Source organism: Amblyomma americanum, chromosome 1 (assembly GCF_052857255.1).
Source record: "Amblyomma americanum isolate KBUSLIRL-KWMA chromosome 1, ASM5285725v1, whole genome shotgun sequence".
Classification (NCBI taxonomy): Eukaryota; Metazoa; Arthropoda; class Arachnida; order Ixodida; family Ixodidae; genus Amblyomma; species Amblyomma americanum.
Genome location: NC_135497.1, coordinates 288,802,988 through 289,091,345, shown reverse-complemented (window position 1 = coordinate 289,091,345; position 288,358 = coordinate 288,802,988). Strand labels below are relative to the sequence as shown.

The following is a 288,358-nucleotide window of genomic DNA, read 5'->3' as shown; positions in this document are numbered from 1 at the left end:
ATAGAGAGAGCGGTGCTCAACCCTGAGGTTGCTCTCTTGACAGAGCGGTTAGATCGCTTAGAACAGCTGCTATCTCAGCAGGTAGAATGCCAGGTTGAAGCGCGCGCTCAACAGCGCCCATTCGCTGGAAACCGGAGACCGCCACAAAGCTACAGGCGCGGTATGCGAGATTTTGAAGAAATCGTATGCTTCGCTTGCCAGGGTCGCGGACACATCGCCAGGTTCTGCCAAAACGTGCGCCGTGGGGAGCCACAAAGAGAAGCAGGCGAGACACGCCCTAAGCAAGCCTACAGCGGGGCTCCAGATACCGAGACAAAAAACTAGTTAGTCCTCCCCAGCCTGAGGAGCGTGGGGAGGGCGCAGTAGATGATGAGGTGGTGGTAGTTTGTGTGGCCGACGAGGCATGCCCTGTTGTGCATTGCAAGTTAAATGGTTGTTGCATGGAATTGTTGATAGATACGGGGTCAAAGGTGACATTGCTTAAGGAGAGCAGTTTTAACACGCTTCGAAGGAAGGGGGACCGCGAGGTGTTGGAAGAGTCTGGTGGTATGGCAACCAAATTTGTAGGCATAACGGGGGATCCTCTTGGCATAAGTGGACTCTACCGGTTACACTTCTCTCTCGGCGGAATTGCATTGGAGCACCCCTGCTACGTATGCCCGGACACGGTGTCTCTGCCAAACGGAGTGTCAGGTATATTAGGGCAGGAGTTTTTGAGAAAAGGGAAGGTAGTAGTCTCATTCTCTGAGGAAGAGGTTAATGCGGGCGGCTCAAAAGTTCCGTTTTTGAACAGGAGAGGGGCTGAGATTCGCATTACCGATATTGACACCCGTCAAACAGTGGGATCATTGGAGACGGTATATTCGCGGGTTGCCGTCCGGCTGGTCGAGGAGGCGGTCGTCCTTCCTTGGTCGGAGCACATTTTGTACGCGTTTGTGCCTTCAGATGTAGAGAGCGGCGCCGTGGGAGTGCTTGAGCCGGTCGACTCTCTCAGCAATGGCCTGAAGGCAGCCGCGTGCCTCGTGACAGTTAATGACGCCCACAGAGTGCCCCTACGGGTGGTTAACTGTAGCCAGCAGCCACTGAGCCTTCCCAAGAACAAAACATTGGCTTTCTTCACCTCTGCGATAGAGCAACGTGAGCCCACCGATACGGTACTCGCAACTGTAGAGCATGCTAGTCCTTCGGCTGCTCCAAAGGTGTCGTTCGATCTTTCTCACGTAAAATCCAGGGAGAGGGAGGCTCTGGCTGGTTTGCTGAACGACTACTCGGAGGTATTCGCCGCGTCCAACCTGGATTTGGGCTGCTGTGGCGTTATAAATCACAGGATAGAAACCGGCACTTCATCGCCCGTTTACCAGCGTGCGTACAGGATTCCTTACTCCCAACGTGAGGAGATGGAGCGGCAGGTGCAGGACCTGATTGATCGCGGCATTGTCGAAACTCAAAGTCACCCTAGGGAGCACCAGCACTATTGGTGGAAAAGCCAGATGGCTCGTATCGATTGGTAGTGGACTACCGCAAACTAAATGCCGTAACTCGCATCGATCCATACCCCATCCCCAATATACAGGAGACGCTTTCTCAGCTGGGCTCTGCCAGGTACTTCACGGTAGTGGACATGGCGGCGGGATTCTGGCAGATAGCAATGGATCCGGCAGATGCCGAGAAAACGGCATTCAACACGCCCTCAGGGCACTATGAATGGAAAAGAATGCCAATGGGTCTGGCCAACAGCCCTGCTGTCTGGCAGAGAACCGCTGATGTTATCCTGGCAGGTCTTCTGGGGAGGCTGTGCTTCGTGTATATGGATGACATTATCATATACAGTGACAGTTTTGAGAACCATTTGCGCAATATTGAGCAGGTTTTGGTGCGACTAAGAGGAACGGGTCTCAAGCTGAAGCCCTCTAAGTGCCAATTCCTCAAAAACGAGGTGAAATACCTCGGGCACGTTGTTTCAGCTGACGGCGTGCGACCGGACCCTGAGAAACTAAGGTGTGTCTCGGATTTTCCATCCCCGACTAGCGTCCGCCAGGTCCGGCAGTTTCTCGGCCTGATCGGTTACTACCGAAGGCACATAGAGGAGTTCGCCAAGCTCGCTAAGCCGCTCACCGCCTTAACAGCCAAAAATGTCGCCTTTCGCTGGGACGAAAACGCGGAGGATGCTTTTGGGGCCCTGAAAAGGAAGCTAATGAGTGCACCGCTGTTGCGCCACCCGGATTTTAATTTGCCCTTCGTTATGGCCACAGATGCGTCAAAGTTCGCAGTTGGCGCCGTGCTATCTCAGGTTATCGAGGGCAAAGAACATCCCATTGCTTTTGCTAGCCGACAGCTGAGCCCCACAGAGCAAAAGTACGGAGCTACGGAAAGGGAGTGCCTCGCCGTTGTCTGGGCAGTAAAGCACTTCAGATGCTACCTTTACGGCCGCAAATTCAAGCTAGTCACAGACTGCCATCCTCTGAAATGGGTGATGAGTGTCAGGGACCCTAGCTCGCGACTCGCTAGATGGAATCTACACCTGCAGGAATACTGCTTTGAAGTTGAGCACAAGTCAGGAAAGACACATCTGAATGCTGATGCACTCAGCCGCACAGCGGCCGTGGCAGCTATAGATGAGTTTGTCCCCGTAGTCGACCCCGCCGAATTACGCACAGAGCAGTGCAAAGATTCTGACCTGAAGCGAATAATCGAAAGCCTAGAGGGCGCACCGTCTCACCCCGAACAGCTAGGTTATTTCATTGGCAAAGACGGCACCCTGTGTCGGCGCACGAGGCCAACCAGGAAAGGGAGACCAGAGAAAACCGCTTGGGAGAGAGTCGTCATACCTCGGTCGTGGACAGAAAGGGTTCTTCGCGCGTTTCACGATGCGCCATGCGCCGGTCATTTTGGCGTAGCGAAGACACGCAGGCGTGTGGAGCGTTTGTACTTTTGGAGTGGCATGCGACAGGATGTTAGAGACTACTGTGCGAAGTGTCATTCCTGTCTCGAAAGAAAAACACCCAAGGGACGAAGACCAGCTCCAATTCAGCCGTTCCCTGAGGTTTCGGCTCCCTTCGAGCGGACAGGTATGGACATAATGGGCCCATTGCCCACGACCACTTCCGGAAACAAGTACATTTTAGTATTTGTCGACCACCTTTCAAAATACGCGGAAGCGGTAGCACTCCCAGATCAGAAGGCAGACACGGTTGCAAGAGCATTTGTCGAACAGATCGTGCTCCGACATGGACCCCCGAGGCAACTCTTGACAGATCGGGGAACGAACTTTGTGTCGCAGCTAATGAGGAGAGTTTGCGAGCTGCTTAAGATCGCTAAGAAGCAGACAACACCGTACCATCCGGCTTGCAACGGCGCGGTGGAGCGACTGAACCAAACCGTGGCCGGGTTCCTGTCGCATTTTGTTTCGCGCGACCAGCGGGACTGGGACTTGTGGCTCCCGTATGCAATGTTTGCCTACAATTCCGCAGCACACGAGAGCACGGGCGAATCGCCATTCTTTCTTCTCTACGGCCGAGACCCGGACCAGCCTAGTGAAGTGCCAGAGGGCCCCCGTCGTGTCCCATACGCTTCACTGGACGACTATAAGGTTGAGCTAGAATCGCGCTTGCAAGTGGCGAGGGACATCGCAAAGGAGGCCTTAAAGAAAGCGGCGAAGCGCAGGAAGGAGGTGCACGATCGCAGTGCTAGAGACGCGCCGTTTAATGTGGGGGACAGCGTGTACATTGAAAACTGCCAAAGGCAGATTGGGCTAGCTCGTAAGTTCCAGACGAAGTGGAGAGGACCGTGCGAGGTTGTCGAGAAGCTTTCTCCGGTAAACTTCAGAGTCCGAGACGTGAACCGGCGCTTGATAAGGATACACGCAAATCGCCTCAAGTCGGCACCGGTTCAGTATTCACGAAATGAGGAAAGGGAAAGCGCGGATTTTGATGGGGACAGAAGTGAAGTGGAGCGCGCAGATAGTTCGCAAGAAACGCCCTCTCCTGCATTTGTTCGGCAGGCGCCAGAGGTGACGGCCGGAATGCCACCGGATTTACTTCATGCATTGCTAGAAGAAGAAGCGCGCGAGGTTGCCGCGCAGATAACGCCAGGGGAGGCTCCTGCCACGAGCTCTCGCGAGTCCCAAAGCAGACAAAGGGTCACAGACTTACTTAGTATGACTCATGAAGGCCGATATCCGCTGCGTAATCGGAAAGCTAAGTCGAACTAATGGCGTAAACAGAGCGGAGTTGTGAACTGGTTAGAATTGTGTAATGCTACAGCTCATAACATTGCTATGTGCTTATGTGTTAAGTTATCGGAGTTGGTAGTTAAACCTTTCTGTCATTAAGTAACACCTTCACAGGAGAGCATGCGGAGCGCATGCAGAACCTGCCCTACTTCCTTTCGTTATCTATATTTTTGTCTGTGCCGTGATCGTGCTAGAAGTGGGAGCTCCTTTGTAACTGTGGTAAATTTATTTCGTCCAGTTTGGACTAGAAAGGAGAGGCTTGGGTGCTGAGTTTCATGTTTATCTGTAAAAGAAGATCAGTGCTGCCCCTGGAGACGCCAGTTATGACAGCGGAGGCGTATGGCGTTGTGCAGTGGTGTTGAGTGCAGCGAAAAGTGTTTTGTCGGACGCACTGTGCGAGGCGATTCAGAAAGACAAGGGGAGCTGCGTGGACTCAAATGTTCGGAGAACATTCTTCTGGAGGGTGAGCGAGTGTGACATTCCTTGTGTGCTACGAGGTACATTCCTTGTGTGTGCTACGAGGTACATTCCTTGTGTGTGCTACGAGGTACATTCCTTGTGTGTGCTACGAGGTACATTCCTTGTGTGTGCTACGAGGTTCCACGTTCGACGGCGCGGCGTAGACGGAGACCCAGATGACAGGCATCATCAATTACCCAGCCATGCTCTTTGAGTGACGACCAGAACGAAGGGGTTTAAGCCCAACCGGACCCAACCGGGCCCGCCGCCGCCGCCGCGGGGAAACGGGCTTATCCTCTCCAATTGGCGTGGCGGTTCCAGGGGCGGCCCTCCCGAGCACATTCCAGGACAAGGGAACTGTCAGCGGGCCAGAGCGCGCCTTACCTTGAGGAGCGAGTGTCAGTTGATGGATGGAGAATGGAGGCCGGTGACCCGCGGGAACTGTCAGCGGGCCAGAGCGCGCCCTACCACAGCCGACGCTATGCGCTACCTCGAAGACAACCTTCTTTCCCTCGGACTCAACACGTGAGGGGGGCGAGACCATAGTGCGGTGGTATGTTTGTGCGCCCAAGTGAAAGCCCTAGCCCCCCTCCTTCCCCTCCGGCGTGGGCGTCCTCACCCTAGGGAGTGTGGAGAAGAGGATATAAAAATCGACAAGCAGTACGGAAGAAGGACGCTCAGGACGACATCGTTCGCCAAGAGGGCCTTCAGCGCCGAAACCCGACGGCGTGCAGCTTCTGCCAGCAACCGCTCGAGCCCAACTCCGGAGCCACTCCATCGCCCCCATGAAGTCATCGGCACGTAAGCTCGGACGCCCCAGCCTCTAAATCTTAATCATGTATAATTATTGAATATATCTGTTTGTTTAAACTGAGCCATACGGTGTCTCTTTGCCTCTCCGTCCCGTGTGGACCTGCGCATTATGGGGGTCATCACAACGGACACTTTCCGTCCCTGCTACAACTAGACTGACCGAGAGGCGCCGCCACAAGTCTGATTTACGCGTAAAACTATTGTAGCAAAATATGTGCGAACTGTTGAAAACGCGTTTTTAATGATCGTCATTGCGTAGTTTTTTGATTTCAGAAAGCGCGAGGCTATTCTCAGCAGCTTTTGAACGATCCGTCAACTAATTGCATACAGAAAACTAAGCAACAGCAAGCTGGTTTCGATGTCGCTGAAAGCGTGCCGTATACATTAGGAAAACAGCGAGAGCTCGTCGCTGTCGTCGTCGAGAGCTCCTCGCCGACATATTTTTTTTTGCGCTAATAGCAGTTACGGGGTCAGCCTAAAGGACGTATTGAACAGCGTACTAGTACTAATTTAGAAAAAAATGTAAAAAAATCAGCACGCCGTTTTTAATTTAAAACTATAGAAAACGGAAGTACGACTGACTTCTCCCACGTGGATAGGAACACTTCTAGAAGGGAATACGCTATTTGCTGGTCCAAAGCGTAGCTCCAACAGTGCAGTACTGTAGTTTCATCAGTGCGAAAGAATGAATTTTGGGGGGGGGGGGGGTGTAAGGGTTCCTATATACGCGCTGACAATTTTCTAAAACTGCGTGATACCTTTAGACATGCCAGTGGCGTTTCGCAATGCCCCACAGAAAACAAAATGGCGACTGCTTTATGGCTTATGCCTACTCACTCCTTTTGCGTGCTAGAGGTGAGTTTACAAAAAAAAAACATGTTCATTATTCAAGATACTTTCAGAAATCTCCTCTTCTATAAGGAATAGCCAGCAATTCCGTCTATTTACCTTCAGTGTTACCTCGCACGAAAGTGGCTCTCCAGATTTAAGCTGTGCACAGCCTACGACGTTCGCTTCCGAGCCATGTGGGACTCTTTAGTAGCATTCCTGGAATCTTCGGAGGGGCAACGGCAACTCCTCTTGCCATTGCGCTCGTGCACGAATGTTGCTGTGTACACCCTGTTTTCGAGTTGGGAAATCGCATTTGATGTCTGGCGTTCGTCACTTTCATATCGTTTCTTGTCATATTTGAAGGTTAGAAAAAGTGTCCATAAAATGCGTTTGAAAAAAAGCCAGTACCTGACAGGCACAAAACGACTTTCATATACCTGTAAGTGCTTTGGCATGCATCATGAAAAGTGCTCAGACCGAACACATACGACAAAAAGCGAGCAACCACCCTACACGAGGGCCAGCTTTCAAGTAAACGTGTTTTGGACGCTTCAGCTCAAGCCTAGATATGGCCCCATGCCCACAATCCCGCGGCACTTGCATAAATTAAAACAAATAATACGGTTATCAGGAAAAACAAAGTGCGTGAGGGCCGCGCGTGGACAATTAGTACCATGAAAAGGCGCATGCTGCGGGAAATGTAAATTTGATGCTAACTGTAAATTGGAGAACAAACAGGAAAAAAATATGTTTGTGTTTGTCGATGGCTACTTTCGAGTGGGCGGTTAATTTTTTTTTTACCTTATGTGCATGCCGTACTTATGCTTAAACTAAGATATCTAACTTTTCGCGCAGCTTAACAGTGGCGGCAAACAAAAGTAGGGTATATTATTTATATTTATCATCTTCAGATATTAAGAAGCTCAAAGAAGCACATAAAGAAAACAAATGAGCTTAAGGAAAACGAAATGGTATGCGGTGATCTGCTGCTTTTTCCTTCTTGCTTTCTTTTGAATTTTTTTTTTTCATTTATCACATCACTTGCTGCCAATTTTCAGCAAAAGGTTCTTGTATGTGCTATTCTATCGTCTCGTGTCCCGTTCTTTTTGCGCTGTGAGCAAAAATGCTGACAATGTGCTTAAAGAAGTTCGCACACATTCGGTGAAAGAACATTCAACGTCGTAGCTGTCATTTAAACACACAACAGCATTGCAGCAAGGCGTCGATCGTTTATGGTTCATGGGGGCTTAACGTCCCAGAGCGATTAGAGCTATGAGGGACGCAGTAACGAAGGGCTCTAAAAATTTCGAACACCTGGGGTTCTTAACGTGCATTGACATCGCACAGCACGCGGGCCTCACCCGGCCGCGGAGGTCGAAATGCGATGGAGGCGAAATTCTAGACGCCAGTGTAATGTGCGATGTCAGTGCACGTTAAATAACCACAGGTGGTCGAGATTTCCGGAGACCTTCACTACAGCGTCCCTCATAGCCTTAGTAGCTTTGGGACGTTACACCCCACAAACCAAGCCTAAACCAAACCAGTACACGGGCCGCTAGAATTTCGCCACTATCAAAATTCGACCGCCACAGCCGGGATCGAACCCGTGTCTTCCGGGTCAGCTGCCGAGCGCCATAACCACTGAGCCACCGCGACGGTGCGCGTCGATCGTTGCGTTTCTAAGTTGTGTATACGCTGATGTCCGTAACGCCTCAGGTCAGTGTTTTTAGTTCTGGCGCCTCTTTTTTTTTGGCAGTTTTCAAACACCTTGAACAGAAACGGAAGCGCTGCTGTTCGCGGCCAATTTTACGACTACCTAAGCAGAATATGCACGGCCTAGTACAACTACCAAGTCTAGAGCCATCCCACCGGCATAATTTTGTCCAGCTTTTTTTGCTGTCTCTGCCGAAGCGAAACATAGTATATCATCAATTCGTTATTTGTGTTTTGTGTTTTTTACTGGATCTTCCCAGTCTTTAAGCCCGAATGGGCAAGCCTGTGCAACGAAATCCCTACACTCATTTCTGTATGCAACTCCATTGCAGTAGACTCCCGCTAGTGCATGTTAGATCAGATGTGTGTTTGTTAGGTAAACGTTTCTTGTGGTTTCTGAGCAAAATGGTCAAATTTCCTCAAATGGACGTCGTAATAGCATTGGCTTCCCAGCGACAAAAAAGTAGCTTTGTTGAATTGCTGCTAAATTGACGTTTCCAGATAATTCGCTTCGAAGTGAAAAAATAACTTCAGTGTAACATTACACACAACAAACGCAGGTCAGTGGGGTAGCCCATTTCGAAAAGTAAAGAAGCCACCGGCCAGCCATAGATAACCATTGTGCAGCGTCCTGGTAAACACCCAGCCGCCTGAAAATGTCGGCTCGGGCAATCCTGCAACCATTACAAGCATCGAATACTGCATATTTTTAGTGCATGAAGACCCTGCAGCTTTCTCCAAACAAATTTGCTGACGATTCAATTGCCGACAGCGAGAGTTTTAAAGAACAAGAACTCGTTGTACACCCAGAGCCCTACGTCAGCTGTATTTGCCAGAATTCAGCGCCATGATGGTGAACCCGCAGAATGGATGCTTCCAGCACAACTTCTTCAGCGTTGTCACCCACCAAATATTTCATATCGCAGGTATTACCCTACCCTGTTCCTAGTTGAGTCTGTCATACGAGCAATGAATAACTCGAAAGGTCATTGCCGTATGTGTTGTGATTTGCCGTTTGCGGGTATGGCTATGATAGTTCAGCCGCAGCTCTGCACCGTACGCAGCTGCGCTGTTCTGTCGTCGTGCTGTTTTTTCCCTGCGCTCTTCTGTCGTCGTGCTGTTTTGTCGCTGTGCCGTTTTGCCCGGCGTTCCGTTTTGCGTGTGCTGTTTTTCCCTGCGCTATTTGTCGCTGCGCTGTTTTTTGTGCGCTGTTTTGTCGCATGCTGTTCTGTCGTGTGCTGTTCTTTCGTGGCGCCCTTAACCACGCTGTAAGAGAAAGGATAAAGTAGGGAGTGAAAGAAAGGAAGTAAGAGGTGCAGTAGTAGAGGGCTTGGAATAATTACCACCAACTGGGGATCTTTAACGTACACTGACATCGCGCCCTAACCACTGAGCCAACGTGGCGTGTTCCCTGCCTGGGTTCAGAACCCACTTCGGGAGTTTATTTAGGAGTTAATTCTTTTTTCTGATTAGGCCACGTGGTTTTTCCAAACCTCTGGGGGTGGACAACAACGCCTAATTTTCCGCCTTATGAGCTGTTATCCTTTCGCATTAAAAGAAAATATGCCGCCTTCTACTTACGAGCGGCGCTTTAACGCTGATCCTGTTACCCAGACTGCTTGCACACAGCATGTGTTCCCTGCACTTATACAGAATTATGGTGATAGCTTGCTCAGCGTATAAATTATTGAATAATACCATTGAAACGTTTGTCCATATTCGGGATGCGCTTGTATAGGAATTGTACCTGCATTCATGTAACGTTCCGTCGCTCCAGTTAACTGCTTTTTCAGCGCGTGGGTGTGTGTGCGTGTAGGGGGGGGGGGGGGGGAGAATTCGATAATGTAACATGCAAACAGATCCCCCGGATTTTTTTTTACATCACATTACTCCGCATGAACATGCCCAGATATCCAGAATCGCAAGCTCGAGACAACACAGGACTAAAACTTTGATGCGCGCGTGGTTTTCTTCCGCCGGCCTTGAGGAAACGCGCGCGCCTATTTTTATCCGACAATAGTTCATTTCCCCATAAAAAAAAAGACATGCTATGCTTGATGAGTCGTGCATCTTCAAGACAGTCACGTTTCGATGCCCGCCCCCCCCAAGTCACCCCGTGCTCGTCGGCCATCGCGGCCTCGTCAACGGCTGCGTGCGCAAGCACTCAAATCGGAAAATATCGGGCTTTCCGCGCACCTATTGGCTCGCGTCAGCCGCCGCCTCATCCGTCGTCGGACGACGCCGTGCGTCAAATATCTGGTAGGTCTATATTGGTCGCGGCGCTCACCGTCGGGCGAAAATTGCCGGCCTCACGCCGTAAAAACGCTTCATGCATCCTGGCAATTAACGCTGTGGCTGACCGAGGTTAAATTTCTAGATTACGATACTAGGTGACATGGCCAAGCACTGCTCGCCTTCACATGTCCGAGTGGGGAGATACACCAGCTGGTGGCAGTTGGTTACACGGCCGATTGCTCATTTCTCGCCGGGGTGTGTTACGTCATGAGGCCATGCGAAATAGCCTGGGATTTCGAAAACAAAATATCAAGCATGTCCGAAAAATCAAGCATATCCAAAAAATCAAGCGCCGAATTTTCGGTCGGAGGCTGTATCTCATATGCCACTTCGCGCCAAGGCCAGCGCGCATATACACCCGGCTTTAACCGTACAAACGACGCTAGCCATCCCAACGGCCACGCAGCGCCATTGGTCAGGCGAAGAGACAAGTTTCCAGAAAGCTCGAGACACTTCTGTCCGATCCGCCACCGCACGCGAGCGACCGAAGTGGAGAGGACAGATGAGTGATGTGTCTAATTTTTAAATTTGCGCCCATTTTTGCGACATCCACGAGGTCGTCGCCATCGCCTAGTGACACCCTTAAGCGCAGCGCTGCGTACTAGCAGACACTGAGCATCAGCATATTCGATTCGCTGTTTAGAAATTTGTAATGTTCGCACTCCCTTACAAAATGTGCAGTTTGTGGGTTTCATTTCGTGAACTTTCTAGCAGTATGAAAACGGCCGCTGTCAAACAACGCACGCGGGCCACAAGTTCGCATAGCTATCGAAAATGACAAGAACAATGGCGTCCGTTCGCATTCTTTGCCGGCGTATTCTTAGCCAGCCGTGTGCATCGTGGCACGACTTAGTGACGCGCCGGGTGTTGCACCACGTCGTTTTCTGACCCACCATCGCGCAGCGCTGCCTCTCAGCGAAAGATATCTCGCACCAAGGCTTCGTACAAGGTGTGTAGCATTATCAAGCATACGTTTTTGCCACGTGCTGACAGTCGATATTGTAGGACAGAAGAAGGACAGAAAAATAAGTTGATGTGTCTCATGCGCGGTGCTGCAACTAGTGAGCGCTGCCTGCTAACTCCGCAGTGTCTGGCCGCGACTTCAGATGAACAAGACCTTTTGCAATTTCCAGACATTGCAAAGTTTCAAATAGTGAAAGAGTGGCGTGAATCGAATTCAACTGCAAGTACTACCAAAGAACTATTCCCAATTTTGTACATTGCAAAACCGTTAACCCAGGAGTGCTTCCATCACAGGTACTGGTATAAATTTTTTTCTTTCATGATTATCCTTCTTCCGAAAAATGATTCAAGACTATCTCGTGACCGCTAGATCACCATCTGATAAAATACTTTCAGTGTGGGCCAGGGCATGAGCTTCTGCAGGCTTTACTGCGGCATCAAGGCACTGTCCAAAAGCAAAAAGAAATTAAAAACACTGGTTCTAAAACAACTGCAATTCGAGCCCTACGCAGAGTCAGGTAAGATGCATGCACATATTAAAATAGGCATGAGTCCCTTTCTTAGTATCAATAAAGAGAAGGTCACTGACAAGAAAAGCTCTTCAACCATTGCTGATTTATTTCTCACACATCTCCTGGATAGCCTTGCACACGTTTTGCACTGATTCCCTGCTGCTTGCATCACAGGCCAGTGTCACCACCTGAACAGACACGGGTGCAGTACGTTACGAGTAGACTGGCAATCCAAACGATAACAATTTTCCAAAACAACCAGAAAGACAACAATGAAAAAGTTGAGTAACATCACATTAACAAGGAGATAAAACCATGGGAGGACAACCTTTCAAGGGACATTTACTACTCGTAACGCCAAGAGCTATGAGTGTTGCATGCATGCTACGGACAGAGAAGACTGGTGTAATGCATCTGGGTCTTTGTGCTCGCAACCTTTCACCTCTGTTGCCAATGCACACACTGCTAACGTTGGTGGTCTTGCGCTTCCGGTCACAACTCCGTTCCCGCCGCAGAAAACTGTCTAAAGGGCCAAGTATCTTCATGAAATCGTAGCAGCTGCACTGAAGGGTGTTACTGCTAAAGTTGTTCAGCTCATGACGCAACTTGGCATGCACCTCATCTGCTTGCTTCTCTCGCCACCCATCATAATCTTTTCAGCCCTTCCCACTTTCTTCCCCTCCTCTGCATTGTCTAAATCGTATTCCTTCACTGGCGACGCCACGATCTCGTGTAATAGAGACACTGGCAGCTCTCACTGCAAAATGAACGGCTATGCTTGTCTTCTCCTTTAAGAACCAAATGCAGTTTAGGTCGTCAGCCTCTATGTTTGGGGCCGCGAAGCTATGCAAAAGCAGAGCACCTTAAACAGCAGTGCGAAGCACGACACGCACTCTATTCATTCCTCCTATTTAGATATGGATGTCCTTCAACAGTGAAAAAAGAAAGCAAAAAAGAAAACACAAGCACCAAGTGAATGTTTAATTCGTTGGTATTGAGGTCTTTAAAGAAATAACTAAGCACAAGCAAACTATGAAATCTGCAAGCACTTGGAAGAATATCTACATGCAGTAGTGTTCAATGTGTGTCAAGTTGTCGATGCTATTTTTACAACGTCAGAACCATGGTAATCAATTTAACACGCGTAGAAGGTGTAAAATGCACGCGCATCATTGTTGCATTCCAGTAAATGGAGAGAATGGCAAACCAGCATCATTGAGTGCATGTAAACATCAGCATATACGTGGCAATCTACCAGGTTCAAAATTTGAAAGACAAAGGGGCAAAATGAAGTGCATAGTGCATGTTGCGAGGAGTTGTTTGCCTGCTGCTTACTTGAAGAGTGACATCACATTCATCTTATTTAGTACAAATGACAAGGCAACAGAGAAAGAAGACGAACACAAAGCACCGTTCTGTTCTCCTGTGTCTTCCGCTCTCTTGTTGCTTATGCTAAATGAGATGGATGATGTCTTGGGCTATTTGATATTTTCACATCACTCTTTTAAGATCGACTTTGCCGTTAAAGACATCTCGCCTCAAAAACCTGCAGCAAAAAAAATTTTTTAATACACTGACAAAAGAAGCCAATTTGCGGCCCAGTGGCCTAGAGCCAGTTGCTTTCTTTTATTTTTATCTTCCCTGAGCCTCTTGTCATTCCAAGTAAGCACAGCAGCAATCATCTAAAGATAATTATTTACAAGGTCCGCAGGTCGCCGCGATGATTCGCAGCAGACCTTCTGAAAGACTGACTGTTTTCTAGGGTCCCTCTGTACTTTAATGAACAATGCAGGCTGCTTTCAGGTGGCAGCAGAATCAGTACAATACTTTGAATGCCACATTAACCAATCTGTTACCTATATACATATATACATATGTAGAAGGATGCGTACATCCTCCCAATTTTTTACCTATATACATATGTAGAATGAAGCGTACATCCACACACAGCCTTCCATGCTTGAGCAACAGCCTAACGCAACAGCTACCCACCTCTGCATTGTCGATGTGCACGTGGACGGTAGTTTCCACTGGCTCGCTTTTCACAGGGCTGCCAGCCAGCGAAACAAGAGTTTCCCCCGGCCGTGCATTACGTACGGCTTGCCGTTTCATCCTGGACTCGTGCAAAGAGAAAACGGCCCCAGTCACAAACAAAGTGGAAAAAAATGTTTTGGACTGTACCATATCGCACAAGATGTTGCATTTTTAAATCAACAGTGCAGTAAACAATTTCTGAACGCAGTGGTGCTATTACAAAACCATGATTTTGAGCCAATTTCGAAGCATCCAAAAAACGCACTTGGAGCACTTTCGAGTGGCTAAGCCCAGTTTGTAGACATTGTTTGCCCATCAAGCAACCAATTTTGAAATCCAGCTATGCTGTGAAAAAAAACGAATCCTGGTAAAGATCTAAATTTCCCAAGAAAATTTGTCTGCGGTAGCCTGGACAGACCATTTTCAAAGTGCTTGACTGGATGCGGATCTCCTCTCGTTCACTCACTCCATAGCAGGGGCTTAGGATCTGCCATATCTAATATCACCGACCGAAAATAGGGGTGGTCAAACTATGATAATTTCAGCCGGCAGGGTACCTGCAAATACAGTTATCTTTGTCGTCCTACATCAATGTCAACAGCTCATTAATTGTCCATGGACGCATAAAAGTAAATTCTTCAGGGCAAAGCATGCAATTCCCCCAACAGTGCATAGATGACAATGGCTGCAACAGTGTGCAGGGAGCCACACCACATTTGCTTGGGAGAAAATACAACCGACACTCTACTTAAGTTAAGCAATGTCTTTGCATTTATACCAGCTGCACATTCCCTTATATATCCCGCGCGATATTTCTGAAACAAGCGCAGACAAATGCGACCGCCCGCTTGGGAAACACTGCACAGCAGGGATTGCCAAGGTGCTTCTGGCTGAGAGTATTCCTCCAAAGCAAACAATAGTTATTTTGATGTGTTCAAATGCTTTGTACTAGTAGCGTTTAAATCCCTCATTAAGTCTGGCATCGTGTTGTCCCAAAGCATTCAGAGGCTTTGAGCCTTCCCGGCAGCAAAAAAGTATGGCGATAGTTGCATTGCCCACAATACAGTTACTAGTTTTTTTCTTGACAAAGCAACTACCTTGCCTGCATTACGCAGCAATACAAGAATTCATAAAGGGAGGGTGTAAATGGACAAAATCTGATAAAAGAAAGTCCTCTTGTCTTCCAACTTTTTGGCCTACCAAACTTTTTGTACTTCAATGGTGTTTGTGCAATAACCAGTAGCCTACTAGCAAGCTAATAGTGAACTGGCAGGAGGGTGCTTGCTTTTTTTTTAATGCAGCCTACACGGCCATCGTCCTAATAATGACTTAGCAAGTAAGAATGACTGAAGAAGAAAACCAAATCAGAAAAGGCTTATGACCACAAGAAATGGAGCACTAATTCACTCAAGGTAAATTTGTTTTGAGGGAATGAAAGGTGCAGTAACTGTCACTTCTAGGTGTACACTTCAACCGAGTCGGAAAGGATGGAGGAGGGAGTGAAAGAAAGAAGAGAGAAAGACAGGAGAGAGGAAGAGGTGTGGTAATAGAGGGCTCCGGATCAGCTTCGAACCTCCTAGAAACTAATTCATTTAGGCGCTTTTGGGAGTGTACTACACCTAGCAGCGAGCTCACGGTTTGCACCGACTTTTGCATCCTTTATGTCGCAAATAAGACTACATTTTATGCTGTCTAGCGAACTGAATAAATAAAAATTCATGGGGACATTTTGTTGACCTAGCCCGCCGCGGTGGCTCAGTGGTTATGGTGCTCGGCTGCTGACCCGAAAGACGGCGGTTCCATCCCAGCCGCGCCGCTCGAATTTCGGTAGAGGCAAAACTCTAGAGGCCCGTGTACATGTGCGATGTCAGTGCACGTTAAAGATCCCCAGGCGGTCGAAATTTCCGGAGCCCTTCTCTACGGCGTCCTTCATAACCTGAGTCGCTTTGGGACGTTAAACCCCCATAAACCATAAACCGAACCAAACTTTGTTGACCTAAAGGGCGGTGAGGCGAAAGCCTTTAGCGCGGCGTTGCTGCTTGTGTCGCTAATCTGTGAGGATGTTGATTAAAGATTGCAAAGAGTGTTTAGGCGGCATCCTTCCATATCAGCGTTCAGGAGATGTCTGGCAGGATTTCCTGGGAGCGCTCCTCTCAAACGATAGTGGCGCCACTCAGTGACGTCACACGCTCATAAGCCACACGGCTTTATCATTTCCCTTGCGATGCCACCAGACTTATCTCGATTGATCGCGACTGCGCGCAATTGCTTCCATATTGGAGGACGCTTAAGCTCGTCTTTAAGATTGGGAAACGACAGCGCGTTGCAGCGTTGCCGGCGAGTCCACAGAACGCGATTGCCCGTTCGGCGCGATGTCTTGCCCTTTCGACAATTTAAAAAAATAAAATGACGCCTGTCTCACATATCTCGGTGTACACGCGAACCGCGCCGTACGGGAAGGAAAATGAAATGAAAATTGGTTTTAAGAAGAGGAAATGATGCCTGTACCACATATCTCAGTGAACACCCGAACCGCTTTTGATTGACAGCTATAGTGTGACACCCTTCTGCGAACACCTCTACTGGCAAGTGATGAGCCTATAAAGGCTTTCGCCTTAATATTTCACAAAATGGTGAAGTGGGGAAGCTGATGATAATGAATACAGGCCTTTAAGGCCAAAGGGCATCTGTGGCCAAAGAGCGCCATGGCACAAGGTGATTTCGACTATTCAAGGTGGAATTAAAGACCCATTTTCCAAGCATTTGACCCCAGATAAGCCGAGCACAAGGCCAAGGGAGAGCTTGTACTGTATGTATCACCGGTTGGCGCCCCGCGGCACTGCGGATTGAACCCCACACCTCCCGCATGCAAGGCGGATGCTCAACCACTCGGCCACCACTGCGGTCCCGAAGTGGGGAAGCACATTATCCATCATTTTCACGCAGACAGATTTTGCCGCCCGTAATAACACCATTCCCTTCCAAAATTTCACGCATAATGTGAATCTTCGGAACAGTAAATGACTGTATAATCCTTTAGCTGTATACCTGACATGTGCTGAAATTTCTGTGTTACTATTAATTATGGCACATTGTAGGAAATTTTGCACATTCCTTCATAAAATTACCCGCACGTATTTTGTACTAGAAAGCTTACAAAACTACCTTTCTTGAGTCCTGAATATAACTTTTAGATGGCAAAATATTTGATTTTGACGGAAAACAAAAATCATGCCTGAAAGGGGTAATGTGCACCGACATCGCACAGTACACGGCTGACTTTTGAGTTCCGTCTCCAGGCATCTTAATCCTGCGTTCAGGGAGAGGAAAAAGGGAAGTGACAGCTTAGTTTTGGCAAAATAAGCAGAGCATTATACTCACCTGATTCCGGTCTTCGGCACACGGGCAAGCTTGTCATTGCAGCCTGCCAAGGCTACAGCCTTGCCACGGCTGGCCACGGCTTTAACCGTGCTGGCCACGGCTACAGCCGCCTTCTCCAAAGCCCGCTCGTTCTCGCCTCCTGCTGTTGAGCCATGCTCGCTCATTTCCTGCAGAGCACATCAAGACGGTCAAATGGTGAAGCGCATGCCAGCTGAGCCGGATAACTCATCCTGATAAACAGCGCATGAACAATGAGGGCACACAGCACCAAGTGCAGGACAAGCACTGTACTCTCAATTATAGTGTGAATGGAAAATAAATAGTTACGTAAATTTGGTCACGCATGTCACGCGTAAAATTGAAAGCAAAACTGGAGACGCAAGGTCGAATATGTGAAGCTTTCAAGAAAAGGGCATTCCACGTGGAGTGGCAAAGATGGCTAACACACACATTTGAATTTCTCAACAAGTTACACTTCATGGCGCTCACGGGCGTCCACTGATACTGACAATGAAACCGGACGATAGTGCAACAAATATGGATGCCAACTTTTATTATCCGAGCCCTCATAGGAAGAATGCAGCGGCAAAAGGCAGTATCATGCTATCCAGTCACTATCCGTAATTACAGTAACGCACACTTTGACGCAATTAACAACGAAATATGTTCCTTCCTCAACTTTTTTTAGGACTTCGACGCCCGTACACGTAGAGTTGAAACGAATTGCGCAATGTTCATAGAAAAAGTTCTTGCCCAACGAACAAGTACCTTTCTATTCGCTCTGTACCAAACAAACCACACGACCCTTGGTATAATGCTCTCTTAAGGCGCCTATGAAACAAAAAGAGGCGTTTCTACAGCCCAGCCAAGATGTTTTCAAATGAGGCCCGTTGGGACGCTTAAAAATCGGTGCGCAGCGAGCATGTGTCGGAGCTAAAGAACGTGAGGGAGAACTTTTTACGCCATACGCTTCCATCAATGTTAACAAATGACACAAAGAAATTCTGGCGCGCGATTATCCAAAAAGATGATGCTACCATAGCCCCTGTGAACAACTCAGGAAATCATATGCCGTGTGATCAGATCGCGTCCGTTCTTAACGAAGTGTTTACCCGAAACTTTTCAGCAGCCTTCAATGTTTCGCTCCCCACGGCACCCTGTTACGACTACAATGAAATATTCCCCATTAGAATTGAGCCCAGTGGTGTTGAAGCTCTAATCAAATTACTCCGACTCATCTCAGCTCATGATTGTGACCAAATTACGGTGAAGTTTTTGCGAGGCACCCTTGTATATTCACTGGAAAGTCGGAAAGGTGATTCCACTCTTTAAACCTGACAACAAGCATTATCCCTTTAATTACCGACCTATTTCACTAACCAACTTCCCGTGCAAAATACTAGAACATATCCTTCACTCATGTCTCGCTAACTTCCTCGAGTGAAATTTTTTTCTTTCACAAGCTCGCAGCATGGTTTTCTGAACACGTATTCTTGCGAGACTCAACTTGATTTGTTCACCCATAAGCTAAACATCATTTTTTAGCCGCTCAACGGCAGATTGTAATTTTCTTCACTATTCCAAAGCTTGCGATAAAATGCGTCATAAATTGTTAATTTATTAACTACGTCTCATGAACATGGACCCCAAACTTCGAAGTTGGATTGAATGCTTTCTGAGTGACGGTTCACAATACGTGTCAACTAGTAATCTAGGCTCTCATTCAAGCCCTATATATTCCGGCGTTCCGGAAGGCACAGTCCTTTGTCCTCTACTTTTTCAAACTTATATTTACGATTTGCCTTCTTCTGTTTGCTTTCATATGCATTTATTTGCCGATGATTGTGTTGTTTTCCGGTAAATTAAAAGCAGCGATGAAGTGGCTGTCCTCCAAACTGATCTGAATGCTGCATCTCTTCGTGGTGTCAAACATGGCTAATGGATCTAAACATCAAAAAAGGTATATCCCTTCGCGTGTCTAGAACTTGCAATAATGCCTTTGCTTCCTCCTTAAATAATGTCATCTTAAAGTCGGTGCTTTCGTACAAGTACCTTGGTGTACACATTACTTGGTCTCTACGTATTACATACATAACTAATAATGCTAATGGCATGCTGGGTTACATCCGTCGTAATTTCTCTAAAGCGCCTTCATCCCTAAAACTGCTATAGTACAAAACGCTAATACGTCGGAAACTATAATACGCTGCACCTATCTGGGACCCCCATCAAGAAAACCTAATATATTCATTAAAAATGGCTCAAAATATTTCCGCCTGGTTTATTTTTTCTAACTATAACAGGACCAACAGCATATATTCAATGAAATCATGCCTTAATCTACTATCCTTAGCCTCACGTCAGAAAATGTTTTGTATCTGTCTTTTCCAAAAACTTTTTCATGATCCATACTTGCGCAGTGAATTTATATCTCCTCCACAACATCTATCATCGCGATTAGATAATCCCTTCAAAGTCGATGTCCCTTTTTGCGGAACTAAGGCTTTCGTTCAGTTGTTTTTACCTCGCACAGCAGAAGAGTCGAATCACCTTCCCGCAACGACAGCAACAAAGATTACCAGCTTTTCAAGAACGCCATAGCTAGGACTGTATAAGCAGGCGCGTCTGTAACCGTTTGTTAACACCAGCCCCGTCCTTTTTTTTCTTGTTGTTCTTCTTTGTACGCCTGTACCCGTTCCCGTCTCTCATGTTCATGAGCCTGAGGGTGCACGAATAAGTAAAGAAGCAAAGCAGTAAACTATTGCTCAGGTCACTGGGCTATGCCTAGTGCCACGTGGTAAAGTATCAGCCTGATAGCCCTGAACTCTACACGGATCGAAAGCTGTGCACTCTAAACAACGGGGTTCATGTGGCACATGGAGCTCTACCACAGCTTTATGACAAGTGTCTTGAGCAGCAATGTGCGGGGCTTCAAATGTCCTTCACCTAATTAAATTGACCTATGACGTGGGAACTTGCAGGCTTAAGAAAAAGTTTGAAAATAAACAGAAGACCGCCCAGTGCCCTAAGGAAAGAAAAATGGCAGGGATATCCCTGAGAGACCGAAAGAAATGTCAAGTAGAGAATAAATTCAAGGAAGTGACATCCTAGGAGAATTTCGGTGGAAGAAATGATTTCGGCAAGCATGCGATGCAGATCACCAATGGCCTGTTTGGTAAATCAAGGGGATTGCAGGGAAAGCAAAACGTGGCCACAGCCAGTAGAAAGACAGGCAGAGATATGGAGGTTTGCTGGGACAAGGTGGTAACAGCTGAGAAAACGAGACCAACACATGGAGGGCACTGGTGAAGTCCTTCGCTCCACAGCGGACAAGTACGACTCCTTTCTTTCACAGTGCCCAATTATATAAAGATGGACACACGGTAGGACCTCTTTGAAATAGGATGATGGAAGGTACCCCCCCACCCTGAATTTTCTTTACATTTTTCTAAGAGGTCTCAAATATACAAATATATTCAGAAATTCCAAGCAAATTCTATCGACTTTTGCACTGTCCTAATTTTGAGATACTGACCTTGAAAGATTCGTATCTTAAAGGCGAGGAGTGATGTAACGGTATAACTGTTTTTTTCTACCAACGTCTGCAACAGGTTCATTTGCATTGCCTTCATTATCACTAAACCCTAGGGCCTCATTGAGAGTGACTGTGCCTACATCAACTAATGTTAAGCAGTTTTTGTTCTCTAGTTTATGGGAGTTTAACGTCCCAAAGCGACTCAGGCTATGAGAGACGCCGTAGTGAAGGGCTTCGGAAATTTCGACCACCTGAGATTCCATAACGTGTATCGTGCGGTTAAGAGGTGACACCTACGGTTGTTGTGTTGGGTTTTATGGAACATAAGCAACTCAGGCCATCATGCGCCAAACCCAAGGATAGGGAAATTGTTTTCTACAGAATTTTCAGAAATACGAATTATCGGTGGTGTAGAGGGCCTAAAACATTGTTTTGTATTACCTAGTGATGAAGAAAGAAGGGAACTATATGAATGGCTAATATTAAAAGGTTTAAAGAAGGTCGAGTAACCTCAGCAGGCATCCTTGGCTGGGCGAGGATGCTGAGCCTCCCAACAAGTCAACAGAACCTCAGCCTTCTTCCCAAGATTGATAAGGTGGCCGAAGTATCAAAAAATGAAGTGAAGCACTGGGTAAAAATTTAGTTTGTTGAGGAAACCTGTTTATCTTAAAAACCTAAACACACAGGATATGTCCACCATTGCTTTTTCTCCCAAGAGTAACGTTGGGTGTAAAGGAATGTGTTTATTATAAAACTCATTAAAATCATTTTTTCGTAATTGTTTTTTTAATTTCGTGCATGATAGGGGTCAATCACCTATTTCCCAAGCAAGCACTTCATCTGAAAGAAGCCGAGCACCAGGCAGGAGAAAGCTTGTACTAATTGTATCGCCAGTGGGTGCCCGGCGACACTTGGGATCGGACCCCATACCTCCCGCATGTGAGGCGGAAGCTCAAACCACTGCGGTACAGCCAGAGAAAAAAACGAGGAACCTAGAAATCAATAGGACACGGGAGAGTTCTGTGAAAGGAATTGGAAAGTGAGATAATTGGGAGGATTGTAAAAGGCGCGGCTAAGCTCAAGGCTAAGCGCGGGTGCTCGGTTCCGTGGTGACGCACTGCTCACCATCATCCCCTTGCGGGGATGTCCCTGCGGATGCTCAGGAACCGGTGGTGTCGTAACTCGCCAAAATTTTCATGTAGTATATTCGTCTGGGGGGATGCCATTTAGAGGCAAATATGAAACGTTTTATGAGAATCGATAAGACCTTAGTGAAATATTTCCATTCTCATCGGTTCTGCCGTGCAATTGAATACTAGCACTCCGCTTTTGATTGCCTGGCATAGCTGTTTGAATCCCCTTGCCGAGAATTATTTCTGCCATCTTTTTGTGATTACATCCGGGATTAGCAACGCATCAAAACTTCTGAGTGCGTTACATTTAGGCTAGATTTTGATATGCGTTTGAGCCAAAAACTCTATTTAAAATGCTACGACAGATTTTCAGGCAAGTTGAGGAGCAAGAGTGGAAGTTGAGGTCCTACACCCTTGACAGAATGTGACACACCTAAGCCGGCCGATAGCGACGATTCTCTCAATAAGTCTTAGCGGATCCACAAGAACCCAACCTTCTCCTGAGTAATTGGACAACGCGGTCGCACAGCGGCGCTAAATACACCAATTGGTCAGGCAGGTGGAAGGCTGACAGCTCCTCTGAAGATTGTATATGCGTCTGCACTACTGTGCATATGGAGGAAACCTGTTTACCACGTGCGGCCGTGCCTTTCATGCGCTCGTTTCAACACGATCATGTATGTCAGATCAGCGATAACAGCGATAACATCGTTGCTTGATGTCCAACGGCAGCGATGACGTCAGGAGCCAGGAAGGAGCCAGAGCCTACAAAACGAGGAACCAAACGATGCTGGCGTGCAGTCCGGTGGGGCACCGAGCAACGTGCTGACCTTGCTGCTTACTTCTAGGTGAGAGGCCTGTCGGCTGGGAACGGACGTTTTTCTTGGCTCCACTGGACTGCATTCATGTATCGAACCATGTCATCGCGAGATTGCACGAAATGTTCAAAGTTGCTTGATAAAGGTCAAGAGACTATAACATGTGCTAAACGTAAGAAAGTATACCACACAGATAAATGTGCGGGAATGACTAAAAAGGCCTTCAAAAACATGGCACTTCGCCAAATCCACCACTGGATGTTTGACAGCTGTAAAAAGCAGGAATCAGATGAAGAAACATCTGAAAACAGTGACACAGAAGTGAATGGGGATGGGAAGGGAGGAAAGAAGAGTCAGTTGAGAAGAAAGGAAGGAAGAGGTGCCGCAGTGGAGGGCTCCAGAACAGTTTCGACCAAAATGGCGATGGCGTGCTTCCATTGGGGCGAAAGGCGAAGGCACCCGTATCCTATACCATGTCAGTTCATGTTAACGATCCCCAGGTGATCGAAATTTTTCCACAGTCCTCCACTATGGCACCACTTCCTCTCCTTGTTCTTTCACTCCCACCTTCCTCCCTTCTCTTAAGGCGTTCGGGTGTGCAACGAGATGACAGGCAATTACTGCTTCATTTTCCTTTCCTCAAAAACCAGTGTTTAATTTTTTTTATGCTGAGAAAAATACAAAAGTTGCCGTTTGTAGCGCACTGTGCAGTCGTCAGCCTTTGCTCACATCCGCCGCGCCCATCAAAGGCGCTGCCCATTATTTTATTTTGGTACAAACATTTCCTTCCCTAAAATGTAGACCCAGGCTTCGAGAAAGAGGAATATGTGCTCTTCAACACAAAATACCAATGTGCAAATTACAGAGGCGAACAAAATTTCTCGGGTAAATGCTACAATGCAGTTTAAAATCATAGTGTCGCCATGTCAGGATAGCCTCCAAAATAACCAGAGTAATTAGGTACGAAATAACCAGACATGCCATTTCAAGTAGGCAGAAGTTTAAATTCTTTCATAACATTTTTCAATGAAAACTGCCGTTGACCATGACCAATACTCGTTCAGGCCCTATAATCAATCAGCGAAAAGAGACAGTCACATCAGGTAGACGAAATCAACTTGAGACTGATCTCTTTAAATTTCCTTTGTGTTATGAACCTACATCTGAAATCAATAGGCCCTCTCAGGAGGCTGCGTCTATAGTGTCAATGAAACTTGCTTCTTGGTAACAATAGCGCATTTGTGTGCTGACCTCCTTGTTCTGTTAACGTTTAAATACTGCTCACAGATGGTTACCTGCAATTGTGTGCATTGTTACTGTTGGTCTTGAGGAAATATATTCTGAACGAACCAAGGTCTGAACATATGCATAAAAGTATTATAAACTTCCCTAACCTTAGACCCTTTTGGTACTTCTAGTTCATTTTTTACTTTGAAAAGACATCACACTAGATCTTTACTTCGAAACATTTAGTTCCGCACAATATGGCTTTCGTAGAGGCCTATCCTCTGAACTGCCCTCCAGGCAGAGAAAGAATTTATTCTGAAAGGATTTGAAAACAAAAGATGGTTGCTGGTGTACACATTGACTACTTCAAAGCGTTCGACCGCTTAAATCATCAGGCTTTACTAAAAAAATTAGAAACGTATGGAATTCTAGGTATACCCCTGGACTTAATACGTTCGTACCTGGAGCATCGCACACAAAAAGTTGTAATACGCGAAAATCTTTCTTCTAAGCGTGTTAATACAGGCGTGCCTCAAGGAAGCATCCTAGGACCCCTATTTTTTAACTTTTACATACCTGTCTTTCCCTCCTCCTCTTTATCTATCTATCTATCTATCTATCTATCTATCTATCTATCTATCTATCTATCTATCTATCTATCTATCTATCTATCTATCTATCTATCTATCTATCTATCTATCTATGACAGTGACATTGTAAACATTAGTACAAAGCCAGAATATATAATATACGCTGATGACACAAAACCTTTATTTCGAAACAATGGTCACAGCCAACTTGTATATAACATTAATCACTCATTGGAAAATTTAAGCGCTTGGAGCAAACCTAATTCACTGGAGGTAAATATAACCAAAACAAAAGCCGTGCTTTTTTCCACAAGGCAGTCTCCGATGCCTATCATGCCCTCAAATAATAATCTAATTTTTGACCATGCTCCTATTGAAGTTGTTGATGAAATGAAAACAATTGGTTTTATTTCAACAAAAATATGTCCTGGGATAGGCACATAAATGAAATAATTTCATGCCTGTCAAAAACAGTAGGTATTTTAGCAAAACTCCATTTCTTCCTACCGCCGAAAATTAAGCTACATATCTATAATGCATTATTCTTGTCTCAACTAAACTATTGTTTCCTTGTATGGGGTACAACTACACAAACAAATTTAAATCGAATATATACACTACAAAAAAGGCTATATGCCATATAGCTGGAAAAAACTACTACACCCATACTGCGACACTTTTTCAGAATTTTAAGTAATGTCAGTGCACTATCTCTACTCATATCACTAAGCAGCTCGCTACAAACAGCACATAACTACCTCTGAGAGTACAATGCTTTCGATCGCCAATCTAACAACAATTACACGAACATAACATTCGCGTTCTGCTCATAACTGGGCGGTACGCTTCGCAAGAACGACGTTTGGCCAGCAAATGCTTGCATGTACTCTTCCCACTCTGTTAAACTATTTTCGCGAAAATAAAGTTAATATTGAAAATGTAAACAAGAAAAGAATACATTCATTCTTTCTCTCGCAAATGTAATTTTTTCTGCTTTTCGTGAGGTGTGTTTCTCCTGTGTCTTTTGGAATTTTTGCGGCTTTGTTGCTATGTATAATTGCTTTTATTCGCTGATTATGTTTGTCATTCATATTGTGCCTTTATCTTTAACAACAAAAAGACTAAACTATGCGTAGTAAGTGCTAAAATGTCGGCAAATGCACTGGGATGTACTGCCTAAATTGTAAGTGCACCAAATGTTACTTCCATCTTGCTGTTTTGCCATGTAATGGGGCCCGAGCGCCGTCAAGTGAAATAACCTTCCCTTTTTGCCACTGGTCCCTCATTTCTTTTTGAAATGAAAGTAAACTTCAAACTTCAAACCAGCAGGAGCTATTACATTTGAACGTTTGGAAAAAAATGCTCAATCAGTCAAAGAAACTGCTTTGACAGGAAACGAAGAAAATTTTAAGGACACAAACACTTTTGAGGGCACGATGGACTTCAGTTAAGGGCCAAACTAAGCCCGCATCCAGTCAGCCACTTATGTACCTCTCCGAGATAATTGCCAGATCTGTTCAGCACCGAACTACAAAAAGAAATATGCGCCTGTGTTAAAAAACGGCAAAAAATAAATGCATATGTCTCCTTAAACAGGCACTAATAATGCCGAGGGAGGGGTAGAATGAATATAGTGCATGGAAATCAATCTAAACACAAAATTTTCTAGCGCTGCTCTGGGCATACCGCCGAGTTCCGGGCCAAACAAGCTCTATAGTTAGATACAACTCAAAATTGAAGCAGTATGGACACCTCAAAAGGAAACTCCATCTGACGGCATGGACCTGTTGTCACACCATCGTGACCAACTGCCTCTCTCCTGCTTGCTTATAACTGGCAGTTACCATAGCAGGTGCAAGGCAACTGATCACAATGTTGTGACAATAGTTCCATGTCGTGGGCTGGACGTCTTCCTTTAAGAGACCTTTACAGCTTCATTCTCGTATTACATACGACTGTATATACCGTTACAAAGTTCACAAAGGTTTGTTGCTGCACAATTTTGTTTTCATTGTCATTACATTACGAACAGATGGGTCACGTTCACTGGTACCGAAAAGTGCCAGTTCCTCTTAGAACTGGACATAACTTTAATAATGGATAATTTTTTTCTGAGTGCGTAGTGTTCAACTCGAAACAATATCATAGCTCCTTGAGTAAATACCACCAAGAAGTGTATCATGATTTCTTGCTGAACAGTTTAGTTTTTACCTGATTTTGTCTGAAGCGGTAAGACCACTTTTCATTGAGGATAGTGCCTTTTTCCGGCAGTAAAGATGCATTTCGTACAAAGGAAATTGGATCGAAACCAGTCCCTCTTTTCTTGCCACTTGATTCAAACTCCGAACATCAAGACCAAAAATAACATGGCGATCACCATTAGGAACAGAATGGCTGTGCAGCCCAGCCAGAGGCATCAGGGCACAAATAACTTTCCTAGCTTTTTGAAACCTCCGCTTTTATTGAGTGTAGCCTTAGACAGCAGTAATTAAGCGACGGTAACTCTTCCATCTGGTCAGGACACTAGCATGACTCCCAGTGCTTGAGAAGGTATACATCATTTAAATGTGTTGCTTTCATTTTTAGAGAATAAAGCTAGAACTAGCTAAAATAAGCCACAACCACCAGTTGAAAGGGTGACAACGAATCATAGTAAGCAGTGGGTGCGCCAAAAATACTTGCGACCAAGATTATTTGCATTGTAGGAACAAAATAGGCTCAGTGCAGTGCAATCTCGAAGCACAAGTCAGTTATGACATTTGAAATTCATTCTGATAGTTGTGGGCCACACTCTTTCTTAATCATTACCATCCTCGACACCTTTGCTTCACGCAACAAGCTTCCATACTTATACGCTACACTCCAAACCGGTGTTTAAAACCCTAGTTGCGACGAAAATACCGCGGCCACTGGAAGGGCAGCGTAAATGAAGCACTATAAGGAAAGCTCGAAGCTACTAAAGCGACACTGCAGAGAGAAATGGAACAAAACGAAAAATTGGAACTTGAAAAATTGTTTTGAATAATGGAAATTGCACAGTAACTCTCTCACACTTCTCAGTGGACACCCGAACTGCGCCGTAAGGAAGGGATAAAGGAGGAAGTGAAAAAAGAAACTAAACGACTGACTGCATTTTCTGTGTCTTTGGCTACTTATCAAGGGCAGGGCGGGCACCCCGCTTTCTGTATTTCTAAGCGAGGAATCTGACATAGGAACACGATGTTTAACCCCATTTACTGGACGAAAAGTCCAAGAAATACACTTTTCAAGTGAGAGTATACCCCTCCAAACCGCCCCTCCAAGAGTGAGGCCCTGCCGTAGTACTTCCGGCCCCTGGGCGCACTGATATGCAGGAATTGCAAAAAAACCTTATCAACTCGTCCCTCAGTTCACCTCACTTTGCTTGGCTTAACTGTGTCACAAAAACTCGCGTTCCAAACTGCTACGGAATGCTACGTTGGGTTTAACTACCCAAAGCTGCAAATTTTGGAGTATGAGGAACGCCGAAGTGGAGGGCTCTGGATTCCGACCACACGGGTTTCTTCACCCGCTTAGGACACGGTTCGTAAACGGGTACAAGAGAATCGCTGAGTGCCAAAACCACTTCGGAAACAAGCACATGAACTAGTTCCTCGAAGCATCGCCGTTTCACCGGCCACTTCACAAACAGTTCCGAGGCTACCGACGCCGCGGAAAGTACTATTCAGTAGAACGGGCTCTTTTCTAATGCTCGCGTGAAAAAGCACGAGAATAAAGATGCACTTACCTTGATATGCTCGTACACAGAGGACGTCACAAAGCCGAGCTCAACACAAGATGTTGAGGATAAATCTAACGTATTCACTCGGTGGACACACCGAACAGTGGGCTCTGCACAATGCACAAAAATTCTTTCTGCAAGGAGTTGTGCAACGGCGCTTGCTGTGTGACAATTATGACAACAGTCGAAATTAGAACGTTACTCAGCGCTCATGTCAGACAAAATTCGTTAACACATTTGTTTGTTTAAAGTTGCGCTTATTGTTCTCAACTTTTCTTGTAATACTACTGGCGCTAGACCCCTTTACCACCTTGAAGCTACTTAACTTTCTCAATGTACGGGCATAGAGAATAGATTTTCTTTCTCTATGGTACGGGTACTCATACATCCAGGCATAACGTAATGTTTTTCATCTCTCTAGGCAGAGGCAAGTTCAGTAAAATTGAACTAGAATATTGGGAAGTGACCATGCTAGCCGCAGCTGACACCGCCAAGCCACACCACGCTTTTCGTCTCTATTTTTCCAGATGAAGTTATCAAAAGCAACGGGTTTGAGCTTTTCATTCCTCGACTCTTTCGTTTCAACGCTCTACCATGGAAAAGAAGAAAAAGAAAAACCACACGCGGTGCTCGTGCCAAAACGAAAGATCGGGTACCTTGGTTTTTGCGAAGTCGACGGACGAGGCACTTTTTGTATTAGCAGTATTAAAAAAGAACGTTTTTTTTTAAGAATTGTAAATCGCGCCGTATCTGCCTCAGCGGCGGACAGTTGCACCGCGCCGCAAGGGAAGGGATAGAGGAGCGATTGAGAGTTAAAAAAATGCTGGTAGTTTACCTCTGGTTAACCCTGGTTGAAACCAAAAAGCTGCATTTCCCTGTCTACGCTTGTGGTGGAGTGTCTGGCGGCAAAGGAAGGTTGCGCACCACACCGCTAGCCGTCAGATATCACCGCGTCTGCGTTTACGTCACGTTCACGTCACTCCGTTCTGTGACGTCATAAGAGTTGCCGTGACGTCATAAGAGTTCCCTGAGTTTGAATCTCCACCCTACAAGCCGAGATGAGGGAATTCATGATGCAGATAACGCAGGCAATAGGACAGCTGCAGTCTGAAGTCCAGGCTCAGAGAACAGAATTACAAAGCCAGAGAGCGGAGCTGATAGCCCACGCGGAGCAACATAAACGAACGGAGGAAGCAATAGCACGAATCCAACATGGATAGAAAGGCCAAAAACAAGACCCTCATTTGGCAGTGGAACTGCCGAGGCTTCCGAAGCAAGCGAGCGGTATTGCAACAATACATCGATACATTAGAGGAAAAGCCCCTGGCCATAGCCCTGCAAGAAACTGGTAAGCGGCTAAATCTACCAGGGTATCAAGCATTCCACAGTGATAGAGGGGAGAAATCTTACGTCACCACATACGTTAAAAGGAACATAGCAACAATTGAGCATGAGCTAAACACGGCAGAGGCAGAAGTCGTCCTAGTAGAGATGATAACGGGCAAAAAGAAGGAACCAAGCCTGTTCCTACTAAACGTGTACTCGAGACCGAAGCAGCAAAAAGTCAGGTTCAGGGCAATATTTCGGAAAGCAATGAAAGTGGCAAACATTAGCCCACTGATCATAGTAGGGGACTTCAACGCCCATCACGAGGAGTGGGGATACAGTACGAGGGACACGAAGGGACGACACCTATGGGAGGACATACAGGAGTTAGGCCTAACCCTGCAAACAGATCCGGGGTGCCCAACTAGGAGAGGGAATAGCGTCATGGCGGACACCACACCTGACCTCACGCTAACCAAAAACGTTAGGGCAGCCACTTGGATGAACACAGGAACGGACCTAGGAAGTGACCACCTCATTATCGCCACGACGGTACGCACGGGCATCAAAGATAAAGCGGGTAGACTGCCCAAAATCACGGAATGGGACAAATTCAGGGCCCAAAGGGACCAGCAAAATTGGGGAACCATCCAAAACATAGAGGAATGGACAGAAACCCTTAAGAAGCACGTGTCGGAAGCGACCGTAACTTTGAAGGGGCAATATGTTCTAGAACTAGCAGACAACAAACTGCTGCACATGTGGGAGGCCAAAAATGGACTCGAACGCAGATGGAAGAAGCAGAGATGGAATAGGAACCTCAGGAGAAGAATAGCAAGACTAAATCGGGACATAGAAAAATATGCACGACAGTTGTGTGAGCAAAACTGGTGCAGCAGGTGCGACGAGATGGAAAGGGGTATGAGCTTAACAAAGACCTGGAACCTATTAAGGCACCTACTCGACCCTACCAACTCTAAAACGCAGGCGAGCATTAGTCTAGCCAAGACAAAGCACATCTATGAGGGGACGGACGAGGAGTTCGTTAAAGAAATTATACAAACATATATAGGGGACACGAAGAGGGTAGAACTCCCAGAGTACCAGGGTCCCCCGATGGAGCTTTTAGATGGCCCAATAACAGAAGCGGAGGTAAGGGCGGAAATAATTAAGCTAAAGTCAAAATCGGCCCCGGGCCCAGACGGCATCACCAACAAAACCCTGAGGAACCTAGATGATGGCTCGATAACAGCAATCACTGCATATATGCAGAAGGTGTGGGAAACCGGAAAGCTTCCCGCGCAATGGAAAGAGGCGAACATCATACTCATTCCAAAGCCGGGAAAAGTGCCGAAGCTCGAAAACTTAAGACCCATATCCCTCACATCTTGCGTAGGGAAGCTAATGGAACACGTAATTCAGACAAGGCTAACCAGATACATGGAAGACAACGAGCTCTGGCCAAGCGAGATGATTGGCTTCCGCCCGGGGCTGAGTACGCAAGACGTGATGCTGAGGCTGCAGCACGACATAATCGAATCCCAATCCAAAGATGCAAAAGTAATCCTAGGTCTCGACCTCAAAAAGGCGTTCGATAACGTCAAACACGAGGCTATACTAGAGGAACTACATAGTCTAGAGGTAGGTCCAAGAACATATAACTATGTCAAGGACTTCCTAACTGGGAGAACAGCGAGGATCAAATATCAGGACATAGAATCAGGGAACATAGAACTGGGCAGCAGGGGCACCCCCCAAGGGTCGGTACTATCCCCACTCCTCTTCAACATAGCAATGAGAGGGTTACCTAAATTACTTCAAGGAATAGAGGGTCTAAAGTTCAGTATGTATGCAGACGACATCAATGTCTGGATAAACAAAGGAGACGACGGGCAAATAGAAAGGAAACTCCAGAAGGCAGCAGACACTGTGGTAGAGTATGCAGCACAAAGAGGACTGGCATGTTCACCAGAGAAATCTGAGCTTCTGGTATACAACCCAAAAAGAAACAGGCTCAAGCAGGGTGAGGACTTTAAAATCACTGTGGAAGGAAAACTGGTGCCTAAGGTAGATATGATCAGGATTCTGGGCCTATTCATACAAAGTAACGGCTACAATGATGAAACCCTAAAAAGATTGGACAAGTTTGCGACGCAAGTCACGGGAATTTTCAGAAGGATATCGCTTAGAGGTAGAGGCCTCAAAGAGAAGAGCCTAAGGAAACTAGTACAGGCATATATACTAAGTAGGATCAGCTACGCGACCCCCTTCCTCAAGATAGGGGCAACAGAAAAAAGGCAGCTTGATGCCATAATCAAGAAAAGCTATAAGAAGGCGCTGGGCTAGCCAATAAGCACCTCAAACGAAAGGCTACTAAATATGGGGCTTCACAACAACTGGAGTGAGATAGCTGAAGCGGTAAGATCAGCGCAGCTAGATAGGCTCAGCAGGACGAGCACCGGCAGAGCTATACTAGAAGCGGTCGACAGGCAAACCGACAGGGGGATGCAAAAGAAACAAGACATTCCAAAATGTGCTAGGGAAAAGATCAGAGTAGACCCATTGCCCAAAAATATGCACCCAGAATTCAACAAGGAAAGAAGGGAAAAGAGGGCAGAAGCCATGGCCAGAGGACTGGACAGTCTAGATAAGAAAGCAGTGGCATACACAGATGCAGCAAGTTGGAAGCTAGGAGCAGCCGTGTTCTCAGTGGTCAACGGAAAGGGGGAACCTGAGATAGCAGCATCCATTCGAAGCCGCAACCCGGAAACGGCTGAAGAAGTCGCAATAGCGCTCGCATGCGTAGGAACGCAGGGCAAAATTATAGCTAGTGACAGCAAAACTGCAGTCTACAATTATGGCAGAGGGAGGATTGCCTTAGAAGCAGCACAAATTCTAAAAAAGAAGGAAATTGGGCGGGACGTACGCATCGTGTGGGTACCAGCTCACGCATCCATCCCTGGAAACGAGGCGGCAAACACCCTGGCTCGAGACCTCTACTTCCGAGCCAGGGGAGAGCCGCCCGACTGCAAGGACCTGGATGAGAGACTGATCAGCTATGCAGAAATAATAGAGAGCTATAGAAGTCAAAGGAGGATTTTCCCTCCGCCGGACAAAACACTAGGGAATAAAGAAGCTACAACATGGCGTAGACTACAAGCTGGGAACTTCATAAACCCGGTGTGGGCATCACACGTATTTAGGGAAAAGGAAATAGAGGAAAAATGCAAAAAATGTGAGAATAGCGGGACCCTAGATCACATCATTTGGGAATGTACACACTCCCCAGGGATTAAAGAAGGAATAAATAGCAAGGAAGCCTGGGAAACCCTTCTGCAAAGCGCGGACCCCGCCGTGCAGAAAAAAGTCATTCACCTGGCACTGGAGGCCGCAAGAGACCAAGAACTCTATGCCTGCCTTTAGATGCGAGGCTCCCGGCCCCCACCCCTAGGCCTGCGTGCCAGAGATGGGGAGTAGGGGAGCCTCTTCTCTGGTGGAAATAAAGGTTTTTGGAATGGAATGGAATGAGTTTGAATCAGCGCGGCGGGAAAAACTTTTTCAACTTCGAATCCAAATTTCTTTGAAATAAAGGCATCTTTCGCGCCCGGACAAGCGGCAGCAAAGTAATGAAATGCCGAACTATCAGATTTTGCTAACAAAAAAAATTGATAGAGTTCTCCTCTGTGTCCCTTTAAAGGCGCTCGCACAAGAGAGCACATATTTAATATAGCTTCGGTGATATTTACAACTGTAATATTACTCGTTGCATGCGGAGATATAGAACCGATTCCGGCTTCAAGCGACGAACAAACCCTGCAGGTAATTTCAGAAACCAAAATTGAAAAAGAAATTTGTTTTCTGGGGAAAGGAAATGGCGCAATGTGACACAGGCCTCATTTGCTTTTCTTAAAACAAACTCTCATTTTCCTTCCCTTAGGGCGCGATTCGGGTGTCCACCGATATATGCGAGACAGGCGTAATATCTTTTCTTTCAAACCAATTTTCACTTCATATTCCTTCACGCCCTCCGTGGTCGCTGAGTGTTTAGGCCTCTCGGGTAGTGATCCGGAGTACTCCAGTTAGAACCCGGCCGCTGCCGCCGCGTTTCGATGAAGGCGAAACACTAAGGCGCCCGCGTGCTTTCCTGTGTCAGTACACGTTAAAGATCCCCAAGTGGTGAAATTTATTCCGCAGCCCTCCACTATGCCACCTCTTTATTCCTTTCTTATCTTAATGCCTCCTTTATTCCTTCTCTTACGGCGCGGCTCACGTGCCCGCGGATACGTGCGACAGATACTGCGCAATTTCCTTCCCCAAAAAACGTTTTTCTTTTATTACGGAGCCCTCCACTACGGCACCTCCTTCTTCCTCTCTTCTCTTAATTTCTCCTTCATCCCTTCCCTTACGGCGCGGTTTTTGTGTCCGCCGATATGTTAGAGAGATACTACGCTGTTTCCTTTTCCCAAAAACGAATTTTATTATTACTTTCCCCTATTCTCTCTTCCTGTCCCCTCATATCTTTCATATCATTTCGCCTTTCCGGCTGCTATCCTTTATTTCCGATGCCCCAGCTCAGGTGCTTCGGTATCGATGGCAGATGCCGGGGTTAGCTAAAATATTTTCCTTCCTTCGTATTAGTTTAATAAAACCACTTACTATTACTATTTACGGGCGCGTATCTCCCCCTATCCTCTCCTCCTGTCCCCTCACCTCTTTCATTTCATTTCTCCATTCTGCCAGCTATCCTTTATTTCCGCTGCCCCAGCTCAGGTGCTTCAGTGTTGGTTACAGATGCTGGGGCTAGCAAAAATTTTTTCCTTTCTTTTCTATTATTCTTTTGTAGCGAGAGCTACATTAAGCTACCAGTTCAGCATTTCGCGGTATATGGAAGAGGAAAGTTGTGCGCATGCGCCTGTACCGCGGCAACCGAAGAAGCCCAAATTGCGGCGTGCGCTACAATCAGAACAAGAGCTACATATAGAACAACAATTGCGAACAAATCCCACTTTAGGAGGCAAAAAGTATAAAACAAACAACACTGAAAGGTCGTAAATGCTAGCAAAAAACAAGAAAAATAAATGAAATGAATTCAATGATTTCTCGCAATATTACGTTCTTAAGGAGCTTTTTGGGAATAAGTTTTCTGAAATCAAGTAGTTTTTCAGTGCGATTTAGTAGAGACGGTATTTGGAACTGTGCGTGTAAAAAACATTCATTTCAAGAATGTCTTGGCCGCGGTTACCAGTGGTGTTGGCTTAACACCACTGGCCACACCAAGAAGTGACGACGAAACATTGAACGTCTGCTGGATTTTTCCCGCGAACATTATATCGAAAGCCCAGTAAAGGCACAGCAGAGCGCTGAGGGCATCTGCGAGAGTGTTTTCAGTAATGCTTACTTCTTCTAAGCATACAAAGAATTTCGTAGCTTCCAGGACGTGTTCTCCCTCATACATTACTGCCGGGTAGGAAGCTGTGGCAGCCGTGTCCTGCTGTAGAAAAATTTTTCCCATTATTTGGTACACCTTTAAAACAATCATTTTATCAAAAAAAAAGAATACTTTGCAGCCTGCTATTAAAGCCATGTTAAAACATTATGCACTGATGCTAGTTTATGCCAAGTGTTTTGCTAGCCTTTCTGCAGGCGAATGCAGAATCTGCATTTCACTTTGACAAAACATGTCACGCAACACTAATGCACTGAATCTGCGCATTCTTGGAGAGCTTGCCTAACTTCAAACGCATAGAGCTGTTTCATTCGCACTGTTGCATATCATACCTGACTAAAATGTGGCCACTGTGCCTTGGTCTTAAATTTGTAGCCCCAAAACTATTTCTGCAGCTTAGCCGCTTGGACCTGTATGTATGAGGCAGAACACATCTGTTTTGTGTTGTTTCTGCCTGCCTGTGCTCTTTTAGTTCTTATGATGTTGAAACTATAGTTTGATACAACTAAGAATGCGGCAGTGACTGCCCCTCAGAAAAGGCCCCCCAGCAATGGCTTTGACTGGCTCTCATTACATCATTGTTAATCCCCTAGTGCTAAATCGCAGGTAAATGGCAGGTGCATCTGTGAAACGGAATCAACCACAACATCATAACAATCGGTTGACGTCTTTGGAACTTCTTTTGAGGGGATTTACCGCTGCATTTTTTAGTTGTATCTGATTAAAGCCGAATTCTTTGAATCAAGTTATTGTGGTACATCACGTGTCCCAGCTAACTTGAGCCAAGGGTTAAAAAATCAATTATTTGAGACAGGCGAGTGAAACCAGTTGCATATTGGTGACAGCCATCTTGCCCGCCACAGGCAATTTATTGTTCTGCAATTCATTATTAGTTTAAATATATAAATTAATAAATATTGACTTTAGACAACAAATTGCATTTGAAGAGTTCTCGAGCACTTTCAGAAACCCCCATTCAATCATTTACGATAAGGAAACCCTCACGGGTGTCTTTTTTTCCCAGCTCCAAAGAAAGCCTGCGAAATAAAAAAATAAACCACGTGACTAGCGCATTCGCACAACACGATCGTGCTGCCCTCAAGCATGGTTTGAACAAACAAAATCACCTGCAGTCTTGACTCTACGGCCGCGCATCAGCGGCAGGCCGATGTTGGCGGTAGTTTCTCGTCTGCGTCAGCCAATTTGCACACATTACTGTGCGAGTTGGCCCCGCCAACATATCGGCCTTCCGCTGGGGCCGGGCCGTCGAGTCAAGGCTGCAGGTGATTCGTTTGTTCAAACCACGCTTGAGAGCAGCACGATCGTGGCGCGCGAATGCGCTAGTGACGCGGTTTATTTTTGTATTTCGCGGGCTTTCTTTGCAGCCAGGAAAAAAAGATGCAAGTGAGGATTTCTTTATAGTAAATGATGGAATAGGGGTTTTTAAAGGCGCTCGTCCACTCTTCATTTGCAATTTGTTGTCTACAATTAATATTTATTAATTTAGATAATTAAACAAATAATCAATTGCGAAAAAACTGCCTGTGGTGCACAAGATGTCTGTCACTAATAATCAACTGGTTTTACTCGCCTGTCTCTAGAAATTTTTTTAACGCTTGGCTCAAGTTAGCAGGGACACCGGGTATATCACTGCATATGGTGGAATTTGACTCTGAGTGCAAGAAGTGTTTGTGTCGACACAGGTTTTGATTCAAGTTTCGATTTCTCAGGGTCAATTCAAACAGGATTTGCTTGAGAAAAGGGCGCAGTGGAGTTTCAACCGCCTCATCCTAGCGCACACCCCTGTCAGACAATAGGCCCAATAAAGACTTGACTATTACTGCATAAATTTTTCTTGATCAATGAAACGATGTAAGAAAGCACAAATGAAGTTGCACAGCAAAATACAACTTCTGACTTTGAGCCGTCCTGTAGTAATTCTCTCTAATTTGAGCTTCACTAGCCACCACTGTGCACAAATCACGTTTTTTTTCTGAATATTTATCTTACGATTCATTATTACGGACCAGTCGCTTTATGAAAAGTTCTGCTTGGGGACAAAAGTGTCCGTATCAAGAGGCACGACTGCACCAGCTGCATTTATTTTCTGAACGCCATGCAGATGGCACAGTACCATCGAGAGGAGAGATATGCAGCTTTGGCTCCAGAAAGACAGCATGCTAGACTTATGATGGTACCTCAGCAAAAGCGCTGTTTGGTCTGCCACTAGTTATCACTATGGCTCAATGAGCAAAATTGTTTTTGCCAAGCCTGTCTGAGGCAGTGCAGCCCTTAATTGAAAAACGCTGAGGTGATGCTGATCAGGTAACTGAAAAAAATTATCCATGTAAGCACCACACAGGATCCCTAAACGTTTTTCACTTCATAGAAATTTCTTTGGGACCTATCTATTCAAAAAGAACACTCAATATTCAAATACACATATCCAGCCAGTGCAGCTACTCCCTCAACTTGACTGTTTTATTGGTCCGCAGAAATAACCCCAAAGTGGGACACAAATTCTGCCAATCAACAATTTTCGAACAAATCTTGCGTATTTCAGAAAAAAAAGAGAGGTTCTGGTATCAGGTCGGCACTTATTGGCCGACATGATACCACTGAATCCTTGCCAACACATAAAATATCTTGGAGTCCCGTAATCTGAGAGTTGTCTCAGAACTGCGGAATAGTTTTTCGACAATGCGTCCCCACTAGCCTTAGCCCAGCTTGCTGTACTATTGCAGCAAAATATGCTCCAATTTACTGCAGTAGTGCACCTTCTGCTAATAGATCACCTCAGCAAAGCAAAGGCTAGCTTGGCCCCTCATGTGCAAAGAAAACCACTCTGCAGCATCTTGCTACTGTGACATTAGCCTTCTTACTCCTTTTTTATGAGGGCGGTCGTGGGGCCATCCCCGAGAATGTAAGAGCTATAGCTCTTACATTCTCGGGGATGGCCGCACGACCGGCACACAAAAGTATTGTGTCATGAATAGCTGCAGTGCTTCTGTGTTAGCATCCATTGGACAAGTCTGCGTGCACTTTCATGAATAATAAGCAAGAAAAAGACATGCGGTCTTAGTCGCTTCACAACCTGTGACAATTTGTCGGACCATTTTTTCAATAAACAGAGGTGATTGCCGATTGCAGAAAGCAATTCGCTGGGTGCAGATTACTCCCTTCAAGACGCTGCTCATTATTTAAATTTTAAAAAAATATTTATGCACTTAAGTAACGTATCCTAACTTCAAGAAAGCAATTATCAAATATAAAACATCAACGCATAACTGTTTGAATGCACGCACAAAATTCCCACAAAATTTCTTTACCGTTGTAAATTGTAACATAAAAGTACCTGGATTACGAAATAACTGCACAACGGATAGTGGAATCAGTTTTTGTTTCGAAAACCAACATGTTAACAGAAGAAAAATATTTGTGGCAAAATGCAATGAATGAAAATCTTGGAGGTCGTGGTGCCAAGCCCACTGTTTTGAAATGCTATTAAAACTGTGTTCATTAGTCGTAAAAAGAAAGCATCGCATTTGCAACACGAAGAGTGGCCAATTCACAAAAACAAAGGAATTACTGCAAGGCATAGCGCATTCTCAGAAAACCTTCTTTGATGCTGCATATGCAGTTGAGTTCATAGCTCTTTAAGGGGTTAATATCAGGTAAAATACCTCACAGATAATTAATTTTAGTCAGCTGTTTTTGCCTATTTTTCTAATAATTTCTGCATGCCATGCAGCCTGATCATGTTATGCCAGGTGACCATAAATAGAATCGCGTTTCTTGCAGAACTATCTGTTAAGTCTAAAAATATGAATTGGCAATCAATAGATGATCAAGCAGCCTTTTTTGATAACTCTGTGCATCATGTACAAAGAAAACTGTTCCTGAAGCTATCCCACACCACACTGCTTTCAAAACAACCGTGATAGGCTGCCTGCCATTGAGAAGTGTAGACAGCATTCACATCATTGCTAAGACCACATTACGAAAGTGAACCAGAGGGAAATTGTATATACATACTTTCATAGCAAGATATGTTTCAGTTATGTGAAATCAGAACCAAAATCAAGCAGGATATCCAAGTTTTGTGATTCACCTGCAAAGCAGGCAGGAGGAAACAATTTGGCACGTCTCTGAAGAAAGGTGCGCACTTGTAACAGCAGCAGTTTGGCATCAGCTGTAAGGCCCATTGCCACCATGCATTTGACCACCTGCCTAATCACTAAGTACTTGCCTGTGTCCTCGATGTGTATTGTGAAAGCACACAAGAGCTCTCTATGCTGGCTCATCACTTAACAGTTATAAATGACAGACACAAGTAGGAAGAGAAATGACTGCGCCCTCTCCTTCACAAGGCAGGGCAGGAAAAACACTGATGACATGATCATGATTTCTGAAATGAGAAAAACCCCGACTTGCATTTTCAGAACAGTGCCATAATGAGCAATGACAATATATTATTGAAAACTTCAATTCTATATTTATTTCAAATTGCGATGCAACAAACACAAAAATGGTTAATTGACTAAGACGCATGTAGCTAAGTCCTAAAGTGCTTGAAGAGCTTGCATTGATCTGTTACCAAATAAGTTGCTAATAAATGCAAATACATCATTTTGGCCCTATTTGGCACTATGTACTGTGCTTTGGCCTTTCAGTTTATTTTTGTTACCTTTTTGTTCAAGCTATGAAGAGGATCCGAGTGTCTCTTCAACAGTGCGAATCATTTCTTCGAAGTGCCGTTTTTTCCTAGCAACTTCCAGCGTTTTTTTTTTTTTCTGAAATGCTTGAGAGCTCGCTTTTAAGCTTCTCACCTAGTTAGATGTTCGTTATCAGACAGAATTCCATGTGAACATGAAAAAACGGAACCGAGGGAAACATCATGCGTGTATGTTTTTTTTTTAACGCTGATGTAGCACACAAAGCAAATCAACAAGGTTTGAAGGCAAGCCTCAGCGTGCTAGCCATTAATAAGAGTAGAAAGGAAGCTCCAGGGTGCAAACTAATGCTTTCACAAAAAGACTTCTCTTCGCAGTTAGTTCAAAATGCCAGGCTAATGCCACAAGTCAGCATATTCGCAAGTAATTAAAAACACATGCAAAGCAGCTTGAACGCCCACTAAGCAGGCAGTGCTGAGAAGGTAGCGAGCTCTTTTGTTCAGCTGCAGGCCTTTTTAAGATGAAGCAGCTTGCGCATTAGCATGAACCCCATAATAGTACTCAGGCTTTACTCTATTAAATCATTGCCTTTCGCTTTCAGTACAACAAAGCGTTGCTTTTCACCGTAAACCATGTCATTATATTGCTAACTTGACAGATAGGTGGCACTATTCCCCTTCCCAAAAAGATGCTCTGCCACTACTTTGATGCTTACAAAGTACAGTGATGCGTAAGGGATGTTAACTGTGAATCTTTCGAGACTCGCGCAACTCCGACACTGAGAGTTTAGCTGATATTGTGCATTTTATACACATTAAGCCATACTATACGTGGTTGAGTCGTCATGTACTTCTGTTGTGACTCTTTGCTCCTTTTTCTACCTCTCTTTCCTTTCTCTTTGACCCTTAACTTGATTGTGAAGTCGTTGGCATTACAGCAATGCTTTTCATTTTTCGATGGGGGAATAACCCCACCTAGCATTGCCACGTGGTGCATAGGTAAATTGGAAGATGATGTTGTGCTTGCTCTATTACGTATCCTCTTGCTTGGCTGCTTGTAATCAAACTACCTAACAAATACGTGAAAATGTCGTTCACGAAGGCAGCCTAGTTTCAATAGTATCGCGTCAACTTTTGTCTTTGATCTCTAAGCACCTTCAGGTGCCATAGCAAGCTTTGATGTTGCGCATTACTTGGGACTACCGCGCAGTAGCAACATGGGAGAGACGAGAAAAATTAGCTGAGTTTTAACTATTGCTGAACCTGGTTATAGAGCGAAAGCTGTGGTGTATCGAGCAAGTAGATGTGGCTTGGCGTCTGTAACACTGAGTGCGTTCGCGCACTGGATGGGCAGCACGCCCACCCTGCCAGCTGAGCAGGTGGCGGTTAAGTTAGTGGTTGATCGTGAAAGGTTGGTCACCTAATGAATTCTGTGGCCTATTCTACCGCCCTCTATTGGCCAATTGAATACTTAAGTGGTGCGACACCATGGTGGACCACATATGGTAAGGCCTCGAGCCACATTTGCCCTCTGGCTCACTAGAAGATTAACCGGCAGCCACATGGCGAAATCGGCTTTATCTAGCGTAGAGAAGCTTTCACTTCAAAAGGGTGTAAACACTTCACCGCCTGTGTTTGCGTCCTTTTCACGTCTCGTCCATGCTACTACCGCGTTCTAGTCCGAAGTGTACAGAACCAACTAGCCAGCCACTATGCTTTATCCACAATGCAGTTCTGCAACACCATTATTTTTTTGTATAGGAGAGCCAAGTTATTTCCAGCTAATCCACCTGGTTTAATATAATTTTCACATTACATTCCATATACTGCAAAATACATCATTGACTTATGACAGCAACTGCGACACACCAAGCATAATAGACAAGAATTGCAGTAAATGAAACAAAATACATATCTTTATTTCTTGTTTTAAAGAATTATGGCAATGCGAACAAAGAATAGTTCAGCATGTCTCATCACATTCTCTTTAAAAACCTATCAAAAGCAAGATGTGCAATGCAAGACACAAAGCAGCTTTTCACTATTAAATGGATCAGCCACAAAACAATCTCAGGCACCCAGTGGCTATATATGGCCCTAATAGCTGGCATATCTCATCACCTATGTTCAAATTTGGAGCACAGCAGCCATTTCACACTTGACTTGAGGATGCTAATATTCCTTAACCAGGAACAGATGTTGATGGTAAGCAATGTTATGTCTTTATTTGAAACATCCCTGGATGCTCCTGTTCCATTCAGCTTTTATTCAAATGTTTGGGGGGGGGGGCAAGTAGCTTTGTAATAAGGGAGCAATTACTCATTAGCATCTACCCAAATGTAGTCATATGGCTACAAAGGAAAGCTATATAGCTTTCTCAGACACTTCCCAGTTGAAGAAAAATTCGTCCCGGTCTGGGGTTCGAACCTAGGACTACTGCGTATCAGGGGCAGTCGCTCTACCAACTGAGCTAACCAGGACGGCCAGCAGATCAGCAGGCAGGGAGATGGCTGATTGATCAACAACTCCACTCCTTCTTTGAGCTGTTGATCAATTCGCTGTCGTACTACCATCTGACCTGCGGGCCACTGTGGTTAGCTCAGTTTTTACAGAAACTGCGCAGGATAGGTGGTGCCCCGAGGCTTGAACCTTGGACCAGGACGAATTTTTCTTCAACAACAAAGTGCCTGAGAAAGTTTTCCTTTGTAGAAATATGGCTGCTTTTGGGTGGATGTTATTGATAATTACTCGTTATTACAATCTGTTTTTAGCTCTGGCCGGTGTCAGAAAGAAAATATTTCTTGCACGCTTATTTGTTAACTGCCTTTTTTTACATATTAAATGCGCCAGTTTTTTCCATTGTTCTGCTCCCTTTCACAGCCGCATGTTGTCTCTTTGTCCATTTTCATATTTAATCAACATGCCTAGCAAGACAGCACCCTTTATTCCTGCCTATAGTTCAGGTTAGCCATTTTGGTCACAGGAACCCAAGACACATAAGCACCATCTGACGACCAGTAACTGCTGAAATAAAATTGGCAGCCCATGGGCATCATCTATGGGAAATGCTATCAAAGTAACTTGTAAACTTAACTTTTCTGCTGTATCTTTGAGACAACATGCTAGGTTGGCAGGGGAACAAATAAGCCTTTAAGTGCTAAATGGTAGCAATTGATCAGTATTTACCATCTCGCTCACGGCAAGGCCCGGGTATTTACCGACTATCGCTATGATGGGTGGATCGCTATTAGCAATTCGCTTTCGGCAGCCTTGAAATGTCCTCGCCATGCAGTCGGAAATTAGAGTAAAATCTTGCTTTGATCTGGCGAGCTCTTTCATCATGGCCTCAATGTGGCTGTAAATAAAATCTTCGTCTTTGCCATCATCAAGATTAAAAATATAAACAAATTGAGACCTAAAATACATCACAAGAGGTAAAATTCACATCCATTACTTAAACTGAATTGCCAATACATGCAGCATAAGGCCGTGAAGCTATGTGAAAGGTAGGAAGAGTGTCGGGTGCCGTTCTCCGCCTCTTTGGAGCATTACTTTCTCCAGATGCCAGCCTGAGTTTTCTCCTCTCAAACTTCGCTTTGAAACGACGACCTTCACGCCGTGAGTCCGGAAAATTGCCTCATTGTCATATTGTCCAAGCATCATATCTTAGGTTTTATAGAAGAAGGCATGTGTGGGCAAACAGTATAGTTTTAGCACAAGTGTAAGTACATATTGTCACGGCTTGCTTGACGTAGAGGCCGGCGGCCAGCACGGGTAGTGATAGCATGAGCACAAGAACAGAGGAACCGGCAGGTCCGCCACCAGCAGCAGCGTCGTCGTCGGCACGCGGCAATCGCGCTTCTACTTTCTCTTCGCTAGACTACCTCCTCCTATAGGGAAGCATCGTCCCGATGCTAACCCGAAAGCAAAAGAACACTCGGCGGAAAACCACACAGGGGCCCAGAAATCTTGCTGGCCGATGTAGAAGGCAGTGGGAAATGCAGGCGATTATCGCGCGTAATACGGCTTAAGCCGGACAACGTGCACAATTTCAGGGCGGGGGGGACGAGGTGACGGTCGCATTCCTTCGGGCAGCAACTCGTAGTTCAGGTCACCGATGCAGCGAAGAACCGTATACGGGCATAAGTAGCGCTTAATGAGTTTTTCGGAGACACCTCCACGGCGTACCAGCGTCCACACTCACACCTTGTCCCCAGGGTAAAAATGGACGTCACGTCGACGCAAATTGTACCGACGAGCATCTGTATGCTGTTGGTGCTGAAGGCGGAGTCGAGCGAATTGCCGAGCTTCCTCCACGCGCTCGCAGACTAGACGGGCATCAGCGACTACGCCTACAGACAGCTCGTGTGACAACATAGCATCAAGCATCGTGGTGACCCGTCTGCCAAGCACCAGTTGGAAAGGGGACGTACCTGTCGTCTCCTGGACAGCGGTATTATACGCGAATGTAACGTAGGGCAGTACCTCGTCCCAACTGCGATGGGCGAAGTCCACATACATGGCGATCATGTCAGCCATCGTCTTGTTCAGCCTCGCCATCAGACCATTGGTTTGCGGCTGGTACGCCGTAGTTCGGCAGTGGCTGGTGCAGCTGAGACGGAGGATCTCCTGTGTGAGTTGTGCCAGAAACGTGGCACCCCTGTCAATGATCAAAACGGCAGAGGCACCGTGACGAAGCACAATACACTCAATAAAAAGCTGAGCTGCCTCAGTAGCCGTCCCTGACGGAAGTGCTCGGGACTCGGCGTATCTGGTTAGGTAGTCGGTGGCTATGATAATGTACCTGTTACCCGACTTCGACATTGGAAATGGGCCGAGAAATTCCATGCCGATTGTGTGGAACGGAGCATGCGGTGGCTCGAGCTGCTGGAGAAGTCCAGCTGGTCGTGTAGAAGGTCTTTTCCGCCTTTGGCACTCATGACGTTTTTACGTTGTAACGGACGTACTTAGGAAGTTGCGGCCAATAATACTTTTCTCGAGTATGTGCAAGTGTTCGGCTGTAGCCAGGGTAAACAGCTGTACGATCATCGTGAAGAGCTTCGGCCACCTCGGCGCGCAAGTCTTCTGGCACAACAAGGAGCCATGACTTCGGGCTGCTGTCGAAGTTCTGCTTGTACAATACGCCGTGCAGAATCCGGAACGTCGGCAGAATACGCAGGAAAACGCGGGGCACCACGTATTCGAGGCCTTCTAGGTGTGCCATCAGCTGACGAATCTGAGGATCATTGCGTTGCCGAGTAGCGATATCGGCCGTGCCCAGTGCGCCCAATGAAGCCGTCCTCGTCGTCATTATCGCCCCCTGGCGCCGGATTCACGGGGGCTAGAGACAAGCAGTAACCATCATTATGTTTCCGGCCTGATTTGTAGATTATGATGACGTCGTACTCCTGCAGCCGCAGGATCCACCGAGCAAGGCGGTCTGCAGGATCCTTGAGATTGGCGAGCCAGCACAGCGATTGGTGGTCAGTAACGACGCCAAAAGGGCGACCGTACAGACAGGGCCGGAATTTGGTGATCGCCCAGATGACAGCGAGACACTTTTTATCAGTTGTCGAGTAATTGCCCTCCGACTTCGAAAAAGCTCGGCTGGCCTAGGCAATAACACGCTCGGCGCCGTCCTGGAATTGCACAAGCACTGCCCCTAGTCCTTGGTTGCTGGCGTCCGTGTGGAGTTCAGTGTCGGCGTCTTGATCGAAATGGCCTAGTACGGTAAGCGCTGCAAAGGCGTGCTTTAATTGGCGGAATGCTGATTGCTGCTCCTCGGTCCACTCAAAGGCGACGCTATCCTTCTTAAGGCTATAAAGTGGCGCTGCGATATAGGCGAAGCGGCGAACGAAACGTCTGAAGTACGCGCAGAGGCCGAGAAAGCTGCGGACTGTCTTCTTGTCGGATGGTGAAGGGAAGGACTCTACGGCAGCCGTTTTCTCTGGATCTGGCATCACACCCATTTGGCTGACGACATGGCCTAGAAACTTCAACTCACTGTGTGCGAAGCGGCCCTTCGAAGCCTTGAGCGTGAGTCAGGCGGTCGGAGAAGCGTGAAGGACCGATTCAAGGCGCACAAGATGGTAAGCTAAAGTGCTTGAGAAGATGACAACGTCATCCAGATACACGAGACACGTCTGCCACTTCAGTCCGGCGAGCACAGTATCCATGACTCATTGAAATGTCGCGTGCACTGTACACAGGCGAAATGGCATGACCTTAAACTCGTAGAGTCCATTGGGTGTTATAAATGCGGTCTTCTCGCGGTCGCGCTCATCCACTTCAATCTGCCAGTATCCACTCTTCAAGTCGATGGACGAAAAATAGCGGGCATGGCGGAGACGGTCGAGAGTGTCGTCGATGCGAGGTAGTGGATACACGTCCTTGGTCACCTTATTGAGTCGCCAGTAGTCGCCGCAAAATTGAAGGGTCCCATCTTTTTTTCTTGACCAGTACTACAGGGGCTGCCCATAGAGTGTTGGATGGCTAGATGACGTCGTCGTTAATCATTTCGAGCACTTGCTCTTGTATGGTTTCCCTCTCCTTCAAGGAAACGCGGTACGGCGGTTGGAGAATCGGGGGTGTCACGGTATCGACAATAATTCTATGCTTGGCGACGGGCGTCTGGCGAACTCGGGATGTCGTCGCGAAACAGTTGTGGTACTGATGCAAAAGAGAGAGCAGTTCGCATGTGTGGGAAGGCTCAAGCTTGGGATCGATGTCCAGGGGCAACGTTGTAGGGTCATATGACCCGGGCGGGGCTTCCTTATCAGGCAGCGCAACAGCTTCGCGAACGTCGCTAAGTTCATCCAGTTGGGCTATAACTACCCCTTTCGTCAGGTCCCGCGGCTCGTTCCTGAAGTTGGTCAAAAATATGTTGGCGCGCCCACTTTGAACTTGGCGATCCTCCGCCCTACACCGATGCCCGCGTAAGTAGCATTTGGACACTTCATTCGAGAAGGCCTTCTCCACATGCGGTTGTATCGGCTTGGACCGGAAGAAAAACTATCGACAACGGTGGCAAGTGAACATGGTCGGCATCAACTTTCTTCGCAGGGCGAGGGGCCCGAGGAGGTATTGGCGATGAACAATGTGCGCGGAGGGTCAACTTGTTCCCCCCTACGTCGATTACAGCGCCATACTCACGGAGAAGTACATGCCAAGAATAACATCTTTGAAGCAATTCTCCAAGATCACGAATGTGACTGAATCTCAACGCAGGCAGTGCACTTGCCAACAGAGTTTACGAGGTGACCTCCCGTGGTGCAACTGGGGCCGTCCCACTGCATGGTAACCTTGCGAAGACGCCGAGAGAAGTTCCCGCTGAAGATTGAGTAATCGGCACCGGTGTCGACAAGCGCAGTTACGTCATGACCGTCGATTAAAACGTGTGCATTGCTAGAGGCCCCCGAAGAGTCTTCGCTTCCAAGGGTGCCATCAGTCGAACGGGGACATTCCAACGTAGGCAGAGGTTCTTTACTGCGTGCAACCCCGGCAACGCCAATCCAGGCGCCGCCGTACTTAGTTTTCCCGAAGTGGCGAAAGGCTCTCACGGCGAGATTCGCGAGAAGGGGATGATGATCGGCGAGGGGGCGGCGACCGGGAGGTGCGAGATGGAGCTGAAACCTGCGATGGAGAGCGTCGAAGGTAGCCCTGTATCTCGCGGGGCTGTTCCCCGTGGCGGGGGCGTGGATCAGCTCGGTTGAAACCTCGAAGGCCGACTTCGCGGTACGGACAGTAGCGGTACATGTGGTCAGGCTCACTGCAGTGGAAACACAGCGTCCTCCGGTCTGAAATCCTCCAGATGTCGATTTTCCTGCGGCCCAGCGGTTCAAGGCGTGCATCAGACGGGGGCACGAATTCGTGGAGTCGAGAGCAGGAATCGGCAGCGGTCTGGTACTGGCGATCTACGAGAGGTGGACGACGAATGGCGGCGGCGTAGCTCAGAGATGATTGGTCGGCTGCAGCTACAATCGGTACGTCTTCGGACGCCAGCGCGTGTGGCAGTTCGTCCCGAACAGCCGCCGCGATGGAGACAGATGCAGGCTGTTCAGGAGCTGGGAACAGCCTTTTCAGCTCCTCTCGGACGATGTCGCGGATAATTTCGCGAACATCGGCGAGGCCAACCCCGCTCAGGCCAGACGAAGCAAGACTTGAGACGACAGGAAGGGCGCTCAGTCGCTGAAAGTGACTGGTTCTTGTCGCCAATGCGTGCTCGATGTTGGTAGCTTCAGCGACGAATTCGGCCACTGCGGTAGGAGGATTGCGGATAAGGCCTCCAAAGGTGTCATTCCGGACACCCCTCATCAAGACCCGCACCTTCTTCTCTTCAGTAGCCCGATGGTCAGCGCGGCCACTCAGACGCAGTGCGTCTTCGACGAAACTTCTCACGCTCTTGGTGGGAGCCTGGATACGAGCGTGGAGCAGGTCTTCAGCAAGCTGTCGCCGGTGCTGGTTTGCGAATGTGCGTACCAGTTCTCTCTTGCACGCCTCCCATGATGTTAGCCAAGCCTCGTGGTTCTCGAACCAGTATTTCGCTGTGGCATCTAAGGATAAGTACACTTTCTGCAGACATTGGTCGGGTGTCCACCCATCATGTCGAAATACCCGATCATAGTGCTGTACCCGGTCTTCAACATCATCAAGTACATTGCCACGGAACGGGGCGACAGATCTTGGGGTGACAGGCACGTAGACGATCCTCGGCGCAATCGCGGGGTTGGTTTGTTTTAACTGGGACGGAATGGTGGCGTTGGTCCTAAATGTCCTCGATCTCTGGAGCAAGAGTTGGAATTCCGGCGCTTGGCCTTGCTAACATCAGATAGTGCGAGTCTCTGTTTCTCCCGACGGCCAGGACTTTGTACCGGGCTCGAATTGCGAGGAGGGGTGCGTTGCATGGGATGCGTTACCCAGCACCTGCACCAAATGTCACGGCCATCCGAGTTAAAGATTGCCCCGATCGCAGCATTTCCGCAACCACGGACGAAAACGGACATTCGCTCCTTTTTGGGATTAGTTGGGTACTACCAGCGATATATTCCTAGCTACTAACAGCGGGCTAGTCCCTTAACTGACGCCTTGCGAAAGGCAGCACCTACCAACGTAAATTGGGATAACCAAAAAGAAAACGCCTTCAAAAGCCTGAAGGGAGCGCTCGTGTCCCGACCCTTGTTCAGGACCCCTGACTATGAGAAAGAGTTTATAGTCCAGTGTGATGCCAGTGATAGAGGACTGTGTGCTGTCTTAAGCCAAGTTGGCTACGACCATGAAGAGCACCCAATTCTTTACATCAGCCGCAAACTGACTAGTATAGAGGAAGCGTACAGCGCTTCCGAAAAAGAGTGCGCGTGTTTAGTTTCGGCAGCGCAGAAGTTGTGTTACCTGTACTGAGCAAAGTTTGTATTTGAGACTGACCATTGCCTTTTAACGTGGCTGCGACAGATGTCCTCAAAAAATGGTCGCCTGCTCAGATGGAGTCTGGCTCTCCAACAGTACAATTTTTCGGTGCGTTATAAGAAGGGGAAACTGCACGGAAATGCTGATGGCTTGAGCAGACTGATGTAAGCAGGAGAACTTAGAGGAATCTCCTCCTGTGTGAGTGTTTTTTTAACTTTGTTCTGAGCAATCGGGCTGTGGCAATTTCAAAAGTGGACGTTTCGCGCTCTGTCGGCACGAAAATAACCCAAATTTAAACACATTTTTTTTTAAGTGTCTTGTCAATGGAAGAAGCCTGGTAGTTCTTTGGCGAATTCCGAGCGCTTGCGGGTGGGGCAGTGCTTTGCTGTTTGGAACGTCCCACCTGCGCTTTCCTTTGTTGGTGATGCTTTGGGTTCTGCCTTGGGGGCGCTGATATTGCAATCCAGGGGACCAACACGGACGCCATCTCATCTCTTCCTGCCCAGCGATCGTCAACGCTGGACATTCGAGATTTTTCGGGCCGCGGAGGAGCTGTAACGATTCTGGCGACAGCCCGTCTCGTTCACCTGAAATTTGCTCGTGTTGACGAGGACATATATACGGCCTGTGACGTCAGGATGGCAGCCGGCGATCAACGTCAGTCACCGATCCCTTTGTCAAAGGCAAGGATGATCAAAAATAATCAACTTAAAAGTTAATCGTAGAAAATGTGCACCCCGTCTACCGTTTTGTAGTGACCTGCTAACGCGCTGTGTTGATAAGTACGTGCGACCGGGGAGAAAAGTCTCCCAAGACACGTCAGCCGGAACTGAAGCCCTATAGCTCGGTTATTAGCCGGTGGCCTCGCGGGCTCCACTAGCGCAGGCTCGCGTGCTGTTAAGTGGGCTGGTCAAATGAGCCAAGCGCGGAAATATTCGGAAAAACTTGGACGCGTGTCCAGGAGACTTTGTCCCGTGAGCACATGCTGTTAGCTAGAAATAGCCTACTTTCACCGCTTTCCACAAATTGCCACAAACTTCCCTTCGGCAGAGGGGTCTCTGCAGTGATGCAAATCGCCGGGAAAGTGTGCACCGAATCGCCAAGCGCTGGGACAGTCATCATGCGCAGCATCTGCCGCTCGCCTCGTCGGCAAGCGAGGAGTGTAAAGCGACTGAGCCATATTTGTGCAGTGCGTCTTGCTTCCGCCAAAGCGCTATCTGTTGTATCGAGTGAATTATAATGTTTCTCGTATTGTCTCCGGAATGTCTGAGGGTAATAGCCCATGCTGACGGCCGTCTATGCGCCGGTTCCTTGGTGCACCAGTGCGTAAAAGGTCTGCGAACGTCTGCAAAGACCGCCTGCATATCGTTCGGAAACGATCGCCCTTCGCTCGGCGTATGCCGTTCGACCGGTTCCTTGGTGCACCAGTGCGTAAAAGGTCTGCGAACGTCTGCAAAGACCGCCTGCATATCGTTCGGAAACGATCGCACTTCGCTCGGCGTATGCCGTTCGAAACGTTTAGGCGGTTAAAAGCCGACGCGAAGGCGCCGCCCGCGGAGCTGCAGCGTTCCGCTATTAGCGCCGCTCGATGCGAAGGCCGTTTCACTAAATCTTCCGCTCACTTCTGTCTTTTTTTTTCATTATTCTCACCACCTTCAGGGGATAAAAAACCGCAGATGTGCGCTTATTCCCTGCTCTGCCCTCAACAAAGGACGCCATCCGCGACCTCGGATGCAACTCGCTCTTTCAAAGAATAGGAGGCCATATGCCGGCTCAGTCGACGAGGCGATTCATCTCGCCTTGTTCTGGTGCGGCTTATAAAGCGCCCTGCTGCCACAAAACGCGAGTGCATTCCTGAAAACATCGCCAGCGCTCCAGAAAGCGCGGTGACCTTCACGCTCCTTTCTTTTTTCGTTTCCTCCACCGAGCCGCACTGCGCAGCCCTCGCGGGAAGTCGCTGAAGCGGCGTGCGTTGCGCTGCTCCAACTCTGTGCGTGTTTGCTGCTTTTCAGGGGAGTCGGCGGCATCAATTAACCTTGATCACAGTCTTTCCACCGCGGCTGGAGGCGCCACATATGGTCGTCGACACTCAGAGACGCCGCAGCTAAACGCCGCGACGAAAGCGTGCAACTGCGTGGTCACGTGCATGCGTAATTGTCACGCCTGCGTGAGCAGCGAGCAGCCGCCACTATCAACACACACACGCGCGCGCACGCACACAGGATAGCGGCCGCGCGTTGTTAACGTGATGACTCTTTAACAGTAACTATCAAGACACAGCAGTGGCAGAACTTCTCAGTTCTCCCAGACGTGACACGGATTCTTCAAGTTGATCGTGCAAGAACAACTATCCACGATCAGCAACGGGCTGAAGCCTGATACATAGAGCCAGTCCGTTGCCCGTGATCCTCAGGCGACTACAGAGCAAGAGGCGTTAGCCGCGCAAGCGGCCGTTGAGAGGCGACGGCTTCCATAGGCTTCCGCGGCGATGCCCTCCGCAGCGGGCACTCTCCAGGCGAGTGCTCGCCAGTGCGGCTCGCTACCCTGCCCTGCTTCCCTTGACCGCGGCGATTGCTCTTTCTGTCTTGTAATATTATTCGCCGCTTCTTTCTTTGTACCGGCTGCCGGTCGCTCTTCTTAATGCGGCGCGCTTTGTCTTTGGCCGTTTCTTTTTTGATCACAGGCTCCTTGTGCCCACCTCGCTTCTAGCTCAACTTATTCATGAAAGGCGCTGAACTGCAGCGGCAGCACGTCACGTGACAGTCTCCGGTAGCCGCAAGCGCTCGGCGGGCCTCGGGAACGGGTCTGGCGGTTCCGTCGCTGCCGAACTGCGCGTCCCCTCCCTCTCCTTTTGGGCTGCCTCGGGGAAGCCCGTCACATACTACGGCTGCCGCCGCCACCTCTTTTTGTTTCTCGCTTACCGAAGACGAAACAAAAACGGCTGCGAGTGGCGCAGAAGCAAAGAAGGAAGGCCGGGCGGAAGTTTGGTCAGCAGGTAGCCAGGAGATATAGCGTGCGCTCACGCAGCCGGTGCATCCCGCTGCTCCTGTGGAGCATCGTTTGCCGGATCTCTGTCTTTTTGCTTATTGCCGAGTACGATACAAATCCTTCCCCGCCTGCGTGGCCTCCTTTCCTGCCTCTCGTTTCTTGGGCAACGTCGCCGTGGTGCTGTCGCGTCGCACCGCGCGTGTGTGTGTGTGTGTGCTCGAGCGTGCGTGCGTGACGTCTCCAGGGCAAACAGCGACTCGTCCCCCTCTCCCTCCAGAGGCTCCGTAGCAGTCGCGGTGCTCATCGTTCCGCTCTGTCGCCGCATTTGCCATATCATCGTTGGCGGTCGCGCCACCCTTGGCTGAGCCGCCCCAGAAGTGCGCGCCCACCAGTGCGCTCCGATTTCGAGAGAGGCGCGCGCGCGCCCAGCTGCATCCTCCCTGCTCCTGCAAAGGAGAACGGCGCGGGACCTTGCCCAGCTCCGACGCCCAGCTGCCGACGGCGCTTCCGACCCCCGGCCGCCGCCCCGTGCCCTTGTTCCCGGCGATCGGCCGCGCCTCTCGTTTCCTGACGCCGGCTAGTCGTCGTCGCGGACGCCGCCTCCTTCTACGACGGACTGGGTGCACATAAATGGGATGCCTTTCTGGAACTACATCGTGAGTATTGCTCGCTTCTTCTGCGTTTTGTAGTCCAGCTTGAAGTGTGCGATATGCTGAGCGAGTTCGTTCGCTGTCGAATGCGTGACGAAGGTGATCACCGGCATCTGAAAGGTCGGTCGAAGTCCCCACCTTCTGGTCGGCTTGCCTTCTGCACTGTTTAGCCAGAAGGCAGACCGAAGGCCCACCTTCCAGAGATCGAGCATCGGAAGTACCAGGAAAAGCCGGGTGTCACGAGCTCGCGTACCTTCTCCTTCGAAAATAGACTCAACTGACCTGAAATACGACTCAGTCGGAAATGCGCGTGATTAACTGGAGTACATCGCGCCGGAGGATGAAGTCGTAGCATGTCCACAAGGCCCCGGGCATGCAGCGGCTTTTCCAGAGTGCATAGGCTGCCGACGAATAGCTTTGATAGATTCTTTTCGTAGGTAATGGCGCAGTACTGATCTCGGTGGACCGGGAACGCGATTGGCTTTGTACCTCCTCGTGGATGTGAGAGCCAATATTCGTGCTAACGCAACGATGCATGCTGTCGTTGCAAACTAGTGCGCTAAAAACGCTTTTGGTTGGAAAAATCATCACTTCTGTAGCTCAACTACTGTTAATTGGTCGAAACATGTGCTTACTGAGAAAAGAAGGCTTTCGAAACGAACAATGCTTGGCAAGATGGTAGAAATATCCGGCTATTTAAATATAATTCCCGCTCTGAACTATAGTTATCCTAATGCTACGGGAGAGACAGGTGTATATCTTTCCCGTATCTGCAATCTACAACATTGTCAGCGTCACGTTCATTTGCCATACACAGGGCAACCAAATTAAGCTTTACAAATTAAAGAAAAAAAATGCCTCCGAGAGGTACGTCAAATCCACTTCTGCACTTGAGTTATGCTGCCGGGGGTTCACAAAGAGGGTTAATAATTGTTACCGTCAGGCACATAGTTAACTAAAATTTATTTATTGACTTTTTAATGACCGCAGTAAGGTGGCATGCCTTCTTGAGGCGGACGTACTCCTGCACATTTCCTTTCGGTACAATTCTCCTATAGCACGCGTGTGTTCCGAGATATTGGTGTCCGAATTTTCAGCTCGATCCGCATAATTACCTGTGAAAGGCGGTGGCGATCGTCGCAAAACTCCTCCCGACGTGACGCGGTGTTGAGCCAACGGCGTAGAGCGACCGTTGAAGCTGATAACTTTCTCGTTCACTCACGGCTATGGAATTTGTAGCAATGCCCATGCGGCAGCTGCGTCACACTAGGGAGGTGTTTTGCGTCCACTGACACTGCCTTGCATGCGTGATTACTCGAAATCAGTGAAAACTTTTGAGGGAATGGCTGGGAACACGGGTGCTCTAGAAGAATGCTTCCAAATGTACTAGTCTATAAATGCGACCGCCTCTGTGTTTCCACTACGAGCATTCGCGTTCGCCGCAGTGGCTACAACATTGATTAATATATTTTAGTTATTTAATATATTTTAGTTATTCAGATGCCTGACGGAGAAAAAATATCATCTTACTATGTGTCCCCCTGCATGGCCGCATAACTTACGTGAAGAGGTGGAATTCACGCACCGCTCGGTGCCTAATGTTAAGAAATATGTAAAGCTTAATTTTGATACAAGAAATATCTGGAAAAGCCGGCGCCAGGGCTTGTTAGAGGTTCGGGCTGCAGACCTAAATGTTTACTGCGTCGTTGATTGTACGCGTTTACCAGCTTCCAAATAGATTCCAAGCGTGGAAGAACGTTGGCATAAATAGTTCCAATCTTCGAGCTGTTCACTACAGCTGCGTCGCTCAGGTCATACAACTGGTACGAATGGCGAGCTGCTTGTAGAAAGCAGCGCGCATGAAATTTATGCGCGAAAACGCGCTACAGCGCCGCAAGTTGACCGCTTCCGTCTGGCGGCAGGTCTTTGAGCGACTCCGACGATGGATGCACCTCCTATTTGTGAGGTTTTGGTTAGTCGCCGTGCTTGGTTGGTCATAAGAGCAACGAACATTCGCAGCTGTTTCTTCACTGTTACTGCTCAATGAAAAGATGACGTCATGTTTACTGTGCGAAATAAGACCTTCGCATAGGCTTCTGAGGCAAAAGGCAGTGCAAGTACCTTTAATGGGTGCATGTATGGCGCCTTGCAGCGTAGGGCAAGGGAAGCATAACTATTCCGACGTGACTTCGACGCTTACTGAACGCAACTTGTCTGACGTGTTGAAAGGTTATGGGCGAGGTTGCGCGTTTGTGCGTGTTTTCTCTTGCCTCATTTCGTGCCCTTACGATCCGCATCTGCCACGGCAAATTGGTTAATGCTGGCGCCAAGTACTTCCATGCAGCTCACAACCTGGCGAAAGAATCAGCGATGGTGTTTTGGGGGAATATAAGCTGCATTTCAAACCCCTATGGGGTGCCCAAAATCACCCAGTATGGGTTGGCTTAAAGTAAGCGCAATTGTGTCTGACGCCTCCCTGGTGAATCGATTCCTTAGTCGGTGTCGCTGTAAGCAAAATCCCTCGCCTGTAAAAAGCGCGACAAGAAGCTTTGTCTTTCCGCATGTCGCGCGAACCAAACGCAAAGTGGTTGGTGTCGAATCAATCTGCTTTTTTCCCTTAAATGGGAACTTTTTTTGCCGCCAAAGTGATTTCGAATGTAACCATTTTTTTTTGTTCCCTTGGGTGCCTTTCATCGCAGGGAAAGCACACTTACCGTATGATGTGCTCGGTAACGGAATCCGTTCAAAGCGATCGCTACTCAGAGAAAAAAAATCGCTTGAAAACCGACAGTCCATTTTTTTTCCCATTTTTCCAGATATTGAACAGGCTTCTATGTAAAAATATCGTGACAATTTAAGGCAGCTTTGTTGGTCAAGTAAAAGCGCTTTACTATACTGACACGATTGCTGCATTTTAGGTTTCCTGTCGACAAAGTCTCAGTGCTGAGAGATGTCTAATCAGCTGTCGATCGTATCCGAAAGGCTCACTCATGGAAGCCATGCGAAGGACGGGAGATGGTCACATGGCAGAGGTACAGGCTGCATATGAACCTTTCCGATGAGCGTTGTCTGGCGTCGCCATATTGCTCTCTGGGCTGTTGTGCGCACCTGCGCTAGTGACGGTGGAAGCGGAACTAGTTTCCAACAGTCCAGAGAGGGGTATTTCGACATCTCCGTGTACACGATGGAAAGGTCTGCAGAATGTCAAAGCGAGTTGATTGTTTCTGCGTTTAAACGCCTTCCTCGGTGCATTAACGGCATACCGGGACTTCCCCTCGAAAGATAAAAGAATCGGCGTGCTCACTATTCTGGGCGCCTTCGAGCATAATATTGGGGCCACTCGTGCGTTCATGCGAATCACCTCTCCAGCGTACAGGCATTCAGGTGCATTATCCCAGGCATGGACGGTGCAAAACCAAGAGCTGCATACCTCCCTCCTCACAGCGCCGCTAACGAGGCCTGCTAAAAGGGAGCCGGCGTAGCTTGAAAGAAACGTGCCGGAAGTAACACTCCTACACTGACAAAGCAACGCGGCTCCTGGTCCGTCCAGTCCCCGTGGTAAGCAAAGGCCTCAACGGCGAGTGGCGAACTGCCGCGCGAAATGCGCAGGGATTGCCTGCGTCGTCAGCGCTACTCCCTTCGCTACAATGAAATCTTCAGGTTCGCTGCAAGCAATTCCATCATTAGATGTGAACCAGTTGGTAGCGATCATCGTCATGAATTCGCTTATTCAACATCTAGAGGGTGTTGGGTGCGCCGACAAAAAACCAGAAGAAAGGCTTGACAGAGGTAGACGCACCCTACAATGACTTGACAGCGGTAACAGAGTATCATAGAACATGTAGCATTCATTAATAACAGTATCATTCACATACATGAATTTTCATATTGATAAAACGGCATGAGAGCACACAGGCAAAAAAAAAGCAGGTAATGGCGCGGTTCAGGTGTCACCGTGAGTGAGAGAGCGCGACAGTGAGATGCCCCACCAGCAATTAAATATTAATTTGAACCGGTGAATCGGTGGAACCTTAACACTAGAGAGGCACGCACACATTCCAATGTTGTGGTAGCCTAGAGCGAAGTACAACGTTTTACACTGGCAAGTGCTGGATGCGTATATTGCACACACAAAGAAATAATTTGCTAGTCACGAGTGAGAGAGATGTAGAAGAAGCACTTTTCCTCGGCTTCTGAGGTTCTTCCTTTGTGCTTGTTCCCACGTTTCCATTGCCTCTCTCTCTCAAACATGCCCGCTCTCAATTCACGCAAGCGCCTGCACGTTCACCCTCTTTCATTTGGTGCTGCGAATAAAGATTTTAAACGTATTGAGCGCTCTCGCCTGAGCCCCGTCCCCAATACCGCTTTTCGCATCGACGGTTGCCGGACCGAGAACCACCAGGAGTGGCCGTCCCTTCATTCCGAGCTTCGCGCCATATCAAGGCGGAAAACTGCGAGTGCGTCGAAGAATGCCGCTTGCGCCAGCGGCCCGCCTGCGGCCGTTCGACGTCTCTTGCCGCCCGGGCCTCCTCACCCGATTACGACACGCCTCGTCCACGGCAAGGGGATAACTCGCAGTGCACCACTCGAGCTGCGCGCGCGGCCTTCCGCGTCTAAAGCAGGGGGTGACCTGTCACTCGGGCTTTTTTTTCCCCCCCGCGCGGCACCTAAGAGAAGCCACTTCGTGTTCTGCTTTCTTTCTAGCTTGCTCTGCTCTCGTGGTACTTCGTAGCGGTATTATTTTTTTCTTCTTCGGTGCAAAGGGGAGCTGCTGCCGCGCTTCTTGATCCGGCTGATGCGGCGGTTGCGGGGCGGGGCACCCGCGGAACGCGTCGCATTCGATTCGGACGGGAGGGCTCGTTGCGCCGAGCGCGCATCGTTTCGGGCGCGTTGCAAGAAACGGTGTCAGCTACACGGCCCCGTTAGTCCGCGCTTAAACCACGGGCTTTTATTAGCGCTGTCGGGTGCATAGAAATCGCGGTTACTTCGTGCCACTTGTCGTTTCTGTCTCGTCGTGAGCACAGACCGTTGGTCGGCCGCATTCCGGCACTCCAAGGCCAGCTACCTCACTAGCTTTGTTCGCCCGTCCGCCCCCGCCGTCTCCGCGTTTTTCTTTTTTCCGCGTAGCTATCTTTCGCGCTGTTATTTTCATGTGTAAAAGAAAAACACAAACGAGAACGCGAGCAAGAAGTGTCTTCTACCTGCGCGTGTAACGGGTCCCTGGCGCAAAGTGGCGCCATCGCATGTTCCGGGCTCAACGAAAGTTAATTGCCACCGAGAGCCGTGACACATCTACGTAACTGACTGACGTTTTGGAATTCACCTGCGGTGTTTGCGATAGTAACGCTGTCGCAAAATAACTTTACTTAAAAAATACAGCGTACAGCTTGCTAGTTGCCTTGTGTAGAGTGTCTTTAAAACTCCTAAACTGCACGGCGCCTCAGCGACTCTGGGGTTTCGTAGCTTGCCACGATATCGCATGCAGGATAGACACCTCTCCGCGGTGATCGCGTCTTGAGGGCGAATGCATCGATGCAGTGTTACGGGGCCACGTCAAAGATCTCCAGGCGGCCGCGGTCGCGCTCCATGACGACATCCCTCCCTATGCACAGAGTAGCTTTAGGGCACAACAATTCATTCATTCATTCATTCATTCATTCATTCATTCATTCATTCATTCAATCATTCATTCTTCACCTTCAGTGTCACATCTACCTCTGCTCATAACTAGGACAGTATGGCTGGTTTCTGTACTCACGGAAGAAGTCTGCAACTTATGTACCCGACGCGATGGCTCTGTGGCCAAGGCGTTCAACTGCCGATGTCGCGGGATGCAAAATTTTCATGTGGTGTGCGACGTCAGTGCGCGCTAACGAACCACAGATGGTGGAAAAAAAATTTTAAATTTCCTTTAAGGCGTCCGGCTTGTATGGCCCGCGCGAAGCTTCAGGGTGTTAAATCACTTAGTTCGACGCGTCACGACACGCCACGACACGACGTAATATATGACATGCCACGACACGACACAACAAACCGCACACTATCGTACCGCACCACACCATACCATATACCATACAATACCATAAGACCGATTGAAGCCTCAAGGCAAACGCTGGCTTAAATTTTTCTCTACCTTCGCATGTGTCCGTCGAGATCTTGTTGTCAATGTCACAAATAATAATAATAATAATAATAATAATAATAATAATAATAATAATAATAATAATAATAATAATAATAATAATAATAATAATATTATACTAGATATATTATTATTATTATTATTATTATTATTATTATTATTATTATTATTAGTATTATTATTATTATTATTATTATTATTATTAATATTATTATTATTATTATTAGTATTATTATTATTATTATTATTATTATTATTATTATTATTATTATTATTATTATTATTATTATTATTATTATTATTCTCTTCTTTGTGCAACCTCTAAGCTTTTTGAATTAGCTTTGCACAAAGTACTTTCCTTCCACCCCAAACATGTAATCATACATAATCAGCATGGTTTCATAAAAGGTCGTTCTACCACAACTAACCTTGTGACTTTTATGACGTATACATCAGCTGAAGTCCTTCAGAGGAGTCAGGTAGACGCTGTGTACTGTGATTTGAGCAAAGCTTTCGACGTTGTTACTCACTCATTACTTCTTCAAAAGCTTCTGCTGCTTGAGATCGACGTTTCTATTGTAGCCCTCTTACGCAACTATCTTCTTGATCGGTCCTGCTTTGTCAGTGTAAATGGACAGACCTCATTTGTTTACACTCCAACCAGCGGAGTTCCTCAGGGCTCGGTATTAGGCCCGCTTCTGTTCTCTGTTTTTATCAATGACGTTTCCTCCGTGGTCAAAAACTCCTGGTTTCTCCTTTATGCGGACGATATAAAAATGTTCAAGGCAATACATACTCTTCATGATTGCTTGTCATTGCAATCGGACATATCCGCCTTCTCTGATTGGTGCTTGAAGAATGGGCTCACTCTCAATTCATCTAAAACCAAGGTTGTCTCATTTACGCGTAAAACGCACAGTCTTCTCTACTCTTACTCTGTGAATGGTAGGCCGCTGCCCAGGGTTGATGAAATTAATGACCTCGGCGTACTTTTCGACCGTAGCCTCAGCTTCTCCTCTCATACAAAACGCATTGCTCTACGGGCTATGCGTACACTCGGCTTCATCTGCAGGCTTTCGAGAGAGTTTCGATCCCAACTCCCTTTCTTAAAGCTCTACCTCTCCATATGCTTGCCGCTTTTGGAATATGCGTCTGTTATTTGGAGCGGCACTTGCCAGTCGAACTGTGAAAAAATTGACAGAGTTCAGCTAAAGTTTTTACGCATATTTCAACATCGGTTTTCTTGCAAAACTTCCAGCTCGCGTCCCAGACGGAGTAACTCACTGCAACTTCCTTCTCTTAGCTGCCGTCGCGTGAGGGCAGATATAATTTTCTTGTATAAACTTCTTCATGGTCACATTCTATGCCCTCAGCTCCTAGCGCGTATCCTTTTGCGTGTACCGCGAAAGAGCATAAGGGAATTCAGACCATTCCAAGTTTCTGCGCTCCTGCACTCCCTCTCCCCTCTGGACAGAATGCAAAAGTTTAATTGTCTTTGTCCTCACCTTGATATATTCGAAAATTCTCTCCCTTCCTTTATATTGAATGTCCGTGACGTTCCACTTTGAGCACTCTTTTTCTCATACATAACTTCCCCTTTCCTGCAATTTGTCTTTACTACACTTGTGCGTTTGCACCGGTATTATATTGCTTTTTCTCTCCTTAATTGTACATCACGTATACTTGTTTTCATTAATATTATTTCTTTAATACTGTGTACTCACGCCTGATTGTCTGTAACGCGTTCACTAATTACATTTCTTATTGTGTATGATTGTATTTCTAGCTTGTATTTCAGAGATCTCTTATTCGTTCATATTAGTATTGGCTTTACTCTTGTTTGTATTTTGATATATGCTGTACTTAGCTGTTATCGGTCGTTCTTGTGTTCATTCTCTTTGTTTATTGTTTCATTAGTTATTTATATGTCTGTTGCCTGTTCTAGCTGTTTTCATTTACCGCTGTTCTCGCTGTTTTCTTGTTTTCGCTTTTTTGCTTCATGCTTGCTGTCACGCCTAGTTTATATGTCTTTTTTTTTCTATCGCCTTGACTGCTGCATTACCTCCCCTGAGTGTCTTCCTTTGTAGTGAAATAAATTTACATTTTGTGCGTGTGAATGGTGTACCAGCACCAAGACCTTTGGGTTGTTCCTGGGCACCAAAAAATAAAGATTGATTGATTATTATTATTATTATTATTATTATTATTATTATTATTATTATTATTATTATTGGTTTTTGGGGAAAGGAAATGGCGCAGTATCTGTCTCACATATCGGCAGACACCTGAACCGTGCCGTAATAAAAGGGATAATAATAATATATCTAGTATATTATTATTATTATTATTATTATTATTATTATTATTATTATTATTATTATTATTATTATTATTATTATTATTATTATTGGTTTTTGGGGAAAGGAAATGGCGCAGTATCGGTCTCACATATCGGCAGACACCTGAACCGTGCCGTAATAAAAGGGATAAAGGAGGAAGTGAAAGAAGAAAGGAAGAAAGGGGTGCCGTAGTGGAGGGCTCCGGAATAATTTCGACCACCTGGTGATCTTCAACGGGCACTGACGTCGCACAGCACCAGGGCGACTTAGCGTTTCGCCGCCATCAATGTCATAAGCAACTTTCATTTTCTTGAGCTTACGGCTAGTGCATTGTTCTCCAATACTGCCGGCTTCTTTCCGTATTTCGACCGGCCGCGGCGCCTCAGGGGTTAGGGCGCTCGTCTACAGAGCCGGGGTTCCCGGGTTCGGACCCGACAGATGCTGTGCCATTTGCTTTCCCCAAAAACCAATTTTCTGTTCGTATTTCAACAGAGCTGTCGTCACCCGAGGCAGGGATAGGTGTTCCCTTTAGACAAACCGGTGTAGAAAAACGGGTGACCTGTTAGACAAGTTTCTAGAACATCCCATTTTACTAATTCCCCGAAATATTCCAACGAACATAAAGTGACTAAGAAAGGAAATTAGAGTGGATTACGAGTCTATTTATACGGGGGAAGCTAACGGACGCCCACTGAATAAGGGAAAAAAATTGGGACACTTAAGCTCTGCCGTAAGGGTATGACGCGGCAGAATATTCGGTTAATTCGCATATATTCTGTACTTTACATCTATAGATCCCTGGGACTCCTCATACCACTCCTGTTGCAGTGGTGCAGCGGTTAAGCGATGTGCCACTGCCCTATGCGATGGCAGGCGCTCCCAGCGGTGGGCCTTGTGCGGCCCAGGCTGCTCTTCCCCGGCGACCAATTAATTTAACTGCCGCCTGCCACGGTGGACATTTTGCTCACTATCCAGTGGGCAGGCTGTCATGGCGCTGGACGGTCACGTGACCTAGGTGGCTCACCTTCCTCCGAGGTTGCTCTCTGGGCATCGGCTGTCAGAGTCAGGCTCGTTATTTTTCGCTCACAACGACGAGAACACCGATACCGAATTTTCTGGACAACGGGGCCCTTAACCCTAGCGTGTTAAACTATTTATAAATGTTTACGTGGCGAAGCAATTATGGTGATGAGACACGCCGTTTTCACGTTTTCATGATGTTTTCACCGATACACGAGGGCTAACGTATTGTGCGATGAAACGGTGTCTGCAAAAAGTTCTTACGGCGCGATTCGTAACGGAAGCAAAAATAAATTTGATTTTGGGGAAAGTAAATGACACCTGTTTCACAGGTAGTTGAGTTTCCCCTTCCGGTGGCGATGAGAGGAAACTACTTGATGATGAAATCGGGGTTTCTTGATGACCCGGTGGTTCTACTCGCAAACATTCACATTACTCAAGGAAAGGAGAAGGTTAACTATTTATTTACAACATAGGTAAAAAAATGAGAAGAAACAAAGCAAGCAGAAACTATTTACATGACTAAATCGTGGATCAGACGAATTCAGCCCCCGCTCAACCCAGAGCGCTTGGTTTTAAACCCTCTGTCTCCGCCCTTAGCGGGACAGCAACCAATAAGATAACAAACTAGCCATCTCGCCAATCAGTGGTCAGGGAAAGGAAAATAAGGATTTCCGCCAACTAATCACAGATTGCGGAAAGAGTGCTGATTAAACATTTGGGAAAGGAGAGGTTGCAATCAAATAGACAAACAGCACAAACGCGACCACCCTCTCCCACGGCCCAGCCGTTACCACTTTCCTATCTCTTTCGCACACGCGACAAAACGATCCCTAAGGTGTTTACCGAATACACCGCATGAGACGAACACAGTCGTTACGGGAATAGTGGGTTTCCGGTCACTAGTCGAATACTCAGCCGTATCTCGTGCGCCCCCGAAACCTCGTCAACCCCTTAACAACCACATGTCGACAGCTGTACATGGTTAGCGTTTTTCCCGGCGGGTCATCCCCGTGACGGCGCGGCGTAAACGAGGACGTCCGCGGCACGAAGGGGAGGCAGGGACGGGACAGGCCCCTTTGTTGGGACCTCCGACCCCACTGGAGCGGCCTTCCTTGCGAACACAAGACCAACGAGTTCGCGGAACGGTCAGCGACCTACACACAGGTGGTCGAAATTATTCCGGAGCCCTCCACTACGGTGCCTCTTTCTTCCTTTCTTCTTTCTCTCTCCTTTATCCCTTCCCTTAAGGCGCGGTTCAGGTGTCCGCCGAGATGCGAGACACATACTGCGCCACTTTCTTTTCCTAAAAACCAATTTTCATTTTCATATGTGAGACAGCCTTAATTTCCTCTCCTTAAAACCACTTTTCATTTCTTTTGCTTCCCTTACGGGCGCGGTTCGAGTGTCCACCGAGATATGTGAGACAGGCGTCATTTCTCATGGTTTGACCTCTACCTACATTCAAGGGGAAACTTGCAGCCACACTGACCTGTAGCTGCATTCAAGGTCAAACTTGCGGCCCCGCTGACTGCTCGAAAAGCTGGCGTAGTGAAGCTTTTCGCTTCAAAATTTCTTGCTTGACAATATTCGTGAAGCGGCGAGCTTTAACATCCCAGGCATACCGCAACTTTTTATAGGCCATTTAGATCCCCTTTAATTGGAGTTGCTTTATCTGGATTTGTCTGGCTGTCCTGCACACCTCACCGAACGTGGGAATTGCTATAACGGAGGTCACTGGAAAACCAGGGTTACCGTTAAACATTTCGAACAAAATGTACAGCGATCCGAAGGATAAGGCATCGAATTCGTAACTGCTATGAGCTGCACACCTGAGAGAGCTAATCACTACCTTGGATGTAGCGGCTATGCACAGTACCCGCAATGCAGCATGGATCGCCCACGGGTGCTACACACAGCGCGACTAAGAACGGGCCTCTAAAATACAGGTCAATCGTGACTCCCATATTATCGCCTCGTTACCTTCAAAGTCCACACCGAGGTAGGAAGGTTCGCTTTGTATACGACTCTCCTTATCACAGCTGGCCTCAACATAATCACGATCATGGCGTACAAGGGTTTAGAGCGCACACGCGCAGCATGTTCAGTAGATAACGTCACTGGCGCGGGTCTCCCTCCGCACTCCGAGAGGAGGGATTGACGCGTCGCAGACCCTTCCTCTTCGAACGCGCGGAATTCCAGGATCGCCCCTTGGAATGTCGCCCAAACGTGAACGGCAGTCGCAACGACTTTTCCGGCTGATAGCGCTTCGCGCGACGTCGCCGCTGTTCGTTTCCCTGGAGGGCGATCGCTTCAAACACACATACACGTAGACACACACACACACACCTGTACACTTCCTAAAATCCTCCGCTGTCTGTCGCTGGCCCTGACTGACCGCTCGCGGGCTTGCTACCCTAGACTCCTTTTTTTCTTTTTCCCCGCTTCTTAGCGCACGTCGGTGCGCCCTTTCGCAATATCTTAAATGGCATTGAACTTGGTCGTCTCTGTCCTCTCAGTCACTTCCGTCTCTGCGGATCTTCGCAATTTACGCAGCAAAAAAGAAAAGCGCGATCCCTGCAGCTGTGAGCTACAGTGTGCGCACGCGAAGAGCGTTCCGGTTTTTTTCGCGTTTGTCGCTGTGTGTCTCGCAGACTGCCGCGCTTCCGGGTTCCAAAGGCGGCTCACGTCCGATGCTTTCGGGCTTCTTGGCCGTCCTCTGTAGACGTGCGTGTCTGAGAGTCGCTCACTGCGCGCCTTCTTTGTAGGTTTCGTCTCGCGAAAACTATAGCGGCGCAGCGAATTGAGGTCGTTCGGGCTGGAGGTCACCGTGGCTGTCACATAAGAACGCAAGGGAGTCGAGAAAAGGTGACGAAACTTGGTTTTGCGCCGCGCGAATCACCAAAGCTCGAGACCTCCCCCCCCCCCCCCCCCCCCCACCCCCTCATTTCACCTGACAAATCATAAAGAAAAAGGAAGCAAGAAGTAATGCCGTACTACGTTTTCAATATGAGACGGAAATATGATAAGAGCGGTTCGTGATAGAAATGTTCAAAATTTACGTCGGTTATCGGACTAGGCTACTATTCCTCTGGCTCTCATCGTTAACTATAGGCTTTCTCAAGCCGGCGCATACCTCAGCGTTTGCCTAATGATGACACTCAAAGGAAGAGGAGATGGAGAAGTTCGCATATCGGCCCTGCTTGTTTCGCTATTGCTGTATTTATCACCTCCTCCTGGTTTGGGCTCAGAGACACTCTGTGATAGCGCCACCTGAATCTTTCGGACGTGAGAGGAGGCATTCTCTTCCCGCAGTGTATTGTATTATATTATATGGTGCTGTATTTATTTCAATTAGGAAAAATGGGAAAATAATTGAGTAAGCTAATGAATCTTGTAGTAAAAGAAGTACATTCATCTAATGAAAATTGTATTAAAAAAAAGTGCATTCAAAACATTGCTTCGAGTTCACAGATGTGAACGCCCACTTTCCTGATGCTGCTACAGCCCGTTCAAGCACTTCCGGTGTGCTCTGAAATTCTGGGAATGTATATAGACGAAAGCACAAATTTGGCAGACAATGCCAAAGACACCATACAACAAAGAATATAATTGAAGGAAAGTCTGACACTTTAACGCAACATTTTAGGAGTTATTTGAAGTCAGCAAGTGTAAGGCTAGTAACATTTAGGCCTTGCGCGAGATACGGGTTCAATAATCTAGGAAGGGTATTAGCCAGCGTATGAAACGTATAATTTGTTCCCGAATGTGGAACACTAGATTTCGGGAGAACGAGCGACATACGATGGAACATTTCCATCTAGATTTCCCATCTCTAATTGAGTCGTGTTGTTGTACATGGAGTTCAAATAAAATTTTCGCAACAGCGCGCATTTGTATAAGAGGTGTGCCTTTGTTACGTCATATTATTTAAACAAGTGGTTTGAGTGCTGCTTATTCCATTTCCTCAGTTGCCTATTCGAACCGCGCACCGGAACAGTTAATACACCGCGCGAAGCAAACGGTGAAGCAACAAAGGGGTCGAAGGAGAGTCGTGTTGACACTGGTCTTCGCGGCGATCGGGTCCTCCCGAACCGACCGGCGCTTATTAGAGCGAGTCCACCGGCAGACAACGCGCTCACGCGCGGAACGAGAACTCAATATGCAAAAAGGTTTCGTCCGCTTCAGTTGTCGGGTCGAGAACGCTCACTTTCCTGATGCTGCTACAGCCCGTCCAGCTGCAAGACTGGCACGGGCGCGCGGCGAAGAATCAGGGGCACAACCACAACAATGCGCTCGGGCGCTTTCATAAGCGGGGAAAAGGCAAACAGCCGAAAGGAATCTGTTATAGGTTAGTTTAATTTTGTTTGTTTTTTCGCTGTGGGTGCCTCGCAGTGGTTCAATCAACGTGTCTGCCGCTGTCGCTAACCTGGTCGTCCGTTCAATCGAATCCTCGCGTTCGTTTCGAATACGACCGTCGCGGCTGCGACGACACTGCTCGCCGCGCTTCGAGAAGTTCACGCGTGCGTGGAGGGAGTACGCGCGGTCGTTATCCACGCTTCGCGAATGCCCCTTCTTCCATCGCGCGCGCCACTCCGCGGCAGCGGCGGGCCCCCGCACTTGTTAGTTGGCGGCGCGCGCAGCTCTCGCTGTCGGCGCGTTCCGTCTTTGGCGACTCGGGGCCCGGTGTCATGAGCCTCCCGCCGCGCTCTGATTTGCGCACCGCCCGTGCGAGTCGGCCGCGGTCGCCGACTATGACGGGGGACGTCTCGTACGTACAAGCGGGCAGGCGGTTACAGCAGCAATTCCCGGCCACGCCTCTTGGGCCTGCGCCCCTGGGCTGCTTGGTTGCCCTGTCGGGCATGGCGACGCGGTGAGCCGCACTGCGGCTGTCATGTGTGCTTCTCCCGCGTTTCGCGGCCAACTCGCAGAGCAGGAGAGTTGTGGCTTTGCGCTGTGGACGAGTGAGAATATCCCCTGGTTGTCGCCCGGTGCTGACTGCGATGGGCGGCGGCCTCTTGCACCACAGATGCGTTACTGTGCACACATTGTTGGAAACACACGTCTGTATACGATGCACATATTCTGTGGACGACTGTGCGCGTTTGCGCAGTGCAAGCGTATACCCGTACTGGCAGTAGAGATGGCAGCGTCCGCTCTTGACCTTGCCTCATGAAGGATCATGATAGTGCGCGGCTGCAACAAGCTGCGGCCGCAGGCTTTGCTGTAGCCGAGACGTGTAGAACTATTATATGCTGTCAGGAGCATTCCGACCTGTTCTCGGATGACAACATTCGCCAACTGTACAGCCTGTGACCGATGTTTCCGGCTTAGCTCTACATTAAGTTATAATCCTATGAATCTGCATGCTCGCTGTAAGTACGTCGCGCATGCCAAAATAGGCCCTTTGTCGCATTCTGGCGCGATCAGGCAGCCGTCGCGGACATTCCGAACACTTGCTCTACCAATGGCCTGCTTCGGCTTACAATGGCTTCCTTTCCTGAACACGCTGTTTGAGTTGGGTACTAGATTGTTTACGGCTACTTTGATCCTGGGACCATGCGCACCCTTTCATGAATTCCCGATATTCTCATTTCTTCCGTTTCTTTCATGTGGGCACCGCGGCGGAAGATGTGTGCAAAATACCGGGCGTAGCACGGGCAGTCCATGCACTCAACCATCGTCCAGTCTTGCGTCCACGTGCTACCTGATTTATACAATTCTTTATGAATGTAGGCTACCAAATGTCCCCTTCGCCCTTCTGCAGTGAGGCGTAAAAGCAGACCCACGGGGTATATTAAAAGTAAGGAGCCGAAGGGCTTGGCTTCTAAGCCGTGTAATAGGGCTTTTGTAGCATGCGCGCAAGTCCTCACATTCCGAGTGGTGAGGAATAGGGTCCCTCCCACCCGGTAGTGCCCAACAAGCCGAAAAAGCAGCTCGAGCTCCGAACTGTCGACAGAGGCTCTACCTTCTAAGGGGCTCCTCTCTCTTCGTTGACGTCGCTGGTTGGTCAACTGATGCTGTTTTGGGAAAGCTTTGTTTCCACCCCAGATATCGTCATGCTTGCGCGACAAACCATGACTTTGCAGCATTCACGTCTTTTCCTTGCGCCCTTGGTTCTTACTCCATCCCTCTCTTTCCTCTTTCTTTTTTTACGCCCCCTCTTTCCTTTCTCCAGTTGCAGGGTGGCCATCTGGAGCGGCCTTGTGTTTAACCGTCCTGCCTTTCCACTGCCTCTGTCTCTCTCTCATACCAGTTGGACAGGTGTACTTGACGCGAACACGATAGGAATGGAGGGGGAGAGGATGCTGTTGCGCAGAAAGAATATAGATCCCCGTTTTTGTTTACCGCCAGTGTTCGACACCATTCTGTCGTCCCATAGAAAAATTACAATAAGTCTCAGGCGCTTGTTGAACGGTTTTCAATCAAAGAAACACGGCTGCAAATACAAGGCAACCAAAAGCTACTTGCAGAAGTGAAACAGGCATCGAAATTACGGCTTAATATTTCGATGAAATGGTAAAAGCAGAAGCAGAAACGTCGACTGTGACAAATACATGCGCATTGCACGCTCGCAGCAATCATAGTTTCAGCAGTGGCGAAAAGAAATGAAGGTGTCGAAACAGATCATTCGGGGTTGTCTGCTCCGAGTTTACGGGTGTGCTTTCCAGCAAGCGGCGGGTCATGCCAGGCATTTGAGAAAAAATTCAAAGGGGCACTTTGTTCACCTAAAGTTCGGTGAGGCGAAAGCCTTTAGCGCGGTGTTGCTGTTTCGCGGTAATACACTCGCGGTAATACAGGACGGGCTACGTCCATCGCTATGGACGAGGGTGGCGCTGGTGAACACTCTCATGGTTCGCTTACACCCAATAAACATAAATACCCACGAGAGCATCAGATTGGACAGTCGTCGCCGTAGCTCAGTTGGTAGATCACCGGACGCAATATTCGGAGGTCGTGGGTTCGGATCCCACCGGCGGCATGGTTGTTTTTTCTGCTTCTTTATAAGCAATTTTCTTTAAGCTATATATTAATGTAAGTATTATTATCCCACTAATCAGTACTAGACATAAAAAAAATTACAAATTCCCCTACGCAACCTCGTTTCAGTGACTGTTGGCTCCCTTCATTAGTTTGTCAAAAGAGCCCCACATTTCCTTTACCTTGCCTGCTAATATATATATATATATATATATATATATATATATATATATATATATAGAGAGAGAGAGAGAGAGAGAGAGGAGGTAAAGTAAATGAGGGGCCCGTTTGACAAACTTATGAAGGGAGCCAACAGTCACCGAAGCAAAGGTGCATAGGGGAACGTTATTATTATTATTTTTTAATGCTTTGTGCTTATCAGTGGGATAATATTACTTCGTTAAATAATTAATAATCGAAGTAATATTATACCACTGATAAGCACAAGACATTAAAAAAAATAATAATAATCGCATTCCCCTAGGCACCTTGGTTTCGGTGACTGTTGGCTCCCTTCATATATGTGTGTATATATATATATATATATATATATATATATATATATATATATATATATATATATATATATATATATATATATATATATATATATATATATATATATATATATATATATATATATATATTAGTTACGACGCTTCTCGAGTCGTGCGGCGCGTTCTACTGGCGTCTCTTGAGCCCGTTCTCTTCCTCGCTTCGTTCTGTCGTTGTTGCCTCTCTTTCGCGCTCTTCATAACGACTACAATACACTGACTGACTGACTGATGTTTCTGAGAGGAAGAAGGAAAAGGAAAGAGCATGGGCCTGCCTACTTGCTCAAGCCGAGTCACGCACGCTGCCGCGTGTTGAAGGTAGGAGCGGTTAAGGATAGGAGAGCAAAGAGTGAAAGAAAAGACGCGACGCGCTAATAGACCCCGGGCCGATCCCGGAGGCAGTGCAATACCGGGCCGACCCGTGCCAGAGTGCTTTAAGGCAAGCATTCCGCCATATTCCATATACACTGAGGCGAAGCGCATGCAGATATATATATATATATATATATATATATATATATATATATGTGTGTGTGTAGTTAAGCTCACGGCGCCGCTGATTCTACCTTGACTCGGGCTGCGGAAATGGTTCCAGATGACGGAAGTCTCCTGTCCTGTCTGCATTTTATTTTGTTTATTTGTTTACTTTTTCTGGCCAGGTCACGCGAGTGCAAGCATCTCCAATTTATATATGTTGGACAATTCCGCCACCGTCTGTTTCTGTACACCTTACTCGCTTAAATGCTCCCGCCATTGTCATTTAGCCGCCACACGACACTGGCATGAGCTCGGATGTTTTACTGCTGTGTGTCTGGCTGTTTTCATGCACAGTGCACGTGTGTTTAGTTAAGCTCACGGCGCCGCTGATTCGGCCTTGGCTCTGGCTGCCGAAGTGGTTCAAGATGACGGAAGCTCCGACCCTGTCTGCATTTTATTCTGTTTATTTGTTTACTCTTTGTGTACGGGGCACGCGAGTGCACGCGTCTTTAACTTTTGTGTGTAGTGCGATCCCGCCACCGTCTGCTCCTGTCCACCTTACACGCCGCCGCTCTGTTGCCTTGATGGGTAGCCATTATCCTCTCCCGCTCCGTGTTTTCCTTTTTTTTGTTTCCCTCGTCCGGGGTCGGCTCCCCGCGGCTTCGGGGTGGGCGGCGGGGTACAACACGTTTTTCTTTTTTATTTGTTCCCCCTTTTTTTCCCTTTCTATCTGTATCTTTTCTAGTATTCTTTGCCACCGTTTGTTTCTTTTGTTCATGTGTCGTACATGTGTGCCAGTGCCAACTCCTTAAGAAGAGGAAGAAGACCCCTGTAACTTCAGTCTTGAGAAAGGACAGGCTCTGTCCGAAACGTCGACTCAAAATAAATCTATGGCTAAATGAAGCGTTTTCAACTTTGAATATATATATATATATATATATATATATATATATATATATATATATATATATATATATATATATATATATATATATATATATATATATATATATATATATATATATATAGGCGACACCTCCTCTCCCTCTACCCCAGCGGAGCACATCTGGTGGAGCGAGCGGCTACGGCAGCAGCGTCGACGGCGCCGCCATCTTTTGGAGCGTGGCTGCGGTGTTGCTAGGCAACGGCGGCTCAATGTCGGCCACGGCATACGGCATACTACATACACCATACGGCATACGGCGCGACGAGCCGAAATGGCTCGATGGCCGGCGTAGTAAACCTTTCGCTTTAAAACCCTTCCCTTACGGCGCGGTTAAGCTCTCCACCGAGATGTGACATACACTGCGCCATTTTTGGCTCCAGACCAACATCGCCGAAGCCGACCACACCGGCTTTTCTGCAGGACACGGGGCCCTTAACGCTGTCGCGTTAAAAAACGCGTCAAAACCTTCGAGCAGTGAATATACAATCCCTCAGCATCCACTGCGCATTGCTCCGTGCTGCAATCAATACTCAAGCCGCTGCTTCGTCACCTCAACCGCTGCGACTGCGACAATCTGCGTCCTAAATCTGAGCGTGGTTGGCAGCGATGATATGCAGGCCAAAACTCCCCAACACTATTTTTGTACTGCTCGTACTACTCGTACCATGTAGGTGGCCAGACTTCGCAGCGCCCGCTGACATTGAGTTTGCTTGAGAATAAGGGAGGGTAACCCCGCCTTTCGGTTATTTCCGAAATTCTCCTGCTATGACTGGCAGGCTGGCAGCATGCTGTTTTCTGCTCAGTCGGTTCTTCTATCCAGACTTGTCGGTATTGAATGCCTTTTTTGAATATGAGTCTTATGTGGGATGGCGAAAAATAGCTGACGGCTTGGGAAGAAAGGTTGGGGAACAAAATCCAGACGGTAATCTGAACTCCTTAGCCGAAATGCTCTGAGCATCTTTGGAGGCTCAGCGCAATGACCCCTGCAGCTAGAAAATCGCGCGGTCGGTTTCGTCTGCGGTTTGTGTTTCAGCACCTTTCGTTGCTTGCGGTTTGCGATGTCAATAAGAAGAAATGTTTATGAAATCAAACATTGCTGCGTTGTTTGACGACGTGGCACGTTTTGCTTCGTCTCTACACATTCGGCGGTGATCAAGTAACAGTTTTGAAAAAAAAGGTTGATGGTTTAGCTCTGGTTAACCCTGGTCGACAGCAAAAAACTGCCTTTCCATGGCTACGTTTGCACGCACAGTAGTAGGAGTTTTTTTGGTTTGTTAAACATCTTGCTTTCTTCGAAACGACATTAAAGGCGCTCACACAAGACAGTAAATAATTGGTTTCGGGGAAACGAAATGGCGCAGCATTTGTCTCATATCTCGGCTGACACCTGAACCGCGCCGTAAGGGAAGGGATCAAGGAAAGATTGAAAGAAGGAAAGGAAGAAGGAGGCGCCGTAGTGGAAGGCTCCGGAATAATTTCAACCACCTGTGAGACAGGCGTCATTTCCCTTCCTAAAACTAAGCCTATTTCACTTACCTTCCCTTACGGCGCGATTCGGTCCACCGAGATATGAGAGAAAGGCTTAATTTCCTTTCCTTAAAACCACTTTTCATTTCATTTTGTCCCCGCCGCTGTCTCTCAGGGGTAGGGCGGTCGGCTACTGATCCGGAGTTCCCGGATTCTAACCCGACCGCGGCGGCTACGTTTGGATGGAAGCCAAACGCTAAGGCGCCTGTGTGCTGTGCGATGTCAGTGCGCGTTAAGATCCCCAGGTGGTCGAAATTATTCCGGAGCCCTCCACTACGGCACCTCTTTCTTCCTTTCCTCTTTCATTTCCTGGTTTATCCCTTCCTTTACGGTGCATTTCAGATGTCTGCCGATATTTGAGACAGATACTGCGCCATTTCCTTTCCCCAAAAACCAATTTTCATTTTCATTTTTTCCTTCCCTTACGGGCGTGGTTCGGGTGCCCACCGAGATATATGACACAGGCGTCATTTCTCATGGTTTGACCTCTACCTACATTCAAGGTGAAACCTACGGCCCAGCTGACGGCTCGAAAAGTAAGCGTACTGAAGCTTTTCGCTTCAAAATTCGAGATCACTGCGGTAACCCACATTGGAGTAATGCGATTGCATTGACGCCTCCTCGGCACTCGTCGCCTCTATTTGCTCCTTTGTGCCTCCGTTGCCCCTATTTGCCTGAGAATTTGTGCAATTCGTGTGATTCCCACTACGCATCGTTCTAAACTTTCAAATTTGGTGCCACGCGTTGGTTTCGCCCACACTTCCGGCGACGTGGTACTATACTTCCGGCGTTTCAAATTTGGCGCCCCCTTTGCCCTGGCCACAGCTACTTTTTTCACATTATTGGCTCTAATTAATTAACTATTTGTCTGATCGTCACGAAATTTTTTGCGCTGCATCCTGACATCGTCCGCCTTCGATTATAATCACTTCTTAGACGTCATATATTTCTAGTTCCCCACAATGGCTGCGGACACGTTTTTATTACACGAAAGCGCCGACATAGCCTAGTAACGCTTTCGCATTAATAATGCTATTATTGAATGCACTGCCAGGCATTCTTTCAAAAAGTCGAACTTGGAAGATCGCCTCTCAGTTATGCACCCCGCAGTAGCCGGAGTTATACGATGAGGTCCCGGAGGCAGCCAAAGAGGAAAGCAGCTACCAAACGAATGGTAAGCTTGTCGTAAGGAGGAAGTGGAGGAGGGAAGACAGGGAGGTTAACCGGAAGAATAAGCTGTTTGCTACCCTGCACGGGGGGAAATGGGTGAGGGAAGAAAAAGGTGAAGGAGTAAAGAGAGCAGCAGGAAACTGAAGTCACTGTGTGATGTCATATCGTTCGGTAAAGTCACAGCCTATCATGCAGGCCAGAAAACCTCAAGAATAGGATCAGTGCCTTGGAGGCCTTCACCGCCGACGATCGCCGCGACCAGCGGCCGAAAATCTTCGTTTCCGTCAGTGGGCGCTGACCTAGACGCTCCAGTGCGCGGCAGAGAGACTGCCTTTCGGCGCTGTAGGTAGGGCATTCACAAAGAATGTGGGCTATATTCTCCGCTCCAAGTATTTCGGCGCTCGGCAGCCACTTACCTCATCTACCACTTACACCGTCCACACCAACCCGGAACTCGACGCGCCAATCACTTATGAAGAGATCTTCGCAGCTGCATGCGCTTGTAGCCGCTCTAGTGTCCCAGGTGCCGAAAAAATCACTAACGCAATGCTACGCAACCTCTCCAATTATTTCCTTCAAGCACTTACCCAGTACATCAATGATGAACTGTGGACCCAAGGCAAAATATTCCCTCAATGGAAACACGCAGAAGTGATACTCATCTCTAAGCCCAAGAAGCCACCCTCCCTCTCTGCTCTCAGGCCCATATCGCTCACCTCCTGCTTGGGCAAGCTATACGAGCGAGTCAGCCAGACACGCCTGCAAAACTCTATTGAAGATCATTATCTCTTTCCTCCTTTTATGCTCGGCTTTCGACCAGGTCTTTGAACGCAAGACGCCTTTCTTCTTATCAAACACGAAGACCTCACGGGGATACCTCCTGGCGGACAGCACCTTCTAACAGTTGACATTATGGGCGCATTCGACCACATTTCCCATTCTGCAATCCTAAAAGGTCTAAATCAGATACGTTGTGGATCTCGCATCTTCCAATATATCTCCACCTTCCTCACTGCCCGCACAGCCACCATAAATATCGGATCTACTAGATCGTCTCCCTTCCAAACGCCTGACAAGGTCACTCCACAAGGTGCTGTCCTATCGCCACTACTATTCAATATAGCCATGGCCCCTCTCGCCCACAAACTCTCTACACTCTCTGACATCGGACATACCATCTATGCGGATGGCATCACCATCTGGTCAACCCGAGGATCCCTCGCCGCCAAAGAGCTAGCCTTACAAACAGCCATCGGTGTGGTCGAGCATTTTGTTCAGACCAGCACTATGCGGTGTGCACCGGACAAATCAGAATTTATCTGTTTTCATGGTCCCCGCTATGGTTCATCCGACCCAATCATGCTCAAAATTCACAATCACCCTATAGAAGAAAAATCACTCATCCGATAGCTTGGCCTCTGGGTCGAGCATGAAGGCAAGCTAACCCACACCACTGACACTCTACGCACGTCTGTGCTCAATATCACACGTATGGTACGACGCATCGCTGGACACCGCAAGGGCATGCGCGAGGATGACACCGTCCGCCTCGTCATGGCCGTGGCCATGAGTCGAATCCAGTATGGTCTCCCATACCACAATATTGATCGCACCACCGAGAGTAGGATCGATATCCTTATCCGTACCCTCTTTAAAGCAGCTCTGGGCCTTCCCATTTGTACATCCACCACTATACTGTTTGCACTTGGGATTCAGAACACGTTTGCGGAAATACAGGACGCTCTTCTGAACTCCCAACAGACTCGTCTCCTCACCATCTCGGCAGGTAGGGCCATCCTTTCAAGGATAGGTGACCTGCAAGCCACCAGGACCATGGCCCTGGCCGGAGTTCTTCCAAATGCTGTCCGCTCACGCCTTTACATGGGCCCATCCCTCGCCATATGAACCACGAGTCACAGGCCCCGCGCCGTCAGCCCCGTCTTCGCAGCCTCCGCAGGCATTACGGCCAAGACACCTCGGCTATGTTTGGGGATGTGGCTTCCTATGGACAGCCCCACAGATATGCTTGCGCTGCTGTCAATCACAACAACACCCCTTTTCTTGGAGCGTCCTTCACGGCACAGTACCCGAGGCCGCAGAAGCCAGTGCAATAGCCATCACCATCAAAATGATAGACACGCAACACCGCGGCACTCACATTTTTACAGACTCCCCAGCCGCCTGCAGAGCCTATACGAGTGGACGTGTCCCCCGCACGGCTCTCCGCGTACTGGGCGGCCATCTCCAGTATGATCACGCCATCACTGGGGTCCCAGGACACGCAGGTCTCGATGGCAATATTAGGGCAGATGCCCAGGCTCGATATTACACCAACCAAGCGGGGCACACTGACTTTACTCTCTACCCCCTCTCAACCCATTTTTAAACCCGCCTAGAGACCCTCCACCTAAATAGGCGTCTCTACTCCCCGCCACATAAGAAACTTTCCCCGGAGGATTCCTACAACCTTAGACGCATCCAAACACTTACTTTCCCCAATCTTCACCACCTATACCGCATTCACCCAACATTATACGCAGATACGTGTCCTTGGTGTGGCGAAGTTCCCACATTCACGCAAGTTACATGGACATGCTCAGATAAACCGAACCACTTAAATCCGCACAGCGTGGCGCTGGAGCAGCGGGACGTAACGCTGACCAGCCGCACCGTGGAATACCAGTGAGCGCTAATCGCCATCGCCAAAGCGTCGGCGGAAGCCACTGGAGTCTTGGACTGAGGACCCCAGCCACAATGCGCTCCGGTCTTCTTTTTTGGAATTAAATGTTTATTCTCTCGATCTCATCACACGCGCTGATAGCACATGCATCAGCCATACCGATTAAGAAAGAGTAGTGCTAGGTTAATGTTATATCAAGCCACAGGCGACACAGCAAAGTAGCTTCACGTCGTTGTAGGCCGGATGGAAGCCGGAGCTTCAGATCTGGGTCCAAGGTTTTTAAGCTAAAAGCTTCAGTAAGGTAGTTAACGCAGTCGTCGCGTATGCCGGAGAAGGACCTTGAAAGACCTTCAGCCCAACCAAGTTTATCCCTTCCTTACGGAGCGGTTCGGGTGTCCACTTATATATGTGAGACAGTTATTGCGCCATTTCCATTCCTCAAAACCAATTTTCGAAACCAATCTTCAATTTTCTTCGAAAGCAAAGGAAAGACGCATAACTGGCTCCCTGGGACAGTCGTCACCTCAGTCGCACTTTAAGCTACGCGGCGGTAATGACAGATGTGCGTTGCATGCGTTGGCATTCACAACGATGTAGCAGAAACGCGGCACTGAAGCTATAGGCCGTTGCCGTTCATTGTTTTCATGGCCGTTGGCGTTGACAACGTTTCAGACTCCAATAATTTTGAGGAAAGGAAGGCGCATAACTGCCTGCCTGGGACAGTGGACTCCTCAATCGCGCTTTGCGGTCCGTGGCGGTGGTGAGAGAGAGAATGTGAGCTGCATACATTAGCGCTGACAACGTCGTGGCAGACACACAGAACCGCACAAGTAAGCCGCAGCGTTCATGGGTAGGTGGATAGAAACAGTTTTATTACACTAAAAAAATCTTCCAGGGTGGTGCCCTCCTTGTCCAGAATTCCATGGGCTTGAGCTTGACATAAAGTTTGATCCACCAGGTATTTCTGGCCGGTAGGCCGAGCGGTCCGTAAAGCAACGTCCCAGGAAGAATGAGTTCGATTGGGGATGTGGGATACCGCCTGTGGGGAAGGACATTCCCACAAGAAGTGGGAATGTCGATTTGGGCACGCCACAGGTGTTACAATTAGGAGGGAAGCTGGGGTGAAAGCATGAGAGACGGTAAGTTGAAATAAAGCAGCCTGCCTATAATTGTCGCTATGTGACGCTGACCCTTGGGCCAGCGCTGGTCATTAGGTGACAAGCCTATCGTGAGCATCCATTAACTGCCACCTAGCTGCCAGGGTGGCAGGGCGGGGGCACTGCCTATCCAGTGTGCGGAACGCACTAAACTTTACAGGCACGAAGCCGCGTCTAGTTGCCCGATACACCACAGCTTTCGCTCTCTAACCAGGTTTAGCAGTAGTTAAACCGCACCTATTTCTTTTTTAATGCGAATTCCAGAATTGGCCTGAATTCCTCGCGGCAAGCGTGATGTCCCGTGCCAGTGATATGAGCCTATACCCGCTGCGTCGGCTCTCGAGATGGGGATACACACACAATCGCCCCCATGACGAGCAGTTCGTGCGGCACCTCGTCCGCACCTCGTCCACGCGGTGGTTGAATGCGATGCCGCTGTGTCCTGGCAGCCATTGGTAAACGATATCGTGCCCTTTATTGATAGCGGTGTGGGGGAGCTCTTCGATTCCCACGACCAGTTGTTCATGGGACCCATGACGAAGAGCAGATTGTAAGGCTTGGAGGGCTGCCTTTGAATCAGTGAAAACAGACAATTGCTGGGGTGTTTCATCACTGATATGCTCAATGGCGACACGAAGTTATTCACCACTCGATGAAGTCAGGTGTGATGTTTTCACTTTCTTAACTATGGTCCTTAAGGCCGATTCACATGACGGTCCGTTCTCCCGCGGCCCGCGCATCACGTGTTCATGCGCCACTAAAAACTGGCCTGCGATCCCATGACGTGAACCGGATGCGACGGAGCAAAAGAGCAGACGACGCGGTGGGTGTACCTAGTCAAACTGGTTTTTCCTCCCGATCCATGCCTGCGATTGAATGATGCAGGTGCGGCCCTTTGTCCAATTCCTCAATGGCCTGGGCCGTCTTCTAGCCCAGTCGATCGCTTTGTCATGGCAGCGAACGCAGTGCAGATGGTCAAAACAGCGCGCCAGTTCAACGTCGCTACAGTGCACTAGAATATTCTAGTTCACTGTACAGTCGCTCAGCGAAATGCGGCAGCCGAAATATTCTCATGAGCGGTGGTTGCCAGAGCTAGCGCGCGCATCTTCGCGGGCCGCCGCTAATTCCCGCGAGGGGTGAGGCACTTGAACTTCCTTGGTTGTCCAATCCGCGGGCCGACAGCACGCCTCTCTATTTGGTAACGCACGAACACGTGATACGCGGGCCGCGGGCGAACGGTCCGTCTTGTGAATCGGCCTTTACGCGGATGACCACGGAGCCCGAGGGAACTGGAAGGGGTCACTGAGCCATCGGTGTATGCGTGCAGTCGGTGTCCGTGTTTCTCATGCGAATATTCTAGAGAGGTCTGTTTTAAAGCTGTCGACGATAAATCAGCCTTCTTTTTCATGCCCGGTATAGAAAGAAGCACCCGAGGTTGGTGCAGACTCCATAATGGAGAAAGCTTTCAGATTTCCGACAATACCATCAGAGTTCGCCTGCTGCGCCGCACCATGAGAAGGCGTTCGAGTAGCGCAAGTCCACATACTCTCGGATGCAGCAAACAATGACCAGTGACGACAGACTGTTTGTCAGAGCTCTCCCGGCACTGCAATGTAATAATTTTCGATAGAGTACTTACCAGTAACGAAAAGCGTGCCCTGTTTGAGATTCACAAGCGTGCCTGGCATTGGCTCAGCACGGGATCCCATGCCTCACACTGGGAGACTTCCTCTGCACTTACTCAATGGCTTCATTTATCTTCGCCGTTTCTACAACATTTATGAAGGTGCTACTAGTGTGTGTATTAGTCGTGGTTCGTGTTCCTACTTATAGCCCAAGTTTTCAGCGCACGAGGCAGTTTTTTACCTATTAGAAATAATTTTTTCTAACGTAACATCAAAAATGTCAAGAACTTTCTTGCTTACCTCAAAGCACTTCAGTTAGTAAACCTCAGCTTACCAGACCTTCACCGAGCCAGATCTCAAAAATCTTCTTAGAGCAAAATAATTTATATAGGTAGGCCCTTTCCTTCCCGATTTGTGTTCCGTCTGACGCGGTGCGTTTAACTGATAGAAGGAATTATAAAAAATGTGACGTGCTCGTTTTGATGTCTTCTGTGAAATACTGTTGTTTTGCTGTGCATGAAACGTAAGAAAATATGATAGAAATCCCATGCATGGCTTCCTAGTGTTTCTTCTTTGCTCAGTCCTAAAGGGAGGACCGTAAATGGCTGTTTCTTCAAACAACAGCTGTTCTGTGTGCTACATACTTTGTTAGTGGGGGCTTCGGGTCCCTTCCAATCTCAAATGTCCTTAGAAGCGCACTTTACCGTCCTGGCGCGCACGGCTGTTTGTGAACTTTGTCTCTATTAAACGTTGGACAGTTCGCCCCCTTGGATACGCAAACGCCATTATCGGGTCCGCTACATTCTAGCACGGCAGCACGGCGATTCACTAATTGCTTAACCAAGATAAGTTTTCTTTTGTAGCGATAGCTACACTACGCCACTTCTTCGTCCCTTCAGCGTGGCACCACTTGAGATCCGTGGCGGCGCCGTTGGTCATGTGGTTGGTCACGTGGGTTGGTCACGTGGTGAGGAGCAGCTGCTGCTGCCGGCGGCACGGCGCGCAACAGCTGGAACAGCTGTGCGCATGCGCCGGGTCAAGTGGGACGAAGATGAAGAAGGAACGCCCAGCGAAACGGAGCGGCGAAAGACAGACTTTGCAATTAGACTGAGCTATTTCCTCTCGGCCAGATGTAGTTATTGCGTAAATCCTGCTTTAACCAGAGCTAGACCGCAGCAATTTTTAAGTAATTATATTTCATTCTATTACTTTATGTTATCTACAGGATTCATGTGCACCTAAGGTATATAGAGCCAGTATTAAAAGAAAATATCACCCTTTCCTCCCCAAAAGGGGAGCACTTTAAACACGCGAGAAGGAAAACTTCCGCCCGACAGACGTCGCCAGGTTAGACTGGCACATCATCATCATCACAGAGCTAGAATTTTTCAGTGCCTCCCTACTCTTATCCAGCCCGCTTCCCCTAAGGACAAGGTTCAAATTAGTTGTGGTTATTGGTGCAAGTTTTGAGACTATCTTTGCCGAAGATAATGATGAATACAGGTCATGCAAGAGAACAAATCAGTTGCGGTTTTTAGTTTTTTCCAAGAGCACGCCCAGGCAGACATTGAGTGATGGCCTCGTACGCCTTCGATGGTGCCCCATTGACCTTGCTGTCGCGTGCAACGCGGCCGTTGGCATGGCTGTTTGAACACACTCCAAGACTGCCGTTCAGCGCGCTTGAGTTTGTCTCTCAAACCGGGGCTTGGGCGGCACTGGCATCATGCTTGCCGCCACGCGCACAAATCCTATAGACATAGCCTGTAGACAAATCATATAGGCTATTTCTTAGACAGTTCAAATCCTATAGACAGTTGATAGACAATCTATAGATATACAATTTTACCATACACTTTTATCATAGACTTTAGTAGACTATATGCAGTCTGTCGACTATGGATAGACAAAATGAAACTTCTATAGAAATGAATTAGAGTCTAAGAAGTCTATAGAACTCTATACACCATTTTTATAAGGGATCAGCGACACACACTGACGTTTTTAAACCCATTCCTGCATATACACCAAATAATGCCTTGCATCCGTCACCTGGAAAAATGTTCGTGGCAAAGTAAAGTCTAAAGTAAGAAAGCAAAGCAAAACATGGTGACACAACGTCCACTATATCTTTTGGAAGGCGCTAAGGATGTGCTGCGCTTAGATTAGAATAGAAATGCGGGATGAAAGTTTTCTGCCACGAAGCTTCAGTGTCCGTCGTTGTAACATACAACGACGAACACTAAAAATGCCGTAAAAAAGGCGCCGCTAGCGGCATATGCACCTATCAGTGGTAAGGGTGGCTTAATTCAAGCTACCAAATTGGCTTGTTCAGACCCGGTGCGGATAGACATGGACTAGCATGCGTGTCTCTACTGTGTCCTGTCTCTCCCGCGCTTGAAGGACTCGGAAATATGCCAAGCTGTCTCCCGGCTACGCTGCCGAACAATTAAGATTTGGGACGGAAAGGAGGATGTAGTGTATTATGCTGGGGCTTACCTGAGCATGGATCCACTGCCCTCTTCACCGCTGTTTTGTTTCCCGCTCAGGCCGTCGAGCGAATTGATTGAGATATCAGCCGCACATAAAAAAAAATGTAGCTACATTGATGAAAGCCTTTTGACACTTTACACAAGCACGCACGCATAAATACTCCGCCCGTCTCTCTTTGCCCTATCAACAACAGCAGAGCTGAAGTTCCTGCTCCCTTAAATCAGGAAACGGCCAAAGCAACGCGATGGTCTCTTCGATACCATCGCGTTTCAAGAATTCAGGCGACGGAGCTGCAGGCGTATTGATGCTATCGAGATTGGTTGCGGAAGCGATGAAACTGACAAAATACAAAAAAAAAGAGAAAACTTTGTACTTCTTAACCTCAGAATTGAAGCCAGCTGCCTTTTCAGCACTCTCTGAATTTGACCATCGCAGTCCCATCTTTCCTGGAAGCAAAAAAAAAAAATAACCGCAGAAGCACTACGCGTGTTTCGCAAGCGGTGGTTTCGACAGCGCGGAAGTAATGAGAACGGACACTGGCGACATGTCGCTCATGTGGCAAAACCTTGCGGCTTCTTGAGGTGCATCTAATGCTCTAGCTTCACCATTTTTGTGCGCACTACACGATAGCGATCAGAAAAGATGATGAAAAACACAGGGCTTTTTCTGATACATAACTTTAGACATGTCCGGCCACCGCGCCAGGGTGTTTGTTGACAAGGTGCCCACGAAAGAATGGCGTAGGAAGAAATTCTTCGCTGGAGGGCTTCCTTGGTGTCCAGTTTTCAGGTGAAGAGCGTGAATTGACAAGGAAGCTGCCGTTTGTGTGGTGCCTACAGCATTTCAGGGTGCAGGTTAAGTGGAGAAGGCATGGTGGCCAGAGGGGAGGTGGGAGATTAGGTGTGGAAGCCCTCGGTTCATGATATTGTTTTCTTTAGATAGGTCTCCGTTTTGTCAATAAATATTGAGGCTACAGCTACTGCTGCTCCTACTAAAACTAATACTGCTGCTGCTGCTGCTGCTCTACTACTGCTACTACTACTACTACTGCTACTGCTACTACTACTGATACTACTACTACTACTACTACTACTACTACTGCTACTACTACTACTACTGCTACTGCTACTACTACTGATACTACTACTACTACTACTACTACTACTACTACTACCACTACTACTACTACTACTACTACTACTACTACCACTACTACTGCTACTACTACTACTACTTCTACTACTACTATAACACCTAATACCGCAACTTTAGCTATAGCCCTAATCTAGCATCTTGCTAAAGAGATATATAAAAGCGTTCTGCGAGATTTAATATTTTAATGATGGCTTACCTATGATGGTATTATGGTGCTGAGTGATTTTGAGGGTCTGATTCTTGACCGCGGCGACCGTGTGTCGATGGAAAGCAAAAGCTTAAACGCCGGTGTTCTAAATTTCGGCGAGTATTAGACCTCAAACTTGTAAAATTCAGTTCAGGACTCTCCACTGCCAACAGCTTCTCTTAGTGTGGGGGCAGTTCCATGAGGCCGTGATTAATTACCATTCGGCGAAAAAATGCTCCGTCCTCAAGACAGTTTTCATGCGGTGACATGATACACCTTTTCGGTGCCCTTACCTGTCCATCAGTACTTCAGTTATGTAAGGACATTTTCGAAATTGATTGGCATTGTTTAGCTTTTTACAATTCACATTTTTTTTCTCGATAGAGACTAAAGCACTCGTGAAGATGGAACACGGGGAGGTTAGTTTGGTTGTTACTGACGAAAAAAAAAGTTTGTGAAGCGCAACCCCTGGCAGCACGAGCGCTTCAATACTTCAACACTGCGCTTTTTAACTGACGCTGTCGCTGTCAGCTCGAGCTCATTGGCATATAATCTTTTAATCGCATAGAATTTTGAGCGTTCCTTGCGTAACCTTAGAAGAAGAAAAAAGAGCGAGGAGAAAAAGGAGAAAAAGAACTGCCTCGAGTGTGGAGTTTTCAAGAAAACACCTGTCGTGGTAAGTGCTTTTCGCCCCTCTCTTACCTTTAGTTCCTTGATTAATGGTGATAGCACTTGTACCCTCTGGTGATCAGCTAAACGCTGCTTGTATGTTCTGCGAGAGCAAAAATTGGCCGTAATTCAGAAAAAAAAATGGCTGGAGTTCAACGTGGCTTGGACCTAGTTATACGAGCGAAAGCACTGCTAAGCATGTTCTCCACTGTTTAAAACTGTCAAGGCTCAAGGTCAAGGTCAGGCACCCATTGGTCATAGGGATATGATGAAGTGTTCATACTACTATAGCTCGGACCATACCACCACGCATTTAAGTTCGGTTCGACCTTGTGAGGCATTGAAGGTCATTGTCTCATCCACATCGAAATCGGCAGTTGTACCCCGACGAGAAGAGGTATCGCTCAAATAAATTTTCGTACTTATCTACAGTTTACGAGCTGCGCATGTAAGCATACATCTTAGGGCAGTGGGCGGGGCATATGGTGCAATGAGCGCTTGTAAGTGCTTAGTGTATTGCTGAGAAAAAAAAAGAAAGAAAACTGGCCAGCTAATTCCGTTCTACCGTATCGGCCTTCTGTATAACTACGCATTTGACGAGCGCTATCCTCTCCTACTAGAGATTCAACACGACATGACTTCAGGAGGACAGCACGCTACGATCTGTACACTCGCTGCCCTCGTGTTCATTGCCGGGATGTTCTCGGAGGTCAAGGCTGGCTGCGAGCTTTTTTTTGTAGCCAAAGGCAGCGGTCGTTCTGCGCTTGCGCTCTTCTTTTAGAGCTGCGGTAGCAAATTCAGCAACGGGGTTTTTCCTCCCGAGCTCGAAGGCGCCGCTTCGGCTGCAAAAAAAAAAAAAAACGTTTTGTGGGCGCCTTAGCTGCAGCAGCTTCGGCTAATATTTGGTATTTTTTGGGGGGGGGGAGGAAATGGCGCAGTATCTGTCTCATATATCGTTGGACACATGAACCGCGCCGTAAGGGAAGGGATAAAGGAGGGAGTGGAAGAAGAAAGGAAGAGAGAGGTGCCGTAGTGGAGGGCTCCGGAATAATTTCGACCACCTGGGGATCTTTAACGTGCGCTGACATCGCACAGCACACGTGCGCCTTAGCGCTTTTTTTTCCATAAAAACGCAGCTTCGGCTAAGGTTGGACGGAGGCCGCTGCTACCTTGCACCATTGTAAATGCACGCCGCCCCCATTTTTATGGTCCCCCTTCCACCCTCTTTGTCAAAGTAGTGCCGCCATAGGTGGGCGGGTGCAAGGGTGTCGAACCGGCATGCTTTAACTGAGCAGATGGATGCTGCGCTATGACATGACCGCTGCGGCTCGGTGACAAAGCCTGCCTTATTAAAGAACTGCACTGAAGTTTAGTCGAGTTCAGCTGACGTAATAAAGTGGGAAATTCGGTATAGCCGCGAATTCGATGTAACCGAAGAGCAAGAGTCAGTGACAACTATTCACATGTCAAGCGAGTGCTCTCTCACGAGCTTGGAAAGTCGTATTTTGTTTATATAGAACCGGATATGGCGCAGCGCAGGGATATCGCGTGTGTTGCTGAAGCGGTTCCTACCAAAGGCACCGTTTCGGCAATGGAAAACAAGCTGGCGTTTTTGGCCTACATTTTACGAGCCTGAGGAGGTGGCGGCTGGCGCACGTACTCTTTTACGCGGAAAGGCCCGCAGATCGAGGCCTGAAAGGCGCGAGGCATGCCTGGTGCTTAGCGAAACCGTCTTTCTTCTTGCGGACAGCGTCTTCGTTCCGCGCTGCTTGCCTTTGTAACGTCTTGGCTGGTTGTGCGGCGAAGTCGCATGACCGTTTCGGCTTGTCCAATAGATAGTGAATGAACATCTGTTTTGTCTCTAGAAAGGAGAAAAAGGGAAGAAGAGTTTAATGACGGTGTCTATTAACTTAGTCTCTAATCACCGCCGTTACAGGCCTGCCCATTAACCGTGACAGCACGCACGTACTGTTGCTGCAACCTCGACAGCATTAACCACTGCAACTCCATACCCGCTGGCTTCAGAGTTAAAGACGACTTTGCCAGATAATGCACTAAGCTCCGTCTAACATAAACTGTGAAAATTTCCGGGAAATTAGCTGCGCAAGCTCTGACAGGCGGCACCTGCAGACATCAGCAAAAGCAGCCTTTTATTTTCTTTTCACGTCGCCTGAACGTGGAAGCACCGCTGGCTTGTTACCGACTTTGTGCTGATGGATGGGTGTTTACGTGGTTCGGAAGCGGCGTTCGAAAGATGTTTTCGCGGAGATTGTGCAATAGGACGTCGGTATTGAGAATTGGAATTACCCTACGCCCACGAGGCGAATGTACTTTGTTCAGGTTGGCGGTCATTTGTCACACTGACCTGGAGGTAATTGGCGAAGACACGTCTGAAGGCCTCGAGCTACAGGTGACAGCGCTGACATGAATTTGAGCTATCTCATTTGCGCTCTCCCATCGTCTCTCCGTTCTGTGAAAGAAAACACGCACGGAGGGAGAGGGTAGCGCGACGGAGGAGGAAGAGGAGGAGGCACAACGGGGTCGGACATGCAGTATGACCGCGCAGTGTGGCAGCTGTGACGAAGGAACGCAATTTTCGCTCACTAATGGACAGAATGAGAAAGAAGGACGGAATGGAAGCAAGCCGGGAGGGAATCAAACAAAAAAGGCACTAAGTGCTGAACGCACGTGGCAGCGTCTGCACCGCCGCGTGAACAGCCAGCACGGCTCGCTGAAGCCGATGCCGTGTAATCAACCGAGAGCAGATTGAAGTGGCGCCGAAATAGATGCCCCTCATTAGTCGCTTGATACATTTTTTTTTTAGTTTTCGTCACTGCTTTTCTTTTCAACAGACTAGGAGGCCCGATTAATTCACCTGTTTTCCTCAGTAGGGTAAGTAATTATTCAAATTCGGAGAGTGAGTGAGTCTGTTTTTGAAGTGTCTAATGTTCATATAGCAGATGTAATCGACTCTCCTGGTTCGCGTCGCATGCAGAATCCTCTGAAGGTCGGTTGCAGAGAGCGACAGCCAGCCAGAACGGGTGAACTGGAACTAAGTTGGGGGAGTCGAACAGCTTCGTGTAGTGGAGCGGACAGAAAAGAATAGTGCTTAGAGAGAATGATCAAGAGTTGCTGGTTATCTATTTCTTGTGTGTGGTGATACGCGGAGCTGTGTGTCAGAATACTTATATGCAAAGGGAAGTCGCCCTCTCTTGCTCTCGCGCGTACAGATCGTGCCCATTTCTACTTTGTTCACCTGCCTTGAGTCATAGCGCACGAGGCCGAAACGCAAGGATTACTTTGGCGGTTGTGCAGCTAAGGCTAATATTTTACAGAACTGTTCATTCTTGGTAAATGCTTTGTCTTCTTTCCAAAGAGAAATCAACCCGCTGTGACGAACAACTGCCTGATAAGGAAAGGAGTGTGGCTATCTCTTTGGAGCGTGACTGATGTTCCCGAGGATGAGAGATGTTCCTTGATGGCATGATAATAAAAATAATAATAATAATAATAATAATTTGTTGTTTTGGGGAAAGGAAATGGCGCAGTATCTGTCTCATATATCGTTGGACACCTGAACCGCGCCGTAAGGGAAGAGATAAAGGAGGAAGTGAAACAAGAAAGTAAGAAACAGGTGCCGTAGTGGAGGTCTCCGGGATAATTTCGACCACCTGGGGATCTTTAACGTGCGCTGACATCGCACAGCACACGGGCGCCTCATAACGTGTTCTAGGAAACTTATAAGAGAAAAAGAAAGAAGAACTTCCTTATTCTTTCTTTTTTGTGTGTGTGGATACGAACGGACGACACTCAAACCTCGCTGTTTGTCTCTTTTCCATGTTGCCCTGCGCTATTGAATCACAACAAATATTTGCGTTATGAGCAACAACAGCAATAATGCAAATTATATGAAGCTGGAGTAACACGGAAAACACTTGCCCTTAGACTTAACAGGGTAAAAGTGTAGTAATTGAGAAGTGTCCGGAACCTTTTGAACCCTGTTAAAACTCTTTTTGCTAAGTTTACTGAATGCTTTTATCACGAAAGTAATTTTACCGCGTCCAATTCTCCAAGGAAGTTTGCATTACGTCGTTGGCACATTCTTTACTTGCTGTTCTTTCTTCTGCAGATGTCATGCTTATTCGAAGAACGCTACGGCAAAAAGTGCTTATGTCGCCCGAAACCGGTATCGGTGCATCCTCGGTCAAGTCGCTGCTTAACAAACCACGCATTCGCGAACCACGCAGATTCTGAAACATCCTGGTCCTTGCGTACATATGAGCGCTGCCATATATAGAAATGCCATTGAAGGGAACCCGGAATATGTAGGGAGTGAACAGGGAATCACGAAGACTAAGCAGCTGCTTGATAGGCAGTGCCAGTATACGTACAGCATATCCTAATTCAAACCGCGAACAATACTTCCGGGAAAAGCGCGGTAGCTAAGCGTACGCAACTACTATATTTAACATGGGTTATCACCTTATTTGTAAATGGCCCACCGGTAAGCTGTAGGTTTATAAATAACCCATGAAGTAAACTCTAGGGGCCCTAGGGGAGGGGTGACGGCAGGGCGAAGTTCATGGACGCCCTGGGATCCATCGTGCTCGACAGTGCTTCGTCCGCGCCAGATGGGCTTCCTTCAAACTCTGAACCAGGATGCTTCGCGAAACAATACGATTCTGCTCATGGAATGTTACACCTTCTCCTTTGCTCCGTCCTTCCTCCAGTCTTTTGACTTTCTGCAGGAAACTGGCAGACACTGAACCGTTTCTGCGAAGCAACCCGATGGACATGCGCGTCCCCGCTGCACTGTCGCTTCGTCCGAGGCTTCCCCACGGACTGTGCCTTTGCTATAGCGCCCCAGTATCAGGCGGTACTCGCAATGGGGGGACAGCAAAGAAAATACCGGAACAGTTACTCACTGGCATCTTTTCCCTTATGACTCCCTTATTGGCATTGCTCCGTTATAATAATTTTACTCCACCTTGGGGGATTCCCCAAAACAATGGACCAACACTGTCCCCACTTCGAGTTATATTGATCAATTCGCTCTCGTCCTGCCATATATGCTAGCCACCCCGGTTAGCTCAGTTGTATTGAGCGACTGCTTCGGTGAAGCGGTGATTCCAAGTTCGAACCGCGGACCCGATGTTTTCTTTAACAGCGAAGTTTCTGTGGAAGGTGTATAGCTTTACCTTGTGCACCCGTATATATGCGCTTGGGTGGATGCCAGCTAATAATTGTGCCCCTGTTACAACCAACAACAAAGAGAATAGGGTCGTTTTGCAGAGTGCCGTACAAAGACTTCCTGGAAAAACTAGCCTAAGCTTCGTTAACGAAACGCTGCAGGAATACACATGCCAAAAACGACGCGGCAGAATAGCGCCTTCTGTCATTTGTACAGTAATATATGTTGTGGGGCTAGTTGGTTCATACTCAGACTTCTTTTATGCGCACAGAAAGACGAAAACAGCATAAAAAACAGAACAAAAACCAGCAAAGGTAAAAAGCCGAGCCATTGCGTTATGCGAAAACCTTGGTCTACAGAAGTTAGCCAGTAGTATTCAGAACACCAAATGTAATAGCTTGCAGGTTTTTTTTCACTGCAAAAAACCACAAAGAAAGTGTTTCGTTTAGGTGCATTGTCAGCGAGAGGGGTGCCTGGCAGAACCTACTAAGCCGGTTCCTACTAAAGGAACTTAACAGACTTGTAATAGACGACCCGTTTGCCATTAAGAATAGTCTTGAGGTTGTTGAATTTTTGCATGAAACAAACTCTGCAGGACACATGTTTTCTGTAGATGTTGTTGACCTGTTTTATTCTATGCCACAGAGCGAAATGTTGGCTGCTGTCAGGTTGTGCATAGAAATGAACGGAGCGGTGTCTTTTCAAAACAGCGCTGGTATGTCGGTTGACAACTTCCTTGTACTCCTGCAGTTTTACCTCACTTCCACCACTGTTTATTTTAAAGGGTATAATTATGTACAAAGCAATGGGATCTGTATCGGATCGTGCGTGGCCCCGGTGCTTTGCAACATTTTTCTCGCAGGTGTGGACAGATCATTGGCCGAGGCGCTTGAAAACGGTAGCACGCTAAAGATTTTTAGATATGTAGACGACTTTTTGATTGTGTCGAAGAAACAATCACCTTTGACCTATCCATAAGTCGTGGATAACATTCTTACTAATTTTAGACGACTATCCAAACGATTGAATTTTTCTTCTGAACTCGCCAATGACACCTGTTTGCAAATTTCAGACTTGAAAATAACCCTTAAGGACGCAGGTTTTTGCTGGAAGTACCAACCGCGTGCACAGAAGAAATTGTTGCCTTTTGATTCCAAGCAATCGAAAACTGTTAAACGTGCTATCGCTTTGATGTGCCTTGAGTCATCTCTAAGAAAGTCCTGTTGTCACATGGCGCAGCAATGCTTTCACGATCAGGTCGCGAAGCGAAAACAGGCAGGCTTTCCCCAGATAGTAGTGAGTTCAGTTGCTGAAGCTCTTCTCAAGAAGATTAAACAAGAAAGGAGTAGGAACCAGACAATGGTTGCAGTTGCAAAAAAGAAAGTGAAACCTGTGGTCATCCCATATCAGCATAAAGTGGCTCATAACCTCAAGCGCGTGGCTAACAAGTTTAAGGTACCCGTGGTTTTCTCGGCCCCAAGGAAACTTTCTTCACTGTGCCGTCTAGTTTCGCAAGATGGTAGCCACAACTCAGATTGCAAAATCAAACATGTTAATAAGTTTGTGAAGTGTGAAAAAGCGGTAGTGTACAGAATTCCGCTGAAGTGTGGGAAGGTGTACATTGGGCAGTCGGGCCGATGTGTTAATGAGCGGCTAAGGGAACACAGTTTGTCTTTGAAGAACGGTACCGGTTCGCACCTGCCGGCGCACATCAGTGAGTGTGGAAAAGATAACGACATAAAACAGAAAGCAAAAAAACTGTGTGATGCAACGCTCCAAGGCACCAGCATCTTGTGCAGGAGTACTGACACGCTTGCGCGAGAATTGGCTGAAGCCTACCATATAAGAAAAAGCGGTAGTTCATGTGTCAGTGCACCATCTGTGACAATATATGATAAAGATTTTGTTTTTTTAGATAAATTACATATGAGGTGAGTCACCGGTGCCTTCTGTGTGCTTTTCCCGGGTTCTGGCCGGCACGTGGCTCTGATAACTATCCATTCTTTTTGGTATAAATGTCATGTACTTTTTCTGGAATAAAACAGTTGAAAGTTGCGCTCCGTCCTGTCTACCTTGTCTTTTTGTGTCGTCTTTCTGTGCGCATAAAAGAAGTCTGGGTTGTCATTTGTGGTATGTGGGTTCCAACCATCTTTAGAAATTCGTCGTATTTGAAGCGCAAAAGAATACGGACGGAGAACGCAGGACACACGAAGACAAGTATAGGATCAGCATGAGAACTAAATGATGTCTTTCACATTGCTAAGTCTGGCAGTTTCTCCATCAGTTGCCCATCTCTGTACCGCCTTACAGTCGTGAAATTGAACTGCCTTTTTTAATGACACGTGAGAAGATTACTCTGCGCTGTTTTACGCCTCTGTTGACATATAGTTTCTGCTCGGCATTTCTGCGTGTTTTGCAGTTGTGAGGACCTGTTTGTTTCCTTACCCAGTACATTTTGTTGCAGACGGCAGAGTGAAGGTTAGTTGTCAGTACAGGGCGTCATTTCTTCTTTTGTCCTCCGTCTGCTTTCTTGTGCACTGCAGATTGGAGGATACGTAGCATTTCGCCCAGCCTCTTCGCCTTAGGGCAAATTGTTCAGGAAATTAGTGCACTTATATAATTACAAACCGGCGTGAGTCAATCAGGTTTCTACGCCTAACTTCAGAAAACAATTCGCACCATTTCAAGTGAACGATCCACAGAAAGTTTTCAAACGTCTTCGAAATAATGCAGGGAATGATTTATGCGGCGCTGCATCATCTTGCAACTCACCTTCACAAGAGGACGAAAAAATTCTGTCCTAATTTTCTTAACAAGTCCACGGGAAGCTCACGACAAACATTATAAATAGAAGCAAGCTTAGCTGCGTCTCGCCGCAAGTTGATTTCCGCCCCGCGGAAGTGGATCGTGTTATAAGCTCTGTTCTTTCTCTCTCTCTCTTTCGCTCTGCTGAACATTTGTCATCGGTGGCCATGGCGAGCAATATCGCGCTCGTTATCGATAATGACGGTGGCAGTGACGACCGCTGCAAACGGCGCCCCGAGCTGTGCTCAACGCATGCGCAGGCGTCTAGTGGAAGTCTGTGCCAGGCCCTAATGGCACACGATATATGGCTCGGCAGCAGACGCGCAGCACGAGAGGAATTCGAGTCTCCGCGCCCGAACCGAGGCCGGGTTCGCTCGTCACGCACACATCGCGCTGAGGCGGTAATCGCTCGGACGCGGAGCAGAGCGCACGCAGCGGGACTGCAGGCGGTCTCGGCACCGCGCGCCTAATTGACGGCTGCTCATTCACTTTGGAGCCCGCTATAGCCTCGGGGGCAGTGGCATCGCCCGCTACGCTTTGGTGCGGGGAAGCCCGCTAGTCCCTCATTTTTCGTTCATCCGCCACTCTTCACTAGGTCACAGCAGCCCGGTGGTGCTGTCCCGCATCACTGGAGCAGGAGGGGGAGGGGGACGGGGGACGTCCTCTCTCCTCCGGCAGCTGCAGCGGGAGTAGCAGCGACTAATGTGCGGCAGGCTTTGCAAGAGCCGGCAGCACAAAGGAAGGAATCTCCCGTTCTACGGAGCGCCCTCGCTTAGCGCCGGTCAAGAGCGGAGAGGCAACAGGTGTTGCTCACCGCGCTTCTTTCCACGTCGCCATTGCCACACAAAAAGGTCACGTGGTCCCTACACGTTCGACGACTCGCGCGCTCGCCTGGACGCATGCCGCAAGCAGCATCCAGGCGGTCGCGAGGAAGAGGAGGAAAGGCCGCCGCTCTTCTGCGTCTTCTGTTTCTTCTTCGTCCGCCCTCTCTAGTGCGCGCGCGCCTTGGTGCGTTTCTATTTTTCCTCTTCTTCCCTCTCTCTCCTTCTCCCCCTCTCCGCAACATGGCTGGCGGCCGAGAGACCGACTTCCGTTAGCGGGCCGCCACCGCCGAAAACTAGGTCCCCCCGATTTGTGCCTCGATACGCGTGCCAACCGTCGCCGTTCTTGGCGCAATTGAGCAGATATCGGACCGCTCTCGAGCGTCGTGGCCGGCTGAGCTTTGTTCCACCGCTGCGGCCGGGCTGTCCATCGTGCACGCCGCGTACGCACCGCGAGCCGTCCACTATTTTGGCAGCGCCGCTGAACCGCGCTGTCCGGCCGTCCAGTCGCCGTGTCGACGCTCCATCGGCCGCACACGTGCCGCCGTCGTCCTCCAGCGACTGACTGCCTCCCGCGCGCGCACGCCTGGGAGTCCAGATAGCTCGCTCTCGTTGGCCGGGACATGTCTGCCTGACTGATCGGGTTTGAACACCAGGGCTCAGATCCTGGGAAACACGAGCCAGTGCCTTAGCTTCATCCGTCGCTGTACAACGCGTGCGGCACTGACCATGTGGCTGTAGCTAGTCCTCGTCGTTGTGGCAGTGTGTGTGCGACTGCTGGCTGACCGGGATTCGAGGACTGGTGCTTTGGCGGCGGCGTTGGACGACATCGAGCTATGATGTCTATGACCAGCTGCAGCGGGTTCGCCGACCTCAAGTCGGGCACCAACGTGATCTGCCACTATGCAATGGTGAGATGGCTTGCGATGCATGTTGCGCATCACGGAGAACTCAATGTTTCTTGTGAGGTGAAGAAAGTGATTGAGGATTATATGATAAAATGAAGTGCTAAAGTCTTCTTGCGGGTAGCAAATGCCTCGCACGTTGCAGCGTGCGATACAAGTGCTACAGCGAACCAATGTGTTCCTCCCTTTGCGCAGAAAATGAAAGCTCAAATGCCGTGTCAATCAGGTGTCACAAGGGGCACCACACTGAGTCGCGCAAATTCGAGGCGTATGTTTCTTGTGCAGTTACTGGTATCCGTGTAAGGAACTAGTTGGTTATTGTAACATTCAGCGAAGTGTCGTAACGAAACTACTAAGATTAGTGTTAATTCTTGTGGATGCCTTCTGTACTTCCGCACTAGGATCTTAAGTTCTTTGATGAATGAAGAACGAATGCGCTTCAGCAAGGCGATTTACTACCACTAAGCTCTTGAGGTTGAAGATCATTTTGCTGAGAATCACATTCGCGATTAATGACACGACGTCAATTCGTAACAGAAGCGCAGGCCCCAGTTTCCAGGGGCCTCTGTTCGTGCTCACGGATGAGAGGAAAATGAGCCCTTCTTGGTCACATTCCTGTGCTTTCACATAAATGCTTTGCAAACACGTGCATATATGCGTGGGTGCTAAACGAATCGGTCATACGACGTCGGTGACTGCCATGTATCTTGAACGACTGGCGCTAACGGTGCTGAAACATTTTTGGTTATAGTGTCGCCACAATAACAACGCTAATATAGTGTTGTCACTTTTAATCAGAAAATATTGTTTTATTTATGTATGATTTAGTGTCCATCTCCACTTGGTACGCGGATGGGCTTATAGTTCCAGTTGCGGGACTCGCACGAAGCCCATGTGACATTAGCACCCGTTATTTCTAGGCTGGAAATGTTTCCCTAGCCGCACTTCTTGATATCGAGTGTGAAATGTACGGCGCACAAGAGCCTTGTACAAGTTCAGTGTCCAGTCTAGGCTGTACAGGCCAAGCGAGGCGACATCTCTCTGGCACCATCCAATGTAATAAACCTCTTTCACCAAATTCTCATCCCAAGTTTAGGTCCTTTGATCAAAATGGAAACCGTAAGTGCATGTTAAGATGTACCGGTGTCCCCGTACCTTAAGTGCATTTTACTCCTCTGCATAACTCCTAGCAGTGAGATAATCCGCAGAAGTACAATTTGGCATTATCAGCGCAGTTACGCCCCGCATTGCACTCTTTTGCTCTGAAAACATACGATCGAAAGCAGGGCTGATGTACACGTAAGCCCATCGGACTTTCAAAGTTCATCAACGATGTGGTTGACCGTCCTTGCAGGTGACTCAACACGAACATGAAATTTGCGAATGTAACAATCTGATTGGTCGGTGTGCTTGTACCAATTCCCTTTCCCCAGCGCTTTTTTTATTCAAGTAATTAACTTCATCGAGCGTATCGAGCCTTTCGTAGTGACAAATAACATGAAAATACGTCATTACACGGGTAGTCACGTGAGCACTCGCATGCGTAGAGAAAACAAACTTCGCATCACGTTGAAGTCACTCTTACTCGCGTAAGTTGCCGATGCCGACAGGGCGTTCTTTCAGCATGTGAGCGACGCGTTTTTCCACAGAGTTAAGTACGAGCCGAGCTCGCAATTGGCGTCGAAAACACGGCAGCGGATGCGCAACTCGCGCACTGATGAGAGGGAGCACAGCCTCATGTGGCACTTCCAGCGAGCGGCTCAAAGTTCGCGTTGAATACCTGTTTCACGGCGTCGTCACTCGCCGATATTGAAATTGGCGACGACGACCTTCGTTCGTCTGTTTCCAGTCCTGTGCCAATACATTACACATAACTTTGTCGGCTTTGACGCAGAAAGGGTGAACATATACCACCTCCGGACGCCACTTATTATCACTTGGAAGGAAAATTTTCAAACCTTAGGATTTTGTGAGGAGCATTCCTAGCTTCCTTACAAAAAATTCTCATGCTTGGGGATCATTAATTACGCAATTTCAGTCGGATATTCAAATATGGCCTGACGGAAATTGCGTAATTAATCATCAGTCCACATCATGACACAACACTGCTTTCACGGTTCAAGTTTCACTTCATTTTTTATAATTCCAGCTCACTTTATTTCCAAGAGAGAGAGAGTGTGCGTGCGTGCGTGTGTGTGTGTGTGTGTGTGTGTGTGTGTGTGTGCGCGCGCGCGCGTGTGTGTGTGTGTGTGTGTGTGTGTGTGTGTGTCCGTGCGTGCGTGCGTGCGTGCGTGCGTGCGTGCGCGTGTGTGTGTGTGTGTGTGTGTGTGTGTGTGTGTGTGTGTGTGTGTGTGTGTGTGTGTGTGTGTGTGTGTGTGTGTGTGTGTGTGTGTGTGTGTGCGTGTGTGTGTGTGTGTGTGTGTGTGTGTGTGTGTGTGTGTGTGTGTGTGTGTTCAGGTATCGGTCACAGGCCAAAAGCTACAAAAAATAGCTTGAAATTATTGCGGCCTTTATAAAAGACACCAAAACAAAAGACATACTTGCAGCGGAGCCAGGTCGTACACGTGCACACTGGTGGACAAATTATGAAGAAGAAAAAGCAGAAAAAATTTTATACAGTGTACAGCAAACACGATAAATTATGAATAAAATATTTAGAAAACAGGTTAGGGTCATACAAAACACATTTTAAGTGTCGCATACTGGTTGGGCGATTATAGCGGAAACAGCACAAGAATATGTGCATACATACTGCATCAGGTAGAGGTTATAAAAATTTTTTTACAATGTACAATCTGAAGTCATATCTCGGGAGGTTGCACACGCTTAGTCGGCTAGATTTGTACCTTTTAAAAATATCAGATATAAATAAATTAAGTGTTTGCTTACAGTAACTTGTTCTAGTGCGTTGAAGTGACCAATTCTCAGTGACTCATTTCTTGTCACAAGGAGTTATGTCAGCATACATGCGCATCGTAGGCATTTCAGAGTGCTTATGCTTGCAAAACATTCAAACTAAAACACACACTCTCCGGAGTCATGCCAGAACTAACGTGAAGCACGGAGGCGTCCATCTTAAAAGCAATGTTCTGCTTTGATTTCGCGTGGCGGGGTTCAAATGGTCCGGTGCAAGGTTTTCAGATTTCGGCATAATATATTGTGTCCATAATCGTGGGCACTGCGGCCTCGTAAACTAGTATTTGACAGTGCTCAAATCACGTCCACAATGTGGACACAGCGCTTGACGCGGCTGTAGCTTAGATATGAAGTGCAGTGTGACATAGCAGTGGCGGCTGTAGTGGAGAGAATCGCGATTGCGTAATCTTGTGACTTTGCGGCCTAAACTAGCAGACTTTGAAGTCTAATACTGCAAGCACAGGCGAGGTACGGAGGCTAAGTTGTCAGGACACACTGCACCCGACGTGCTCGCCGCCCGCTGCCGTTTTATTTATTTTTTTTTCTCCTGGCCGGCAGGGTACACTGCGCGCATGTCACAATGAGTCATTTTTTTCTAAAGTGGCTTCCCTGGCACTGCTGGAGAGCCACTTCTGGGAAGCCGCTTCTGGGGAGCTATATGTTGAACAGGTAACCAAAAAACTCTCCCCTGCTGTATACGCGCCGTATTTAGGACTCGGCATCACTTTCGGGTCCTTATTACGCTAACAGTTTATCACGCTTTATTTCGTTCTCACCTTAACTACTGCGCAGTAGTGCGGGGGGACGACTACTAAGAAAACAAGTACACGCCTGCGTCTGGAAAAATAAAAGCCATTCATTGCGTAAAAAATTTATCGTAATTACTTTCTTTAAGAGAGCAATTTATTCAGCATGAAATGATCAATATCAAGTGTCTTGATAGTTACCGTCTTCTCTCCCACTTGCACTTTGCAAAGGAAAAATATCAGCAATTCGTATAGTAACATTATCAGGTGCAGCACTACGTTCCAATATTGCTAATACATGTGCCTCTCAAAACTGGATTACTCCATACCACCGAACAAGTTACCTTTTGCAGTCTATACAGTGACAATTTGAATAAACAAGACTAATCTTTTTCCATCTTACTCATGTTACAATAACACTTGAAGTCTTGCGCTTATTGTTTCTAGAGTTACCTGTGCTGCTGTTTTATAGTGCAATTGCGCCGCGCGTAACGAACCTGAAGATGTGAGTTTCGTTTCTAAAATTCTTGTGTCGTGTATTATTGCATGTATAAACACTGCGTTTTTTTGCATAATGCATTCATACATTTATCACCTTTGCCTCATCTCTAACTTTTGTAAACACGCGATAAAAAGGTCTACATTATCCGATCAGCAACAGATGCTTGTTAGAAATCTCAGTACTGGTGTTTGTTACTGTCACCTGTCGCCGGCTCCATGATATCCTCAAGCTGTTCTCGCAGCTTTTTGCCAGGGAGTGCGTCAACATTGTGAAATATTGACAATAAACGTGCACTGAACTGAACTGAACGTGGACCCAGCGACGACGCCGTTGGAAGTGCAGGGACCGGCCTTGACCCGCCATTCTTGCATGGCGTGGCAACCGCGAGAGATCGGAACGGCTTCCGTAAATGCAAGCTTGGGACACAGAGATGGAATGCAGACGGTAAGGAGACAAGGTGGCCTCTTCCTGCTGCACCACTACACGACAAGTGGGGTAGAAAAAGAAACAAAACTAATGAGTCCCAACCTGAGCTACATAGCTACCTCTACAGGGACATCCGTTAGGTTGGGATATGAAACAAATAAGAAAAATAGTGCCCACCCTGCACTACTACTGGGACAGGTTGTAGACTGAGGCGGGTTAAATGGATAAGAAAAATGGCATCTGTTGCGTCACTATTGTATCACGGGTGCAATCCCATTTGTAATTAGAGGAACAGACGAACGCTACGTGTCAACCCGGCTCGACACCACGACATCCATCTCCTACACGCTCTTGGCTTTATTTTCCGCCCCCGCGTATGAGCGTGCCTTTCTTTTAGCCGATCTTGTACTTGCGTGAAGCCCGTGAGGGCAGCACATTTCTGGCCTGAGCATAGACGCCTATAAGCGCCGTTCACTTTAGTAAAAGCGTCGGCTTAGTTTTACGGCAGCTTTTGCGTAATACTTCATAACCATCGCCACCACCATCAGTATAACAGCCACATTAAGGAACAAGGGCTCTCGTCAGGCTTACCGGTGGGCAAAGAACAGAGCGAAATGCACGTGCTTAGGTCGTTCTTCCATGAGAACAGCCTCCGGTCCAGCCCAAGCCAGCAGAGGTGGGATACTGAAGCGACAGCTACCTAAGCTTTCAGCGAATAGGAACTGTCTAGTGATCGATGTACACTCGTTGCGCCGAGCGCCCGACCTACACTTCATGTGGGTAAGCGGCCAGACTGTAGCAGTCGTGCAAGGCCTCATTTTTAGTTTCAGGGAGGAAATCGGCTCAACTGGTTTTTTCCCTGGGGGAACTAATACCACTCACTGTGAAACTGGGTCCGCTTTCTGCTCCCTACAACGCCAGTTCAAAAGCTGAGTCGGAAAGCAATAAAAAAAAAATGAAGGACAGATATCGCTGACAATGGGCCCGCCGAGCAGTATAAAGAAGATTTCTGTTTACTCGGTAACATTAAAGACCCCCTGCATGGGGTATTACGTAACACTTAGAATACAATAACGATGCACATTTACGCAGTGCATTCTTTTTTTCGTGCTAAATAATTTCCTAGTCCCTTTGAGAGGCCAGGAAGCATCAGGTTGCGTGAACTTTGTGGAGAAAGCCATTGAAGTTGGTTGCTGCTCGGAAGAAAATGACGCGATATAAGTAATAATGCAGCGATTTCGTCGATGGGCGCCTTGAAACGGATGAAAAGTTCGGTGTGATATGTGAGCGGCAAAGCCACTATGAAGAAGGGAGCTGGGAAAGAGAAATTAAAACTTAAAGATGAAATTCGGCAATTGATGAGTCCTCAGTCGAACTGCATTTCAGATATGCCGACGTCTTAAATTGTTACCGCTTGCTTTCGACACACAATTGAGCTCGCAGTTGACACATATCCGACCAGTACGGTGTTTTCATGAGTCTACGACTCTCATGACTTGTAGACGCAGGAAAATATCCCATACACGGGTGGAAGTACGCCTGCATTGAACTTCATTTTGAGCAGTCTGTTCGATAAATTCAGAGATGAGGAAAAAACAAATTCCTAAAAGCACACTGATGTCATCGAAACGATACATTGAATATCTGTGCCGTCATATCTATGTGAAGACTACAGTAACACAATGAACATCCTTTTATACTTTTCACAAACTTTCTGGCTCATGAACTTACGTGAAAACACGAAGGCATGCGCTGTCGGTAGACAAAGTTTGCGGGGTGCTTTGTTCCGGAGGAAAATGTTATTGAAGGAGATAGTGCATGCAGGTCGTGTCATGCATCATACGTACAGGAATTTTAGGTGATTGACTTGAGTTACTGCGTCGAAATAACTTTTTTTTTCTCCGCAAACTCGCATCCCGTAAACGTTTGCCGCCGCCTGCACATCATACCGTGCAGCCCAGACTAACACTCCAAAAATTCGTTTCCAAGTGACCTGCCAACCTTATAGAAAGGCGACTATCACGAGGACGAACATTGAGACATGATCCACGACGGAGATGACGTGAAATACAGCCTTTCACACTTTGAATCTGTGTGGTGCAGTGACGGCCGTGACTTGGTTTGAACGTCATACTCGTCTTTTTGTCTTCCGTACAAAATGAACGCAAAGCTTCAAAACTCTTCGCACTCGTTACACCCAGCGTCATCGCTAGCTTGAAGCCAACTGCGATACTAGCTATCAGAGGTTATGTTGAGTGCTGCGCCCGACAAGTCATGTGGTGTCGCTCCCACCAGCGTTCCCATCGTCTGCGCGCGCTTGGCGGGGCTCATCAGCCGCCCAGCTTTTAAAGGTTGCGCACACGAGGCGACCCGGCGAGACCGAGGGCGGGCGACCGTTCCAACGGCAGCAGTCGCTCAGCCGCCGCCGCCGCGTCGTAGTTGCCGTGACCTTTCTCCGCACCGCGGTTTCCTTCACCGTGACCTGGGCCGGGGCCGACCTCCCCCCCACAGACTTCCACACCGCCGCGGTGCACTTAACCTCCCTCCTTCCCCGGGGCCACCGCCCTCGCCCGCGGCGAGGCGACATCGCGCGAATCTTGGCCGTGAACGGGAATGCCCTGTGTTCTCATATCGCGCACGTATGGATACGGTGGCTGGCGCGGCTCGACGGCCGCGGTTGCATAAGTTATACCCATCCGCTCAACCCGACTGAAAGCGGAGAGATTAGCGGCCGACCTGTTGCGTGCAGTACGGCGGTGTCCCGCAGTCAGTAGCGGGCCAGAGAACAAAGGGGGCAACGCTTTGTTCGGCGCTTATTCGGATTAGTGTGCGCATAGGAAAGCTGAGTATACGGTGTTCATGACTCAAACTTCAAGGTGGCTGCGAGAAACGTGGCACTCAGCGACAGCGACACACTACATTCTTTATTCAAAACATCACAGCAGCTTTTCTCACACCGCGTGGCCAGCGCAGATGTAGGCTGGAGGTCACACCCGAAAGCATTTGGGGGCCCGCTTTGGCGATTCCGGTTCATTTTCCTTCTCAGCCGAGCGCTTCTTCTTGTTCCTGTCGAAAAGAAAAAAAAGAGGAAAAGACGAGGGTGAAATAAATGCTATGGAGCATCGTTCGTTCTCTCCAGATCACAGTACAACACACGCTAATCTGAGGATGCCCGAGCTGTTCAGTCCAGCGTAGCTGTGGAAAACGAAGCACTGCATGGATATGTTCCAGCCACCGCCGCGCTTCGGTGGCGAGGTAGGGCCTTGCTCAACCGCGCATCATAGACCCCTCCTCATACGAAGCTGTTTGTCTCGTCGCCGTTTGTGAGAACGGTACAAGAACTGAGTTCGTATGTCGCTCGGTCGATGGAGTAACAGTGTCGTTATGGGCACGAGCGGCGACATGCCTGTGGCCCGAGGAGGAGCAGGCATCCATTCGTGTGTACCGATCACAAACTCAGTACACTGTGTGGCAATCGACGCAGCGGAAACGCTGTTGGAGCAGAAAATTGGGACGAGAGAGCCGTATTTGCGCTTATATCGACAAAACCGATGGCATGATTAGTCCAGCCGGTCCCAAATTCGGGAGGAAGGCAATGGCGCATTCTTGTCAATGCTAGCAGTTAGTGTTACGTGGTGCGTTTGGCACATCGTGCTTCAACGAGTTCATGAGCAGGGCACCTCTGACTGCTTTTGGTTACTATGACAACCAGCGTAGTTTTATACGAATCCGTAGCACACTGTGTGCAGAGGTCGGCAAATATGGCCAACGTCGCATGTGCAGGTACTGGTCAGACTTTTTTTCCTATATTATGCCATAATAGATTTGGCAAGCTTCCAGGACAATGTAACGCTTATAACTGCTGTTTCCCTAGCCATCCACTTGTTTCCGGCATTCCTTCTTCTCTTCCTGTAGGGTTTTCTATTCGCCGATCACGTGTTCTCTGCCACCTGAAGTCAGCGTATAGATTCTGAAAACGTTGATGCATTGAACAAGACGACACCACCAAAAAATCCGAACGGAAGTCATAAGCCTACTTTGGACGACAGATTACTGCAGCTGCTCCATCCATCGCCTGGCAAAAAAAGGTTAAACCGCTAAGGAGCTTCACATGTGCTGCCAACGTGAGCTTGGATGGAGCAGCACCAGAAAAGCCCTGGACAGCGTAAAAGAGCCGCATCAAGACCACGTACTCTAGAATACTTCGATGCCAACAATGCGGCGTACATCACCAACACACGCCGGACCTGAGGGAACAGCAGCATTGTCGGTCCAGGAAACGACAGAAGAAAGGATATCCAACGTTCTAGCACAATACAGCAGAGCACTAATGCCAGCTAATAGAATATTCCTTCAGATTGACAAAGAGATGCTAGCCATTGTGTCAAAGACTGAGGACTTCCGCATGTACTCTCGGTGACAAAAGTCCCCACGACACGCGACCGGCAACCACCGTGTATAGCTTTGCTATCAGCTGTTGGTTTCAGACCACACTTGCAGTGGTGAAAGTTGCTCCCGGGCTCTATAACGTGTATAAGTGAAATAAGTGGAAGGGTGGCACACTTTGCACTTATGCGCAAAGATCGGAAGTTGCGCCTCCTGGAGACTTTTGTCCTCGATAATACGAAGCTGGAGACTTATTCACAGTAACTCGAGATTGCCAGCCACTAAATTTTCCTTAATCAAGAACGCAAGCGCAGAGTAGTCCGCACAACATGAACGTCTTAGCCCGAGGCAGCAGCACTACACTTTTCACATCGAGTACATACCACTGATATCCAGGCACCCACCACCAACAAAGGGGGAAGACACACCAAGAGAGCCTATCGCAACTGAAGAACTGCTCTTCGTCTTGGTGTCTTCTTCGCCAAAAGCACTGACGATGCACGCATTAGTGAAGGCGTAGGAAAAGGACACGGAAATGCAGCGGCTCATCACAGCCCCTAAAACAAGACATCAAACGTCGTCCAAGAGACTGTGAAATGATGACAAGCTAAAACAATGCGTTCAAATCAGAAATAATCTAACAGTTGCCAACTATGATGTTATTTTCAAGGGAACAAGGTCGGAAATATCAGGAAAAGCCCAATCACGAGCAAACCATCTGGCACGCGGAGGACGCCAAGGCATGGCAAAAACCAAGCAACTGATCAGGAGGAGGATTTGGTTCCCAGGAATCGACAAAAAAGTGGAGTTAGAAATCAAAACCCGTCAAAAGATCCCGAAAGCAGTCGTATAGAGAAAAATATTATCTGATTATTCGTTGTGCATGACGCCTCTTCCAGATGGACCATGGCAGTCACTAACGGGAGAGTTTGCTGCCCCTTTGTCTGACAGCAGGTGGGTGTCAGGTCTGTGGGTGTGTATGACTACTATCAGTTGTGTTTTACTGCAACGTTGTCTGCACTGAATGCAAAAAGTCTGACGTAAAACTTAAGGGACAAGTTCTCACTGCACGTAACGGCTTGCGTGTGGAAGACCGACAATAATGGTCCACCTATCTTCAGGAAGGAATTCGCTGCATTCCTATACCTCAGTGACGTTCGACATCACAGGACGACATCCCTGGGGCCGCAAGCAAATTACGGGGTAAATATGTTCATCAGAAACATAAAGGAAACGGCGAAGGCTGCAAGGAGCAACTTGAAAGGAGAGCTCAGTGAGTATACCTCCTGAACTATAGAGCGGCGCCACATTCCACAACCAGTTTGACGCCAGCTGAACACAAAGCTGCCTCACATTCCGGAGAGACACCGTTACGAAGAACTCGGAGCAGATGACAGAGAAAACAAGCAGAAGATGAGGAGCTGTGCCGATGAGAGACGTACAATGATGGTTCATGGCTTCAGAAAAGGGTATGCAGTGTGCTAAAGCACTCATTATAATGCTCTCATGAGCTTCCCTACGAACTGCTGCCACATGCAGTGAAGAAGGTTTAGGTACCAGTAAGGGAGGCAACAAGAGCGACACCAGAAATGCCTCGATTATCGAGCTAAGTCAACAGACTCGAAACAGTGAAGACTGAAACCCTGACGGCGATGTCCTGACCATCAAGCCCTCAGGAAGTTGCAGGAAAAACTGGCGAGCTTTGTTCTCTACTGACGCGTTCCGACTTGCGAAAAGTGGAGGGAGTGTAGTTTCTTTTTTTTAATATTCAAAGCTGGCGCCACCTAGGCGGACTGCCGGACTGAAAAGGCCTGAGCTGGGAAGAAGAGGCCGGAAGGAACCTGAAGGTACGCGAGTGTATCTTTGCGAAGAATTTTGTTAATCGTTTCCTTTCGGCCTATACGACTAAGTAGACACCACAATTCCTTAGCTCTTTCATTTTTTTTTTCAAATGTCCTGTGGTTTCTAGCGCAAAATTCGCGACCTGCCTGCAGTATGTGCCAGAAGCTCCAAGCAAGCTGGGGCACATCTGCTGGGCACTTGGGATCAAGCGCAGGCCCAGCTGACGGGTGGTACTTGCATACATACAACATTTGATCATGAATACACCGCGTGCCATGGCTGGTACGTTAAACTTCACGCAACACGCGCTTTGCAAAGTTCAGATGAAGTCTCGATATTATCAAGTTCTGATTATTTGCGAAAATGCAAATACAAATCTTCACGGAGAGGAGCGGCACAGTAATTACCGCACTCACAGTGGACTCCTGAACTGCGACTTGACGCAAGGGATGAAGGAGGCAGTGAAATGCGATAGTCACCATGGTGGAGGGCTACGCAAAAAAAATTTCGGCCACCAGGTCACCGATGCTAATCGGACGTTGACAGGCAACAGCTTGATTGCGGTCCTTAAGAGTGAGCGGTGGAGTTCGTGCGAGCGCGGCCGCGTAAGCCACCTGCGTGGTGTAGCTTATTACTGGTTTCTAAATGGGTTTTGCAGCAATTAAGTTACAGTAGAACTGCATATGCACGAGGTCGAGGCGTGGTTAAGAGCTGTTTACGTCCCGCAGCATCATCACGGCTACGGGATAGGCTTACCACAGACTGCGCCAAATTAATTTGGGCAAGCTGGGAATTCTTCACGGTCGGGTAACTTCGCGCAGCGCCCTTTGGTTTTTGCACTTCACCTTCATTGAAATGCTGCCGAGAAGCCGGGTTCGAAGCGCAACACTATGGCCACAGCGGTGGGTGGAGAGCTGGATGCATCGTAGCGGTTAACTACGTCTATAGACCAGATTCATTTACCCTCGCACGCAGGCTGCGAGTGCTCTCTTACTCTCGACACCAGTCGCCATCTATCGGCGCACGCGGCACGTTGGACTGCGGTCGGGTCGCGCCGGCGGCGCGTAGAATGCGTGTTTACGTGTTCTTCGATTCCGTCGCTGATGCGCTCTATCACCTAACGTATGTGGGTGTGTGCTGTGCATCACTAGTCACATTTTCCTGGCCGTTCTACGGTTATCTGACACACACTGTTACACACATATGCGAGGGTAGTCGACCAGGTACAGTGTGGATTTAAAACCGGTTCTTACAAGCACATGTCTGAGCTGGCGTGTCGTTTGTTGCCGTTTTTTTACGTACGCTTCAAGCTGTGATAATTTTATGCATCAGATTATATATTTATTGATTTGACTGAATGGTGCAGTGACGTGCAAGCGGTAACCGGATCGGCCAGCTGCAGATCGAAGGTTGTCCAGGCGAAGCGCGTGTTTTCAATAGCCAGTACGTCTTAGACATCCGTGCACTGATCTTGCTATTGCTCCCGTAAAGACATTTCGTGCATGGGGATGTAAGCACGACCGCCACCAATTTAAGTTTCTATTTCCGTATGTATCTCAGATGGGTCCGCGGGGTAAAGGGCTGACCGTATAGTATCTCTCTGCTGTTGGTACCTACCTGAATCACAGCAATATATACACGATTATATTACATTCTGTGACACGTGGCCAAACTGCTACGCAACGCTGTCACATGCTCCGAGAGCTTCCAAAGAAAATAAACGCGACTTCGGTCCGCAGAATTTGTGAAACCTGGCCTCTCTGCTGATATTGATTAAATCTTGAATAAATTAAGCGAGAATACGTTTTTGTGCGCCAGACAGCAGAAATCATGGCAAAATTTGTTTTCTGTTTGCCCTGTGACTCAGTTGTGCTCACAACAATAATTTGTTGTGACCGGCGCACCACGTAGCTAGCGACAAGAAAGCCCCATTTGAGGTGGGTGCTTTATGGCCGACAGGAAGGATTAAGAGCGCATTGGAATTGAAATTGCATGCTCGCTGGGCACATAATACTTGATACTGACCAAAAAGCTTTTCACTGTAATGGAACACCAAGACAGTAACGATATAAGCGCGAGCGCGTGCTAATCGCCGGCACAATTAACGTGAATGCCGAACTATATGTCATGAGTAACGCATCAGTTCTATCCCTTTGATAAAGCAAAGACCTCTTGCAACACAACCACGCTGTGGAAGTATGCTGGACAACGTTTTTTTAACGCCCGAAGGGAAGTAAATCGCGGCTATATGCAGGTGCGGCCGCGGAGCTGCCGGCGCCCCGCAGTCCCCAAAGAAACGCCCGCAACGCGGCGCGCCAGTCGGCGGAAAATGGCCGCGCCCGAGAGCGGCTCTTGATTCTGGTCTATAGATGCCCGTGGTAAACGCTTTGCCCTGAGCGCTTTTAGTCCATCTTGACTTGAAGTGCTGGCGGTTGCAAGGAAACTTTCTTTACCCTCCAGAGCTGGCGGCTGGCTCTTCAATGCGGTCCGAAGAAATCTCAGCTTGTCAGCTAAGTGACTATAATTTAGGAAGGACGAAGTGGGAGAGGGGGTGACAGGAAAGGAGGAGAAAATGAAGATAATCTCCGCGGAGCGGAGAGGAGGAGCGCGCGCTTCCGTTCACGGGTCTGGTGCGGGAGTCGTGCATGCACTGCACACGCGGACTACACAATACGTGAACGTGACTAATGACATTCCATTTCTACACCGCATGCCCGTCGAAAGTGGGCCACGTTGACTTCAGCTGGTCTTTACTCTGCGTGCAGGGCAATGGCTGTTCATTTACATATACAGTTTAATTCAGTCGCAGTGGTTTAGCTACCCAATGCAGAGTAGCCACTCGGACCCAGCTCCGATTAACCTCATTGCCTTAACTTCCTCCGCTTTAGCTCTCTGTTTATCGCGCTCTCGCACACACAAACACACACACACAAACACACACACGCGCGCACGCACACACACACACAAAGACACACACACACACACACACACACACACACACACACACACACACACACACACACACACACACACACACACACACACACACACACACACACACACACACACACACACACACACACACACACACACACACACACACACACACACACACACACACACACACACACACACACACACACACACACACACACACACACACACACACACACACACACACACACACACACACACACACACACACACACACACACACACACACACACACACACACACACACACACACACACACACACACACACACACACACACACACACACACACACACACACACACACACACACACACACACACACACACACACACACACACACACACACACACACACACACACACACACACACACACACACACACACACACACACACACACACACACACACACACACACACACACACACACACACACACACACACACACACACACACACACACACACACACACACACACACACACACACACACACACACACACACACACACACACACACACACACACACACACACACACACACACACACACACACACACACACACACACACACACACACACACACACACACACACACACACACACACACACACACACACACACACACACACACACACACACACACACACACACACACACACACACACACACACACACACACACACACACACACACACACACACACACACACACACACACACACACACACACACACACACACACACACACACACACACACACACACACACACACACACACACACACACACACACACACACACACACACACACACACACACACACACACACACACACACACACACACACACACACACACACACACACACACACACACACACACACACACACACACACACACACACACACACACACACACACACACACACACACACACACACACACACACACACACACACACACACACACACACACACACACACACACACACACACACACACACACACACACACACACAAGCACAAACACACACGCAAACACACGCGCACACACACAAACACGCACACGCCCACACACAAACACACACACACACACACGCAAACACACACGCACACACACACCAGCAGCAGCAGCAGCAGCAGTATGCCCTTTAAATGGTGCTACACAAAAGCAAAGCTGTCGATCTCAACAGATGCAGCGAACAGAATTCTGTCGATACCACGATTAATGCAACTGACGTCGATACGCAAGTCCGAACCTGACCTGGTGGTCGCCTGTGTGTCGATACTCAAGTCCGAACCTGACCCGGTGGTTGCTGGTGTGTCGATACGCAAGTCCGAACCTGACCCGGTGGTCGCCGCTGTCCCAGCGTTGGTCTTGCTACCCGACGGACGTTGCTGGGCGCATTTGCGTTGCTCGGCGGCGTAAGTCGACTGAAAGACACAGGAGACATCGTAAACAGAGTCAGCGTGACGGCAACACTTCATCTTTTTTGTATTGCAAAAAACGCATCCTCATTTTTCCAGGTCACCCTCATGCCTGCAAGGATGTGTCTGAGCAAACGATCATACCCGACCGACAGAACTTAATCTAGCTCTTCGCCGCAGACACGCATGACTGCGCCGCCAAACCTGCGCAGGCCTTCTGTGTTAACCGAGAGATGAATATTTGTTTCTCCTATTTGCACCGTGCCGCGACCGCCGACAATTCCGCCCCTACTTCATTCAAAGATGGAGGAGGGGCGGCTGCAGGACATTCGGGCTGCGCTCACTGTTCCCTCTCTCTCAGACATGTTATGTTCGCGTAAGAATTGCGTTGCTCGCTTGTTGCTTGTGCGAGGTCAGAGCAGTCGGCCACACTCTTTCAGAGGTCAGAGCAGTCGGCCACACGCGATTCCCGCCTTTGGCACCATCACGCACCGCGTAGCGGCCGAGCAGACACTTGTTTAGCATACCGGAGACGTACTAGTGTAGATGTATACCGCTTTACCGGACGCCGGCTACGCACGCGCAGTGGCTCCCTCTCACCCCCAACAATGCGACTGCGCATGCGCAGGAGAGGTCCGGTTAACCGGTATACTTCTCCGGTAGTTCGTAAACGGTATGGTAAAAACGTCTACCGACAGTTTAGGGGAGATGCGAGTGCATATAGCTTTTGCCGGAAAACTCCATTCTGAGCAAGGGGCAGAAAGGCGCGTGACGTTTCGTGCTTGTCAAGAATGTGGGCGACTGTACGTGGAACCGCCCGCTGCAGTTGTACGCACTCCTATTTTGAACGGTCTACGCGCTCATACATTGAGCCGTTTTTTACTACAAGGCTGCCGCATTGTTGGGGCTCGTTTACATTTAATACGACGCAGCCGAGGGACGCCGTAGTGAAGGGCTCCGGATATTTCGACCACCTTGGGTTGTTAACGTGCACTGACAACGCACAGTACACGGGCCTCTAGAATTTCGCCTCCATCGAAATTCGCCCGCCGCGGCCGGGGTCGAACTGGTGTCTTTCGGGTGAGCAGGCGAGCGCCATAACCTCTGAGCCACCGCGGAGGCGCATTTTCAGCATTTTGAAGCAAGAAAACGATCTATTCTTTACCTTCCATGATTGTGGAATTTTGCTTGGTACGAACTTACAGCTGGAAGATTGACTATGTGTTTTTTTTTCCTAGACAACCAAGAAGAAGTTTATGCCACTTACAGTACAGTACTCTTAACTGTCAGCAAGTCTTGTAAAATGAAAAAAGAGCTAAGCGCGGCGCTCTATGAACAGTTGCTAACACGTGCAGAGCGCTCACAGTAGCCACACGCGCACACAAACAGTACAGCGAGCGACATGGTGACAAGCAGAGCGTTTTTTGCAAAGGTCTGTGCACTCGCGCTTATATCTTGGAAGGACTGGCATGGCATAAACGAGGCGCGCGTAAAGGCGATGCGACGCGGGCATGTTGCGAGCATTCCGAGACGGGGCATTTCAGTCGGCGCCATCGAGGACGATAACATCGGTAATCGCGACTGAGACGAACCAGGGCGGCAACCTCCACATGTATGAGGCGAAGCAACCGTCCCCGAGAGGTGAGCGTCGAAGCAGCCAGGAACGAAATCGGCGTTCCTTGCCGCTATGTGTGTTTACGTGTACTTAAGAAGGATCTGCGCTCTTTCGCCTTCGTGCCTGCAAACAGGCTCGCCGCTTCGCGATATATTCCGCTCCGAACCAAGCTTGCTTCGCCCTTTTCCGCGTCTCCTAAGCTTCGATTCGGCTGCTCGGTCGCAGCGAGATGAGACTGGGCCGAAGTCAGTTCGGTGCCCTGCGCCTCTCGCGGGATTCGCCGCTTCGCTTATATTGAGAGCACAAGTTTGCCGCTGAGAAGAAAAGAAGAAAGCAGCGCAGAAGCTCGCACCGCTGCCACCGCTTTCCTCGTGCGCGCACACGTTGCCGTCGTCAGCTCCCTGCGGCGGTCCCTTGCGACGCTCGAAAAGGGGGGGGGGGGGACAAAAAGGAAAAAGAAAGCACCCAACTAAGCAAGAAAGGGGACAGTTGCTGCTCCTCGCGCAGTCGTGCGTGCGTGTGTTCGCGTCTCACCTCGACAGCGGCGGCCAGAGGCCGCTCAGGAAACGCGCCGATGCAAAAAAGGGCCTCGCGGCGTGACCAACGGGAAAAGTGGACGCTTGTTCCTCCACGGCTGGCGGGGAGGGGGAGCCGTTGCAACAAGCGCAGTGGCGTGACGCGGTCTGGGCTGCGCGGGACTGCGTCCAGGAAGAAAAAAAAGACCCAGCGACCTCTAGAGAGGAGAGGCCGAGGAATGGAGGAGGAGGCCACTCGGGTGCAGGCGGGGAGAAATAACAAAGATGACGTATGGTACATTCATTTATACGGTCTGCCTTGCTGTGCATCTATTGCGCGTACCCATCCGTGCAGTGAAGTTGAGATGACGGAGATTAAAGACGTAGCGGGAATGGACTTGGCCCGATTACTACCAATACTGGATGCGCATTCCACGTACACAGAATGCGGCCGGCCCCGTCAAAAAATTCTTAACGAAAACTCGTTGGGAGTGCTGTCAAGGAGGCATGGGCTGGTCCACGGGATCACTTATCTCTTGGCGCCGAGGTGCCAGGATTCACCCTATCTGTCAGCTTGATGAAGGTGATAAATTTTTATGGGGCAAGAGAAGCTTTGGCCAAAGTGTGCCATGGCACAAGGTAAATTTAATCGCACGAGGTGGTGTCAAAGACCTATTTCCCAAGCACTTCACCGTCCTTCCATTCACCGTCCAAGAATTCTCTCCCTCCTTTATCCCTCCCTTTACGGCACGGTTCTGGTGTCCACCGAGATATGTGAGACGGTTACGGTGCAGTTTCCTTTCCTCAAAAGCCAAAGAAAACAAGTGAGCCAACGGCGTTCATAGAGTTCATTGGCGTTGACAGCTTTGCAAAGACCGTTCATTTTGAGGAAAGGGAAGGCGCACAACCGGCTCCGTGGGCCACTGGAGACCTCAATCTCGCTTTCGCTTGGTATATCCTGGATTAGCTGGGCTAATCCACATTAATTTTTTTCTCGTTGGTCCAAGGCGGGGGTTTTAGCTCTTCGCATAGCCGGCGCACAAGTCTCTTCGACAGCCTGAAATGCCTTCGGAAGGCATCGTCACTCATGTCGAAAGTGTTGTCATGCACGCGCGTCCGCCGATGCCGCCGATAACATTCGCTGAGCACCGCTAAGAACAGCGGGGCGACGGGAGGAACCGTCATGTTTCTTCTCGCGCCGAAGCGAACTACACTTTCAGAGTTCCACACACACTGACCGAACGCGTTCGCTTTCGCTTGATTGACATGTCTCGTGATGTAAACAAAATCCGTGGTCCCATCTCCGTGATGTCGCCGCCAGCGGTGACGACACACGGCCAGTGGAGCGAGGTGGCGAGAGATAAAGCGAACGCGTTCCAAAGCGAACTGTTTCGTGGATTCGGCCCCAGGTTAAACGTCAAGCCAGGCACGTATCCAAAGAGGGGCCCAAGGGGGCCCGGTCCCCCCTCCCCCCGAAATCGCGCTAAACCCCCCTCCCCCCAGCAGTGTTATTGTTAGGCATGGGCCCTGCCCCACCGGCCTACGCCCTGTACAATTGCCTCGGGCCCTGCCGAGGCCCGGTTAGGCCTAGTGGGCTGGATGTGAGGAGGCTACAAAGAGACGACTCACTCCCACGATTGACGGACAACAGAACAGGCCTCTCCCGATAAAATTGTCTGGCTACGTGCCTGCGTCAAGCCACTGCCCAAAGGGTCTAAGCAAGAGAAAACAGCTCACCTGTGGCTCAGGGCTGGTCATTATCTCTTTCTTGATGAACTGCATTATGGGCATATCCTCCAGCCTCTGGTGATCGGGGCACCAATAAGCCAACCGATTCCACTCTCTCACTGGCCTCTTTTTCCCTGGCGCCATTCTTGCTGTTGAAGATGAGGCGCTTCGCTTTCTCTGTGGCCGACACCCGCGTCCCGCAGAACCAGGGAATTGCGTCCAGGCCGTTCCGAGCGCAACGCACGCGGGGCCACCGAGTGCGTGCGAACGCGAGAAAACGACGAGAACGCAGCTGTGATACCATCATCATCATTATTGTGATATTGTACTTATAATAATAATAATAATAATAATAATAATAATAATAATAATAATAATAATAATAATAATAATAATAATAATAATAATAATAATAATAATAATAATGTGTTTTTGTTTGGGAAAGGAAATGGCGCAGTATCTCTCTCATATAAACAGCCGCTTTCAAAAAAGGAATGCTGCGTATGATCTTACGGAGTGCATATTATTTTTACGGCATTCCTCCGTATTCCATACGTATCTTGCATTATTCGTACACCACCTCTTCGCATTAGTTTCTGCGGAGGATGAATCATTTTTCCGACACCCACGCTTTACAGACTACGGAAAACCTCCGGCAGCACAGCAATTTATCATGGAGCTTTAGCTGTAAACTGGGTCAATTATTATTTTTTTACGGTGATAGATTATGCAAATCGCTCCAGGGACTCTGTCCAAGGTTGATTTACGCGAGCGAAAACAAGGTGAGATGGTACAAGCGCCGGCTACGAAAAGTAAGAGGAAAGTTCATGCTCGTGACAACCATCTGACCGTGTGTTACGCAACGATGAGTCTGTTCGTTCGGCGCACACGCACATGACCCGAGACTGTGAGGGAACGTTGTCTGCGTGCCTGGGTTATGGACCACCACGTGCATGAACTAGCCGAGTTATAGACGCAAGGAAGACATTAAAATATGAAAAATCATCCTCTAAACGGAAAGCTTGTCCTGTGGTCTGCTTGTGTAGCGCTTAATAACGAGCCGAAACAGCGCGTGACGCGCGCCGGGAGGGGGGTGGGGGGGAGGCAAGTACGGGCAGCCGAGCATCGCCAAGTGCGCCAAGACCGCGGTCTTCCCGGACTGCAGGGGGCACCCTGCAGAACACTCGGTGAATCAGTCGGGCGCATCGGGCCGCCTGGTTTGAGACCACGCCTTTCAATGCTCGGTCGACCCCGATTGCAGCCAGCGAATGTAAAATGAGTTGCCAAAGGCGCGTCCACTGTTGCAGGTTCAGCGGGACGACTGCGTGTGCGGTGTGGGAGTGAAAAGATCGAACGGCTAGTTCGATCCATTTTTCTGGACGTATACCCGCTGCGGTGGGGCAGTGGTTAGGGCGCTCGGCTACTGATCCGGAGTTCCCGGGTTCCAACCCGACCGCGGCGGCTGCGCTTCGATGGAGGCGAAACGCTGAGGCCCCGTGTGCTGTGCGAGATCAGTGCACGTTAATGATCTGCAGGTGGTCGAAATTATTCCGGTGCCCTCCACTACGGCGCCTCTTTCTTCCTTTCTTCTTTCACTCCCTCTTTATCCTTTTCCTTCCGGCGCGGTTCGCGTGTCCAACGGTATATGAGACAGATACTGCGCCATTTCCTTTCCCTCAAAAAACAATTATTATTACCCGCCGCGGTGGCTCAGTGTGTACAGTCGTCAGCGCGCCTCTCTGGAGCGCTTGAGCTGTTTGTTGCGGAGGGAACAAAGTGAAATCTTGACTCAGCTGCTCTCTAACTGGTAGAGTGCAGTGTGCAGGGCAAGCTGTATACCTATGCTTCTTCATTCCAGCGCAAGCGCGCTCTTTAGAGCCGAATACCTGCTTAAAAATTTCACTTCCTTCGTGCGACAGGGAGGCGTTCAATCGCTCCAGAGAGCTGTGCTGACGACTGTGCGTAGCGTTCGACTGCTGGGCTCGAGGTCGCCGCCTCGATTCCCGGCCGCTGTGGCACATTTCGATGGAGCTGAAATGTGAAAATCCCTGTGCACGTAAAAAACCCCGGGTGGTCGAATTAAATACGCCGAGCTCTCCTGTACGCCATCTCTCGCAATTTCGGGACGTGTAAGAGAACAGAACGCTATATAGTACGTCTCTGCTGTGCTAAAAGACTCTAATAACACAATTTTATGGGTCTCATTGTCGGCCACAGCACCGTACATATAGGCCTTGCGCATTGTTAGAGGAGGAGGAGGAAAACATTTATTCAGAGCATAAAAACTGGGCGGGTCGCCCATTTGTCGCCATCGTAATCCGGCCCCTCTCAACCAGCGATTTCTGGTCGAGGGGGCTGTGGCTATGAAGGGTTGCCTCCCAGCGCTCATAGGTCGGATCGGGATTTCTGTCCAAGTCTGGGTTTTCTTGACATTCCCGAACCGCGTGAAAGAGTGTGCCAACTGCTCCACAGAAGGGACAGGACGAATCGTAGGTGTCTGGGTACCATTTACTCATTACGTAAGGATTGGGCAGAGTATTAGTTTGTAGTCGCCTGATTATGTGCTCTTCATATTTACTTAGGGTTTTGTGAGGAAGAGGATATTTCCTTCTTGTGATCTTATAGTACTCCGTAATTTCTGCGTAGCTTAGTAAGGGTGAGGGGTTGTCAACTGTGTCAGAGAGAGGCTGCGTGCCAGATGCTCGAAGGAGGTGAGCTCGAGCAGCTGTGTTGGCCGCATCATTGCCCGTCGTTGAGAGGTGTCCTGGCGTCCAGAAGATCTGGATGTTGGAAGGATTAGACCTTTCAAAAATTTCCCAACACGGAGCGCCAACGCGGCCTCTGAGGTAATTGCGTACCGCTGCTTGTGAGTCGGACATAACCGTTGCCTCGCTGTTCTTTTGATATCGCTAGTGCGATAGCTGCTTCTTCAGCCGATGTGGTATCCACCGCTTGGATAAGGCTGCTTGCAATGATATTCCCCCTGGGTGAAACTGCTGCAATTGCCGCGACTCCGTTAACGGGTCCAGCCGCATCAACGTAGATCGTGTCCTTGTTTTCATCCCAGCGCTTGGAGAGGTGTCTAGCTCTGGCTAGTCTCCGTCCTCTGTTGTATTCCTCGTCCATGCGTTTTGGTATGGGGTGAGTGGTGATGTGTGATCTCATCTGCATGGGCATGTCGATCTTGTCAGCGACTTCCCGGGGTGGGCCGATTCTCAGCTTCTGTAATATTTTCCTGCCAGGCTTAGATGTTGACAGCCTGACAACTTGATTTACACGGTGGGCCTCTATTAGTTCGTTGATGGTGTGATGGATCCCCAGCTGTAATAAGCGCTTAGTGGATGTGCATAAAGGGAGTCCCAGCACCGTCTTATCTGCCTTTCGAATAATAACATGTAGTTGGTCTTTCTCCTTTTTGCTAAGCCGTAAGTACCGGCTGGCGTATGTTAGTTTAGAGAGAATGAAAGCCTGAACTAATCTTAGGGCCTCCTTCTCTCTTAGTCCATTTCTTTTCTTGATTACCCGGCGTAACATTCTAGAGACTTGTTCGGAATAGGCTTGTAGCTGTCTGATTGTAGCGGTGTTAGTGTTGCCGCTGGGTATGATGGCTCCCAGGATCTTGATCTCTTTCTTGATCGGAATGCTCATACCCTGGACCGTAATGGCGACAGAGGGAGTGGACGGCAAAAGCCCCGTATTCAGCTTCTTGCCGCGGTCGATCAGGAGTAACTCTGATTTCTCGGGAGAGCACGTTAACCCATGCCTCGCCGCATGCTGGCACACGACATTCGCTGCTTCCTGAAGCCGGTCTTTAATTTCCCCTTCATTACCGCTGCAACACCAGATCGTATTGTCGTCGGCGTATATAGCGTGCTCAATGCCTTGGATGCGGTCTAGCTTCTTTGGTAGCCCACGCATGGCCAGGTTGAAGAGAAGTGGAGACAAGACCGCTCCCTGCGGGGTGCCCTTGGAACCTAGATTGAACGGAGAAGAGGTCCGATCACCAATACTTATTGACGCTTTTCTATTGGAGAGAACGTCCCTCACGTAATTATATGTGCGGTCACCACAGTTGATGCTGTTAAGCTCATCCAGTATCCCCTGGTGGTTGACATTGTCAAATGCCCCTTTTAAATCGAGCGCAAGGATGGCCTTGACCTGACATCTGCCGGGGTTGTCCAGAACATCCTCTCTGCTACGGAGGAGAATATCCTGTGTAGATAGCTTTTCTCTAAACCCGTACAGCGTGTCAGGGAGGATATCAGTCTTCATCAGGAGTCGTTTCAGTCGGGCGTTCACGACCCTCTCGAACAGTTTACCCAGACACGACGTCAGGGAGATGGGTCGTAAATGATCAATATCGCATGGCTTTTTGGGTTTGGGAATAAATCGCACTAAAGCCAATTTCCAGGAGCCGGGGATCTGGCCCTTGTTCCAGCACTGCGTGTTGAAGTATTTCACTAATTTTCTTAAGGAGATGTCATCCATATTAAAGAGCATCTTGGTGTTTATCTGGTCCGGTCCAGGAGCGGTGTTCTTACGCATGACGTCAAGCTCCGCCCTCAGTTCGTCAACCGTTACGTCTTGGTCCATCTCTTCATTGGGTGCACCGGTGTACGCAGGGAGAGGGTACGAGGATCCCACATCGAGGAATTTCCATGGAAGTTCTGCAATGAGGGCTTCGTTGTCCCCTTTATAGCTGTGCAAGGCGTTACAGAGCGTGTCTGTTTGCTCTTTCCGGTTTGAGTTCGGCTCGATAAGGGATCTGAGGAGACCCCATGCTTTAGCCGTGCCCATTCTACCGTTGAGCTCATCCCACAGCTTGAGCCAGTTTTGGTTAGCGAGGTTATGTGCGTAGTCATCCGCTTCTTTAGTGAGTTCTGCAATCCTGGTCTTCAGCTTGCGATTTAACTTTTGCCTTTTCCACCTCCTTGTCAGAGATCTCCTGGCTTCCCACAGATTTAACAGGTGCGGGTCAACTGCAGGAGTTTCCTACGTGGTGTTCGCTGTCGTAGAATGCCTGGCGACGGTTTTCATCTGCAGCGCTGTCCATGCCTCAATATCTGTGATATCTTCGTCCGGGAGACGTGCGATTTCCTCTCTCCACTTCTCTCAGTTCACAATCTTAGCCTTGTCAAATGGTTTCCGACATTTAACTCCCTGAACAGTGCAGGAGAGGACGAAGTGATCACTGCCCAGGGACTCTCCAGTGTTAGACCAGGTGGCCTGCAGGCAGTTTTTCACAAGCGTGAGATCTGGACAAATGCCTCTGCTGACGCTATTACCCGCTCTGGTGGGTTGCAGGGGATCCGTTAAGATTGTGAGCCCTTCTCTGTTCGCGATCTCAAGGATCCTCCTACCTTTCGGGCTGTTAAAGTGATATCCCCATGCTTGATGGGGCGCATTGAAATCACCAGCTATGACGAGGGGGTCCTTACCTGCCCTCTTGATAAAATTATTAAATAGCGTGGCTATCTGACGACATGAGTCCCTGGGGCGACTGTACACGTTCAGTATGTGCAAACTGCGTTTTCCCCTGTGTTTGGGAAGAATTTCAATGTAAACATGTTCGATATTTTCGGCTAGCAGTTCTTGCAGCGTTGCGGTAAACTCCTTGTGAACAATTATTCCTAGGCTATGCTCATCTTGGAAAGTTTTGTACCCCTTCATGCTGATGACCGTATTTGCTTCTTGAAGTACTATTAGCAGGTGGCGTCTCCGACGTGTAGATGAAAAATTGAAGGCTTGCTTTTTTCTTTTTAAATCCCCGACAATTCCATTGCCAAATTATTTTTTCCTGTCCCCTATGTGCCATGGTCCTTATTCGTCCTCTTCTGGAAGGGGGTGCCTGTCGGCATATTTGGATTTCCTATTTCGGAAGCTGCACTCGTTGAGTTTAGATTTGAATTCGTCTCGGACTGTGGCAATGGCGGAGTTTATGTACTTCCTAGTGTTGGCGGACTCGTTTGCGAGCTCGTTTTTGACCATCTGAATAACTTGTAGGAACTTGTTATCCTCCTTTCTGTCAGCCCTCAGCTCTGCAATGACGCGCTCATAAACTGACTGTGTGCTCTCCGGTTTGCGGAAACACAGTGCAAGAACGCGGTCGTGGGTAGCAGAAAAGCAAGCCATTCGCAGCCTGCGGAATAACAGTAGCATCGCCATCCTTCCTTCCGACAAAGGCAACACCACAGTCTTGCTTGACAGGAGCGACTACAACAAGAAATTGTTGGCCCTTCTCGGAGACCATCGGACTTACACTCCTCTAGCCCGTGACCCAACAAGCAGACTACAGACCAAGCTGCAACAACTGCTGGCCAGACTGTTCAGTTTGGTTCCTCCGCACCAGAAGAGCCTTTATTACCGGCTGCTGTGCACAAACGGTTCAGCTCCTGCAATTTACGGCCTGCCTAAAGTCCACAAGCCTGGGGTACCGCTTCGACCTATTGTCGACTTCACCAGATCGCCACTTTATAGACTGTCAGGCTATCTTCACCGGGTGTTGAGTCCTCTAGCCGGTAAGACATCAACGCATGTCGGAAATTCGTCCACGTTTGCATCTAAGTTACATGGCATCTCGCTGAGTGAAGACGACATTATGGTTTCGTTTGACGTGACATCGCTTTTTACTAGCGTACCAGTGGATTTAGCAGTAGCTACATGTGAAAAAGCCCTGGAAGCTGACACTGGTCTCCCTGGCCGCACACCCTTCGACGTTCCGGAACTTTGCGAGCTGCTGAGATTTTGCCTTGGCAACACTTATTTTTCCTACGGCGGCAGTTTCTATCAGCAGACACAAGGCACGGCAATGGGGCCGTCAATATCAGTTACAACGGCCAATTTAGTAATGGAAGCCCTGGAAGAAAAAGTGCTAGCCGCCTTCATTCATGCACCCAAAGTATTCTACCGCTACGTAGACGACTGCTTCTGCATTTTGAAGAAACAAGATGTCACACGCTTCCTGGACAGCCTAAATGCCCAGAATGCGCATATACAGTTCACCCTTGAACTTGAGAAAGACGGCTCTTTGCCATTCCTGGATGTACTGGTTCGCAGGGATGAGGGCGCCCTCACCTTCTCGGTCTATAGGAAGCCTACGCATACAGGTCGCTACCTCAATTTTATGTCGTGTCATCCGGCTGGCCACAAGACGTCGGTGGTATCGTCTTTAATAACACGTGCCGTACGCATATGCTCAGATGAAAATTCATTGCAAAACGAGCTGAGGACGATTCACCGAGAACTGGCTAATAACGGTTACCCTAGTCGCTTTGTCCACAATATTCAGAAGCGGATCTTACAGCCGGAAACACAAAGCAACAAGACATTCCCGGCGCGTGCTGCCATTCCTTACGTGCAGGGAATCAGCGAAGCACTATCCCGCGTGTTTTCAAAATATGACATGCGCATTGCCCACATCCCGACCAGCAAGCTCCGTAACCAGCTCGTGAACGTGAAAGATAAACTGCCGATTGAAGCATTTCCAGGTGTCATCTACCAGATCCCATGTGCTGATTGCCCCCAGGTTTACGTTGGCGAAACAGGAAAGTTCTCCAGAAGGCTTAACGACCACAAACGTGACGTCAGAAATAATAATCACACGACGAACGCCATTACCGAGCATGTGCAAGAGCATACTCATACGATTGACTGGGACCACGCCACTGTCATCGCGAAGGAAAGGAACGTGTCATCTCGGCGGCTGATGGAATCTCTAATCATACAATCGACACCAGCTACCATGAACCGGGTGCAAGGAACCATGCCACCCATCTACGCACGCTCCTTGCGCCACGTGTTACATATATAAGTCGCGACAATTTCTTGTACCGCTCAGTGATCAAGGAACCCGTACGAGGTTCCGAAACGTCTTTGAATTTCATGACATGATCAGTGAGCGCATTCCTTTGTCTTTAAACTGACTGTGAGTTTGGCCGGGCTTCGGGTGTTTTGTCGGGAGTTGTTTGTGACTGCAGCCTGACCAATTTAAGTTCAGCTCGCAACTCCTCGTTCTATTTTTTAGCTGAATAATTTCTGCTTTCAGGTCATTAAACTCCTTATTTATCGCGTTTCCGGGGAGGGATGGAGGCAACCCAGCATAGCCCACCTTTACGATGTGTCTTGAGTCTTCTTGCTTCTCAGAAGACGGTCCGCGTTCTCGGGTGCGTGGCGTCTCCTGTGCCGGTGGATCCGCCTTAGGTGCAAAGGAGACCGACCTGGTGGTCCCCTGCTCTTTATGATGTCTTGACTCTTACGTTCCGGATCGGCCTGACGAGTTGCGACGTTGACTAGACTTAGATCTTGACCGGGACCTGGACGTAGAATTGGAGGCCGCTCTTCTGGGTTCCTTCTTCTCGAACTGCTCGTTTCGGCTGGTGCGTACAGCTGCCGCGTAGCTCTTGCTGGTGCCACTGGTTGTCGGTTTCTCTTCCTGATCACCGAAATGTTGATGTTTCCTAGGCTTATTGATGGGATCCAGAAACTTTGCTTTGCATTCCCTTGAGTAGGTGTGGTGATTCCCCTGGCATGCCGCACAAGTTGGGGTGCAGTCGTGAGCTTCCCCGGGGTTCAGCTTGCCGCGCGAGTCACATTTCGATTCAGCTGGGCTGGGGCAGACGTCCGGTCTATGTCCTTCCCTGCCGCACAGTACGCAAAACGGTCTAGTTTTCCTATAAAGAAAACATTTGCGCTTGATCCACCCGTACGTCACAAAGAAAGGGACTTTGTATCCACTGAACAGTATCACCGCCGAGTTGGATCTGCCGAGCCTTCGGATGCCTAATATTTCGTGGGTTTCCGAGGAAAAGTCTTTCTGTAGGTCTCTGTCTGATGCGTTGGGGTCAATCCCGTGCACCACCCCTTTGCATGAGTGTTGCGGTGTTCTCACGTAGGCATTAAGGTGGTACTTTTTCCCGTCTAGGTTGATGTGATCGATCTTCGCAAGTACTGTGGCGTCTTCGACATGGGAAGTTGCCGCGATGATGATGTTTTGCTCTTCAATAACTCTCATTTAAGGTTTGGCGCGTAGCGTCTTGCCGCGTAACGCGTTTTCGAACGCGACGTTAAGTGGGTGTACACTCCCACCCCACATTTTTAGCTCTAAACGGTCTTTCGGCTTGATAATCACTTTAAATTCATACTTGTCGAGGTCAGGCAGTCTCGGGGGCCTTTGGCGGCTCGTGGGATCCGCTGCTGGTGACTTCGTGTCATCTTCGTATGCGTTCGGAGCCGAGTGCCCTTGTGCACGCTATCCTGCCCTGAGCTATATCGTCTTCCATCCAGGTTCTGGCTGTGAGTTATCAAAGTTCGCCTCGCCTTGTTTTTGTTTGCTGCTGCTCGGAACACTTCCGAATCCTCCAGACTCGGGGTCGTAGCCATGGGTGTGGTCCACATCCATCGTCGAAGCCGTAGCGGAGTAGCTGCTCGCTGGTCAGGCCGAACGCGGCAACGGACGCCGGGCCCGGTGCCAAAGTGCTTGCGAGGCTTAGCGATCCCACGTTTTGGCTTGGACTTTTAAAGTCCCGCATAATCCGCATTGTTATAGTTTGTTCTTCGTGCAGTAGCTCCTCGTAAATTACCATGCTGCTCCACTGATGTGTGAAAGGCGTGGCTATATTTTCTTGAACTAGTGCATTCAGTTCGTTGGAAGTTCCAAGAACTCGCAATTTCTCTTGCAATACTCGCCTGTTGGCTGGAGCCCGTTCCTTGCTCAGGCCAACGGTGCTGCTATACTGAAGTGCGGCTTACTTGGTGATGCCAGATGCAAAGTTTTACATGCCATCCCGACAGGGCCTTCCCTTCCTTATTACTGTCTCAAAAAACACCCGCTTCCCTGGTCCAGTCCTACCGCTATCTCGGCAACCGCATAGCCTGTACACTTAAGCGCATCTGGCTGTTTTCCATTCGTCATCTGTAAGTATCCCCAAAAACAGCTCTTGCTCGACAGTGGATATATCGACAGGTGGAACGCCATCCGGCGTCAGGAATTCAGTCACTGCCGGTTACCTTAGTCGTGCTTTTATGTAGTGCGCCGTTTTTCAAGCTGCTGCATTGTCATTACTTTCCCATAAATGCGTGCACGATATTTTCACATTATGTACACGAAAACCATGTTTTCATGTTTTTATTCAAAAGTAGGGTTGTAATACGCAAATATACAATGCAGGAGGTCCCAGAGCAAAATCATGAAGGGGGACCTCCTGTCGCGTGGTAGAGGAAATTCAGGACTTTCGTTTCAATGTCGCACCTTTCAATTACACGAATTATTTTAAATGTTATAGCCTATTTATTTATTTATTTACATACCTACAGCGCCCTTGCGTGCATTAGTGTTAGGGGGGGGGGAAGAAAAACAATATGAGTGCACAGATGGCATATAATACAAATTCAGCTGCAAATTAAAGGCATGAAACAAGCAGGGAAAAATGAAACGATACGTATACAGGTAGGTGTCTTGATATTTGCGTCGCTTAGTCACACTGTATCATGGTAAGTGGGAAAACAAGCATGAGAAGTTAAACGCCATGATAAAACCCATTAAAAAAGAATATTTTTCAGATCCTTGATAAAGGACGAAGGGGTCCCGGAAACAATTTCTCCATCAAACCATTGCACTCATGTATTGTCTTAGGGAAGAAGCTGTTCTAAATAAGTTTATCCGGCAAGCATATTCACGCACTTCTCTGGAATGGTCCGTTCGTGCAGATATATTGATATAGATATATAGATATATAGCCTAGGTATACCCTAGACGGGCTTTGAAGAGCCCGTTATTCAGGAATGACAGTCCCTCCCAGACTCCGGCAAACTGGGCCAGCACAGGAATATCAGGTAGGCCTTGTGATTTAAAAACAACCAAGGCGGAGTCATTTTTAAGAAAGCGGGACTACCTAGAATGATACACGAGGGTTGGTGCATGAGAACGGGTAAGTTGTGTAGCAAGAGCGAGAACGAAGTCGGTGCAATGGTTTCGACGAACATGCGCAATTTTTTTCTATACGCTTGCAATTGTTAGCTCACCGCCAAGTGGAAGTTGCTAATTATATGTCGTGTAGGACGACTGCGACAACTGGGCGGTGCCTCCGCTTTGGGGCGCGAAGGTTTCCCGAGTATTATTTACTGTGTCCTGGAAGGTTCTTAACTAAACATCGCTGCAGAGTAATTTCGGGATTGCAGGTTTCGTTTACTTTTGGTTAAACTCGTACGCACGTACGTCTATCTCAGCATGTATAGACCGCAGTTTGAGCGTGCCGTTTTATTTCAGCCGAGAGACGAACTCAGTTGGTCCTTCAGCTCAAATTTGCAGCACAAAAATTATGCTCACTCTTGTGTTTTTCCTTTTCCTGCCCTTGGGATTAACTAATTCACCAAAAATTGGTCGAGAATGCGTCGGCGGCGTTTTCCCTGTTGCTTTGTTTCTTGGAGGCACCGATCTCAGGTTTATGAGACCAAATGTGATGTTGCAAATTAAACAGAAGAGCGAGCCAGGCGAGACGCCTAGTAGGTGCCAATACAAATGTTGTGTGGTGCGAAGCTTTAAACTCTTTTACGGGTGCGGTATCGGGGACAGGACGCCAGAGTTTGTAAAGGCACCTGCAGTGGAATGAGGTGAGCGATGTTGTCACTAGTGTTGCATCTGTCTGATCCATTCAGCACGTTTTGTTTTCTTTTTACAAAAAAGAAGAGATTCCTGTACCGTCGAGCTAAATATTATAAATATGGCGTTTGTGGCATGGTTAGTACAGCGTGGACTGTTTTTTTTTAACAGTCTCTTAAATTTTTCTTAACGACATTACCCAACTCTCCGGATCAGTTGGTTGAGTGCTCGCTTCCTGGACATGTGAAGAGTTGCTAGAGCGCGACGTTCTCATCACTTTGTGCACCGGCTGAGATCGGCCGCTCGGAGCCCACCCGCTGTCGCTCAGAGGGTTTACGACGCCGCAGGGCACGAGGTCACAGTCACGATCTGTTATGCATCTCCGCGTTGCGATCGTGTAGGAGTAAAACTGATCTTGGAGTTGAGGGCGCGTGAGCGACTCAGGCCATCACGTCCCAATGCGCAAGTTAAATGCCTGCCTGACCTGCTGAATGCTTTAAAAAGGTTCTATTTGGGTTAAAAGCTCGCATCTATGATAAACTAAATACTAATGAAGAGTACAACTGCGTCCCCTTCAAAGATCCACCTAGAATGCTGTATTCATCAAACATATAGGGTTTTTTCAGCAAAACCACGGAAATCTCTTTCTTTTAGTTGTTGAAACTTTCTGCACGAAACTAAAGTAAGAAGTACTAATTAAACCTCTTCAGTTCCGAGTAAAAATGAGGAAGTGAAAAGATTTCACGTCTAGCGGTCCTGCAACGAACGTTAACTGGAGGCGAAGCAATTTGTGACAAACCATGCAGTTCCCTCGATTCAGCTGAAGTCGGGTTTCCCGGTGTAAAACCGCCCTAATTGCCCCTCGTCTCCTCGGCAGCAGCAAGGCGCCAGTGTCGGGCCTCCCTCTTTCCTTAGCGCCGTTCGTTCGTCTTACGGGCCCGTTAAACTTGACCTTGCCGCGTTAGAGAATTTAGGTCAGGCGATCAACGCGGACCACGTTGCGACGCCACTTCGTCGAATTAGCTGCGCATCCCCATTTGCGGCCTCAGCAGCACCGCTCGCATTTGTCATTCAGCGCACCGTGGTTATACACATGGGCGCATTCAGTGTTCCGTTTTTATTCCCCTCCGACATGTCAGCTCGTTTTTTCTTAAAAACAAATGAAAGGTGGTGGATATATGAAACTGGATGTTCAGACTTGACTCCTACGGCCATGTGTAGCTTATTTGCACGCCCCCCCCCCCCCCCCCCCCCACTACAATCGCTGCTTTTCCTCTTCACTCTTTTTCCAGCCTCATTGCTTTGGAAGATCGGGCACCTTTGGTGCGCCAGCCCCCTCCGTGTGTTTACATTCGTCCGTTTAGACCAAGGAACAGATGGGAGGAAACGAGAGGTCACATTTACCTGCTCCCACGACTGCCGGTGAGGCACTGTAAACACTGCCGCATTTCTGCGCCGTTGGTTGTCGCCTGTGACCGGGAACAGCTAAAAACAACAAAGCGGAGGTTTACCGACGAACGACCGTTACTTCCCTTACCCTCTTTAGAAGGCTGGCTGTCGCGGGAAGAAAATCACCGTAACACGACGTTCCGGTAGCCTGTTCTTCCTCCTCGCCCTTCGCCTTTGTTTTCTTCTTTTTTCTTTCTTTCTCTCAAATTTTTTCCTCGGTGCGGCAACGGCCCGACGGAACCGCTGCCGCTTCTGCTGTTGCTGCTTCTGCGGGGTGGCCGCGTTTGCTTCAGCCAGGCCGGCTGGCCTGCACCCCTCCCCCGTTTCTTCTCCGTTCAATGGTTCGTTCCGTGCGCATAGCTACGCGCACTGCGGAGAGCGGCGGAAGTGCCGCGCGTCCAAGGCTTGTCTCTCCAACCCCTCGAAGCCACTGTGCTCCGCCCGCTGCTGGCGGCTGCTGCTGCTGCTTGCTGAGGTCGAACAGCCGGGCAACCGGTCAGATGTCACGATCGGATTGCGAGCGTCCGTCCGTGCGTTGCGGTGGGGGGCCCCGGAGGAGGGTTCCGGCAATGCCCTCATTCCCGTCTCCGCTGTGATGCGTCGTCGGCCGGCTGGCCGGAATGACTCGCTTTCCGTAGACGGCGCCGCTGGCGTCGCAGTCTCTCCCCTGCGCTGACATCGGGCCTACGTCTTCTGCTCTGTGCGTCCGCCGCGTGCCTTCCTCAGGCGTGGGTTAGTCGTCGCGAGCTGATCGCAGCGACGCGGTTTGGAGCGACACCGTGTGTGGGCCCGGGGCTTTTGTCCCATCGCAGTGCTTAGTCGACGTGAACGGGACCCGCATCGTGGCGTGGCTGCTTTCGAGCTGCGTCGGTCGGCGAGTTCTCCATTGTGTCCTGTTAATCCTGCCGTGATTGACGCGAGCGACAAAGCACCGAAGGAGCATCGGTCGTGTTTCGCTCCTCGTTGTCTGCGCTCGGCTGAGGTCGCGCAGAAGAGTCAAAGCTTTTTCTTGTGATGGCAGCGGTGTCACCGTCGAATGTTCACTTGGCAAGAGTGTTTTGTGCTATGTTTTGTGCGGTGGCGACGTTAGTTAACTTGTGACAGCAAATGGTGCCGTCTAGGGCGCCCATCCTTTTCTTGTGGCCAGCAGTTCACGGACAGAGTACGTCAAAGCAATGAAATGCGATATCACCGAAATATAAGCACTGAGATTTGCGTACAGTGTAAGCGATTGTCCTTTTTACTATAATTGTATGCGTTCGACGAAAAGAAAAACAGATTGTCGGGAAGCGTCTTTCTGCGGTACAGACAGTGTTCTTATGCCCTAGATTGAATTTGGGTTGTCTAACTGTATAACTACCCCAGTTCACTTAGTTTTAAATCTGGGCTTCCGAGTCAGCTACGCCTCCTGCGGCTTTTCTGTTGTCTGCAGCGTTACGAGTACTTGGCAGTCTACTGTTGCATGTGTCTGTGTCCCAGACTGAACGGTTGAACGTTCCGAAATTCCCATATATCTGTGCGTCCGAACGTAATTAGGAGCATTTTCACGCTGTGAGCAGTATGATGAGTGCAGTGCCTCTAATTTTTTTCTCCACATTTGGTTGCTCATTCGGAACGCCCAGTTTAAACACCCAGCTCTGAGCCCGATTATTTATGGTTGCGCTTAAGTACTGGTGATTACCATTACCTATTTTGTCGCAAAAAAAGTTGCAGAAGGAGAAGTAAGAAGCGTCATTTAATCTACCGCCATTATTGGCATTTAAATCGTTAAAATGATCTCGCTAATCTTCTTAGTTTGGCTCATTCACCAAAGAGCTGCGTGATGGGGAATATGTATTTTAGTGTCTCGATATCGATTACTTCCACTGGTATTTTCAGTGGTTGGCGACAGTGCTTTCGGACTGGCTTGCTTTTTAAGCAGCAGACGTTGCAGGCGTAGAATTGGGGCTGCTTCATTTTTCGAGATCTACAGACGCGGCTGAGAAACTGTTGTGTGAGTTTTCACCTCGCTGTAGCGTTTTGCTTCGGCGTTTTTCGAGGCAAATTATAATCTCCAAGTCAGCTTTTTATCAGGAGTTCTCTGCAGCGGGTGGAAAAATAGCCAGCTACCATTCATCTTATACTTGGCGTCGCTTTCGGTCATTGCAAATACTATTCACCGACGTCGACATCCAGTGTGAATGTTTCTATTACTAAGATGCAATGTGGCAACCATAATCGGAGCTGATCGGACCAAGTGAGTTTATGCAGCTCAGCTCGCAAGTTTTGCTCGCAGAGATCCGTCCTAGGTGGCCTGCCCAAGCGTCAGTGGTTGTCACGGAGCACGATCTGTTATCGTACGAACTTCCTGCAGACTCAATTTCTCTTTTTGTTCTCGGACATATATACCCATCCATGTGACGATGACGACAGTGCGCATAGTTTCACGGCAACTATGATGCATCACGGCGGTGACGATGCTTTTCTGGACAATCCCGCTTTGCGTAAAGCACTACAGACATTGACCGCAGTGCATCCGTGTACGTCTGAATGCTCCAAATAGTTGCGAAGCGCAACGAAGATGTACTCCACAGATCAAGAAGGGCAGAAGCTGCCCTGCCTATACGTGCCACTGGTAAGGAAGGCTTGTCTGACTCTTCCCGGTTTGCTTAATGCGGTTGCTGGAAAGGGTGTGACGTGATGCGATGCAAAGCTTTTTTTTTTCTCTCGAAATGAACGCCTCATGGTAGCGACTGCTGTGGATATTCTCACTTTGTCTTTCTTTTCGTTGGCCAAAACTGTTACGTGTCCGCGTGCATGGGGTTTGTTTATGCGCTATATAAGGGGAAAAGATAACACGAGCCTATTATTTTTCACTAATTTTGACGACGGTATACCGTGAGGTTGTCGATTTTATTTGACTTATATACCGAGTGATGTGTCTCTCGTTCGAAGCAAACAGCATCTGCTTTGCGCATACTCGGAGCCTAAATTCGCAGCGAACTTTGCGCAGTCGGATCGGACAACATTGGATTGGGAGTGCCCTGTCGTGACTTATAGTTCAGCCTTCTGCATAAGACGTTCCTGATGATGACGATTATTATTGGTGTGCTTGGGGCCATACCGTGTGCATAAGGGTACCTCCATGCAGCGTTCCTTATCAACCTATTGTACATTGGCAACTCGTGGCACCAGTCGGTCGGCAGTCGCGAACACTGTGCAACTGAATGCGAATATTTTAATTTGTAATTGAATGAAAACTAAAGGGTGCAGTGAGATGGTGAGGGAATATATTGATACTGATGGCCCACACTTCCTACGTGCTACAAAGCCTGACTTAAATGCTTCCTGCTTTCGCACCTACGCGTTCTCACGGCCATGGGAAATCAGTAGGGTATACGAAAGATTCAAAATTCTCGGCGTAATTTTTTATGTTCAGCGCCGTGCAGCATGCGGTGGCAGCCGCGAGAACTAGAAGCGTTTGTACAGACTTTCTGTGCTTGGGATGTTCAACATGCAGAGCACGTGACGCCCTTCATGTGCGACTGACTCTTGGAGAGTTCAGCGCAAGACCGGGGCACGTTAGTACCTGTGAAAGCCAGTGGGCGACCGGTGGAAGCAGGCGCCGACCTCACGACCTTCCGGATTTGAGGCGAGCGGCCTGAGTGATGCCGATTCAGTCTGCACCTAACTACCGGTCTGACTACCAGATTGCCGTCACCACTACGTGACAATATGCGTAATGCCTCATTGATGCACTTGTGCAGCTAAAATGAAAGAGGCAGCCTTTAACGTAGGTGACGCTTGGAAGAAGGACTTCAGGGTGCGGTTTTGTTACATGCTCAGAAAAGGTAGGCTCCACCATCAAAATGTGACACAGCAGAAGGGCGATACTCTAGTTAGCACCATAGATCACTGCAGCGCCGAAAGGAAAATAGGTGCAGGGTTGGTGAAAAGCCCCCATTCCACAGGGTAGGTTTTTGAGCCAGGTAGTTGGGCATTTACGACAGTCCACAAGCCTAAGATCTCTGGAGGGTAAGCAAGAGCGTCATCGTCACTCATAAGGATCTTGCTGTTGTCGGATACAACGCAAGCACGAAGCGGCAGACGCCCCTCAAAGGCGGCCTTCGAGCCAATGGCGTCGACCAATTTTCTTCACGCCGTTTCTAATCCGATTAGGCCGCATGATGCCTAATCTGCCACCCTTGCGATGTCATGTTAGCAGTTCCAAGAGGATTAACCACTGCATTCTGAGAATCGGTCGACGCCATTGTCTGGAGGGCCTCCTTGGGCGTTCGCCGTGTAGTTCTTGAGTTATATTCTACTATAGCTACAAAGGCATCTAAGTGCTCGACTACACTACACAAAAGCGGAACCTGTGACCTAGGAAAACTTGACCAACCCGGTACATGTGGACGACCGAAGTAATAAACATCTTGTGCACGGGCACAACAGGTTTCGCACCAGAAGACTTGTCACTCCTCCTGATCTTTCTCAATGACGCAGCTTGATGTGTCTGTGACATTCACGCTTGTGCCGCATTAGTACGTACAGCATACGGGTCGCACGGCACGTTGCACGCGGCACTCGCTCTCTCACTCACTCTCTCACTCACTAACTCTCTCACTCTCTCACTCACTCACTCACTCTCTCAATCTGTTACTCACTGACTCATTCGCACTTGTCCTTGAGTGCTGTGAAACTACTTTTGTCTGGCCACACGAGGTGTTTCACGGTACTCGTCACACTGCATTCGAAACAAAGGCCATTAGATGTTATACCTTAACTTTGGAGATTTTAGCACCCCATGCTTTCTTTGCGTGAAAAGTGAGGTGACACACTCGTACACACACATGCACAGAACACATGCAAAGTCTAAAACGAAAAACAACAAATGGATGCGAGGTCATTTCTCAGGTTAGCACAGAAAAGCCTACGGTAATGCGGCGTAGCTAAATCAACTAATTCAGCTGACGGACAGTAGCACACTTCATTTGCACGGTCTTCGCATCCTAAGCTACTTAGCGCGCTTTCAAGCACTGCTCCGCAGTGATTTGTGGTTTCTCGATGTCGCCGAAAGCTACTTCCGCCAAGCCCCCTGAGCGAAGCTGATTATCGAACAGGTGGAATTTGCAGTCACGATTAATGCGGCAGATATGCGCCGCGCTCTGCGTACTCATATCACTGAATTCTTAACGCAAAGACTCGCCAAAGTGTGTAACTCGCCATGCCTTGCCTGACGCCCGGGTTGCTCAGAGAACAGCTCTGCTACATACGTTGCCTTATTCACCGCGAAATTTTCACTATGTTGACAAAAGGGGGCGTATTTTGTTAATCATGAGCAAGATCTTAATGCCTTTCTGCAGACTGATAATCTAACTTCAGTGGCGTTGTTTTTGGTTTTTTTTTGTGTGTTTTATGGTGTTTAACGTCTCAAAGTGACTCAGACAAGAGGTACATCGTAGTGAAGGGCTCCGGAAATTTCGACCACCTGGGGTTCTTTATACGTGCACTGACATCGCACAGTACTCGGGCATCCAGCATTTCGCATCCATCGAAATGCGACCGCTGCGGCCAGGATCGAACTCGCGTCTTTCGAGTCAGCAGCCGAGCACCATAAACACTGTTAACTTTAGTTGCGTCTTTGGAATAAGTAGTAATGTATACAAGGATGGTTTTAGGGCAGCCTGGAAAACCATGTTCAGGCTGGTAGCAGAAACAGTGTTTCTGTGGAATATGCGAGGCTATTTTGCGCTAAGAGGAGAGCAATACTGTAGACAGTGGACAGAGTTGGTGATTAGTTGGTGGTTGGTTCTACGAGTGGCTTGCCCACTCAGAGAATGCAGCAGGTTCTTGAATATTCAGCTCCCACAAGCATCTGGGCAAATTTTGAGCCGCTGTTCAACAACGAACTTGTCAATTTTCATCACCTCTAGAACTTTGATGAACGAAGCAGAGAATAGCCAGGGAATAAATTTGCAGCGCAGGTAACACGCTGCTATAGGAAGGCACGCGGTGAGCTCTAGTACCGTGAGCGCTTCCACGTGAATTCCCTTACAAAAAATTATTTACACAGTATATATACTTCTGTCTATAATGTCTACAGACTGTCTATAGAGAAATCCAAGAGAATAGTCTATTGGCAATACAAATCCTATTGTTTATAGACAATCTATAGATTTATGGCAATACACCTTTAGTAGAATTTTATCTATAGACAGCCTATAGACTATGAATAGGAAGGAAACAGTCCATAAGAACTCGATAGACTATCTATAGACCATTTTTATAAGGGCATGTGCCCATGCGCTGAATATTCCGTGCGAACAGTGCACTTACGATCGCAGCGTCAATTCCTGCTGTGGGACGCGGCGTCGCTAACACAAGTTTCATAGGATCGAGATTTCTGCCGGTGTACATAACACAAGAGATTGCGCGGCACACCGTAACGTCGGACACGTTGATTCGTTGCTACAGAATTAACACTTGTATCGTCGAATTTAAACAAAATGACTTGACAGATCCGCGTACTCATTCCCCACAGCACCTGTCAGACATTTAGAGTGTGTACGCGGGCTATAAGCATGTTTTTATGCATAATTAGATCTTTTGGCAGACGATATTAGTAAAATAAACGCGCGACCAATCACTTTCCCTGTCACGTTTACGCAGGCAACACCATTAAGTCGTAGAATTGAAAAAAAAAAAAACTCCGTCTCTTTATAGCAGGGGTGTACTAAATACTCAGTATAAGCAGGACCTCCGGCAGCAGCACCTGTCACGGATCTGTGCGGTGGGCACTAAGGTGCAAAACAAAGGTAGACGGGTCATATATACGTGTATTAGTTTTGAAGTACCCGCAGAAGACGACGTATTCTATCAGCACAGTTCCTTTCTACAGATGTAACCGATATCTTCGCCTCTTTGGAGAGCCAAGAGTGATGGGGCTCTTCTTGCTTTCGCATTCACTGTACCCGCCGGAAAACCTTTTCTTCAACAACTATCCCTGCTGCGATGTCGAGTAGACAAGGGTAAGGAAATGAGGGGTTCGTTATGACATCCATATGAAGGAAGGCAACCGTCACCGAAACCAAGGAAAGCGCAGGGAAAATTTTCTATCCTTTTTTTACGTTGTGCTGATAAATGGAAAAATAATAGCGTATGATCATTTTATCACTGAATGATAATCGATAGCGGAGCATAATAACTCCAAAAAAAAGAAGGGGAGTGTTTAAAAACAAACACGGATCCTATATTTCCGAAGATAAGAAGTGTTGCATTGCAGGTACCAGGATTAAATATCACATTTCACAATATCCGTCGAGGAAATGGCCGGGGAGAAAGAGGAGATACTGCTCTAACGAGCGACACTATAGAGCGAAGTTTTCCAACTGTTGCCAAAAGTTGGCACTCCCCAGATCTCAATGATTTTGCTTTCGCCTTGCCTTGGAAAACAGTGTTGTTGGACGCCGGAAATGACACTATTTTCTATTTATTTCCTCCAGCAGTGTTCTCTGTTCGTTTTATATAACATATGCGACAGTGAACTGCTTATGCAAGAACTGCATTCTCGAATAAGTAGTTGTTTCAAATCGAGTCATTCCGCGATTTGATGGACGTCGCTTTGCGCCCTCCCGCAAGCGCGGTTTTCGAATGGCGAGAGAAATGCCCCAATTAGATAAGCCACAGTAGCGAGCGTAAACGCGCAATTTTTAAAAGTAAGCTTTGTGAGTTAGCACAGCGCTCTTTTCCGCATAGCATTGTCAGCAGTGTACCACATCAAAATGCAGCTAAGACGTGCTAACTAGCAAGGGGATTAACTATTATTGAATCGTTAACTCTTTACCTATTGCTTTTGGACTCCTCAATTATTGAGAGGCGTGCAGCCCACCGCAAGCAATATACGTATCAGTTTTTAGAATTTCGACATAACGGTTACCTTCGGCGCTGCGGCCCAACAAATTTTGGCGGCATCTCACCAAAATGCATATGCTTTCGAGAAGCTTTCAGGCAAAGCAACCTATCTAGTGCACGTAACTCGTCGAAATAGCCAAAATTTGTTGGGCCACAGCGCCGAGGGTAACTGCGTATTCTAAATTCTAAAAACTGATGTGGATATTGTGACGAAGAAGACGAAGCCGGCAGGGGCGCGGGATGGACCGCTCGCGTTAGGCCAGCGGCCATTACATCATCTCTCTGCCATCGTTCATCGCGCTTCATTCTTCGGCTGCCCGCCACGTAAATATTACTTACGGTGGGATACACGCCTCTCAATTATTAAGGACACTAATAGTAATAGTTCAAAAAACAACTATTCAGTATTAGCTAACCAGCCTGCCAGCTGGCAAGTCTTAGCTGTATTCTGATGTACTACGCCGCTGACAATGCTATGGCAAAAAAAGTGCTCTTCTATCGCGAAGAGCCTACTTTTAAAAATTGTGGTAACTCTGAGGTGAAATGCCCTGTACACATGTGTGTGTGTGCGCGCGTCGGTGCAGTGCCCGCGGTGGTAGCACAGCGGCAGTATTTTCGCTATGCTTACCGCTTCACTGAGGAATATGCACGCTCTTTGTGCACAGGGGCTGTCCTTCCTGGCACTCATCCTGCTGTCAGGACGGCTGTATGAGGCGAGCAAGGAGATCGCCTTCCTGCGCGTGGTGCTGGTGGCATGGATCCCCTCCGAGGCCGACCTCATGCTCGGCGGCGCCGCCGACGACCACAAGAGCCTCGTGCTGGACCGAAGCCGCCAAACGCTGACGAACCTCAAGGGCGACCTGGAAGCCTTTCTGCGTGAGTGCCGCGAGCTGTTGTGCGATGGGGCCTGGTGGGCGTTGTTCAGCGACTACCGCGTTCTCTCCCACGAGCTTTTCCGAAAGGGAGAAATTGCGTCAGCTTTAGCTAACCTCTGCCAGCTGCCCAGTCAGAATGAGTAGCTTCACTGCAATAGAAACGACTGCCGGATGGTATCACAGACACTGCAGTCTACTATGAAACCTCGAAGGCACAAAAGAAAGAAAGAAGGAAAGAGGTTGCACGCTGGACATGTTTTGGCGCTAGTCTGGTGGTTACCATCAGTCAAATTTTTGCAGTTGATTGCACTGTGCCCCTCCCATTATGAGAAAGCATGGCTAGAGATAACGCAGGCGCCTTGTTATTGCTTCAGCTTTGGCCTAATCCGCCCACCTTACAGCTTAAGCTGACAGGAAAAATATTTTAACCACACAGATACACAAACACGAAAAAAAATGTTCCTGGGAAGTTCTAGTGCTGGTGCGCGACAGGTCTTTCTTGAAAACTTGGTTGCAATCCATGATTTATACTTAATGGTAGATTAAAATTTCAGCCAAATGTATGTTCGCGAAGCCGAATGCCTTGTGACGTTTGAGCTCCCCTGATGTTTGAAGCGCCTGCCAGCTAGCTGCGCGGTGACTGTGCTGTAGCATCGCCTTCGATCCAAAATAGGTTTCATGCGTTTCGTTGTTGGAAACGTGCCATAATCTGCCCCTCCCCTTTTCTTCCGGCTCCGCTACGTCCGAAAGGGTGCGGAACGTCAGTGAAAGCTTACACTGAGAGCACACAGGCAGGAGACTACTTACTGCATTTTTTACGCAATAGCGTGAAGGACCCTGTTATGCACAAAATCCGGCGTCGTCGTCGTCGTGAGCGACAAATTGACCCGGGTAATGTGGTTCACGTGGCCACCTTAGGCAACCAGCGAGGCCACCCTATCGCCAGTCAGGGGCGTAAGATTCTGCTCGGGAGGCGCCATAGTCGAAAAATGACTGGTCACTTGGCCTTGTCACGTAACCCAACACAACCTGCCCACCGGATTATGAGCAAACTGTCCACCATGTCAGGCGCCAGTTAAATTAATGATTGGTCGCGAGAGGTGGCTCGAGAAGAGAAACCTGAGTCGCACAAACTCCACCGTTGGCAGTAATGCCATCGCAGGGCAGTGCTGCATCACTTAACCCTTGCACCATTGCGTCAGCAGTGGTATGAGGGCTGCCAGCGATCTATGAATGTAAATTAGAGAACGGCCAATTTCGCATATGCGGGCATTAACCCGTTAACGCTATCGTGTCATACTGTTACGGCGGTGGTTAAGTGTCTCCTCCAATTTTTCTTCGTGGCACGTTCTAGGACTTTAACCACCCGTCTACGCACACCCAGCTATCTTTCACGGAAACTTTAGCACGTGCTATTTAAAAAGAGGAGAGCAACGCAAGGACGTTTTCTCTGTTGGCCCTGTAAGGGGTGGCTCAGGCAGTGATGTCTTCCCCATGAAGCAACCAGTTAGCTGGCGCCGAGGCCGCAGCCATGGCGCGGATTGCACGCAGATAGTGTTGCATTCTGCAGCCTATTACAAGAAACCAAAGCTTACCAACTCGTAGCCTCAAAGAACCTGTGGTCTGCAGCGCGATACATCTATTTTCCGTGCTATCTTATTCTATATGAGCGATTTTAGTCAGAGGCGGATTGGTATTAATATTCTGTGTGGTTAGTCTTACTATGCACGTGCTACTAAGTTAGCGTCTGGCGTCATTCTTATCTCACGCCAAGGCTGCTACTCCGCGGCGAAGTGTTCGCGCAGGCTGCCACAGCAGTCGTCCGTATCGATGCCGACGGAGCTCACCTTACGCTGAGCTTCGCTCGGGGCACAGTTCGCCTGGTCGCTTGTGTGTGCGGAGGATGTCAACTTCGTTAAAGCTCGAAGAAGGGACCTTGCATCCGGAGTGTATTTTGAACTCTATAAACGACCCACTATTTTTGTATTGGTTTCTGCGGCACTGGATGGCTCAAAATATAAACTCGCTGCTGCTCTTTTTTTTCTCGACATAATGTATTTACTTGCCGCATATATAGATATTGATAACTGGAAGCACCTCACACGCAGGTGCGTTGGCTGTAAAAACGGCTACATCTATTTGGATGGGCACTTCTGCATACGCGGATTGGAAGAAGCAGGAAACGAAGGGACATTATTAGGAAGGTGAAGAGAGGTGCGGGACATGAACGTGACGCCAGGAATGGAGACGAAGCCACACGCGCGCTTGCCTCGAGTCCTTCTTTCCTTCCCCGAGTGTGTCGTTGACGTCATGTCACTTGCTCTTGCTTTCTGAATATTCATTCCTCCCATTTCGGGTAGCCCAGCCTGACGATTTATAATGTTTTCGGAGATCCACGAGCAGTGCAGCCACGCATTAATCTTTATTACGATCTCACGGTTGGAAACTTACACTCATGCTGATTGTTACGAATGACTGCAGCGAAATGTCACAACAAAATAAGCAGAGCTAGTAAGATCTACAAGTTCGTTCCGAAACGTTGATCGCGATACCTACGTGTATGAGGAGCCCGCTGCTCGAAGCGCAACGGACAGATAACGCATTGCTACTTAACGTAGCGACATTTATCATGGCTTCGGCAAGGGTGAATTCCATGTTTTCGCTTGCAACCGCAGGTAGAGTGTGACTGCTGCTGTTTCTTGCTAATTGGACAGACTTGAGCCCGTGGAGTCAGCTCTTTTCGTTTGGTACAAGCTGTCGTATAATTAAGGAGAAAATTACTGAATTGCCCAAGACCTTATGCATGTTCTGTCCGCAGAGGAGGCAACTTTCACCTGAGGCGATGTTGCTGTTTTTAGCTTTTCATTCTTTCTCGTATAAATATCTGTGTATGTAACCTTGTGAAGAAGGAAACGTTGGCGCACGACTCTGTCTGCAGTCATTGTGCAGTAGCTTTTCCTCTACTTTCGCTCCGTGGGTGTGAGCCTTAAAGAAACACCGGGAACAACTTCAAGTTGGCCCGTATTCATATGTTGTGGAATATTCCGCCGACAAAGAGACCATTCTCACTTAAAGCCGAGCTTTTTTAAGCTACAAAAGGTCAAAGAAATGAAACACAGGTGTCGCCTTCATCTGCCCATTTCGCAACGTAAACTGCGTGCGTCGACGTCGAATTTTTCGCGCGGATCCCGTAGCCTATGGTACACCGCCATTCACTTCAAAACGGAGGCAACCAGTCATTTTCAGAGTAGACGTCACTGGTTTGTATTGAGGGGCGGGAAAATGTTGAAATCAATTGTGTCACACATAAATGCGCCTTTTGCTGCCGGACGAACGTGAGCATAGCCAGCAAGAGTGAGAGAATCTTTTACCGAGAACAATAACTCGGTGAAGTTGTCCTCAGTGTGCACCTAAGTCGCTCGCGGTTGCCTGCCGATGCAGCAGCCTCTTAAACTCTCGTCTGCATTTTGCGCAGGTATTTCACCGTTTCAGGGCCTCTCATTATACCCCTTTTGGCACGTGCACCTTTCCCGTGATGTCATTGTTCCGCATCTATACAGCTCCTACATTTCTTTGAAACATACCTTTTATGCACTGTAGCTAAAACTTTCTTGTTCCTATCATGCTCCTGATCTCGTACACTTATTCCTGTCTGTAGAAATACATGGTTCAAACGCAGCAAGGTGTTTAGTGTGCGCGTGTGGTTATCTGATCCACATGCGTTTCGCTGCCCCTTCGCAGTGGAACTGACGTCAGCTCGCACAACGCTTGCCCTGAGCGTGGTGTTCGTGATCGACATCCTCAGCGGGTGGTGGATGGCGTTCGCCCTCAAGCAGGCCAAGGATAACGTGAGTGTCGTTCACCCATGACTCAAGTTGATCATACGAGGCCGCAGTGCTGGCGCTATAGACACAGCCCGAGCAAGAAAGCAGGCTGGGCTTGGTTCCCTCACAGGAGACAGCTCGGCTAACGGAAGTGGCAGACACGATAGGATCGGCGTATACCTGCCGATGGGGCTGTCTTGAGCGCGATATGAAAGATTACGCAGAACCTGACGTTTTACAGAGATGGGAGCAGCAGTCCTGGGAACTTGAGATACATCACCTAATGGCAGTACTTTGTTTATCAATGTTGACACGTGAAGCGAAGGAGTCAGAGAGAGATAGAGGATTAAAGGAGGACAAGGAAAGGCATAGGGTTGATCAAAAGAGGTTCGAGTTGGATGCCTTGGTCAGTAGCCAGGGGGTAAACAAGAACAAAAGGAGCAACGATAAGGGAACAGAGAGCAATAACGTTGCAATAATGTCAACTTATCCGGCAATACAGCTGGCCACTCACTATAAGCGGGGAATATTCTTGAAGCCTTCAGCTCTGACGATGTTGGCAGCCATCTTTCAGTGATTTCTGAGGATTCCTCAAGGCATCAAAAGTGTCTGAAACGAGATGAAAATGCGCATTAAAAGCTCCGGAAATGAATCTGCAAAGAGGCATGTGGAACAGCCAAAATATGTTTTCTTTTCTTGACATTATTTTTGCTGCACTCGGAGTGCACGTGAGTTGAAAGCAATTTTTTTCAATGAAAATATCTAAAGAAAATTGAGAACAAAAAGAACAAAAAGAATCGCCGAATCGCTGTAAGAACTTTATGACAGCCGCATAAATATAGGACCCGGAGCCACCACTTCAGGTAAATGATTCCATAGCATACGGTTCAAGGTGGCATGCGAGACGTCAAGTGCACATGCATAATCGCGGAGTGAACGTGTGCTCTTAACGTTACAGGCATTTTCTGGAACCGGCCTAAAGGCCTGAGCGTGCTCCAACAAAGTGTGTTGCATATAATTGTTACCTAGCCCGTCGTTACACTGAGAACTTTAGTGTTGCCGCTCTGGGCACGCCCCTCATGGGCACTCATGAAGCCCCTCCAGCGCGCAATCGCGAGAGCCACCATTGCGTCAGATATGGAATCATTGCGTTGCATATTTCCGAAAGAGTTGGAAGGTATGGAAAATCTGCGCCATGATTTAGCCTGTTTGAAGTAACTACTCCGACCAAGCGAGTAGAAACCGATTGTCTGTAAAAAAAATAAAAATAAGCAGCTATTTTTATTTGATACACCTTTTTCAAAAACATTTCTCTGGATGGCTACGTGCGGCTGCCCACCGCAGAGGCGTAGTGCTTGGTTAGAGGAATAAAATTTCGACTGTGCTGGTCGCGTTCCTATGGAGATTAAGAGCAAAAAATTACAGACGTCACTAAAGACTTCTTATGTACTGTGAAGGCGAAAGCTTTGATCTATTTTTAATCCACCCAAAATACACTCTAATTCCCCACAATGCACACTAATCGAACTTAATCCAGCACAGTAAACCCTTAATCCACCATAATCACACCTTAATCCATCGCAATCCACCGTGATTCGACGTAATCCACTCTTAATTCACAGCAGTTCCCACAATCTACCCAAAATACACTATCCACGTAAATCCGCTTTGTACGACCTATTGTAATAAAGGATAATTACTCATTGGCATCCACACAAGTGCTCACATACAGCTACAAAGGTGTACCGAAGTTTTCCCTGCGGTTACTTGATTCAATCTAATCCACTCTTAATCTAACATAATCCTTCTTAATAAACTCTTAATCCCACCAGAATCCACCCGTAATCTACCACAACCCACTGCAATCCGAATTAAACCATCCTATTACGGTTCAATAATATAATCCACTTTTAATCCACCAGAAACCACCGTAATCTAACTTATTTCACCCTATTGAAACTTAACCCAATGTATTCCACTGCTACCACCGTGACCCAACATAATCCACCCTGGTACAACTTAAATTGATGTAATCTACTTTTAATCCACCACAATACATCCTAACCCAACTTAATCCAACGTTATCAACTCTTAATCCACCGCAATCTATCACGATCCATCGTAATACAGTTTAATCCTAAGTAATCCACTCGGACCGCCTAGCGTAGATAACACCCTCTATTTTTGTACCACTAAGCACAAATAGAGACGGCGCCGGCTTTTCTCGTAATGGGACTAGTCATGCTTTCGCTTTAAAAGACGCCTGAACTCTGCGCGACAGCGGTGCACGTCGGCGCGGCGCGCGTCTAAGGCACTTTCAATCCTTCTGTTTGCTGTTGCAGTTTAGGAAGCGTGCTGATTCCATCGCCGAAGAAGCAACGCACGATTGCCACCTCCCGTGCCTGTCTCGTCATCCTGCAGCGCATGCTCAAAGTGGGACGGAATTGACCCACACGGGGGCGTCGTCGAAGAGTGGAATCCGCCTTATAAAGAACGCCGCTGCAAACCCAGGCTTCAGTTCGGCGCGGCGCGCGTCTGAGGCACTTTAAAGCATTCTGTTTGCTGTTGCAGGTGAGACTTAGTTGCTTGTTCTGCAATCCAAAAACTGCCTATGCGCTGCTGCCAAACACAACGCTGAGTGTTGAACTGCTTGATCTGCTTTGTATTTGTATTGATAAGTGTTGTGAACTTGGCGGTAAGCTGTGTTTAGGACTGCTGTGTTAGTCATGAGCAAAGATGTTAAAGAAATCAGCAAGCGCTGCAAGGCGCTTGAAGATCTGAAACGCGAACTGAGAGCTGACCTTAGAACGCTAAAAGATAGCGTAAAAAACTGCAATGACACCTGTGATGGCGTAAATGAAATCAAGAATGAGAGAAGAGAGCTGAGAAAGGAAGTTAGGATGTCTAAAAAAACGACGAGCAGACGGTAGAAAACCGCCGGTTAAGCGAGAGGATAGAACTGGAGCAATACCAGAGAGCTAATAACCTTGAAATAAAAGGTGTTCCCGATGCAGGCGACCCATGCGACGCTGTGAAAAGAATTGGAGCTTCTTTAGATCAACCGATAACTGACTCGGACATTGATGTATGTCACCGCGTCTCGACATTCAACAAAAGAGAAAAAAACATAGTTTTTCGTTTTGTGCATCGCATTAAACGGGACAGGGTTCTGCAGAAATTCAGGAAGAAGCGGCTGACCACTAAGGACATTGCCTTCGGCGGGGAAAGCAACCCTGTGTCCGTTAATGAGCATTTAACGGGGTCAAACAAAAAGCTCCTGGGCCCTGCGGCTGCCCAAAAGAAAGCAATGTGATGGAAGTTCGTTTGGACCTCCCACGGAAAAATCTATGCATGCAGGGACGATACTGCAGATGTTATCAGAATAGCCAATGTGTGTGATGTGGAAAAAATAGCCAGATAATAGACACTAGCAGGAATGTTTCTAACGCTCATCGAACCCTTCCAACTGACATAGCTGGATGTTGCTATAATGACTATGCAACTTTGAATAAAACATATAAGTGCAGTGTACGACAGCTTACAACTATGCATTTAAAGATGCGCGGCATAAAAAACAATGTCGATGATCTAGTAATATTCCTTCAGTCCCTGACTATTAAATTTAAAGCCCTAGTTCTAACAGAAACCTGGTTAACAAAGGACGACATACCACCTTACCTGCCAGGTTATAGGTGTGAAAGCATATGCAGGGAAGCAAAAAAAGAGGCAGAATTGCAGTATATCTTGAGCAAAATATGTATTACGAAGTTATAATTTGACAAGGATTGACCAAAACGTAGAAAAATGTTTTATCAAATTATCTGGTACTTTGATTGGTGCAATATACAGGCCGCCATCTGGCTGTGTATCTGAATTTGGCGACTTCTTTGAATATGCACTGAGTTTTCTAGGATCTGCTACAAAATCGTTTATAATTCTTGGAGATGTCAAGATTGATACAATATCGGATAGCTCGAATGCAAATGAATTTCGTGACCTTATTTATCTCTATGCTTGTTCCAACAAGGGTGACCGCTGATACCGCAACGTGTCTTGACATCTGCGTTACAAATATGAATTGTGACGATATCGGCCGCTGGTGTTATAACATGTGACCTCAGTGATCACCTTCCCGTGTTCTGTTTGGGTTCCCCTGTTTCCAGCAGACACAGATATAATAAGGAAAAGACCTGGCATGGTAAAATAAACGATGAAACTCTGAAGCTTTCTTGCATCCTAATAGAGAACGAAATCCGGAATGACGTTTACATGGAACAGAATGCTACAACCACGTATAAAATATATTGGAAAAGACTTCTGTGGTGCTATGATGCAGCTTTACCTTTGTGTGAGCATAAAACAAAGAAAAAGGTATGCGTAAACCTGGGATGACCGTGGAGTTATTCAAGCGCATAAAAGAAAAAAATAAGAAGATTCATGCTTTTCTAAAATCTCGCGATCTGCATCTATTTGCCGAGTTTAAAACCTTCAGGAACAAATTGAACTCAGACCTGAAGAAAGCGACAATTGAGTAATTTCAGGCTGACATTCTTCATATGTATCAGCAGCGCGAACACAAAAAGGAAGAAGAAGGAGAAGATAGTACAGAGCGCTGAACTTCCAACTTTTATTTGAACGAAAACTGAACCGCACTTATATACACACACCAAGAAAAGCCGACCAGAGGGAGTGGTCAAGCGACGCGAACAAACTGGGACCCACACGATTTACAGGGCATCATAAGATAACAGGAATCACACTATACAAAGAGATCAAAGATATAGAGCATGAATGACACGTGTAAACAAAATGGAAAAACAGGGTTGAGTATGCGCGAGTGACAAAAACAGAGTTGAGGGCGCGATTTTGCTAAAAGAACAAACCAAAACATGAGACGGCGAGATTACGAAAAAAAATAGCAAACGAAGGATGAGCGCCAAAAATTAACACGGCTAGAACGAAAAAGCGACAAGTGAAGTGTGCCTCTAAAAACCGGGTAAAATCAAATAAAACCAGACAGGAAGGTGATTTCTTTTTGAGATAATGAAATAGAAGGGGTGCTAACGCAACCTTCCTTAAGCCCTGAGATGTGGGCTGCTTCAATGATTTCGCGCGTTATTTGGTTTTTATGTTTTTTCAAGACAGTTGCCTTCTTAAAGTTAGGAATGCATTTCTATTTGCTGTCACATACCCGGCAATGTGCGGGCAAGTTCCTCAATGGCGCCCCAGTTAAGTCGTTCTTGTGTTCTATCAACCTTTCATTTAAACGTCTTCCTGTTTGGCCTATGTAAGCCTTACCGCAAGCTAAAGGGATGGAATACATGGCGCCCACCACACAAGGCACAAAAGGGTCTCGGTGCCGGGTTGTACAGCTACTGTTCTTTTTCTTTTTGTTCACTTTGTTGCACAGGCTGGACAAGTGCAGTGGGGCTGAAAAGACAACGTCTACATCTGCTTTTTTACCAATTTTCTTAAGATTATGACAGATTTGGTGCAGATACGGCTAAACGGCAACCCTTTTGTTGCGCTGTCGCTTGTCATCCGGGGCTTCCCTACCATGCTTCATACCTATCAGGACTTTTTTTGCTATTGACGACAGGAGAGATTGCGGGTACCCTGATTGCGTCAGCCTCAACACCTGATTCGAAAAACTGTCATGCAACTTGTGTTCACAAGATTTTGTGAGTGCTTTTATAAAAGTTGACTTCACGATGTTCCTTTTTATAAGTTTTGAGTGGGCTGAGTCGTAAGGCAGGATGGGCTTATTGGCTCTTGGTTCAAATAGCCAGCAGACGTGGTTCTCTCCGAATAAAACCTTTAACTCTAGAAACCGCATTGCGTTTTGTTCTGGGAATTCATGGGTAATTTCAAGAGGTAATAAAGTATTAGAAAAAACGTGGAGGACTTGAGTTGCTTCTGTTTTAAATGCTTCAGAGTCGCAATCTAAGAGAACCAGGAAGTCCTCAACGTACCGGAAAATTTTGAGAACGCTTGAAGACTCGAGCTTGTCCTTCAAGGACCTGTCATGCATAGACAGGAAAAGGTCGCTCAAAATGGGGGCAATGCAAGAGCCGATACAAATGCCTTGCTTTTGTATGAATCTGGAGCCGTTCCACTCAGTTACTGTATATTTTAGGTAAGTGCATAGCAGCTCAATGAAGCCGTCCGCAGATACGCCACACTAATTTTGGAAGGCCACCACACCGTGTCTATCGATGGCGTCACGAACACATTCTATGAGGGCATCCTGATGGATGGAATAAAACAGATCCTTTACATCAATGGAGAAGCCATTGAACGGCACTGTTCTGTTCTCATGCAGGAATCTGACGACTTCTTAGGTATTTTTTGCGAGAAAGGGGTCATTGACTGGAAGTCGCTTGAGGTTACTTTGCAGAAACTTGGCGACTTCTTTTTGCCAGGTCATCTTTTCAGACACAATCACACGCAAAGGGCATCCAGTCTTGTGCGTCTTGGCGGTAAAAAACATTTCCAGGCAGCCAGTCTTCTTTCCTTGTATTGCAAGTGAAAGGTTTTCTAAATTCAATCGTTGGCATAGCTTCTTTGCATTACTTCTTAGTTTTGAATCGGATGTTTCGCATTTTTCAAAATTTGCTTGAACTGCTTCCGCTGCCTTTGACATAAATACTCGTTTTGGAAGGACGGCAATTCTTCGGGTTCGTAATGACAATAAAAGGCTATGGGAGATGGTTAATAATTTAATCAACAGAAAACGACCGAATCCCTGCGTAACAGCTATTACAGTGAATACTGAATGGGGATCGTCTCCCTGATGCGCAGCTAGCGGAAGAAATGAATCTTAGTTTTATTAGCTTTGGAAAGTATACTGGTCCACTTGCTACTACATACGAGCCGACACATACCAATGATCCAATGAGCTCCATCGCGCTTTCTCCTAGCAGTCCATCATAAATTTACAGAATAATCAAGAGTTTGAAAAACGATGTAGCATCTGGAGATGACGGGATAAATGCTTTGCCAATTAAACATATCGCTCCCACATAAGTCACGTGTGGTCATATATGGTTAATCTGATGCTTCTTACTGGAGATTTTCCTGCAGATCTAAAGATAGCAAAAATAGTTCCCGTGTATAAAGGCGGCAGTGCAGCAAATATTATTAACTATAGGCCAATTTCGGTCTTGACTATTTTCTCTAAAATATTTGAGCGCGTTGTCAATGACAGACTCAGTTTTTTTCAGAAAAATGGAATAATAGCTGACGCCCAGTAGGGCTTTCAAGCAAGAAATCTACAGAACAGGCTCTTCTGCATATAAAAGATATAATTATTGAAAACAGAAAAAAAAGCTCCTAACACTGGGCCTATTTATAGATCTTAGGAAAGCGTTTGTTACTGCACAACACGATACTGTAACAGTGTTGGCCACAAGACAGGGACCCGGCAAGAGAGGGCTCGGCAGAACGTTGTTCGGTGGGAGAAACGGCGAAATTCCACTTCCTTCAATCCGCGCGCCAGCAGCGCCAACGTCTTTTTTGCTTTAGCGCCACCTGGCATTCCTCCCCTCTTAAAAAACGCGCGCAGATGAGCGCACACAAGCACACACAAGCGCACTGTACCGAACAAAAAAGGCTCCAAGTATCTGGGGGGTCACCGTGCAAAATACGGCTTCATGCGTAGAACATGGGCGATCTCTGGACGAGGTAGTCGACGGCTTCTCTGCTGGGAAAGTGCCGCGTCCGGTAGTACTTAGTAATTAACGTCGCTGACGCGCCGCAAGACTTTATAAGGACCGAAATAACGGCAAAGTAGTTTTTCGGACAAGCCTCGCCGTCAAACAGGTATCCATACCCAAACCTGGTCGCCGGGATTGTAGAAGACTTGTCTGTGCCGGAGGTTGTATCGGTGTGAATCTTTATCTTGTTGCTGTGTGATGTGAACACGTGCTAGCTGACGAGCCTGCTCGGCTTCGTGGGCAAACTCCTCAGCGTCAGCAGAAAGCTGGTCATCCGTCGGGCAAGGGAGCATTGCATCGAGCATCGTCTGAACCTCTCTGCCGTAGAGGAGGCGGAACGGTGTGAAACGGGTCGTCTCTTGAACTGCTGTGTTATAGGCGAATGTCACGTACGGTATGATCATGTCCCAAGTCCTGTGTTGCACATCGACGTACATCGCCAGCATGTTCGCCATGGTCTTATTAAGCCGCTCGGTCAGCCCATTTGCATGCGGGTGGTAAGCAGTAGTTTTACGGTAGGTCGTACTGCTTAGCTCAAACATTTCGGCCATCAAATGGAAATTTAAGGAGGTCCCTCGGTCGGTAATGACGTAGGTCGGGGCGCCGTGCCGAAGGACGATCTGATTCATGAAGAAATCCGCAACCTTGGACGCTGTGCCATGAGGTAAGGCTCTGGCCTCGGCGTATCGAGTGAGGTAGTCTGTGGCAATGATGATGTACCGGTTGCCACCCGAGTACAAAGGGAAAGGGCCCAGAAGGTCCATGCCGACCTGATCGAAAGGGGCACGTGGTGGTGCAATAGGTTGGAGGAACACCAGAGGCTTGGCGGCCGGGGCCTTACGGCGCTGACATTGCCGACAGCTCTGCACATAGCGTTTAACAACAGTGGCAAGTTTGGGCCAGTATAACAGCTGGCGTATTCTGGAAAGCGTGCGAGAGTATCCCAAATGGCCAGTTGGTTCGTCGTGGCACGCAGAAAGTATTTTCTCTTGAAGTGTTGTCGGCACGACGAGGAGGTACCCTCGCGAACTGGAACCAGGGTTCTTATAGAGCACGCCTCGTTGTAGGGAAAACGACGACAGGTGTCGAGAAAAACGTTTAGGTACCGTGGCCGACTGACTTTCCAGATAATCAATTAGGGGTCGTAACACTGGATCGGCGCGCTGCTCAGCTGACAAATCAGAAGAATCGATTACCCCAAGGAAACTGACGTCATCGTCCGTGTCGGGTGTAGCGAGTTCGACAGGCGCACGAGATAGGGTGTCTGCGTCTTCATGCTTATGTCCGGACTTATAGACAGTGGTGATGTCAAACTCCTGCAGGCGAAGGCTCCATCGCGCAAGGCGTCCAGACGGGTCACGCAGGTTGGCCAACCAACCCAAGGAGTGATGATCAGTGACCACTTTGAAAGGGCGACCATAGAGATAGGGGCGAAATTTCGCAGCGGCCCAAATAATGGCGAGGCATTCTTTTTCAGTCGTGGAGTAGTTAACCTCTGCACCCGACAGAGCGCGGCTTGCATAAGCGATGACTCGTTCAACGCCATCCTGGCGCTTCACGCGAATCGCGCCGAGGCCGATGTTGCTGGCGTCGGTGTGCATTTGAGTGTCACCCCGCTCATCAAAATGGCCAAGAACGGGCGGCGTTTGAAGACGCAGGCAGAGCTCGGCGAAAGCCACGTCTTGCTCGCGAGACCAAACAAAAGGTGTGGCGTCGCGGGTGAGGCGAGTCAGCGGTACTGCGTGGTCAGCGAAATTTTCGATAAAACGCCGGTAGTAACTGCAGAGCCCTAGAAAACACCGAACAGCTTTCTTGTCACGTGGGAGTGGAAATTCCGCAACCGCTGAAAGCTTGTCGGGGTCGGGCTTCACGCCGGCGGTGCTGACGACATGGCCGAGAAATTTCAGCTCCTGGTAACCGAAATGGCATTTCTGGGTCTTCAGTGTGAGCTTAGCTGAACGAAGGGCTTCGAGGACCGTCCGCAGGCGTTCAAGATGTTGACTAAACGAGCCTGCGAAAACCACCACGTCGTCGAGATAGACTAGGCAACACTGCCATTTAAGACCGGCAAGGACAGTGTCCATCATCCGCTGAAAGGTGGCAGGCGCAGAACAAAGACTGAAAGGTAGAACCTTAAATTCATAAAGGCCGCCTGGAGTGACAAAGGTCGTTTTCTCACGATCCCGTTCATCGACCTCGATTTGCCAGTAGCCACTTTTTAGGTCGATGGACGAAAAATACCGAGCGCGCCGAAGGTGGTCGAGAGAGTCGTCAATACGTGGCAATGAATGGGTAAACGTCCTTCTTCGTGACTGCGTTCAGCTTCCGGTAGTCGACGCAAAAACTCTGAGTGCCGCTAATATATTATTAAGGAAGCTAGAGGCCTGTGGGATTAGGGGTGTAGCGCTCAGACTGCTTGTAACATATCTGAAGGTTAGTTCCCAGTATGTAATTATAAACATCTGTATGTCTATTAAAATGGAGTTACAGTACGGCGTCCCTCAAAGATCCATTCTGGGGCCTTTACTATTTCTTATATACGTGAACGATAAAACTATGATACCAGGATCTCCTCAATTAATCATGTACACAGATGGCACTAATATATTCTGTACGGGAGCAACAAAAGCATGCTTAGAAAAATCTGTATATGAATACTTACTAAAACTATCAACTTGGCTGCAAGCCAATCGTATAAGCCTAAATATAAGAAAATCTAAATACGTAATTTTCAAACCCACAAGCAAGCGAGATGACAGTCCGATCAACATCAGGTACGACGGCGACCCTCTGGCGGAGGTCACAGAGCAAAAGTTCTTGGGGGTATGGTTCAGGGGTGATCTCTCATGGAACACCCACGTAGATAGCCTAAGTCAGAATTATCACGGTTTACAGGCGGCCTCTACCGAATTCAACACTTAATTCCATCTTGGTTGAAGCTGACATTATATTATTCTCTGTTCTACTCTAGGATAAGCTATAGTATACTAGCTTGGGGCATAACTGACTCAAATTACAACAAATTAATTACTTTGCAGAAGTGCTACGCATATGCGAGACGTACAATGAGTATAAACGGAAACTAAGAACTCACCCACTTTTTTAGTAAGTACAATATTCTGAGGGCAGACGAGGTATAATACTTCAAGCTGCTACAATGGATACATAAGAACAGACTGCATAACGTACCTACGGAGAGTGTAAGCCCGGACGACATCAGAGATCCGAAAATAAGAATGCCAATAGTTAGAAGAAACTATGGCCGGCAAACACTACCCTTTCAGGTTACCGAACAGCTCAACAGAAGAGACATTCCCATTATTACAATAAACCGTTCCCTGCCTTTAAAAGATTGTAAGAGAGTTCTTTTTTTCAGTGATGTTGTTTACACTTCTCACTAATATCTTTTCCGTGGAAGTGTAGTGTATAGATGTTTTGTCTCTATTGCAATTAATCATGTTCCGTTTGCCATCTCCCATTTTTCTTACTTGCGATGCCTGTACTGTTCATATATGTGCGGATATTTGTTCGTGGACATATTTTCTTTCTGTGCTTGAAGGGGAAGAGGATAGGGGAAAAATGAGAAAAATCTCTGATTTGGTGCATTATGTTGCATATGTATCATGATTCTTATCATTTTTATGTTGTAACCATTCCACATTTATAGAGCAATTATCTCGTTGTGTGCCCTTTCCTTTAACAGATGTATCTGTGTTTCTTGTATGCACTATATGCGTTTGTGTTTTGATCAATGATATTGATTTTGCGCCGCCCAGCCGCACTGTTATATATATATATATATATATATATATATATATATATATATATATATATATATATATATATATATATATATATATATATATATATATATAAAATTTTGCCTCTTTGTCATGTACAGGGCCTGAGGCCTCGTCAGGCGATACCAAGCCTTTAGTCTCAGCCCTCAACAAATGTCTAAGAAAAAATAAAGAAAGAAAGAGAACCCCGGGGGTCGAAACTGATCCAGAGCCTTTCACTACGGCGACTCTTCCTTCTTTCATTCCCCATCGGTGCGGTTGAGGTGTCCACCGAGAAGCAAGGCCGTTACTGCGCCTTTCTTCATGATCAACTTCCCGCTGCTGTAGCTGATAGGCTTTTGGCGTTCGGCTGCTGATCGAAAGGTGATATAATAATAATAATTTGTTTTTGGGGAAAGGAAATGGCGCAGTATGTCTCAGATATCGTTGGACACCTGAACCGCGCCGTAAGGGAAGGGATAAAGGAGGGAGTGAAAGAAGAAAGGAACAAAGAGGTGCCGTAGTGGAGGGCTCCGGAATAATTTCGACCACCTGGGGAGGCCCGCCGCGGTGGTTCAGTGGTTAGGGCGCTCGACTACTGATTCGGAGTTCCCGGGTTCGAACCCGACCGCGGCGGCTGCGTTTTTATGGAGGAAAAACGCTAAGGCGCCCGTGTGCTGTACGATGTCAGTGCACGTTAATGATCCCCAGGTGGTCGAAATTATTCCGGAGCCCTCCACTACGGCACCTCTTCTTCCTTTCTTCTTTCACTCCCTCTTTTATGCCTTCCCTTACGGCGCGGTTCAGGTGTCGAACGATATATGAGACAGATACTGCGCCATTTCCTTTCCCCCAGAACCAATTATTATTATTATTATTATTATTATTATTATTATTACCACCTGGGGATCTTTAACATGCAGTGGCATCGCACAGCACACGGGAGCCTTAGCGTTTTGCCTCCACAAAAACGCAGCCACCGCGGTCGGGTTCGAACCTGGGAACTCCCGATCAGTAGCTGAGCTCACTAACCACTGAGCCACCGCGGCGGGTCAAGCGTTACATCCCGGCCGCGGCGGCGGTATATCGGTGGTGACAAAATACGGAGACGCCTGTGCGCTGTATTACATCAGCGCATGTGGCACCCCAGGTGGTTTGAGTTAAACCGCGGCGTGCAGTACGGCGTCCTTCATAGCCCGAGTCGCTTTGGGGCGTTAGAAAAAAAAATCCCCGCAGCCCACATGGGAAACCGTTCGCCGGTGAATGTACGGCCGCTGCTGTTTCATGGAACTGTTTAAGCAAATATAATTCAGTTTTAAAATGACTGCTGTTTTTTTTTTGTAGACCAGAGTGCAAAATAAAAACCGAAAAACTTGGGGTCTTCTGGACCACATTCCTAAAGAAACTCAATTGGACGTTGACCCACACACAAATATTTCAAAGCGCCCCTAAAATCTTGGATGTAGGACCGCCGAAGAAAATGGATTACTTTCGATTAGTGAATGTTTGTGGGTGGATTAAGGTGGATTAGTGGGCACTATTAGGCGGATTAAGGTGGAAGAGTGAATCAGGTTAGTATAATCCATATGATAATGTACTGGAAGGTACTCGGAACATTATAGTCCTCATATTTTTAAATTTGGCGGTGCTTATGATGTCACGATCCTATCTCTCGGCCAATCAGGGAATTTTCGTCACGGAGAAACCGGGGATGTTTTTGCAAGACAGCCTCAATGTTATCCCATTAAAAAGATCGTTAGGTGACCTTACCTAAAGCAGTAGGTTGTAGCTTTCGCGGTTATTTCCACACTTCTGGAGTGTGTTATCGAGATTGGTAGTCAGGCAACTGAAGCGCAAAACACAGATAAGACGGGGGGGGGGGGGGGGATCAGAACACGCGAGCGCTCCGTCACGACGATGAGCGGACAAGCTGATTTTGACCTTATTTTACTTCCTTCTGCAATAGTACGGTCAAACAACTTCTATGCGACACTGTTTTATCTCATACAAGCGAGCGAGCGATAAAATTCTTCGCCTAAGTACTACGCACGTATCTGATGTATCTTTCGCATCTTAGGGTGGTTAGAAGTCCTGTTCAGCACTCACCAAGGCCTCAACTTTACCACTTCCGAGGCCGTGCTTGCAGCATTTGCTTAGTGTAGCGCCACCACGCGCGGTAGCGTTCAGAAGAGTTTTCTATAGCGTGCTAGCCACCGCTCCTGGGTTTTTGCTCATGTGGTGGGGCATCAGCGCAGTTATTGGGCTAGCGCTGCATGTGTTCGCGTATTGTTTATGACCAAGGGGCTGAGTTCTGCGTTCTTCTTATTATTCCACAGGGTAGCGTCTCCCTGCGGACAGTCCTGCTCTTGTCCGTGTTCGCGGCCGTGGACATCGCTGCAAGCACCGGCTTCGTGCCGCTACGGATCATTATGGTGTGTTCTTGTCATTCTTTCCTTCACTTTTCAGCATGAAACAAGATGAACGTCGTGTGAAGGTCCTTCTAAGCCTCAGCTGTACCGCCTCTGTGCACATTGCGCAGGCGTGGACGTCTCTACTTCCTCTTCCCTCTAACATCTTTCATATATTGACGTTCATACTCCTGTCCTTATGCCTTCACACTATTTGGTCAATGCCGGGAACAAAAAAAAACCATCAGTGACTCAAGACCGCTTGCGTGTGGGAATGGCGAAAGCATTACTGTCCCTTGGTGCAATGACAGCCACCCACACACACACTCGCGCGTATGTCACCACCCGGAACGCTGTACCGCGAACGGCTACATCGTTGTTTTGATACGAAAATTGTTTTTTGAGGAAAGGAAATCGCGCAGGAACTGTCTCACATCTCGGCGGGCGCCTCAACCGCGCCTTAAGCGCAGAGGTAGAAAGTCTGGGAAGGCATACAGCTGAAGGTGCTTATGTCACGGGTCCGAATCCCTGTCGCAGGCTAGCGTCGAACGTCAATGACACATGCCAGCTGTATACAACGAGAAATCGTATGACATCACTCGGAACGCTCTACGACAAACGGTTGTGTCTCAATTTCGGTATGAATGTTGTGGGAAAAACTGTCGCCACACTCGGGTCGTTCATTGGGGAGTATACCGGGTGTGCCAGCTAACTTGAGCCAATGGTTAAAAAATAAATTATTAGAGACAGGCGAGTGAAACCAGTTGCATATTTGTGACAGCCGTCTTGCACACCACATGCATTTTTTGTTACACAATTCATAGTTTAATTAGGTTAATTATTTAAAATCACCAAATATTGACTTTAGACAACAAATGGCATTAGAATAGTTGTCGAGCACCTTCAGAAAGCCCCATTCCGTCATTTACGATAAGGAAATCCTCACGTGTGTCTTTCTTTCCGAGCTCCAAAGAAAGCCCGCGAAATACAAAATAAATCACGTGATTAACGCACTTGCGCACCAAGATCGTGCTGCTCTCAAGCGTGGTTTCAGAAAACCAAATCCCCTGCAGCCTTGACGCGACGGCCTCGCACCAGCGGTAGGTCGATATATTGGCGGTGGTTTCTGGCCTACGTCAGCCCAGCGCCTCCTCTATTTTTACAGAGGAGGCGCTGGTCAGCCACACATGATGGTGCGAGTTGCCGCCTCCAACATATCGGCCTGCCGCTGGTGCGGGGCCGTCGCGTCAAGGCTGCAGGTGATTTCGTTCAAATGCTGATACCACGCTTGAGAGCAGCACGATCTTGGTGCGCAAGTGTGTTGATCACATGGTTTATTTTGCATTTCGCGGGCTTTCCTTGGAGCTGGGGAAAAAAGACCCACTTGAGGGTTTCCTTATCGTAAATGATGGAATGAGGGTTTTTGAAGGGGCTCGAACACTCTTCAAATGCAATTTGTTGTCTAAAGTTAGTATTTATTAAGTTAGATAATTAAATTTAATTAAACCATTAATTCATTGCGCAACCAAATGGGTGTGGTGCGCAAGATGGCTGCCACCAATACGCAACTCGTTTCACTCTCCTGCCTCTCATAATTTATTTTTTAACCCTTGGCTCAAGTTAGCTTGGACACCCGGTATATAGACGAACGAGATGTGTAGGCTGCAATTTTCAGAAATTGCGGGGCTCAGCTTGCTGTGTGCGTCGTACGGCCGCTGGATGACGTCACCCTATTTTTCTTGCCATAGCAGGTATTTTGTGATTGTCTGCTAGTACACACACTAACATACACACGCAGCTGGCTTTTCTCGTTATGGGGCTAGTAATACATTGACATTAAAATTTGTATTGCATGGGTAGCTTATCCAGTGCTCCTGTCAGCTGCGCTGGACGAGAAATTCCCGCCTCCAAATTCATTCCTTTGCGTCCTCATTATCTTATGTGCCTCTGGTGCTTCCGTGATGCAGAGAGAGAGCTCGGAGAACCAGGCGTACGATATATTCTGTGCTGTACGTCGTATAAGAGCAGAAAGGAGCGACAAGCTCAGCGCGCGATGCATGCATGCTGCCGAGCCTTTGCGTATAGTGCCGACCACACACGTCTGGAAGCCGTCGCCACGCGCTGCACAACCCAGAGCCGCATGTGTTAGCTACTCGCACTTCTTTCTCTTCTTTTCTACGCCTTTCCTTCGTTCCTAACCTCCTCCTCCTGCATTGAATTGGCCCCGTGCTGGTTTCGGCGCAGTCATTGGTCATTTCTATCCCAGTCCGCGGGCCAGACATTATATTTAACTGAAAAACAACCTCCGAAGGATGCAACAAGAAACCCAGGAGGAGGAAAAGCGTATCCAAAAGGTAGAAAACCGACGCAGAATTGAACTGCATCAAAGAAAAGTGTTGAGCCGCGTGGGACCTTCAGCGGAATGGTGCCGTGAGCTATGTAATTGGGTTGATTAAATTTTGTTACCGATACTTCGTTGACAGAGAGACTTGTGTCGTTCCCGTTGTCAATGTGAAATAAACATTTTCTAACAAGTGCAGAGACTAGATCGAGATGTGCTGACTCGCCAATGTATATTCAACTTCCTTATTCAGGCGAAGGCCTTTCTTCGCTCATGAGTGGCGTGGACGGAAGTTGTAGGCGGAAGTTGTCCGCATGAACTGTCAGTCGTAAGTTTTGTGGTAAATAAAGCAAAAAGTAAAAGTTGATGAAGGAACAGTTCTTAAGCAACGTATATGTAATGAAAAAAACATTAAAAAATTAAATCAAAAACTGAAAAATAACTAAAAAAAATAAATGGGGAAAATATAAAAATGAAGGACGCTTAAGCTTCTTTTGTTAGAGTGAGACGCGAAAGCGTGTTGCAGCGTTTCTAAGGGTTTACGAAACGCCATCGCCCGTTCAACGCGACGCGTTGCCGCTGAACAATTTAAGGAAGGGAAATGACGCCTGTCTCACATATCTCGGTGGACAACCGAACCGCAGCGTAAGCGAAGGTAGGTAGGTAGGTGAAAACTTTACTGATGAGCCTTATGGATGAGTCACTGCCTAGGGTTGGTCTGGCTCTTGATCCCGGGTGGTGGCCAACAGTCCATGACGTGCGGCGACCTCTCCAGCCCACTCTACCAGCCGCATTTGAGAGGCTGGTTTGGAGCTGGATACCGCGATCTCCCAACCCTTTTTGTCTGTGAGGTTCCAGCGAGATGGTGGTTGGAATTCTCGGCAGAGATATAAAATGTGGTCAAAGTTGGCTCTCGGAGCTCCACGAAGAGAGCATTCGGGTCTGTGTTGACCTGGGTGGATAAGGGCTAACAAAGCCGGTGAAGGGAATGTGCGAGCCTGGAGCTGTCTCTGGGTAATTTGTTGTTCTTTCGAGAGGGAGATGTGTGGTGGGGGATAGACGAGTCTTTGCTCTCTGTAATGGAGGGTTATTTCATGATAGGTGACAAGGTGGTCTTTAACACTACCTCGGTCTACGGTGTGCCCTGCTCGGTTTACGTACGCACGAGCAAAAGAGTGGGCCACTTCGTTGCCGGGGTTGCCTGCGTGCGCTGGCACCCAAACAATTTGAACTGGTCGGGGTTCTGTGGAGCAAGAATTGAGAATTTTTCGGTAGGTAGAATGAATATGTCCCTGTGCAAAATTCGTGATTGCTGTTTTAGAGTCACTCAGAATGAGTGTGGCAGTGGAGGAGGAAATGGCAAACGCTATGGCTGCTTCTTCGGCTTCAAGTGAGGTTGTTGCCTTAATCGAGCACGAGGCTATGTGTTTGAGGTCATGCGATGCTACAGTGATGTCGTAGGCCGAATTGTGGGTGTACTCTGTCGCGTCCACGTAGACCGCGTCTTTGTCGTTTGCATGAGCTTTCTGTAAAGCCTTGGCACGAGCTTCGCATCTGACCTGGTTGTGAACTGGGTGTACATTATTGGGCAGAGGGTGAACTATGAGCCTGTCCCTGATGTGTGTTGGGATGGCGTGGGTGTCTTGGGGGGTGGACCTGTTGGCTGAATCTTTAGAGAGGCGAGAATGTGTCTACCTGTATTTGTGGAGGAGAGTCTGTTAACCTGAGCCTTGCGATGAGCTTCAGTTAGTTCTTGTAGTGTATTGTGTACTCCCATGCATAGGAGATGGGTGGTGGGAGCTCGTTGTGGGAGATTTAAGGCTGACTTGTATGCCTGTCTTATTAGTGCATCTACCTTCTCCTCTTCCGCCTTTGTGAGGTACAGGTAGGGAAGGGAGTAAACCATATGACCAATCACGAATGCCTGCCCCAGCCGCCCGAGGTCATGTTCACGCATGCCTCGGTGCTTTTTGGCTATTCTTCTAATCAGTCGGATGGTTTGATATGTCGTGATTGTTAGTTTGGAGATGGTCTCCGTGTTGCGTCCATTGTTTTGTAAGAACATGCCTAGGATGCGTATCTTTTCAACCACTGACACTGGTAGACCATTGACCTCGACGTGTATGGAGGGGTTTTCTTTCCTGTTGCGGTTCGGCGTCGGGTGGATTAGCAAGAGTTCAGACTTAGCAGAGGAACATGCGAGGCCTATAGAGGCGGCGCACTCCACTACCGCATCCGCACCTGCTTGAAGGGTTTCTTCCATGGTCCCAACACTGTCCATGGTGGTCTACATGGTAATGTCTGCATAGAAGGAGTGGGAGAGGTCTTGGATTCGCTCTAGCTTTCGAGCCATGGGAATGAGAGTGATGTTGAAAAGTTGGGGCGATAATACTGACCCCTCGGGTGTCCCCTTGCTGCCCAGAGGAGAGGAGGAGGACTCTATAGTGCCTATGTTGATTTCCGCCGTGCAGTCTCCTAGGAAAGCTGCTATGTAGGTATGTGTTCGAATCCCGACTCCTAGATTGGATAAGGCGTCCAGTATGGCTGTGTGTTGGACATTGTCAAACGCCTTAGTGAGGTCTAAGGCTAGCAGTGCCCGTGTGCGTTTGCAATGTCTGGGATGTAGGAGTTCTGCAATTTGAAGCATTACGTCTTGTGTTGGTAGATGACGTCGGAATCCTAGCAGTGTGTGGGGATTTTCCTTCCCGTAAGTAAAGGAAAATGCCTCATAGCCTGAGTCGCTTCGGGACATTAAAACCGCACAAAACCATAAAACCCGAACCAAAGGAAAATGAAAAGAAAATTGATTATAAGGAAAAGAAATGACGCCTCTCTCACATGTCGGGTGGACAGATGAACCGGGCCGTAAAGGAAGGAAAATAATACGCTATAGCGTAAAAAATACAGAAAATAACAGAAAATGAAGGTATAATAATAATAATAATAATAATAATAATAATAATAATAATAATAATAATAATAATAATAATAATAATAAAGATAATTGGTTTTGGGCGGAAAGGAAATGGCGCAGTATCTGTCTCTTATATCGTTGGACACCTGAACCGCGAAGTAAGGGAAGGGATAAAGGAGGGAGTGAAAGAAGAAATGAAGAAAGAGGTGGTGTAGTGGAGGGCTCCGGAATAATTTCGACCACCTGGGGAACTTTAACGTGCACTGACATCGCACAGCACACGGGCGCCTTAGCGTTTTTCCTCCATAAAAATGAAGCCGCCGCGGTCGGGTTGGAACCCGGGAACTCCGGATCAGTAGAATGAGGACTGGGAAAGGCTTTCGCATTTGCTCTCTTAAGCAGACTTAGGTCCAATTGTGTATTTTTTATTACAAACTGGTAGCTGACCACCTCTCCAAAATGCGCAAGTGCCCGATAGGATGGCTGCGTTTTAGCAGTCCATTAGCCGATTCGATCGGCTAACGGAGTACGAAAAGAGTTACGTTCTTCATTAGTCCTTTTCCGTGGAGCAAGAATTTCTGTAGCGTGTGGAATCATCTTGGGAGAGCTAGGCATACTGCACACTCTGTGTTGGAAATCCATGTTGTAAAAGAGCTGAAAAACATTGGAACTGGCAGGCCCGTACAACGTCGCAAAACTCACCTGCTGCGGCAACCAAAGCGGCACTACAGTTATGTGGCATTTAAAGGTGGCCCGCTGGATCATGTACACTGTGGATGTCGAAGTTGCGGTACACAGGTCCCGAGCACAAGTGGAGTTCACCCACCCACAGTCAACTTGTTGCAGTTGTGCACGACCCTACGAGCGGGAGGCTACGGCCTCCTCATGTGTGAGCGCGCTCACGAGCCTACACAAGCCCGGAAAGTGCGGCCGCGCGCTCGTAGGCTTCTGCAGCACAACAATAAGTGGCGCGTGTTGAGTAGGTACACTTTTTTCTCTTCTTTACTCGGCCTTTCCTTTTTTTAACCTCCTTCTCCTAAACTGAACAGGCCCCATGCTGCTGTTGGCGCAGTCACTTGTCCATGCTATCCTAGTCCGCAGACCAGAAATTATGTTTACTTTAAAAAAATAATGTCCGACGAATGTAAGAAAGCCAGGAGGGGAAAGAGCGTTTCCAGAAGGAAGGAAACCCACGTAGTACTGTAGTGCACCGACCGGTCAGTCTTTAGCCACTTAGGAGTCAGCGGAATGACGGCCTCTTCTGCTAGTGTGAAGAGCATGGACAGGAGGCTTGGCCTGGCTTTACGGAGTTGTGTTAGGGAGGCTATCACCGACTGTGGAGAGGGCTCCTTGCCATAGGTGTATCCTTTGTCTATCTTTTGCAAAAGATACATCTGTGATATACTTCGGCGGACATGGTTGTTGCGGCGTGAGCTTTTTCTCAGTTTTTCCTTTGAAATCTCTGAAATCTCCTCGAGGCCATTGTTCCCAATGCACGGCTTCGCCCTGTAAGCGGTGTCAGGCCACTGCACTCCCAGACGCCGTCTTCCGTAGCGCGTCTCTACCTCTACGCTTCTTTCTCTTCGCGCCAGATGGCGCCGGTGACGGCAAGTAGAGACCCTCACTACAGTGAACCAGAAGAATTGCGTGTACATTGCACTATAAGTACAGTGAAGTAGAAGAACTGAACTAGAATACTGCTAGTTCATTGTAGCCGCGCTCTGCGACCAACCAGCCTCAGCGATGGAGGCGCCACGCCTCCTGGAGTTCAAATATACCTGAACAGCTGCGCTGAAATTTCACGCTAGGCAGTACTACAATCGTCGGCGATTTTTCCTCACATCTTTTTCGACATTCATCGGTCCACACTTGGCAGCGCTCACCGCAAGCCTCTGAACAAGCCTGCTCATGTATCTTTTTATTCTTCCTTCAGTCGCAAAACAACGACATGGGCCGATGTTATGAACTATGTGTCCACTTTTTAATGAATCAGTGTTTAAACGTTAAAATTACCTTTTTCCCAGAACACAGTACTGTTGGTGATGATGATTGTGTTTTGTCGGGCAAAAGCAGCTTTGGCCAAAAAGCGCCATGGCACAAGAGGTTGGTTGTGTTTACTCAAGGTGGGGTCAAAGACACATTTCTCAAGCATTTCACCTCGAAGAAGCAGAGCACCAGGCAAGGGTAAAGTTTGCACCCACTGTGCCACCAGTGGGTTCCCTGCGGCACTGGGGATCGTATCTAGCACTGCCGATATTGAGGAGGGTACTTTGTGTTGTAAATATTTTTAGAGGGATAACTAATAGAGGCTGCAAAGATCGATGCCCGTGTCTGTGCGATCCTGGACCTTGACTAACCTCGATAAGTCGCTTAGCAACAGCCTAAATTAACTTAAACATCAGATGTCTAACCATGACTGACCGTGCCCGGCACGAGGGTGACCTCAGAATTTGGCCCGTGTCATTTCCAAAATTTGGCCCGGCTCTGCTTCTAAATATGACAACAACGCGAACAGGGAACTCCTGGGGAACACATAAAAAAATGAAGGTATCGGTTATGAGCCAATTGTTTTTCTTCTGAAAATATATCAAGAAATTTAAGTTGAAGTAACATGGGAAGGAATTAAGAGTACGACAAATGTCGAGGTACACAGAGGATTAAGGCAGAGTTTTCCTGTATCACCGCTGCTGTTCATACTTTATATAAGTATGTAAAGAAGGCTACAAGGAAGCAATCTAAGTTGTGTTCTGTCGCACAGGTTAGGCGGAATGGTTGTTAAGCAACGTCTACCCGGTTTAATGTGTGCGGACGATATTGTACTGTTAGCAGATAGCCAGGAAGATTTGCAGTCTGGTTAATTGCTGTGGAGACGAAGGAGACACTCTAGGTTTCAGTTTAGCGCAGCTAAGTCAGGTGTAATGATTTTGATTTTCAACGGTACAACTGATCAGGACCTTACAATACAAGGCCAGGAAATACACTGAGTGGCCAAATACAAATATCTCGGGGTAAGGATAAACGAAGGGAAGATGTACACGAAAAGCACAAACAGTCTCTCATAGCAAAAGGGTGAAGATATGCCGGGATAATGGAACATAGGGCATTGTTGGGGTACAACAGGCATGAAGTACTGAGAGGTATTTGGAAAGGAATAATGGTGTCGGGCCTTACTTTCGGGAATGAGGTTCTGTGCTTAAGGGCAGACTTCAGTCGAGGTTAGAAGTAAACCAGGGAGCTGTTGGAAGATTAGCACTAGGTGCCCACGGGAAAACCACAAACGAGTATACAGGGGGATATGGGCTGGGCATAGTTCGAAGCACGGGAAGCTCAGAGTAAAATACAACACGAAGAACGCCTGAGGAAATTGGACGGTAATAGGTGGGCAGCTAAGGAATTTAAATACCTATACAGAAAGAGCATTGACTCAAACTGGCGGGAACGAACTAGAAAGCTAACCAGTAAGTATGCCAGACAAGAGGACGGAGAGACAAAGATCATTAAACGATAGGTTAAACACGCGGAAGGTAAGAATTGGATAGATTGAATGGGAAGAAGCATAAAGTACAACTATTTCGATATCGAAGAAGGCAGGGCAGGAAGGAAGCGTTTTATGATAACTGAAGAGGCAGTGCCCTGCTCTTTGAAGCTAGGTCAGGATGTCTTAGAACGCGTAGATACAAAAATATATTGAACGAAGAAGACACGTGTGCTGTGTGTGGTAAATCTCTAGAAACAGTAGAACACCTCGTACTCAAATGTGATGCTATCCATGCCGATCTCGGTGCAGGCGCAGTCATTCTTCCTGAAGCTCTAGGGTTTAGAGATAACAATAGTCATGTAAATAAATTTGCGGTGTAAATTAGCGAAAAGCAATTGGAGGATTGATGGCTCCAAAGCAGAGAGGTGACATAAGATTAAAAGGGTAGGAAAACGTAAAGAAAATGGCGAATTTTAATAACTTACAACATAGTTAAACAAAAGTAAAGGGGAAAATGCGGAGCATGGTAGCAACTGTCATCAGCCCGTTTCAAACGGGACGCTCCTACGTTCCATCAATCCATCCATCCATTCATCCATCCACCCATCCATGCATTCATCGATCCATCCATCCATCCATCCATCCATCCATCCATCCATCCATCCATCCATCCATCCATCCATCCATCCATCCATCCATCCATCCATCCATCCATCCATCCATCCGTCCGTCCGTCCGTCCGTCCGTCCGTCCGTCCGTCCGTCCGTCCATCCATCCATCCATTCTTCCATTCTTCCGTCCGTTCGTCTACCTGCCAGAGCCATGCCAATGATTATTACCTCACAACGCCGACACCGATAACGGCGATGCGGATTTTCTTGTAAACGGGACCTAACACTATAGCGTTAAAATTTGGAAGCCTGCTTAACAGCGATCTGTGAGGAATAAAAATGCGATAGCCTTTAGGTGCCTTCTATGATTTGTACAATGAGTGTCTATTGTTCTTGCGATTTTCCCGCCAAATCTCTGATTGGAACTCGTTGTCTTGACCTGCTGCCGTGGCTCAGTGGTGAAGGCGCTCGTCTACTGAGCCGGAGTACCCGGATTCGAACCTGACAGTGGCGGCTGCGTTTCGATGGAGGCGAAACGCAAACGGCGCCGTGTGCTGCGCGCTGTAAGTGCACGTTGACTTTTCGCAGGTGGACAAAATTATTCGGGTGCCAACCAAATCAAAGTCCACCGGCCGGGAGAACACCAAAGAACAACACTGCCCATGAAAGTCAATCAGACCAACGGTCCAAGCAAGGCACCCATCGTCCACCAAAAGAAACCTTGGAACCAAAGCCCAGAAGAATGGCCACGCCTCCCACCGCTCAGGAAGAAGAATCCAGTGGTCACCACGGCCGCCCAGGCACCTTTGGAACAGGCCATGGAGACCGAGAACCCGGAACCGTCGCACGAACAAGATAGCAAAAACCAGACGGAAATCACAGTGTGCACACCATGAACGCCGGACATAAAGCTTTGGAGCCTAGTGGGACCAAGACGGACGCCATCGAGCCGCGGGCCTCTACCTCGAAAGCCAGTGAATCCGCAGCCCGCATCCAGGAGACTAGGGAGGCGCAGTCACTCCGGAACGCTACACCTGAGAAAGGAGCCGGCCCTGCTAAAAAGGGTGAGTGGTCCATCCAAGCAGCCTCCCCTAGTACCCCTTACCCAACCCCTGACCCCCCTATTGCACCTCAAGAGGCTGTAAAGCAATACATACGTTCCGCTGAATTTCGTTCAGAAATCACAAGCATAATCAACACTATAGCTGCTGAACAACTCGGAGCGATGCAGCAACAGCTCATACAAGCCCAGGCACAGCTGATACAGTCCATGACGGACAGGATAGAAGTTACGATCAACACACGATTGGAAAAACATGAAGCCGGCATCAATAAGCTTTTCGAACTTATACCTCATGAGGAATTGCCTCGCAAGCAACGCGCAGTTCAACCAGCTGCCTGTCCTGATCCAGTATCTCCAGACCAGCAACATGGCACAGAACAAGAGCACGCAAAAAGGTCGACGGCGACGCCAGTCCACTACCCCAAAAGAAACAATTATATGGCAATGAAACTGTCGCAGCATACACCGAAAACAAGCGCAGCTAGCAGCATATATCGCAAACTCCCCTAATCACCCCCATGTCATCGCTCTGCAAGAGACGGAAAAAAATCGCATTCATATCCGCGGTCATCACACGGCAGCCCTTATGCCACGTACAGCAATCTTGACACTCGCATCCTTGCCGGTGCTAGACCACACACCGACAAACACGCCCGCAAGCACGGACACTCAGTATACCGCGATAGAGCTCAGCTCACCCGGGCACACATGTCCTCACTATTCTTAACATATACAGCAATCCCGAATATAAACGCAGAGTTATTCCGGGCATCTTGGGCTCCTTTCATTCCTCAAAGCTCCTTGTGGTGGGTGATTTTAATGCACGTCGCACGCACTGGGGATACACCTCGGATACCCCCAAAGGTAACCTCATTTCTACCGCAATGGCTGATTACAACCTTGGCTTGATCACAAACCCCACCGTACCCACTCGCATTGGCACAAGTGTCACCCGCGACACCACACCCGATTTCACATGGGCCACACCGAACATAATCGTTAAATCTCACAAAGTGCTCCAAGACAGCCTTGGAAGTGACCACTTTCCAGTCTCCACTACTATTGCTTACGATTCCAAGATTTTAAACCCTCGTTCACAGCTCCTCACTGACTGGAATAAATTGCGCTCATTCTTGGCAGCTGATTCTACCGAACCCCGTACTGTCACCGACTGGACAGACCGTCTGGTGGAGGCTATCCAGGCGAACAGCAAACGCATTAAAAACACCCCTGCGGCACCGCAGGTTTATCCGCATCTGGCTCATCTATGGGAGGCCCGACAGGAAGTTCTCAAGCGCTGGCGTCACCATCGACACAATCGTAAATTGAGACTCCGCATAGCCGCTCTCACTCGTGAGGCAGAAGAATACGCGACCACCTTAGCCCGCGCAAACTGGGCAACCTTTTGTAACGACCTCAAGGATACATTAAGCCTAAACGCACGTGGTCGCTCCTACGCGCTCTCTTAGATCCAAAAACCCCTAAATCTGAGACACAAGTAAGCACACAACGTCTAATACAACTAGAGTTCAAAAGAGCACAGACGTAATTGGCCAACTACGGGACACTTATATACCCCCATCCCTTCAGTCAGAAGATCCACCCAATCTACCTCAACCTAACCCGGAACTTGATGCCGACATTACCTTAAACGAAGGCCGCCAAGCAATCTTTAGTATTCACCGCTCTACGGCGCCGGGGCCGGATGGCATAACGTACAAGGCACTACTCAATCTGGACGATGTCTCGCTTCAGGAACTCACGGAGCTCTTTAACAGCCACTGGCACGCTGGGACGCTCCCGTCAGCCTGGACCCATGCCAGCATGCGATTTATACCCACACCGGGCAAACCCCTCCCCCTTCAAAATTTGCACCCCATCTCCTTAACGAACTGTGTCGGCAAGCTCTTCTAGCATGTTATTCTCAACCGCCTGCAACCGTTCCTAGAAACAACAGGCTTCCTCTCCAACGTTCAATTTGGCTTCCGTCCAAACATCTCGGCGCAAGACGTACTTCTCTCCCTGAAAGAGTCTCTCTTTCGCTACGCGAGCCATACTGGCCCTGGATATTCATAAGGCTTTCGACACTATAAGCCATGACCATATCCTGATGACATTAGGCACCACCGGCTGTGGCACCCGCATATAGCAATGTGTTCGGGCCTTCCTTCAAGGACGCACGGCAAAACTCTATCTTGGGGATGTCGCCTCACAGTCTTTCCCCCTGCCTAACCGGGGAACCCCACAAGGGGCGGTCCTATCACCTTTACTTTTTAACATTGCCCTAGCGCCACTGGCAAAGGCCATTGCTGCTATTCCAGGGCTCCACACGGCCATATGCGCAGAATATATAACCCCCTGGACAACGCGACGATCCATTGGAACAGCCCAGGATATCCTGCAATCTGTCATAGACATCACCACCACCCAATTAGCAAACACGGGCCTCCGTTGCTCTCCAAATCAATTGGAACTCTTGAAGCTGAAACCCCTGCCCAGTGACCCCCCCCCCATTGATTTGCACATGTACGGTCATCCAGTGCCCATTGTGTCTCAGGTGAAGATTCTCGGCCTTCTCATTAACAGCACACTCGATGCTACCTCAACCCTTCATGCAAATACAGACCAAACATGTGGCTGCACTAATCAAGCGGGTGGCAGCACGCAATCATGGGCTTTCTGAACACGAGACCCTCAACATGACTAATGCATTAATCATCAGCCGCATTACATACCACCTCCCATACCACATACTCACTCAGCGCCAAACACAACAGGCAGACATCTTAATACGCACGGCTGCAACCTCCGCCCTACGTCTTCCGCAGACGGTGGCACGAAAAGCCTCCTAACCAATGGCACCCACAATACCGTGATCGAATTAATAGAGGCTCAACGCACCAACCAATTAGTCCACCTGAGTCGCACGGAAACAGGACAATGCCTACTGCGACAGCTCCGTCTCAATCCGCCCATTGCAACCCCAACAAGTCCTACACCTCACATGATTTCTTTGCGCATGCAGGATCGCATATATCAAAAGCCCCTACCGCGCAAAGTGAGCGCTAGCCTCCATTAGGGTAGGCGGCAGGCTCGAGCGAGTTATTACACCAAAACATACAGCAACCGCTCGGATATCCTTTATGTCGACGTGGCAGAAAATTCTAAAGTAGGATTCTTCACGGCAGTCGCAGCCTATGGAGACGGCACTGTGGGGGCCGCCGCCACTATCCGAACTAATTCACCTGCAGAGGTGGAAGGAGCCGCCATCGCTCTTGCGCTGACACACTCCACCATTTACAAAAACATAAACCGATTCCTAGGCCGCATACCGCCACTTCCTAAAGGGCGGAACGACGCCGGCCACACACCGTATTCAGTAAGACTTTCTGACGGGCTAGTTGGTACATATTCATTTCTGGAGCCTGTGCGCTAAAAAAGACGTTCACAGGAAAAAGCAGACAACAGGTCTCCTTTTTCCTGTGAACGTCTTTTTTAGCGCACAGCCTCCAGAAATGAACACCGTATTCTTGCCACAGCCACCTCTCTCGACCGAACGGTTACTCTGTCGTGGATTCCTGGGCATCCCTCGATCCCAAGTAATGAGCACGTTCATGCGCTGGCCCGAGAACTCTCCTCCCAGACCCCGGACGATCAGTCAAACAACCCTATGCAAGAGGTCCCATCGGTCCTTTATACATATCATCAAATCACCGCATTCTGCAAACTCAGCCGCATGACATTACCACCACCCCACAGTACTTTGTCGCCCTTATCCAGCGCCACATGGCGACAATTACAGACGGGCTGCTTTATTTCACCCTACCTTCTCATGCTTTCACCCCACCTTTCCTCCTCATTGTAACACCTGTGGCGTGCCCAAATTCACACTTTTTCACTACCTTTGGGAATGTCCTTCCCCACAGGCAGTACTCCCCATCACCAATCCCACTTTTCCTGGGAGGCTGCTTTACGGACTGCTCAGCCCGCCGGCCAGAAATGGCTGGTGGATCGAGCCTTATGTGAGGCGCAAGCCCGTAGACTCCTGAACCTGTAGGAGACCACTCTGGCTGATTTTTTCTTTCCGTTTTTCTAATAAAAGTTGTTTCCATACATCCATCTACTAAGGCACCACTTAACACCAGACACTTTAGAGGCGGCTCCAAACACGCGCATTATGCTCCCCTTATATACGCTCGCGCTATCACCAAGTCCACACAAACCCCTCTTATACCCTCTGCCACCACCCCAAAGCCACTCTCGATCATATCCCTTTCCTCTGCCCGGCTGATACTCCCACGCGGGGCCTGGATCACCTTACCACTTGGAAGGCTTGAGAGACCCTACTGCGCTCCGAGGACCCGGCCATGCAAGCCATCGCCACAGGCGTGGCTGACAACGTCATGAGCCACCGGGACACGGACGTTTGAGTGCAGTGGGGCCGTGCAGGGGCCCAAGGAACTGCGCATCCGAAACTCCCCTGTGTCTAATAAAGTTTCCACCACCACCACCTGGCACCACTTCATTTCCTTTCTTCTTTCAGTCCCTCCTTTATCCCTCTTACGGCGCGGTTCGGATGTCCATCGACATTGTGAGACAGTTACTGCGTTATTTCCTTTCCTCAAATCCATTTTCATATTTGGCGGTTGTCACGCCCCTTAATTGTCACGTAGTGGTGACGGCAGTCGAAGGAGCGATGAAGGCTGACAAAAGTTCTAAAAGAAAACTGTACACTGCGCTGACTTGCGCCCACAATGGACTGAACACTCGGCGCGGCGAATCAGCTCTGCCTGGCTGCGATCAACCGAGATAAATCTAGCCGCGTCTTGCGTCCCAAACAAGATAAAGTGGCGTGGCGGCAGATTTGAGGAAGGAACAAACACTAAGTTTCGCGGCATAACTCCCCTCTCAAAGAAGCGTCGACCCGATACATTAAAGCAAATAATGCGACTAGCAACAAATAAAACGGATCGTGGGAAAATGAACACGCCCCGCCGCGGTGGCTCAGTGGTTAGGGCGCTCGACTACTGATCCGGAGTTCCCGAGTTCGAACCCGACCGCGGCGGCTGCGTTTTTATGGAGGAAAAACGCTAAGGCGCCCGTGTGCTGTGCGATGTCAGTGCACGCTAAAGATCCCCAGGAGGTCGAAATTATACCGGAGCCCTCCAATACGGCACCTCTCTCTTCTTTTCTTCTTTCACTCCCTCCTTTACCCTTCCCTTACGGCGCGGTTCAGGTGTCCAACGATATATGAGAGAGATACTGCGCCATTTTCTTTTCCCCAAAACCAATTATTATTATAATTAAAATGAACACAGAGCGTGCAGAATGCAGCGTTCTTTAGCGCGCATTATAGGGCTTCCGACGGACGACATGGACAACGTCTGGTCGTACGCGGCGTCGCTAGGATGCAAGGATGCTGTCAATGCGTCAGGGATGACTTCATAATCCAGTTCACCTAGCCGACGAAGAACCTTCTACGGGCCGAAATAGCAACGCAAAAGCTTTTCACTCAATCCACGGCGGCGAATGGGCGTCCAAACCCCGACTTCGTCTCCTGGCTTGAATTCCGCGTTGCGTCTTCGTAGGTTGTAGCGTCTGGCGTCGGCCCGCTGCTGGTCTTTGATCCGTAATCGGGCAAGCCTTCGGGCTTCTTCTGCGCGTTGAAGGTAGGAGGCGACGTCGACGTTCTCTTCTTCGGTAACGTTGGGCAGCATGGCGTCTAGCGTGGTCGTGGCCTCTCTGCCATGTACGAGCCTAAAAAGCGTCGTTTGGGTTGTCTCCTGCACTGCGGTGTTGTATGCGAAGACGACGTAAGGCAGGATGGCGCCCCAGATCTTCTGTTCGGCATCGACATACATGGCGAGCATATCGTCGATGGTTTTGTTCAAGCGCTCGGTCAGTCCGTTGGTCTGCGGATGGTATGCAGTTGTCCTCCGGTGGCTGGTTTTCCTGTAACGCAGGATGGCTTGCGTTAGTTCCGCGTTAAATGCTGTTCCTCTATCCGTGATGAGCGCATCGGGGGCACCGTGTCGCAGAAGATGCACTGCACGAAAAATTTGGCGACTTCTGCTGCTATTTCATTCGGTAGGGTTTTTGCCTCGGCGTAGCGGGTCAGGTAGTCGGTCGCTATGACGATCCACTTAGTTGCAGACGTTGACATTGGGAAAAGACCAAGCAAGTCCATGCCGATCTGCTGAAAGTGCCTTGAGGGGGTTCAATGGGGTTCCGAAATCCTGCTCATCGGGTGGAAGGGGTCTCTTGTCGCTGACAATCTCGGCAGGTTTTTGACATAATGTGCGACTTCGGCAGACAGTCAGGGCCAATAATACTTGTCTTGAATGCGGCGGAGGGTGCGAGTAAACCCGAGATGTCCAGCTGTCAGCTCGTCGTGTGAAGCCTCTAGAGCTTCTTCGCGGAGACAAGCAGGTAAAACAAGGAGGTAGGCTGTTTTGTTCGCCGCGAAGTTCTTCATGAGGACATCATTCTGTACACAGAAGGAAGAAGTTCCTCTCTTGAATGGGGCGGGGGGTGAAGAAACGTTGCCTTTTAAGTACTCGATGAGGCGTTTTAGGTCGTGGTCCGAGCGTTGCTGCTGGGCAAAAGAGCTGGGGCTGATGGGTCCTAGGAAGGCGTCCTCATCGTTGTCCGGCGGCGGCGCATCTACAGAGGCTCGTGAGAGGCAATCGGCGTCAGAGTGTATGCGTGCGGACTTGTAAATTACGGTGACGTCAAACTCCTGGAGACGCAGACTCCATCGAGCGAGTCGGCCAAAGGGGTCCTTCAAATTGGCTAGCCAGCACAGCGCGTGGTGATCGCTGACTACCTTGCACGGTTGTTCATACAGGTAGGGGCGGAATTTCGACGTAACCCAGATGATGGCAAGGCACTCCTTGTCAATCGTCGAATGGTTAGCCTCGGCCTTGGAAAGGCAGCGGCTAGCGTATGCGATGACTTTCTCCAACCCGTCGCTTCTTTGAATGAGGACGGCGCCTAGGCCCACGCTGCTTGCGTCGGTATGAACTTCATTATCAGAAGTTTCATCAAAATGCGCGAGGATCGGTGCGGACTGTAAACGACGCTGAAGTTCTTTGAAGGCTTCTGCTTGCGGGGCTTCTCATTTAAATGGATGGCACGTCTGCCTTCGTCAGTTTTGTCAGGGGCTCAGCGATGCGCGAAAAGTTTTTCACAAATCGTCGGTAATATGCGCACAGTCCGAGGAACCTGCGCACTGCTTTCTTATCGACTGGCGGTGGAAACTGATCAATAGCAGCTATTTTCTGCGGGTCTTGGCGTACTCTCTTCTTGCTAACAATGTGGCCTAGAAATAGCAGCTCTTCATAGGCAAAGTGACACGTCTCAAGTTTAGACCAGACGACGTGATGGCATCCAGTACTGTTCGAAGTCGTTTGATGTGGTCTTCAAAATTCGAGGAGAAAACAACGACACCATCTAAATATACCAGACAAATTTGTAACTTCAGACCTGCCAGCACTGTATCCGTTACTCCCTAAAACGCCGCCAGTGAGGAACAACGACCAAATGGCATCACCTTGAACTCGAAGAGCCCATGCGGAGTGATGAATGCTGTCTTCTCGTGATCTGTTTCATCGACCTCAATTTGCCAGTAGCTGCTCTTGAGGTCCATCGATGAGAAATACTTGGCGTTGCAGAGCCGGTCCAGGTGTCGTCGATGCGGGGGAGGATGTAGAAGTCCTTCTTTTTTATGTTGTTCAGGCGGTAGTAATCAATGCAGAATCGAAGTGCGCCGTCTATTTTTATCGCTAGAACAACCGGTGCCGCCCATGGGCTGTTTGATGACTGGATGACGTCGTCGCGAAGCATCTCTTCCACTTTATCCCGGATAGCTTGTCGTTCTCGCGGCGACACACGGTAGGGGCTTTGACGTAGAGTTTTGGCGTGCTGGTCGGTTATAATGCGATGCTTGGCAATTGGCGTTCGTCGAAAATTCGGGGATGACGAAAAGCACTCGCTGTAGCTTCCAAGCAGAATGCGGATCTTGCCTTGTCTGTTCCGGGGCAGAGCTTAGTTGATGTCGAAAGTGGGCGAGTTCTCTTGGTCAGGTAAACCTTCTGCGGAGGGGTCGGAGAGCGCGAAGGAGTCTTGTACGTCGGATATTTTGTCGAAGAAAGCAATTGTTCCTCTGTTAATGTGTCTGTATTCTTCGCGGAAGTTAGTCAGCAGTACTCCAGCATGGCCATTGCGGATATGTACGATGCCTCTTGTGATGCTGATTCCTCGGTCTAGAAGCAACTGCATGTTTCCCTCGAAGATTGCTTCGGCGTTAATGGCTGTCGTGGCGCCTACGGTCAAGATAATGCTTGAACAGGGTGCGATGCTCACTTCTTCCTTCAGGACACTCAGGACATTCAAGAAGGACATTCAGAACATTCAAGAAGGAACTCTTGAAGGTATTCAGCAGTGTCGTGATGAAAGAGAGAGCCGAACGAGTCCTTGAGTCCAGGATCCAGCTACCGAATGAGTCCGTCCGTGGTTACGAGGAAGAGATGAAGCGCCTCTATCGCCGCGCCGACCCCCAGATGACAGATGAAAATGAAGTTGAGTTTTTATTGCGCGGCGTAAAGCAACAACTCTGGCAGCCTCGTCCGCCAGCCGCCAAAAACAGTCGACGAATACATGCATGAAGCCTGCACGATCGAAAAGACCCTCGACGTCCGGGCGCGGCAGTGCAACCGCCCATCCTCTGTCTGTGCAATGTGTCCGGACACGACGGCCACCTCCAGCGACAACTTTCGGGAAGTGATCCGCGAAATCGTCCGCGAGTTGCTACGTCGATTACTGCCATTCTCCCCACAGCCACAAGAAGCGACTCTCATGGACGTGGTATGGGAAGAAGTGCCACAGGCACTTGGCACCCCGACGGCCACAGAACCCCAGGCTATGACCTACGCCGCTGCCGCACGCACTCCTCAGCCCCAACGACAACCCCTGCGTCCTCTACGACATGAACAACTTGTTTCCGAACACCGCCTTCCTATCCTGCACCTCCACTAGATGTCACGCAGTGGTGACGGCAGTCGAATGAGCTATGAAGACGGACAAAAGTTCTAAAAAGAAAACTGTTTACTGGGTTGACTTGCGCATACAATGGACTGAATCACTAGGCGCGGTGAAGCGACAAGCTTGCTCGGCGGGCGTCGAACAGAATGGCCGCCGCTGGCGGCCGTGCTCAATTTAACGCTGGTAGGGAACTTTCGAGGTGAAGAGTGCAAAGTTACGAGAGCAATCCGGAAGAACGTAGAATCAGCACTGCCTGGCTCCGATAAACCGAGATAAATCTAGTCGCGTCTTGCTTCGCATCAAAGCGATAAAGTCGCGTGGCGGCAGATTTTAAGAAAGAACAAAGACTGCAACGATTTGCGGCAATATTATATGCACGAGTCAGCTACTTCTAGAACGTCAATGCGCCTTTTATCGGATTATCACATGGAATTACAATAATCGGGCCCAGTAATCTACCTTAATTGGACCATTGATCACCACTAATGCGACGCAATCTATTTCCTGGGGGAGAGCGTCAGCAAAAGCAGTCACCTTAACTGCCCCACTGCGCAGGAGAGGAAGTCCGTGAAAGCCAGGATGTCGTATTATGGTTCTGAGATAAATAAGGCTTGATGCTCAGCGCGAGCAGTATTGGTGAGAGGAGACAACCCTGCCGAACCCCACGGGTGACGGCGAAGGGATGACTCTCCTGGTCATCCATAGCGAGAGTGCGGTGAATAGCCTCGTATACCTTACGAATCAGCTTATTAAGGCCTTTCGGGAACCCCAAAGCCCTTAGTGCTACTAAAATGTGACCTTGCTGGAGGCGGTCACACGCCTTTTCCTGATCTAAAGAAACATAGAGACCTCACACAAAGCGCCCTTGAGTGTGCGAGGTAATATCGCGAGTGACGAATGAAAGTCTGTGAACCTCTCTGCCCGATACTGAGCAAGATTGATGATTACCAATGAGGATCGCCATCACACCCGTCAAGCGCCGGAATACAATAGCTGCAAAACTTTTGTAGTCCACGTTGAGGAGCGTTACTTGCCTCCAGTTTTCCGGTCGAAGCGACCCTGGATCGCGTTTTGCTAGAAGAATAATTCTTGCGCTCCGGAACCTGCCAGGAAAATCGCAGCTCTCGAAACACCGGCGCAGAAGAGACGTTACGGGTGGACCTAGGATTCCCCAGAACGCCAGGTATCATTCCTCTACAGACCATCTGGGCCAAGCGCTGTTCCCCGTTTCATTGTATTTATTGGAGCGTTCGCCTCCTCCTGCAACCTTAATCGCGTAAGCTTTATGTATATCTTTATCACTGTTTAACCTTTATTTTAGAGGTTACACGGCTCAACGTTATGTTTTCCTTCTTTGCAAGGTTTAAAGTTTTGCATACTCCTTTACAGGGGTCCCAATCTAAGTTTAGAAGTATGTGGTTCATGTATACTATAAACTTTAACCTATATATCTGATCGAGTGCGCGCCGTATACATCTATATATACGTTTAAGTTTTTGCGACGCTGCCACATTCAGCGAGAAGGAGGAGGAGGTAAACTTTATTAAAGAAGTCTTAGGCGCGGGTTGGGGTGACGTTCCCCGCCCCGCGGTGGGCTCCTCTTCTAGGCCGGATGCCAGGTGGCCTACCGATGTTGTTCGGCGACCTCTTCGGCCTCCTCGGAGACACGTATTTGAACCTCCGGGTCGGAGCTGAGCAGCGCGGCCTCCCACTGCTATTGGGTAGAGAGCTGCAGACTGTTCGACGGCTTGTCTTGATTACATGAGTGTAGTTTGTGTGGTGTGTCTGCCTTATGGGGTCCACAGAGAGAACGGACGGAGGCTGAACTGCTCTGGGAACCATGTGGAGTACATGTACGGTGTAAAGAAAGTGTCTGTTTGGAGCTGCCGCCAATTGTCTTGTTTTGTTTTACTTAGAGATCTCTGTGGTTCTGGGAAAATTTGTCCATCTCTCTTGAAATGTGTAGTAATTTCTTTGTACGTCGTCACTTGATCCTTAGCCGACCTGAGCTCGGGGCAGAACACCTCCCGGTCAACTACGAATCCTCGGGCAAATTGGTTCCCGTTGACGTTGGGTGGCGAGGAGGATCAGGAAAGGAGATGGAGTTCAAATAGCGCGCGAAACCGTATTGGATTGAAATGGCTTCCTTCGGGGTGTGCGGCTTGGATGGCTTTGAGGTCGCCACTTTTATGCCAGTCAATCAAGCTACTGAATCTTTTTGCTGCTGTAAAGTATAAAATGTATTAATTTAAAATATAAAAACGTTTATAATGCTTGCGGGTAGACATGATCAACTTTATAGCTATCTGAGTGTTTTCTGTGAACGATATCAGAGGCGCTGCAGTGCTGCTTGTCATCCCACTGCTTGACGGTGTGCACGTGTTGTACGAGTGCAGCGTTTGCAGTGCCTGTCAGGCAGAGAGACATTTGCGGAATAATACGCGGCCGCTGCAATGAACATCAGTGCGAGTGCAAAGATTAAATGGTGGTGTGTACTTTCGACATGACCGAGGACAGAATTCGATGTGACTATTGCGACCACAGCCCCAGCAGGATCGCCGATCTCGACGAGTAGAAAGTTTCGTTTTGCAGCAGTTGTCTGTTTTCCCGATTTTCTGCCCAAACAAGCAAAGTTGCCTCTCTTTGAAGAAAAATAAGTGTCCCACAAGTAAGACTGCTAATTTTTTAGTTGTTTTCAGTTGCATTTTGTTTTCCCCTGATATTGACAGGCTTATCCCGCGCCCAAGTATTACACGTTTTGCTTTCACGGTCGCACATTGCTTCTGTCGCAAAATATTGAAACGCTCTCAAGTAAGAAGTTTCACGCAGCATGTTTCGACTGAGGTGGTGCTTGCAGTGCTGTTTCCGCTAAAAGCGTCGGCCACCAGCAGACTGTTAATGACACTGCAGTCATGCGCTCGCGCCTGACATGTGAGGGAAGTTTTTGTTCTCTCTTCTGCTCATGTGTCTTGCCTCCCGGGCTCGACGCATCCGCCTTGCCCTTCACGCGTTTCCGTGAGCACCGTAGGGAAAAGATGCTCAAACTGATCAACTTCTAGCAATGTGCTCTTCACCTGACAGCAGAGTCCACGAGAACGAAACAAAGGGATGCGTCAGATGCGGTTCACCGAAGCACAGTAGCACTGAGTGCACGCACGTGTCAGCTGCTTGTTACCTTTGTGGAAAAAAAAGTCTCTGCCTTCTACTCAAGCACAGTGTCAGTCTCACTTAGCGGGTAGAGTGCTTCGCGTCGCCACGAACCTGCGGACTGCACTTGAATCACACCCGTTAATGAATCAGCGCAGAGTGGCGCACGAGGAGAAGGACCTTGACGTGATGCTTCGTGTCATCTGCCTGCTGGCATGAGTCTGTTACCGGCTTGGTCGCAATGGTGCTCCGCACGTGTGCAGTCACACGGAGCCTTGTTTACGCTCAGTGTGAATGACCCTCCACTGCGTCTTTATTGTACTCCTGGCTTAAGTGTTAGACTGGCGTGAAACGCACGGACATACTCGCTGGAATTAAACTAAGATATACAGCGTCGAACTGAATAATCTAGATGATGAAGTAACGCATCATCATGAAAATAAAATACGACCAGATAGGATGTGATTACTTTTCTTTTGTTTTTCTACATGTCTTTAAATGGTCTCTTTTTTATGCATGGCAAGAACCATCCAATTTAACAGAATGTGTACCTGGGAACTTGGAGGCTCGGTCTGGTGAGAACTTGCTTCCAAAAGGTACTCAAGCCCATGGAGGCCACGGTGTGTGTCATTCATATCCACAGAGATTTTCTTTGTGAATAGAAGCGATACCATGGTGTTTTGTCTTTTTGCAGGCCAAATATGCAAGACACTGAGCAGCAGAATAATGCAACTTCATCTGTGCTGTCAAGCTCTCAACCTGGATGATCCAAAGGTGAATCAACTGTCTTGCTGCCGACAATATAAACTCAGTTCTAATGCTTGTCAGCGGGAATTTTGCGAAAAGACGCTTGTAACTATACGATACGATATATTTTATTAACTCTCACAAGGTTACATCAGCAACAAGGAGAGAGGACGCAAGGCAAAAAGCTGCGTTGTTGCAGCTTGAGAGACACCCTGCGCCCTCTGCCGGGGTGTATAGCCCAGCAGCTGATCACATGACAACAGTGGAAGGGCGCACTCACAAACGCACACACAAAAAAATACAGTTACAAAGTATCTACATCTGACATTGGCATAACGTTACGCTTCTAATATCACTGGACGATATTTGACGAAAACTATTCCACATTTTTATGTACAGGAAACTCATTAACAATCACCCGAGATACAATGTAAGTTAAGTAAAAGAAAGTACACGAAACTATATATATATATATATATATATATATATATATATATATATATATATATATATATATATATATATATATATATATATATATATATATATATATATATATATACATCTTCTAATCATGAACTATGTACATTCAAATATGGCAATAAGTGTGACTAATTTACACCGTGAAGTCTCTTCAAGTATAATCTTGTTATTTTGCAGAATATTTAGGTAATGTGATAAACTATATGTCAATGACTGCTTACCGTATGTGGTGCGGCAGAAAGGTACACACCATGACATTTAGTTCCGTGTATTGTAGGATGGGATCGAACGAGTTGGGTTGAGACTTGATAAAAGGAAATCATTATTAGTGGGAACAGCATTTTTATACATGGAGATTAGCTTGAATGGGAATAACTCTGAGATTGTCATGATATTAAACTTTGCAAAGTAGGGACCCGTATGAGTACACCTCGGTACATTAGCTATTATTCTAATTGCTCGTTTTTGAACAATTAGAATTTTCATTTGGTTTTGCTTAGTTGTTTTCCCCCATACGATGAGACAATAGGTTATATATGGCAATATAAATGCATTGTAAATTGATATTTTTATTTTAGGGTGAAGTGTGTGTCTTTGGCGGCATATGATGCCATTAGTCCTGTTTATCTTAGCGCACATATTCTCAATATGTTAATCCCAATTAAGAGATTCGGTGAAAACAACACCCATACATTTCACAGCTCGCACGACCTCAATTTTTTTGTTTCCTAACCAAAGGTCGAGATTTGCACGCACCATTCTGTTTTTAGCGCGAAACAATATTGCTTTCGTCTTGGTAATGTTTACTTTTAGGAAATTCTTAGAGGACCATTGACGCAGGAATTCTAAGAACTGATTGCCGAATGCTAGTAGGTCCGTTTCTGTATTACCCAAGGCAAGCATTGTGAGGTCGTCTGCATACGCTATTATGTGTACAGGAAGAGGAGCAGAAAATATATCATTAACGCAGATATTAAATAATAGCGGCCCCAGAATGCTGCCCTGGGGTACACCAGAGAGGATAGGTTGTGAGTTTGATATAGCGTGATTAAGGGAGACCATTTGTTTACGATATTTCAAATATGTTTGAAATAAATATAAGCTCGTTTTTCTAATGCCATAGTGATTGAGTTTATGTACCCGTAAATGCTTCAAATGCTTTTGAAAAATCCACAAATATTTCGAGTACAAGGAGCTTTTCCTCAAACGCATTTATTATAATCTCTTTTTGCTTAATTAGTGCCATTTCCGTGAACCTTTGCTTTTTGAAACCGAATTGACTGTCTGATAAGACTGAATGTTTAACTAGAAAATTATGAATTCTCACGTAAATAATTTTTTCTAGGCCTTTGGATATCGGAAGAATTGAAATAGGCCTGTAATTAGCCATATCCGACGTAGCACCCCCTTTGTGAATGACAGTCACTTTTGCTACCTGCATTTCGTTTGGAAAGACACCGGATGCTATTTCTAGGTTGTAGATATACATCAGCATTGGGGCTAGTATGTCAACTACAAATTTGAAGGGTTTGACCTGAAAGTCATCTTTATCTTCAGCTCTGCTATTTCTTAGATTTCTAAAAACTGTCATGATTTCATCTTCATGTGTAGGATACATGAAGAGGGATTCCGGAATACATGGCGTTTTATACGCGTAACCCACAGTTGTGTCAGAGGGACAGCATAATGTTTTGGTTACGTTAACAAAGAAATTATTAAATTCATTACACACTTCCTCCCCACTAATTGGTATACCATCTTTTATTATTGTCGTTATAGTTGTTTTTGAGGGGCGATTTAGTAATTTGTTCAATTGGTCCCACTGGTTGTGAACATTTCTTTTGGATCCCTCGGAAAATGCATTACTAAAATACCTTAATTTGGCAGTTCTTAGCTCTCGATTTAGCTGGTTTCGGTATTTTTTATATTTCTCAAGCTTGGAAGGCTGCCGCGATTTCATGAATTGCGCAAACATTTTCTCTTTGGTCTTTATTTTGCGCAGCAGTTCTTGCATAACCCATGGCTTCTTAGGATTGCGTTTGCGCGGACGGACTTGCGGGAAACATTTATCATAGGCTGTTTTTATTTTGAACAAAAATATATTATACGCCTCATTCACGTCTTTTAAAGATAGCACATCGGCCCAACTTGTTTCATATAGCATCGAACGAAAACGGTCAAGTGTGGTGATTTCAATGCGTCGAAAAAGTGGAGAGGGCGGTGCGGGGACTCGATAAGGGCGCTCAAATGGGACGAAAGCAAAAACAGGAAGATGGTCACTTATGTCGGACAGTATAGTGCCAGCTTTTTTCGCATTTTTCCGCGTTTGTGATTACAATATCAATGGAGGAAGATGTAGAGCACGTGACGCGTGTAGGTACTTCGATAAGTTTGAGAAAGCCATAGGCATCTATTAAGCTTTTGAATTCTCGTTGTGGTGCTGAATCACATCATGTATCAATGTTCAAATCACCCGATAAATACAATACTTGCTGGTTTGCTGTTGCATAATCATGCAGGCTTTCGAGAACGTCTAGGCAGCTTCTCAAATTTCCTTCAGGAGGACGGTATAGAACGGTGAAAAGGTTATTTCCACCTTCTACTGTCAGCATTTCAATATCTGGGGTAGAAACTGTGAATGATTTGTTTTCTACTGCAGCTAATGTGTTCAATATTTGTAACACTCCACCACCTCGGCGCCCAGGTCTATTGAGAACAAAATGTGCATAGTTGCTTAGAACTAAACAGTTTGCATCCTCTTGGTACCAGGTCTCGGTAAACATAATTACATGAAAAGAAAATTCGAAAGCAGAAAAAAGGGCTACTATTTCATCAACTTTGTTGTTAATTGAACGGCAGTTCAAGTGAAAAAATTTTACTGCATTTGTGCTGACTAGCTTATTTAACTGTGCTGAATCAATCAGATGATAGTAGTCCAATGAGGGGTAACTTCTTAGGTCATATCTTCCACATCACTGCTATTCATTATCTTTAGCAGCGTGCTGTTTTCAGATTTCCGGGCATAGATCTGGCCTCCACGCACCCAGACAAACTTCCACTTTGATTCGCGCTTCTTATTGACCGCCAGCCCCAGCAAGCGCTTGCGATCTGGGCACAGGTGCTCGTTCACATACACTGGACTCGTTTCCTTGAACCCAAGGTCTGTACATGACAGCCTCGTTTTTCGCGCCTTTTCAAGAAAAGTGTCTCGCTTCTTTCGATGCAAAAATTGTGCGACTGTGTACTTCTCTGTTTTGCTTCCATGAACGGCCACCCTATGACATACGTCTATGTCGGAAGGCGCAACACTTTCGCCCACTTTTTCACCTAGTCTATTCAGGATATCAAGCAAGTTTTCATCTGGGCTTACGGGTATTCCTTTTAGTTCTACATTTGCATTCAGGGAATACTGTTCACAATTTAAAAGCCGTGCCACACTATTTGACCTGGGCAGCAAGAGAATCACAGTTATTTCTTAAAATTTCATTTTCTTCACGCAATTCCTTAATTTCCTCGACTGTGCTCTTGAGATCATCCTTCATCTCATCATATTTCTCACTGATGAATGACATACTAGCTTTTATTTCTCTGAGCTCGTTACGGACGTCGCGTTCAAGTGATTCTCTGAAAGCTTTAAATTCAGCCCTGATTTCTTTCTTCATTTCTTTCAGCGCTAGCGCTAGTTCCTTGCTGATTTTGGACATGATAGTGTGAGGCAAGCTGTGAAGAAATCTCAAGAGCAGCAATTTACAAATGGTAGCAGCGGCGTGGCAGCTTGCAACCTACAGAAATATATAAAGCAAAATGACCAACCTGCAGCAAAGCAAATTGTGGAATTAGCCTCTGCGTCGGTTGTGCTGCTCACGCCACTGCCGCCATGTGAAGAGCGGTCCACGCCGTTCCCGAGCTTGTAACTATAAATTTTACATCCCAGATCAGTGATAACAGCTTATCTTGAGTTTTAGTTGTGACGTCTATCCATGTCTGAATTGCTTAAAAGTTCAGCAGGTTACTGCTTCATTCTTCAGCTCCTACACTACGACCATGCACAAAGGTCATTGGTGCAAAAACACCCATACGCTCATTCACATTGACCAAGAGTCTTGACCAATCTTGTTCTGCATGATACCTAGCAACAGTGGCGTCATGTTGGTTTGAAAAACCATAATGACATATGCTGTTAATGCAATAAATCTGTCGGATGACTCCACCTATCAACATTTTTTTTTCTTTGTTCAAAGTACAATGCTTATAGACTAGTTTACTTGATGCCTATGGTCATACTCTTGTGCTTTCTGGATTGGAGCTATTTCAAAAGACCAGAATGTGCAGGGCGCTGAAAAAAGGAGCTTTCTACTTGATGTAATAATTGCAGAAAGAAATAGAATGTTTTGTTTACATGATAACCTTAATTGCCGCTTTTTTGCAGAATCGGGAAGATCCATTTTAATGGACATATACAAATTCATAGAGAACTTGTCTGAACGTTTGCACTTAAGAATAGAGCTTGACTTTGCAGCTAACTTTGAAGGCACAGGGTTTTTGCTTGCACAGTGACCATGGACAGACTTATGTGAATGCGTCTTGTGCTTTAGCATTCCTAGCTAGGAACCTACTTAAATTCGTAGGTATTTGCAGTTTAATACTGTTGAAAATAATGAACAGATCTATTAGCTGCCATCGTTCTTTGGGTCATATTGTCCTCTGGGTAACATTTGATTTGCTTCACATATAGCTGCGTTTTCGCGAGATACCAGGTACTGCAATTATGTCGCCTTGTATCTTTTTCCTTCCTTTGTGCTTACTTATGATGTTAGCTCCTGCAGACACGAATCTATAACCAAAAGAAAAATGTAAAATATAACGATTTTGCTGAAGAAATGTCAAGATAAAATGTAGAGCTCCCACCCTCCAAGTAAAAAATCGGTAGAGATACTTAAGGCTTCTTAAATGTAGTGAATGCGAAAGCATGGCTCTATGTAGACGCCATGCTCGGTGTAGTGCCACCGCTGTCATGGTGATCCAACGCTGTCATGGTGGCTTGTCCGATTGATTGTGGGAGCCGAGGTTGTTTGCAATGATTTTTTTATGATTTCTGAGCACACACACTGAGAGGATTTTGCTTAATGGAAGTGGTAGCATTAAAAATGGCTCCATGTAGACGCCGGGCTCGGTGTAGTGCCACCATATTGCTAGCCCAGTGGTTAACTGATCCAATACTGCCATGGTGGCTTTTCCGATTGATTGTGGGAGGCCAGGTTGTTTGCAACGATTTTTTGTACGATTTATGAGTACACACACACAGACGCACACATACACAAAGACGAGACTTTGCTTAATGAGAGCAGTAATGTTTTTGCATTAATTTTGTGCTGGGTCAGTTGGTCGGACATTCTTTAAAATTTAAAATAGCTCAATACAAACCATTACAATATAACAAAAAGACGACAATGACAAAATCTATGCTACACATAATTGTGCTATTTCTGCCAAGATTTCATGTCACCACATCATAACCAAGCAGTGGCTTCAGGGTTTGAATCGTACTTCTTTTGACTCATGGTCGTAAGAGATTGTTATGTAAATAAGCATAATTCAATTTTAAGCTCCCACATTTGTAACAATAAGGTATGCACTTACGGGAATTGCTCCAGAACTACGATAAAATATTTTCTTTATTTTAAATTGATATATTGAGTTTATTCCACATGCCGGGCTTGAACTAATACTGCAGGAGGTTTTGTTAATTTGAACTTTTTTATAGCATCCACATTTGCAGACGTCACTTTTGATGTATGATGCCTGATGTTGCACGTATGATGTATAATGGTTGCATATATTATGTCAGGTTGCATGCACAAATTTGAACGGCACGCTTGAAATGATAATTATAGTTCCTAGTATAGCTCATGAGTATATACTGAGAAAGCCCATGTAATTGATTGAAGTCTGACTGGCTGTTGTTGCCACAGCTAGTCATTACAATTGCGAGAGTCTATGGCGGCATAGACTGCATTGTTATACAATTATTGACTCCTTCCTGAAGTGCTGAGCATGGAAAAGTAGCAAAATGAAGCTCTTATTACACTGCAGCAGAAAGACAAACTAGTGCAAATTTTTGTCATGCATTTAAAAATATATTAGCCTAGACAAGGTGCTTATTGCACACACTTATTGGGGGCCGACTCTCTTTAAAGAATTACTGAGTGTTGCTGTTTTTATTTCAGCTTTTCAGAAAAGGGTTTTTCAAAATCAAATGAACATTTTGTCTGAACTGAACAGTGCTCGGGCAGCAATGCAATGAACGGGAGGAGCGGCAATGCTCAGGATGCCAGAAGACTATCCCAGGCTTCCAGCATCCTGTGGGAAGGGTGTGCTTGCGCTTGAGGAGTACCTTCCATCAGAGAAAAAGCTGATAGACTCGTAAGCTTTCTTTTTCAAACCATAATGCCTAATATGTCATGATTGTTGCTGCTTTTCGAGCTGCTGCTGTAAGCCACTGACCAATAAATTGCTCATACTTAAGCAAAAATATGGCCATCATGTTGAAATTGCTCGTGTTGAAGCCATCGTGTTGAAATTGCTCATAGTTAATCCATAAGTTTGGCGTGGTGGTGATATTTCTTCCTTTATGTGTTGAGATTAGGAATAGCTGATCTACCTGGCCTATCAGTAGTAATGCATACAAATGCCTGCAGTTGTCTAGTGATTACTTTGACTGCACTCATAACAGCATTCTTTGTCAGCAACTCCGTCTCATGGGGGGCTAGATGGTTCATCATTATGGAAAGAGTTGAAAGCGTTAAAAGAATGTACACGGCAGGAGACACGAACGAGCACTTGTCCGTGTCTCATCTTTTAAATTCTTTCAACATTTTTGACAGCAATAAAGTATGACTGTCTTTAAAAGACTGCTTAGAAAAAGACTCAAGGCTTTAACAACTTCCGTGGTGAGCTTAAAAGAAAAGAACTGGAACTTTCATGGCTACCTAGACTAAAAAAAAGAGATTTATTTGAGCATTTTCAGTCGTTCAAAAATGCATGTGCACAGAATGGTACATATGTGCTCTATTAACAATACTGCCTCGATAAGCTGCCCGATTCATTTGTCCTTGAAAAAACTTGCACAATGCCATGAAAGTCTGTAAAAACCCTTGAACAATTTTGCTCTGAACCCTGCCTGCTTGAAACGTGCAGATGCTTGCAAAAGTGTGCAAATAATGAAAAACGACTTCGGTTACAAAAAGAAAAAAAAACAAGCGAGTGGCTTATTTTTTCTCACAATCTAGAAACGATACCTCTATTTCATTAAGGAGTAAGGAGGGCATAAGCATAGTGTAAAGAAAACAGCACAGACTGCTGCGTTCAGTAAATTTAGCAGTCTGATTATCTTGGGTCTTTTGCAATTCTACTTTCAGACTGCACTACCTACAGCAGTACAAGTTACTGCCTCTCATGTGTATACAGACAAGAACCAGTCTTGGATATATAGAGGCACCCAAGCCGAGGTTATTGCTTTGAAAAACAAGAAGATTGAGCGGGCCATTATCATCTGTCCTATGGTGTACTACCTGAAAAACCTGAGCTACCCGCATGCATTTTCGCAGAAACTTAATTTGTTGCAAAAAATCCTAAGTCCTCAAGATCAAATCCCATGTGGGGTTATCTCCAACCGATTGAAGTGCTTTTTGGCACTCTTCAAGAAAAAATAATTGTCTATTAATACGGTTGCAAGAAATTGTTCTGACACAAATGACAGATGTAGCAATAGATAATTTTCCTGCTGAAAAACTTCGGTGTTACACTGTTCATGTAATGAATATATATTTTGTATTTTTAATAAATGCTTCTTATTTCTTATTCTTTAGACAATAATTTGTTTTGCATCTGAGCAAAGGTCAGAGAACCTATGCACTTGCATTTCTCATGCTTCTGCGTCTGCCGAACGAGTTCGCCATTCCATCTGTAGCCATAGGCTACCGTATACACGCGGGCATAGTAAATGTATGAATCAGGAAGGTGACAAACCACAAGGCAAAAAAGCACGGTTAACCTAACTCTTTCTTTGATTCAAACACACTAATCATATTTATTATACGCAGTGAAATGAAAGTACAGTTCGCTGTAGATGAGATCCGAAACCACAACCTCTGCATGTCCTATGCGATGCTCTTAGTTCATTAAAAGATCATTGCGCCAGCCGTGCGGACGTTGTGGGTTTGAATCCCATGCAGCTGGGGTGTGCTGTATTTATCTTAAAGGTTAACTTTAAAGGTTTAGAGCAAGAGTACTGCGTAAACTTCGAATTTAGATGGTTTTCAGATGCCTAGCTTTAATTAGACATATACAAAATTTAAAAATGTATGTCTTTAATAATGGTTACACTCTTGGAGGATGCAGGTTAACCTCTGTGCTAAAAGTTGCTGTGTAACCTAGAAAAGAGCCGTGACCTATAATATAAAGGTTACCATATCTAAAGGTTATGCATAACCTGTAAATTAGAAGCATACAAAATTTGAAAAAGTATGCCTTTAATAAAGGTTACCAGATTAAGAGTGTAAGACGAAGGGGAACTAAGCACGTCATGTACCTCAGGGGAAATTTCTGGCAACGCCTTCAAAAAGTAATGTGCTACAGCAGCCGCCTCGTCCACAGCGATCGCTGTTTGCGGTATAGTCTCGAAACCCGCCGGAAACGTGCCTGCGACAACACACTGGACGATTGACCACCTTGCCTTGAGCTGTGTACCGGATCTTGCAAACTGAACTACATCAGGATGTGCACAAGGGCCGCACCTAGATCACCAAGCTTCAGCAGAGAGGGGCCAAGAAGCAGCAAGGTGCTGAAACCGTTCCTGCAGCTCATCATACTGTGCGCGCATAAAAAGCGTCTCGTTGTCAGCCCTCTGGGCGATTCTGAGTTTCGCTGCCGTGTCTACCAGGTATATGACAAGCGACGGTGCAGCGCATGCTCTTTCAGAGAGCAATGCAAGCGTCACTGCGTCTTCACGTGTTTGTGACCACTGTCTGCTAGCAAAGCCCTCAAAGCGTGTGACAGACTCGCATTTGAACGCGAGTTTTCCAACAGGCTAACATCTAGACGTCAAGGCCTGCTGGTTCTAGCTCCAGGGAGTGCACCGGCGTCGGCGGCGGCAAAGCGACAACGTTCGTCCACTAGACGTACACAAAAAAAGCGCGGTCCAGACTGCTGTCCTATCCACCGCTCCACAATAGTCAACCACATTTCGGGCCGTTTACGGAGCTCGTGAGCATCCCCCAGCGAAACTTTTTGTAGAAGACGCCGAAGCTCACGAGCGTTCCAGGTCGACCGACCCGAGTCTGGGCCTCGCACATCACCACAGGTGCCAACAACCAAATTGTGAATTCGTCCACGGTGCGATGTCAGGGCACGTTAAAGATGTAGTAGTAGTAAGTGGTTTTATTAAAATATTAATAAAAAGGAAGGGAAAGATATTTGCTAGCCCCGGCATCTCCCATCTGTACTGAAGCACCTGATCTGGGGCAGCGGAAGTAAAGGGTGGCAGGCAGAATGGTGAGAGGACAGTAAGAGAAGATAGGGGGAGAGGTAATATACACAAATTATTTACACAATTAGAAATGTTTGCAGGTTGTGCGCGACAATAATTCATGATGGAACAATAAAAACACACGCACAGCACAGTGTTGACTACAACTGGAGTGAGGCGTCCAGTTGTTAATCGTGTAAGGTAGAACTCGTGGAGCATTCGGTCACTGCGTGTAACTACCTGGCGCAGAATAGACGGGACGTCAAGCCCGTCTGCTCGAGGAATGCACAGAGGCTCACCAAGGACCGCTCACGGGTGCGCGCTACATCATGCGGCCACAACAGCGTCTTGAGGGAGTCTGGTAGTATGCCCAGCGCTCTATATGCCGCATGCATATCGCGACAAGCGTGGGCGAACGCAGAACAGTGAAGAAGCAGGTGGTCTAGTGTTTCCACTGCCCCACATCCGTTACACACATTGCTGGCTGAGATTCCGTTACGCTCCCGTTGTTCCCCGGACCACACGCAGCCAATGCGCACAACGAGGATCATTGCACGTTGCGACCGCGACAGCCGGTGATGCTGCTATGCTTTCACCTCTTGCGATGCCTGGGTCGGGGTGCTGTTTTCGGAGGTGTTCCTGCATGACCGCACGTATATCCTCCAGCGCAAGGGGCAGATCGCTAAGAGGTAGTTGATGTGCGTCGGTGGCGAGGTCGTCAGCTTCTTCGTTGCCGACGATGCCGCAGTGACCGGGCACCCACTGTGCACGCACGGCGCATCCTCTCTGCGCGAGGCGCTCGATGCGTGAGCGAATACCCCGCGCTAGGCGGTGCCGCGGATGTTGGATTGCAGGCGACTGAGGGCGGCGTGGGAGTCGCACAGCAGAGCACTCTTGGGTGGCGGTGGGCCGAGGGTGAGCAGAAGGTCCAGCCCAAGCCGGATCCCCATCAACTCCGCCGTTGTGGAGGAGCCCAGGAAGGTTGCGTGTTCATGGCTGTGCAGTCGGAGGGTGGGGATGGCAGCCACCACGGCAAGGGAGCAGCTGTCGCGGGCCACTGAGCTGCCGGTGTACACGAGGAGATGGTTCTGGAGCTCCTCGTGTATCACGGCTCTAGCCAGCTGCTGCACAGCTCAGAGGGGTGTGCTCCACTTTCCCGCGATGCCGACGATCTCGTTGTACCTCCGAGGCAGCAGGCCAGGGCGCGCAGGAGCCGTGGGGGGGGGGGGGGGGGGTCGGCCTTGAGTCAGTTGCTCATAGTCGAGCAGTGCCGCACCCATTCGTGAGCTCGGGTGCGAGTGCATACGCTGCCGCAGCGGGCCTCCGTTCGGTGCGCGGTGAAGCCTCTCGATGGGATTCAGAGTCCTGCGCGCTGCTTAGAGCACAAGTGGCCATGCTCCTGCTTTTGCCAACATTGCTGCGCACTGCGAGTTTTTGGGCAGGCCTAATCACACGCGCAGGGACTTGCGGCTCTGCAGCTCGAGTTTCTTCCACCACGGCTTGTGCACCGTGACGAGCGGCAGCGCATAGAGTGCCGCCTTTAAGTTGCGGCATTGTATATCCGCAGCGCGGCTTGCTGCTAAGTGGCCTGGCCTCGGGCAGTGAGCTTGTGCACGGCGGCGATGATCCGCTTCATCTGAACACAGGCCTTGGTCGCCGCAGGGCGGAAGGTAACGCGCCAGTCGATGTCCAGGCCTAGCTACCGCACCGAATAACGCCAAGGAATCGGATTCTCCTGCAGTGACAGGGGCGCAAGGTGCGTGCGCGAGTGCGAAACGCAGGCCATGGCCACCGATTTGCCCGCGCTCAGCGACAGACCAAGGCCGCGCAAGCTGGCGTCGACTGCGATCAGAGCTCCCTGAAGGCACCCACGCACGCGCAGCGCCGCGCCTGGTGGATTCCGGCACCAGAGAGCTATGTCGTCTGCATATATGGACAAGCAAACATGGTGTCTGCCGCTCGTGGGGAGGGAGGCCGGCACTACAGACATGACACTGCGCATGCGCAAAAGGGGTCGGGTAAACCGTTGGTACGTCTCCGGTATGCTCGTCAACAACTCCCGATTTTAGATAATTGAACCGTTTGGCAGCGCCACACTCATCATTTTTTGAACTGTGACCATTTAGTACATGTCCACTAATGCAGATGGCGCTACCTACTATATTTATCGCATGTCGCTGTGTTATTGCTATTATTGTTGTTATTTTGTGGACTTTGTAGTTGGCAATTGTTAAACGTTGATAAAAACAATGAGAGCACGAAATTTTAAGAGTGTATTTACCAGAAAAAACAAGCCGCGGAACGTTTCGAGAGCTTGTGTCCTTCATAAGCACAAAGAAAAAGGTAACTAAAATCAACTCGACAGTGCAGATTTCCCAAAAGCCGTTGAGTAAAGGCGATGCTTACCCCCGAATGCAGAAATCTAACTTGTGTCGCGCTTTGACTTCACTACAAGAAGTTGGCTTGAAGCACCGCGGCGACCTCAAAGCGATCAAGACTGCTTTCGCGTTTCATAGAGGCTCAGGCCGACTTACTTCGTTAAGTCAAGCGCGTGCTTGAACGGGAGAGCACTTTGCTCGTCTGCGAACGAGAGTAACGAACAAATTATTACTTTATCGCACATCACATGGAGAAAAAAGTATATATTTTGCTAAGCGTTCGTAAACGCATACATTTTATGCAAGCTTTCTGGAGAAAGGTGCTAATAGCGGGCGCTGAAAATCAGTTTTCTCCGTCTCTTGGCACGAATCATGTTTTCGGCTGGCAACATGCATCACAGCCGCTGTCACAGTTGACGAGAACAGGAGTCTATTTTTTTCCCTGTGCATGCGTTGGGTTCAGCATTTGTAAAAATGTCACAGACACCTTTGTCTTCCCAAGAAAGCACGCCCCAGCGTAAGGCGGCACCCCGCTTAACCATCGAAGAGAAGCAGCTCCTGTCATCGCTTGTGGACAAGTTCAAACACATCATCGAAAAGAAGAAGACCGACGTCTCGTCGTTGGCGAAAAAAATGCAACGTGGTTGGAAATTGCCAAAATGTACAATTCCAACCATGGGATTACGCGCCGCGATCATCTACAATTGAAGAAATGTTGGATGAATTTGAAACAATATTGGAAAGAAGCAGTCGCGAAAGAAAAGCGGGAGCGCCACATGACCGGTAAGCGTGCGTTGAAAGTTTTGCGTGGCTGGTGCATTTGGGGCGTGTTTACATTTCGCTAGCCCGCATGTTTTGTGTTCTATGGATGAGTGTGTGTCAGTTCGGTATACTGAGCGTAACTGCGGTCGTAAGCGCTACGGAGAACATTGTGAGGGGATCTGTGGGACTAGGACACGAAAATAAGCTCGAAGTGATGCTTTTCGCGACCTATGTTATTAGTTTCTTTATGATTACACGTACAGCGCGGCCGTAATAAAACGCGATAGCATGCGAACAAAATATTTCCCTGTCTCCTTACTACTGTATGCAGCTAGCATAATACATACTTCTGGCTAAACCGTTTACCGAAGTGCACATTCATCATAGGTTCCAAAGGCAGCCAAGTAGCAGGTGCTACGTATTTGTGTGTTTGCATTTCATTTCCAGCTGTTGGCACATAGTACGAGTGTACTATGTGCAAACTGTGTTATCATCGCAAACAGTATTCAAGCAGTGGCATGCACAAAGAGCAGCCGTCCTTTATTGGCTATTGACATGATGTCGAGCAGGTATGAGTAGTAGTTCAACGAAAGCGACACCAGCACGGGCTGGCGTGTTTGCCGTATTTTTTTTTTTGTTTGTACGAGACTAGTTTAATACAGCTCAGAAGATATAGTGGCGGAGTGCGATTTTTAGTTGGAACAGTTCGTGAAAAATTGAAAATGGTTTCATCGTCTGATAAAAACACTTCATTGCTGCTTAGGAGGAGGATCACAGCCTGCCTCCATAGACCCCGTGAGCGAGCAAGTTGGGGCCATTGATAGCCACATGACCACCAGTATCATCAACGAGTTTGACAGCGATGGGGCATATCAGCCCCCCGTCGAACGTTTGCCTGTCGTGAGGCTCCTGCAGCCGATGATTTACGGTCCAGATGACATGGACTTTGACTATGCTGGTAAGGTGTTATGTCTGTGGACTGTGCTGGAATAATAGGGAGGACATTTCCTTCTGTGTTCACATCTCGTGGTGTCGCAGGCAGCATGTAATTTCACAATATAACTGCATTTCTGTTTCTTGTGAACACCCTCTGCTCGAAACGCTCTGAAAAACCCCAAGCGTCTTGGCTTCCATCTCTTCCTGCCTCGCTTGGATGCACAAAAGGGCATGTGTGTGTGTGCAGGGATCCTGAACTGATGCAATAACGAATGCCAAAATTCAATTATTACGACTTGCTGTGTAGTGAAAGAGGATGCCAAAAGCAAGCACAGTGAGATGAGCTTGAAAACAATGCGTACAAAAAAGTTAGAAGTGCCTAACGTGGCATGTATGGATAGTGGTGCTGGAGGTGCCCAGGATTTTGCACAACCAAATTTGACGACTACTCGTATGTGTCTTGTACATCTTAGCAAAGAAGTAAACATGCAACCTTAATTTTGTGTCTGTTCTTCAACTGCACCCACTCAGGAAATTTTCATGCTTGCACGTCTGCAGAGCTGAAAGTTTTTTTCATCATGCACCCACTAATTTCTAGCACATTTGTTAACTTAATTTACAAACGTCGTAAACAGTTGGCTTTTGTACTTTTACTTCATTTTGATGCTAATTTCTGGCTTTTCTCTTTTGCGTTTTACTGTAGTACGCTGCTGTGTAGTTTCCATTTCTAGAATGAGCTTTGAAAAATATTCGGGGGTTTAGAAAGTAGCACCATTCATGACAGCATTTTAGCAAACAGGCATGAAGGCAGCATGAGCACGAACAATGGAACAGAAATGCTGACAGCGAAGGGAGCATTGCCAGTGCCTTTCTCAAGTCCATTGTGTTGTGATGTAAGCATGTCACAATACTCACTTGCCAGTTTTACATACTTTATTTCTTTTCAATGCACAGCTGGTCGTGAAAAGAAAGGTTCCTGTGCGGGCAGTTGCAGTGCTCTTTACACGAAATGCCATGTCTGTGGTGGTAGAGCACGATAACACTTGGGCAGTTTTTCATTGTTTTGTAGTGTAGGACAGCAATGTGAAGTCAAACGAAATGCCAAGACTGCAAAGTATGTGGAACTAATGAGTTCATTGCATACTAGCAACTTGGATTCATCTTATTTCACATCTCCCTTTGCTTAATACAGATTACTCGTGGGAAGATGCCAGCCACGCTGGCCAATCACAGCCACCAGCTGCTAGTGCCAATGAAAGTGGAGAACCTGCAGCAGCTCCAGAAAGAAATGAAGAAATCATCTCGCCAATTGTGCAGCCCTCCTCCTCCACCTCCAACATAGCTCCACTTGCTTCTGGAGTTGCAACATGGTGCACCCCTGCTAATGCATTAGACAGTGGTGACAGCTCCAAGGCTCCAAAGGGGCGGATGGCCCTTTTGGAAAAGACACTAGATGATGAGAACGAGGTGCGCGCGGGACTTCTGAGGGAGGAGCACGCACTCCGTCTAAAACTCCTCCAGGAAGACCATGACAGCAAATTGCATGAATGAGCCACAAAACAAGTTTCTTGAGCAAGTTCAAGAGCTCGAGCTCCAGAAGCTAAAAAATGAACTTTTAAAACAAGAAGCAGAGCTAGCAATCCTGCAAATCGAAAAGCAATTAAAGAGCAGCAGCTTTGCAAGGCGCTGTGCAGCAAGACACCGCAGGGTTGAATAAATGGAAATTCTGAGTGTATAGCAGCCGTCCTGTATATCCTGCTTGATTCAAATAAACATTACTTATTATTGTTAAATGTGACGAGTCTGAATGTGATGATATGACACCACTCAATTGCATGTATGCACGCTTGAGTTGTTCAAAGTGCATGGCTGGGTCAATGAAAGTATGCTTTGCTGCCGTAAGAGAAAGTCCTGCATCCTCAGCTTGACAGGCGTATTGGCTCCAAAGTGCTGACTTTTTAACTATTCAGTAGTGGCATTTGGCTCGAGCACTGCGACTACTAGTGAGCACAACTACCTGCAGATTGCGAAGCCGTAGCAGTTGGGACACAATAGTACCTCCGCGATTTGCTTCTTGGCACCTAGAATTACATGGTCGAGTGCAGCGACTTGAAAAAGGTGCTCCAATGATTGCGTTGAAAAGATGCATGGTACAAGTGAACTCTTAATACAGCCTGTTTGAGGAACATATCCTAACAAGCACTTCATAAAAAAATAGAGAGAGAAAATAAACTTTATTAATACAGAGTAATTACGCGGGTGATGCGGCCATGTGGAACGTACTGCTCACTGTGTTCAAATGGCACTTTGCTCATTAAAATTAGCTTCCAAAACCAGGCTGTAGGTAACACCACACGTCACATAGCCAAAAGTGGAAATTACAGCTAAAAAATTCAGGGGTCCACTTCGTTGACCTAAAGTGCGGTGAGGCGAAAGCCTTTAGCGCGGTGTTGCTGCCTGTGTCACTAATGTATGGTTAATATGATAATCAAGTACACAGTGGTTTGTGAATCTTAAATACTGAAGACACTGGAGGGGGTCTGGGAAGCATCCATCTCATTCGACGCCTTTCTGCAACCACTCTCCAGCATCCTAGACAAAGAGAACTATATGTGCGTTGGCAGGAAGTAGCGTAGTCGTTACCACGCTCGGCTGTGGAACGCAAGGATGGTGGTTCGAATCCCATCGTGCACAAAGAGTTTTTTCATATCGAGTTAGAGTGTAACGGACGGAAGGATAGACACGAGCATGAGCCATTAAAGGCTTTCGCCTTAACAGGTGAAGGCACGTGGCAGGGAACACTGCGCAAATGCACAAAAACATTTCTTGCATGCTGTGAATGCGCACAAGTAAGGCAGTTCCAAATCAACGTAAATGTTGCATCACCTTTCCATCAGCCCCAGGGCCTGCAGCTAGGGCTTCATATGTAACTAGGAAAGTTCATTCTGCGCTTGTTACTCTGCGGGCCCATCTCTGGAGTCTGTCCATCATTAGGCCCAAATGTTAAACGATGTCGAAGTGATTGAATCCCTGCGAACACAGCCAGTGCATTTCTAGAACAACCCGCACCAGGCATTGGCAGACTCTAAATAAGTATACAACGTCGAATGCTTGTTGACGGCACCCATGTCCCGTTACTCTTATCCGCCAAAGCCTGCAACAATTTAAACAGCTGGTAGATCCTGTAGAGTGGAAAGCACGAAGGCAGGCTGAAAGGCAAAACCTGTGGTTTAGTGCCTGAGATCCAACCAATACCAATACCTGCAGGCACAACTCGCAAGAACAGCCAGTCGAAGTGTTGTGCTTGCACATGGAAAATATGAAAGAAGTAACTATCTAGTTGGATCGCAAACCACTGAATGGCCTACAGAAGAAAATTGCACCCCTATTCCAGAGTGTGGTGGTACATCAGTACTGATCTATGTTCGAGGAAAACCGGCAGTCGCACTGCCTCTCATGACACCAAGAGAGCTCAACAAAATAGAAATATACCGTCACAGTCCTGCACTGCACAGAATGCTCCTAAAAGGGAGCAGAAAAGTTCTAAAAGAAACATTTTGGTGATGTGGATGGGACTCGCGCGCTATAATCGTAAGGCGTTGTCGCAAACTTTTGGGAACGACGACACTGTCACCTCGATACAATACATCCTGCAGGATGGACAACCCCGTGGGTGGGAGATAGTATGGCCTGAAATTATGTGGCAGGTAATTCTTGTCAGGCCATGTTGCAGATGGATTCTCTTTGTTGCACTAACAAAATGTGTTTTTTTCACTGTATTGATGCATTGTATGCACTATATTATATTCTAATAATCAGCACATCAATAATTCATTAGATAATATTGTATGTCTACGAGCCATCATTTCTGTATTACTATTTTCTTTGCTGCTTTGTATGTTGTTTCTTTTTATTTTTTGTAGCCACTCCCCTCTGTAATGCCTCTGGCCCTGAGGGTAAACGAAAAAATAAATAAATTGCATGCCCTGTGCAACAGTCTTGTCGATGGTTGCCTTTTGTTGCTCTTGTGAAGTCACAGCTGAGGATAGCAGGCAGACGAAATCGTCATCACCTGCTGTGATTTGAGCCACTGCATGATGTGGTCAGTAAAGGAAGGAAAGAGACAAGGCATCCACAACAGAGCTTTCATTGCCTGTACAGTACCTTACAGTGAAGTTATAATACGACAGGCGAGCTGACCAACATGAAATTCTCAATGAGCGATGTGCTGTTCTTTTTGTCGACAGCAAGGTGACAAGTGCACTGTGATCAGTTCGCAGAACAAAAGGCCGGCCCCACAAGTACACGTGCCACCGTTCACACGCCCAAACGCAAGCTAAGGCCTCACGTTCGCCACCCGAGTACTTTCTTGAGGTGTCAAGGTACGGAAGGCAAACGTAACGGTTTGCAGAGAATGGGCGTTGTCTTGCTGAAGCATCGCCCCGAGGCCATATCCGGAAGCGTCAGTCGTTACGACAACAGGAAGGGCAAAAATTCAGCACATCGCACGATGTCAGCATGGATTTCTATAGCTTGAAGCTTGATTCAGCTGCAGTGGTCCAAGAGAAGGCTGAGTCGCTTCCACGAAGCAGGGCGCGCATAGGTTGAACGAACTCGAAGTCATACGGAATAAACTTGGAGTAGAAATGTGCGAGTCCAAGAAGAGAACGAAGCTCACCGACGTTAGACGGAGCCGGAACCTTCGTAACCACTTCGATGGCAAAATAAAGTGGAACCAGTCCTTCACCGCTGACAACGTGCTCCAAGAATGTAAGCTTTGGAACATCAAACATACAGTTGTGATTCAGCTGGAGTGCGGCTTGCGACAGGTGCTGAAGTACTGCACGAAGGTTGATCACATGTTCCTGTTGGGTGGTGCCATGGACTATGATGTCGTCGATGTAGAAGAGGACCCCCTTGCATCCTTTCAGTATTAAGCCCCCTGCAAGTGTGCCATCTTCTGAAAAGCTTAAAGCACCAAAGCAAGGCCGAAGCAAACTCGCTTGAAGCGAAAAAAGGGCATCTTGGGTAATGAAGGTTGTCAATTCCCGACTGTCAGGGCTGTCCGGCCCTGGTGGTTAAGCCGAGCCAAGGCCCAACTTCAAAACACACTGCCGACTGGCCAAGCTATGCAGGAGCTCTTCTCTTTGTGGCAAGAGGAAACTGTCGACCACAATAGCCTTGTCCGGCTCCGCAAATCTTTGCACATGCAGATGGAGCCGTCGGAGCTTGCAAATCACAGGAGGAATGGAGTCCTGTACTCTGACTTTCTGCACATATCCGCGGGCTACTCCGAGTTCCTTGGTGAAGAGATGCTTGAAGCTCGAACGTAGCTCAGGAGGTATCAGGGGCGTATCAGGTGTCATGAAGACACTAGTGATGCACCTTTTATCCTCGTTTTTAAGGCCGCAATGGCATCCAGACCAATCAGCGTTATCTCTCCACATTACCATAATCCTTCCATTCACCTTTGTAGCTTGCTACAAGCAACTCAAAATGGGCTTCATATGGCAAAAAGATGTCAAGAGATATAACTCTTCAAAAGACTGAACAACACTACCGTCTCACCTAAGAGCGCCGCCGCTAACTTCGTCTATGTAACAAAATGTACTTCTCAACCCCGAATAAACAGTTCCTTTCCTGCTCTCGAATGAGTAGTTCTGCACTTTGAGTTTCTCCAACACAGTGCCCAAACATAACAATAGTGATAGCATTAAAGGACTGCAGACACCCACTTAGAGTTGCCATGGTTGCTCAGTGGTTACAGTGCTCTGCTGCTGAGCTGAAAGACGCGGGTTCGATCCTGGCTAGGATGGTCGAATTTCAATGAAAGCTAATAGTTAGAGACCCGTGTATAGTGCGATGTCAATGCACACTGAAGAATCCCAGGTGGCCGAAACTATGTGGAGCCCTCCACTACGACATCCCAGTAACCTGACTCGCTTTGGGATGTTACAAACCTCGCAAGAAAAACAAACCCAATTTTAGTTTCATGCTTTCTGCTTTCAAATGATGCATTAGAAATTAAAATGCGTGGCTCATCACGTGGTATTTGCCTAAGACCGCTAAATAATATATAATTGAACTTCTCTCATGCTGTTTTGGTTCATCAAGCGAACGATGCTTGTGACGTGTAGTTGACCTTTAGGTCACGTGAGGCACAAAAAACCTACAATATAAATCACTACACCACTCACACCACCCTGCTTCAATACCTGGAACGACAATAAATGATATATCAGCAGTTACATTCTTATATGATCATTATTTAGGGCGAAAGCCGTTAATGGCTCACGCTCGCGTCTATCCTTTCGTCCGTTACACTCCAACTCGATAAGAAAAAAAATTTTTGTGCACGATGGGATCCAGACCACCATCCTTCCAGTCTACAGCCGAGCGTGGTGACGACTACGCTCCTTCCTGCCAACGCATATGTACTTTTCCTTGTCTAGCACGCTGTAGAATGTTTGCAGAAAGGCGTCGAATCGGATGGATGCTTCCCAAACGCTCTCTGTCTCCAGCATTTAGGATTTACAAACAATTGTGTACTTAATTAACATCTTAGCCACACATCAGTGACACAAGCAGCAACACCGTGCTAAAGGATTTCGCTTCACCGCACTTTAGGTCAACAAAAGCCCCCCTGAACTTTTTTCTGTGTCACGTGATTAAAAGGTCAACTACACGTCACAGCCATCGTTCAGTTGATAAAACCAAATCAGCTTTAAGAAGAAATTCAATTATAAATTATTTAGCAGTCATATGCGAATATCATGAGGTGATCCATGTATAATAACGTATCACTTGAAAGAATAAAACATGCCAGCAAAACTTTGTTGTCTATAGTCCTTTAAAATGGCAACTACAAAAGCAAAACAGAATGACAGGAGCACATATTTCCGCAATGTGCGCTCTGACACTGCCCGCAATACTGGTGCACAAAGATGAAAAAATGGTCCGGTTGTCGCTCTAGCAGTGGCCATTAGTTATGGAGCTCCCATAGTGCAGACAGCTGTTCTGGAGAATTTGGCCTTCTGTGCAAGCAGTATGCTTGTAGTCGCCTCCTGCAAGGTCAATGCAACACTCTTAATTGATGGCACCAGAAAATTGGACCTTCTGTCAACAAATGCAGGAACACAAACAAGAAAAAATAGCTTTGTAAAGTGGGACAAGCTCAAAACTCAAGATCCTCACAAGCTGAGAGAAAATCTCAAGGCTTTCTTAATCATTGCAGAATGAAATTTATGATGTAGGTAGTACACGTAGGAGCACTCTGCAAGGGTGTTTGACTCAAGATGCATGAAACAACATGGAGAATTCTGTATTTTTTACCTATGTGGAGCTCTTTTGGATCAGCAGCCGCTGTGCCTGCGTGTCCGATGCGCTGTCGATGAGGTCGTCAACAGGTGGCAGGTACAGTGGCCTCCTTGCAGCTGCCGTGGTGGTAGTGTTCAGTGCAGCTGTGTTAACAGGGGGCTGTGGCTCCTTCATCAAGCAGCTAAAGTTATGAAGTGCTGCACAGGCTGTTATTATGCAGGCCGCTTTCTCTGGCCTATGCTGCAGCCCCATGCCCAGGCAAGGGAAGCAGCGCTTCCACACTCCTAATGCCCTTTCGACATTGCAGTTCCTTGTCTTGATGTGGGCTTTCTGGTACCTTTGTGAATAAATGAATATTGCGCTCTGCCCTGTACGGTTGTACTTCGTTAAAATGGACACTTTGGTTAGCAAGGAAAAGTGTTGATAAAGCGAGTCGTCTAAAATAATGAGTAATGAATAAAAATAACCAAAAAATACTGAAGATTATGGACTGCTTCTATGCATAGTGGCGGGCACTGAAGGAAAAATATGGCAATCTTGGAAGCTGAACACCATTATTTTTAAAATTATGCGATGCAGGTATAAGCATGTTAGACGCGCCTAGTGGTCAATGAGATGAAGTATCTTGTACTACATGTTCAGATTCCTTCTGGTGTGTTTGCCGGGCCAGGGTCTGAGAGCAGCGTCATAAAGCATGGCTGGCGCCCATATCCAGCATCTCCCAGCAGCACACCAGGCACCCGGCTTTCCTCATACATTACCCGCACGCGGGAATTATCAAAAATGCGACCGTCTTGCACTGAACCTGGCCAGCTGGCAACGACATCGAAAAACTGGAGCTGTGGTCCAGTGACAGCCTGCATTAAGCCAGCAATATACCAGTCAGCACAACCAGGGCCGCGTGCGGCGCCTATTAATTCCTGGGCTCGGGATAAACTACCCCTGCAGTACGGACGCTGTTGGCACGGTACTGCTTTATTCAGAAAATCCAGACCACTTGCAAAAACCACTTTCCAGGGCCACAAGCAATAAAACGAACGCATTACAGCGCTTGACCTGTGGTCTGAATGGTTAACAAAGCTAGATACTCAATCAGTCACTGCGTTTAAAAGAAAAAGCTGAACCTCGAGCGCAGCACTGCTATCGCGCTCAGTATAAGCTGCGGTGCGCTGGCGCTTTACCGGTCGCTCGCGCGGTGTAGGTATAGCTCATATTGAGTGCGATAGCACACAGTGACATATTTCCCAATATTTCATCCACCAGCGCACTAGACAAGCAAGATCACGGTTGTACGTTCGTGGCGATACGAAAAAAAGGGACAGCAAGCGCGTTGCAAGAAAAGGCTGAAAATGTTCATTGCTTACCTGCACGTTGATAGAGAAGTAGCCTTTCCGGTTACGGAACACTTCTGCGTCTTCACCACCGGGGCTTTTAATCCGAACGTGCAGGCAGTCTATGCACGCGGTGATTTCCGGAAACTCTGCCAGCTCGTAAAAGTCGCACATCACTCTGGCAAACTCGGACGCTTTGGGGAAATGGACGAGCATCGAGCGCAGGTGTTTGCCTATTAACACAGTCATTTTGCCAACTGCGGAATGCGCACCAGGCCTCCTGTCACTGTCTGGAAAGTTCCAGCTGCATGAAACCGCAGTGCCATAAGTAGCTGCAGCATGGGAGGCACAGGCTGTTCCCTGTTGTCGGCGCACTCTTGCACAGGCAGCGTGGAGAGCAACTTGCGCACGGCGATCTTTGAAAATCTGTACCGGGCGAGGAACTGGTCTTCACTGTACAGTTCCGTGGGGTTGCCCCGATCGCGCAAGGCTGGTCGCGGAACTTTCGGCAACGGATGTGCCCCCGAAAAAGCTACATCCATTGCGTAGCACGCGACTTCGAAGGAAGAAATCCTGCGAGCGACGACGTTCCTGCGGGCTGCCATGTTGGAAATAACGCAGAAACTCTTCGAAGTCGGTTCCAAGCCACCCCAGACGCAGACTTGAAATATGGCCGCCCTCGGTCAAGCCAAGTAAGAGCGGAGGTCGCCTTCCAAGTCGAGTAAGATTTATGGCACATGATGAAGCCGTCTTGAGAACAGCGCAAGTCAAGTACGAGTCAAGTTATATTTCTGCATTCGGGGGTGAGCCATGTAGAGCGAAGTATTAAGTTTCTTCACGCAAAATCTCAGAATTTCCATGTGCTGGTTACCTGAACAGTATAGTATCTTCTTTTCAAATATTTTGAAAAAAAATGCTGAATTTCGTCAGGAATAACTGTTAAACTTAATGAGGCGGATGAATTCTATTTTCACAAAGTAAGGACGATTACGCGATCTCGAACTGTGCAAAACGTTGCCGTAGGACAATGCATATCCCAAAAGTTATTGCAGATTAGATTTCACAGTTTTCTACGTTTTTCAAACACGCGTGTCCAGTAAACTAACCTATACACATGTTTCTAAAAGCTTTACCATGCTCATTAGCATCAGATCTCAAAGTATCTCGAAAGATTTTTCTCTAGGTTGTGGGAATACACGCGAATCCCCTGTCCAAATGCAACGGCCGCGAGTAATTATCACCCGATGATATGCACGCGCCGTTCGTGAGGTTTGCGAGGGAGGGCACTCACGCCGCCCCTGCTTCCTTTCGCGCCCCGCAGCGACGCCACCGCAGAGACTTTCCCTCTTTCCCCCCAGCACAGAGAGACCTCCTCTCCACAGCAGTGCTCATCCCACGCGGCCCCTCAGCCAGAACTTCCTGGCCAGGCCAACCCCCAAGAGACTGTGTTGCGCAACGCCTTGCGCCTCATAGAGAGCCTCACGGGTATCGTGCAGAACAACCTGCAAACACCCGCTCCAGAGGCGAGACCGAGGCTACGGGTGGACCTTCCCAGCTACGGCGGCTATCACGATCTTGTCAATGGCAACGAGTACCTGGATCTCATGCTGACCTACCAGCAGGCGACGGGGCTTACCGATGGCGAGGTTTTGGCGCGTGTCGTGCCAATCTCACTGATTGATCAGGCTGCCCGCTGGTTCCGCCTTACTGGCCACCGGTCACGCACAATGGAGGAATTCCGAGCGAGGTTTCGCGAGGAGTTCTTGCCCGTTGATTACGACCGTCGTCTGCGGCGCGAGTTGGAGCTGCGTAATCAGCATCCGGACGAATCCTTGCTTGAGTACGTGAGAGCGATGGACGAACTTTATTGTATCGCAGACCCCCAGCTCCAAACGGCGAGAAGGTAGAGCGCGTCACGCGACAAGCTCACCCTACCATCGCATCCTACCTATGAGGCGTGCAGTTCGGGGACTTCGACGAACTCGCCTCGGCAGCAAAGCGCATACAGGCGGACATACTCGCCTCCCGCGCGTATCGGCCACCACCGCCAGCGTCGCAGGCACTTGAGCCGCGATGCGCCTGGAACGGAGATACTCTTCGCATTCGTTCCCGGGGTGCCGAAACGGTTGCATTCAGTGACGGGCAAGTGAGAAAAGGTTGGGAATTGTCTGACCGAGCTCTCGACCCGTAGACGTACGCTATGCGGGCAGCACACGCTGCACTTAGCCAAAGTACACAGAATCGGGACCGACATGTCTACCGCAGGACGACGGTACGCCCGGCAGGGAGGAACGGTCAACCGGCTCGATGCGACAACTGCCTCGCCTGGCAACGGTCGAACACCCTCTACTACCGGTGCAACCAACGAGTGCATTACGCCCGGGAATGCAGACGCCCCGTGAACCGAGAGCACGCGCTTTCGGGAAACGAACGGAGCCGCCGGTGCGCAACACTGCACAATTGACGGCGTCAACAGCGGTGCTCAGTGAGTCACACGAACTTTTAGCCCCGCTGGCTTGTCGTTTGGAACCACCCAGCGACACGCCAGTCCCGCTTATTGAGCTTACGGTTGCTCGACGTAAGTTCATGGCTTTCAAAGACACAGGAGCGAGCGCATCCTTGTTTGGCGACGAGCTATGTGAGAATCTCCGTCGGAACGGACTCCGACTGCGAGCAAGCAACCTCACTTTCAGATTAGCTAGCGGCACAGCGCACGCGAGCAGTGCCGCGCGGCTTGTGGTGCGGTGGGAGAAACGAGTTAGGCGCCAGAACTTCGCTCACTTCCCCGGCCTATCGGTTCCCATTATTTTTGGTAGAGACCTCCTCGTCAAGACTGGCATTGTTATTGACGTTATTGACGTTAATATTATCTGGGCCCTTGCGCAAAAATCTGTCCGTGGCAACGAGGCTGCCCATGAGCTAGCTCGGGATCTCTAACACCGAGCAGCTCAAGAAGGGCCCCTCCTCGAGAACCACAGAAGAAAAGGGCGACTAATATCGTATCAAGAAGTCACTCAGCACTACAAGCAACACCGCAGGCTAGTTCCCCCGCCCAGTGTGAAGCTTAATAATCAGCAAACGGTGGCGTGGAGACGTCTTCAAACAGGCGTCTACCCGCACCCAATAATAATTAAACATATTATCCCGGGAATTGAGGCTGACAAATGCAAGAAATGTGGAGCGAGAGGGACCCTCGACCATATTATTTGGGAGCACACACAATCCCCAGGCAGAGCGAATAAAATAGATGGTAGAGACGCCTGGGAGACATTGCTGCAGAGCCCGTATCCTGAGCACCAGCTTCTCGACGTCCAACTGGCTCAAGAGGCCGCCGGGATACAAGAAATCGAGGTCAGCATCTGACGTGGCAACCCTGTCCACCCAATCCCTTCTGGCTCCCATCTCTCGATTGAGAGGCAGAGCCCGAGGGTACGATAGTCTGTCAGTCACTCACTCACTCACTCGCTCACTTTTCTTATGGCAGGGTTCGGGTGTCCACCGACATATGTGAGACAATTACCCATTTGTCATTTTTCCGGTTGTCCTGCTCCTATAACGCATGCATGAATCATCTCCTTTTAGAACGTCGAAGCACCTTCTATCGAATTATTCCAAGAATTACAGTAATCGGACCCACTAATCCACATTAATTAATCCACTGATCAGGAGTAATGCGACGCAGTCTATTTCCTCGGGTGGAGCATAAGCAAAAGCCATCACCTTAACCGCCCCACTGCTCAGGGGAGGAAGACCATGAAAGACAGGATGAGATAAGGCTCGATGCTCAGCGCAAACAGTATTAGCGATGGGAGACAATCCTGCGAAACCCACGGGTGACAAGGAAGGGGGAACTCTCCCAGTCATCCTAGCGAGTGCTGCGGATACCCTCGTGTGCCTTACGAATGAGCTTATAGAAGCCTTCCTAGAACCCGATAGCCCTGAGTGCTCCAAAACTGTAACCTCGCCCGAGGCGATCAAGCGCCTTTTCCTGATCTAAAGAAACAGACCTCCCACCAAGCGCTGCTGGGTGTACGAGGTAATATTGCGAGTGAAGATGAAAATTTGTTTTTGGAGAAAGGAAATGGCGCAGTATCTGGCTCGCATCTCTGCTGACACCTGAACCAAATAGTAAGGGGAGGGATAAAGGTGGGATTGAAAGAAGAAAGGAAGAAAGAGGTGCCGTAGTGGAAGGGCCCGGAATAATTTCGACCCCCTGGGGATCTTTAATGCGCACTGACATAGCACAGCAAACTTGCACCGTAGCGTTTCGCCTCCATCGAAAGGCTGCCGCCGCGGTCGGGTTCGAACTTGGGAACTCCGGATCAGTAGCCGAGCGCCATTACCACTGAGCCACCATGGCGGGTAATATCGCGAGTGACGAATGAAACTGTTATTCTCTCTGCCCGTTACTGAGCAAGCTTGATCGTAACCCATGAGGGTCGCCATCACACCCCTCAATGGCGGACCACAATAGCTGCAAAAGCTTTGTAGTCCACGTTGAGGAGCGGTACTTACCTCCAGTCTTCCGGTCGAAGCGACCCTGGGCCGCGTTTGGCTAGGAGAATAATTGTTCCGTTCCAGAAACTGCCGAGAGAACCGCAGCTCTCGAAACACCACCGCAGCACAAGCAGCACCGGTCAATGATCGAAAATGTAGTAAACCGGCGTCGACGGCAAAGCGACACGATCATCCGCTACATTACGCACAATGGCAAACAAAATTGCGGGTCGTTTATGGAGATCGTGAGCCAGACACAGGTGAAAATAAGTGAAATTCTGAAGTCACCTACAGCCATTACGTACCGACCTTATTTACACGCCGGAATGCGAAATCATTTCAAAATGTGTTATTCGATCACCTCAGAATGAGAACAGACGAAGGACAAAATATAACGTTATCGGTCTCCGCGGCAACGTTTCTCTTCAAAAACAATTTTCCGTGTACATGCTATATATTTGTGCATAAACCGCTTTCGAGATCGACAGCACTATTTTTCAGCTGCAGGGGTCTTTGCGTTGATCCTCCTAAGATCCTAGAAATATTTGGGCTAAGGAAGTCAAATTATCATCTGGATGTTGTTCCTCAACCTTTTCCGGCACGCCATTAGCTATTTCTTGCCATCGCGCATAATGATGATATTCAAAACAAATGTATTCAATACGGACAAGAATGCATAGGAGAACCGACTAAGCTGAAATCCGCACGGTGCCAGCCTGCTAGCCATAGCATAATTTCGGAAATGACCGAAAGGCAGGGATACTCTCTCTTATTATCAAGCAAACTCAACTTCGTCGCGAGCTGCGAAGTCTGCAAACCAACGTGGTACGAGCAGTGCTAGCATACTCACTAAATACGAATGACACAAGATGGGAGGTTCATCGGTGCTCGTCCGCTTTAAAACACCGCATCGCCAGGCGACAACACCGGTAAAACGGTGCACATGACATAAACACCGAAGCAACACCAGCTAGAACTGACGGTGTGCTAACGAGGACCGCAATCGTTTATCAGCCGTCTCTAACGGAGTGGTTGTCGCCATTCGGAACCTTTCGAACGGTGTAGAAAAAAACACCGTACGGCAACTGAGACAGAGCGAGGTCGAATTTCTGCTGCGGTTAAAAAGAACGCACCAGTGGAATTGTGTACTTTTATCTGTTTCGCTTAGTTCCGGAACGAAGCAGCAAGTTTTGGTTTCGGTCGTGATGCAATCGACAGAAGGCGGCGCAAAGGATCAGAAGACGGCGAGAGAGTCGTGAGTGCGGACGCTGAGACCGTGAGCGACGTAGGCGCTAGGCCTAGCAGCGCCAGCGGGGCCGTCTCGGATTGCGTCGCAGAATTGAGCACGGTGGGTTGTCTGCAGCCTCTCTTGGAACGGATATCGTGAGCGGCGACTTCGCGCTTGACACTGCTGCTTTTCGATGCGCGACGGGGAAAGGAAAGATGGATGCTTAACCGAGTTCACTGAAGTGGATATCGAAAACGACGGCTGAGCTTGCCCCTCGCTCTGGTTTGCGAATGGCGGTATGGCGCCGTTGTGAGCGAATTGAGACAAGCGCTGGCTTTGCCACGCCCTTGGCCAGCGGGAGAGAAATTTTTAGTTCGACACTGCTGCCCGGAAGGATATTTTTGAATCCCTGCCGCCTCACATCCGTCTCGCCGTCATGGTAAGTGATTTTGCGTCTTAAATATCGTTGTACGATAAAGAAGTGAGCAGGCTTGTGTGGAGCGCTGAAGCAGTGTGCTGCGGAATGGAGCAAAACATTAGCGCAGTTTTATTAACGACGCGCTGCCAGTGTATGAGTTGTTTTATAGGACTATGCGCCAGCGCTTGAGAACCTGCATTGTCAGTCAGTCCCACTGCCTGCGTTATAAGTTCGCCTTCATTCCGCAAAGCACCGCACGAGCGCTCTGTACAAGTCTGCTTGCGTCTGCACTGAAGTACACCTTGCAAGCCGCTGTAGTTTTTCGGCATTTTTATTTTAGTGCCCTCCGAAGCATTTGTGTAATTTTAGTTTGTATATGTGCAGCATTTTTGGCCACTCTTAATTTCATGCATGTTCGCAGAACGAGGTATGCGGCATCGCTATTAACATAAAAAAATCAGGTTGCTTTTTCTAAAATGCCATGGTTCCCCACAAAGAAACATAATTTTGCTTATCATGCGCGTCGCAGCAAATGAATGTGCTCAAAGCTTCTGAAGTGCATACTTGTATTCTGTCGTCATAGATTCGGCCGCCACATTTGGAATTCCAATCTGATTATTTGTTGCTTTCAGTCAATGGCGCAATCTCTTTGTCACTGGAACACGAGTGAAACCGAGAACGCAACGCCTGTCAGTTCTTGCCTTATGTTCTGCGGTTCGTTGCGGCATGACTTCGATGGGTGCAGTATAAACGTGCTGTCACTATTTGTGAAAATATAGCAGCTGCTTTAATTTCAAAGCATCACATACTTCATTGCCTTGCTCACCTATCATTATTGGAGTCAGTAATTCGAACGACATACATTTTATTCATAATGATTTGTTTGGTATCAAACCTGCCTGGACATTGTTCTATACATGTTCTAATCTATGAAGAACTCCAAGGTTGCATCAGTACAAGCAGTACCAAACAGTTCAGAGTTAAATCGCAAAGAAAGATGCCCCCTGCAACACTTGTAGGTATTTTTGTGCAAATTATTGGTGGACATAGGCTAGAACTGAAATTTTTGTACGAAAATAGCAGCTCAGTATTTATCTGAGCATCTGATGACTACCTTTTAGGCACAGAATTTAATCATATTTAGTCATTTATGTCACGAGCCTTAGCAAAGCTTGGGTTTTGTGATTTTTTTTTAGAATGGGGCTGGCACAAAGCCCTGGTGTTTCGTTATCTTGCGAAGAGGCGGGATGCAAACAGTGACAGTAAGGAGCTGCTGACCCCAAAGGGATTTTCTTTAAAATTCAGGCATAGTTACTTGTGCAATTAAAAAAAGACAATAGTAAGAATAAGGAGCCAGTGTAACTGCTGCAACTATGCTCAGTTCTGAAAATACAGTACTTGCACGACTAAACCAGATACAGCGTACTGACACGCTGCTATTTTGGGATTTGCATTGCTACTGTTTCACTCTCACGCGTGTTCACTACCACTCTTTTCAAATAACCAATAGTCCAATGTTGAGACGGTTGTGGTTTCTTTAGACCTGCACCAAACTATGGAGAGACGACCACTATTATTTTCTTTTGCGACTGTGGTTTTTTCATTTTATTGACAAAAGGTAATGAGGTCTGGATACGGTGCAGCTGTTTTTTATCTTCAGTTGGAAAAGTGTGTTTTGTGTTGTAGTCTTCGATGGCATCCAATCATTGTGGAGTGCTACTTCACAAGCTGTGTATAATGGCGATATACACTTTGAACAAAACCATACCAGTTTTGTATTTTTAGGTCTTCATTATACACATGCAAATATGATTCATGGGGAGTACTGATTGTTGCTTCCCGGGCTGTTATAGGTGCTCAAAATATGATTCCCTAGAGAACATTTGCTTCTTCGATGCTCAGCAAAAATTCCTGTAGTCGCCATATGTATCAAATGTCACGAATAAAGCAAGAGTGGTAGCTTTCGTGTGCAGCTGTACCTTTCGAATACGCAGTTTGTATCACGCTCCTTTATGAGCAGTGGCTCACCATTGTTTCTTTAGCCTCTAGTTCGATTGCAGTTAGGCTGTTGCTGCACTGGTTGCAATTAAATGAGATTGAGCAGCTCAGTTGTCTTATAACTAGAATATGGTTTTCAAATCTTTGGCAGGGAGGCCATTGCAGCATTTTAACTTTTGCATAGTTGTGGTGGCCCACTAAATGTGATCATGGCTCCAATGGACAAATCGTATGTACAGTTGCACCTCTGTAATATGGACACTTTGGTTTCAGAGCAAAATTCTCGCAAAGTGATTCATCCATACTAACGAATCATGAATAAAAAAGTTTTGATACAAAACTTGTCACCAAGGTCTCTTGCACATAGTGGTGGGCAATGAAGTTGAAGCTAGACAGTGTTGATAGCTCCAAGTACATTAGCCTGGTTACCATTATCTTTAAAAATCGGTCAGTGACATGTTTGAACCTCGCATTTCTTTGACTTTATTCTTGAAAAAATTGGGTTGAGCATGGTTTTTTTATGTAAAATTTCTCACTTTGAGGAGGGGAGACCACCCCCTCATGAATTCATCCCTAGGATAGTGTAGTCATAATGTACATTATACTGAAATGCGACAGTATTTTTTTGCACTTCTACAAGTGTTAGAAATGTCAGTGATATTTCGTTTTTAATTTTGCAGGACCAAGCACTTATAGCATGCCTCCTCACATATCAAGGCGAATCTTTCCTGTTCATTGGCCATCACCCTGTAGTGCAAACCTCATCGCTTTTGTGGGTATTCTGCTGTTTGCAGCCTTCTGGGCGTTCCATTTGGAAAATCTAAAGAAGGCACTCTGTCTGCTGACCTTTCTTGAGAGTGCTTTTAGATATTTGGCTTAAAATAAACCACGCTTCGATGGTTTTGAGCTCATCAGTTTTTAAAAACCACTTTGTCTTTCCTTCACAGCTGCCTCTTCTATCTGCCCGTACATGTTTTACATGTCTAGTTTTTTAGTAGTGTTTGGAATACTGGTAGTGGAACACAAACTGTGCTGCTATAAGTTATCAGTTAACATGATACAGTTGGCCACAGCGAAGAAAAAAGAAAACAATATCAGCATGAATCTGTGAGAAAACTGATGTATAGTCTTTGTCAAAAAGTACAGAACCAAAGGGTTTGGCTTCTAAGCCATGTAATAAGGCCTCTGAGCATCCATAGATGTCCAACATACACGGTGGTCAGGGCAAGATTTTGTGTACCATCAAGAGATCTGGAATGCTAGCGATGCACAACAAGGCTCAGAAGCGAATTCCTTGGGCTCTAAACTTCGACAAATGCTGTACTCGCATTATGTGGCAGCATGGAAAGACATGACAAACAGGAACAGTAACATTTCGTTGACCCTAAGAATCATCACCCCACTGGTTTCTTGTCCCTGCATGGGCTGATCATGGTTTTTATCTTTTTGCATCTAGCTTGGACAGCTTCCTGGGAGCACTGTCAGCATTTTGTAATTTTTTTTATGTTTTTAAATAGACTTCCCGTTCTGCCACATGACACATTTGCTAGCATTTATATATATCTTTAATTAGAAAAAATGATGGTGCTAATGGATTTGGTGAACAATTAAGTTTTCAAGCAAATATGTGCTTAGGCACAAGTCTTCAGAAATTCAATTACTTATTTAATCACAAAGTTACTAGTCCTTAGTCTGATCTGTTGCCATGGGAACTTTTCTGGAATTTTTCTTCACTTCATCTGAAAGTGAAGGTGATGAATGCCTTTCTCCCGATCAAACAGATTGCATGTGTCCTTAGCGCTTTGACCTTAGCCCATGTGTTTTTGCTTTGCTTGTAGTGTGCACAGTCATGTAATACCAGGTTGAATAATTCCTTGTGTTTCAGCATTAGTCATTACTTGTTAGCTAGATTGAAAAGCATGTGTGCATGCGTTTCTGTATTCTAATTTTTTCAATATAAGTTATGAGTGCTGCATTTTATTTGCGACAGGCTCCTTCAAATGGGTGGCTAACATATCTTTCGGGGCACATAAACTTTCTCTAGAGCATAGGCCTCCATATATTGAGTGTAAAGTTTTGTTTTGTGTTCTTTTTATGTGATTGTATGTTAAATTGAATGAATTGTATACGTTTTTTGAGGTTAGTTCATGCTATGTGTTTCTCAAAAACAAACACAAACATTAGAGGTTGGATACCTGTGATATTTTACTGTAGATTTAGTGGGCTGTTTAGGATGTCTGTTTAGTATTTCTTTTAGTGTAGTTTGTAATCTGCATCTTGAAGTTAGCCACTTGGAGTTAGCCACTGGGAATTGTCTGGTGCATATTTTTTTTTAGCTTATCTTATCTGACAGCACCAGTTAGCCTGAAGTGTAGCGAAGAAGTATTCAAGTGAACTCTGCATTGTTTTTCAAGATTTGCTATTGCATCGTTTTGATTACTTTTAGGTGCTGATTTCAAGTAAGTCCCTATCTCTAATACCTGTTCAAGAATTGTGGTTTCAAATGTTGTTTATTGTCCTCCATTTAAAAAAATAAAATTGTAATCTGCAGGTCTTTGTGACCTTTTCTTTACTTTACGCAGACTCTTCAATTTCTTTTCAATTGAATAAGCTTGACATGTTCAGCAGCCTTTTAATGCTGCTGGTGTTAATATTTCAGATATGTATGTAGGTTAGTAACTGAAATTTGTGATAATCCAGTGTTATTTTTGCGGTGGTCTGTTTAATTCAGTATTTTCGAACATCCAATAGAATGAATAAGTCGCATGCCCAAGTTAAATTGCGAACATTGTTTTGCGGACGTGCTAGTAACAATGTTTTGTAAAGCGCTTAAAACTGCAGTCTCGGAAAGGAAATGTCTATCAAACTGACAGCTACCTTGCACTATGGAGGTAAAATCTAAGAACTATATTTTTGTTCGAAAATAAAACCACGGAGCACAAGCTATATGCCATATTTTTGTGGAATCCTTGCGGCGAATCCTTCCGCTTTTATCGACTTTGAGGACTTATAGACTGGATGAAAATAGTGCTCGAAAAATATTTTCAATGCGCGAGTGGAGCACGAAATTCAAAATTTTCTTTAAAAAGGTCTATTATGGACTGCAAAACTAAGTGACAGTAATAAACGGATTTAAAGGATACAATATACAAATGCATTCATTTTAAAAACTTCTAAAGGCAGAGAGATGGCAAACATTATTTGTCCAATGTGGAGCTGCCCGCAAATGCCTTGTGCATCATTCAGGTTCTTTAACTTCAGGGATTCGGTTTTTGGACCACAGTGAAGAGATGGTATACTTTTACGAGAAGAACAATGTGTTGCAGGAATTTGGCCCGTAGATCCGTTACCACGGTCTTGTTTTCAGTTTCATTGCCTGTCGTCTCCCAACTCTGCTTTTCTTGCCCATTGCGAACCACCCCGTCAAGATACTTTCGGCTAGCGCCGGAGCCGTATGGTTTGTGTATTTTTCACAGAAGTGCCGTATACACGGCGGAGTCAGATTAAAGACGTTTCCTTGCCGCCACCGCTGGTCTCGTTTTGTTTCCGCAATGTACGGCAGTACGCTGCGACGTGACTGCGACGTCGTGTGTATGCATGGCGCCACGATCGTGCAACGCAGGCATCAAGAAGGAGGTGAAGACAGCGGTCCGATGCACTTTGTATCCAGCGTTCTTGCTCTGTTCCTTACAGTACTACTTCGTAATGGCATGGATGGAACGGGGCTGGTTGTTATATCTCAACATTGAAGTTCGATTGGGCTTTGTTCATGATTACAAAGCGCTTTCGAACCTGATTATTGTGATTAACGAACTAGCACTGTTCCGCCTATATAGTTAGCAGTTATAGTAGCCTTGTAAGAAAGAACAAAAATGAAATATAGAAAAACGGAGCGCTGTCATCACCTCCTCCTCCTAGATGCCGGCGTTGCGAAATCTTGGCGCCTGCATAAACACGACACCGCAGCCACCGCTCAGCGTATCGCTGCGGTTGAAACCTCCCATTGCTAACCGGAAGTGCATCGTATTTTTTGGTGTAAAAATCTGCACCAATTAAACTTCCATTGTCAACCGCAAGTGCTTCGTATTTTTTGGTGTGAAAATCTACACCCAATCTGCTCCCTTCGCCAACCGTAAGACCTCCGTATTTTTTGGTGTTGAAATCTACCCCAAGTCTAACGGTGTATATCGAACCTCGATTTGGGAGGACGCTAGAGGACAAGCCAAAAACACCCATCTGGGTTGATTTGTGTTTAGTGTCTAGCGTTGGGGTATAATGCCTAGAATATCGCCTGGCCGCTATAGTTGGGACATTGGCTGCGTTGGCCTGCGTATCATCGCTGCCAACCGCACTCGGGTTTAGGTCGCAGAGTGACGCAGTCGTCGCTGTTGAGGTGACGAAGAAGCGGCTTGAGTATTGATGGCACCACGCAGCAATGCGCAGTGGATGCTGAGGGATTGCCTATTCACTGCTCGAAGGTTTTGACGCGTGTTTTTTTTCTTTGCTCCACCGCACGATCTGCGTAGTGGCGGTGCGCTACAATCACATCACCATCGTCCACGCGTAGCTCGTCCCTTATGCATGAATGAGTGTTTCTTCATTCCGACAAAATGAGCGCAGTTGTGGGGGCTAATTACGTCGAGAATTTCACATGGAATTTGAGGCGACGGCATGGCTGTCGATCTTCGCAAATCGCATTGACTGACGAACGTCATTAGGGAATGTACTTGAAGCAGGCGAAGTGTTGTGTCCACGACATGTGTAAAAAACCCAAACGTGCTGCTACCATGGCTATTCATTACTATAGGTAAATACCTTGGTGACTCTGCCATTATGTAGAGGGAAAGCAGGGCCGCGCTCGCCGGAGGTGGCACCGGTTCCCTCGCTTTTTATGTGCAGCGTTTGTGGAAGATAACTCCTTGGTAGCAATCAGCCATGAACACGTCTAGCCGATGACATGTTGTGTTCTCTTTTCAGAGTATGCAGCTATCTGTGGTGAGAAGCGGCAGCAAAATAACCCGAGATGTGAATCTGTGCAACGCAATCGCTCAAATCTTTCGAAAGAATTCGCCCCTGTGGCCGAAGTATCCGGCAAAATTTTTGTATGATTGATCGTGTAGGTTGCCTCTCTCGTTGTGAGTTTGCCTGTGCTAATGCTACTGCCTAGATGGCAACACTTCAGAGAAGGATGAGAAAGCGGACGTGGGGGAGGGCAGTCCAGATCGCGTAAGTATTCACATCATCGCGTACCGTGATAACGCGAACGTCATAGGTAGTAGTCTGCAAAAGCCCGCGTGTTGCGTAGCCTTTTTTTGTTTGTGTATCAATCACAGCTTTCGGACAACATAAACTCGTTCCCGTGCGAGGTCCTCGGGAGCTCTCGCTTACGCAGCCATTCTGCTCACAAGCCCGGAAACAGGTCATCACATGCGAATCCAACGACGTATGTAGAAGCACGTGTACATGCCGACAGAGGCTTAGAGAAGCAGAACTAGATTGTCTTCATCGTGGGCCTGCGGGCATAGTCTGTTGTTTTAGTTTCTGGAAACTTCACATATTTTTGGTAATGAAATTAAAGAAATAATTTTTTCAGCGATTTCTCTTACCAATCCCCTTGTGCAGCAATTGGATTTGTATGCACTAATTTTTGTTGACCGTGAAAGCAAACAGTTTACGCACCTTAATTGTCTGGCAATAGTTTCTTCACCTATAATTTTATTTTTGTGCAATTTCTAGAAACCCTAGTGCCCGTTCATATATACAGCTATAACTTTTTCTGCCCTGATCCCGATTTTCTTTTTCAAGAGTGTAGCTGAAGAGGCCTGTCATCCATGCCCATCTACTTCTCTGGAGGTGCCCAGGGACCAAGCTGAAGAGCTCGTGCAGCAGGCTGGAAGACCTTCTCGGGCATGCGTGTTGAAATTTATAACGCACAGAGCGTGGTAAGGGACAAATCGAGTCTGTGACACGCAAAATTCTCTAAAGCGGCTCAGGTATCAAAAGGGTCCCTTCACTGGAATTACTTATACAGCTGTAGCCTGTGAAGATACTCTTCGCGCAAAATTCACGCCACGGATTTATCCATTCCTTAATAAAATCCTGAGAAGCAAACCAACGGCACCCAGCCATGGTTGCTTGAACAACGAAAGATAACAATGTGTCTGATTCGTAGAAAAATGGCAAGAAATAAAAGCCAAGGTCTTGAGACATGCAAGACACATATCACTTCACACCAGTTTTCTTCCATAGGGCGCTCTCCTGATGGCATTTCCGTTTCTCATGCGAGTGCTATAGGGGGCGAGTGATGATTAGGAGCCTGCGTGCCCAATGACGCCACAAAGTTTCTTTAAAAATTATGAAGTACGACTTGAACGGCAGGCAGGTAACGTAGCTCGCATTAACGCCATATAAAAGAGGCCACTTACCCTTTTGCAGTTACGATTATTTTTTCTTTATCATTCTGCATTATGAGGCCACTGCATTCCGGGTATTGAAAGTCTGGACTTATCAATTGCGCATGGCTCAAATCATGTCACAGTTCCTTGAGGAACTACGTTGTTGGGCATTCATCATCATCAGGATCAGCCTTATTACACCCACTGCAGGGCAAAGACCTCTCCTATGTCTCTCCAATTAACCCTGTATTTTGCCAGCGTCATGCACCCTTTGCCTGCGAATTTCTTAATCTCATCCGCCCACCTAACCTGCCGCCTCCTGCTACGCTTACTTTCTCTTGGAATCAACTGCGTTACCCTTAAGGACCAGCGGCTATCCTGCCTTCGCATTAAATGCCCGGCCCAAGCCCATTTATTCCTGTTGTTTTCGACTAGGATGTCATTAACCCGCAAATATTCCCGCACCCACTCTGACCGCTTCCGGTTTCTTAACGTTACACCTATCAATTTTATTTCCCTGGCTCGCTGCGTTCTCCTTAACTTAAGCTGAACTCTTTTCGATAGCCTCCACGTTTCTGCCCCGTAGGTCAGTACCGGTAAGATGCAGCTGTTGTGCACTTTTCTCGTGAGGGAAATCGTTAAACTGCCATTCATGAGCTGTCGCTACCTGTCTTAAGTAGACGTATTCCTTTACCAGTTCCAGGCGCTTACTGCTAATTGTGAACTGCTGTTTCATTGCTAGACTGTTGAACATTACTTTGGTTTTCTGCATGTTAATTTTTAGAATCAGCATTTTGCTCTGCCTAACTCATTGCTCATGATTTGCAGTTCACCTCCTGTGTGACTCGGCAAGGCAATGTCATCAGCGAATCGCAGATTATTTAGGTATTCTCCATTTACTCTTCTTCCCAACTGTTCCCAATTTAGGCCTCGGAATACCTCCTGTAAACAGGCGGTGAATAGCATTGGCGAGATCGTGTCTCTCTTGTCTGACGCCCTTTTTTATTAGAATTTTCTTGCTGACTTTAGGGGGACTATGGTAGCTGTGCAGTTGCTATATATATATATATATATATATATATATATATATATATATATATATATATATATATATATATATATATATATATATATATATATATATATATTCCAGCATTTTGACATAAGGTTCTTCTACAGCCTGATTACGCAATGCCTGTATGACTGCTGAGGATTCCACTGAGTCGAATGCTTTCTCGTAATCAATGAAGGCTATATATAGAGGTTAGTTATATTCGCGCATTTTTCTATAACCTGAATGATAGACATCCCAAGTAGACAGTTTTTCACACATGTAGTTCATAAACTATTAAATCGTCACTCAGCATCCTGCAGCTTAGTATAGTGCGCATATTCTTAAATATTACATAAATTTGCCCTATTTTACTCAAATCTCAAATTGGGCATAGACTACATAAAAGTTAAATCTGAACAGCATGCAGTGAAACGCCTCCATAGTGAATGCCTACTAGTTAAGGATTTTCTGGAACCTCATGTAGACCACCCATTGCATCAAGTAAGTCTCGGTTTGGTTCCATAACTTCAGAATGACTCATCCTGTCAAGAAGGCCTCATGCGGCATTCTGAAAGCTCATATTACTTTTCTGCGACCCACGCTTCTTAACTCATTTCCATATTTAGCTTATCAATTTGAAACCATTTGTTGTTTTGTACTCTATAGCTCTGCAAGTATTCACATGAATAATATTTTGTGTAGGTGATCTATAATTAACTCACTTGAGATTTCGCTGTGCGTGGATGGTCCGCAGTGTTGTGTGGATACCAGAGGTGGACAAATGACCTCATTTGTACTTTTCCTCCGCCACTGTCACTATTGAATCCATGGCCCTCCCTCACCCTCGCTCTCATTTTGAAAAATTATCCTGTCCTCTCTCACCCTCACTTGTTAAAACATGCTCCTCTCCCTCACCCTCACTAATAGCTGTTATTAAGTCGAGCTAATTTTTTCTAGCTTGCAGCTTCTGGCGATATACATGGTAATAAACATATGAGGCAATCCTTCAAGGCACTGGTCGACGAGAAGCTAGATGCTAATACTGGTGTGTGTGTGTGTGTGTGTGTGTGTGTGTGTGTGTGTGTGTGTGTGTGTGTGTGTGTGTGTGTGTGTGTGTGTGTGTGTGTGTGTGTGTGCGTGTGTGTGTGTGTGTGTGTGTGTGTGTGTATATGTGTGTGTATTTTTTGACGGACATTCGTGGCAGTGAAGGAGAGACGTGATCACAGCTCTCCTTAAAGGCACTATGCAATAAATTAATTGAGAATACGTAAAGCAGACGAGAGATAGACATTTCATCATTCGTCACGCCAACTCAAGAACGTTTGAGCTAGCATCAAACAACGAAAATATAGACGATTAAAAATTACGCTCCTCCCCTGCCCCCTCAACTCGTACGCGCGGGGCACCAGACAAAAATATAGAAAAGAGCTGTGGGACGGCCCCAAAATGAATACGTTATCCGCTGACGTTCCTTTTGCAACTTCCGGTTGTCGCTCCAAGCACCCCAGCAGCAGCGTCGGCGGCGTGATTGCGGCGCGCGTCGGGCTTGTTTGCTTGTCGTCTGTTGTAGTTAGCAGTAATAGACCCGCACCTCGAGGCGCGACTGCTCGCTCTTACGGCCGCGATGGGCATCAAGCTCTATGCGTTCACGCCGTACCGGCTGAACGCCAGCGACGACAGTAGCGACTCGCGAGCCACGGCAAGTGGCCCCGCAACTCCCGACAGAAGGAGGCGGCAAGGAAAATTGAAACTATATGCACGAAGGCAATGCCTTGGCTTGCGCTTTCCCCAGAGGGTCGCGCGGTGGCACAGACGATTTTCATGGCTATCGAAAGTGTGCCCTTGATGTCGTGGCTCCCGTGGCTCCAGCGATTGAGAGCGGGTTGTGGCCTAGGGACGTCATGTGTATAGCGACGTCTTTTTTTACGATATTAATTTCAAAATTGGTCACCACGAGCGCACCATTAGGCCCGCGAATTTAAAAAAAAACACGGTTTTTAGAAATTGATAATAAATTGCCGGCTCAGATCCAGACTCATACTTGGTGTGAATGCTTCTTAGGATCTTATCTAAGCATTGAAAACATTTACAAGCGATTTTTTATTCATTACATAGGTCCTTTAAACAACACTCCAAATGTTTCCAGTTAGCATCCGTAGCAATTGATTGGCACATCGGACCAGTACATGGCACCTGCGGCAACCTACTGAGCCCTATCAGAGGACTACCAGCAACGGTGTTGAAAGTGGAACAGAATGGCCGGAAGTCACGCCTATCAGTTAGCAAAAAACACCCAAAAGGGAGTAAATGGATTTTTCTTCTAATGTACACTGAAAAGGAGTCTTTTCACTCTATACATATGGTGTATTTTATTCACACTCTAATGGAAGCTAGTTATAAAGGGCTTAAAAGGGAGTAAAAACTTTACTCTCCTTTAAAATGGTGTTTTTTGGGTGTTTTGTTGTAGTTTTTTTATAGCCACCTTGGTGTTTTTACGAGAAACAAAAGGAGTATTTTTTGCGGATTCGGAGTTTCTACGAGCACCTATGGGAGTATTTCTTTGCCGCTACGGAGTTTTTCAGGCAGGCTTTGGAGCATTTTTGCGATGGTTTGTAGCCTTTTTCCAGGGATTTGTAATAGTAAATGGTTTCTGTTTTGATGCCTCATTTGGAACGAAGCATCCATTTTGAGAGTCAGAAAAAACAGTATGTGTAACACTGTCAAAATGACTTCATTGCATCAAACAAGTGAGGGTGACACGAAACGAAATGTAGATATTGAATCAATATTGTGGTCATATATATATATATATATATATATATATATATATATATATATATATATATATATATATATATATATATATATATATATATATATATATTTGCCTTGTCTGCTAATAGCTTAACGGGGGTCTCGGTTCTGGCACTCGTGATGCTATAGGTACCATAATAGAGTTCTCGCAGAGTTTCCGCCCTCGCCGTTAGATGACGCTCTACGTCACACTCGCGGTATTGCAGGGCGTGCTACGTCCACCGCTATAGACGAGGGAGGTGCTGGTTAACACTCTCAATGTTCGCTTACACGCTCAACATAAATACCCACAAAAGCAGCACATTGGACAGCCGTCGCTGTAGCTCAGTTGGTAGAGCACCGGACGCGATATTCGGAGGTCGTGGGTTCGGATCCCACCGGCGGCATGGTTGTCTTTCTACTGCTTTATAAGTTTTTTTTAAAAGGAATTGATTGGCACTACAAATATAAAAAGTAAAAACAATATATATATATATATATATATATATATATATATATATATATATATTTATATATACACACTGTCCAACACTGAAGCCTACCTAGGTGCCTTAAGGATTCTGCACGTGTCCTATATGCGGGAACGACAGTTGATAAAAAAGAGGTTAGTGACTTGTAGCACCAGCTTTATAAGAATTAAAAAAACAAGTGTCTTTACGCGCGGCTTTGTGTATGTGTGGTTTAAGAAAACGTGCTCAAAAAATGCAATCATTCGATGAGACTTTCTGGGATAGGCAATGTGGAAAACCCAGAAAGGTGCGAAAAAGGCATGACACGCCAGATAATGTACACTAAATATCAGAAAGTGGCTGTCTGTCGACGTGCAGATCCATCTTTTTCTCAGAAACCACCAGACATGAAGTCAGGCAAGGGTCCTCCTGTGAATGCAATAGTACATAAGAAATAAACCACCAAATTGAAAAATAAATTTGGTATCGTTGCAGAGAAATATGCATGCTGAGTGATATCAGTGCAAAAAAATTCATGGACACGAAATAAAACACACCACCTATGTTTTATACCTCCTTTGCCTTCTTGTACGTCATGTGTATAGCGACGTCTTTTTTTACGATATTAATTTCAAATTGGTCACCACGAGCGCACCATTAGGCCCGCGAATTTAAAAAAAAACACGGTTTTTAGAAATTGATAATAAATTGCCGGCTCAGATCCAGACTCATACTTGGTGTGAATGCTTCTTAGGATCTTATCTAAGCATTGAAAACATTTACAAGCGATTTTTTATTCATTACATAGGTCCTTTAAACAACACTCCAAATGTTTCCAGTTAGCATCCGTAGCAATTGATTGGCACATCGGACCAGTACATGGCACCTGCGGCAACCTACTGAGCCCTATCAGAGGACTACCAGCAACGGTGTTGAAAGTGGAACAGAATGGCCGGAAGTCACGCCTATCAGTTAGCAAAAAACACCCAAAAGGGAGTAAATGGATTTTTCTTCTAATGTACACTGAAAAGGAGTCTTTTCACTCTATACATATGGTGTATTTTATTCACACTCTAATGGAAGCTAGTTATAAAGGGCTTAAAAGGGAGTAAAAACTTTACTCTCCTTTAAAATGGTGTTTTTTGGGTGTTTTGTTGTAGTTTTTTTATAGCCACCTTGGTGTTTTTACGAGAAACAAAAGGAGTATTTTTTGCGGATTCGGAGTTTCTACGAGCACCTATGGGAGTATTTCTTTGCCGCTACGGAGTTTTTCAGGCAGGCTTTGGAGCATTTTTGCGATGGTTTGTAGCCTTTTTCCAGGGATTTGTAATAGTAAATGGTTTCTGTTTTGATGCCTCATTTGGAACGAAGCATCCATTTTGAGAGTCAGAAAAAACAGTATGTGTAACACTGTCAAAATGACTTCATTGCATCAAACAAGTGAGGGTGACACGAAACGAAATGTAGATATTGAATCAATATTGTGGTCATATATATATATATATATATATTTGCCTTGTCTGCTAATAGCTTAACGGGGGTCTCGGTTCTGGCACTCGTGATGCTATAGGTACCATAATAGAGTTCTCGCAGAGTTTCCGCCCTCGCCGTTAGATGACGCTCTACGTCACACTCGCGGTATTGCAGGGCGTGCTACGTCCACCGCTATAGACGAGGGAGGTGCTGGTTAACACTCTCAATGTTCGCTTACACGCTCAACATAAATACCCACAAAAGCAGCACATTGGACAGCCGTCGCTGTAGCTCAGTTGGTAGAGCACCGGACGCGATATTCGGAGGTCGTGGGTTCTGATCCCACCGGCGGCATGGTTGTCTTTCTACTGCTTTATAAGTTTTTTTTAAAAGGAATTGATTGGCACTACAAATATAAAAAGTAAAAACAATATATATATATATATATATATATATATATATATATATATATATATATATATATATATATATATATATATATATATATATATATATATATATATATATATACACTGTCCAACACTGAAGCCTACCTAGGTGCCTTAAGGATTCTGCACGTGTCCTATATGCGGGAACGACAGTTGATAAAAAAGAGGTTAGTGACTTGTAGCACCAGCTTTATAAGAATTAAAAAAACAAGTGTCTTTACGCGCGGCTTTGTGTATGTGTGGTTTAAGAAAACGTGCTCAAAAAATGCAATCATTCGATGAGACTTTCTGGGATAGGCAATGTGGAAAACCCAGAAAGGTGCGAAAAAGGCATGACACGCCAGATAATGTACACTAAATATCAGAAAGTGGCTGTCTGTCGACGTGCAGATCCATCTTTTTCTCAGAAACCACCAGACATGAAGTCAGGCAAGGGTCCTCCTGTGAATGCAATAGTACATAAGAAATAAACCACCAAATTGAAAAATAAATTTGGTATCGTTGCAGAGAAATATGCATGCTGAGTGATATCAGTGCAAAAAAATTCATGGACACGAAATAAAACACACCACCTATGTTTTATACCTCCTTTGCCTTCTTGTACATTTTTGTGCTTATCACAGTTGGTACGAATGCACCGAAATATTTTTCAATGCAGTATATGCATTTTAAATATTGCTCGTGCCATTGTTTGGTACTAGTTATAAGCAGTCAGTGCGTTTACTTCCAGAGGAAAGAAAGCGTAGCAGGAGGCAGTGGAAAGTTAGGTGGGTGGATGAGATGAAGTTAGTGGGGGGTACGGTGGCTACCGCTGGCAAAGGAAAGTTTTAGTTGGAGACATGTGAGAGGTCTTTGCTCTGTGGTGCGCGTGTCCAGGCGAATGATAATGATAGTGGTAAATCAAGCATATCAGCATAGAAGCTATCCTTATGCATGTCCAGTATTACCGTACATACTTGCGTAATTTGCGCACTCTTTTCTTTATATTTGGGGTTCAAAGAGAGGTGGCGCAAATTGCGCAAAACTTTTCTGATCGCATCCAAAAGTTGTGAAATGGTCTTAACGCGCAATATATACTGTATACTGCTGCCTGTATGCAGACCGTCCGTCTTGCACCCCAAGGCTGAACAACAAAACATTCAGTTTGGCACTTTGTTGACCTTAAGTGCGTTGTTGCTGCTTGTATCACTGATGTGTGGTTAAGATGTTAATTACGTAGAAAAATATTTGCGAATATTACTGAACGCCACATGGGAAGTATCCGTATGATTCGACGCCTTTCCACAAACACTCTCCAGCGTCCTAGACAAGGAGAACTACAAATGTGTACGCAGGATGTAGTGTTGTCATTAGCACGTTCGGCTGCGAAAAAGAGGGATGGGGTTCAAATCCCATCGTGCACAAATATTTTTTCTTATCGAGTTGCAGAGCGTTACGAACAGACGGACAGATGCGAGCTTGAACTATTAAAGGCTTTCGCCTTAAAAGTTGATCTCAAAAATAAGACGCAAATTCTCTCCCACACCTCCCACGTTATGTAGTTCCCTGTGGAATGGCACGACTTCGTGTGTGCAGCTCAAAGCAATAAACGCGCAACAATACAAATGCGAAGCCCGTGGTGGGAGGCGAATGAGATTAACATTATCAGCCTGACTGCACCCACTGCAGGGCAAAGACCTCTCCCATATCTCTCCAATTACCCCTGTTGTTTTTCTAATAACTGTCTTGCAATATTACATCCCGTGCAATGTTCTATTATATGAACAAATAAATTAAAGAAGGAGATAAAGGGCGATAAAACGGGGCCGCCGCGTGCCGCCCGGCTTACTATCGGCATGAAGAACAGCAACCGGATCGATAGTTTCGGATTGAGGCGCGCTCGCAACTGTTCGTCCGGGAAAGTGTCCGCCAGCATAAGCGAGCCGGGTAAATGGCGCCCTACTCTGGGTTTTGCCAGTTGCACCGTTCGCAACCACGCACGGAGGTGCTGCCGCGCTGATCTTCCAAAAGTCTGCCTTGTGCACACACTGTATGCTGGTGATCTGGCGTACCAGCGAGCGCAAAATATGCTAGTAGAAGGATTTTTGCTTTCTTTTCAGAAATTCTGGTAAAAATTTAGGCCGCTGCGAATAATGCGCGGGCGAAACTCACGGGAGTAAATATGGTAGATAAATGAAGAACTCACCTTAGTGACAATGACGTGAAGTGGCTCATTACACCTTGATGCCACAACTTCCATCAGGCCAAGTACTCAATCTTCTGGAAGCCAGGAAAACTTGTCGTTTTTTAATGGAATTTTTTGTGAATGAAATTTCTCTACAAACACTCCAATGTGGAATTTAAGCGCATGAGTGTCTGAACTAAAGGAAATGTGATTCTGCTGTTGCAGGCTGTAACAAATGTGAGGGGGCTAATGCCTCCTTAGTCTTCCGAGCCTTTAGCCTAGCGCCAGCAGCAAGGATTCTCTCTATTGCTTCCTGCAAATGAAGTTCACTTATGAAGTGACAATGCATGAAGGAGAAGTTGATTTCAGATCTATTATTATGAACAACTTCTACAGTTTAGACTGGAAACTGTTTGCAACCACAGCAATAAAAACAACAGTGAAGCAATCTTGAAACCACAAGAACAAGATGCGCCTTTCCTCAAAAACCACTTTTTCAATTTTTAGTTTCCTCTTCCTTCCTTTCTCCTTTTCCTTCTTCATCCCTTCCCTTACTGTGTAGTTCAGGTGTCTACCAAGGTGTGACATTTACCGCCCTGTTTCCTTTCCTCAAAATCAAGCACACCAGTGGGCTCATTTGTGTTGAGGCCTTGACAACAGGCCCTTCATAAAGGAAAGGCACACAACTGGATGTGGGAGGGGGTCAGTGGAAACCTCTGTCTCCCTTTCATGCAGGTGGGTTTGGTGTCAAACTAAAATAACCTGCTTTAATTGCGTTCCCACGCACTGGATAGGCAGCATGCCGACCCTGCCACCCTGGCATTAGGCAGTTCACGGTGAGTGTGTGTGTAAGCCACAACTGGTGCAGTGTGTGTGTCAGTCACAACCTTGTCAACACTAATGCATGCAGCCCACTTCTCTCGCCGACCTCTCATACCTCAAAGGGCGAGTGATCGAGGCATCCACTGACCCGGAGAGCCATTTATGCGCCCTTCTTTTCCTCAAAATCATTGGAATCTAGAACATTGTCAACACCAACGCAAACGACCACAGCTTACCGTCTCTATACCCAGGATTAGCTAAGCTAATTCATAGTTTTTCTCTAATTTTATGCAAAAGCAGAAATGTCTAAGGCATGAAAGATTTGGACATGCTTAAGGCGCACTACACAAGACTTGTTGAGAAGCCTCAGTCCTCTAGGCAACACCTAAGCAAGAGGGCTTGTCTTCATCTGGGCAAGTCCACTTGTGAAACCGTTGCCTAGAGTGCTGAGAATGTACCTCGAATCTTGATCATTTAGTTCTGCAAAGGCAACATTGTCATCTTACAACCTTCTCTCTGCAATCAAGTGCAGTAGTTTACCATGTGATGCTCGTGACAACGTTGCCACTTCCTCATCTTCCCCAGAGTTCAAAATCATGTTGCTGAGCCTCCTGAATCCACACTCCGTACAGTACATCAGGCATCGTTTAACTACCACGTCGCACTCTATGATCAGCTGAAAATATAGCAAAGTTCAGCAATTGTTCGCAAGAAGCGAAACACAATAAACCTACGGCTGCCTCGGTGGACAAGAATGGGAAGAGGAGGAGAGCATCTGAAAGAGACAGCATCCGCAGCTGTTGCTGCCGCTTTTGGGCTATAGACAGAAGCCGGGGACACAGTGAAGATTCATCAGCTGAGGCGACGTTCTCTTTCAGCCGTCTATTACGGCATTTAAGTGACTCTACTGCACCACCATACACCACAAGATGGCTGCAGTCCTGTAACACACAAGCCAAATACTGAAAATGAAAGCAATCAATAGATTGTAGCACTGGAATATGAAAAGTTTTCTTTATTTGGCAATAAGCTTGTGAAGGTGCTGTGCTATGGTTGTCATCTTACAAGCCACTAGTAAATAGTTCATCCGGCAGTCATCATCAATGTCAGTTCAGTATTTAGCACAGGGCAAAGGCATGCTTCAGGTATGTCAACTTTACCCTAGCCTGTACCTCCTGTTCCCAAGCTATATGCGATACCTTCCTAATTGTATACACCGAGGTGAGTCTAGGGTCCCCTGCTATATTTGCCTTTTCTTGAAACTCAGTCCATTACCCTAAGGAACCCTAGAACTATCTGCCGATTCCATTATATGCACTGTAAACATACATTTACTTTTTCAATTTAGGCTGTGGTATTAATATTTCACATCTGTTCCCTGAACACCTCTGTTCAACCTCATCGCTTTGTTTCCGCAGTTCGCTAGACTATATTCGTGCCTTTCAATGTACTCTTAAATAATTCGTACAATGGTGAGTGAGAAAAAATGCAGCTATTACGCTGAATGCTTAAGCGTAATCCACCAGTAATTTTGAAAAATTACCATTTACGAGTTATGCATATGGCTCATGGCCAGGATTCAGGTTCATGCGCCGCTAGTTCACAAAGTCGCCACCATGCGCCGCATGAAGTTGAGCGCCTCCTCCTCTTACATTCTCCTTCCCTGGTTTGGGAGAGACACGCCGATAAGCTTCGCGCATTGTCCACTTCGTGTGTCGTCCCCTCACACCGGGGAGCTTCCCGAGCGGGGGGAAGGGGGGAGGCTTTGAATTTCTGTTTCTTTTTTTCTTTTCTCACCCAGCGTGTTCAAGGGGGACAGACTGTTCGGCTCCCCTACTCATTTCCTTGTCTGGGTTGTAAGAAAACGAAAACAGCCGGGTCGCGGCTAAAGCCTGGTTCACATGCAAGCGAACGGCTCGCGAACTCCGCCGCCGCGGCGCATACACCCTCTCTCAAGCGGCGGAGGAAGCCCCACCGGCTGGAGCGGCGAGGTTCGGGCAAGTTGGAAATTTTCGCGGCGGCGACGCGGCAGCACCGCATCTCAACCAATGACGGCCCGGCGTTGCCACGCGAGTTTGTACGTCGCACGTACGAACTTTTGTTTAGGAAAAAATTGTATAAAGTGTGTTTAATGCTTAAAACGCAATAATTATATTGATTTAAATAAACTATGAAAAGAAATGACAAAATAATGTTTATATAGCACGCTTTTATTGTGTTTGCAGGCCACCAAAACCGGTTGACGGCGCATATCTTATGCCAGCAACTTTGGTTTTCGCAGCGGTGGGAAACGCGGACCGCCGATGCATGTGAAACGAAAGCTCGCGAACCGCTTCGCAGCGCCGCGCCGCTGTTCGCTCTTTTCGCCAGTTCGCTTGCACGTGAACCGCCCTTAACGCAGCAGAACCGCGCCGTCTTTGTCCGATGTTGAGCGGTCATCTGTCAAAAAATATGCCGGCCCGTTACTGTCTGAAAGACGCTGAAGTAACCAGCGCTAAGTGCCAACCCCAAGGGTCCTTCCTGGGCGTACGCGTCCAGCATCGGCGCTCTTGGTGTACGCGGGAACGGGCGTCGAAAAGGGGCATGCATCTCCATGTTCCTGGCGGTGGCTCGCTAGCACGGACCTCTAGCACGGACTGATATCGGCGCCTCGCCGAGAATCGCTGGCGTCTTCTGCAGTACGCATGCGCATGCCGGTTTTGGCGTACACCAAGAGCGCCGACGGTGAGCGCGTACGCCAACGAAGGGCGCTTGGAGTTCGCGCTTTAGCTGTGTGGTTTACTAGAATTGATATGAATGAGATTAAAGTGAGGGGACGCCAATGGAAATACAAATTTGACATCTTGCATTTATAATTGATGCAACTAATCAATCACCAATTCGATATACTCATAATGTTGCCAGTCAATCACAAAATTGGTTGCAAAATTGATTTACTAAGGAGGCTGCCATCTTGAATTCCTCGGACTTAGAAAATTGCGCACCGAAGGGAGCTGGTAGCAGACCCTAAGAAATCGAGAAACGTGATGAGTAAGAGCGTGAGCTCTTAAATCAACTGCAAGTATCCACATCACGCAAGAAATGGTCCGCTTCTCGCCTTTTTTTACAGCTACATCAAAACTGCTGTGGGTGACAAAGACGAGTCCTACTTTATCGTTCATCACTCGTACGCTTTCACGGCACGACCCCTGCGAACCGTAGAACGAAGCGATGAAAGATGATGATGACAACGATATAGGCAACTCCTAACAACAAGCACTTTATCATAGCGCGGGATGCCACGGCTGTGGCTCAGTGGTATGAAGCGTACGGAAACAAAGAATGCCCTTTTTTGGCGGCGTTGGTCACAATCCCTCTCTGCGCTCGTGAATGCAAAGTTTCCTTTTTTTTAGTACCGTGAACGAATTTTTGAAAGTTTTGCTTCAGTCTGCTGAATGTGGGAGCTGGATGAATTTCTGCGCTAAAGCTGTATTTGGAAGCTCATTACGGTCATTGTTTAAAAAAATAATAAAATATTGGGACGCTGTAAGACTGGGACGCTTTTTTGGACAAAATTTGCGAGGCAGAGAGCGCCGCGACGCGTCGGCGCTCAGCTGGAGATACATAAAGCAAAAATCGACGTGCGGGATCGCTCAATGCTCAAGCTAAATGTCATCAACGCAAGCACTGCTAAGCGAGAAGGCCTGCCAAAGCAGTGACGCTGATCCTTCTGTTAGTTGCAAAATTTGATTTCGGCGCCGCTGCACTAACTGTAAGATGCGGGCATAGTTATCTAAAAGAATTGGCGTGTTCGATTGATTGAAGCAGGCCTAAATTGGGTTGCCCGCCCAGCCGCAAACACCACAAGGGGCGCGGTTTTCCTCCTACGCGGACACCTCGAGGAAACACGACCATTTCGATCCGACATTAGGCCATGTCCTCATAAAAAAGACATTTTATGCTGGATGAATCGCTTATCTTCAAGAAAGTCACGCTTCCGTGCACGGTGACACATTTCCTAGTTTTGTTAGCCAGGAAACCGCTCTGTTACACACCTGTGCATGAGAATGAGTCAACCTGTGTACACCCACATGACGCGGCCAATCCTTTCCTTTATTTTTTTCTAAAACGCCGCATTTTCTTGCACAAATTCTTACCGAACAAGATAACAAGTCTTAAGTCTTAACAAGCACGCGCTGACGTTTCCCCGCTGAGCGGTATACAAGCACAGTTACATCACGACTAAACGAATAAAAGAATACTGGCGCCATGCGTACTCAAAACAATGTGAAAATATATGGCAATAAAGAATAATACCCCTGCCACACGGCAAATCTAATGTAATTCCCATCGAATGACATTTGTTCGACTTAATGTCATTTATTCTGCGTACTGCTGCACGGCCAAAAGTAATGCCATTTGCAAATGATGGCGATTGCGATGGAGAAAAAGTGCAGCATAAAAACATTTCGATCTATGCTTCAATATGTTTCGAAAAGTATTGTTTTGCGAATGGAAACCGATTTCAAAATTTTAATCCTCGTTTCAATAACGCGTTGATCACTGCTATCCACCAGGAGTCCAAGCCAAGCCAAAGTTCAGCCAGCGGCGGCAGACAAATGGCGGACGTCACTACGTCGCTTTGTGCAATGGATTCGCGGCAGCGGAATGCGATCGCTGCGAGTCTATGCTTGCGAGCGCAAAGACGCAGCAGGCTGGCCCTGTACAAAGGCAGATTAGCGCAGCTGAGGGTAGCCATACGCCATGAAGAAGCAGTGAGCGCTGACCTTGAGGATCGACTTATCGCCAATGCCTTCGCGATAAGTGCAGCTATTGCTGAAAGTTTGCCAGCGGTGCCTCAAGAGCGATGGACATTCCAGAGGAGCGAAAGATGGTTTGAAGAAACTTTGCCGCACTTGGGTGAACTGCATTTTCGACAGCCAAAAAACATGCCTGCTCGTCCATTCCGGTTGGCTGGTAGCGAGAGTGACAGTTTTATTTTTTCTGGTGCTATTCGGTATTATTATATAAATAAATGAACGACCACAGAATTATACGGGCGTTGAAATATTATAATGCTTGTGTCGCATTTGAAATTTATGTTCGGTGCATATTCTCACCAAGTCTCTGGTGTCGAGGGAACACATTAGCTCGGAGTTTGCTGGCGAATGAGTTCCCCAAACTCATTCGATACCTAATGTCGTTTTCATCGAATGTCAATATTTTTTCTCGTGTGGCAGCAAACTAACGTCGTTTTGAACGAATGTCATTCGATGGAAATGACATTAAATTGGCCGTGTGGCAGGGGTATAAGATATCCGGCATTCTGCAGTGGTAACCGAGTCTCATAATAAACTGCACATCTCCAACAAAAAACTTTAATTTTAACCCAATGTTTCGAAGCCGACTCGGCTCCTTCATCAGGGGTGACGAAGGCAGTAGCTAGCGTCTTTAAGTATGAAGGGGACGAGGGGGTCAAAGCAACGAAAGCTGTGATGCGAAAGGCGTGGGGGAGGGGGAGAGGGGTTTAGGCTGTTAGTCACGCTGGCGCACTGCAAGGAGGTGGTGAATGGCGACTTTTTTTCGTTGAAGTCCCTGGGCGTATGCTGGGGGCAGGTTTCCTTTTGTGCGGTTGATGTTGTTCGGGGTGGTTTGGATGTGCCAGCAGTCGAGAAAGAGCGTTTTGTGGTAATTTGTTTCGGTTACGAGGATGCTGGTTTCTTGGAAGTTGATTCTATGGTCTGAGTCCTCGGAATGTTCGGCTACAGAATTCCTCTCTCTTGCGAAGTTGCGGACGTCATTTTTTTGTTACCGAATTCTTCCTTCGAGATTTTTGGTTTCGCCGATGTAGCTTGCGTCGCAGTCGGAGCAAGGAATTTTGTAGACAATTACTTGGGCTCTTTCTCTCCGCGGCCGGTCTTTATTAACAGGTAGGCAAAGCGCAAGAGTGTTTGTGGGCTCGTGTGCCACCTGGAGACCCCCTTTCTTCAGGAATCGGGCGATGGTTTCGCTGACACCTCGGACATAAGGTACAGTGACGTATTTCGGTGGTGGCGTTGGTCTTCGTGCGTTGATTTTTTGGAGCATGTTGTCGTGGTTCTGACGTCGAATGGTTTTTTGAATAAAGTTTTTTGGCTAGGTGTTTATGAAGAGTTCTTCGAATATCGTGGGTTGCTCTCTTTTTCTGTCAAGTTCTGTGCTTGTTCTGCAGATGAGACTGAGAAGTGCAGTTTATTTTATGTCTTCAAACCCAACCAGACAGGCAAATCTGTCAAAATGTTTAGTTTTTTTTAACCGAGTCTCCTGATTTATGTGTTGTACTTAGCGGTGTTCTTTTGTTTTTGATAAGCGGCGTTGGAGACTCGATGCACCGTGCTCGACCCCTTTCGTCACCAAATGATCTCTAGTGAAATGGGCAGTTTGCTCCATTCGACTCATTTCTTGCCACACAAGGCGAAGACACGTGCTTTTTGAAGCTGTCGCCAATTACGTGGCCGCAGAAAGGTCTTGCCCATTCACAATGGTCGGCTTTATTTTGTACTGTACACAGGCCATGACAAGGAACGTAGTAAAGGCTCTAAGTAAAAGCCTTTCAGCGTGCAGTCTTTTTCATTGAGTGAGCAGGTGAGAACCATGGCCACTCGATGATGCCGTTCCATTGAGCGGCCGCATTGGTACCAACCGCTGCCTCCACTAGCTGGCAGAACAACAGGGGGCTAACGGGGCGCATTTTTTATTCTGGCAGTGAGGCTTCAATTTTGGATTTCGACGGGGTCTGTCTTTATGTCTGAGATTTACTTGACCTAAAATAAAATAATCGGAAATATTTTACGCCCGCGAGTGAGTCTCGAACCTGGGGCCTTTCCAGCAAAGGCACCTTTTTTCACCAAACTAGCGAAAGCTTAAAGGAGCAGCGATGCACCTACACGGTGTAGCCCAAAGGTGAAACAGTCGTTCAGGCTTAGCACCCGCTGCTGTGCTCGAGGCAGCTGAAGTGAGTGTTTTAAAATTAAAGTGCGGTATTCTTTTCAATCGTTGAGCTGAGACAATTGTTTTTATTCTGATAGCTTCCTTAAAAGTATTGCAAGAGCTACTCTCATCATCAGCAGCACGTATTGTGTATTGCCTTCGCCACCAGGAGCACTGTGTGTCTGCAACACTTTCACTGTCTTGAAATCTGTGCATAAAATATAAACACCCGCACCAAAAGCAAAGCCAGACACTCCTTTCGTATTTAACAAAATTATTTTCAAACATTGTTGGCTGTATCTTTCTTTATTGATTTTACTTTACACGTTGGATGACACTGCGATCGTACGTTCTCTAAGGCCGCGCCTTTGGGCTCCGAAGGTCTCTGACGAGCGCCTTCGCCTCCAAGGCCCTTAGCGGCAAAGGCGCAACATTTGTGCCATATAGCTGCACACGTTACGCCTTTGGATATAAGGTATGGTTTATGGGGGACTAACGTCCCAAAGCGACTTAGGCTATGAGGGACGCCGTAGTGAAGGGCTCTGGAAATTTCGACCACCTGGGGTTCTTTAACGTGCACTGACATCGCACAGTACACGGGCCTCTAGAATTTCGCCTCCATTGAAGTTCGACCTTTGGATATAAGGACCTGATTCTTAAAGGCTTTTGCGTTGCCCGTGTGACAGAGGTATCAGCCACCCCTGATGAAGGAGCCGAGTCAGCTTCGAATCTTTGCGTTAAAATTAAAGTTTTTGGTTGAGATATACACTCTATATGAGTCTTCAAATGAAACAAGATAGGCAAATCTGTCAAAATGTTCAGTTTTCATTCAACAAGCAACCGCGGTCTGCGCTCCACGATTTGATGAAAAGTAAGAGGAGGAAAAATAATAAAGGCAGGCAAAGGCACAGCAGAAGACCCCTCCCCACTGTCCTTTTCTTCCTCCCCCTTACCACCCTGCAACCGGCTGTCCGTGTAGCTCTGGAAAAAGAATTTTTCCCTACCTATATACCTGCTCACATCCTTGGCCCTTCACGTTACCGCCCCTCACCCTTCTTCATCCGTTTGATGCTGCGAACAGTGGGTCTTGTTCTCGTGCCTTTTGTGGGAGGAACATTGCCAAAGATTGTGTCTGAAAGGTAGGGTGAAATTCAAGCAAGTTTTGGTTAAGACGATTCCAAATTCTTTATTTTTTTCAAAATCCGCAACAACAGCAATGACATATTGCTTTAAGCATGCTGCTCGAGTACGGTGTGCGATTCCTTCCCCAGTGCCGCCGTGTACCAATTAACTTGTCTCCAATGGGCACAAGCTTTCTCGAAGCCTGACGCTTGGTTCCTTTGAGTTAAAGTGCTTGGAAAATGCTCTTTCACCTAACCTTGTGTTGAAGAAAACACTTCATCCCATTGCGCTTAATGCGAGGTTGCCATTGCACTATTAAATCTCATCATCAGCAAAAGAAAATATTTCTAAGAAATGAATACCCAAGGTTGTTCACTCGATGTATCATCCAAAACCGAAAAGGAAGCAACGCAAACAACTCTATATGCTTACGCTAAGGACGCGCCAGTGGCAAAAACGCGCATGCAGTTCGCACGCGAAAGTTGTCAGCGAAAGCTTGGCCAGTATTGTCAGAAAGGAAGGGATGCGGACTACACTCAAGCCGGCCACCGTTATCGGAAGACTCCTCTGGCCTTCAAAGGCAGCCACCCTACAGAAAAGGACTAAGACGTGGTATGGAAAATACCCTGCTTCGAGTGCTTGGTATCGTAGGCTGTGAAAACCAATCAAGGCAAATTTAAAAGTCGCGAGAGGATGTTAATCGTTCCCGAGAAATGGCACCCTCTTCTTACATCCGCGGTCGGTGCAACTCCCCCGGAGCCGCACCTCTAAAAAGTAATAGTTTGTCAATCGCTTCATAGACAACAGTTGACAAAAATACAAGTAATCTAAAAATGTTGCGGGCCCGATGATTGCTATCTAATCTCTCAAGTACCGGAACTGCAACCGCCAAACTTAAAGGCAAAAAGAGAGGATACCGAGAAGTACATAGGAGAGCGACAACAAAAAAAGGCGGGGGTAGGCTTGCACCCCATATGCAAAAAAAAAAATATGTTCGCGCCACTCGTCCGAGAGTTCCTGTAAGTGCTGTTGCACATATTCGCAACAGGGTAAATTCACTGCATATTCAGGGCCACGCGCACGTAGCATCCTCTCACTAATTAATCACGCGACTGCCACATTGCACAAGCGGGCTGAGTGGACAGCCCAGCCGCCGCGCTGGAGAAACCCAGTAAGCTTTGAAACCTCGTGTTATACGACAATAACTTCCGTTCATTTCTTAGCAAATTTAAATCGTAATCAAGAACATATAATTAATGTTTGACTTGATTGCTGCTCTGGGTAACGGCGTATTTACCTGCATGCCGAACAGATGGCGCAGTCTTCAGAATAATTCCCAGCATGCCATTCTATGAAGTCTTCGTTAGCGGTTCATAGTTTACGTACACCATTGAGATAATTGCCGAAACTAACATCGATTACAGTAATGATAAAGCCCTTATCGACGGCGAACAATCGAATCATGGGACGCACTTTACTAACTTAGCAAAAAATTTGTGAACTACCACACTACTAATTGTTACATTGGACAAATCACCTACTTCCATAAAACGCAGCATCAGGTTTGCCGCCTGGCACTTACAACATTCACTTCAAAGCATCCGTGCCGCACTTACTCCACATCGACAAATGTTTTGAAGAGCTGTCTGCTATTGAGCCTAACAATATTATTGTTCAAATGTAGTCATTAATACACGATTTTGATATTTTCAATGCACAGTGCACGACCCATATACAAGTATCGGTGAGTGAGCTCTAAGTATTAGCGTCCGGGAATTTCATTCCCTCGGAGTTTCGGAGTTTCATTGTTTTACACTGTTAATGCGGACGCAATTCCACATCACCAATGCCCGTTTGGTCACTGTACGCCCTTAATTAAAAGTGTACCTGTCAAGCAAAAGAGTCTCCTTATAGTTTCCTCTGTATACCTCATAGAAGGCATGCGCTTTCTTGTAGCATTTTGTGAAGCAGCCCATGGTCATAGCCTCACTAAGATGGGGGCACTTTTGATAAAAGTGCGCATTCGTGCGGCACGGCTCAACCTCCCAAAGCAAACTAACAAAACAGGTACACTGCAGCAAAGACGTGCGCCTTGCCAAAACACCGAGAGAGGGCGCCACGCGCTTCTTGTCGATGCTGTGAATGCATGAGCAATAGAAAAACAGCGCAGGAAATCTTTTGCTTCATTAAAATGCAACATACCTAATATTTCGTTAAAGGTAGGACATTACTTGAACTCATATTTTCTAGCGCTTAGTGAACACAAGGGACAAGAACGCAAATACACAGGACGTACGCTAGTCTTCAACTGTCGTTTAATCGAAAAAACATTCAATATAAGACATCTCAAATGCTGATATTCACACACGCGCAGTAGCAACGCCACGTTTTAAGAACAACCATTCTTTTTTTGATAGATAAACAGATGGGGTGCTGACACATTTTGAACCTTCTTTATCAATGCACATAGCTTCGAAAATTTCCCGTTCCGATTGCGTTTTTAGTGTTCCTAGAATGCTTGTTTCATGCAAGATTGGTGTGCAGGGTACAGGGTCAGGGTCGCCAGGGTACCGTTCGATGAGACAGCGTTTGCAGTGCACCGCGAGATTCCCCCCCGCCGATATGGATTCTGTTGCCAAGCGGTGCTCTCTCAGCCTTTCATTAACGCATCTTCCTGATTGCCCGATATATGCTTTGCCACAAGTGAGCGGGATTTTATAGACAACACCCATTTTGCATGGTACGAACTTCCTTTGGTGGTTCTTAGTGCACATTGGCTTCCTTGCCTCGCTGTTCACGAGTGGGCACAAGCGCATTAGTTTCTTTGGGGCAGTCAAAACAAGATCGACGCCACACTTTTTTGCCACCTTTTTTAGACGGTGCGACATGTTGTGAACATACGGCATAGCCACAAGCTGAGTCCGCCGCTGGGGATCGTCACGGTTATGTTGCTTCCCAGTTCTCACTTTCTTCAGCAGCTTTTCCGCAACAGATGTCAGAGTTTCCTCTGGAAACCCGGCGTTCTCTAGGCGAAGCTTTTGCAGCCTCACACTTTCTGTGATGCAATGCTCGCACGACTTATTGAGAGCAGCGCCGAAGGCATTCATGGCAATACCCCTTTTTACAAGTTTAGAGTGCGCCGATTGATAACTGAGAATTTCTTTTTTTGTTCTCGGCTGATACATCCAGCAAACACGTGCCTTTTCAAACCTAATGCATATATCAAGGAACTGCAGCCTCTCGTCGTTTGGGATTTCGGTTGTAAAGGCTAGACCCAGGCTACAGGAATTAAAAACATCACGCAAATTTTTCACCACATCGTTTGCTTTGTCAGACTGTGTTAGATTCATTACTACAAGGTAGTCATCAACATATCTAAAAATGCGTTTAACTTTGTCAGTGTTAATCCGCGCGACAATGCGTTGGTCAACGTATGCTAAAAAGACAGAACTAAGAACGGGGGCGATGCAGGACCCGATGCAAATGCCATCCTTTTGTACATATTCTGCACCTTCATGCTTTATGACAGTCGATGAGAGGTAAAATGAAACAAGGTTTAAAAAGCTTTCAATTGACATGCCAGTAGAATTCTGAAATGACAAAGGGTCTCCACTTTCAATACAGTCGCGCAACGCAATCAAGATTTCCCCCTGCGGCATCGAGTAAAAAAGCTCTTTTACATCTACTGAAAAGGCAAAATTAACGTGCCTAGAGTCTTCGTGGTTCTTAAAATAGTCCACTACTTCATTAGAATTACTAACCAGAAACGGGTCCTCAATTTTCAAGAGACTTAATTTCTCTTGCAAGAATCTAGAAAGGACGCCTTGCCATGACCCTTTCTCTGTTACAATTGTCCTCAGTGGCACATCCGCCTTATGTGTATTCGCGGAGAAGAAAACGCTTAATCCCACTTCCTTACTGGCAGCTATTTTTGGCTAAATTATCCAGTCCCTTCTCTTTACATAACCTTAATGCCTGTTTTTTCGCTTTCTGACTGGTCACCATCGGAGCTACAAAGTTCTTACTTAATGCCATTTTTAAATTTTCATTGTACACAGTGTTTGACATGACCACAAATCCTCCCTCCTTATTTGCTACTAAAAGCCTCAGATTGTTAGTACTTAGATACTGAATAGCATCTTTGATGGGTTCACTCACACTTTTCTGAGTTCTTTTTTGCCTCATAAGGCAATCGAGGCCTTCGGAAATGCACCATCCCTTGTCATCGTCCTGTGCTTTGCTGGAAATCCTTCTCACTACTGACAGTTGCTCGACAGAAGTCATCTTGGGCTCCGTGTAGAACTTGGGACCGTAGTTTAGGACCTTTTCCACTTCCTTGGGTACCGACGTACCGAGGCACAACACTTGCCCTTGCTGGCATCCCTTCTTTTGTTGGCGTCTCTTCCATTCACATAGTTGTGATACACATTTTCCCCAAAGGTACTCCGTCTTAGTCGATGCTTCACGGTTCCACGATTTGAATACATCTTATCTTACCCCGGGGTATAAATCCTTTGGTGTCGCTTGCAATCGTAGTATACCTTGCAGGTGACGTACTTGCCTCCACAGTTCCCCTCGCATGATCTTCATAATCCTAACAGCATGTCTTGTAGAAGCAGTTGCCGGGTTGAAGAAGGAAGAAACCTCCGGAAGGATAATCCGAGTCTTAAGCGAAAACGAGCACATTCTTGCGCGGCACGTTGCTACGACGATGTAGTTGGTGATCACAGCTGAAAAATTCTGAAGTAGGAGAGGATGAAAGAAAGGGCCCATTGTACTAGAAATGATATTTAGTAAGGCAGAAACTTGGGCTAGTTGGATATTGTTTGAACTCAAATTTTCTAGCGCTTAGTGAACACAAGGGACAAGAACACAAATACACAGGACGTACGCTAGTCTTCAACTGTCATTTAATCGAAAAAACATTCAATATAAGACATCTCAAATGCTGATATTTACACACGCGCAGTAGCAACGCCACGTTTCAAGAACAACAATTCTTTTTTTGATAGATAAACAGATGTGGTGCTGACACATTTTGAACCTTCTTTATCAATGCACATAGCTTCGAAAATTTCCCGTTCCGATTGCGTTTTTAGTGTTCCTAGAATGCTTGTTTCATGCAAGATTGGTGTGCAGGGTACAGGGTCAGGGTCGCCAGGGTACCGTTCGATGAGACAGCGTTTGCAGTGCACCGCGAGATTCCCCCCCGCCGATATGGATTCTGTTGCCAAGCGGTGCTCTTTCAGCCTTTCATTAACGCATCTTCCTGATTGCCCGATATATGCTTTGCCACAAGTGAGCGGAATTTTATAGAAAACACCCATTTTGCATGGTACGAACTTCCTTTGGTGGTTCTTAGTGCACATTGGCTTCCTTGCCTCGCTGTTCACGAGTGGGCACAAGCGCACTAGTTTCTTTTGGGCAGTCAAAACAAGATCGACGCCACACTTTTTTGCCACCTTTTTTAGACGGTGCGACATGTTGTGAACATACGGCATAGCCACAAGCTGAGTCCGCCGCTGGGGATCGTCACGGTTATGTTGCTTCCCAGTTCTCACTTCCTTCAGCAGCTTTTCCGCAACAGATGTCAGAGTTTCCTCTGGAAACCCGGCGTTCTCTAGGCGAAGCTTTTGCAGTCTCACACTTTCTGTGATGCAATGCTCGCACGACTTATTGAGAGCAGCGCCGAAGGCATTCATGGCAATACCCCTTTTTACAAGATTAGAGTGCGCCGATTGATAACTGAGAATTTCTTTTTTTGTTCTCGGCTGATACAGCCAGCAAACACGTGCCTTTTCAAACCTAATGCATATATCAAGGAACTGCAGCCTCTCGTCGTTTGGGATTTCGGTTGTAAAGGCTAGACCCAGGCTACAGGAATTAAAAACATCACGCACATTTTTCACCACATCGTTCGGTTTGTCAGACTGTGTTAGATTCATTACTACAAGGTAGTCATCAACATATCTAAAAATGCGTTTAACATTGTCAGTGTTAATCCGCGCGACAATGCGTTGGTCAATGTATGCTAAAAAGACAGAACTAAGAACGGGGGCGATGCAGGACCCGATGCAAATGCCATCCTTTTGTACATATTTTGCACCTTCATGCTTTATGACAGTCGATGACAGGTAAAATAAAACAAGGTTTAAAAAGCTTTCAATTGACATGCCAGTAGAATTCTGAAATGACAAAGGGTCTCCACTTTCAATACAGTCGCGCAACGCAATCAAGATTTCCCCCTGCGGCATCGAGTAAAAAAGCTCTTTTACATCTACTGAAAAGGCAAAATTAACGTGCCTAGAGTCTTTGTGGTTCTTAAAATAGTCCACTACTTCATTAGAATTACTAACCAGAAACGGGTCCTCAATTTTCAAGAGACTTAATTTCTCTTGCAAGAATCTAGAAAGGACGCCTTGCCATGACCCTTTCTCTGTTACAATTGTCCTCAGTGGCACATCCGCCTTATGTGTTTTCGCGGAGAAGAAAACGCTTAATCCCACTTCCTTACTGGCAGCTATTTTTGCCTAAATTATCCAGTCCCTTCTCTTTACATAACCTTAATGCCTGTTTTTTCGCTTTCTGGCTGGTCACCATCGGAGCTACAAAGTTCTTACTTAAGGCCATTTTTAAATTTTCATTGTACACAGTGTTTGACATGACCACAAATCCTCCCTCCTTATCCGCTACTAAAAGATCCAGATTGTTAGTTCTTAGATACTGAATAGCATCTTTGATGGGTTCACTCACACTTTTCTGAGTTCCTTTTTGCCTCATAAGGCAATCGAGGCCTTCGGAAATGCACCATCCATTGTCATCGTCCTGTGCTTTGCTGGAAATCCTTCTCACTACTGACAGTTGCTCGACAGAAGTCATCTTGGGCTCCGTGCAGAACTTGGGACCGTAGTTTAGGACCTTTTCCACTTCCTTGGGTACCGACGTACCGAGGCACAACACTTGCCCTTGCTGGCATCCCTTCTTTTGTTGGCGTCTCTTCCATTCACATAGTTGTGATACACATTTTCCCCAAAGGTACTCCGTCTTAGTAGATGCTTCACGGTTCCACGATTTGAATACATCTTCTCTTACCCCGGGGTATAAATCCTTTGTTGTCGCTTGCAATCGTAGTATACCTTGCAGGAGACATACTTGCCTCCACAGTTCCCCTCGCATGATCTCCATAATCCTAACAGCATGTCTTGGAGAAGCAGTTGCCGGGTTGAAGAAGGAAGAAACCTCCGGAAGGATAATCCGATTGTTAAGCGCAAACGAGCACATTCTTGCGCGGCACGTTGCTACGACGATGTAGTTGGTGATCACAGCTGAAAAATTCTGAAGTAGGAGAGGATGAAAGAAAGGGCCCATTGTACTAGAAATGATATTTTGTAAGGCAGAAACTTGGGCTAGTTGGATATTGTTTGATCTCATATTTTCTAGCGCTTAGTGAACACAAGGGACAAGAACACAAATACACAGGGCGTACGCTAGTCTTCAACTGTCGTTTAATCGAAAAAACAGATGCTTGGCAACAGAATTCATATCGGCGGGGGGGAATCTCGCGGTGCACTGCAAACGCTGTCTCATCGAACGGTACCCTGGCGACCCTGACCCTGTACCCTGCACACCAATCTTGCATGAAACAAGCATTCTAGGAACACTAAAAACGCAATCGGAACGGGAAATTTTCGAAGCTATGTGCATTGATAAAGAAGGTTCAAGATGTGTCAGCACCCCATCTGTTTATCTATCAAAAAAAGAATTGTCGTTCTTGAAACGTGGTGTTGCTACTGCGCGTGTATGAATATCAGCATTTGAGATGTCTTATATTGAATGTTTTTTCGATTAAACGGCAGTTGAAGACTAGCGTACGTCCTGTGTATTTGTGTTCTTGTCCCTTGTGTTCACTAAGCGCTAGAAAATATGAGTTCAAACAATATCCAACTAGCCCAAGTTTCTGCCTTACTAAGTAGGACATTACGCTACCGGAAGCTTCAAAAGCTTGTCGATATATCGTAAATTATGGCTGCGATGAACGATAAGGTGAAGTCAAGTGGGGTATTTTTCAGGGCCTCGCCATAGGCTTCATGCTATCGCAGCTTATTGCGGATGGTAAATGCAGCATGTAAGCGACATTGACGAAACTCTACTAAAATAAACTTTAAGAAGAGTTTAAAATCTTGGCGAGAGAGCTATTCTCTAACTTTTATGCGCGACGAGGTATTAATTTTTATTTTTCATCACCATTGAGTTACGCGCCGCCGCCCCGCCGGCTGTCACGAGATGGCGCGACCGGTTTTTCGAGGCGCATGGACTAGAATCCTGGGGATGTTTGTATATGTGTGTAGTTATGAATGGCTTATGTATATGGCTGAGTGGTCATGGCCAAAAGGAAACAGCTCTAGTAGTATACAACTTTATAAAAACAGCCAAGGGTCACATTGTTCGGCCGCCTGTATTACTCCACTAGCCTATGAGGACAGCAAATGAAATCAGATTTTGAATTTTTGCCTAATTAATCAAAGAAGAAAGACGCACAGAACTGATAAACATTATTTTTTCTTGTGACTACAGTTGCTTTTCTACATATCAGGGAAAGATGTTTCAACAGACGACTTTTTCTGGCAGTACTGGCGATTGTGAATGTGCCTGAGGCTTCACTGCAGGCTTAAGTTGTATTAAACTGTAGCTAACGCCGCCACAAGTAAGGGTAATGAACGCAGCTGTAATATAATAAATGTTGTAACAAGACTAGCCTAGGTGCCTCAGGGAAATACAATAAACCTTATAAATAGGGTTTCTAAGGTTTAAAATAGATTTTGTGGCATAATAATACCACAGTTGTCAGGAAACTGCTCTGCCTTGTTAACTATCACCCTGATAGCCAACTTGGAGTAGTGAATTTTTTTACCATTACGGAGAGCTTCCTGGTTGCAATTACAGATTTCTAGGTAGCCATCAGTAGAAGCAATTGCAGTTTTTATCATTTCGAGGACGCAGTTACTCCTGGTGTAAAAGGTACAAAATGTTTATTTCACGTGAAATTTAAATATTGCGCGCGGGTGATGTATGGAAGTCGACGCCCACCTGCACACGACACTTTGTGTCCCACATTTTATGTGACCATCTTTGTCCCGCCTGCGCTGCTGTGTTTGCTCCTGCAACCTAGGCCGTGCAGGGCAAGTGGCGTCCGTGAGCCTTGAAGGACAATTCGCAAGTGGCCGTCCCGTTTAGTGTAATGTCGGTGCGCTGAGCTGCGCGCGGAATAGCCTAAATTTGTGAAGCTATCGTAGTGCTGGTACCCGTATTTTGCTAGCGTAAAAACTGCCATTTTTATTGCTAATGGCCATCTTAAGAAGTGTAATTGCAACTATGTAACTGTCTGTAAGTTCAGTATTACAATTGAGCTAATCAGGTTACCAGTTCACACGGCTCATCTTTTTGTGACGTCCGGTGATACGCGCATGCTGAACTATGTGTCCCTTTATCTCAAATAGGCTATTTTTAAAATTTACTGGCAGGCTTCCTTGAAACTCCTGGTACAACTAGGCGTATAACCATATAACTGGTCAAACAACTTGTTGTCAGCTGGGATGCGTACTATTACTAAAATGAGCTTTACATATGTGCTAGTCACAGCCATGTATCTGTTCGTATATTTCAAAGAACAAGATTACGCTAGGCACTTTGATACTTCTGATATTGCTTATGGTTTATGAGGCTCGGCAGTCCAAAGCGACTAAGGCTATGAGGGATGCAGTACTGGAGGTCTGCATAAAATTTCGACCACCTGGGCTTAGTTAAGGGCAGCGAAAACTCGGAGCTAGACAGCCAATCACCAGAGAAGAGGTCTACACTGCAATTAGGTCCATCAAAAGAAACACGGCAACTGGAGAAGACAAAGTTAAGAACTCTCTAATCCGCAACGTAGGTGATGAGGCAATCGAGCAGCTCACTACCTACCTAAACAAGCAATGGGAGGCAGCACTGCTGCACAAGGAATGGAAGCACTCTATAGTTGTAATGATTCCCAAACCTGGGAAGAAATTACACAGAGAACCTGAGGCCCATCTCACTCACATCTTGCCTCGGCAATCTCTACGAAAGAATTGTGACCAAAAGAATTCAAAACTATCTAGAGGATAACGAGCTGTATCCTCATAGCATGTTTGGGTTCAGGGCAAACCTGTCAACGCAGGACATCCTGCTACAACTCAAACACGAGGTCATTGCCAACGCCCCGCAACAAGGAGGAAATCTAATTATGGCACTCGACATCAAAGGTGCTTTAGATAATGTCAGCCATGCGGCTATAATGGAAGGCATCAACAACACCAACTGCGGGAAGAGAGTCCACGACTACGTAACATCTTTCTTCACATGAAGAACAGCCACAGTGGGCTTGAGAGATATAAGAAGCAAAACCGTAGGCATTCCTAACAAAGGCACGCCACAGGGCCCGGTCATATCACCAATCCTTTTCAACCTAACCATGATTGGCCTGGCAAGAAAATTGGAAGGCATCCCAGGCATAAGACATGTCATATATGCGGATGTCATAACTGTATGGTCGAACCAGGGATCTCGGGGCAGATGGAACAACAAATGCAAGAAAGCAGCGACTTGTGTTGAGCAATATGTCAAGAAACGGGGTTTAGCCTGCTAAACTGAAAAATTGGAAATCCTTAGGATAGGAAAGAAGCCGACGGATGCAAGAAGAGCGATAAAGCTCTAGGGCAAGATCATCCCGGAAACGGAGATCATTCGAGTTTTAGGCTTGTGGCTACAGAGCAACGGCAAATGCAACCACACGATTGGCCTTCTTAAAAAGTCAACAGAACAAGTTTGCCCTTTGATAACCAGAATATCATCCAGAAGATACGGCATGAAGGAAGGCGACACGCTAAAGCTGGTGAACAGCCTAGTCTTCAGCAAAATAACTTACTCACTTCCATATCACAGCATGCTGAAAAGTGAAGAAAATCTGGAAGAGGTCCTTATCAAAGGAGCCTACAAGACAGCTTTGGGCTTACCCAGAAACACGTCGAACGACAAGCTGGCAGAACTGGGGCTGCACAACGCGTTCGACGACTTAAGCAGGGTACAAGTCATGTCACAGATACATAGGCTAAGGAACTCGGCAATAGTGAGGGCTCTCCCAAGAAGGTTGAACTATAAGGGGGTCCTGGACATAGAGGATAGATCGGCAAACATCCCAGACGAAATACGTCGAACCTACCTGATTAGCCTTATACCCAGGAACAAGGATCCAAACCTACACACAGCCAGAAGACAGGCAAGGGCTGAATATGTAGAGGCAAAAATAGCCACACAAGATCACGTAGTCTACACTGACGCCACTCTCTACCCGTGGACTCGTAGCCAAAGTATCAAGAAAACGGCATCAGTTCTCACAACCAAGGAAGGTGGCCTCATCAGCGGCGCATCGACGAGAGATGGGACGATAACTGGGGCACAGGAGATCACCGTAGCTCTATTGGCAGCCGAGGTTTATCGCACCAACAAATCTCTCACAATCATAAGATTCCCAAGAAGCGTGCAGACGCTACATGGTATGAAGAATCAAAAAGAAAGCACTAAGGATTCTCTTGAAAACGCAGCGAACCAACGAAAAGATCCAACATAGGATCTGCTGGGTACGGGGCACGCCAGAGTCGAAAGCAATCTGAAGGCGGACAAGCTAGCTCGCGAGCTTACTATCCAAGCTGGTGCGTCAAACGCCTCGGATGGCCCGGAGATAACGGTAGAGCTCACGTACGCAGCTATCCTCAACCTCGTCAAAGGCAGAAGACGCAAATATCCCCAGCCACATCCTCTGCTAACACAATATGAAGCGACATGTTGGAGAAGACTCCAAACAGGAGCCTTCCACAACCTTCACATTCTACATAAGATGTCCTTGGAGCGGGGCAACCCCCATGCTGCATCATATCACATGAGAATGCATAAACAATGTAGCTTTCCGAGGTAACAAAGAGCCAAATGCGGAGCAATGGGAGGACCAGCTAACCAGCAGCCAGCCAGCTGAAGGCCCAAAGAAATCTATTGTGCCACGCATGCCGGATGGCCATGGACAGTGGGGCCTTGGGCTAGGGGCGCCAACCACGCTCAGCCTGGAAGACATCGGCAGTCTTCGGGCAAGCAGCAAGACTCCTTCATTAGAGCAATAAAGTTTATTCACTCACTCACTGGGTATAATCATTTATCATTTATACCCATAGGCTGGAATCAGGCGGTGAAACCTTCTTTACGTATAATTGTAACTGTTATCGCCAGCATTTTTTGTGAATTTCCTTTCTGAACATTAACAGTGGCAGTGAAGGGTCTCTTTGTGTTGGTGGAAGGGCATAGGTGTAAGAAAAAATTGTGCGCCAGCTCATACGTACAGGAAAACGCTGTGCATCTTTGCCGAGGGCGCAAAGATCAAGCTCTCTAAGCATGACGTTGCTTTGCAGTGATGAGGAAAGATGAACCATCGAACATAGGGCTAGTGAAATGAAGGTTGCTAAGGCGCACGGGTTTTCTGCAGCCCACTTATTGTCTGTGTACTGAAAAGGAATACCCCATGCTACCACTAGTGTTCGCCACCCCGTTCTGGTTCTCAAAGTTATACCAGCAGTTACAATTGCTTTTAGGATGGATTGTTACACATCATCATGACTAAGTTATAGAAGAAAATGACTGAAATAGATGTGCGCCTGCACCCTGAATTTATACAAGGTTTCGGAAAGAGCTTGAGGTGATCAAATGTACCTGCAACAGAGAGAGGCGACAACTTCTTGTTTGGATGCGCCATGTTTTCAGACCCTCTGTGCGTCACCTGCTGGTGCTTCTGTCTCATTTCAGCCATCAAATTGTTGCAGCTTCCGATCTTCTTTCGCATGTTTTTATATTTGCTAATCGGTGCTTGCACCCTCGAGTCCTGTGAGATTGATAGAGGAAGAATGAACAAATATGTCGTTAACAAAGCCGCGACAATAATGAAACGTGTACAGAGCAAACGCGTGCACATATAAAAGAGTGCATACAAAGTGGTGTCTGTTTTTTTGCAGTTTCAATCAACTATACACTGTAAACCACTTTGCACCCTTAAGGGCAGAATGCCATCTATTCACCCTTGCAACACCCACGATATTCGTGAAAAAGGTGTTTTCATAAGGTAACACCCATTATGCCCCCCGCTTTAAGACCTAGGATGTTAAATGGGTAGTTTTTCTTAGTTACAGCCCTGGAGATCGTTGGGGTGCAAGGGTGTAAAACGAGAATTGCATTAGTCGAGTAACCTCGGGGTACGACCAGTGATCGCTTCCCGTACCGTTTGATACAGTGATGACAAGCACCACTGTGAGACCTCCCCCGCTTCTCTTAACTTCCTCTGGACAAACACAAGTATAGGAGAAGTGTACACACTGCGCCATGCTCGGTCTGTTTTACGGCTTTCGGTTTTAATTCAGTTGCCCAAGTTGGCTTTCGTACGAGAGCGCAGACCAGGGCATAGAGGTCATGCTTCCGATTCGCCACTTTGTAGATTACATTATAGTTGCCTTCAACAATGCGTTCCTTAATAGTGCCGCCCTGTGTGGGAGGACGTTTGTGCTCAGGTTGGTCACTGAGTGCCCACAGCAGGCACTACAAACTGTGGACGACCAGTGGTGGGTCAAATGTCAACGCAACAATCCGCGTGCCACGCCCGATAAAGCCACCACCGCACTGGTTGGAATGACCGTAGACTCGTGTTTAAGCTGACCATGACACAGGGCCGTGGCCTAAGCACCAGTGACAAAACACATTTAGGTAAGCGTTCCATCACGTGAAATGAGTCATTGACAAGGTCAGCATGATGTCCGCCTACATGCTCGACAGCGCCAACAAACGTTTGCGGGCAATAACCAACCTGGCGCTGTTTGGCGGCATGGACTCGATCATACATACAGGGACCTGCTTTGGCTACCTCGATCCTGCCTGGACTCAGCGCTGCGAGCGGCCAAAGAGTCTCCAGGTTGCGTGCAAGTCCCCACACTGTTCCGCTTTGCCTACCTGTTCCCAATGACCGGCCGCGGAATCCTGGCACATCCAAACAACCCCGAACAACTTCAACCGCACAATAGAAACATGCCCCCAGTATATGCCCAGGGACTTCGCTCTTCAAATCCACGAAAAAAAAAGTCGCCATTTACCGCCTCTCAGCAGTGCGACAACGTGACTAACAGCCTTCCCCCTCCCTCTACCCCTCCCCCACGCCTTTCGCATCACAGCTGTCGTTCCTTTCACCCCCTCGTCCCCTCCATACATAAAACACGCTAGCTACTGCCCTTAGTCACCTCTGATGAAGGAGCCGAGTCGGCTTCGAAACGTTGGGTTAAAATTAAAATTTTTGGTTGGAGATGTGCACTTTATCATAAGAAGAGTAAGCAACGCAGACAAGATTCGAAGACTCTGCTGTACAAGCAGCAGAACTGAAAGCAAGTCATAGAAAATGTGAAGCTCAAGCGGAGCCGAGGCGGTCGATAATTGGTCCTGTCGCACGTTTGTATCATCACATTGTGGTGATCGCCTGTCAATCTTTGCACCATGTCCCCGTCTCACGAACTAGCCAAAGAACACAATGTTATGCGACACAGATATCTGCAGTGCTGTAACAGCCCCTACCTAAGATGTCCTCAAGTAGCGATTATTTATTTTCCAAAGTTCCTGCTATACATCGCGCTGGTGGTATGCCTCCCAATGCAACGCGAGAGGGAAAGCGGGTCCCCTGGACAGAAAATGAGAAATGAAAGCAAAAATGAGTGCGCCGTGTAGCACGGCTCATAGAGGCAGGCATTCAGCATGATTGTTGCTGACGCAGAGGAATGTATACTCTTCCTTTCTTGCTTTTGCGATTTTGTTTCGCTTGTCATTCACAGTGGCAATGTGCCTGGTTCGTCACTGGGCGTTTTTCAAGCAGCGCACCCCTCTGGTAGTGCGCAGCCGCTACTACAGATTTTTTCCTGCAGAAGAGAAATGCCAAGGGGAATGGCCATTATAAATGCATTACAATTTCCCCTTGGGACATTTCTTTAGTAAAGAGCAGTGTTGGCTCCGTCTAGCAGAGCAGGTGAGCGTGATCGCCCCATAAACATGCCTGTCGTACAGTGCAGTGTCAGCACTGCACTTTAACCCCTGACTTAAGGACATGCATGGGCAGGAAAGTATAGGACAAAAAACCCACTGCTTCCCGAAGCGTTGCCTGCAATGGTAGAGGGAAATGGCTCCACAGCTTTCTCTCTCTCCGCGGTGTCCCTGCCTCGCCGCACGCCAAACACCCTCACCATCAGCTGAGGATTCGCCGAAGCCTCCAAGATTTCCCGCGCGAGAGCGTTGCAAAAATCTCGGAGGTCATGGTTTGGCCAAACCGCGGCTGCGCATGCTCCTAAAAGTAGAGTTAGAATCGCCGCAGTTTCGACTTCATTGTTGCCGGCCTTGCCGGCTCCTGCTCACAGTGAAGTTATACATCAAAAAGAATGTTTAAAAAGCGGGATTCAAAAAATGATTTCTTGTCAGGCAAGAAATCATGTTAAAAAGTTTTGTAACAACTGAGGCGTGTAGACATGGCTCGTGTCGTTTTCAACAAAGTAGACTCATCCGTATCCATATCCGGTTGTGCTAAGTTCGCGCGCACTGAAAGCTGCACGTGTAGCCGGTGCGACAGATTGTGTTCAATCGTGCTGCCAGCGCGGATACTACCCTCTCTCAACAAACAATGCTGGCAAACGACATCGACGACGTGCCTCTTCGCAACGCTGGGCCCAAAGGAAGTTGAACGTGAACAAGCCCAAACTGCGGAGCTTAGAAGCCGCCGCCAGAGCTTGCACTCTGCCGTGTGTTGAATTGCACTTTGGAAGCGACACGTTTCAGATGAGTTGTGATGTAGAAATGCATTATGACCTATATTTCACAGTGCCACGAAAAAAAAGTGCGCAGCATTTGCTTTCGTTACTCGTTCGTCGCTGCAGGGCTTAAAATGCATGTGCACGAATCTTATTCCGTAATGGTGCCGTCGCGCCGCCGCTACTTGCGCCGCTGTTCTGCTTTCCCATAAACAACGTCCCCGCCATTGCTCCGTGCTGCTGACTCGTCCCCGGCACCGCTTGCCGTCGGCGCCCCGCTCCGCCCCTCCCCACTGTCGGCGTGTGACGACACGGTCTTGCCATGCCGGTAGCCGTCGGCCGTTTGCGGCGCTTCGTCTGTTTGGCATTGCATAATGTACTGCGTGGAGTCTGCCATTCACATGGTAGGGAAATAGAAGTAATCTATGCCAGAGAGCTTTGCAGTGTTGTGTGCGAGTTGTGTGCCATTTTCAGTCATCTGCGACTGCTTTGTGGCTGTTACATGGAAATTTCCACGTTTTTTTATTTAAAGCTTTGCCAACGTACTTGTATGTCTCTGAAAACCTTCTCTCAGTGTAATTTTCGTGAGATTCTAATTTTCTGTGCACGTGCCCGGACAAAACTTTTGATGAAAATGTCAAATTTTAAGATCGCCTGACTCCGGACTTGGCGTATCCACCATGTGTTTTGTGTTGAGGCCGTATCCGCCGATTATTCCAAGTCACGATGTTTGTCCGCTGCTGAGTAATTTTAGTTTGTTTTCCTTACCAGCTTCCCATTGCTTTTACAGGTATGAAAGCCGCTCACTAAGAGTCACCACTGAGAACTGTATGCAGCAGGCTACGTTAGAGTTGATTACTGTTGAATGCAAGCACCATAACATAAATGCATGAAATTGATCAGAATTTTGCGAATTTACAATATGCGCACAAGGCAGTCTAGAGAAAAAATAAAATAATACATCATTTTAGGGTACGAACACTCACACATCACGTGCTTTCCAGAAATTCAATTTATTTTACTGTGACTGAGGTTTTCGCGGCTGCTACACATATTTTATTTTACATAGAGACCTACAGGACTGAGTTTTCATGTTTTTAATTATTTTAATTTTGTTAATTTTCTTTAAGTGCCTGGTTCTCATCTGAAAGTTCTAATTTCTTACCCACAATAAAAGTAGCTAGTTTGGCCCATCTGTTAGGAGCCGCCGTGGTGGCAGAGTGGTTACGGCGCTCGGTTGCTGGTCCAAAACACGTGGGCTCGATCCCGACCGTGGCGGTGAAATTTCGATGGTGGCGAAATTCTAGAGGTCCGTGTACTGTGTGATGTCAGTGCACGTTAAAGAACCCCAGGTGGTCGAAATTTCCGGAGCCCTTCACTATGGCGTTTCTCATAGCCTCAGTCGCCATGGGACGCTAAACCCCCATAAACCAATAAACCAAACCATCTGTTAGGGTGCAGTGTCAGTGTTGCTAGAAAAACAAATCTATAGCTGAAAATATTACTCTCCCCTCTTTTTTGACACAGAAGTAGTATTCTCCAACTTCCGAGAATTTATTTTGAAAGCGAAGAGCACCTTTCATCGACCTTGTGGACCACTCAAATCTGCTCTGTGCCATTTGCTAATGTTGCAGTGTCAAAAGAATATCGATGCATTTCTCTGCTTTTCTTTAACTTACGGTTTTTTCTTTTCAATGCAGATGATGGCAAAGATTCCCCCCTACCCGAACGTGGATAGCTTCCATAAGGCTGTGGTGAGGAACCCCAATTATTCAAAACAGGAGGAGTCGTCAACATCGTCTTCCACAATTCGAAAACATTCCAAGTAGGTGTGCATTCCGAACTACAGCTTTTCAGGTGCTTATTACTGCATTGTTATGATAAATAAAGCATAAAAAAAGCTTGGACTATGGAATTCTGAAAAAGTTTTAAGTGCATGATTGGCGCCGCAAAATCAAAGAGCACTACAGAATGTTACTGCGTTAAACTAATTTTCCCATTCCTTTTTGGTATCTCATACACTTGATATTTTGCATTCTGCAATGGACTCCTGCAATGGACTCCTCCAACCGCACTAATGCCATCACATCACTTATGTAGTACTGGCTACAATGACTATGCACTCTAAACAAAAAGGTAGTTGTAGTTACTAACTTTCAGAAAAGTAACTGCTTGTCACCTATGTTACTACCTAGGTAGTAACTACAACGTAGTAACGGTTACTACCTCTGAGAGGCAGCAACAGGAACTACCTTTAGAAACAGTTGCTACCCTTCGGGTAGTGCCTTCAACTACCTTTAGTGGCATTTACTACCGCAGAACGTAGTAACAGCAACTACGTTTAATATCGTTACTACATTCGATGGTAGTTACAAGGACTACCTTTAGTAACATTTACTACCTCTGAAGGTAGTGACTGCGACTATATATTGATTTCATTTATTATCTTAGAATGCAGAGACAGGAACAGCCATTGCCGAAGTTTAACAGTACACAGCAGTAAAAGCAACCTCTAATCTGAATGCTGGGTAAGACGCAGGCACTCCATAATCGCTGCAATACTTTCCTTTGTAACAATATGACTCCAGAGCTAGAAGCAGAGCTCTTATATGGCTTCGACAAAACCAAAAGTAACGCAAAAAATGACACTCGAACTAGCCCAGTACATTGGCATTGTTACAACCCTGCTAGGGACGCTTCATTTGACCCCGCTTTGACCCCGCGAAATAAAGGATGGCTCTGGGAACCTACCTGCGGAATCTTTCCCACGCTCTTATGGAGGAGTGAGATGGCCTTCCCTTTGTCTGGTTCGCCGCAAGACGTGATTGACGATGGACAAGACGACAGAGGGAAGAGGGGACAACGCCTTCCCGTGATTAGCTGTGACAGACAGGAGCTGACCTATGGTCGGCCGCAGGAGTGACCGCGGCACCCACACGAATCACCCGCTCTTGATAGAGACGTGTCGCTCTACTGTGCGAGGTAGCAGCGGACCCGAAAACCTCCTCACCCATTCCCACGAGTTCCTCCGCGTGCTCTGTGCTGCATCATTCTTCCGATCTGTGCCACGTGATGAATTAGCCGCAGACTGGTGGAGGGCCGTAGCCCTGGGTTATCTAACAGGCGACCTGAGTGAGAACGATCGCTCTGGGCCCTGACGACAAGGCTCATCCAGTCGCTCGACTCTATGGACTTTGAACATTTGAATGTTTGCTCTTTACTAAGTTATGTAAATAAGTTTTTCAAAATGCCAGTAAACCCGGTCCTTTTCGATTTCACAGAATTCAAGTTCTTGCTTCCTCATCCCGAATGCTCGGACACGCTACATGAAGGAGCCCGGGCTCGAGTGAGACCCTGCACCACGACAGCGTTTATATATGCAAAAGTATTCCTTCCCACTTTGTAACGGAAGAGCGCATCTACTGATGCACATATATTTTGTGCAGAAAGCATTGTCAATTTATTTCAGCGTATTGTAGACTACAGCCCCATACAACTGAACGCGAGGAAAAGCCACAAATCCTCTCAAAGGAGTCCCCCCCTGCTATTGGCATCAACTGATTCTCATGAACTTGAAGATCATCCCCTTGGAAATTCTAGCATGACATTGTAGGTTACGGTACGGCAGATGGAACTGGATTCACCATTGCTTGATTTTTGGCTTCATGGAAACCATGGCTTTATGAAAATCAGTCTATGCTATTGGCTGGAGGGCCTCCTCTAATGAGCACCTGCCCCTTCATTCTTGAATCATATCCTACAATAGTATGTCCACGCAAGCAGGTGTGGCTACCGTTCTCTACCAGCCCCTTTCTCTCCTTATCTAGACAAAAAAATCAATGGAGTACAGCCAAAAGAAAACAGGCAAGGAAATCCACAGAAAAGTTGAACAATAGACATATGTAAAGCAGAAACAACTGGTTACAGGAACAAACTTGAGGAACCAGTTTGCCATCCGTTTGCCGTGTTCTTTTTCTTCTTTCCTGTCTGTCACATCATGAGGTCAAGAATTTTTGCTTTATTTTCAAGGTGGTGTCTTCTGGTATTATGGCATTCTACTTTACAGAAATAGCATAGGAGGATGACCTAAATTTGGCTAGGAGAACTCCAGTAATCTTTTAGTGCTTTTGAAGTGTGTAAAAAATTTTTCAAGCCCGTGGTGACAGCTTTCACTGCCCTCAATTTGAAAACTAGTACATGGCACCAATGGTATCATTTGTAGAAAGTGCAAGTTTTACTACTTTTTTGGTTTGTTTTTGTTTTACAGGAGAAGACAAGGCGCTGATGCTTTCAAGAGTGCAAATGCATTTACGGGTGCGTACTGCGAGTATGACAGGAGCTACGAACCAGGAGCCTGCAACTTTGGTTCCATATTTCCATATTCGAACGCCAATGTCTTTATGTTCATGTCACTGAGTAAAAGTGCATTGTCTGATATTTTGTAAGAATGCACCAAGTTGAATTTGCTGGTTCAGATCAATTAATATTTGCCGGAGCATGCAGTGTAATGTGCCTGACCTTTTTGAACGCTATTCGCATGTTCTGGATATCAATAATGCAAAGCAAAAACCGAGCTATTGTCTCTACCACATATTTCATGCGTGGGTGGCTACAATGTCAACTGATACAATGCGATATATCAGAGCTTCACATTGCTGCACAAAATATAGTGGTCTAAAATGAATGGCACGGCATAAAAGTGAAAAGTTCAAAAGGGTGTTAAAGGTGAAGTGTGACTGCTACACACAGTATTAAGGGGCGTAAGTTACGTAACACACCTTTTACGGCTTCGGGTAAAGAAGGGTGGAATTGTGAGAAAAGTGCCCTTTATAAGGAGGCTTTGCTACCTTTTCAAGGGGTGTAAGTGTGTTAGTAACACTGTAATCCACCCTTAAAGGTGTAACTTGGTTTGCAGTGTACAACTGTACACACGCCATGTGCCGTGGCATGCGCGACATAATGCAGAGGTAACATGGCGTCGTAAACGAAGGCAAGAATTAACGAGTCATGTGCTTGCACACTACAAGTGCAGACAATTTGTGTTTTTGAGAACTATCAGCAAGGGACTGAAAACTAGTGTAATGTGCTTTCTTTGACTTGTGGCCATGCATTGTTCGTGCTGCACTGCCATTATAAGCATGTACCAACAAGCTTAACTGTCAACCTTACTGCAGTAACTGATAAATGAGCTAGCGCACATGCATACAGTGGAAGAACTTCTGTAAACCATTACATACACCACATATTTTAGGAAAGCCCGTCATTAACCCCCAAAAAATGCTTTTTCCGTTATGAGAACGAATTCTGCAGCAGAATGATAACACCATCAGCGTTAATCACAAAAGAACTTAATAAAGTTACATTCTTAGCTGCATAATTAGTTCTGATAATTAACTTTAAGCTACTAAATTTAGGCTACTAGATGCAAGCGTATTCGAATACCAGTAAAGGAAAATCTCTTTTCTCTGAAAGGACTCCCTTCGAAGCAGTGGTGTTGGCCAATTGTCATGAGCCTGCTAACGTGAGAATGCAAGGAGTGGCAGGTGGAATCCCTTCCCTGCATTGTTAGAAATAGTCCCTTTCTTGCAATGCCCTGCCTCATACTGCACTCCCACTGTTGTCACGTTACCAGGGATAAGGCGCTTTATGCTTGACCTGTATCTGCCTAGAGAGATTTGTGGCTGGAGGTTAGCAATAGCCATAGTGTTTTCAAATTTCAAAAAGACAGTTACCTTTGCCGCTGGGCCAGAACTAATTATTTCTGTGTCTTGCAAAACATGCAGGCAAACAAAACCTACCTGTTCAGTTCACGCAACTAGTCGAAGTAACCAAATTTTGTCAAGCCACAGCATGGAGGATAATTGAGCGTTTGAAATTCCAGAAAACTAGTTGGTATTTAATGATGGCAGGATGCATAGCTCTCATTGTAACCAGGTGTCGAAGAGTGGCAGTTAAAGATATAATTATAAAACAATTATTACAATCTAACTACTGCACTTTATATACCTCTTTCCTGATGTCCGCTAATCAGCCGCCTTCATACATGAAAAAGGCTGCTTGCAAAAATTATGGTGGTTTTCCTTGAAACACCTGGAATGCGGCAGTTTTGAAATCCAACGTGCTAACCAATCAGACCTGCACAAGTGTGTACTGTAAGGCAAAAGGTGTTTCGCGATAATTGCACTTTAATCATATGAACGACCAGTAAAAAAATATGAACACAGATAAACAACACAATATAAGATGGGTATTCAAGTACAACTCCTTCATGGCTGGTTAGTTCATTGCAACATAGAAGAGGTAGCGCGAATGAGACTGCACGAAGGCGAGACGAAGGAACAGGAAAAAGCGTTAAACTGACATCGAATTTTTATTCAGCACAGTGCGCACAATAAGAAGGTTGTGGCAGGGGTGATCAGATGCAGTCAAAGGCACATGGCGCAAAACACCAAAAAGCGAATAAGAGGCAAACCAAGATAAAGTTAAAATACGATGAAATCTCAAATGGATGGAAAAAGAATGATAACACACAGTGATGACTGTAAAATAGGTAATTTCTCAGGGTGTAACGCGGCATAAAAATTGATGTGAGCCATCTGGTTCCAGGTGACACGGGTGCATCAATAAATTAAACGAAAGAAATGGTAGCAAAATTAAACACCACGAGAATCTGACACTGTGAAACTGAAAAATGCAGTCATCGTAACAATAAAAAAGGCAGAACAATGACACGCAATGGATGCGGCACACGCAGTAAACATCTGAAATTTAACATTGTTCATCTAAAAAGGCAACTCCACTACACGTACAATGATTTTGATGCGTTACTGACACACTGTAATCCCTTTCTTTACATAAAGAATATTTCCTTCAATGAACGACCTGTGTTGCTTCTACTTTTTCCAAGATGCACACTTTGGGGTAAATGAGGCATGCGTTTACAATCTTTTCAATGAAGCAGTAGATTATATCCAGTGCTTTTTTAAAATGAGTGCTCATGCACCTTAAACCGTTTGTGCACGCACTACCCTGTCTGTGCCACCGCGGTGACTCAGTGGTTATGGCTGTCGGCTGCTGACAGAAAAGACTCGGTTTTGATCCAGGCCACGGTGGTCAAATTTCTTTGGATGCAAATTTTCAAAATTCTAGAGGCCTGTGTATAGTGTGCGATGTCAGTGTACTTTAAAGAACCCCAGGTGGTCGACATTTCTGGAGGCCTTCACTACGGCGCCTCATAGCCTGAGTCGCTTTGGGACGTTAAAGCCCCATAAACCATACATAAACCAAACCACTTTCCTGTCTGTCCGGTGTAAACTTTCTTGCTTGTGAGCGGAATCTGGTAAAGCATCGCTTTGCTACACGTGACAAACATATGCCCATGCCTTTCGCCAAATGTATGTTTTATAGTTTTTCGCTTTCAATCTTTGGACACAATGTAGCAAGCTCACAAGGGGCAGAAAACAGTATGGGGATCTCGCATTATTTATCAACATATTTAATAATGTGTACTGCAGGGTGGGAGAACGGGACAATTGCTGGTGTCTACTTCTGGTTGCGTTCTTGAATATCATTTTTTTTTGGCTTCAACTTTCAGAGGCAAGGATTCTGCCACTGCTGATGTAACGGTGTTCTGGAGATCTGCCTGTTGTAACCATGCGGCCTGCCGTTGGAAGCTTGCTTGCGTGCAATGCTCACATGATTTCATTATTGTGGATTGCAATCCTGATGTGGCTATGACCTGTTTTACTGTTCTAGAGTAGCTGACTCAGATGACAACAGCTGTATTTGGCTTCAAGGTTTGTACAATAAACAAAAACTATCTTGCAGCCGGGATATTTATAGCTGCAATACTAGTAACTTGCTGATTTTTGCAATACGTAGGTATACTCTAAACCATACCTAAGATGTACAAAAGCGTCAAGATTTTAATTTGAGGCGGCCAAGAAAGGGAGGAATCTTGACGACTAAAAAGTCGTCGACAGCCCTGAAAACGTTTTGACCTTGGTACTGTCGAACCTCCTGGCAGGATTTTTCCTCACTTCTGCGAGAAAAATGCTGTTTAACGCTGCCACAACACACGTACTCTGTGAAATCAACATTATTTTCGTTTGCAGTCCGACCTTTTTGCCACGTAAACGGGAAGTGTAGGATTTTACATTGACAGCCAAGGAGGCAAGTGCAACTCTTTAATGATAGTTTGTGTGCAGCATGGTACTGGCAACACACTGAATGGATCGCTCACAAGTTTTGGGAATACAAACGCTTGCAGCTCAAGCTGTACAGTTGTGGTGGTGTCACATTTGCACCACACACCTAAGCTTTCATGGCAATAAACATAGAAGCGGAGCAGTGAAGGTCTTGGAGCCTGTTCAGATTACAAAAGTCAACATGATTCTGGTTAAACTACCAACATTCAGCCTTGACTCTGTGGTTAGGGAGCATGAGCACCTTTCATTGAAGAAGTGTGCTGTGTGCTGTGGAGAAAAAATCCCTGCATTATCATATTGAGCACTGCTTTCTGGACAGAGTATATGTTCTGTCAAGAACTGTTGCGAAGAAATCCTCAAGCGGCCGGTCTGAAATAAACACCGTCATAAACTTTCTCAAGAATGTGGTCTGCGGCTAATCCAAGCAGATAAGGAAGGATTGTTCATGATTGTGGTGACGCCTGGATTTTACAAAGGAAAGAGCTGTTGTGAGATAGAAAATAACTTCATTCAGATAAGTCTCAAGCCGAGTGAAGTGAAATGATGAGCTGTCACACTCTGCAAGGGCTTTGAATTGGAACATTTACCAAATGGTACAAGTGCAAAGAAAAGACTCTTGCCACGTTTTCCACTGCAAACATATATAAGTAGGAGGTTCCCATCGGATGCATTATTAGTGAGCACTGCGCCTGGCAACACTTTATTTGGCAAATAATAATAAGGCACTCAAACTTGCTTGTTGTTGAGGATTAATTTGTAACAAAGAATCAGACGGAAATTCAAGCTTTCTTTCAATCCTGTCGAACCATTGCAAGTCTGTTTTCGGTACATGACAGGAACCCCCTCTATTCACTTCTGCAACAAAAATATTATTTATTTATTTATTTATTACAATACCCTAAAGGCCCAATGCCGCCTTTAATAGGGGGGATTCATCAAAGAAAACTTGGTAAATATACAACAGCATATAAACGGCTGAAGACAAAAATAAAAAAGTGAAGAAGCCAGGTACAAGTTAATAGGAGGGGAGAATGGCTAGAAACATGTACTCAAAAAATGCACATCCAGAAAATTCCACAAAACTAAACAAAATCGCACCTTCAGAAGTTACAAAACATGGCATCTAACATTTCATGGAACGGTACGGCCGGCACGCACACAGTGAAGCAAAGGAAAAAAAATGCACATCATTCTACATTGGAATTTTCTAAGTATGACCTAAGATCTATTCAAATTGATGATGTTCCACAGATAGCCGTAATGCTAGAAGGAAGCGAATTCCACTCTTCAATAGCTATTACCAAAGGTAAGAATTTGCGTCGTTCTGTCCGACCGAAAATGGGTTTAGTTTTCTTCATATGATCTACACGAGCCTATGTGTGCGGTGCCGGGAGATGTGAACTTGCAAATGGTGTGTTGCTGTGGCAGAGAGTATGGAAAAAAGATAAACGGCTCAGTAATCCGGTGTTCAGTCTTGCATTCGAAACAAAGGTGCGGTTTTGTTTCAAAAAGCCGCTACTACCTCACTGGATAGTTCTTGTTTTGTGGAAATTTTACCTTGCCGATACAGTGGCAGAGTTTGAGAATCCGGGTGCAGAGCCATTGTCAGAATTGTAAAACCAAGAGAGGTTTCCTTATTAGCCATCTTGTTGAGCTCGAGTAGCATTCGTAGATTTCCTATTCATTGGGGAGGGCAGGACCAGAAATCTTATTGCCTTCAGGCGAGTTGGAACGCTTGGGATGCATTACGAGCCACATGATGTGGCTTGGAAGCAAAGCCTTTAGGCTCTAAGGTTTTGACAAAGGGTCTGCATTGAACACAAAAGAAATTGTTTAGGGTGTTATGTTGCCACAGTGTTAGGCATTATTTTTGTAGTAGCAGTTGACAAAAATCTGGACAACAGATTCGACAATACCAAGGTCATAAAGGTTTTCAGGAGTGTCGCCGATTTTTTCAGTCGTTAAGACCCCTCAACATACCGGGACACCGAAAATGAAAATCTACATGGTTTTACATTTCAAGCGTGGTTTTGAAAACCCCCGAAAAATGCTCAAAAGCACCAAGTTACAATTCTTGGACTTAGAATTAGCCATGCTGCAGAATACATTCTCTTCAATGTACAAACCTCGAAGGCAAACAGAACCCTTTCCCTATGAATCAGCTCACTCCACAAAAGTAAAACGGGTCATAGCCACATCAGGATTACAATTCTCAATAAAGAAATAACGCGAACCTTGCATGCACGAAATTTTCCCACTGCAAGACACGGTTACTACAGGCACGTCTTCTGCAGACAGTTCCATAGGCAGTGACTGAATCTTTGCGTCAGAAAGGTTAAGCGTAAAACGAAATGACACTCAGGAACACAACAAGAGAGTGGGACCAGCAGTTTTCTTGCTGTTCCACTGGGTTGAGCACAATATGAACAAGGTTGCAAATAAATATAAATTCTCTATAGTGTATTCTGCCCATTGTAAGCTGGCTAGGATTATTAGCGAAAAACCAAAAAACAAACTTTTGCCGAAAGGCATGCCCATATCTTTGTCACGTGTAGAGAAGGGGTGGTTTATCGCTCACAAGCGAAAAAGTTAACATCTGGCGAACAAGAGAGGGCCTGAACAAACGGTTGAAGAAGGTCCACGAGAGCTGACTTGAAAAAAAGCATAGAATATAATCTACCGTTTCATTACAAAGGCTGTAAATGCACGCCCCATTTACATAAAGCGTGGTTCATGACAAATAGAAACAGCGTAGCGCCGGCATTGAAGGAAACCTTCTTTATAAAAACAAAGGGCTTAGAGTGTGTCAGTAGCGCGGCAAAATCATGGTACAGGAGTGGACTTCAAGTTTCAGAACATTGTTAAATTTCACATGTTGACTGCGTGTGCCGCATTTATTGCGTGCCATTGTTTTGTCTTTTTTACTGTTATAGCAACTGAATTTTTCAGCTTCACAATGTCACATTCACGTGTTGTATAGTTTTTCTACTATTCTTTTTGTCTCATTTTATCGCTGCTATTCATGTCATATTATAACAAATGCCTTTTAATGATTTTAATGCCTTTTACACCATGTTAAATCACCTGTTTTATAGTGATCACTATGTGTTATAATTCTTTTACCATCCCGTCCAGATTTCATCGTATTTTTCATTTATCACATTGTTCTGTCTTTTTTGTTTTGTCTCTTTGTGCAATGTTACATTGACTCCATGTTATTACCTCAGCAACAGACTTATTTTGAAGTGTGTCGATTTTCCTGAATAAAAATAATTTTTCACCTCAACGCTGTCTCTTGTCCTTTATTTGTTGTCGCCATTAGGCACCTTCATTAGCGCCTCTCTACTTACGCCAATAAAAAAGGGTTTCTCAGTATTTTTCACACTCACAGACCTCAAAATGCGTTAATAAAATGTTTGAAACCTCATGTAATGATTTCCGAACCATTCTTGGCTCTGATGATGATGATGATGGATTTCTATGGCGCATGGTCATCTGACGCCAAAGAGCGCCATGGCAAAATGTTGCTGTTTAAAGTCAAGGTGGGGTCTAAGACCCATTTCCCAAGCATTTCATCCTGTATAAGCCCTAGATTTCACCCTTATGACCTAAAATAGCACGCAGGTTCGTTGGCCCCGAACAAAAATATCCAACGGCTGGTATGTGAAGCGGTACAGCCTGATCTGAACATGTGCGTTACGGTCAATTCCAAAATGAAGTGGGTAATCTAACGGTGGCTGTTGAGGCATGCATAGCTTTAGATGAATGGTGTGAGCAGCAGAACACTTTCAAAGGAATTAGATGTCAGAAGCAATGAAACAGAGGAATGACACAGAGGACAAATTTTATCGACTTTCAGCTGCCATGTTTACTGAAAAGCATGTCACATGTGTTCAAAACGCATTGAATAGCCCCGGTAAAGTGCAACAACAGAGCTCTTGTCGTGCGGACACGTAAATTGTAGAACAAGACACACCACAAGATATTCTTAGTCAACCGCTCTCAGTCATCATATGTCTAATCATGGGAGTTATAGACGTGGTCATCAGTCATCTATTTTACCTTCCTTAAACTGTGCTTCTTAATTATTTGATATCGAAAGCATATGTGAGAAGATTTTCACCGAACAGAGTAGTTAAATAACATGGTTTTTAGTGCCTATTATTTGCTTGACTCCCATTTTTGACTGTTATGTACCTGCTCATCTGCGCAGTAGCATTTTTGTTAAGCTAACAAGTGCAAGGCAATGAAAAGAAAGGAAACAGGCAAAACTACAGTACTCACCAAACCACTTCCGCTTCCAAGCCGATCCTTGAGGTGAGGATATTTAGAAGGGAGCCGCTCTGCAGCCACTTGATACAGCTGACTTGATGGGTACCTAAAGAGGAGGAACGTATACGACGTTTCACTCTTAATGCGCATAAGTATGAATTGAGAGCACATAGTATAATAAAAATAAGCAAAAATGAATGGAATGCATCGCAGACACGTGTGCACTACAATGCACATTATCCACACCTGTTACACATGTAGGTACATTTATTATCAGTATAAGCGTTTCAGCAGCAGAATTAGCGGTAAGCAGAGGCACGTTGGTGGGGTATGAATGCCTCACCAAAACGAAAACAATACAAGCTGCACATAGGAAAGGAAATACAATGAAAACGACATCATCAGCCTCAACACCAACAACTCAGGTATTTTCGTGATGTCTAGTAGAGCTTTCATGTTTGACATGTACTGCACTTCAGAGAAGAAGAGCTGAATGAAATAGAAAACATTTATAGAGAAAGCAGGAAAAATAAAATACCAGCCTTTGCATAAAGTTGCCATGTGCGTTGACATTATTCGTGCCAGTTTTCATTTTTATTAGCATCAAGCAAATAGGCAGGATCTTATTTCTAAAAACAGCCTGGAGTGTATGGTGACAGTTTCGTTTGCATGTGTCAACCTTGCAGCAGCTGCTGCATGGTGCACAACGGTGGCTTTTAGGTGCACCATAAGGCATGGAGGCAGGCGGTTTTACCTGTCCCCAGAATATAGTTTAAACTGTGTTTTCATATAAAAACTCGATAAAATTTGCATACTAACAAAAATAAAAGTACCATGGTGAAGTAATCAGAAAGAAATAGAAGCTCGTATATCTTCATGATTCTCTCATGGTGCTTTCATAGCAGTATGCATGATTCACTGGCACACGTCTGCACTGTATGCAACGCAAATCTGTCGACTGGTTCCCCTAAATGACTGTGCACGCGCACGCAAAGGTGAAATGTTCACTGTGCAATGGGGTTTGAAGGTACGTACTTCTCGCGGTGTTTTCATAAGTGATTGTTATTATTTGCACCATTACCGTTGAATTACGATGTCAATACCTTCTTAGTGTGTTATGCTCAGGAGTGAGTTAACAGCATAAATGAAATGGCATAAGTGAAGTGGTGCACTTTTCTGCAGTATCTTTAAAGCTCTGTATTTGCAGTCAAGTCCAAAGAATTGGATTTCTTTGAGTGACAATGAGGCTGACACGTAACGTTAAACATCCGGCAACGGATACAAAAACTCAGTTGAACGAATCAGTATCGATCACTGAAGTGGCAGCCACGACTGCAGCGAATGAGCTCATACTGGCACTGTATGCTGTGATTGGATTACCTGTGCATTGTTACGCCTGAGCCTGCCTAAACACAAAAAGCTGTTTAACACATTCCTAATAACATTGTCAAGTGTGACCTGCACATCATGTCGGACCAAAGTATCTGCACGAATCAAGCTAACCTGTGAAGTTCACAGCTTGCCATGCCGACGGCTGCACTCTTTCCAGTAAAAAATCACATGAGCACAGCAGAGATAAACACATAACTTCACTGCATTACATACCACATAATCTTAACAATTTTTTGAAAAAGTTTCTTGACAATGAAGCCACGCAGAGGCCCACTGATTGGTTCCTTCCTCAGCAAGATGTCCTCATAAAGTTGAAATGTCACCTCAAATTACAAATAGTCGTGCTTGCACTCAAGACTGATCAACTGGACTTGCTCCATAGCATTACTGGAAAAATGCAGTCAACTTTGTCTTCACACTGTCATGCACATGAATGTGGGTGCTTGCGCTATGGTGCAACATACAAGCTAGTAGAGTAGTGTGTGATGTGTGAGGTGAGAGATACTCACTTGGAATTTGCCACTGAGGTGGGCGCCGTCGAGTCATCGGGAGGTGGAATATCTACGCTTGGTGACTGCGGCTCCAAAGCAAGAAAAATAAAGAAATGCTAAGACAATGCGAAATTATCAGTGTTTATTGAGGGGTCGAAAGCTGTATCAATTCCAATGCATACAAGCATATGCAGGGGAGCTATATGTATACAGGTCAGTCCGGTAATAGTAAGGAGGAAAAATAAAGCTGCGTGCTTTAGCATGCTGCAAGATTGTTGACGTATTTCTTAAGTGTTTTCGAGTCTTTGCAATGAAGAATGAAAATTGTAATATTATTTATGTGGCGACAAAGAGGTAGCGCCCAGATATTTGTAGATGTGGAGAAACATGCAGAAAAGCTCTTCCACAGTTGGGCAAAATGAAGTGTTCCAACTTTTCTTGAACATATTTTAATATTTGTTTCAATACCAACGTACGTTGCTTTTCCAATTTCACATTATTACCGAAGGAAATCACATTAAACAGACTATTCTCTTACAGTTTCATTATTCAACACTAGGCCTGAATGTGTAAAAATATACTCACATCTGTTGGAGGAAGAAACTTTTTGGTCAGCCTCACTTTTCTCTTGTTCTGTATCAGAGCTCCTGGTTCGAGATCGATGAAGTCATCCAACTCGCGGTCATGCACCTGAATCCGGAAGAGATTGCCAAGATTTTGCTTAGGTGCAATTGCTGTTTTCATTCGACAACATGGCTGTGACAAGCTTAATACATATCATTTTGACTCGCGGGATAGAGTTCTGCACACCTTCGAAAAACTCGAATCAGCCGGGAAACATATAGCCGTATGCCACGGCCCATATATTCTATAAGGCCGATCAGAGTTGCACCACTAGACTGCGTCATCGAATAGTACCGTAGGCACGCCTGCCAAAAGGAAGGTTTGGAGTGACAGTTGTCGTGACTGCAACGTGTGCCGTGTATTCGTACGCGAAGGGTTTTCCTTCGCCTTCGGATTCACGCTATATTGTGGCCACACGTGCACAACAGTAGCATTCAATTTCTTCACCGCTACTGCAACACGGCCGAAACAAGTAGAACGCGTGGCATTTTGAAATCAGCAGCGCCGCACCTGATTTCTGTCTGAGGCAGAGGCTGTACCGCCATGGAGAAGCGCTGCGCAGAAAAGCTGGCTCACAGGTTATAATTCACGGCGATGGAAAGAGGCTCAATGAACGGTACGCTCTGCATGTCACCGGAAAACTTGTGACAATACCGAGTTAGCGACAATGCTTTTAGGCATGAAGGGGCCGCTACCACACCACAGTACATTTTTCTTGGTGTGAAGTTCGCTGTCGGCTGCTCGGATTTTTAAGGGATTTGAACGGTGTATGTTTGAGTGCTAACAATGAGATATTTCCTAAACGTGCTGCTGGCCGTATTTGCCACTTGTCTTTCACGCACTACTGCCAATGGCTCATTTGTTTTCCTTCGCACCTGCTGCATCTCGGAAGAAATACACGAGACGGCATACATGTGTACGTGGCACACCGACGCGCGTATTTAGTTGTGCCGCAAGAGGCAGAAAACACTCACCAAATAGTTGTCGCCAAAGGTAGTGACTGCACACAAAGCTGACGGCAGCTCGCGGTACGTCCCTGTAGACAGCGTCAGCTTCTTTCGGTCTCCAGTCGCAAGAAAATAGCGAGGCACACTATAGTCACAGACATTGTTCACAGAAATTTAGGGACTCAAGCACTAAACGATGGAGGCTGCACCCTGACGCCGCGAATTTCATAAAAAAAATGTGCAGTGTGAAGGCCAAACAAAACTAGCAACACTGCGGATGATACACATTAATGCCCCTACCGATGAGCTACATGTACTGCCGCCGCTGATTTCTGCGGCTGCGGGTGTTTGCAGAAGTTCACTTTTGCACTGAGCAGATGTGCAGTTGTTTTTATGTAAACACAGAAAAATTAAATCAGCATAACTAAACTCTGCAAGTTTCAAGAATACAAACATAAATAACAAAAGAGCAATTAATTCAAATCAGATTTAATCAATCCTATGTACGGTTGCGTTATTTCAGCATATCGGCGCGATGCGCACACGAGCAGACGACCGCGAATAACCACCTGCTACTCTCTCCGGAGCGTTTCTTTAATGTGTTTCGCGGATGGGATGCTTATGTTGATAATAGTAAGAAGAAGACTACACCTAATAACTGTACTAAAAACTTCTCTAATGTGCCCGTTTCAGGCGCGGCTCAGCCGCCTCTCTTGTGCGTCTCTAAGCGGTCTGTTATACGGCGCGTTGAGAATTAGTGAACTTTTTTTTTTTACTGCGGAACGCCGTACGCAAATGCTCTTTTGGAAGTTGCTACTGCAGTCAGGCGGACACAAACTGGGGTAATAGTTGTCGCCGTAAATTCCATAATTAACCAAAAATTATAAATTCAGTGTAATTGGCTGCAGTTAGCATGCATATTTATACTCAGAACTTGGAAACAGTTGTTGCCAGGGCTATTCCATTTTGTACAGATTCAGTTACACTCCTGTGTCCTGAGTTTCGCAAGTATAAAATTTCTTCCCAGTTCGTATGTGCATGTGCACATACCGTATGTGCATGCTCCGTATGTGTATGCTCGGAATTAGCTCCACATAAAACTTTTTATGCAACAAGACATACACGGAAGCAGTTAGTAAAGACAGTTTTTCAATCTAGCAGTTGAGGATCGCTTCGCGTTCGAAACCATGCTCACGCAACCTTCATCGCACCGCGGTGTTGGTAGTAATTAATACCAGCGCGCAGAAGGACGTGACCAAACATATGTACGTGCCATGGTCCGGGCTCGTGCTTTCTAGCCGACATTTCTGTGGGGATTGATCGGGGCGAGCCTGAGTCCAAACATGTCCGGGCCTCTAAGCAAGCAAGCAAGCAAGCAATTATTTTCCTAGCGCTTTAGTATGCACGCTTGAAAGTGGCAGGTAGTGCATTCTCCTAGGGTCTGAAAGGCTGTTACTACTGCCAACCGGCTGAAGAAACAGTGAACATCTCATAATTATTTTTTGACAGAATCTTGTTCTGTATGTTCAAAAACTTTTGAATCAAAAAGCTTTCTTTTTGTTAGTTACTTCTGAGGAAAATTATAGTTTTGAATGGAATTTATTCAATTTATCTAAGCAATAACTTCACAATGGTACCCGATTCCTAACTGCATTGACTTGGTTAATAGGTTAGAATGATATTACGTAGGACCAGCTAAGGGTCAATACGAGGCTTAAAGTCAGCTGTCTACCACAGTCCGAACCCCAAACAGTACACGTACAGTGATCTATTACAAGGCTCACATTAAATTTTGAAATCATCACATCATATGGGTGATCAGAACTCAAGGACTCAAGGATCTGCTGTTAATTTCATTTCAGCATTCGGAGAACGAGGCGTACGTAGTAAGCATTTGAAACGTAATTATACTTGCAGGCGATATCATTGAATGAAGCAAAAGCACTCGTTCCGTCTGCAATCACTTTCACTGCACTGACACATGCCACTGAGCTGTGAAGCTTGCTGTATGCCAGGAAATTCACCCTGGGGAGCCGCTTCTCTCTGCTCTTCGTGAAGATCCTAGCTGGAATGAAGAACTCTTGCAACTATCACAAACGGTTCCAAATAAACACTTCGCGACACCGACACTGCTACGTCTGGCGTAGACAGCGTAGGTTTGAAGGCCGCTTGGTCAAGTCAGTGTAGATGGCGACAAAACAATTTGAGGGAAACAGCCTCTTCCCCCTTTTGCACCACAGTGAAGCTTTAAGTCGCTGTCAACACACGTAATAGTTACACGCGGGGAATATTATGTGCTTCTAGGCATGGCTACCACCTACTAGGCCTGGTTTTTCACTCCGCTTTGCGAACGACCATCCTGCTGTGGAGGTGCGACCTGGCACCGCTGTGCTGCTACGTCACGGGACAGCAGCCAATAGCGTGATGCGACCATCCGCTCGTGCGGAAAAGAGTTGACGTTGACCAACTTCGTGCGCAGAGGCGTATGCGTTCATGCGCTCCATTGTTCGGCCCTCGCGCTGCCCCTGCGCACTGTCGCAACAACGCGTGCGCATGCGAAAAATAAGTGATCGCACAGCGGCCTTTACACCTCAGGACGCCGCGGAACGCCCGTGGCTGTTTCAGCCTGCGCGAAAGGGTGCACTGTTATCTTGTGCCCGAGCATGTCGTGTCTGAGTGTGCGCGGCCACCACTACACACTGCACTGATGTAATGTTCCATGTTTGTTTTTTTTAGTTCCAGTTTTTTCTGATGCTGTATGTTTCCCTCTTTCTTTACTTCTTTTTCGCAATGTATTCTTTCATGAAAGAGCGTTGTTCGTCAATACTGATGGGTGTTGGGTGACTGGAGCTTAGTCAAGCCGCAACAAAGCGGCATTTTCTTCGGTCAACTCTTTTTTTCTGGAAAATTAAATGAATAGATAGATTGAACGACCGATTTATTTATTTATTTATTTATTTATTTATTTATTTATTTATTTATTTATTGATTTATTTATTTATTTTTATTTATTTATTTATTTATTTTTATTTATTTATTTATTTATTTAGCATTTGTTTTTTACAATTTATTTATTTATTCGTTTGTTTGTGTTCTTACTTATTTATTGATATGCATTTATTGATTGGTCGCCGCCGGCCCATCGCCGCCAGCCCATGTCTGGCGGCGACCTGATTTCCTCGCTCGATTGCCCGTACTTGAATGTAAGGGTCCGAGCTTACCAGCACGGCCTCTCACCGCTCGGGAGACGGGAGCTGTATCAACTCCGCCGGAGGCGGTTCAATTGGCAGTTCCAGAGAATATGGTCGTATGTGGCCCCATCACCACATCTATGGCAGTTTGAGTCGTACTGGCCGGGGTACATGAGGGCAAACACTGCCGTATTCGGAATGAGCGTGTTTACAGTCGGCGCAGGTAACTTCTTGCGCTTTTATTAACGATTGGTGAGGAGGGAGATATGCGCGCCTCTCCAGCATAAATTGATGAGGGATGTCATGAAATGAAATAAACCCTTCCCTCGTGAAATTTGGGTCAAAGGTCGCGCTCACTGCCCGGTCGACGAAACCTCGGGCTTGCGCGTGAGCCACCTCGTTCTCTGGATGAGACGAGTGGGCCGGGACCCAGATCAATTGAATTTCCCTAATCGGAAGGGGGGTGTTTTGAAGAATGCGGAGTGAGGTAGGTGTGATACGGCCCCTCACGAAATTGCGAATGGCTGTTTTGTAGTCGCTGAATAGAATTTCAGCAGGCGTGTTCGTTATAGCTAAGGCTATTGCCGCTTCCTCCGGAGGAAGTGGTTTCTATTAACGCGGCCGCGAACGAGGCGCCGTTTATGATCACCGCGACCAGTACAAACGCTTTTCTCTGGGTTTGTCGGTATTCCGCTGTGGCCACGCACGCCACATTGTCGTTCCGTACATATTTGGTGTGTAGGGCGCGAGCCCATGCTGTGCGTCGGCCTTCGTGGTGCGCGGGGTGCATGTTCTTGGGTAGGGGTTTAATCAAAAGAGCTTTCGTGATGTGCGTGGGTAATTGCGCTTTTGAGTCCCTCTCTGGGAGCTGTTTGCACATCTTTAATATGTATAGGATGGCCTTTCCCGCGCTCTTACGAGTGAGTCGTCCAAGCTGGGAAACGAGGTGCGCCCCGCACAGCTCCGAGAGTGCCCAAGGGCCAGCAACCTTTCCGTTTACGTACTGTGCGGGAGGCCAAGGACCGCCTTGGAGGCCTGCCGAATTGCAGCGTCGACCTTGTTCCTTTCCGCGAGCTGCAGTTGCAGGTAAGGGAGGGAGTAGACTATCCTGCTCAGGAGGAAAGCCTGCACAACATGACATATATCTTCCTCTTTCATGCCTCGTCGTTTGCTGGAGATCCCTCAGATTAGACGCACAGTCTTATTGACTGTGGCGGTAAGTCTGTTGATTGTTTAAGTGTTTTTACGATTGTTCTGTATGTACATACCCAGTATGCGTATAGTTTGGACATCCATCAACGGTAGTCTTTGCACATACATTCAGAGGGGTCGGCGGGGTCAGGTTTGCGTTTATACCACGTGGCTTCTCCCTAAGAACCAGCACTTCCGATTTAGAGCGCGAGCATTCAAGGCCCGCTCCCGGCGCGTAAGTTTCAATTATTTCAACTGCCTGCTGCACGGTATCTTCTATTTGGCCGTCATTCCCAGTGGGGTAGGGTGATGTCCGCGTATAAGGTGTGCTGCAGCCCCAGCAAGGCGGCTAAAAGAAGGCGTACACGGTAGTCCCCCTCTCAACTATCCCTTAAATGTAATACCGAGCTGGGGCCGTATTCTGTACCGCTCTCTAAATCGCTCTTAAGTTTGAGAGCCTGACGTCAAAATGACGGCACCACAAGATGCCGACGGCGGGATAAACCAAATAACAGCAGGGTTGCGGTGGCTCCGCCCCAGAAGTGTTTATTCGCAAGACAAGGAACCGTAGGCTAACGTTTTCCTGCAAAGATGCAGTGAATAAAATATGTATTGTTTTATTTTGCTAGGAAACAGTATTTTAAACAACACCACCAAGCAAAACAAGAAGTTTTCTCAGTTTTGCATTTAAATTTGAATTAGCGTAGCGTTTATTGCCATGAGGGGGCGCTGGCAGTGTTATCGCGTGAATATGGCGGCCTGCAAGAAAACAGCTGATTTCAAGGCTAGTTCCGGATTTTGGTGTGTCGTCTAAAATGAAGGTACATCACGGATGTATTAAGTGCGCACAAAAATCTGCTTGAAGGCAGGAAATGCTACAGACCTGCCGAGATCAACTTACAAGGAGCGGTCGGCTCTGTGTTCTCGGTCGGCGCCTAATTTGAATGACCGAGTGACGACTCGTTGTGTTTAATTCTCTTTAGAAAATACCAGGTAACCGTGAAGCATCAAACAGAAGCAACTGCCGACAGACAGGTACAGCTGGTGATAGCTTGCAATCTCGGTGCGGGAATTGAGAGGCGATACGGCCTGCCTCTGTGGCTACAATCACTCTTTTGCCCTGTAACCAAGTGATGCCGCCCACATCTGGCTGAGCACTTGATGTTCTGTTGGAGTTTTGTTTGTTCCGTTCAGCTAATGTTCAGTGCTGCGGTATTTTTTTGCCTGTGCAAGATGTACAAATTGCGATGTTTATGCTCCACATACTTTGATTACAGAGAAAGGAAGCACTTGATTTGATAACTTTGCTATTGTCACCAAGGAGTGAACATGCTTTTTCCATTAACGTCAATTGCTTATCCGGGCTCAACCAGGTAAGAAGATGCTTGTATGGTTTGTATAGAAGCTAATTGCAAAAGGCCGAAAGTTGAGCAAATTTGCTCACATTCGCTGGTACACATCGCTTGAATTCGCTACAATGATTGTGTAGAGGCAATGTACAAGTTTGCGTACGATCCAAGCCAGTGAGGTAGGTAGGACAACGCAGTAATGTGTAATGTGTTACTGTATTTTGCACACCAGGCGGAGTGATGTTGGTATTGTTGGGTTTGGCGAGGGCAATGTTTGAAGGGCTTTAAGTACTTTACATAGGTTCTAACAACATGCACTTCCTTTCAGCTCGCAAGAATACTTTGGATTTTTTTAAATTATCGTACATCTTATCTGTGTCACCCTGTATACATGCCGCTCCAGTAGGAAAGGGAACAACTAGTTCAAAATGACTAGGATATCAAAATACTTTGAGGAAAAGTAGCTTGAAAACAGTTACACTTGTCGCACATATAACGTGATAGATTAAGGAGCTTGTCGGATCATTTGGCATTGTCAGCATCTCGTGTGATGATGGACACGAATCATAGCCGTGTGTTATCGCATACCACGCTAGGTGTCAGTCATGGGGCAATTGCCGAGTGCTGAAAATTTCCTATACTGGAGCTGCCTGCATATTTCTAGAGCTTTAGAGCATTCCCAGTAACGGTGTTGAATGTTTTGATATTGTAAAATAACCTCTACTCACACACCATCTCCTCGATGATGCTTCTGTGATGTTTACACATCCTTGTTTATTAGTGAAATTGTTTTAGTCTTTCAGCAGTCATTGTAGCCACTGCACCTTACAATATTTATTATGCATTGTTGTACAATGGTATCCTTGCAGTAGGTATAGCGTCTAGCGCAGTGTGAAACCCCTAGTCACATATCATCATGCTAAAAGCTTAGCTTTGGTATTTAGACATTTTATATGTGCCAAAATGTTTTAAGTCCTGAAAATGCATTATGCAGAGTGCACCATGCAGTATTTATTGTACAGGTAGCCTCTGTATGAAAGAAATCAGGGACTTTGAACTAAATTTTTCTAAAGTTTTTTTTTCTTAATTGCACTTGGAAACGGCCTATGGTAATAGTAAATCAAGGTAAAGTATGTTTTGTGTACACTGCTATTTATGCAATAGAAACACTCGTGTGAAATGCTATGCCTAAAAAAATAAATGCACTTGCTAAATGTATGAGGCAAAAAAAACAAGCTTTGGTGGCGCCCTTTGATTCTAACAAGCATCACAAATATTTCCTGCCTAGCTCTAGCACTAAACTTTTTTTATGCATGTTCCTCACAATGGTAAGGACCACAGGCACTCCACCAAGCTGGAGTGGTAGCATGGAAGGGGTATGTGGGCTGACATAAGCATTGGCAAGGGAGAGTGCACAATGATGCTTTTCACATAATGGGGCGAGCTGTTTCAACACTTTTTCCGCCTTCAGAAAGAGACCGTGCAGCACGCTGCTGAGTGACTGGGAGGTATGCTGGCAAACACACTGTCAATTTGGTGCAGGCAGGAGCTTATTGGTTTACATTCTTTTTATGGCAGCTCCACCATACTATATGTCAATAAAGTGGCAGCCGGTGGGGACACTTGTCACTGCAGGCTTCTGGCCACGCATAGGTTGGCCAAGGGCACAACCATATCACACACTTGCAGATGTGTGTTGTGCACTGACATGAGCCAATGATAGTGGCAACAGAAATAGTGACTGATATGACTCTCCACGTCAGCATGGTGAGTCGTTGCTAGACGCTAGAGTTTCCACCTCAATTGTCGCTGCACCACTCTAGGTACGCCTGCCTCTAGAGACGGGTCGTCCTACAGAGGCTGAATATACAGTAGCGCATTGCTCTTCCCAGCGGGTAGGTGATGAGGGATCCTGTCTCTACGAGGTAGCCACCATTTAGAGGTGGCCCGTTGTTATCGGGGTCAGTGGCAGTGTCGCCTGCACCGTCTGCTGACATGGGCATATCCAAACAGAGGCTGTGAAGTGCAGCACGTGCGGTGATGATGCTCACTATCCACTCCCACTGGCAGGGCTCTTCGGCGCACTGACGCAGCACTCACCCACAAACTGCATGAAAACATGTGGCGTGTTGCACATGCCTTCTGCTGAGTTGGGTCTGTGATGCCACAGCACTGGCGCAGGAAACCATAGCTCCAGTGGGTAGAAATTGTCTCCTGCATAACAAAAAAGACGCAGTTATGCATGTCCTTTCTCGGTGATCGCAACAGCATTACAGGAAGCTCTACTATAAAAAAGGAATCCATGCTAAGTATCCCACAGCCGGACAACGCATGATTGAGGCGTATAAGTGAGCACTGCTGTAAGGTCAGACCTTTACCATTATACTTATATAAATGATGTGCTATGACTGCCTGCACGACACAAGGACCGTCAGGTGCATTTTGCCTTGGTTTTTTCTACATGTATTTCAACAATATTATATGTGCTGTGTTTCTGCTGCAATTATAAACAAAGGGGTGACAATACACTGTATCATACTGTAACGTGATTGCAAAGGTGTAACTAGCCAGACCGATTCATGCAGCTTTAGCAGATCCGGGTAAATGCATAGTGCTGGAGCTTAATATAAGCGACGGAGGTGGCCCGAAGGTTGACACGGCTTTTTTTTTCGTTACCCAGAAAAAACTCACCGTCGTCCAGCAAGCCTTCCTCCACCTTGGAGTGCCGCCAGACGAACGCGTCGTGGAGGGATCCGGGTCAGCGCGTGTCCGCGGCCAGAATGCACATGTTCACGCCACAGATCTGAGAAAAAATACGCACAGCACAAACTTACTCTTGTTGCAGAGGCCCGCACTTGGCGCCGAACTCATGGGGTTGAAAACAGGGGCCGAGGTCTATTCACTGTCATGTGCGCAGCGTAGAATCCCTTGCGGCTTGTTCGTAGCACTGCCTCGCGGCTCCCTGGTGGCGATGAGTGTGTAGTCGACACACCCGACGAAGCCGTAGATGCTGCCGTGGCGAAAGGTTAATCGAAGGAAGCCCTCATTCGGCATCGCCGTCTCTTCTGGTCTCTCAGGAAAGCGAACACACCCCTTCTGTGACCCAGCGTTGACATCGGTCTCCGCCAGTCGCCGCAAAAACTTCTTGGTGATGATGATGGCGATGGCCTCTGGCTGAATGGCACGTACTCACGATGGGAAATTGGCCAGGGTACATTGTTGATACAAACGCACAGATGGGTACGGAGTGGAGTAATTGGATAATTTTGTGAAGAAGAGGCACATTTGGATGAAAAAAGGTTGAAAAAAAAGAAATGAAAAAGCTGTGAATTCATATTTTAGCATAAGAATCGACCTGATGCAATTTTATACCCGTGAATAAAATCGCAACAGTTTCAAGGCATATCCCTTGGCGCTTGCTCCAAAGGAGAGTACGATCGGAATAGATAGAGGGAGCCCCAGTCGAGCGAGGGGACCTCCAAGTGTGTTCTACGGAGAGAAGTGAGCCGCCGGCTAAAGAGGAAAAAGTGATCTATTGAGTCTATTTCTCCACAAGACTCACAAAGGATGGTCAGCGATAACCCTGATCGACATAGAGATTTAGTCGCAGTATTCTGCAACACAAGAGGGTCATGGACACCTCACATTTCCTCGAACTGCACATGCGCACACTCCAAGGAAATGCCAGGTGTTGAAAATCCGCTACAGCAAGGAGAGGCTCATGGCTCAAGTAGTGGAGACGCTGGAAGCGTTGGAAGTGTGCTGCAGTTAAGAATACAGTATCAGGGACGAATGGGACAATAGGTACCCCAAGGACGGGACCTTCTTCAACGTCGGTTGGGCTGCGCCCACGTTTTCTTCATTTCCTACGGTGCCTTAACACCCACCGGAGGCGAAGAAGCGCAGAGCGCACAGCACCTGCCGCTCCACTGAGAGCGCACTCATCCACAGACCTCCCAGTTCAACAGCGAGTTCATCGCATAGCCACTCTGCGGTGTCTTTCCTAAGTCGAAGCGTCGAAATAATCTGTCCCGCGTGTCAAAATCGTCTTCATGCACCCGCCACATCGTTGCTCTCGGGTATTAGACGCTGTAAACCCGGGTATTAGACGCTGTAAACGCCAAAATTTTATTCATACCCAAGCCCCACAAACCCCTTACACCTGCAAATCTGCGTCCCATCTCACTAACATCATGTCTGGGCAAGCTTTTGGAGCATGTCGCACTCGCCCGACTCACCCAACACATGACGGAGCAAGACCTCTATCCGCACAGCATAGTGGGCTTCCATACCCACCTGCCGGCCCAGGACGCCATGCTCCAGCTCACACAGGATATTTTTGAGCGCCTCATACCGGGCCACAAAAAAGCTGTCCTCGCATTGGATCTCTCCAAGGCTTTTGATCGCCTAGACCATAAAGCGATCATGGCGGCGCTCTCCCCCTTCAACATAGGTGAGCGTATGTACACCTATACTCAAGCATTCCTTACTAACTTCACGGCCGAAATTCACTTCGGTCCCCACACATCCCGCCCATACAACCTTAGTGAGGTTGGCACCCCCCAGGGATCTGTCCTCTCCCCTTTTCTCTTCAATGTTGCACTCATCCCCATAGCCCGCAAACTACTATCCCTCAACTTCGCCATACACTCTATGCTGAAGATATCACCCTATGGACCACCCATGGCAGTGATGGAGACAGAGAATACTCTACAATCGGCAGCTACCCTCACCCAAACACATGCGCGGAGTATCGGACTCTCATGCTCTGCGGAGAAGTCGGAGCTCCTCATACTCCGCCCCACAACCCGAAACTGCCCCACAGCCCCCATAACCGTGAAACTGGAAAACCGGTACATCTCGGAGGTACACACTTTCCGGGTACTGGGCCTCCACATCCAGAACAACGGGAAAAACACTCTCACCATCCAGAAACTCAAGCAGACGGCGGTGTCGATATCCCACCTAATCCGCCGAGTTTCTGGACACCACCGGGGCATGAAGGAGCATGACCTATGTCGTCTCATTCATGCCTTCGTCCTCAGCCGCTTTCTCTTCACGCTCCCCTACCTGAAACTCCAGGCCACAAAAATCTCCACACTGGATGCCATGATCCCAACAGCATTTAAGACAGCACTACACCTACCCCTAAATACCTCAACCGAAAAACTCCTCCAGCTAGGCCTACAACACACGATAGGTGAGCTTATCGAAGCCCACCGACAGACACAATACATACGTCTCGCGAGAACCACCACCGGAACAACATCCTACACACCCTCGGCATCAGGATACCAGCCACGGATCCCACACAGCTCCCGGTTCCCCACCACATTCACCGCGAACTACTTATTAAACCTGTCCCTAAAAACATGCACCCCACCTACCACGAACCCCGCCGCAGAGCTCGCGCACGGGCGCTCCACAAAAACTATGGCATGGAACCGGATGCCGTTCGGGTGGATGCCGCATGCACAGGCGAGGACGCGGTTGTAGCCATCATGAACCCCTCCCTACAACCGATTGCTACCCTTCACGTATCCCCCACTGCCACTTCGGAGGAGGCTGAAGAGGCCGCTATTGCCCTAGCCATCACGCGCACGGAGGCCCGGTATATACTATCGGACTCTAAATCTGCCATACTAAATTTCGCCCGCGCGAAAGTTCACGTCCCTGCATTTCGCATATTGAACTCCCTCGCCGCACACCCGCCCCGCCACATGGAGCTCATATGTGTACGTGCCCACTCCGGGAATCCCGGAAACGAAGCTGCCAACGCTTTAGCCCGAGGTTCTCTCAACCAGGCACCGGCGGCCTCCGATCTGGGGTTCTCACGCAAGCGCATGCATTCCTTCAGTGAACTGACGCAGGTCTGCAAAGCCGAGCGTCAGCTGTACCCGCCACCCCATCCCTCCCTCGACAATTATCATCAGACACTTTGGAGGCGGCTCCAAACACGCACCTTACCCTCCCCTTATATCCGCTCGCGCTATCACCAAGTCCACACAAGCTCCTCCTGTACCCTCTGCCACCACCCCAAAGCCGCTCTCGATCATATCCTTTTCCTCTGCCCGGCGGATGCTCCCCCACGGGGCCTGGAGCACCTTACCACTTGGGAGGCTTGGGAGACCCTACTGCGCTCCGAGGACCCGGCCACCAAGCAAGCCATCGCCACAGGCCGGGCTGCCAGCGTCATGAGCCTCCGGGACATGAACGTTTGAGTGCAGTGGGGCCATGCGGGGGCCCAAGGACCTGTGCGTCCTAAACTACCCTGTATGTAATAAAGTTTACACCACCTGTAAACAGCCGCCATTTTCGCTCGCAAGGATCGTGAGTGGTTTAAGAGCTACCTTTTTGCTCTCAATTTTGGTCCGAATAACTAGGTGCGCAACGTTTATCACCTCAACCATGTTCTCTACGTAAATAACAGGCGCCAATGACACAAAAATTGTCCGCCAAGGCCGACCAATAGGAGCGGGCAATATGGTGGCATTGTTAGCGTTTTAGTAGAGTTTTATGATTGAGATCGGTACAGAATACGGCCCCTGTTGATATATATTTTGTATACTGGCACCACTACACACTGCACTGATGTAATATCCCATGTTTGTTTTTATTTAGTTCCAGTTTTTTTTCTGATGTTGTACGTTTCTCTCTTTTTGTCTTCTCTTTTCGCTGTGTATTTTTCATGTAAGAGCAGCGTTCGTCATGACTGGTGGGTGGTGGGTTACTGGAGTTTAGTCAAGCGGCAACAAAGCGGCCTTTTCTGCAGTCACCTTTTTTCGCGAAAAATAAAGAATAGATTGAATGAATGAATGAATGAATGAATGATTTATATATTTATTTATTAATTGATTTGTTACGTGCTGACCTCGCAAAAGGTGTGCGGAGGTCCCCCTCTCTACATTCGTATATCACGACAGTCACATCAGGGGATAGATCGGCGGCGGCGAGTGCAATAAACGCAAACTAGAACGCGTGGTCACACGCGAGCATGAACCTCATTATACTTAAGGTACTGATAAATACTGCTTTCGAAGCCGCTGCATCATTAGTGCTACTGCAGAAGTCATCATGCTTGACGCCCAAAGGTGCGCTCGAACACCTGAAAACTTCGCTAAGTTCTTTGTTTCAGAACTGGTAAACCGTTATCAGGAGACTAGCCATGAATAGAAATCGAAGTCGTACGCATGAATTTTTATTAAACTGGTTAAAACTGCTGTTCTGGTTACTGTTTTACGGGATCTATTTCCTCCTGCTAATCACAGTTCGCACGCGTAACGACGCTTATCTGACCGCGTAGACAAGGAGGCTTTTAGTAAAGAGAAGGCGTGCTACCAGCAACTCCAAGTGCAGCATAAAAAAAGGTTCTGTTGAGGAAAATAAAGGCGGAGGGAGAGAAAACTATTGCCGCAAGGGGGCCCTCTCTCCTCCCGAAGGTAGGAAAAAATAATAATAATAATTGGTATTTGGGAAAAGGAAATGGCGCAGTATCTGTCTCGTGTATCGTTAGACTTCTGAACGGCGCCGTAAGGGAAGGGATAAAGGAGGGAGTGAAAGAAGAAAGAAAGAGGTGCCGTAGTGGAGGGCTCCGGAATACTTTTGACATCATGGGGATATTTAACGTGCACTGACATCGCACAACACACGGGCGCCTTAGCGTTTTTCTTCGATAAAAACGCAGCAGCCGCGGTCGGGTTCAGACCCCGTAGGTAAGAAATTAAAAATCGTTTTTTTTTTCGGCCAAGGAAATGGCGCAGTATCTCTCTCACATTTCGGCCGACACCTGAACCGGGCAGTGAGCGCGCCCTCCGACCCGAATTTCATGAGGGACGGGTTCATCTCATTTCTTGACGTCACCCATCCCTTTAGCCTGCAGAGGCGCGCATATCCCCCTCCCCACAAATCGTTAACAAAAGCACAAGAAGTTACCTGGCGCCAACTGTAAACACGCTCCCTTCCGAATACGGCATTGTGTGGCCTCATCTACCCTGTCCAGTACGACCCAAACAGCCATAAATGGGATAAAATGGCACATACCACCACAATCTCTGGAATTGCGCAAATGATCCGCCTCTGGCGGAGTTGATACACCTCCCTTCTGCCGAGCGGAGGGAAGCTGCGCTGGTCAGCTCGGGCCCTAACATTGAAGTACGTGCAATCGAGCGGGCCAATGAGGTCGCCGCCAGCCATGGGCTACTGGCCATCTAGTATGTGTCTCCTGCAACCTGCTCTCGACGAAATAACTGTTTTACAATCCAATCCAACCGCGCCATAAGGGAAGAGATAAAGGAGGGAGTGAAAGAAGAAAGGAAGAAAGAGGTGTAGTGAAGGGCTCCAGAATATTTTCGACCACCTGGATATCTTTAGCCTGCACTGACATTGCACAGCGCACGGGCGCATTGAACATTGGTTTTTGCACCGCAGCTCGACAACACCGATGTTCAAACTTGCAAAGGCGACCTGCGGGCCGCCTTTTCATTCGATTCTCGTTTGAAATGAGAACTGTTGCGAATGACGTCGGTCGCGCTCTTTCGAGAGTTCCCTCTGCTTCGGCTGTATCCTGCGCAGCGCTTGGCCCTCTAAAGTGCACTGGTCCCTCGATATTAGCAATGTACTGCGACGACCTGAGCGAAGAGGACGATATAGCGGCAATGTGCACCGCGGCCGTACAAGGGGCCTGCCAGCCAGCCTGTATGCCGGCCGCTAGCGTCAGAGAAACGCGCTAGTATGTTGTTTGTTTACGTTCATTCCATGCTCTGGAAAAAAATTCGAACATGAATCAATTTTGACGCACGTCGGCCAATACCGAGCTGCTGGATACAAGCAAATTTCTTTTCATAGCCGCTTTGCTGCTGCTGCCAAATGCGGCTAGATCGCCTGGCGTCTGCTTTCTCCGCTGCTGAAGGCGTCGCGGAAGTCGCGTTTATTTTAAAGCGAAAGCTTTACTACTCCAGCCAGCGAGCCATTTCGGCTTGTCGCGCACTTCAGTCGTGTGCTCGGTGCCCGACCTTGAGCCGCCGTTGCCTAGCAACAACCACAGCCGCGCTCCAACAGAAGACGCCCCCTTCGACGCCGCTGGAGTCGCCACTCGCTCCACCAGATGTGCTCCGCTGGATTAGAGGGAGAGGAGGTGTCGCCTCGCGTATATATATATATATATATATATATATATATATATATATATATATATATATATATATATATATATATATATATATATATATATATATATGCGTGCGTGCGTGTGTGTGTGTGTGTGTGTGTGTGTGTGTGTGTGTGTGTGTGTGTGTGTGTGTGTGTGTGTGTGTGTGTGTGTGTGTGTGTGTGTGTGTGTGTGTGTGTGTGTGTGTGTGTGTGTGTGTGTGTGTGTGTGAAGGGAGCAAACAGTCACCGAAACCAGGGTATGGCAGTCTTGATGCCACCGGTTGCTTAAAGGGAGACTGAAGCACGTTTTGCAAAAATTGGGCTTGCGTCGACCCCTTAGTGTTTTTGATGCTGCAAACTCGAATATCTAACTAAAATTGGGTAAAAACATGCGCTAATTGTCGCTTTTAGCAGAAATACGCAGCCGGCGCCTCGGGGCACATCGCGAGTCGCGCCGCCGCCTCTCGATTGGCCAAGAAGACGTGACATTTCGAGGACCGGCGAAGGCCGCGAAGCTGCCGATATGGCTCCAGTGCTGCGTAGGCTGCGTTGCGTGCTGATTGCAGCTCTTTGCGGTGTTGTAAAAGCGAATATAGGACACTTTTGACACTCACGTGAACATCGGTGTTTCACTGTATGTGTTCGTACCAGTTGCGCAGACAAACGACGCAGCATCTCCGTGGCGGGGCGCGAAAAGCAGCCGGGAACGTCTACCGGCGTTGGAAACTTGCTCTGGTACGTAGTACGTCATTTTTCGAAGTTGCATGTCGTTATTGGCAGAAGCTTGATGACTGTCCGATAAATTTCTCGCGATAATTAAGCCACTTCGCACAATGCCTTTCGGACTTTGAGGAAGATTCGGAAGGTCGTTACAGTGCGCCTGTAGTCCACAGAAATGACTAACCGGAATGTGTTTGCTTTCGCTTACCCTACGATGTGTTCTTGATCGTGCCGTCGCATGGTGTGTGAAAAGACCCGCGACCTCATTTTTCTCGCCTGGCAATAGCACAACGTACAAAGCGTTGCATGGAGTAGAAAGTATTATGTTGCCGCACAATTGATTGTGCGTGATCTGAGTGCGTTCGTCTGTTGCGGAGTGATTCGCAATATTGTATTGGTTACGCTGGAGAGCGGCAGTTATACCCGATGCTTGATGCAACGGAAGGCGACTTCGCTAGCTCACATGTACTGTGCCAAGACTCGCTGCCGTCGGTAGGGGCCTCCCTTTCGAAAGGAGCCGTCCACAGTGTTCTCGTAGTTAGTTGTGCATGCGCCGGCCGGCACCATTCGCGAAAAAATTTCCGGTACGTGTCCGATGCCGGTATGCGATTTTTTCGCATGTAGGGTGGCACCCAGTTGTGCATAACCGTATTTTCGCTGTGGCTGCAATATTACTCGTTCATAGCAGGTGTTTGTATGCATGCACAGAATGGAAGATGAGTACTTCTGCTGCATTTATTACGAAGTGCCAGAAATCGCTAGAAGAGGCCTGCTCTGTGCGGCTACTGCGAAATTTATGATAGCTTGTGGTTTAACGCAACAATTTCTGAAAAAAAAAACAGCAAATGCTCCACTGAGTGAGAAATTTGAATCAAGCCTGGGGGAAATTTTAGCACTTTTCATTCACAGGCTATAGCGAAATGCAGTGTAATTGCTGTTTGGCTCATCTGAAAACAAATGAGAAACAGTCGACGCTTTCTACCAAGTTGTCTCTTTGATACAGTCTGAGAAAACCACCTTTTTTCTGTGTTCCTGCAGAGAGGTTTCTACAGAGGTGTGTGTTGTTTCCAGTGCTTGAGGTTTTTGCAAAGTGAGAGCAAGAAAAAGGGTTGTTTGGAGTGAGGACTAATTTAAATTAGCTGGGTCTGCTGAGTTCTGGCAGGTTTTGTTGCTATCACTGTGCAGGAACCTGGCACTAATGTGATTGACATGAAGAAACCACATGGCAAAAAAACAGAATTTTATTCCGCTTGTAAGCCAGGAAAAAGCATTTGTGGTCCTCTAAAAATGTTAATAAGGTGCATTAATTTGTGAAGATTGGCAGAACATCTCTTACCATTCAGCGAGGTCACACAAAATAATTGTGTCCCAATACCAACATGCAAGATAAGACAGCAGGGATTACACGGGTTGTAACTTCAGTCAATGACCATTGCCATTGAGCAGTTATGTACAAGCTGGCCGAACATTGTTTTGCTATAGGTAGTAGGCGACAGCCTCCAGGCATCCAGCATTTCAGTGACTGCATGTGATGATCCACTACACCAGCAGCAAGAAAACAGTTAGGCACATGTTGAACAAATATCAAGTTGCATTTTACTACACTAAATAGCTGTATTGTGGCATTTATTGCCGCCGGTGCCAAGCAAGTATGTCTGAGTTAGCAAAACTTCATTCCTTTATGGGGAGTTGATGACGCTGCCCTAAAATTCTCGATCACTTGAGGCTCTTCAGTATGACAGAAAAAATAAGGCACTTAGGCTGAACTAATACCAACTTGAAAGATGCAGCTGCAGGGATTAAACAAATCGTAGCTTCTACAGCTGAGTGAGTTCGCAAGTCCACTTCAAATAAGATTTTACGTCAGCTAAAATATTTTTTAAAATCTTGGGCATAAATGCAAATATGAGGGCTCCATGCAGTAATTATACGCTCGCAGCATATGGATGCATGCACAGTAGACACTTGTTCAGGGAACTGAAATAAGAGAGAAGGTCTGTTTGGCTTATCGAACGCTTAGAAGGGCAAGCTAAAGCAATAAAACTCTAATCATGTCAGAATTGCTACTGCGAATAATAAAATAAATTAAAAACTGTCACAGAAAAAATAAAAACCATGTTGGAAGCTTGTTGGCAATGCAAAACCTACTTGTGTCAAGGACAAAAAATCACCTCTGAAGAGCTGTAATTGGGGTGAAACTTTCCTTTGTAGTCTGCGCTGACATCTAGCTGTCTCCCTTTTATGGCTTTGGATTGAGGCAGTTGGTCTGTTTGCAGTTCATGCATGGTTAAATGGTTGGACATAGACATCCAACACTGGAAAAAATATCGTTCAACTAAATGTGAAAGATTGAGCTACGTCTACAGTCTGGTGGAAAGTGCCGTAGTCGAGGGCCAACACACTGAACTCCTAGCTATAAATGTGCCTTGTGCCCATTTCTTCACCATCATTGCCCTTCCAATCAATAAGGCCCAAAAAATTGCAACATGTTTACCGCAAAAATGCAGAGCAGAAAGGTGGCAAGAAAAAAAGTTTTTTTTTGTGCTTACCAAATGACTATTCCATGAAGCACACTAAACAAAATGATTGTCTCCTTTCGTGCTAGCCTGCAAATTGTCAAGAAATGCAGAAGCATAGAGCTTTTAAGATCATGCAGATACTGTCGTATACCGTATGGTGTGTTCACCACAGTCTGTCGCTAGTAATATTTTCTAGAAGACAGCAATGGTCGCTAAATATATGGTAGTAGTGCATTGGTTCTTCTTTCGTAATGGCAGATAAGAAGTATGGGAGATTTAAATCTTAAAAAAATAAAATGAAGGGAGAGCCACAGTCCAGCGACCAACGTTCCAACAAGAGGACTTGTCTGTCAGGTCAAGTGCGGTCATCATTGGCGGAATTTATATAGGCTCTTCACTCTAAGGAGAATGAACTGGGGTTATGGTGGGGAGTGGAGTGAGGAGGGTGGGAAGTTGGCGCACTTGGTCTTCAAACAGCTCTTGTCTGGCCATGGAGGCTATCACCTACAGGTAGGAGAGAAGCAGGTTAATAGCCATACTGACATGAAAAGAGTGCAAAAACAGACCCCCCTTTTAAAAAAATATGCAACAGAATCAAAATGCACAATGGCAATAAAACAGCAAAAGGTAAAAAAAAGCTAAAGGAAAAAAAATGCTATAAAGGAAAGGATAGAGGGGTTAAAGTGATTATCAAGGTTGCATTCTTTTCCTTTACAATCTACACAATCCCCAGCATATAGTGCACAGTGGTCTACATACTTTCTAGTGGCTGCATGATTTTTCCTACTCTGCCTTCTTATGTTTAGTAATATCTGTTTTTCTTTTTTTTTTTGACGAACCAAACATTTTGGTAACTAGTTCTCTCTAATTAAAGTATACGGTGCATGTCATCACATCCTTTGCTGTACATTTTTACCTGTCACAATGGCTATCAAGCCACATTCAGATTTGGGACATGCGGTAAAGCCCATACTACTTACCAGTATTTTCTCTGCAGATGGTAAGAAACTGATCATTGTCTGTTGAACCTTGACTTTCTTTTCTCGAAAAGGTTCTCTTTTGGGGCCTTTGGAAAACTGCTGCTGAGTGGTGGACGAGATTCTGGAGCAGTTTTCCTCTCCTGAGGCTGCATGCTCTCAGCCATGGCCGCAACCTTGTCGAGGAAGCGTTTGACGTTGCCTGTGTGAGCATTTCATCTTGTAGCTTGTACAATATTCACTTTCTTCGTGATCAAATAAACTAGGTGGTGCAAGCTTATCATGAGTGGGTGGCTCCTTTACTGGACAAGCTGTTGGGTCACCACTTGCTGCCTTTGGGTAACGCACACACCATCGAAGTGTGCCACCCTTTGTGCGTGCAGACCACGTCCACTGTTCTCGTTGTAGTGAAGTACAGCAAGTTGGGTCCTGAAAAAGTTGCATAGGACAGTGTTAAAACGTGTTATCTTGTAACATATGTAAACAGTCCAACTGTAAAGATCGTGTGACAATAGAAGGCCACTGATGGGCGTTGAGCACAACACCATGTTAGCAATTAGTGCTTGAAAGCACCAAGAGCACGCGTGATGAAAATACTAGAGGAGCAAAGTACTACTTTTGAAGAGCTATGAGAACAAAGCATCGCCTCAGTTGCCAGGCGGATTGAAAATGAAAATGCAGTGCTTGCATGGTGAACACAGCCGAAACTCTAAATGCCCACAAAGTGGCGGCATGTAAAATCCCTTCCGATTCGGTCGACTGTGTTTTTAATTTCTGTTTAGACGACATAAGAAATGATGCAACTATTGACAATTTCAGTAAGTGTAATTTAAGATGGGCACCTGTTCATATAGTTGTGGCACGTGCCTACATGCCTTTCACTTTTTCTACAGATGCATGTCTAACATTTTGTTTAACACAATTGTTTTGTTATATCGATGGCTTCTGACTGTAAAAGTAGAGAATAGAAGACAACAGCTTACCTGTCCCTCATTCCCAAATACGAATAATGGTAGGTCTTCGGTGCAAAATGCACTACAAGGCTATGAAAAGCCTCTAATCCATAGGTTTGATGTCTAGTAGATAGCCGCGGCATGTCTTGTAGAAGGGCCTTAGAATTTGCAATGTCTTGAAGCTTCTGGAAACCCTTTGATTCTAAAAAGAAACGGCCATTATCATCTCTTTGTAAAGCTCTAAGTGTGCGGCTTGCTGCATGCTTTGCATCAACCAGTTAAAAAGTGTTTCAGTACACCTGTAAATAAACTTGTGTTCAGTAATGCAAATCTTATAAGTTTCGATAGTTTTAATAAATATTGGTATTTGAGGTGCACTGTAATAAATGGTATGGAAGAAACTGAAACAGCCATTATTTACTTAGCTCATGAAGCTTTTCATTTAAATCCTGCTGCACTGCACAGGTTGCTGAAATCTTAGAATCCAGTCTATTATCTCAACAACCATAGGTTTCCATCCTCTCCATTGCATTCCCTGCCATTTCCTCTTGATTTCTACCCGGATATCATTAACTCGTTTGTTCACTTACCCACTCTGCTCTCTTCATATCATAATCTTACACTTTTCAGTTTCACAGCTTGCAACATTGTACTCAATCTAAGTTCAACTTTTTTGCTAATTTTGTTTCTGCACCATAAGTGAGTACTGGTAAGATACAGCTATTCGACAATTTCCTCTTGAGCGATACTGGTAAATTACCATTCATGATTTCAGCATACTTGTTAAATGCACTGGTCCTTGTTCTTATTATCCTGTTTCTTTCAATCTCATGGTCTGGAACTGCAGTCATTACCTACACTAATTAGACCTCTTCCCTTCCCACATTTAGTGCTTCGCTGCCTATCATAAACCACTGCTCGCTTCAGAGACTGTTGGACGTTACTTAAGTTCTATGCATAATGTTTTTAGACCCACTGTTCTGCTTTGCCTGTCGAGGTCATCGATAATGCTTTGCAGTTTGTTCCGAGTTCATTTTTCGAAAGTGCTAAAACAAAACGGACAAAGAAGGAACACACATGGACAAGCGCTCATCGCTGTCTGTTCCTTCTTTGGCCATGTTGTTTTAGCGCTTTCGAAAAATGACAAACATGCACCAACTAGCCCGATTCGCCACTCTTCTGGAGTTCCGAGTTCTTTAGCAAGGCAACGTGATCACCAAATTTCATTAACTCTTATCGCCAGTTCTTCTAATTTGAGGTCTGTGAATACCTCCTGTAAACACGCAGTGAATAGTACTCTAGAGATTTTGTGTCCCTACCTGAAACCCTCTCTTATAGGAATTTTATTCCCTTATGTGGTTATGATGTCCCTTATGTGGTTAAGAAGTGACAGCCATTTGGACACAATGAGTTCTGCTTTGCCTTCGATGGATGCTGCCGCCCAATAGAGATGGTTGCACACAGACTTAATCCAGGGTGCAAGTTCCTTGCAGTTATTTTGTTTCGCAGCTGTGTGCAGTTTCTTGGTGATACCTAAAATGCATTTTAAAAAAATAGAACTAATGTAATATATTCCATAAATATGCTGAAAGTAACATTTTATCAGCCACCGTAAAGCCACAGCTGCTGGATACCTTTTGCCATGTGCCACGCGTCGAACTCATGGATGATTGCAGCTTTGTTGTTGCGGAGAAAGCACTTGATCTGTGTATGACGGTTGGTCACCAGCACTGCTACCCTGATGCTCTCACTCTCCAGAAAAGAAGGCCTTGTTTCAGGCCTTCTAACTCCATGCAACAGCTGCCGCCAGCATCACTGGACTGTGGAATGATAATGGCAAAGGATATTGAGTGATGTGCAGCGTGTCTACCAATTAAAAAAAAGACTGCATGTATTGAGGTCTCTCCTTCCCAGCTGTAACTATTTTTGAGAAAATAAATCTTTGTATTTCTAACAATTGTAGTGCTGCGCTGATGCTTCATCTACCAGCACGGGGATACAAGGCTAAGTCAATGATAATGCATGTGCTGTAGAAAGAAGTCATGATATTTAAATGTTGCGTTACAGTTCATTTGGCGGCATTAGTGAGCTATAGAAATTTACAGAACGTTGTTGTAGCAAATTGGAAACGCACCTGCACGACTTCAAAATGCAAGACTTTGTGGCGTTCAACGTCCATCAGAGTATACGTGCCATATTTAGCACTAAATCCTGGTGAATCAGCACGTCCATCTCCAGCAAGGTTCACCTGTTGGCCTTGCAGCTCTTGCAGCAGACTTTTCTGCTCTTCTTTCCAAACCTGAAAAAAAAAACTGCACATTGAACCTTGACCATGCAAAGAAAGCTGGAAACTTCTTCACAATGACTCCTTACCCTGTCAATTGCAGGCCACAGATATGAACGCTGGATTGAAAAAAATGTCCTGTTGCTCACAACCGGTACACCAATTGAGGCCAGCATTCTCAGTGTAGCTGTTGGGTTGCATCCAGAGAAGAGAACTGCTGCGCAAAGCTGCAGGTTGAGCATCGGCTGCTGTTTTTCTACGTCCTGGTTACACCAGTAAATGAAATGGCCAGATGCACACTCCCCATAAACTTCTAGAAGTGTGCCTTCACACTCGAATCTGACTGTACGAGGTGCGAGGCACTCTGTGCACAGCTGGAAAAGCTTCCAAAGGTACTTCTCCTGCACGAAAAAAATTTTGTTGCCGGGTTCATCTGGGGAGTTTCCGACACAACCCTGCCTGGAAGCGAATGGGCAAAGTTTCAATCGCACTGGACAGCCTAAACACACTACCTTGCATGAAAAACATTAGAAGTCAATGTTTATGGCACCAGAGTAAAAGTAAGGCAAACAGGTTTTTATCATACCGTTAATAAATCGCATACTTCTCTTCAAATTCTTCGCATTGACTGTAGTCCTCATCATCGTAGTTCTCATCTCCACCTTCGTCTTCTGCGCTGTCATCATTTTCAATGGCATCTCTTTGGATTGGCACGGTCGTTTGAGTGGCTACATTTATCATGGGGCTGCCAACCTGAATGCCAAAAATCATGTGATATGTGCAGCTGCATTTAGTAGTTGTTACCACTGCACGCAACATAGAATATGCGGAAATTTTAGTACAACTGAAAACCTCTATAACGCTTTGCCCCCTTCCCCGTCATTATTGTACAAATGCATGCATCAAAAATGTACGCTGATTGTGGAGGCACATACCGATAGATACAGTGTGTGGTTTTGTCTGAGAGGTGTGATGCCATGCTTCTTTTCCCACATGCCTGTACAGCTGTGCTTTTTGTCGCTGGCCGCATCGTTGCTTGGACAGACTTGTGTCTTCCCTCACAAGACTCCTGTCAGTTTGACCTCCAGCATTGCATCATTTGCTGAATCTGCAATAGTGAGCAGGTTATCATATAATGTGTAAGGCGTCAATGCCTTGTACTACTCTGCTTGCTGAAGATTGGCCATTACCAGTGAGAGCGAGGATAATTAGTGAATTTTACACGCCGAAGTTTTCATGTGGTATTGCACAGAGATCTGCTCCAGCTTCTGTTGTGACATCTGCAGCACAGACAGACATGATTTGATGCACAGTATAGGCATGCACAACTAAATGTTCAGACTGAATGTAGCGTCATTACCTGTTGAGCTACCAGAGGGACTGCCCAATTTTCGATCAAGTTTTTCCACGCATGATCTTTCTCCAAGCAGTTCTGCAAGGACCTGAAAGGATAAAAAGCGTACTGGATTACTGAATTGCTCTTTACTGAAAATTTTTCTATCAAAGCAAGAAAACCGCGTATGCGAAGTCGTTCTCGGCTGTTAGATGATCATCGAAATGTATGTTTACATCGTAAGAATACTATGACGCCTGCCGACTTATCGCATTTGCATAACCACATCGGAATTGGACAGATTTAAAAAGTGTGAAGCTATCGGTTAGGGACATAGGGGAATAGCGAGGCGCCAGTGCGCATGCGCAGGTCCATTACCATTATAATTGCCCGTCCCGTCTGCACGCGAGGAATCATCAGCAGTGTTTCATTGATGAGTTAAGTGACGTTTAGCGCAGGGGTCTCTAAAGCATGTCCCCTTGCGCGAGAAAAGGAAACCCGAGTACAGCCGCGCGGCGCTGTGCCCGTACCATCGCGGGATCGCTCTCCGCGTGCGCTACTCGCGGTCAACGCTTCATGCAAAGCCCCACACGCAGATGAGACCAGAATTGCTGCAGAGTAATGAATTTAAAATCGGAAGTAGAAGCACTCACCTCATGTTTCCTTCTTTTAGCAAATACACTTCTTGGCGGTGGTGGCATGCTTCTTTTGTGCAAAAATAGTGAAGGAACCGCGTCATGGTTCAGCCGGGCCCCTTTGACAGAAACCCCTAGCGATCGCATTAGGGACAAGCTCTGCACGTAGTCGCTGTCACGAAAGTGCTTCGAGCAGAATACGCTTGCTTTGGTCGGCTTGAAACTCTCCCTCTTCACAGCAACGACCCACTGCGCTGCGAGCTTTTGATCTTTCGGGAAAGTGTGGAAGACGACATCGTCGCGGCCGTAGGTGCTCGTACACCCGAACGCACAGCAGTACCTCATGTTAGGTCGGCGGCACGTGGTCGGATGCTCAAAACTTGGCTGAAATACTTTGGGATCACGACCACAACGCAGGCAACACGAGGAACAACGCGCGCTGAAAGCACGTTCGGGTGACTCGGAGGGTCTCTGGCTCCTCATAATGACGTCACACGGGCCGACAAGGAGGAGGTTTTCCTCTCTGCTGTTCTCTCCTGCGCTCCCTCGGGACGCGGGAGATTTGAACGGTGCGCATTCAATCTGTGACTGTGGCGGTGCTTTTGCAACAACTGAAAAAATAACTTTACAAGCATGATCAACAATGAGTATACTTCAAAAGCCTAGAAGGTTAGCAGATTTGAAAACCGCATCAGTCTCCCTTTAAGAGGGCTCTCGCACAGTTTCCGCCCTCGCCGTTAGATGACTTCCACGTCAGGCTCGCGTTATTACAGGACGTGCTACGTCCTCCGCTATGGACGAGGGTGGCGCTGGTGAACACTCTCAAGGTTCGCGTACACCAAATAAACATAAATACCCAAGAGAGCAGCATATAGGACAGCCGTCGCCATAGCTCAGTTGGTAAGAGCACCGGACGCGATATTCGGAGGTCGTGGGTTCGCATCCCACCGGCGGTATGGTTATTTTTTCTGCGGCTTATGAGTAATTTTCTTTAAGCGATTCATTAATCTAAGTAATATTATCCCACTGATAAGCACAACACATTAAAAAAATTAAAAAAATTACGTTCCCCTATGAACCTTGGTTTCGTTGACTGTTGGCTCCCTTCATAAGTTTGTCATACGGGCCCCTCGTTTACTTTACCTTGTCTGCTAATATATATATATATATATATATATATATATATATATATATATATTGTGAAGAAGGTGATGAGCCAGCGCGTCAGCCTTATTGTTATCACCACATGTGTCTGTGCCTGACCTAGTTGGTAGTGGTAGTGGTTTTTTTGATTAAAATAATAGTAAAAATGAAGGAAAAATTTTTTGCTAGCCCCGGCATCTGCCATCGATACTGAAGCACCTGAGCTGGGGCAGCGGAAATAAAGGATAGCAGGCATAACGGAGAAATGAAATGAAAGAGTTGAGGGGACATGGAGAGGATAGGGGAGGAGTAATATGTACAAACTATTTACAAAATAAGAAATGTGTCCAGGTTCTGCGCGTGATTAGTTAATTTTAGAGGAATTAAAAACACGTGCACAGCACTGTGTTGGCTACAACTGGAGTGGGGCGTCCAGTTATTAATCGTTCAAGGTAGAACTCGCGGAGCGTTCGGTCACTGCGTGTAACTACCTGACGGAGAACAGACAGGACGTCAAGTCCGTTTGTTCGAGGAATACACAGAGGCCCACCAAAGTTCGCTCACGAGAGCGCGCTCTACCCTGCGGCCGCAATAGCGTCTTGATGGAGTCTGGTAGTATGCCGTGCGCCCTATAGGCCGCGAGCATATTGCGACGAGCATCGGCGAACGCGGCACAGTGAAGGAGCAGGTGTTCTAGTGTTTCCACTGCACCGCATCCGTCACACACATCACTCGTCGTGATTCCGTGACGCTCCCGTCGTTCCCCGGGCCATACGCAGCCAATGCGCGCGCGGAGGATCATTGCACGTTGTAACCGTGTAAGTGCGCGACAGCCGGTGATACTGTCGATGCGCTCACCTCCTGCGATGCGTGGGTCGGGGTGCTACCTTCGGAGATTGTCGTGGATGGCCGCACGTACGTCCTCCAGCGCCAGGGG

The 288,358-nt window shown here is 47.0% G+C and overlaps 3 protein-coding genes and 2 non-coding genes across 13 annotated transcripts; 3 read left to right on the top strand and 2 right to left on the bottom strand.

Moving 5' to 3' along the window:
- Window positions 1-42,145: 42,145 nt before the first annotated feature.
- TRNAQ-CUG (transfer RNA glutamine (anticodon CUG)) lies at window positions 42,146-42,219 on the bottom strand. Its single transcript has one exon. It is a non-coding gene; the product is annotated as a tRNA-Gln (tRNA).
- A 26,970-nt stretch (window positions 42,220-69,189) lies between these two features.
- On the top strand, window positions 69,190-69,262 carry TRNAL-CAA (transfer RNA leucine (anticodon CAA)). The gene has a single exon. It is a non-coding gene; the product is annotated as a tRNA-Leu (tRNA).
- A 31,851-nt stretch (window positions 69,263-101,113) lies between these two features.
- Window positions 101,114-112,990, bottom strand: LOC144097999 (uncharacterized). Its single transcript, XM_077630576.1, has 3 exons — window positions 112,723-112,990; window positions 108,692-108,861; window positions 101,114-101,276 (listed from the first exon to the last, which is right to left on the bottom strand). The coding sequence occupies exons 1-3, from the start codon at window positions 112,855-112,857 to the stop codon at window positions 101,198-101,200; spliced, it is 384 nt and encodes a 127-aa protein (XP_077486702.1). The 5' UTR covers window positions 112,858-112,990; the 3' UTR covers window positions 101,114-101,197.
- A 13,155-nt stretch (window positions 112,991-126,145) lies between these two features.
- LOC144115238 (uncharacterized) lies at window positions 126,146-212,293 on the top strand. 3 transcript variants are annotated; one of them, XR_013311311.1, is made up of 6 exons: window positions 126,146-128,372; window positions 134,317-134,527; window positions 138,268-138,374; window positions 140,693-140,921; window positions 152,181-152,276; window positions 212,275-212,293. XR_013311311.1 is itself a non-coding variant. In XM_077649529.1 (5 exons), the coding sequence occupies exons 1-5, from the start codon at window positions 128,319-128,321 to the stop codon at window positions 162,260-162,262; spliced, it is 546 nt and encodes a 181-aa protein (XP_077505655.1). In that variant the 5' UTR covers window positions 126,146-128,318; the 3' UTR covers window positions 162,263-162,323. The 3 variants fall into 3 exon arrangements, 1 of the variants encoding a protein (XP_077505655.1); XR_013311310.1 differs by lacking the exon at window positions 212,275-212,293 and adding an exon at window positions 162,185-162,224; XM_077649529.1 differs by lacking the exons at window positions 140,693-140,921; window positions 212,275-212,293 and adding an exon at window positions 162,185-162,323.
- On the top strand, window positions 162,489-257,528 carry LOC144115237 (uncharacterized). 7 transcript variants are annotated; one of them, XM_077649523.1, is made up of 5 exons: window positions 162,489-162,660; window positions 175,373-175,444; window positions 175,543-175,622; window positions 247,747-247,871; window positions 250,314-257,528. In XM_077649523.1, the coding sequence occupies exons 1-5, from the start codon at window positions 162,489-162,491 to the stop codon at window positions 250,489-250,491; spliced, it is 627 nt and encodes a 208-aa protein (XP_077505649.1). In that variant the 3' UTR covers window positions 250,492-257,528. The 7 variants fall into 7 exon arrangements, with proteins under 7 accessions (XP_077505649.1, XP_077505647.1, XP_077505652.1 ...); XM_077649521.1 differs by having other exon boundaries at window positions 175,373-175,468; XM_077649526.1 differs by lacking the exon at window positions 175,373-175,444.
- Window positions 257,529-288,358: the final 30,830 nt, after the last annotated feature.

Excerpts from the sequence above, each read along its gene's own strand:
- LOC144115238 (XM_077649529.1), top strand. The coding sequence starts at position 128,319 with ATGTACTCCACAGATCAAGAAGGGCAGAAGCTGCCCTGCCTATACGTG. Across the intron at positions 134,528-138,267 it reads CGACCTGGAAGCCTTTCTGC|TGGAACTGACGTCAGCTCGC; the intron begins GTGAGTGCCGCG and ends GCCCCTTCGCAG. Across the intron at positions 138,375-152,180 it reads TCAAGCAGGCCAAGGATAAC|GGTAGCGTCTCCCTGCGGAC; the intron begins GTGAGTGTCGTT and ends ATTATTCCACAG.
- LOC144115237 (XM_077649521.1), top strand. The coding sequence starts at position 162,489 with ATGAACGCCGGACATAAAGCTTTGGAGCCTAGTGGGACCAAGACGGAC. Across the intron at positions 175,623-247,746 it reads TCAACCTGGATGATCCAAAG|ATGATGGCAAAGATTCCCCC; the intron begins GTGAATCAACTG and ends TTTTCAATGCAG. Across the intron at positions 247,872-250,313 it reads ACAATTCGAAAACATTCCAA|GAGAAGACAAGGCGCTGATG; the intron begins GTAGGTGTGCAT and ends TTTGTTTTACAG.
- LOC144097999 (XM_077630576.1), bottom strand. The coding sequence starts at position 112,857 with ATGGCGCCAGGGAAAAAGAGGCCAGTGAGAGAGTGGAATCGGTTGGCT. Across the intron at positions 108,862-112,722 it reads TGACCAGCCCTGAGCCACAG|TCGACTTACGCCGCCGAGCA; the intron begins GTGAGCTGTTTT and ends TGTGTCTTTCAG. Across the intron at positions 101,277-108,691 it reads GACACACAGGCGACCACCAG|GAACAAGAAGAAGCGCTCGG; the intron begins GTCAGGTTCGGA and ends TCTTTTCGACAG.